The sequence below is a fragment of the Puma concolor genome, chromosome A1, assembly GCF_028749965.1.
Source record: "Puma concolor isolate L17-30 chromosome A1, mPumCon1.1.hap2, whole genome shotgun sequence".
NCBI lineage: Eukaryota > Metazoa > Chordata > Mammalia > Carnivora > Felidae > Puma > Puma concolor.
Window position 1 is genome coordinate 226,499,387 of NC_141667.1, and position 223,093 is coordinate 226,722,479.

Sequence of the window (223,093 nt, forward strand, 5' to 3'; positions counted from 1 at the left end):
AAGTGTGTTCCTGCTGGTCTTTGCCTGAAAGATGCTGACACATCTGTGTTCTTGTTTAGTTGTATAATGTCTGTCTCTCCCACTAGGATGTATCTCTATGAAAACATGAATTTTTGTCTTTTTGGTTACCACTAACATTCCCAGCAGTTAGAATCATTCCTGGTATATTACAGGCTCTCAATAAATATTGCTAAGTGAATGAATGAACACTAAGCACTAAGATTTCATCAGGCATTAGAGACACAAATGTGAATCAGAGTAAGTCCCTGAGATTTTCAGATTGGTGGCCCAGTTCCACCAATAATGGTTCAATAAGTTTGCCTGGGGAAAGGATGAAAGGGCACAGACAGTTAAGTTAAATTCTGCACTGGGGACTGGTATGTTACTCTGCTTTTAATTCCTGCTTTTTTGTGTGTTTCTTTGCTTTCTTTCATTATCAAGGCCATCCTTGGGAGAAAGTCAGACACATTTTTTTTTAAAACAGTGATGGCTAAAGGAAACTTGAGTTTAGACTCTGCCAGTGAAAACTGGACATGCTGTAGAATCTCATGCCAAGTCTATAAAATGGCATCATTGTCATCACAATCCCAGACTTTAGCCTCTACTACAAAGCTAATGGCCAATTAATCTTTGACAAAGCAGGAAAGAATATCCAATGGAAAAAAGACAGTCTCTTTAACAAATGGTGCTGGGAGAACTGGACAGCAACATGCAGAAGAATGAAACTAGACCACTTGCTCACACCATTCACAAAAATAAACTCAAAATGGATAAAGGACCTGAATGTGAGACAGGAAACCATCAAAACCCTAGAGGAGAAAGCAGGAAAAGACCTCTCTGACCTCAGCCATAGCAATTTCTTACTTGACACATCCCCAAAAGCAAGGGAATTAAAAGCAAAAATGAACTACTGGGACCTTATGAAGATAAAAAGCTTCTGCACAGCAAAGGAAACAACCAACAAACCTAAAAGGCAACCAACAGAATGGGAAAAGATATTTACAAATGACATATCAGAAAAAGGGCTAGTATCCAAAATCTATAAAGAGCTCACCAAACTCCACACCCGAAAAACAAATAACCCAGTGAAGAAATGGGCAGAAAGCATGAATAGACACTTCTCTAAAGAAGACATCCGGATGGTCAACAGGCACATGAAAAGATGCTCAACGTCGCTCCTCATCAGGGAAATACAAATCAAAACCACACTCAGATATCACCTCACGCCAGTCAGAGTGGCCAAAATGAACAAATCAGGAGACTATAGATGCTGGAGAGGATGTGGAGAAACGGGAACCCTCTTGCACTGTTGGTGGGAATGCAAATTGGTGCGGCCACTCTGGAAAACAGTGTGGAGGTTCCTCAAAAAATTAAAAATAGACCTACCCTATGACCCAGCAATAGCACTGCTAGGAATTTACCCAAGGGATACAGGAGTACTGATGCATAGGGGCACTTGTACCCCAATGTTTATAGCAGCACTCTCAACAATAGCCAAATTATGGAAAGAGCCTAAATGTCCATCAACTGATGAATGGATAAAAAAATTGTGGTTTATATACACAATGGAGTACTACGTGGCAATGAGAAAGAATGAAATATGGCCCTTTGTAGCAACATGGATAGAACTGGAGAGTGTGATGCTAAGTGAAATGAGCCATACAGACAAAGACAGATACCATATGGTTTCACTCTTATGTGGATCCTGAGAAACTTAACAGAAACCCATGGGGGAGGGGAAGGAAAAAAAAAAAAGAGGTTAGAGTGGAAGAGAGCTAAAGCATAAGAGACTCTTAAAAACTGAGAACAAACTGAGGGTTGATGGGGGGTGGGAGGGAGGGGAAGGTGGGTAATGGGTACTGAGGAGGGCACCTTTTGGGATGAGCACTGGGTGTTGTATGGAAACCAATTTGACAATAAGCTTCATAAGAAAGTGAAAAAAAAAGAATCCCCTAAGGAATTTGGGGTGCCTGGGTGGCTCAGTCAGTTAAGTGTGTGACTTTGGCTCAGGTCACAATCTCGTGGTTTGTGAGTTCGGGCCCCATGACAGGCTCTGTGCTGACAGCTCAGAGCCTGGATCCTGCTTCGAATTCTGTGTCTCCCTCTCTCTTTGCCCTTCCCCCATTTGCTCTCTCTCTCTCTCTCTCTCTCGAAAATAAATTTGAAAATTTTTTTTTTTTTTTTTTTTTTTTTTTGCTGGGGGGGCATTTTATTTTATTTTATTTTTTTTTTTATTTTATTATTTTTTTTTATTTATATATGAAATTTATTGTCAAATTGGTTTCCATACAACACCCAGTGCTCATCCCAAAAGGTGCCCTCCTCAGTACCCATCACCCACCCTCTCCTCCCTCCCACCCCCCATCAACCCTTAGTTTGTTCTCAGTTCTCAACAGTCTCTTATGCTTTGGCTCTCTCCCACTCTAACCTCTTTTTTTTTTTTTTTTTTGTTCCCCTCCCCCATGGGTTTCTCTTAAGTTTCTCAGGATCCACATAAGAGTGAAACCATATGGTATCTGTCTTTCTCTGTATGGCTTATTTCACTTAGCATCACACTCTCCAGTTCCATCCACGTTGCTACAAAAGGCCATATTTCATTTTTTCTCATTGCCACGTAGTACTCCATTGTGTATATAAACCACAATTTCTTTATCCATTCATCAGTTGATGGACATTTAGGCTCTTTCCATAATTTGGCTATTGTTGAGAGTGCTGCTATGAACATTGGGGTACAAGTGCCCCTATGCATCAGTACTCCTGTGTCCCTTGGATAAATTCCTAGCAGTGCTATTGCTGGGTCATAGGGTAGGTCTATTTTTAATTTTCTGAGGAACCTCCACACTGCTTTCCAGAGCGGCTGCACCAATTTGCATTCCCACCAACAGTGCAAGAGGGTTCCCGTTTCTCCACATCCTCTCCAGCATCTATAGTCTCCTGATTTGTTCATTTTGGCCACTCTGACTGGCGTGAGGTGATATCTGAGTGTGGTTTTGATTTGTATTTCCCTGATAAGGAGCGACGCTGAACATCTTTTCATGTGCCTGTTGGCCATCCGGATGTCTTCTTTAGAGAAGTGTCTATTCATGTTTTCTGCCCATTTCTTCACTGGGTTATTTGCTTTTCGGGTGTGGAGTTTGGTGAGCTCTTTATAGATTTTGGATACTAGCCCTTTGTCCGATATGTCATTTGCAAATATCTTTTCCCATTCCGTTGGTTGCCTTTTAGTTTTGTTGGTTGTTTCCTTTGCTGTGCAGAAGCTTTTTATCTTCATAAGGTCCCAGGAATTCACTTTTGCTTTTAATTCCCTTGCCTTTGGGGATGTGTCGAGTAAGAGATTGCTACGGCTGAGGTCAGAGAGGTCTTTTCCTGCTTTCTCCTCTAAGGTTTTGATGGTTTCCTGTCTCACATTCAGGTCCTTTATCCATTTTGAGTTTATTTTTGTGAATGGTGTGAGAAAGTGGTCTAGTTTCAACCTTCTGCATGTTGCTGTCCAGTTCTCCCAGCACCATTTGTTAAAGAGACTGTCTTTTTTCCATTGGATGTTCTTTCCTGCTTTGTCAAAGATGAGTTGGCCGTACGTTTGTGGGTCTAGTTCCGGGGTTTCTATTCTATTCCATTGGTCTATGTGTCTGTTTTGGTGCCAATACCATGCTGTCTTGATGATGACAGCTTTGTAGTAGAGGCTAAAGTCTGGGATTGTGATGCCTCCTGCTTTGGTCTTCTTCTTCAAAATTACTTTGGCTATTCGGGGCCTTTTGTTGTTCCATATGAATTTTAGGATTGCTTGTTCTAGTTTTGAGAAGAATGCTGGTGCAATTTTGATTGGGATTGCATTGAATGTGTAGATAGCTTTGGGTAGTATTGACATTTTGATAATATTTATTCTTCCAATCCATGAGCAGGGAATGTCTTTCCATTTCTTTAAATCTTCTTCAATGACCTTCATAAGCTTTCTATAGTTTTCAGCATACAGATCCTTTACATCTTTGGTTAGATTTATTCCTAGGTATTTTATGCTTCTTGGTGCAATTGTGAATGGGATCAGTTTCTTTATTTGTCTTTCTGTTGCTTCATTGTTAGTGTATAAGAATGCAACTGATTTCTGTACATTGATTTTGTATCCTGCAACTTTGCTGAATTCATGGATCAGTTCTAGCAGACTTTTGGTGGAGTCTATCGGATTTTCCACGTATAATATCATGTCATCTGCAAAGAGCGAAAGCTTGACTTCATCTTTGCCAATTTTGACGCCTTTGATTTCCTTTTGTTGTCTGATTGCTGATGCTAGCACTTCCAGCACTATGTTAAACAACAGCGGTGAGAGTGGGCATCCCTGTCGTGTTCCTGATCTCAGGGAAAAAGCTCTCAGTTTTTCCCCGTTGAGGATGATGTTAGCTGTGGGCTTTTCATAAATGGCTTTTAGGATCTTTAAGTATGTTCCTTCTATCCCGACTTTCTCAAGAGTTTTTATTAAGAAAGGGTGCTGGATTTTGTCAAAGGCCTTTTCTGCATCGATTGACAGGATCATATGGTTTTTCTCTTTTTTTTTGTTAATGTGATGTATCACGTTGATTGATTTGCGAATGTTGAACCAGCCCTGCATCCCAGGAATGAATCCCACTTGATCATGGTGAATAATTCTTTTTATATGCCGTTGAATTCGATTTGCTAGTATCTTATTGAGAATTTTTGCATCCATATTCATCAGGGATATTGGCCGGTAGTTCTCTTTTTTTACTGGGTCTCTGTCTGGTTTAGGAATCAAAGTAATACTGGCTTCATAGAATGAGTCTGGAAGTTTTCCTTCCCTTTCTATTTCTTGGAATAGCTTGAGAAGGATAGGTATTATCTCTGCTTTAAACGTCTGGTAGAACTCCCCTGGGAAGCCATCTGGTCCTGGACTCTTATTTGTTGGGAGATTTTTGATAACCGATTCAATTTCTTCGCTGGTGATGGGTCTGTTCAAGCTTTCTATTTCCTCCTGATTGAGTTTTGGAAGAGTGTGGGTGTTCAGGAATTTGTCCATTTCTTCTAGGTTGTCCAATTTGTTGGCATATAATTTTTCATAGTATTCCCTGATAATTGTTTGTATCTCTGAGGGATTGGTTGTAATCATTCCATTTTCATTCATGATTTTATCTATTTGGGTCATCTCCCTTTTCTTTTTGAGAAGCCTGGCTAGAGGTTTGTCAATTTTGTTTATTTTTTCAAAAAACCAACTCTTGGTTTCGTTGATCTGCTCTACAGTTTTTTTAGATTCTATATTGTTTATTTCTGCTCTGATCTTTATTATTTCTCTTCTTCTGCTGGGTTTAGGCTGCCTTTGCTGTTCTGCTTCTATTTCCTTTAGGTGTGCTGTTAGATTTTGTATTTGGGATTTTTCTTGTTTCTTGAGATAGGCCTGGATTGCAATGTATTTTCCTCTCAGGACTGCCTTCGCTGCGTCCCAAAGCGTTTGGATTGTTGTATTTTCATTTTCGTTTGTTTCCATATATTTTTTAATTTCTTCTCTAATTGCCTGGTTGACCCACTCATTCGTTAGTAGGGTGTTCTTTAACCTCCATGCTTTTGGAGGTTTTCCAGACTTTTTTCTGTGGTTGATTTCAAGCTTCATAGCGTTGTGGTCTGAAAGTATGCATGGTATGATTTCAATTCTTGTAAACTTATGAAGGGCTGTTTTGTGACCCAGTATATGATCTATCTTGGAGAATGTTCCATGTGCACTCGAGAAGAAAGTATATTCTGTTGCTTTGGGATGCAGAGTTCTAAATATATCTGTCAAGTCCATCTGATCCAATGTCTCATTCAGGGCCCTTGTTTCTTTATTGATCGTGTGTCTAGATGATCTATCCATTTCTGTAAGTGGGGTGTTAAAGTCCCCTGCAATTACCACATTCTTATCAATAAGGTTGCTTGTGTTTATGAGTAATTGTTTTATATATTTGGGCGCTCCGGTATTCGGCGCATAGACATTTATAATTGTTAGCTCTTCCTGATGGATAGACCCTGTCACTATTATATAATGTCCTTCTTCATCTCTTGTTACAGCCTTTAATTTAAAGTCTAGTTTGTCTGATATAAGTATGGCTACTCCAGCTTTCTTTTGGCTTCCAGTAGCATGATAAATAGTTCTCCATCCCCTCACTCTCAATCTAAAGGTGTCTTCAGGTCTAAAATGAGTCTCTTGTAGACAGCAAATAGATGGGTCTTGTTTTTTTATCCATTCTGATACCCTATGTCTTTTGGTTGGCGCATTTAATCCATTTACATTCAGTGTTATTATAGAAAGATATGGGTTTAGAGTCATTGTGATGTCTGTATGTTTTATGCTTGTAGTGATGTCTCTGGTACTTTGTCTCACAGGGTCCCCCTTAGGATCTCTTGGAGGGCTGGTTTAGTGGTGACAAATTCCTTGAGTTTTTGTTTGTTTGGGAAGACCTTTATCTCTCCTTCTATTCTAAATGACAGACTTGCTGGATAAAGGATTCTCGGCTGCATATTTTTTCTGTCTAGCACACTGAAAATCTCGTGCCAATTCTTTCTGGCCTGCCAAGTTTCAAAAGAGAGATCAGTCACGAGTCTTATAGGTCTCCCTTTATATGTGAGGGCACGTTTACCCCTTGCTGCTTTCAGAATTTTCTCTTTATCCTTGTATTTTGCCAGTTTCACTATGATATGTCGTGCAGAAGATCGATTCAAGTTACGTCTGAAGGGAGTTCTCTGTGCCTCTTGGATTTCAATGCCTTTTTCCTTCCCCACTTCAGGGAAGTTCTCAGCTATTATTTCTTCAAGTACCCCTTCAGCACCTTTCCCTCTCTCTTCCTCCTCTGGGATACCAATGATGCGTATATTATTTCTTTTTAGTGTATCACTTAGTTCTCTGAAAATTTTTTTAAAAGAATCCCGAAAGAATTAGAAAAGAGACTTTTTAATTGAAATAAAATTTACTAACATTGTAATAAAATTAGTACATTGAACTTAAAGGCTTAAAATATCTAAATTTACAAGTTTACACTTACAATAAATTGAAAATTCATTAAAAGACTGGCAACTGTAAATATCTTTTTCAAGTCCAAAATCTTCCCTCAAGAAAATTAATAATACAACAGACATTTCTCAGGGTTCTTTGCAAATACTCTTGGCTTACAATAGCCAACATACATGCTTCTCCTTTTCTTTAGTTTCAACTGTCAAAACCTTTAGGCCTATTATTTAAAAATTAGTAATTTTAATTTAGGGAATCTCTTAAAAGTGTGGTGGGTTTCAGAGATGGTAAAGGCTGTGGTGATCTAGCCAGGAATTGTCCCAAGCATCCTTTAGCAATGCTGTTAGCCTATTATCCTCTGATTGCAATCATGCTTATTTTAGGTAAACTTTAAAGAAGACATATGGAATCTGGACTTTTTAAAAGAGAAAAATTTGTTCAAAGAAAATACTGATATAGTACTGACTATTCCACTTTGTGCCACAAGATGTCACTTATACATCAGACAATTCTCCATGTATAATAGAAACCGTTTGAATTCTTTTCAGTAAACATTTTTTGAGCCCTAACATGCTTCTCAACCTCCAAGGGCTTTAAACATCGCAGAGGAAAAGATGTGTGCTCAAGTAGCTATGTATAATGCATGGTGCATACGATGCAATGCCGGAAATATGAACTGTCAAAGCAAAAACTGCCCCAAGGTTAAAAAGGTAAGGAAGACTATATACAAAGCTACTGAAATAAATACGAGAGATCAGGACACAGTCGGAACTCACCTTCTCTGAAACAAAAAATGGGAGAGTTGTTTTAGAGGTGTTTTCAGTATTTTGTTATCATGGGTAAATACACATAAGATAAAATTTACTATTTTAACCTGTTTTAAATAAACAATTCAGTGGCATTAATTACATTCACAAATGTTGTGTAACCACCAGCACTCTCTATTTCCAGAAACTTTTCATCTTACAAAATGGAAAGTCTATATCCATTAAGCAACAATTTCCCATTCCTCCCTCCTCACAACCCCTGGTAAACTGGTCTATTTTCTGCCTCTATGAATTTGATATTTTAGATACCTCATTAAGTGGAATCATAGAATAGTTGCCCTTTTGTGTTGAGATTATTTCACTTTGCATAAGATGCTAGGTCCATCTATGTTAGCATATATCAGAATTTCATTCCTTTTTCACACTGTATGTTAGACAATTTGGCAAATTATATACATATAAAAAAGAATTTCATTCCCTTTTAAGGCTAAAAAAATACTCCACTGTATGCAAACAACATATTTTATTTATTTATCTGTTGATGGATACCCTAGTTGTTTCCATCTTTTGGCTATTGTGAATAATGCTACTATGAACAAATATGAACAATGCCGTGCAAATATCTGTTAAAGTCTCTGTTTTCAATTCTTTTGGGAATATACTTAGAAGTGAAATTGCTGGATCACATAGTAATTCTGTTGAACTTTTTAGGGAACCACTATACCATTTTCCATAGTAGCTGTCCCATTTTACATGCCCACCAGCAATGTGTAAGGAGTCTCATTTCTCCACATTCTTGCCAATATCTTCTATTTTCTTATTTGTACCTGTGAGGTTTTTTTTCCAATCAGGATAAGCGTACTCTTTAATCTCTATCACCTATTTCACCCAATCCCCCACCCACCCCCTCTCTGGTGACCACCAGTTTGTTCTCTACAGTTAAGGATCTGTTCATTGGTTTTTCTCTTTTTTTTTTTTTTTTGCCTTTGTTCGTTTTCTTTCTTAAATTCCACATATGAGTAAAATCATATGGTATTTGTCTTTCTCTGACTTATTTCACTTAGCATTATACTTTCTAGCTCCATGTAAATGGCAAGATTTCATTCTTTTTTATGGCTGAGTAATATTTCATTATATATATATATATATATATATATATATATATATATACCACTTCTTCTTTAACCCTTCATCTATTGATGGACACTTGGACTACTTCCATAATTTGGCTATTATAAATAATGCTGCTATAAACATAGGGGTGCACGTCTCCCTTTGAATTAGAATTTTTGTATTTGGGGGGTAAATACCCAGTAGTGCAATTCTTGGATCACAGTTCTATTTTTAACTTTTTGAGGAACCTCCATAGTGTTTTCCACAATGGCTGCACAAGTTTGCATTCCCACCAACAGTACACAAGGGTTCCTTTTTCTCAACTTCTTTGCCAACACTTGTTGCTTCATGTGTTTTTGATTTTTGCCATTCTGAGAGATGTGAGGTGATATCTCATTGTAGTTTTGATTTGTATTTCCCTGGTGATCATTGATGTTGAACATACTTTCATATGTCTTTTGGCCACCTGTATGTCTTCTTTAGAGAAATGTCTACTCACTTCTGTCCACTTTTTAATTGGATTGTTTTGGGGGTGTTAAATTGTAAAAGTTCTTTATATACTTTGGATATTATACCTTTATCACATATGCCATTTACAAATATCTTCTCCCATTCCATAGGTTGCCTTTTAGTTTTGTTGAGTCTATCCTGTGCAGAAGTTTTTTTAAAAATGTTTTTAAATATTTATTTATATGAGTGTGTGTGTGTGTGTGTGTGTGTGTGTGTGTGTGTGTGTGTGAGAGAGAGAGAGAGAGAGAGAGAGAGAGAGAGAGAGAGCAGACAAGGGGCAGAGAGAGATAGATGGAGACAGAATCTGAAGCAGGCTCCAGGCTCTAAGGTGTCAGCATAGCCCCAGTGTGGGGCTTGAACTCATGAGCCATGAGATCATGACCTGAGCTGAAGTCAGACGCTTAACCAACTAAGCCACCCAGGTACCCTGTGCAGAAGTTTTTATCTTGATGAAGTCCCAGTAGTCCATTTTTGTTTCTCTTGCCTCAGGAGACATATCTAGAAAAAATGTTGCTATGGCCATTGTCAAAGATGTTACTGCCTGTGTTCTCTTCTAGGATTTTTATAGTTTCAGGTGTCAGATCTAAGTCTTTAATCCATTTTGAGTTTATATCTGAGTATGGTATAAGAAAGTGGTCCAGTTTCATTCTTTTGCATGTTTCTGTCCAGTTTTCCCAACACCATTTGTTGAAGAGACGGTCTGCTTCCCATTGGATATCCTTTCCCCCTTTGTCAACGATTAATTGAACACATAATTGTGGGTTTATTTCTGGGTTTTCTAGTATATTCCATTGATCTATGTGTCTTTTTTTTAAATGCCAGTACTATACGGTTTTGAATACTACAGCTTTGTGATATAACTTGATGTCAAGAATTGTTATATCTCCAGTTTTGTTCTTTTACAAGATTGCTTTGGCTATTTATAGGATTGTTTGTTCAAGTTCTGTGAAAAATGCTGGTGGCATTTTGATAGGTATTGCATTAAATATGTAGATTTTTTGGCACTATAGGCATTTAAAAAATATTGTTCTTCCAACACATGAGCATGGAATGTCTTTCCATTTCTTTGTGTCGTCTTCAATTTCTTTCATCAGTGTGCTATAATTTTCACAGTATATAGGTCTTTCACCTCTTTGGTTAGATGCATTCCTAGGTACCTTATTCTTTTTGGTGCAATTGTAAATGGAACTGTTCTTTTATTTCTCTTTATGTTGCTTCATTATTGTTATATAGACATGCAACAGATTTATGTATGTTAATTTTGTATCTTGCAATTTTACTGAATTTGTTTATCATCTCTAACAGTTCTTTGGTGGAGTCTTTTAGGTTTTCTATATATAGTATTAAGTCATCTGCAAACAGTGAAAGTTTTACTTCTTCCTTGCTGATGTGGATGCCTTTCATTTCTTTTTGTTTTCTGCTGTGGCTAGGACTTCCAGTGCTATACTGAATAAATGTGGTAAGAGTGGACATCCTTGTTTTATTCCTGATCTTAGCGGAAAAGCTCTCAGTTTTTCCCCATTGAGTATGATGTTCACTGTGGGGTTTTCATACATGGCCTTTATTATTTTGAGGTATGTTCCCTCTAGACCTACTTGTTGACGGTTTTTATCATCTATAGATGTTATATTTTGACAAATGCTTTTTCTGCAGCTATTGAAATGATCATACTTTTTTTTTATCCTTTCTCTTATTGATGTGATATATCACATTGGTTAATTTGTGAATATTGAGTCACCCTTGCATTCCAGGAATAAATCCCACTTGATCATGGTGAATGATTTTTTTAATGGATTGTTGGATTCGGCTTGCTAGGATTTTGTTGAGGGTTTTTGTATCTATGTTCATGAGAGATATTGGCCTGTAGTGGCCTCTTTTTTGTAGTGTCTTTATCTGGCTTTGGTATCAGGGTAATACTGGCCTCACAGAATGAATTTGGAGGTTTTCCTTATTCATCTATTTTTTTGGGGGGGAGGAATAGTTTGAGAAGAACAGGTATTAACTCTTCTTTAAATGTCAGGTAGAATCTGCCTATGAAGTTGTCTGGTCATGGACTTTTGTTTGTTGGGAGTTCCTTGATTACTGATTCAATTTCATTGCTGGTAATCAGACTACACAACTTTTGTATTTCTTCTTGCTTCAGTTTTGGTAGGTTATATGTTTATTAGGAATTTATCCATTTCTTCTAGGTTGTCCAATTTGTTGGCATATATTTTTTCATAATATTCTCTTACAATTGTTTGTATTTCTGTGGTATTGGTTACTTTTTTCTCCTCTCTCATTTGTGATCTTGTTTATTTGGATCCTCTCTCTCTCGATTTTTTTTTTTTTTTTTTTTTTTACTATGGCCATACCACCTTGATCTTATCTGTGATTTTATTTGGGTTCTCTTTCTCTCTCTGTTTTTGTTTTTGTTTTTTTTTAATGAGTCTGGCTAGAGGTTTATCAATTGTGTTGATCTTTTAAAAAAAAATCAGTTCCGGGGCGCCTGGGTGGCGCAGTCGGTTAGGCGTCCGACTTCAGCCAGGTCACGATCTCGCGGTCGGTGAGTTCGAGCCCCGCGTCAGGCTCTGGGCTGATGGCTCAGAGCCTGGAGCCTGTTTCCGATTCTGTGTCTCCCTCTCTCTCTGCCCCTCCCCCGTTCATGCTCTGTCTCTCTCTGTCCCAAAAATAAATAAATGTTGAAAAAAAAAATTTAAAAAAAAATCAGTTCCTGGTTTATCTGTTCTACTGATTTTTTGTTTTGTTTGTTTTGTTGTTATTGTTTTACTTTCTGTATCATTTATTTCTGCTCTAATCTTTATCATTTCCTTCCTTTTGCTGGTTTGTGGTTTTGTTTGTTGTTCGTTTCCTAGTTCATTTAGGTGTAAGGTTAGGTTGTTTATTTGAGATTTTTCCTGCTTCTTGAGGTAGACCCGTATTGCTATAAATTTCTCTCTTTGAACCATTTTGCTATACCCTAAAGATTTTAGATCAATGTGTTTTTATTTTCACTTGTTTCCATATAATTTTTTACTTCTTTGATTTCTTGGTTGACCCATTCATTGTTGAATAGCAGTAATGTAACCTCCATGTATTGGTGTTTTCTCCAGACTTTTTTCTTGAGGTTGATTTCTAGTTTCAAGTGTTGTGGTTGGAAAAGATACATAATAAAACTACAATCTTTTTGAATTTGTTGTGGCTTGTTTTGTGGCCTAACATGGGATCTATTCTGGAGAATGTTCCATGTGTGCTTGAAAAGAATACGTGTTCTGCTGTTTCAGGATGGAATATTCTAAATATATCTGTTAAACTCATCAGGTCCAATGTGTCATTTATAGCCACTGATCCCTTGTTGACTTTGTTTGCATGACCTATCCATTGATGTAAGTGGAATGTTAAAGTCCTCTACTATTATTGCATTACTATCAATTACTTCCTTTATTCCAACTTCCAACTATTAAGTTGCTTTATGTATTTGGGTGCTTCCATGTTGGGTGCACAAATATTCACAATTGTTATTATTTTCTTACTGGATTTTTCCCTTTATGATTATGTAGTGTCCTTATTTGTCTCTTGTTAAAGTCTATGTTTTAAAGGCTGTTTACAAATATTGCTATCCTGGATTTATTTTCACTTACATTTGCATGAAAAATGTTTTCCATCCCTTCACTTTTTTTTTTTTTCTAACGTTTATTTATTTTTGGGACAGAGAGAGACAGAGCATGAACGGGGGAGGGGCAGAGAGAGAGGGAGACACAGAATCCGAAACAGGCTCCAGGCTCTGAGCCATCAGCCCAGAGCCTGACGCGGGGCTCGAACTCACGGACCGCGAGATCGTGACCTGGCTGAAGTCGGATGCTTAATCGACTGCGCCACCCAGGCGCCCCTTTTTTTTTTTTTTTAATTTTTTTTTTCAACGTTTATTTATTTTTGGGACAGAGAGAGACAGAGCATGAACGGGGGAGGGGCAGAGAGAGAGGGAGCTATCCCTTCACTTTTAAAATTTTTTTTTTCAACGTTTATTTATTTTTAGGACAGAGAGAGACAGAGCATGAACGGGCGAGGGGCAGAGAGAGAGGGAGACACAGAATCGGAAACAGGCTCCAGGCTCTGAGCCATCAGCCCAGAGCCCGACGCGGGGCTCGAACTCACGGACCGCGAGATCGTGACCTGGCTGAAGTCGGACGCTTAACCGACTGCGCCACCCAGGCGCCCCTCCCTTCACTTTTAATCTGCATATGTCTTTAGGTCTGAAATAGGTCTCTTGTAAGGCAGCATATAAATGGGTGTCACTTTTTTATCCTTCCCATCACTCTAGGTCTTTTGATTGCAGTGTTTAGTCCATTTATATTCAAAGTAGTTATTTTAATGTTTATTTTTGAGGGAGAGAGAGAGAGAGAATGAATGAGTGGGAGAGGGGCAGAGAGAGAGGGAGACACAAAGTCTGAAGCAGGCTCCTGGCTCTGAGCTGTCAGCACAGAGCCTGATACAGGGCTCGAGCCCATAAACTGCAAGATCATGACTGAAGCCAAAGTCAGATGCTTAACTGACTGAGCTACCCAGGCACCCCTACATTCAAAGATTATTGATAGATATACACTTATTGCCATTTTGCTGTTTTAGAGTTGTTTTTGTAGTTCTTTTCTGTTCCTTTCTTCTCTTGCTCCCTTCTGTCGTGATTTGCCGGCTTTCTTTAGCGATATACTTGGATTACTTCTCTCTCTTTCTCTTTCTTTTTGATATCTATTACCAGTTTTTGATTTGTGATTACCATTAGGTTTACATATAACATTGTATGCATATAGCAGTCTCTATTAATTTGATGGCTACATAAGTTTGAGCCCATTCTAAAAGCACTAAATATTTACTCTTCTCCCCATCACTCAGGCATGGTGCCATGGCTTACTTTCTTCTCTTTTGTGAATCCTTTGTCTGATTTTTATAGATATGCTTAATTTTGCTGTTTTTGTGCCTCCTACTTTCTTACTCTTACTTAGGGTCTTTTCTTTCCATTCAAAGAATCCCCTTTAATATTTCTTATAGGGTAGGCTTGGTGATGAATTCCTTTAATTTTTGTCTGGGAAAGTCTTTGTGCCTTCTTCTATTCTAAGTGATAGCCTTGCTGGATAGAATATTCTTGGCTGCAGATTCTTTCCTCTCAGCACTTTGAATATATCATGTCAATCCCTTCTGGCCTGCAAAGTTTCTTCTGATAGTTTTATGAGGTTTCCTCTGTATGTAATTGTTTTACTTTCTCTTGCTGCTTTTAGAGTTCTCTTTTTATCATTATTTTCTGCCATTTTAATTACTATATGTCTTGGTGTGGACCTCCTTGGATTGAATTTGTTGGGGGCTCTCTGCCTCCTGGATCTGGATTTCTGTTTCCATCTCCAAGTTAGGAAAGTTTTCAGCTCCTATTTCTTCAAATCAATTTTCTTCCCCCTTTTCTCTATCTTCTTCTAATGGGATCCCTAGAATGCAAATGTTAACACTTGTGGTCACTGTGTTCCCTTAATTGCTTCTCAGTTTTTATTATTCTTTTTTCTTTCTTTTTCAGCATTATTTTTTCATTACTCTGTCCTCCAGGTCACTGATACATTCTTACACTTCCTCTAGTCTCTTACTTATTCCCTCTGGTATGTTTTTAATTTCAATTATTAAGTTTTTCATCTCTGGTTCTTTTTTATGTTTTCTACCTCTTTGTTGAGGGTCTCACTGATGTCTTCTACTCTTTTCTCAAGTCCAGTGAATATCTTTATGACCATTACTTTAAATTCTCAATCATTCATGTTACTCATTTCTGTTTCATTTAGCTCTCTTGTGATTTTGTCCTTTTCTCTCATTTGGGACATAGTCCTCTGCCTCTGTCTCCTCATTTTGTCTACCTATCTGGATATGCTTCTATGTGCTAAGAAAGTCAAGTATGTCTCCTGCATGTGAAAGCAGTGGCTTTATGAAGAAAAGCTCCTACACTGCCCTGCAGTAACAATGCCCCTAGCACTTCAGGGATGTCTCTCTCCTATGTATGTTGTGTGCACCCTACCATTGTAGCTAAGGCACATTTGCCTTCAGTCCAGTCATCTGCAATGGTTCTTTCACCTGATATAGGTAGGGTTTGGTCTCTGTGTTATTAATGGGCCAATATGGGGTTGCCTTGGGCTTTGTGTCAGACTAAGCATCTACCAGAGCTCCAGTCACACCTAACTGAAGAACACTCACCCTGTTTGTCCTCAGAACCTTTATTCATGGGAGGGGTCTGCAGTCAGACCAGATGTCTGTCCCCTAGCCAACTGCTGGGGCCACAGTCAAACTGGTTCTCTTACCCCCTCTCCAGGGCAGGAGTGGCCTTCCACAGACTCTTGCCAAGGGTGTGCTAGATGGGGTGGGCCCAGAGGAGAATATGAGGGTGTGGCACAGGTATTAGCACAACTCTGCTGTGGGAGGAGACCTGGAGCAACTTTGGAAAACTCCTGCAGAGGCCAGGTTGGAGGGGGCAGGTCTGAAAGAGAGGGCAGGGGCAGGGCATGTGGTTAGCAAGCTAGGTAGAAAAGTGTTAGCACTGGTTCCCACAGATATATGAAAGCTGGGGGCAGGGGAGGGAAATGGTGTCTGTCAGATCTTTTATCCTTGAAGAAGTCTCCTAATGATCCCTGCCCCTCCAGCACATTTCCTAAGATTTGTAAATGAACCTTCCCCTATACCCCACGACTTTTTCAAACTGCAGCTTCCATGCTATATCTCAGTGGGGCTATTTGTTATACTGCTTTTTTTTTTTTTTTAATTTACATCCAAGTTAGTTAGCATAGTGCAATAATGATTTCAGGAGTAGAATCCAGTGATTCATCACCTATATATAACACCCAGTGCTCATCCCAATGATGTTCTCCTTAACACCACTTGCCCATTTAGCCCATTCCCCCAATGAAAACCCCTCCAGCAACCCTCAGTTTGTTCTCTGTATTTAAGAGTCTCTTATGTTTGTCCCCCTCCCTGTTTTTATATTGTTTTTGCTTCCTTTCCTTATGTTCATCTGTTTTTTAATCTTAAATTCCATATACGAGTGAAGTCATGTGATATTTGTCTTTCTCTGACTACTTTGGCTTACCATAATACACTATAGTTCCATCCACATTGTTGTAAATGGCAAGATTTCATTCTTTTTGATTGCCAAGTAATATTATATTGTATATATACACCACACCTTCTTTATCCATTCATCAGTCGATGAACATTTGGGCTCTTTGCATACTTTGGCTATCGTCAATAGTGCTGCTATAAACATCAGGGTACATGTGTCTCTTCAAAACAGAACACCTGTATCCTTTGTATAAATACATAGTAGTGCAATTGCTGGATTCTAGGGTAGTTCTATTTTTAATTTTTTGAGGAACCTCCATACTGTTTTCCAGAGTGGCTGCACCAGTTTGCATTCCCAACAGCAGTACAAGAGGGTTCCTCTTCCTTCACATCCTCGCCAACATCTATTGTTGCCTGAGTTGTTAATATTAGCCATTCTGACAGGTGTGAAGTGGTATCTCATTGTGGTTTTGATGTGTATTTCCCTGATGATGAATGAGGTTGACCATTTTTTCATGTGTCTGTTAGCCATCTGGATGTCTTCTTTGGAAAAGTGTCTATTCATGTCTTTTGCCCATTTCTTTAATGGATTTTTTATTTATTTCGTGTTGAGTTTGGTAAGTTCTTTATAGATTTTGGACACTAACCCTTTATCTGATATGTCATTTGCAAATATCTTCCCCATTCCACTGGTTGCCTTTAGTTTTGCTGATTGCTTCCTTTGCCATGCAGAAGTTTTTATCTTGATCAGATCCCAATAGATCATTTTTGCTTTTGTTTCCCTTGCCTCCAGAGACATGTTGAGGAAGATGTTGCTGTGGCCGAGGTCAAAGAAGTCTTTGCCTGCTTTCTCCTCTAGGATTTTGATGGCTTCCTGTCTCAATTTTAGGTCTTTTAACCACTTTGAGTCTACTTTTGTGTATGGTGTAAGACAGTGTCCAGGTCCATTCTTTTGCATGTTGCTGTCCATTTTTCCCAACACCATTTGTCTTGATTCTATTAGATTTTTTTTTTGTGCTTTGTCAAAGATGAGTTGGCCATATGTTTGTGGGTCCATTTCTGTGTTCTCTATTCTGTTCCATTGATCTGTGTCTGTTTTTGTGACATACTGTCTTGATGATTACAGCTTTGTAATACATCTTGAAGTCCAGAATTGTGATGCCTCCAGCCTTGGTTTTCTTTTTCAGGATTCCTTTGGCTATTCAGGGTCTTTTCTGGTTCCATACAAATTTTAGGGTTGTTTGTTCTAGCTCTGTGAAGAATGCTGGTGTTATTTTGATAGGGATTGCATTGAATGTTTAGATTGCTTTGGGTAGTTATCAATGTTTTAACAATATTTGTTCTTCCAACCCATGACCATGGAATGGTTTTCCATTTCTTTGTGTCTTTAATTTCTTTCATAAGCTTTCTATAGTTTTCAGTGTATAGTTTTCAGTTCTCTTTGGTTAGGTTTATTCCTCGGTATTTTATGGTTTTTTGGTGCAACTGTATATGAGATTGATTCCTTGATTTCTCTTTCTGATGCTTCATTATTAGTGTATAGAAATGCAACTGATTTCTGGGCATCGATTTTATATCCTAAGACTTTACTGAATTCATGAATCCGTTCTAGCAGTTTTTTGGTGGAATATTTTGGGTTTTCTACATAGAGTATTATGTCATCTGCAAATAGTGAAAATTTGACTTCCTCCTTGCCAATTTGGCTGCCTTTTACTTCTTTGTGTTGCCTGACTGTTGAGGCTAGGACTTCCAACACTATGTTAAATAACAGTGGTGAGAATGGACATCCTTGTCATATTCCTGACCTTAGGGGGAAAGCTGTCAGTTTTTCCCCATTGAGGATGATTATCAGTGGTGGGTCTTTTGTATATAGCTTTTATGATCTTGAGGTATGATCTTTCTATCCCTACTTTATTGAGGGTTTTTATCAAGAAAGGATGTTGTATTTTGTCAAATGCTTTCTCTGCATCTATTGAGAGGATCACATGGTTATTATTCTTTCTTTTATTAATATGATGCATCACATTGATTGATTTGTGCATATTGAACCAGCCCTACATCCCAGGTATAAATCCCACTTGATCATGATGAATAATTCTTTTAATGTATTGTTGGATCCAGTTGACTAGTATCTTGTTGAGGATTTTTGCATCCATGTTAATCAGGGAAATTGGTCTGTAATTCTTTTTAGTGAGGTCTGTCTGGTTTTGGAATCAAGGTAATGCTGGCCTTGTAGAATGTGTATGGAACCTTTCCTTTCATTTCTATTTTTTGGAATTGCTTCAAAAGAGTAAGTGTTATCTCTTCTTTAAATATTTGGTAGCATTCCCCTGGAAAACCATCCAGGCCTGGATTCTTGTTTTGGGGGAGATTTTTTATTATTAATTCAATTTCTTTACTGGTTATGGGTCTGTTCAAGTTTTCTATTTCTTCCTGTTTCAGGTTTCGTACCTTATACATTTCTAGGAATTTGTCCATTTCTTCCAGATTGCCCAATTTATTGGCATATAATTTCTCATATACTCTATTATTGTTTGTATTTCTACAGTGTTCGTTGTGACCTCTTTCATTCATGATTTTATTTATTTGGGTCCTTTCCCTTTTTCTTTTTGATCAGTTTGGCTAGAGGGTTATCAATTTTGTTAATTCTGTCAAAGAACCAGCTCCTGGTTTCATTGATCTGCTCTACTGTGTTGTTGTTGTTGTTTTAATTGCAATATCATTGATTTCTGCTCTAACCTTTATTATTTCCCATCTTATGCTTGTTTGGGGCTTTATTTGCTCTTCTTTTTCCAGTTCTTTAAGGTGTAAGGTTAGGTTGTGTATCTGGGGCCTTCCTTCCTTCTTCAGGAAGGCCTGGACTGAATATACTTCCCTCTTATGAGTGCCTTTGCTGCATTCCAGAGATTTTAGGCTATTATCATTTTTGTGGCTTTTTAATTTCCTCTTTAATTTCTTGGTTAACCCATTCATTCTATAGTAGGATGTCCTTTAATCTCCAAGTATTCATGGTCTTTCCAAATTTTTTCTTGTGGTTGATTTCAAGTTTCATAGCATTGTGGTCTGAAAATATGCATGGTATGGTCTCGATCTTTTTGTACTTGTTGAGGGCTGATTTGTGTCCCAGTATGTGATCTATTCTGGAGAATTTTCCATCTGTACTCGAGAATAATGTGTATTCTGCTGTTTTAGGATAAAATGTTCTGAATATACCTGTGAAGTCCATCCAGTCCAGTGTGTCATTCAAAGCCATTGTTTCCGTGTTGATTTTCTGCTAAGATGATCTGTCCATTGCTGTATAGGAAGTGTTGAAGTTCCCTACTATTATGGTATTATTGTCAATGAGTTTCTTTATGTTTGTGATTAACTGATTTATATATTTGGGTGCTTTCAAACTGGGGGCATAAGTGTTTACAATTGTTAGCTCCTGTTGGTGGAGAGACCCCTTAATTATGATATAATGCCCTTATTCATCCTTTGTTACAGTCTTTATTTTAAAATCTAGGTTGTCTGATATAAGTATGGCTACTCCAGCTTTCTTTTGGCAACCAATAGAATAATAGATGGTTGTCCATCCCTTGCTTTCAATCTGAAGGTGTCTTTAGGTCTAAAATGTCTCTTGTAAACAGCACACAGATGGATCTTGTTTCTTATTCATTCTGTTACCCTGTGTATTTTGATTGGAGCAGTTTGACCATTGACATTTATAGTGAGTACTGAAATATATGAATCTATTGCCATCGTGTTGCCTGTAGAGTTGGAGTTTCTGGTGGTGTTCTCTGGTTCTGTCTTTGTTGCTTTTGGTCTTTTTTGTTTTGTTTCATCTTTTCTCTCCTCAGAGAGGCCCCCTTAAAATTTCTTGCAGGGCTAGTTTAGTGGTCACATACTCCTTTAGTTTTCATTTGTCTGGGAAACTCATTATCTCTCCTTCTATTTTGAATGACAGCCTTGCTGGATAAAGACTTCTTGGCCGCATATTTTTTTGATTCAGCACATTGAATATATCCTGCCACTCCTTTCTGGCCTGTCAAGTTTCTGGGGATAGGTCTGCTGCAAACCTGATCTCTCTTCCTTATAGGTTAAGGAAGACTTAACCTATAGGAAGACTTTTTTTCCCTTGCTGCTTTCATAATTCTTTCCTTGTCTGTATATTTTGTGAAGTTGACTATGATATGCTTTGTTGGTGGTCTTTTTTTGTTTGTTTTTAATCTAATGGGAATTCTCCGTGCTTCTTGGATTTTGATGTCTGTGTCTTTCCCCAATTAGCAATGTTTTCCAGTATAATTTGCTCACATAAAATTTCTACCCCCTTTCCACTTTCTTCATCTTCTACGATTCCTATGATTCAGATGTAGTAAGGCACTGAGTTCTCTAATTCTTGTAGCATGCTCTTTTACTTTAGTTTCCCCTCTTTTTTTCTGCTTCATTGTTCTCCATAATTTTTGTCTTCTATATCGCTGATTCACTGCTCTGCTTCATCCATCCTTGCTGCCATGGCAGCCATTCGAGATTGCATCTCGGTTATAGCATTTTTAATTTTGTCCTAGCTAGATTTTACTTCTTTCATCTCCAGAGAAAAGGATTCTATGGTTTTCTCAACCCCAGTTAGTATTCTTATTATCGTGGTTCTAAATTCTAGTTCAGACATCTTGCTTATATCTGTGTTGAGTAAGCCCCTGGCTGTCATTTCTTCCTGTTCTTTCTTTTGGGGTGAATTCCTTTGTTTTGTCATTTCAGAGGGAAAAAAGAATTAATAAAATAAAGAATGAAAAATAAAAAATAAAAAAAATTAAGAACAACACAAAAAATCAAATAAAGGAATCTCGATCTTAGTGTGTTTGGTCTGGTCGTTGAAAGAAGCTTGATAGAATAGAGAAAAAAGGGAAGGAAGAGAAAAAAAGAAAGAGAAAAAATTTAAAAATTAAAGTATACAATAAAATAGAATAAAGTGAAATAGAATAAAAGACTTTACAAAAAAAATAAAAACATAGTAAAAAGAATTTTAAAAAGGAAAATAAAAATTAAAATATTCTCTTTTTGTATCCAAGAAAAAGAAAAAAAAAACAAAAAGAAAAAAACATTTAAAGCAAAAAAAAAAAAAAAAAAAAAAAAAAAAAAAAAAAAAGAATAGATGAACAGCAAACAGAATGAAACCCAAATGAAGTTACATCCAATTTCCCCTAGAGCTCAAACTATGAAGTACTCTATAGTCCATACACTAAGCTGGTAGAGGGACTTGTGCTGGTCTATAAGGGATTGTGCTTGGAGGGTGCAGTTGGGTGGGGTGAGGTGTAACGACTCCTTTCTCCACTAGGTGATGCTGCTTAGCTTACTGGGGTGGATAGGTGTGGTACACATGCCCATGCAGGTGTATGTGCATGCATGAGAGAGGTGAAAATGGCATCACCCAGCTTCCTAGTTTCTGGCACAGGAACTCTGCACTTTCATTGACCCACAATCAAGTACCCCTCCTTTGTCTCAGGCTTCTGTCCACTCCCTGCTTCTACACTGTCCAGGTCCCAGCTGTCAGCCTGCCAGGCAGCACCTCCCTCCCAAATTTTATCAAAATTGGGGCTATGTTTCCAAACCCCTCACTTCTGAGAACCCAGTGGTGTGGACCCACTCTGACCCTCTGGGGGAGGGTCTTGCTGAGCAATGGCCTGGTACCAGCTTGCCCGAGGGAACATTTATGCAATTTCCCTGCAGCAGAGGTTCAGAGATTATGGCAAATCCCAATATACAGCTGGCACTAGATTTCACCACACTCTGGAAACTTTGTTCCAATACCAACAAATGTGGCTGTTCTCCGGGGTCCCCTGGGGCCTTTGCCTGTGGGGAGGCCATATGGCCTTTACCAAATGCCCTCCAAGAAGCGGAACCACTTCTCCTCATGTGGCCCACAAAACCCTTGGACCTGCTGCACTCCTGTCCCCCCCCTTCCTCTTTCCCTCTCCACAAAAACAGATCCCTACCCTCTGTGACTTCTCTCTCCCAGTTCACCTCTCTGCACCACATACCTGCCAAGTTCCGTGGCTCAAGTTATGCAGATTGTTGTGTTCTGCCATGCTGCCTCTTTAAAGGTAGAGACTCAGTTTCCTATCACCCTCCCCTCTCCCAGAGCTGAGTCACTGCTTTTCAAGCACTGTTAAGCCCCACTGATTACAAAAACTGGTGATATTAATCCCCTCTGGTTTTCAAAGCCAAATGTTATAGGGATTCATCTTCCCAGTGCAAGTCCCCCAAGCCTGGAGTGCCTGGTGTGGAGTCTGGTCTTCTCCCTCCCCCACTGTGGGTCGTTTGGCAAGTCAGTTTTGTTCCTAACTGCATCTCTGCCCTTCCTAGCATTTTTTATTTGGCTCTTCTCTGTGTTTAGCTGTGTAGAGTCTGTTCTGCCAGTCTGGGTTTCTGAGTTATTTTGTCAGAATTTTCCTAGCATTTTTTAGGTGGCCTTTCTCTGTGTTTAGCTCTGTGGAGTCTGTTCTGCCAGTCTTTGGGTTTCTGAGCTTTTTTCACTGATGTGGGTGTTATCTGGGTGTACTTGTGGGAGGAGGTGAGCTTAGAGTCCTCCTACTCTGCCATCCTCCCTGGAAGTTCTATTAGCTTTTATTCTTTAAAAAGAAACTTTTCATAAATTAATTGAATCCCTTAAGGCACAGAAAATTACAAAAACAGAATAAAATGCTTTAATCCTCTCTTTATTTACCAGTTTCCATTAGTATTAGTAACAAAAGACACATATATATACATACATATATATACATATATAATATACAATACATGCATATTTAATATACATGTATATAGTAACTATATTAAATAGAATAAACCAAAAAAAAAAAAAACTAATATAGTTTTGTTACCAATATAGGGAAAGAGGAACAGGATGAGGGAACTGGAATAGAAGCTAGAATTTCTGAGTTTAACCTAATTTGTAGATTTGATATGTAACTACATATTTATTTCACATTTTTATGAAAGTAAATTATTAAAAAAATCAATTCCTAAAAACAAAAGCAAAACCATACTGAAAGACATTTCAAATGTCTCTTTAAAAAAAAACACAATTTGTAGGTGTATTTCTAATAGTATATACTCTACAAAAACATCTTTAAAAAATTTTTAAATGTTACAGTAATCGTATTGTTGATGGTAGTCTTGGTGTTATTATTCTGAAACAGTTGCAAATGTTACATAGGACAAAGCAATGGTCATTATTTTGGTGCACTTGGGGATGAGCATTTTCACTGTGGGAGAAAGCCTATATACACTTAGGATAAAGAGGTTAAATAAAAACCCAAAATACTGAATTTAAATTAAAATGTCCACACAAGTTCATGATGTATGTCAATATATTTACTTTTTATTTTTATTTACACTTATATTTATTTCCTACCACTGTCCATGGAATACCTCGAAACAATGACTAATCTGAAAGCCACGAACACTATTAGTGCCAAGTTGTGCTCTCCTTCCCCACTAAAAGGAATCAGGTGTGAAGGGCACCTGGGTGGCTGTTGGTTAAGCATCTAACTCTTGATTTTGGCTTAGGTCATGATCTCACTGTTCATGGGACGAGCCCCACGTCAGGCTCTGCACTGACAGTGCAGAGCCTGCTTGGGATTCTGTCTCTCCCTCTCTCTCTGCCCCTCCCACGCTTGCAAACATGCATTCTCCCTCTCTTTCTCTCAAAATAAATAAATAAACATTATTTATTTATTTTTTATTTAAAAAATAAAAATAAAAGGAATCAGGTGTCATTGTAGGTGTGGGGCTTTCTTCACATAACAATACATGCTATAAAGAGATATATTTTTCATTCCTTTTTAGGGCCAGATTAGTGTACTATGGGGCCCTATCCTGGTTTACTCAGGTTACCTTTTGATGAAAATTTGGTTCCTTCTGGATCTGTGCTATCATAAACTGTGCCACAATAATAGACTCACTTTTTTATTGTTATATATTTTTGTACTGCTTTATGTTCATGTATTATCTGTCCAACTTTCTTTAAAAAGTTATGACAAAAAAGATGACTTTAGCAACAATCTGAACATAACTGAGTGGGAGACCCAGGATAAGAAAGGAAGCAGGGACTGCAGGTAAGAGGGACCTACAGCTATCCAGGTGTGAATACAGTAAACCAGAGTGAGAACCATGGAATTGACATCAGAGAGGAGAGGCCAGACCTGACAGGCATTCAGAAATACGACACCAGAAACTTGAGGACTGGTGAGATGTGGGGCCTAAGAGAGGAGATCTCTAAGCCAGACTCTTATCTGTGGAAAGCTGATGATCACCAGCAGACAAACATGGAAAATCTGAAGGAAAAGATGTGAATTAATTTTGGACATTTTACATGTGAAAGGCCTCTGGCACAGCAAGTAAAAATGTTGAGTTACCAGAAATGGATAAAACTGAGGACTTGAGAGTCTTCAGCACATGGGCAATAGCCAAATCCATGAGACTAGATGAGTTTGAACCAGAATTCTGAGTAAAACTATATTTCATCTAGCATATATTGGCATATGGTATGTATGTGTCTGTGGTTGCATGTGCATACGTTTATTTATTTTGGACATTTTCAAACATATACAAAAGTGGAGATAAAATGCATTACTAATACCTCTTACTCAGTTTCAGTAATTACCAATAACTTACCATTCTTATTTCATCTACCATGTATTTTTTAAGTATTTTAAACCATATTACAAAATTCATAATTTCACCTGTAAACACTATATTTTGTATCTCTAATAGAGAAGGTTCATTTCTGTTATTCTTATAACCAAAAATTCACTGTTCCACCTAATGTTATTGTACTCATTTGCTGGTCTGCCATTATAAAATACCACAGATTTATGTGTTCACATCCCTGGTGTCTCTTTATGTGTCCCCACCTCTTTTTACAAGGGTATGAGTCATATTGGATTAGGACCCACCTTAACAGCCTCATTTAACTTAATCACCTCTTTAAAGGCTCTATTCCCAACTGTAGTCACATTCTGAGGTACTAGGGATTAGAGCTTCAGCATATGAATGGGGAGAGGGGAGGCACAAAATTCAGCCTATATCAGTTAACAGTAATTCCTTAATATCAACATGGCAAGTTCACAGTCCGTTTTCCTACAGTGGTTACCACATCATGTACTGGGTGGATTGTAGTATCATGGTGTTACTTAACATGTTACTCTGTGCCTCTTTTTTCAAGTAAACTGGTAGACCTGTAGGCTTCATTAGATTCAGATTCAATTTCTGATTTTGTGAAAATATATCATAAATAGTAACAATATGAAACATGTCATATGACAAAGCACAAAATATTTGATCATCTCACTATGGTACTGTTAAGATTGATCAAGTGTTGGCAGCCTGATCCACTTTTTATAAAGTTCTCTTTCAACATTCTACCTAATGGTTATTTGGCAATCATGAGTTATTATTTCCTCTGCCAGCCCAGTCTACTAATAGGCCCATCAAAGGCATTCTTCCTTTCTTTTACACATTTTTTGGTCTCTAGCATTTATTTTTGGTTCTGTTAAGACTTTCGTCTCCATGCTCACACTGCCCATCTTTTCTTGCATTCTGTCTACTTTATCCATTAAAGCCTTCAGCAAATTACCCTCGGTTTTAAATTCCCAGTCTGATCATTCCAATATCCATGCCATGTCTGGTTCTAATGCTTGCTCTGTCTCTTCAAACTATATTTTTTGCCTTTTAAAATGTCTTGTAATTTTTTCTTGATAGCTGGACATGATGCACTATGTAAAAGGAACTGCTGTAAATAGGCCTTTAGTAATATAATGGTGAGGCTTAGGGGAGGAAAGCATTCTACAGTCCCATGAGTAGGCCTCAGTCTTTCAGTGAGCCTATGCCTCTGAACTATGAACCTCACAAGTGCTTCTCTGCCTCCTCCCCATTCCTCCCACATATGGGACAGGATGGCTAGAGTGGGCTAGAGTTGAGTATTTCCTTTCCACCAGGTGATCTAGGCTCTGATAAAACCCCTAATCTGACTAACTGGTTTCCTCTGAGGACAAACCTTACTAAGAATACAGTTCTTTTTTTTTTTTTTTTTTTTAATGGTTCTTCTTCCTCTTCTCCTGCATGAATCATAAGATTTTTCTCTGATATTTACTGTGAGATCCTGGTAGAATTCTTGGAGGTATAAACTTATAAGTGTGGGGGCTGCCTCATGACTGGGTCCCCCTGGAGATTTTAACTCTCAACGTTGTCGACACTAAACCTCCAGCAATTCAATTGCAGTTCAGTTTCCCTACCCAGCACTGGTTCTCACAGAGGCTGCTGCTCCAATAAGTTGTGAATCTGTAGTCATCTGTCAGTTTCTAATTTGGGGGCAGTGTGTGCCCTGTGACTTCACTTCTCTTGCAGATCTAAGAAGAGTTGTTGATTTTTCAGTTTGTTCATCTTTTTGCTTATTATTAAGATGGAGTATCAACTTCTGAGCTCCTTATATGTGGAACTGGACCTATTATTTCCTAGAAGCATTATTTTCTTATGGGTTGCAAAACAGCGATAACTCTATCATTCCTCCTTCACTTATTCATTGGATGTTTTCTATTAGTTTTTCTTCATCAGCAATTTGGTTACTCTGAATTTCAGTTTGTGTAGGAAAGCAGGGTAATTATTTTTTTAACCTTTATTTACTAATTTCAGAATAATGAATTGGTGTCCTAGCATTTCTCAACGTGACTAGTGAGGTCACGTTTTTTTTTCTTAAGAAATATTAAGAATTCATGTAGCAATATCAAGAACTTTTGGGGTGGCTCAGTCAGTTAATCGCCAAACCTTGGTTTTGGCTCAGTTCCTAACCTCATCGTTCATGAGTTCAAGCCTCACATTGGGCTCTGCGCTGTCAGCAAGGAGCTTGCTTGGGATTCTCGATCTCTCTCTCTCTCTCTCTGCCCCTCCCCTGCTCATTCATACACACACACTCTCTCTCTCTCTCAAAATAAATAAATAAACATTAAAAAAAGAAAAAAGAATTCATGTACTCTTAACATATTTAATATGCTTCAATCCATTGCAGTAAAAACCTTTTAATTATCCTTGGTGCTGCAAGTATTATTTCTTTTGCCAGTAGGAGCCATTTCAAGCTGGACACTATATAATTGCCTACAGAAACACACACATACAAACACACACGTGCACATGAAAAGCCAAAGGATTCAGAATATACATGCCTTCTCCTTCTCTCCAAGACCCCAGCTAATTTCCCAATTAGTGGACACGTGTTACATCCACTCACAATTCCATTGGCCAAAGTAAGTCATATGGCAAAATGCAAAGTCACTAGGGTGGGGAAGTATACTCTACCCAAACTTAAGCCATGAGAAAAGTGAATTTTTTTATTTAAAAAAATTATAAACTAATAAAACTATCTATCACACTGGGCGTGATGGTTGGTTTTACGTGTCAACTTTCCTAGGCCACAGTACCCACCTATCTAATCAAACAGTAACCCAGGTGTACTATGAAGGTATTTTGTAGATGTGTTTTTCATCTACAATTGATTGATTCTAAGTAAAGGAGATTATTCTTGATGATATGGGTAGGACTTTTTTAATCAAGTTTGATAATACACGAAGGCCTTTACAGCAAAAACTGAGGTTTCTTGGAAAAGAACAAATTCTGTCTCAAGATTGCAGCATCAACTTCTGCCTGAGTTTTCAGCTTACCAGTCTGCCCTATAAATTTCAGACTTGCCAGCTTCCACAATTGCATGAGCCAATTCCTTAAAATGAAAGAATGACTCTAGCCAAAGCAATTAGGCAAGAGAAAGAATTAAAAGGCATCCAAGTTGTGAAGAAGAAATAAAACTATCTCAATTAACAGATGCTATAATACTATATATATAGAAACCCTAAAGAACACACACACACACACACACACACACACACACACACACACAACTATTAGACAAATCTGGCAAATTTCCAGAGTACAAGATCAGCACTCAAAAAACTTTTTGTGTTTTTTTTTTTTTTAATTTTTTTTTTTTTCAACGTTTATTTATTTTTGGGACAGAGAGAGACAGAGCATGAATGGGGGAGGGGCAGAGAGAGAGGGAGACACAGAATTGGAAACAGGCTCCAGGCTCTGAGCCATCAGCCCAGAGCCCGACGCGGGGCTCGAACCCACAGACCGCGAGATCGTGACCTGGCTGAAGTCGGATGCTTAACCGACTGCGCCACCCAGGCGCCCCTGTTGTGTTTTTTTTTAATACACCAACAATGAATAATCCAAAAAGTAAATTAAGTAATAATTGCATTTATAATATCATCTGCTATGGAGTGAATCATCTCCCTCCCCACCCCCTGTCAAATCCATATGTTGAAGCCCTAATCCCCAATGTGATTGTTTTTTGGAGATAAGGCCTATAAAGAGGTAATTTAAGGTTAAATGACATCATAAGGGTGAGGCCCTGATCTGATAGATTAGTAGCTTTATAAGAACAGACACAAGAGTATACTCTGTCTCCCTTTCCTTCTCTCCCTCCCCACTATGGAAGGGCAAAGTGAGAAGGGAGCTGTCTACAAGCCCAAAAGAAAACTCTCACCAGAAACCACATTGGCCAGAACCTTGATCTTGGATTCCCAGTGTCTAGAACTGTAAGAAAGAAATTTCTATTGTTTAAGGCACTTGGTGTGTGGTATTTTGTTACAGCAACCTAAGCAGACTAAGACAGCATTCAAAAAGATGAAATATCTAGGGATAAATTTAATTAGAAAGGTGAAAAGTTTGTGTACTAAAACTCACAAAACATTGATGAAAAACAATTAAAGAAGACCTAAATAAATGGAAAGACATCATGCTCATGGATTGGATTAACAGACCAATACTTATTAAAGTGATCTACCAATTCAATACAATCCCTTTGGCATTTTTGCAAAAATGGAAAGGCTAACCCTCAAATTCATATTAAGTTGCAGGATAGCCAAAATAATATTAGAGAGGGGCACCTGAGTGGCTCAGTCAGTTAAGCAGCTGACATCAGCTCAGGTCATGATCTTGCAGTCTGTGAGTTCAAGCCTCATGTTGGGCTCTGTGCTGACAGCACAGAGCCTGGAACCTGCTTGGGATTCTGTGTCTCCCTCTCTCTCTGTCCCTCCCCTGCTTGCACTCTGTCTCTCTCTGTCTCTCAAAAATAATAAACATTACAAACGTTTTTTAAATAAAAAAACTATTTTTTTAAATAAAAAATAATATTAGAGAAGAACAAAACTGGAGGACTTACACGTCCCAATTTCAAAACTTACTACAAAGCTACTGTAATCAAAAGTGTGGTACAGGTTTCTTCCTACTATCCAAAAATGAGTTCCTATGAAACCTTTCATAAACAGAAATGGCAAGGAGTGAAGAAGCAATTACCATAAATTTAGATGGAAAATATTTTTGAACATTCCCAGGCCCCAAAAATAATTTGTAGTAGGCTTTTCTGATACTCTGATCTTGCTAATGGATGCACAACATACATCAAGATTAAGCACAGATGCTCACAGGTACAGTTCAAAGCTATGATGGCTTGGTGCTGAGATGTAGTTCCCAGGGAAAGAGCTTGGCTGTGCCTCTCTTATGGCTAAGGGTGCACACTGCCTCTATAAAGACTCACTGCAAAACAAATGCTGAACGCTAGTGTCTCTTTTTACCTTTTGTCATAAAAGGGAAAATCCTTTTCAGATTTCTTTCAGTTAGCAAAAGTAGGTAGTAATGTAGGTCTTTTGTAAAAGCAAAGTGGTATAACACAAACTTTTGAAAAGCAGGGAATACCTATACTGACATAGGATAGACATATAGACCAATGGAATAGAATTAACAGTCTAGAAACAAACCCATACATGCATGGCAGATTGATTTTTTATAAGGAGGTCAAAACCAGTCATTGGGAGTAAGAATAGTCTCTTCAACAAATGGTTCTGGGACAACATACAAAAGAATGGAACAAAAACCTGATTACACAACATGTACAAAAACTAGCTGAATGTGAACCAATGACTTAAACACATGAGCTAAAAATCATAAAATTCTTATAGGAAATCCTAGGGTTAAATACTATAAAATTAAAACTAAAATGGAGTCACTTATCATGGCAACAAAATGGTGTTGGCCAATGCAGGCACATTAAAAAATAAATAAAACTTAGCCTTACCTGACAAATTGCAGTAATTTATGGCTCTTCTCAGAAATCAGCACAGGATGCTAGACAATCCCCAGTGCCAAGTCTGTTCGTAACATCTTTCAACTTTCTTGTTTCTCCTATCTCTCGTTTCAGTTACACTGATACAAATAAGAAAGAAGACCAAGCAACCAATCAACAGAAAAGCCAAGTAACTTCCACATTTATTTATTTTTTTTAATTTTTTTTTCAACATTTATTTATTATTTTTGGGACAGAGAGAGACAGAGCATGAACGGGGGAGGGGCAGAGAGAGAGGGAGACACAGAATCGGAAACAGGCTCCAGGCTCTGAGCCATCAGCCCAGAGCCCGACGCGGGGCTCGAACTCCCGGACCGCGAGATCGTGACCTGGCTGAAGTCGGACGCTTAACCGACTGCGCCACCCAGGCGCCCCGTAACTTCCACATTTAACTCCATAAACACCTTTTAGTCTATGAGCAACTTGAAACTCATTATTCTTTTAGCCTTGAGTTTCCCAGCTTACAGGTCAAAACAACTGCAATAAACTCATCCTTCTGCTTTATCCTGCAATAAACTCATCCTTCTACTTCACTCAGTGTGCAGAGTTCAGTTTTTGACAACCCTTATGAACTTGGATTTGGTAATGGGTTTTTTAAATTTTTTTTTAATGTTTATTTTTATTTTTGAGAGAGACAGAGACAGAATGTGAGTGGGTTAGGGGCAGAGAGAGAGGGAGACACAGAATCCGAAGCAGGCTCCAGGCTCCGAGCTGTCAGCACAGAGCCGGACGCGGGGCTCAAACTCACGAGCTGTGAGATCATGACCTGAGCCAAAGTCAGACACTCAACCAACTGAGCCACTCAGGCACCACGGTAATGGGTTTTTAAGTATGACGTCAAAAGCACAAGCCATAGTAGAAAAAATAAACTAGGCTTTGTTCAAAAATTTAAGTTTGTGCATCAATGGGCATCAGCAAGACAGTGAAAAGACAACCTACAGAATGGGAGAAAATATTTGCAAATCATACATCTGATAAGGGTCTAGTATCCAGAATATAGATCAACTCATAACTTAAACAAAGACAACCCAATTAAAAGATAGGCAAAGGAGATGACACAATACTCTACGTGTTAAACCTGAAAGACTCCACCAAAAAGCTGCTAGAACTGATAACGGGAATTCAGCAGAGTTGCAGGATACAAAATGAATGTACAGATATCAGTTGCATTTCTACACACCAATAATGAAGCAACAGAGAGAGAAATCAAGAAATCGATCCTATTTACAATTGCATCAAGAACCATAAAATACCTGGGAATAAACCTAACCAAAGATGTAAAAGATCTGTATGCTGAAAACTATAGGAAACTTATGAAGGAAATTGAAGACACAAAGAAATGGAAAAACATTCCATGCTCATGGATTGGAAGAATAAATATTGTTAAAATGTCAATACTACCCAAAACAATCTACACATTCAATGCAATCCCAATCAAAATTGCACCAGCATTCTTCTCAAAGCTGGAACAAACAATCCTAAAATTTGTATGGAACCACAAAAGACCCCGAATAACCAAAGTAAGTTTGAAAAATAAAAACCAAAGCGGAAGGCATCACAATCCCAGACTGTAGCCACTACTACAAAGCTGTAAACATCAAGACAGTATGGTATTGGCACAAAAACAGACACATAGACCAATAGAATAGACTAGAGAATTCAGAATTGGACCCACAAATGTATGGTCAGCTAATCTTTGACAAAGTAGGAAAGAGTATCCAATGGAAAAAAGACAGTCTCCTTAGCAAACGGTGCTGAGAGAACTGGGCAGCAACATGCAAAAAAATGAAACTAGACCACTTTCTTACACCATACACAAAAATAAACTCAAAATGGATGAGAAACCTAATTGTGAAAGAGGAAACCATCAAAACCCTAGAGGAGCAAGCAGGCAACAACCTCTTTGACCTCAGCCATAGCAATTTCTGACTTGACACATCTCCAAAGCAAGGGAATTAAAAGCAAAAATGAACTATTGGGACCTCATTAAGATAAAAAGCTTCTGCACTGCAAAGGAAACAATCAACCAAACTAAAAGGCAACCAACAGAATAGGAAAAGATATTTTCAAGTGACATATTGGATAAAGGGTTAGTATCCAAAAATCTATAAAGAACTTACCAAACTCAACACCTGAAAAACAAATAATCCAGTGAACAAATGGGCAGAAGACATGAATAGACACTTTTCCAAAGAAGACATCCAGATGGCCAACAGACACATGAAAAGATGCTCAACATCACTCATCATCAGGGAAATACAAATCAAAACCACGTTGAGATACCACCTCACACCTGTCAGAGTTGCTGAAATTAACAACTCAGGAAACAATAGACGTTGGCAGTGGAGAAACAGGAACCCTCTTGCACTGCTGGTGGGAATGCAAACTGGTGTAGCTGCTCTGGAAAACAGTATGGAGGTTCCTCAAAAAATTAAAATAGAACTACCCTATGACCCAGCAATAGCACTACTAGGAATTTATCCAAAGGACACAGAAGTGCTGATGCATAGGGGCACATATACCCCAATGTTTATAGCAGCACTTTCAACAATATGGAAAGGGCCTAAATGTCCATCAACTGATGAATAAAGATGTGGTCTATATATACAATGGAATACTACTTGGCAATGATAAAGAATGAAATCCTGCCATCTGCAGCAATGTGGATGGAACTGGAAGGTATTATGCTAAATGCAATAGGTCAGTCAGAGAAAGATATCATATGTTTTCACTCATATGTGGAACTTGAGAAAGTTAACAGAGACCATGGGGGAAGGGAAGGGGAAAAATATAGTTAGAGAGGGAGAACCATAAATTCAGAGAACAAACTGAGGATTGATGGGTGGGGAGCAGGGGAGAGGGGAAAACGGGTGATGGGTATTGAGGAGGACACGTTTTGGGATGAGCACTGGGTGTTGTATTTAAGTGATGAATCACGGGAATCTACCCCCCAAACCAAGAGCACACTGTGTACAGTGTATGTTAGCCAACTTGATAATAAATTATATTGAAAAAAAAAAAAAAGAGAGGCAAAGGACTTGAATAAAGTAACGAATAAAAAAAAAACTTGAATAAAAAAAATAACTTGAAAAATGTCTTCTCCAAAGATATATAAATGGACAAAAGGGCATGAAAAGATGTGTAACATCACTAGCCTTAAGAAAATGCAAATCAAAACCACAATGAGATACTATTTCATACCTAGTAGGATGGCTATAATTAAAAAAAAAGAAGAAGAAAAAGAAGAAGGGGCGCCTGGGTGGCTTGGTCGGTTGGGCGGTTGGGCGGCCGACTTCGGCTCAGGTCATGATCTCGCGGTCCGTGAGTTCAAGCCCCGCGTCGGGCTCTGGGCTGACAGCTCACAGCCTGGAGCCTGTTTCGGATTCTGTGTCTCCCTCTCCCTCTGCCCCTCCCCTGTTCATGCTCTGTCTCTCTCTGTCTCAAAAATAAATAAACGTTAAAAAAAAAATTTTTTTTAATTAAAAAAAAAAGAAAAAGAAGGAGGAAGAGGAGGAGGAGGGGAAGGAGAAATGTTGGTGAGGATGTGGAGAAACTGGAACCACCACACGTTGTTAGTACATAAAATGTCTCTGCCACTGTGGAAAATGGTTTATCAACTCCTCAAATATTTAAGGATAAAATCACCATATGACCCAGAAATTCCACTCCTAGTATTTGGCAAAGACTCTCTCCATGATTTTAGTCTGCCTTGTGGGACATGTATCAACCAGTTGTAGCAAGAATCCTAAATCAGATTACAAAGAACACCCACCTAGATATCTGATCACCTTCAATATCTGATCAAACTCTCAATCTCCACCCTTGGTGTCTGATCACTCTGATGTGCCTTCAGCCAGAACCCTGTCAAGTCAACTTAGCCAGAATTCCCCCAATCCTTGTATTTCTTACTAAGAAATTTCCATCCAAAAAAAAAAAAATAGAGGGAGAGAAAGAGGCAAAAAAAAAAAAAAAAAAAAAAAAATCCACCCACTGCCCTCCAACTCTGCTCCTTGGCTATAAATCCCTACTTGTTCATGCTCTATTTGGAAGTGAGCTCAGTTCTATACTGAGGTCTCTTTCCCTCTTTTGCAATAGTTCCTGATTAAAATCTCTTTTTAATACTTGAACTATGTCAGGCCCTGGTTTTCTGTAATAGTATATACCATCCTACACCCCCCGCCAATTGAAAACCAGGACTCAAATTCTTCCACACAAATATCCATAGCAGCACTACACACAATAGCCCAAAGGTGTAAATGACCCAAATGGTAACCAATGGAGGAATGCATACAATTGTGGTATTTACATACAATGGAACAGAATATAAACCATAAAAAGGAATGAAATACTGATACTGATACTTGCTACAAGGTGTGTGGACCTGGAAAACATTATGCTAAGTGAAAGACACAAAAAAGGTCACACACTCCATTTATGTGAAATATCCATATTAAGTAAATACACCAAGTAATTATTGTCTGCTAAAGTCTAAGAGAGGGAAAAATGGAAAGTCCTTAATGGAGGTGATAAAAATGTTTTGGAATTAAGAGTTGTTGGTTGCACATCGTGAACGTAACAAATGCTACTGAATTATACTCTTAAAATGTTTCATTTTATATTCTGTGAATTTCACCTCAATATTAACAATAAAGTTTATAACCAAAAAATCAAAGTTGTTTAAAGGTACAGAACTGCAATCAGACATTGCAATATATCCTGGTTATTCCATTTCTGAATTGTTAGAACTCCCCAGTGAGGTTACTTTTGTCTGTTTTTTTGGAATTTTTTAAACATTAAATTCATTGGCATTTTACGATACACTATCGAGGGCTGAATGGCTTGGACTAGTAACTGTAGGAATGGTGACATTTCCTTCCATTTGCATGGGTTGGGCAATAAAAGCTCAGGGCAAGTTTCTTCGTTCTAGAAATTCAAAAAGGCAGCCTACCCACCAAATAGCCACATCCTATCCCGCATTTTACAGTACTGGAAGATGGGCCAGCGAAGGAGAATATGGACCCCGCCCCCTGCCGGACCTCAGTCCCCACGAACCTTGTAGGTACCAACCCCTGCAACACCACCCCCTGGCTCCGCGAGCCTCCCGGGGCCACCGAGCCGTCCCAGCTCCACCTCTTCCGCCCGCGGTTTACAGGCTCGCTCCGCCCTGCGCGCCAGTCGGAAGTGCGGACGCCGGAACCACCCTTCAGCTGAGCTGCGGCGCGCCCGTGAGGTACGTGCGGAGCGAGCCTGCAGCCTCCAGCGCGGGGCCCGTTCCCGCACGTCGCATTCCGGCAAAGTCAGCGGCGCGGTCATGACGCCCAGCGCGCCGGCATCCCGCACAGGTGGGCGGTGGCGGGTGGGAGAGGCGTGACCGCTGCGGACGGTTAGGCACGCGAGATCTTGGCCGGGGTCAGAGGTGAGTGAGCGGTTTCCCGAGTGGCTTTTCGCGGCTTTCCAGACCCCGGATTCCGCAGGAGGAGGACGGTGTTCCCGTAGGCGGGGCGGGCTGAGCTGAGCACCACCCGCCCCCCCCCCCCCCCCCCCGGCCCTGCACCCTCCAGGTAGTCGCCTCAGTTGCCTCTCGAAGTGCTAACAAGCAACGCTTTTCGTTGTAGTTTTCACTTTTGGATTCCAGGTATAGGTATTTCCAGAAATTCCCGAGAATTTCGCGTGGCGCTTCTGGGGATTGGGGGGAGGGTTTCTTGGTGTCCATATTGAATAAAGGCTGGTCGCCTGGATGTTGAGTTGCGGCGTTATACTGCTAAACCCTAAGTTGTTGGAAAGAAAACAGTTCGAACAGTTGAAGAGTGAGATCGATCAGGAAAAGCGATGGAACGATTGCGAGTTTTACAGTTGGATTAATTGCTGGTTGTCGCATTGGTTACCGGGAGTTCAGAATTTAACTTAATAAGCTAACTGCTCCTGGAAACCATCTCTTGTAACCTTCGCTTGAAGGAGCGGCTGCGTTTTCCTGAGTACAATACATTAAAGTCCCGGATAGGAAAATAGAAAGTGATTAACAGAATTTTCGGGGTTAGATTGGGTGCAGTGTACTCCGTGTACATGTTGAGAACCATGAAGTAAAGTTAGATCAAAATTAAGGAAAAGTATGTATATTAGTCTGAGCAGAATTGGGTCTTTTTTTTTTTTTTTTTTTTTTAGTGTTTTGTTTTTAAAAACCTAAAAATGGGTGCTGGATTGAATAGCTTGAAGGTCGTAAGCTTTACTAGAAAGAATCTAAGAGTAAAAATTGAGAGAGGTGTGAACTGAATTTGTCTGTGTGTGATCTTGGGAAAGTCGTTAGTTTTGAGTGCCTTATCCTGTAAAATGGAGATGATAATTTCAGTGGTTTTCTCACAGTGTCTGGCAAATCCTGTATACAATCATAATGTTTGGTTTGTAAGTTGTACACGTAGTTAATGGTTTTTATCTATAAAACTTAAAGTTTGCTAAGCCTCGTCTTCCCATCCTCCCCCAATTTTCGTGGAAGAAGATATGATTTGAAAATCACTGTATTTTGCCTCTACCTGGTATGCCTTCGTCTTTAGATTCATTGGTCAGAAAGTTTTCACCTTAACTTAAATTCATATTAAATCTAAGAGCTATTGCAAGGTAGGATTAATGTCTTATTTACTTTTTAAGATACTATTCCTGGAACTTGTATGATGCCTGTCACTTGTTTTTGTTTGTTTCTTGAACCCAGACTGGCAAAACCTAAGCTTTGGGTTCACCAGAAACCAAAATCATTTTACAGTGGAAAAACACTGTTTTTTGTCACTTGAAGATGTGCTTTTTAGCTTAGTGTTATGTAGACAGACAAGTTAGAGGGTGTTAGATATAGAATTAGACTTTGAATTGCCTGGAGAGTTTCAAAAATGCTGGTCCCAGTAAATATTGGGGTGCCTGGGTGTTTTAGTTGGTTGAGTGTCTGACTCTTGATTTCTGCTCAGGTCAGGATCCCCGGGTCTTGGGATCAAGCCCTGCCTCAGGCTCTGCACTGAGTGATGAGCCCGCTTACGATATCCCCCCCCCCCCCCCCCCAATCTCAATACATAAATAAATGCTGATCCCTGGTTCCTACTCCAGACCAATTAATCAGAATCTCTGGAAGATACGACATGGGTATACCACTTTTTAAAACTCCCCAAGTTATTATGTTGTGCAGCTAGGATGAGAATCCATGTGTTAGAGGAATGAGATTCTTCAGCAGTGTATCCAGTTTGCTTGAGGAAGGAATGGCTGGAGGAACTGGAGCTGCATCTGACATCTGGAATATGTAGCTTGGGACGTTTAGGGGAATATTTTTAGAGGACTTTTATCAGCAGGTATGGTGAAACGTATGATTTGTAAAGTGAACTGTACAGTGACCCATGGGAACAATGACAGCAACAGTGGTGATGGAGAGATTAATAAACATTCTTTTCTCTCCTGGATGTTAAGTATTTTGAAGAAAGCAAGTAATGATTTTAATTTGCAAACTTTTTTTGCCGTATCTAATAAAAACTGTACCTTTCAACAATTGAAAAGATTGTGGTATGTGATTTCTTTGTTGCTGATTATTTAAAAATGTACTCAAAAATTTATATTTTTCAAATGGTTTTCCTTGTTAATAATGAAATAATCTCATTGCTCATAATAGCTTTATGTTAATATGGGTTTCTTTTGTTTTTGATTTTTTAGTACTATAAGATTGATATTAAAGACATGGTTTTCACTCCTCATCAACACACATAAGTTTTCTCTTCATTTTGGACCCCTATTTTATACCACAATGGTAAGTTGTAGCTCATTATGTTTGTGGTTGTATTTTAGAATGTTCTCTTCCTTCATTTCCATAAAAATACTGTATTACGGGTACAGAAATACTTAATGTATGCCCAAGTTAACCTAACTGGTGAATTACTTAGCAATCACCTGCAAAATCTGTTTCAGAAAATAGGGGGCTTATCTCTCGATTCAGTGTTGGAATTATGCCCAATTTAAACTGATAAATTATCTGTCCTTATCTTTGCGAAGCATTAAAAAATACTTACCTTCTGGGCGCCTGGGTGGTTCAGTTGGTTGAGCGTCCAACTTCAGCTCAGGTCATGGTCTCACGTCTCGTGAGTTCAAGCCCCGTGTCAAGCTCTGTGCTGACAGCTCAGAGCCCGGAGCCTGGTTCGGATTCTGTGTCTCCCTCTCTCTCTGCCCTTCCTCTGCTCACTCTGTCTCTCTCTCCTTCAAAAATAAACATTTAAAAAAAAAATGTTTTTTAAATAGTTACTTCTTTCTGCCATAGTCAAATCACTGCCAAGGAGGATGGGTATAAATACAAATGGCTTTGGAGGACACAGGTTTCTCATATTTTAAAACTTCTTTTAATTTAGATTTTTTTCTTTAATTCAAAAACAAATGTAACCTGCTTACTGCAAATAACATTTTAAGCAGCATCCGTGTTGGATTTTAATGGCACATTTCTGTTCACTGACTTACAGTCATTAAACATACTAGGGACTGGGTGTTTACCTTTTGCCATTAAAAAAAATAAAGACATGGAAAAAATTATTATGTTTTAAAGAATCAGCAGCATTTGACAATGAAAAAATAAACACTGACCACCGTGTTGAATAAACCTTTGAGAACAGTTCTCTTCTTTTCCAATCTTGCGTATCCACCACTGCCCTGTTACAGAAAAGTAGAGCTGCTGAGGCGCCTGAGTGGCTCAGTCAGTTGAGCATCTGAGACTTCGGCTCAGGTCGTGACCTCGTGGTTTGTGACCCTAGTTGGGCTCTGGGCTGACAGCTTGGAGCCTCCTAAGATTCTGTGCCTCCCTCTCTCTCTGAAAAATAAACAAACATTAAAAAATTTCAAAAAAAATAGTGGAGCTGTTACAATGAGATGCTGACCTTGACTTATATTTTGCACCATATTAGCTATCAATTCCTTCTTAAATGTTGGAAGGAAGTAGTGAATAAATGATGTTTATGTTTACATTTGCAGTTCTATCTCTCTAGAGCTTTTGAAGTTTTGATTTCAGAAGATGAGGTACTTACTTGAGAAGACTAACAATAGCCAGTTGTCCTCAAGTGTACATTTGATTGTGTTTATTATAGTTTTTTATATAAATTTACGTTAAGGTTTTATGAGCAAAATAATTTAAAAACCTTATATATTTGTTCAGAGTACTCATCCAGGCAATGGTTTATACTCAAGAATCTCATCTTGAATCCTGGGAACCAATTTCGTTATGAATCTGCTGCTCATAAGATTTTTTTCATAAATTGGTATAAATTTATTTTAACCTTTTGAAATGATGGCATATTTCAGATTTTTTTTACTTTTAAATTTTACGTGTTTAATGCGGGTTTTTTTTTTTATTACAGTAAAAACGCAGACAAACTATTTTTGTAATCCTACGAATTCTCCATCCTTACGACTAGAGTGGCAGGGGCACTTAAACCTTTTCACAATTTCCAAAGGCTGGCACTATTTCTTTTTTCCATTGCATTCTTGGGATTTTGGTGGGTGCTAGTAGTTTTTACTACATGGAATTTGGTAGGTTGAATTATTGGAGTCTACAAAATAAAACAAAAATTTAGGTCCTTGTATGTTAACAATGAAAGCTGTCTCTTGATGGAATTAAAAATTAAAGAGGACTATCATTGTGAATGAAAAATACTGTAATCCTGTGTGGTAACCAAACCACAAAACTAGAAAGAGATATCATTGGTGTTAAATTTTCTTATTTAAAACTTAATACTTTTTATTCTTAGATGTCCTTACAAAAGAAAGCTTTACAAATGAGGAAGTCAGAGACTCCTCTTCTCTTGGCTTGAAATCATGGTCTCTAAGAAATGGATGAAGGGTGGGAATCTACTATAAGATCTCAAACCCTATGTGCAGTAATAAAACTATTACTTCATTCTAGATACATTTTCTTTTACATTTTAGTATTGAGTTAATGATGAGTCTATAATTAATGACATCTTACAATTATAATTGGCTTTTCTTAATATTACCTGAAAGCCTGGCTGACTGACTCAGTTAAGCGTGTGACTCTTGATTTCAGCTCAGGTCATGATCTCAACAGTTGTGAGATCAAGCTCTGTGGCGAGCTTGGCACTGTGTGTGGAGCATGCTTAAGATTCTGTCTCCCTCACCCTCTGTTTCTCTATCAACTCACTTGCTGTCTCAAAAAAAAATTTTTTTTTTAACCTAGGTTACTGATAACATGCTTATAACTGATGGTATCTTAAAGTCATTGAAACATGGTAATGATAGCCATCATTTAATGCGTTTCTAGTAGGCACTGACCTAGAAACTTTATATTATAGATTCTCTGCATTAAGATACTAGAAATTTCTATATTGGTGTTATGTACCAATATAATAGCTCCCCCAGTTTTCAGGATTCCTAGCAGATTCACTTTAATTGCATGCTTGATATTCATATATTTTCCTGAATGGTGCTCTTAGAGTGTTGTAGAAGTTAAAGTTCATAAAGTGGTAGTAGTTTCTCTGACTCTTGGCTCTGTAGCCAGAGAAAACCATTTTAGCATTTCTGATATAATTTGTGGTCCTAATCAGGTGCCCAAGACTGCCATGTTTTCTCTTTGTAACATATCTCTAACATAGAGTGGGGTGGGTAGAGGGTACAAAAATAAAGGAAAATATGTTAGATGTATTTTAGGAGATAAAACATATTTAAACACTTAACTAGAAATGTTATATGTATATAAAATTTTTTGTGAGAATAATATCAAATACACTATTTACTCTTTACAGCAACAAGCTTTAGAACTAGCTTTGGATCGTGCTGAGGTGAGGCATGACTAAGTTACATATGAAATAGTGTCGTCTTAATTTGTCTTAATTAACCAAACTGAGTTTTAAGAGATTTTTATATGTGGTTGTCAAAGGAGTACGTTAACATTTTAGGACAAGTATGCATATAATTTTTCTATAAATTATAAAAATACTCTGTGATGATGTTTAGGTCATCTGTTAGAATTCTCAGATAATGTTGTGGAATAAAAATTATCGAATAAAGACATAGGATTTCCAAAATTGTGTTTTCCTGTTTTGATAAGTTTTCTAATTATTCAATTAATGAGGAAGATAATTCAAAATGTGTAGATTTCTTGCACTTGGATACGCTGTGCATATTCTAAATAACCATAAAACATATTGAGAATAATTTTGACCTGTGAAACCTCAGTTCTGAAACTATATAATTTTTTTTATATCATAGCAGTGAAATATTATGCTAAGTTTTAGTACAGTTTAAATTTCACTTGTTTGTAACATATATTTAGAAGTTAAGTAGTTTTTCTCCAAGGTATAATTTTAATATGAATCAGAGATTGAAGCGACTAAATAGTCTGTTTAGTCTTAACCCGTGTTTTAAGTATACTTAATATAGGTGTTCATGTGCTAATAAGCAAAAGGCAAACTGTTTTCATGAACTTTTCTTTTCTAGTATGTTATTGAAAGTGCCCGACAGAGACCTCCTAAAAGGAAATACCTGTCTAGTGGAAGGTATGAATATTTTATTGATTGGTATTTTAGATTATTTAAAATATGATATCTACCATTTATTGCATTCCTGCTAGGCACTGTGCTAGAAATGTTATAGGTACTTTACGTGTATTTGAAATTTCTGAGTTGATATTAGCTACTATATCCAGCTTACTTCATCCTCAGTTTGGGGGAAATTGGGGGGAAGAATTATGGGAAAATTCAAAATAACATCCATTTTATGATTAGAATATTCACATTTTGTTTCATTAAATTTTAGAAAATCTGTATTTCAAAAACTTTATGACTTATATATTGAAGAATGTGAAAAAGAGCCTGAGGTTAAGGTAAGTATAAATTTTTTATGTTTTTACGGCTTTTGAAATGTAGAGGAACAGGGACATTTGAAAGATTTACATTTGAAGCAGGTAATGATTTATATTTTTGTGAGAGAACTAACATCTTTCCTAGCCAGACTGTAGCCAGTTTTGCAGCTCACCCACAGCCTTGGCTAATCTGGCACCAAGTAGAGATCACCTGCTTAGGTAGGAGAGACGACCAGTGTTTATCGAGTAACAGAAAATCATTGAGAAGTCCAAAGAAGCAAAGCTCCTATATATATTATCTTTTGCTTCTTTTTCCCCTGATAAGTGATTTGTAGACTGGAAGAAAAAGTAACCTGTTTCCTCATGGTGATTTGTACTGGAAATTTAAAGGTTTTACAGGATGTAGGACATTCAGGTGTGATAATAAAAGATGAATTTGGTCACAAATACTAGTTCCAGATTCGATTAACAGAACTCATTTTTAATTAGCATAAAAGTATGGGCAGTAGAAATGTAACAAATTGATTCCTTAAGATCTTTTGGACTCTTGGGGTATAAAAGCCTTAAAAAGTTTCTATGTGCGGGGTGCCTGGGTGGCTCAGTCGGTTGAGCGTTCAACTTCAGCTGAGGTCATGATCTTGCGGTTTGTGAGTTCAAGCCCCGCATCAGGCTCTGTGCTGACGGCTCAGAGCCTGGAGCCTGTTTCAGATTCTGTGTCTCCCTCTCCCTGACCCTTCCCCATTCATACTGTCTCTCTGTCTCAAAAATAAATAAATGTTAAAAAAAAACGTTTCTATGTGCTTCTTTAAAAATGAATACCGTTTTTTCGTGAGTTTGAGCCCCGTGTCGGGGCTCTGTTCTGACAGCTCAGAGCCTGGAGCCTGCTTCAGATACTGTGACTCCCTGTCTCTCTGCCCCTCCCCTGCTCTGTCTCTCAAAAAATAAATAAACTTAAAAAAAAAAAAAAAAAGAATACATTTTACTTTTTAGACAAAAAATTAGTAGAATTCCAGTAATATCCTGCCTTTAAAATCTTCAATAGGAGAAAACATTAAATATTGAGTAAATTTTACACTGTGTTTCTCATAAGTTTTTTTGAGGTATAATTGATATACAATAAATTACATGTGTTTAAAATATATATTTTGTAAGTTTTTACATATATGTGCACCCATGAAGCCATCATCACAATATAACAAATATGTCCATCACTTCAGAGACAGAATTAAGGTAGGAGAGATAAAGGTTCTAAATTGGGTTTGGCAGCCATTACCTGCCAACTGAATCTTGCCCACTGCACGTTTTCGTAAATGAGGTTTTATTGGAATCCAGCCACACCCATTCATTGTCTTGTCTGTGGCTGATTTTGAGGTACAACAGCAGAGTTAAGTATTTGCAACAAAGACCATATAGCCCACAAGCCTAATACGCTATCTGGCCCTTTAAGAAAGAAATTTTCTGACCTCTGATTTGTATATTGACCCAAAAACTAAGTGGAAACCAACTTTTATTGTCTTGAGGAGATGCTGTCACAGTTTTTCTGACTATTCTGTCATGTGTCAAATTACAACTTTTTTTAACTTTAATTTTTTTTTTTTTTTTTTGAAATTTACATCCAAATTAGTTAGCATATAGTGCAACAGTGATTTCAGGGGTAGATTCCTTAGTGCCCCTTACCCATTTTGCCCATCCCCCTTCCCACACCCCCTCCAGTAACCCTCAATTTGTTCTCCATATTTATGAGTCTCTTCTGTTTTGTCCCCATCCCTGTTTTTATATTATTTTTGTTTCCTTTCCCTTATGTTCATCTGTTTTGTCTCTTAAAGTTCTCATATGAGTGAGTATGACATTTTCTTTACACTTGAAAATACTTTAAAATTTTAGTCTCTCTTTACTAGTTTTTTGAAGTAAATGTTGATTTGCTTTTTTTTTTTTTAATTTTCGAAATGCTGGATTTTTTGTTTCCTGGTCACAATAAATCAGTTTTTCATTTCTCTGTGCATAAAACTGTATGTATACATGTTTAATATAAAATATACAAATAGTTAGGTTTGTTTTTTGAGATTCTGCAGAAATACTCTATTGATTCAATTTTTTATAAATAAGATGTGATGAAGTGAATTCTTATATCTATGTGGGTTTCATTTTAAATCATAGGCATTTGTAAAATAATGAATTTTTAGGTATGTGTATTATATTTTCTGATGGTTTTTGGTTTTGTTTTATTAACAAAATAGTTTCTAAGGAGCTGTTAAATTGAATTTGTCGGAAATTGCTTAAATTCCTAATTTCCTCTTCTTTTTAAAAATTTTTTAACGTTTATTTTTGAGAGAGAGAAAGTGGGAGAGGGGCAAAGGGAGAGGGAGGCAAAGGATTCAAAGCAGAGGGATGTCCCTTGCAGAGGATATCTCTGCGCTGACAGCAGAGAGCCTGATGTGGGACTCAAATTCAAGAACTGTGAGATCATGACCTGAACTGGTGTTGGATGCTTAACCGACTGAGCCACCCAGCACCCCAGTTTTCTTATTTCCTCTTACAAGCTAAGTGTCTTTGAGCCTAACATTACAACTGACTAGAGCTGTTGATTTGTTTAGATCTAATTATGCCAGAAAACGTGTTAAGAAGTAGATACCTATAATAGTACAACTGAAGATAAAACCCCAAATTCTTTATTTATTTTTGTGTAGACTTAAATTTAATAGAAACTAATTATATGGCATCTATGTTTTATATGTTTGCATTTAATGGTTTTACTCTTCACTTAAATATTTTTGTTATATTCTATTTATGTACTCAAAGATACATATTTCATATATAGACTTTTTTCTTTGTCGTATGAACTAATTTCTATAAAATGTAATCAAAATTAAGTTTATGTAAATGTTCTGTATTTGGTAGCTGTAGTGTTTGTGCATTTTCCTCATATGTGGAAGGAGCACCAAAAGATAATCTAATTTTGTTAAAGTAGCATTTTTGTTAGGGTTATGCCTGATTATTTTCATGAGCTCTGCCTCTTTTTAAAGCAGAAATTAAGAAGAAATGTGAATCTGTTAGAGAAGCTTGTTATGCAAGAGACATTATCCTGTTTAGTGGTCAACCTATACCCAGGAAATGAAGGATATTCTCTGATGCTCAGGGGAAAAAATGGATCAGGTAAGAACCTCCAAAGAGCTACAGCCACAGATATCCCTCTGCAAGGCAGGGTGTGCTGTCTTCTAGAAGTAGAAGTGGTCTGTCCTTCAGGTCATTGATGACTTGATAAAAGAACCCTTTGAGTCCAAATTTTCCTCTTTACTATGTTTTGTTAGAAATTATCTCTAAGATGATTAGCCTTCATGAATATGCATTTGTAAAGAATTCTAATTGAGGTAGGTCTTTGAAGTTAAATTGTATAAGACCCAACCTTTAAATACTTGTCACGGGGCGCCTGGGTGGCGCAGTCGGTTAAGCGTCCGACTTCAGCCAGGTCACGATCTCGCGGTCCGTGAGTTCGAGCCCCGCGTCGGGCTCTGGGCTGATGGCTCGGAGCCTGGAGCCTGTTTCCGATTCTGTGTCTCCCTCTCTCTCTCTGCCCCTCCCCCGTTCATGCTCTGTCTCTCTCTGTCCCAAAAATAAATAAAAAACGTTGAAAAAAAAAATAATTGTCACAATTCTCTATTTCTATTTATACTTTAAGATAGCATAAGGTGTTTTATGTTTTTCTTCTGTATTTTGACTGTACTGAGTCTAAAACCTTCAAAATTAAGCAGATTCACTGCCTTTTGAATAATTTTTCATATTTACATTTCTATTAATGTAAACTTGAAAATAGAGTTTTGGAATATAAGCACTCTTAGATTTCACTAAAGACATCTTAGAAATGTGTTATGGTGATGATGATGTGGGTTCTACAAGGAAATCACCTATTTAAGATTTTCTTCTTCTGTTGATAATGTATTGTAAAATGTAACAGCCAGAGAATTTTGTTCTGTAGGTGACCATTTTTCATATGAGGTACCAAATTATCACTCTTATTTTCAGATTAGATTAAGTTGTTTTAAAGGGAATTTTCAGTTACCAGCATTGGAATTTTATCATATTCTCATTTTTGCACTACTGGCTGTGGTTTGCATTATGTTGTTATGCCAGATTCTTTTTCACATGTGTTGGAGGTTTTCTCCTTTCTGGCCTAAAATTGTATACAGTTTACCAAGTCTTATAGCAGTATGTGAAGTGACTTATTTGTAAGACAAATAAAGAAGGACTTTAGAAGAGCCTTTTGGATTTATTTGCTTTATTTTTTTATGAAAACTCATTTAAATTATGCACCTAAGCTTTATGGTGAGCCTGATATTTTCAGAAACTTTATGTTTTAAAATTAAGATTCTGAGACCATTCGACTGCCTTATGAAGAAGGGGAATTGCTTGAATACTTGGATGCAGAAGAATTACCTCCAATTTTGGTTGATCTCCTAGAAAAATCTCAGGTACAAATTTGTCTCTTTAAAATTTCATTAGGGTCGCCTGGGTAGCTCAGTCAATTAACTGTCCGGCTTTGCCTCATGTCATGATCTCGTGGCTTGTGAGTTTGAGCCCTGCATTGGGCTCTGTGCTGACAGCTCAGAGCCTGGAGCCTGCTTCAGATCCTGTGTCTCCCTCTCTCTCTGCCTCTCCCTCTGCTCACACTCTCTCTCTCAAAAATAAACAATAAAAAAAAATCTTTTTTAAATGTCGTTAGATTTGTCATCTCTGTGGTGTTTGTTATAAATGATATTTATATTTAAATGATATTACATTCTCAATGGTATTTGGAATAGGAAGTGAGACATTGTATGTAATTAGGTGGTAACCATTTTATTGTGGGATACTTACCCTTAGGCTGTACTGAAATGTATAGATTTAGTTGATTCTTCTAAAATTCCTTTAATAATTCGCTCATTTTAGAAATTTCTCTATACCTACAACAAGGATTATGGGAGAAACTCCTGACTTTGGCTTCACTCCAGCGATACTGTATACTTAGGAAAAAAAGGCCATCTGATGGGAACTTGCATTTTCTTCTAGCCCTAGTCGTCTAGAGGTCTGTCCACACTTTCTGCCTGCCTTTCTGTTAAAGTGGATGAAAAGTATTCTGTTCTTAAGAAATCCCCTCTACTTGTATTCTGGATCCTCCTTCTCAAGGACTTGTGACTATAATCTCTCCTTCTATCATCTCTTTACTTCTTTCTACTAGATGAAAAATACAAGTATGTTTTACTGTATCTCAACTTAAAAAAATAATCCTCCCTTGACCCCATGTCCTTCTTCAGCTAGTGTTGTACAATTCTGCTTTTCTTGATGGCAAAGCCACTCACAAAGTTGTCTATAATCATACTGTCTTTTTTTCTCACATCCCGTTATTTTCTCTACCCACCGCTTTCAGCATTATAACATCACCATTCTACAGAGGCAGTTTTGTCAAGGTTACCAATGATCTCCATGGCACAGAATCAGTTGGTCACTTTTCTGTTCTCATCTTTAATTGGTCTCAACAAAATACAGTGCAAATGAACTTTCCTCCTTGAAATACCCTTCTTTTGGCTTCTGAGACATCTCATTCTGGTTTTCCTCTTCTCTCTGTTCCTTCAGTCTTCTTTACTGTCTTCCCTCTTCCACTCCTAAATGTGTGCAGGTTTCAGAGTTCATTCCTAGGCCCTCTATTCTTTAGTAACACCGTCTCTGGATGATCTCAGCCAGTGTCAGGAGTTGAAAAATGACATCTAGGGGTGCCTGAGTGGCTCAGTGGGTTGGGCATCTGACTTTGGCTTGGGTCATGGTTTCATGGTTCGTGAGTTCGATCCCCGGGTTGAGCTCTGTTCTGACAGCTCAACCTGGAACCTGCTTCGGATTCTGTGTCTCCCTCTTTCTCTGCCTCTCCCCCGCTGACACTATGTCTCTGTTTCTCAAAAATAAATAAACATTAAAAAAAATTTTTTTATTAAATAAAATAAAAGTGACATTTTATCCCTTGCTTATATCTTCAGGACTATTCCTTCAAGCTCCAAACTTCTGTTTACTAGGATATGTATTAGGTTCCTCAAACTTAAAATGACAAAAACAGAACTTTTGATTTTGCCTTCCAAAACAGTTCTTGTCCTTCTAATCTCAGACTCTGCTCTGACCTTTTACGTTCAGTCCAACAGTAAATGTCAGCTATACCTTCAAAATATGTATGGTCATGACCTGCTATAGTTACCTTGCTGAGCTTTTTGCTTTCATTCTGGAACCCCAGAAATCAGTTCTCCACAGACAACTAGATTCAGCTTATAAAACAAACAATAGGAAAAAAAAGTTCCCAGGCTTCAAATTCTTCAGTGTCTTCTCACTGTATAAAACCTCTATCTTCTTGTCTTCATCTCCTGATTCTCATCCCAGTCTTTATACTCCAGCCATGCATTGTTCTTTACGTACTAAAACACACCAGGTATATTCCTACCTTAAGGCCTGTCATCTGCTATTCCTTCTGTCTGGAATGATCTGTGCCAGATGTCCAGTCCTTTGTTGTGATTCAGGCCTAAGCTAAAAAGTCACTCCTGAGAGGTTTCTTTCTGAGCACACGATCTATGTTAGCTCCTCCCTATTTTATTTCCTTTTTAGCATTCATCACTAAGATTATCTTGTTTATTTCTGTACATGCTTATTGCCTGTCTTCCCACACTAAGAGCAAATGTTGTCCCACCACCCGTATATCTGTGAAGCTTCTTTAGTGCCTGGCCTATAGTTCACGTTGTCATGGACATAATAATGACTCATAGCATAGAAAGTCACAGGCTCCAGTAAAAGTTCTGAAAGCGTGAAAAAACATCACTTTCTATAAATGACTAATGTAGATTGTAATTAGCAAGACTTGAATTATAAAAGTCCTTACTTTTGGACTTACAAAAGGATTGGAAAACAGACAATATTTGAATTTATAGTTTACTTTCTTCCTTTTATTAATAAAGACTGTCCTATTTCTGGATATCTTAGAGCGAATAGAAGTTTCATCTAGAAGCTGAAACTGGCAGGGTTGATTGACACTTGATAACAAAAGACAAACTTGGTAACAATGACAGAGTTAGCAAAGTATAACAGCCAGTGAGCGTCAAGAATAGCATTTCCAGTGATTTGTAATATTAATAGTATATAAATGTCAAAACCCAATCTATAAGAAACCATTAAACAATTTGAAACTGCTTGTTGAGTCATAATGATGAACATAAAATAATTCCTTGGAAAAGTTTATATAATGGTAAATCCATCAAGGAAGTCCACTTTAGAGTATGTGAGTGGCTAGAAGTATTGCATAAGCATGTAAAGAACTCGAAACATTCAATATAAGCAGACTTCTGTAGGCTTTTGAAAAATGAGATTTACTTAAATATTTTCACTCAAAACAGGTTAATATTTTTCATTGTGGATGTGTCATAGCAGAAATACGTGACTACAGGCAGTCCAGTAATATGAAATCTCCTGGTTACCAAAGTAGGCATATTCTCTTACGTCCAACAATGCAGGTAAGGAATGTTTAACTATTTTAGGAGTGCCTGGCTGACTCAGTCAGTGGAATGTGTGAGACTTGATCTTGGGGTTCCAAATGTGAGCCCCCATGTTGGATATAGAAATTAGTTAAAAATAAAATCTTTGGGGGCGCCTGGGTGGCTCAGTCGGTTAAGCGGCCGACTTCAGCTTGGGTCATGATTTCGCGGTCCGTGAGTTCGAGCCCCGCGTCAGGCTCTGTGCTGACAGCTCAGAGCCTGGAGCCTGTTTCGGATTCTGTGTCTCCCTCTCTCTGACCCTCCCCTGTTCATGCTCTGTCTCTCTCTCTCTCAAAAATAAATAAATGTTAAATAAATAAATAAATAAATAAATAAATAAATAAAAATAAAATCTTTGAAGTGCACCTGGGTGGCTTAGTCAGTTGAGCGTCCAACTTTGGCTCAGGTCCCCAGTCTCTGCAGTTGTGAGTTCGAGCCCCACATTGGGCTCACTGGTATCAGCACAGGACCTGCTTTGGATCCTCTGTTCCCCACTTCGTCTGCCCCTCCTTCACTCTCACTCTCTCAAAAATAAACATTTAAAAAAATGTTTTTAATAAAATCTTTAAAAAGAAAAATGTATTTTCGATTTTATTTGGAGTTTTATTAAGTATCTTCATATGTTTGTACATTAATGTGTTTTTTAAAACTCTTATTTCTTTTAGACTTTAATCTGTGATGTGCATTCAATAACAAGTGATAACCATAAATGGACCCAGGTTAGTTGTTTTTTAATTCCAAACAGGGAAAATACAGGATGGAATAATACTTAACAAGAAGTAAAGCGAAAGATATTTTATTTGTAATTTTATTCATGAGTAAATTTTGGGATTCTTTAATGAGGTTTAGAAATCAGGGGTCTGTTGGGGTGCCTGGGTGGCTCAGCTGGTTAAGCATCCAACTCTTGACTTTGGCTCAAGTCATGATCCCACACTATGTGGGTTTAAGCCCTATATCTGGCTCTGTGCTGACAGCATGAAGCCTGCTTGGGATTCTGTCTCCCTCTCTCTCTCTCTGCCCTCCCCTGCTTGCTCTCTTATCTTTCAAAAAAATAAACTAAAAAAAAAAAAAAAAAGAAATCAAGGGTCTCATCATCCATGCAGTAATCCTTCAAAGAACTAAGCAGTTCAATCCCATTTGCTTTAGGACCATGATGAAATAGGGTCAGGCTGACCTGAGCTGCCCAATATGTGAAATTCAGTTTTTTATGCTCTCTCAAACAGAAGAAAAAAAATTCTTTTATACCATGGATACAAGTGGATTCTGATTTTCCATAATCTAGGATTCTAAAGCGAGCTTACCCTGTCTTTGCCATTCGTACCAGTTGCAGCATTGGGGGAACTCTATTACCCTTGAGAATAGCCAGTAACTCTCCAGTGCTGACTCAGTATATATGAGGTGCTAACTCACAATAGTGTTCCTTTATTTCTTTGCTGCTATAGAGAGGAATAGTTACTAAACCAAAGAAAATACCAATAATGAAAATTATCTGCAAAATACGGTTATGAGTTGTCAGTAACTGTCAAGTGTGTGTTAATTTGGGCTATAATCTTTACAGGGTTAAAAGCTATTGAAAGAATATTCAAAACAATTAAAATCATTGGCCACCATCAGATGTTGCTAGGGTATCAGTTTCTTTTTTTTTTTTTTTTTTTTTTTTACGTTTTATTTATTTTTGAGACAGGGAGAGACAGAGCATGAACAGGGGAGGGTCAGAGAGAGGGAGACACAGAATCTGAAACAGGCTCCAGGCTCTGAGCTGTCAGCACAGAGCCCGATGCGGGGCTCGAACTCACAGACCGCGAGATCATGACCTGAGCCGAAGTCGGCCACTTAACCGACTGAGCCACCCAGGCGCCCCAAGGGTATCAGTTTCTTATTCTGAAGATGAATAAAGGGAAAGTCTGTAGCATTTTACTCTGCTTTTCTTGTATGAACTGTGTGTTAGGTGGCCAAAGAATAACTAAGATTAGAAAGTTCTTTAGGAAAATTAGATCTTAAAAGTTTTCACAAGAAAAAAAAAATTGTAGCTGTGGGTAATGAAACCTGTTAACTAGACTTAGGGTGGTGATCATTTTTCAGTGTACAGGAGTATCAAATTACTTGTGCTCCTGGAAATATGTTCTATGTCCATTACACCTCAACAGAAAAGAGAGAGAACAGACAGAATTATCCTGGTAAAGAGTAAATGTTAGTAGGGGAGATCGCCTATAGGTAGATGCATAGTTCCTGTCTTGGAAAAATAACCACCTGCCTCTCTGCGCAAAAGTTTATTTTCTTAATTTGCTTTCTTATAAACATGAGTTTAGAGTTAACTTTTGAGAACATAATACATTCAAATATGCTTCAATAATGATCTATTTAAGTGGGTTCCAGTAAGAATCAGGAAGTATAGAAAATAATTTAGCATTAACATTTCTGAATTAACATTTCTGATATTGGTAAAAAATTTTAATTTTTTTGCATGAGGTGCGTATAAATGGTGCTTTTGTAATTAAGGATTCCAAATAGAAATTTCTACTTGTGATTTCACATATTATAGATATTATTGATATCTCAACTGTTAGATGTTGGTGTAGGCTCCATAGCATTCCTGCTTGATGGGTAATCTTACCACGATTGAAAGGTTGACACTCCCAACTACGTAGCACATATACAGCCTCAATAGAGAAAGGAAAAAAAAGAATTCCTGCTAATAGATACAGAAGAAATAAATGATGGACTTTTTAAAATATCAATTTGGAAGTCTTAATCTAGACAGGTGTAACTCTTAGGTATAAAAGCCATTAGATTATAGGTTCATGGGAAATTTTATAATGCAGAGATCTGACTGACCCCATGGGTGTAAAAATGGGACAGTCATTGTGTTTCTCCTGGTGTGATGCAAGAGAAAGTATATAACAATACCAATAAAGAATTCTTGTCTAAAAAAATAGAACCAGAATTAAATTCAGCTTCTAGATCTAACAGTGTATGGAATTGGGGAAATAAGAGAAACTTAAGTGACACAGTGTGGAGATAGTCAGCCAGGAAGTAATTGGGTCAAATCCAACAAATCAATTACATGAGAAAAGGGAAAAACGTGGGAGAAGAAGTGATCATTACAGAACAAAGTAAGATGTTTAAAAGATAAAAACCCAATACAAAGTGTAGAGTTTGAGTTCAAATTCAAACAAACCAACTAAAAATACACTCTTGAGGTAATGGGACATTTAAATCCAGACTGGATGTTAGAGGTCCATATCAGTTAGCAATGCATGCTGAAGTATTTTGAGATGAAACAATACAACATCAAAGATGTATTTTAAATTACTCCAGCAAAAGAAAAGCATAAGAAGTTAAGGGGCGGTTGTTAAATGAAATTGAGTGTTGGTACATGGATGTCATTACACTTCTCCTTTTGTGTACATTTGAAAATGTCCATAATAAGTTGAACTGTTGAAAGAAGCAGTGTTTCTTTCTTTGCAAAAATCCTTATTCAGCAGTAATATTAATTGACTCATTTGACTGTAAAATACTTAGTTGTTGCTGTTAAAACATTTCACTGATGAAGTCAAAAAAAAGAAAAAAAAAACAGTAAATAAAACCTGTAGAGCACCTGTATACTTTTCGGAATTGGGAATATAGAGTTTACACAGTATTAGTGTAATCATTTTTATTCTTGTAATGAAGTTAAGCTGAGTATTGAATAGGATGGTTATTAAAAATTCTATGATTCATCGTGATCTTGTAAGCTTTGTGGGAGCAGATGATTTTATCTGTTCACTACTTGATCCTCAACTCTTAGAACAGAGGCTAACACATAGTAGGTGCTCAGTAAATATTTATTGAATCAGTGAATAGGCATTCTTACAACTTGACCATTTTGTAAACTACAAATTACTGAATTTCCATTAATAATTTCATTATGCTGTCAAGTTTCTGAAGTCTGCAAAGTTGTGACGTGAAATACTGTGTTTTATGGTAGTACATAGAGTTCCAAGGAATATTTCTAGATTAAGAAATATGTATGATTTGAAAAACTTAAATCTGGTACTGACATATGTTATACATTTTAGGAAGATAAACTCTTGCTTGAGAGCCAACTGATCCTAGCTACAGCTGAACCACTGTGTCTTGATCCTTCTATAGCAGTAACCTGTACTGCAAATAGACTGCTTTATAACAAGCAAAAGATGAACACGCGCCCGATGAAACGGTAATTGCCTTTGTAGATGGGTAAACCAAAAGATGCTCCTAGACAATTAGCTTTAAATTTTGCTATTTATGGGGGCACCTGGGTGGCTCAGTCAATTAAGTGTCCAACTTCGATTCAGGTCATAATCTCGTGGCTCGTGGGTTTGAGCCCTGTGTTGGGCTCTGTGCTGACAGCTCACAGCCTGAGCCTGCTTCGGATTCTGTGTGTGTCTCTCTCTGCTCCTCCCCCATTCACACCCTGTCTCTCTCTCTCTCTCTCTGTCTGTCTCTCCTTCAAAAATAAACAAACATTAAAATAAATACATTAATTTAAAAAAAAAAATTTGCTGTTTATGGTATCTTTTCTCTCTAAAGTATATATATAAGTACTGTGACTTTTTTTTAAATAGGATTTTTATGGCCTTAAGTTACATTTTTTGTGCATTACTGTTTTTAACTATTGTCTGCTTTATATGGGAGTGATGCATTCTCTGCATTTTGTGAAAGGACACGCTTCCTGTAAGTTTAGAGTCTTTACCAAAAACAGGCTGAGAAGACACAAGTATAAACAGAATAATTTCTTTATTCCTAATTGCCAGTAACCTGTTTTGTTAATATTGCTTTTAAAGAAACAATTCATAATTTATTTTTGATATCTGATAAAATACCAGTTTGTGATTAAATACCTTTTTATAACGTGGTAATTTGTTCTTTACATGTTTTAGCTATCTTTTCTACTTAATAAAAGAATGCATATTAACTTGGATCACAGTTATAATTGGTTCATCATTAGGTACTCTTAACAATTGTTTGAGTTGCCCATTTTGGGTCATCTTAAGAGTTCAAAAACATACCCATTTTCTAAACTCCTTAGTTTACTACGTAAACAATATATGCTAAGGAAAAGGTACAGTTTCAGAAATAGTAAAATAAGTCTATATAAGATCTGTCAGCAGTTCTCTAAAGTCTCCTTGTATCTTCAAATCTCCATGCCCCACTACCAAATTTTAAAGTCGGCATTATCTTGACTTCTGTAGTAAATTTCTATTTGATCTTCCTGTTACCACCTTTGCTCCCTTTTGGTCCGTTTGCCACATAAGCAAATTGGAATAATCTTTTAAAAACTTCAAAGCAGATTATGCCACCACTTACTTAAATTTCCATAAAAGCGTCCCATTGTACTTCACATTAAATCTAAACACATTACCATTGATCTGCAAGACCCCTGCTTCACTCTCTGACCTCATCTATTATGTGTACCCTCATGCTCTAATCATACCTATTTCTGTTTTTAAAACAAAGTTTTTAATTTTTTTTTTTTTTAATTTTTCTCTCTGTTTCAAATACTTATTCCCTGATCTTACGGTATCTGGTTCTTTCTTGCCATTTATGTCTCAGCTCACACATCATTTCTTCAAAGAGTCTAGTCCTTCCTTTCTCTTAACCTGCTGCTGCGCTCTGCTCTCTATCACTGACTCACTGCAGTATCCCGTCTTCTTTTTTTCTTTTTTTTCCCCCCTCCTGACCAATGCTCTCTGAAATTATCTGTTTAATTGTGAATGTCTTTTTCCTCTGGACTATCAGCTCCATGGTAGCAGGAATTTTGTCTTGTTCATTTTTATTTTGCCAGTGCCTGGGACTCTGTTTGATAAGTGATAGTGGTGATTTAATTATATTTTAATGCTTACTGATTTAAACCCAGATTTATTCTGAGTTTCTTTTATTTTCAACTCTTTATATTTCAGGTGTTTCAAGAGGTATTCCAGGTCGTCTCTGAATCGGCAGCAGGATCTCTCTCATTGTCCACCTCCGCCTCAGCTAAAATTACTTGATTTCTTACAAAAAAGGAAGGAAAGAAAAGCAGGTCAACATTATGACCTCAAGATTTCTAAAGCAGGAAATGTAAGTGTGTTTTTTAAATGAAGCTTATTATTTCAAAAACCTTGCTCATTTTGAATTTTTCAGCATTTTAATACTGTTTTTAATTTTTCAGTGTGTAGATATGTGGAAACGGAGTCCCTGTAATTTGGCCATACCTTCCGAAGTGGATGTAAGTCAGTTCATGAATTGCATTTATTTTCATACAAGATTCTTAAGTTTAATAGCAACTGATACTTTGGAAAAACAAAGACTCTTACTTGTTTTAAAAACAAAATAATGATTTTTTAACCAATTGCTCATTTTTAGAATATTTTAGAATATTTCACATTAACGTGTAAGAATGTAGCCCCTTAATACGTTCTGTGTATTGCTGTAGAAGGCCTGTGTTTAAAAACCAAAGAATTGTTGGGGCGCCTGGGTGGCGCAGTCGGTTAAGCGTCCGACTTCAGCCAGGTCACGATCTTGCGGTCCGTGAGTTCGAGCCCCGCGTCAGGCTCTGGGCTGATGGCTCAGAGCCTGGAGCCTGTTTCTGATTCTGTCTCCTTCTCTCTCTGCCCCTCCCCCGTTCATGCTCTGTCTCTGTCCCAAAAATAAATAAAAACGTTGAAAAAAAAATTTTTTAAAAATAAATAAATAAATAAAAACCAAAGAATTTTGAACCATGGGAAAAGTGCAATAATATGCATTTAATATGTCTTTTTTCATAATACTTCATTATAATTTCCTGATAATGCTCCTTTTCTCAAATTGGTTAAATTTAAAAATTAATATTGGAGAAGTGGTCAAATTAGGAACTTTGGATGGTGTTCTCTACTGATCCATAATAACCATGAACTATTAATGGTAAAAAACATGGAAAAGATCTTTTGATGACTGGTCTCATATTTTTCACTTTCCTATTTCTCCTGTGTTACTTTTTGTTATTCACTCAATTTTACAATTGGTTAGTTATTTTTTTTTATTTTTTATTTTTATTTTTTTAATTGAATTTTATTTTTTAAACTTACATCCAAGTTAGCATATAGTGTAACAGTGATTTCAGGGGTAGATTCCTTAATGCCCCTTACCCATTTAGCCCATCCCCCCTCCCACAATCCCTCCAGTAATCCTGTGTTTGTTCTCTATATTTAAGAGTGTCTTATGTGTCATTCCTCTCCCTGTTTTTATATTTTGCTTCCTTTCCCTTGTGTTCATCTGTTCTGTGTCTTTAAAGTCCTCGTATGAGTGAAGTCATATGATATTTGTCTTTCTCTAATACTGCTTAGCATAATACCCTCTAGTTCCGTCCACATAGTTGCAAATGGCAAGATTTCATTTTTTTTTTTGTTTGCTGAGTAATACTCCATTGTGTATATATACCACATTTTCTTTATTCAGTCATCCATCGATGGACATTTGGGCTCTTTCCATAGTTTGACTATTGTTGATAGTGCTGCTATACACATTGGGGTGCATGTGTCCCTTCAAAACAGCATACCTGTATCCCTTGGATAAATACCTAGTAGTGCAATTGCTGGATTGTAGGGTAGTTCTATTTTTAATTTTTTGAGGAACCTCTATACTGTTTTCCATGGTGGCTGCACCAGCTAGCATTCCCACCAACAATGCAAAAGAGATTCTCTTCACATCCTCGCCAACGTCTGTTGTTGTCTGAGTTAATGTTAGCCATTCTGACAGGTGTGAGGTGGTATTTCATTGTGGTTTTGATTTATATTTCCCTGATGGTGAGTGATGTTGAGCATTTTTTCATGTGTCAATTGGCCATCTGGATGTCTTCTTAGGAGAAGTGTCTGTTCATGTCTTTTGCCCATTTCTTCACTGGATTATTTGTTTTTTGGGGGTTGAGTTTCATAAGTTCTTTATAGATTTTGGGTACTAACCCTTTATCTGATAATGTCGTTTGCAAATATCTTCTCTCATGCTATCGGTTGCCTTTTAATTTTGCTGATTGTTTCCTTGGCTGTGCAGAAGCTTTTTATTTTGATGAGGTCCCAGTAGTTCACTTTTGTTTTTGTTTCCCTTGCCTCCGGAGACGTGTTGAGTAAGAAGTTGCTGTGGCCACGATGAAAGAGGTTTTTGCCTGCTTTCTCCTCAAGAATTCTGATGGCTTCTTGTCTTACAATTAGGTTTTTCATCCATTTTGAGTTTATTTTTGTGTACGGTGTAAGAAAGTGGTCCAGGTTCATTCTTCTGCATGTTGCTGTCCAGTTTTCCCAGCACCACTTGCTCAAGAGACTGTCTTTATTCCATTGGATATTCTTTCCTGCTTTGTCAAAGATTAGTTGGCCATGTGTTTGTGGGTCCATATCTGGGTTCTCTATTCTGTTCCATTGATCTGAATGTCTGTTCTTGGGTCAGTACCATACTGTCTTGATGATTACAGCTTCTTAATACAGTTTGAAGCCCAAGATTGTGATGCCTCCTGCTTTGGTTTGCTTTTTCAAGGTTGCTTTGGCTATTCAGGGTCTTTTCTGGTTCCACAATTGGTTAGTTATTTTAATAGGTGTTTATTTTTTTTCTGTATCCTTCATAGGCTGGCACATGTACTATTGTTATATTTTTTAGATTAGAAGAAAAATTTGTGGAAAACACAAAGCCAAAACCATCAGAATTGCACTATACAACTCAAGGGAATAAGCCACGTTATTTTTTGATAACTTCTGTGTTTTCTGACGGAATGCTGCTTGAGAAGAGATGTTAGTGTAAATCCCAAAAGGTGGAATTTAGCTTTGAAGGGTAGATTGGATATCTAAAGCAGTGCTTCTCAAACTTTAATATACATCCTAGTCACCTGGCTTGCTTGTTAAAATGCAGATTTTAATTCAGCAGGTATGGGCTAGCGCCTGAGATGCTGCAGTTTTGCCAGGCTCCCAAGTTGCATGATAACTGGGGTCCACAGCCTACTTTGAGTAACAAAACCCTAATACAAAGCTTTTCAGTCGGAATCCATCAGAAGACTCATCTAGAATACCAGTGAAATATAGATTTCAGGCTCCACTTCAGACTTTCCAGGGGAGTCAGGTCTTCAGGGGAAGGACATGGAAATCTGAAATTTTACCAAGTTCCCAGGGGAGTCTGATTTACTCTTAAGATCATGGTTGCCAGTAAAATGAGTATATTTGATTCACACAGAGTAGTAGGAGATAATACAGAGTATACGGTCATTATCTTACTAGAAAATGGAAAAGGTTCACAAAAATCTTACCAACTTTAATACATAACTTCCCTAGTCTTCCTCCAGTGTTGTCCCCACTGTTACATGACAACTCCTGTTTCCTTCAAGTCCAGCAAAGGAAAAGATCCTGGTCCTGATCTCTCTGACATTCCAACTTTGCTAAAGGATGACTGTGATACCAATTTATGGAATAAAAAGAAGAGGCACTGTCCAAAAAAGCAGCTGTGTTTGTTACACCTATTTAATGACAAAAGAGATTCTGATTTTGTTTTGTTTTTAAAACCAGTTGGTCAAGCTTAACGAATCAGGAGAGTTTTGAACCAAGCATAAATAGTTGGTGACATTAGCGAGTCAGGAATTTTTGTGCTTGAAATTATATTGTTGAGTTACTTAGGTTTTTCTCTTTTCATCACAATACTGATTCCATTACATCTGCTGTCTATTGATTTGATTGTTTAGGTGGAGAAATACGCTAAAGTGGAAAAGTCCATCAAATCCGATGACTCACAACCAACAGTCTGGCCAGCCCATGTAAGTAATCACTACAGCAGTCTCCTTTCTAATAAAGCAGTTTCTAATCTGGGATCTGAATTTATTAAACATGAAGTGCCCAGGATTTTTTTTTTTTAATTTAAAGGACGTATTGGGGGTTTAGTGAATTAAAGGAAAAAACAGGTGTTTTGTTTTTCATAAAGTATGGTTTCCATTATAAAGGGCAATTTTAATGTAATACTGCATTTTTACTTCTCTTTTGGTTGCATAATGAAGTTTTATCTTTTTAGTATTTAGTATTTGCATTCATATGTCCATATGAAATTCTCTCATATTTCACTTGGGCTTGGTTAACTATTTGGAACTCTTCATTCTTAAAGTGCTATGTAAAAAAGAGTCCTAGTCTTTATTCTCTCAGAAGTGTTAAATAGGTCTATAACCAAAATGCTGTGTCTTCTTATTGCCCAATACAAGTTAATATGTCGTTTATTTTGTTAATTTTGATTATGTATTTACTGAAGAAGGTGCTTATCTGGGGTGTTCTGTCTTTTTCAGGATGTAAAAGATGATTATGTATTTGAATGTGAAGCTGGTAATCAGTATCAGAAAACAAAGCTGACCATTTTGCAGTCACTTGGTGATCCACTTTACTATGGCAAAATACAGCCATGTAAAGAAGATGAAGAAAATGACAGCCAGATGTCTCCATCCCAGTGAGTTCTGTTAAATACATGTAATTGACAAAATTAGGCATCAGAATTTATTCAGCAACTACTGATGAACCATTAATGAATAAAAGTTTCCCTTTGAGGATTCATTTGTTAGTTAAGTACTCCAGTTAGATTTGTGAGTGGACATAAGTAAACCTAAATTACAGTTACCATGTTGTCCAAGAGTTATTTAAAATAATAATGATATATTTTTAAAAATCTGTGGTATAAATATTTTCATACTTGCTTTGAACGGTATGCCATTGATACCCCTCTTACTCATTATGACTTCTTCCTGGGAGCATGAAGTTTTTCCAAGAAGTAGTTTGTTTAAGTAGGAAGCAAGTTCACTATAAATGATGAAGCTATTAAAGATACTTGGTATTGTGGTACTGCATGTAAGGACAAAGACTCTGCGCTTAGTGTAGTTATTGGCTCTAGAAATCTCTATATATTTATATTAATTTGATGTATATATCTAGTGTTTATGTGTCTATACATACATGTACATATATATATTTGATTTTCCAAAACTTACGGGCTACATATATTTAGTACAAGCTAATAGTAGTTACTTTTGTTTTTATTGTTAGTTTGTTAGTTTTTCAATGAAGTTGATACTGTTTCAAATAGAAGAAACTACAAAGAAGAGGAGCTCAACAGGAAAAAAAGCAGGGGCCAGGCCTATGTTAAATTGTTTATAAAGTCTTTGCTTTTAACACAAGATACTAATTGAAACTATAACAGAAAGATGAATTATAAAGAACAACCTCACCAGTATCTAAATAAAAGTCAATGGGAAGAAATAGTTTGCTACGGAATCGTTAGGTAATTTTTCACATTAGCAGTTTCTTTCGTTGAATACTATGTAGAAAGGTCACATGTTTTGATTACCTGTATTTTAAAAAATCTTCCCCTTAAAGACACATTGGTCATTTTAAATTATTAACTTTTCTCAAACACAAGAAAATAATAGATACTCTTTTTTTCAATTAAAAAAAAATCAGTTCAAAACCCAACTGATTAAATCTAACAAGAATTGAATTTTTTGCCTTTATGTCAGGGAGTTGCTGCAAAAATGCTGCATGATTTATTACTTCCAGTCATTCCTCCATATTCATAAATTACTTGAGTTAATAACTATGAAATTAAAGTTTGAGCTGCATTAACCAAGTTTTTTCTTTTTTTTACATTTTATATTTCAGCTCCTCCACAGATGACCATTCAAATTGGTAATTAAAAAATAAACAAACTCACTACTTTAATCTGTTAAGAAATCATATAAATGTCAAATTTTTTAAAAGGATTTGGTAAAGACATTTTATTGAATTGGCAATAAACTACCTTCCTTGTCTAAAATCTCTTCTAAGATCTGCTCTGTAGACATTAATAATGACGAAAATCAAAGGTTAAAGTGAGAGGAAGGCCAAAGGCCTTGCACACAGCAGTCCAGTGAATTGTACTGTAGGGCAGACACTTGCAAGGATGTATAGTATTTGGTAACTTTCAGCCCAGATTTTGTTTTGACACATAAGTTTTGTGCAAAACTACATCTCCCTTAAATTAAATCAACCAAATTATTCACAGGATTATTTTATAATGCATGCAAAACTTGGTCATTGCTTCATAAGTTTAAATGTATTTAAAAATATTTTTTTTTTTTGGAGTATCTCAGTAGATTTGACTCCTTTTATAAAACTACAATCACTAAAATATGGAAGCCTTCAAAAGTAATCCCAGGGCTCTTTAACACTACTCTTAACCTAATACTTTTCTCTTTCTTAAACATTTCAGGTTTATTATTGGATCAAAGACTGATGCTGAGAGGTAAAAATACTTGATTTGTGTCTTTATCTTTAATCTGGATGGATATGAAAAACTTCATTTTTATAGGATAAGGGAGTACTCCGCTAGGAGTCACAACTTTTTTGTTATACCTTAGCTATTACTAGGATTTTTTTTATAGAATTAGGAAAAAAAGGATTTTGTTTAATTAATGTTTAAAAGAATAATGTTTAAAATATAGTTTATTTTAAATAAGTAAATACATATCTGTGGTAGCTAAGGAAGACAATTCCTAAAATAGTACTTTAATCAGAATGTGGGTAAAAGGTAATGGGTAATTTCTTTGTCTGCTTATTGGTTAAGTAATCTGTGCAATATCTGTATTAAAAGGAAGATGTGTATGTTTATGTTTCAATTGTTAATTAGCAAAATGTTTTGAGCATTAGCTTGTCATTGAAAAGATTAAAAGAATATACTTCTGGCACACAGTTAAATTGTCTAATTTGAGGTTTTTGTGTTAATTTTGATGGAAATTCTTTTATTAGTAGTTATTATTTATTGCCTGTAAATTTATGTTTAAAACAGTTAACTAATCCTTACTTGTTTACTCCTGATATTCCAGGGTAGTCAATCAGTACCAGGAGTTGGTCCAGAATGAAGCCAAATGTCCAGTCAAAATGTCACACAGTTCCAGTGGCTCAGCCAGCTTAAGTCAGCTTTCTCCAGGGAAAGAAACAGAAGTGTGTTTGATTACTTTTATGCACCTAATTTTTTGCACTGCTACTTTTTTGTGCCTAATCGTTAATCAAGGAATATAAGAAATGTTAAGGACTATTTTTTGAGGGATGGGGGTGTTATTTACTATGTAACTTTATATAATGGAAATTTTCAAATATACACAAAAGTAGAGAGAAAAGTATAATGAACACCTGTATATACTAATCACCCGGCCTCAACAATTATTATTTTCCTGAAAAAGATTTAAGAATGGAAGCTTTGCCTTCAGTATACCTTTCTGCCCTTCTCCCTCAAAGTCTTTGTCTCCACCTACTTAGAAATCTTTCCTTCATCCTGTATGTATACTGTAATTTATCTCATGGATAGCCTTATGCAAAATTATATTTTTTTGTAATGCTTATAATACCCAACCTATAACACTAAGCGTACTTTGCAGAGTTTTAAATTGTGTGTTCTCATCTAGAAGCTGTGGTGGGATTAGTTTATGAATTTCTGATTTGAACTTAATTTTAACAAGTATATTTAATGTCCCTGTTTCTCAGCAGCCCGAGACTGTGTCAGTTCAGTCTTCAGTTTTGGGGAAGGGAGTAAAACACCGACCTCCACCCATCAAACTCCCCTCGAGCTCAGGAAGTAGTTCTTCAGGTATCACATTCTTTACTTTTCTCTCATCTTGAGTAAGAAACGTCATAGAGTCATTATCTATTTTTTAAACTTTACTCATATTTTGACATAACGCACAGAATTTTGAATTATAAGTGTGGAAAATAACTTTTGTATTCTTCTAGGTAACTATTTTACACCGCAACAGGCCAGCAGCTTTCTTAAATCTCCAACTCCTCCTCCTGCTTCCAAGCCACCAAGTCTTTCTCGGAAGTCATCTGTGGATCTCAATCAAGTCAGCATGCTTTCTCCAGCTGCCTTGTCACCTGCCAGTTCATCACAAAGTGAGTTATAACTTAAATACTTCATTAGCTTTTTGCATTAGCGTTTCTTAAAAGTTATTTTTTTTTGACCAGTAAAATACTGAAATCTGAATGTACTATGTACCCAAAATGTATAAGTTTTTAGAAGCTTCAGGCAGATCTCGTTGATTGTATGTATTATGTGTTTATTGTAATTGTATTTGTTTTTCTGTATCTATGTATGCACTGTGTGTATACCTTACAGAGTTGCAACCTACACATCTCCTTAAAAAAAATCTGTTAAATGTGGCAATAAGATTCCAAAATATTTTTTATTCCAGTGTACCCTAGGATCATGTTACATTTTATGTAAACTATGTAGCTGATATGGAAAAAAATGTCATAAGAGTTGTTGCTGCAGTCCTATCTTTGTATATGTAAAAAACCAACTAGTTCCAAGGTGGTGATAAAATAAACTGAAAACCGATTTTTCAAAAACACTCCTACACTCTTAAAAATTGTAATCAGTTACTAAAATGTGGTAATGATCATAAAGCATTCTGAAAATATTAAAATGTAATTTTTACTACTGAATACTTTTTTTTTTAACATCAAGAATTATGCAAGAATTCTAGCATTCAGTTGGGAGAATTTCTTCATATTAGAGATTTCTGAGATATTTAGGTACCAATTTGCAAAAAAGCATTCCAGTTTTTTAGATTTTTTTGTAGATAACTAAAGTGTGCTGAAAGTTTTAATACACTGCACAGTGATAGGGTAGTCTTCGCCTTAGATATAAACATCTTCATCTTGATAGCTCAAAAGGTGTAATTTTTCTGCCTTCTTGTTTTGCACAAAGAAAAATTTATAAATTTCCTGGAAGTCTTATTCACACTTCTTATGTTGTGGGTATGGATTATGTTAATCTACTGCACACAGTTGTTACTTTAAGTAAGGGTTGAGTGACAGCTTCTGGACATTCACATTTCTTTCCTTTCTTTCTGCAGGACATGAAAGCTAAAAAAGAAAACACCTCAAGAGCTTTTGGTTTTATTTTTTTGGTTTTTGTTTTTTGTTTTTGTTTTTTTTTAAAAAGTTGATAAACTGTGCATACTTCATTCACAACAGATTTTCTATACATTCTTACATTTAAACAGAAGTACACAGTTACTGTTAAAGATGCAGTATTATCTATCAAATATTTGCTTTTATAACTGTGTTTTGTAAATTTGTTTGTCAGGATAAACTTGATGTGTTAGGAATTAAACATGTATATTTAGGTGCCAAATATGATTGTTAACCATATGTAATTTATTAAATATGTTCAGAGTTTATCTCAGACTGTTACAGAAAATAAGCAATATTTTTAAAATGAAGTTCTAAATTAGTGAAATCGTAAATAACAAAAAATAATTTGAATTCCTCTTAAACTTTTTAGGCCAAAGGTAGCATGTAGGAAATTAACTTTCAAATGGGTATTGTGGTAGAATACAAATGTATATTTTTACTGTTACTGTAATAGCATCTTTGATGGAATTGCTAGGTGATATACTGCATCCTTAATTGTAATTGAGTGTAGCAACACTCATGTATCATGTGTAGAAATTAACACTTGCAGTTAACTGCTTAAAAAAAAACTGGAACAAATTGTCAGTGCTAAGTAAGATTCCATTAACCTTATTTTAAAAAAGGACTGGCCATTTATAACAAACTAGCAATTTTTATTTTTCTCAATGAGCAGGATCTGGAACTCCTAAGCCATCTACTCCTACACCAACCCCTTCATCGACCCCACACCCTCCTGATGCTCAGAGCTCAACTCCTATTACCCCTTCAGCCACCCCTACTCCCCAAGATTCAGGCTTCACCCCTCAGCCCACTTTGTTAACTCAGTTTGCTCAGCAGCAAAGGTCTCTGAGCCAGGCAATGCCTGTAACGACCATTCCTCTTTCCACCATGGTAACATCCATAACTACAGGAACCACGGCCACCCAGGTCATGGCAAACTCTGCTGGACTTAACTTCATCAATGTAGTGGGCTCTGTTTGGTAAGTTTGCACTGATGCTCTGAATTTTTTTTTAAAGATACTGTCACTGATCTAAATAAATTCTTGTGAAATTAATAACAAATTGCATATATCTGTAACTGAAAAACAGTTTAGATTTGAGTAGAAGCTATCTCAACAAGAATGTTTTTATTTTAGGTAATGCATGTATTAGTGCACTAACATGATACTACTTCGTATTGACCGCAGCATAGATTGTCCTGTTTATTCTCAGTGTTACCACCTTTTAATCCTTTAATTAATGTTTTACTCTTCCAAATTATATCTTAAACCTTGGTAAATATACGGTGCTTAGTTTTTAGATAATCTTACTGTCACTGTCTACCATAAAAATGAAACTGAGCCCCAAAGCTGATGTTTAAGACCAGAAGTAGCTACTTGTGTTTGTTTAGTAGTTTGTTTTTTAATCCAAAGAATTACTGTGTAGTTGAGTTTTTCTTTTGTAGTGCAAGTTTAATGCTTTGTCTTATTCTCCCACAGTGGAGCCCAGGCTTTGATGAGTGGTTCAAACCCTATGCTGGGCTGTAACACTGGTGCCATAACTCCTGCAGGAATAAACCTGAGTGGCCTTCTACCCTCAGGAGGTCTGCTACCAAATGCATTGCCCGGTGCAATGCAGGCAGCTTCTCAAGCAGGTCAGAATATTGGAAATAATAATCTCTAAAAAAATTAAAGTATATGCTAATATAAAAATGTCATTATAAGCATATTGTATACACTTAATGTGCTTATTTCTTGAAGCATTATGTCGCAGATATTTCATTTTAAAAGCCCTTGAAGTTCTGATATTTGAATTAAAAACCATTTAACAATTCTGTGAAAAACATGGTAAGTTTCTACAAACTCGATCTGCCTTCCAAACATAATAAATTAACTGGTTGCCTTATTGTCAGTGTAGTCCTATTCCAGGTAAAAGAAGTACATTTTGCAAACTAGGTTGCGTGAGAAAGGCAACAGGGAATGGCAATAAAAAGCCCAGCTTCTGGAGCCAGACTGCCTGAGTTTGAATTGCAGTTGTGCAGTTTACTAACAGTGTAATCATGGGAAAGTCACCTCACTTTCCTTCTTAATAAAATGGGGAATAATTATTAATGCCTTGCCTCAGACTTGTGAAGATTAAATGAGTCGATACAGATGATGGACTTAAACTGCCTGAAACACATAAGCATTCAAAAATATTTTTTGTCCTCATCATACTTAGTAATAGTTTTATTTCAGCAGTAGTTATTGCTATTAAATGTCCTGGGAAACAGTTGTAACGACTTACAGTATTTTTTTTTAATTTTGAAATTATTTAATTTTGAGAGGGAGAGAACATGCAGGGGTGCAAGTTGGGGAGGGGGGAGGGGAGAAGGGGTGGGCAGTATCCAAAGGTGGCTCTGCGCTGACAGCAGTGAGCCCGAGGCGGGGCTCAAACTCATGAACCATGAGATCATGACCTGAGCCAAAGTAGGACGCTCAACTGAGCCACCCAGGTGTCCCAAGTACTAATTTTTAGTGCTGTTTAAAAGAACATGTTGTAGTATCTTGGAACAATCCAGTTTCTTACTGCTGACAAAAAATTTAGCAGGAAAAACAAACTTAAGAAAATTTTATTCTGAGTTGAGAAGTCAAACCCAAAGAATATAAACAAGGTGACATATACTGCTCTGATTTCCTAATTCTAGCTCGTGATTTCATTTTAATGTTCATAAATGTTTCTTTAGTGGCAGAAGCCCTGGAAATGGAATCAAATGTTGAAATTAGGACGTTTATATTTACATATACTTCTACCAGTTAGTTACACGTGGCTCCAGATGTTAACCATGGGGCCTGAAGTCACTTGTCTCCCTCAGTTTCATTGCTCTAAAATGGGAGTAAAAATATCTAACTTCAGATGGTACTTAAGAGAAATTAATGAAGTGATCTGAAAGTGCCTTTGGTAAGCTATTAAGCATTATACAGAGGTGATCCATTTTTAAAAGAAGTTATGTCTTTTCATGAGAATCTATAGTATATCAATACTGTAATATTTTAGAGTGATTATGCACCTTCATTTTCTTATACAAGGCTTTGATACTATTGCCTGTGAATGTCCTGCCTCATGTCTTTTTTTAATGCAATTGTCTGCTTTAGAGGACTAGATACATTTTAATGAGTGTTCAATTTGGTATATTTTGTTAGCAGAATGTACACATACTTTGAGAGCATATGTGGCCCACAAAGCCTACTGAAAAAGTTTGCCAATCCCTGCTTTATAATCTGCTCTGTGTTGCCTCACAGATTTTTGAGAATAAATTCAGAATAGCAGAACATTGTTTCCTGACTTTCAGTTTTGAGCCTTATACACAAAATTCAGTGTTCTTTAACCTTATTAATATTACCATTTATACTTGAAAAAAAATAGCATTTGGGTTCTCAAAGATAGGATTATTACTGTATATACGATACTTAGCATGAAAGGATTTAAATATATGTCAATACCTGAAATGTTTTTCTGTAACAGTGATAGTTTTATTACGCAATAGTTACTACTTTCTCCAGCCAAAAGTCAAAACAGTAATAAGGAAGTTATCATTTGTGAAACGATAGACTACAGAAATGCCTCGCTTTATTGCATTTTGCAGATACTGCATTTTCTTTTACAAATTGAAGGTTTGTGGCAACCCTGCATTAAGCAAAGCTGTTGATGCCATTTTTCCAACAGCATTTGTTCATTTCATACCTCTTGGTCACATTTTGGTAATTCTTGAAATATTTCAAGTCTTTTCATTATTAATTGCATTTGTTACAGTCATCTGCCATCAATATGACTCATTGAAAGCTTGGCTGATATATTTTTCGCAAAATATTTTAATTAAGGTTTGCACCTTGTGTTTTTAGACACAATGCTGTTGCCCACTTAATAGACTATAATATCAACATAACTTATATTCACTGGGAAATCAGAAAATTCATTTAACTTGATCTAATGCAATATTTGCTATTGCAGTTTTGCTTCCAGACTACTGCAGTGGTCTGGAATTGAACCCCCAATATCTCAGAGTTATGCCTATAAAATGTACATGTGGTGCTCCATAGTGGTGAATTTTTTTGTTGTTTTCTAACATATTTTGAAACTATAGAAACAATAACCACATCTATGCAGAAAGTACTTAAAATGTTATATTCCTATACACTAACATATAAAATATTTTGAAGTGTAATAAAATTTTAATCCCCTGTTCTAACCATGAGTTTCATTTAACAGGTGTTCCATTTGGTTTAAAAAATACTTCAAATCTCAGGCCCTTAAATCTACTCCAGGTAAATGTGAAACACTTTTTGATTGAAGCTTGTATACTTTATATCTTTTTTAATGATGTATGTCTGATCATATGAGCATTTGAAATTTTGAAGTCCGTTTGAAATCTTCTAAGGGTGTGGTTAATTGTTGCTCTTTTTGTATGATCACATGGAAAGTGTGTAAGGAGAAAGAATCTGTATCCTGTATACCCTGCTCACTGGTTCCAGCACCCTGCCTAGTCAACTACCAAGGACTACACTTGCCTACAATAGCAGTAATCAATATACTTAGAAAATAATTCCTCTCTCAACAGACATTTTATGTGTACATTGTATGTACGACTGTTTGTTTGAAGAGAGATTTTAAAATAGCTATTTGTTCTTTCCTAAGTAGAATATGATTGTTTAGCACAGTGCCAGGCACTTAATAGTCATTCAATAAATGTGTGTCAGATTAGTTTGTGTCTAATGATGAGGCGTTATACTTACATGTTGTCAATGTCAACATATAGATATTGAAAGTGGAGAATTTAGTACACGTTGTGAACTTAGAATATTCTGGGTGTTACGCTAAGTACTTGAAGGATGAAGTCCAATATAAAGCTACCAGGTTGGAAAATCAATAGGATTATCTACAGAGAATTTTAGATTTAGATTCTAAATGTCTAGACACAAAATGGCGGAGTTTTGGATTTTTGGGAAATAAGAGAACCAGACAAATCAACCCAACCTGGTATTCAGGAATAAGAAACAAATCAGGAAATGTATTTTAAGCCAAAACTTAAAAAAATATTTCTTACACAAGATGCAGACAGTGTATTTACAGAATGTAATCACATTGGTTTATTTAGCCAGCTTTCCTGCCTGCATATTCCTTAATAGCACTAATAATAAGGAACAAGGCCACTTTATACGTTAATTATGTTTTGCTACATTTATTACCTGACATAGGAAGGAACAGTTGGCTTAGGCTATGTTCAAATTTCCAAATTTGTCTAACGATGAGCTGTACTGGGTTTAGAGATTTTGACTTACACATTTTGTTTTGTTTTGTTTTGTTTTTTGACTATGCAGATCTAACAGTTCTATAGTTGGGTATTTATTTGCTCAGACTTTCTCATAAGGACTTCAGTGTGCTTACACAGTAGTCCCCCATTATCCACAGGAGATAATGTTTCAAGACCCCCAGTAGATCCCTAAAACATGGATAGTACCAAAACCCTGTATATATTATTTTTTCTAATACATCGTACTGTTAACCTTAAAGATAAAACTGTCAGGTATTTTACCAACAAAATGGGTTTATTTGGGAATAACAGAAAATTGCTATTTGGGTCAAGCAAGCTATGACAAAACCATAGGCAAGTTCAACAGATGAAGGAGAGGAATGTTATTTTATGATGGAGGAGGAAGTTGGAAAGGGTTGTTTTGAATGAAGTCCAAATGAGAAAAGTTCAGGGTAATGACAGCTTCTCATTGGATGAGTTTCAGGGTGGTTAATTTCTTGTAGGAGATGTAGTATGCATCCCAGTAACTGTCACTGATAATTCTTTCCTGTTGAGGATTCTTTTGTTGGGGTCTTATAATTGACAATCTTCCTATAAATGACATTGAGCCTCCTAACTCTAGTTAGGCTTCCCTTTATTTTAACAGTTCCTACAGTGAAGTTTAATTTATGAATTAGACACAGTAAGAGATTAACAGTAACTAATAGAACAGTTACAATAGTACAGCGTACTATTAGTTATGTAAATATGGTTCCTCTCTCAAAATATTTTATTGTACTGTACTCACCCTTCTTGTGATGTGAGATGATAAAATGACTATGTGATGAGATGAAGGGAGGCGAATGACGTAGGCATTGTGACATAGCATTAGGCCACTTTTGACCTGACCATATCAGGAGGCTCATCGGCTTGTGGACTACAGTTGACTGTAGTAACTAAAACCGGGGAAAGCAAAACCATGCATAAACGGGGACTACTATAACTTAAACCCCTATAGAATAAATGGAAAAACTATTTGTTTCCTGATGCATTTGGAAACCATAGTTTTAATTTTTAACATGGAGTTTTCTGGGTGCTTTAACAAGTGCTTTGGGGTGTTTGGTTTGGTTTGTTTTTTGGAGTATTTTAGATAATGTAATGACAGCAGCGAGTAGTACCTCCAAGCTAAAAATATGGGTATCTAATGCACTTCCTTTGCAGCTTTGAAATTCCTTGCTGTGTTACATAAGAATCCATGCATGCTGGGTTTTCATAAAGCTAGAACAAATTAAAGAAGTTTTCTTAATGTGTGTCTCTGATCATCACTAGTTTCCTTTATACTTTGTAGTCATTTGATGCTGTTTTATATTGATGTGTAAGAAGAGTTCAATGTATATTTGGATAGCTAACTATTAACCTGAAGCAGATAAATACATGTTTGAGATTACTTACATATTTGAGAGCCCAAAGCCGTAGCACTTAGAAATTGTTTTTAGATTTTCTTTAAAGGCAGGGATATTGGTTTGGTTTGGTTTGGTTTGGTTTGGTTTGGTTTGGTTTGGTTTGGTTTGGTTTTTGTTCACCTGTTTTCTTCAATCCAGAGAAAAATGCCTGATACACAGTGAATGTTCCAAAAGTATGTATGGAATAAAGAAATTTAAATAATATGAAATCAGCTAATTAGTTCTTCTTTAATAGCTTCCAGGTGGTTCACTCATTTTTAACACTCTGCAGCAGCAGCAACAGCAGCTTTCTCAGTTTACGCCACAGCAGCCTCAGCAGCCCACCACTTCCAGTCCTCAGCAGCCAGGAGAGCAGGTATGTACTTCCTAGCCCTCCATTGGCTTTGTCTTACAGAACTGCCAACTTTTTTTTTTTTGGTATATTTCAGGCATATTTGATGTGCTTTTAGTTTGTTCAAACAAACAGTTCTTATTCTGCTTTTCTTTATTAGCAGTACTAGTGATGAGTTACTGGGTGCCTATTTCAAATCCTCTTTCTGCTCCTATTGCCCATGCACTTTTGCCAGTCATCAATCTTCTGTGTACAGTATTTTTTGTCTCTGTTGGAATAGAGATGTCCCTATTGTTATGAAGCTTAGGGCAGAGGGAAGAGACACACAAATAAATATTTATATGTTGTTAAACAGAATGAGATTGAATAATAGCTGCAGTAAGTTAAATTAGGAGAAACTACATGTTTTTCTGAACCTTTGCTATACTTTGGAATGATCTGGGAACTAAAAATACTGATTTTGGGGTCCTGCCGCCCCAGAGTTTTCTCTTAGTGCACAAAGATTCCCCAGTCAAGTCTTGGTTGGGTAAAAAGCTCATCCTCTAATAGACTCTCAGGAAGGGCACATTCAAAACAATTTTTCTTTATTGTTTAACTCATGAAGGATTACTTGGCTGGATAGAAAAATTGATTTGCATTTGTTTTTTAATTGTGATAAAATACACGTAATACATAATTTGCTGTTTTCAGTCATTTTAAATGCACATCTTAAGTAGTGTGAAGTATACTTACATTGTCACGCACCAGTCTCCAGAGCATTTTCATCTTGCAAAACTGAACCTCTGTGTCCATTAGACAGTAATTCCCTAATTCCCTTCCCGAGTCCTGACAACTACTTTCTGTTTCTCCGTGTTTGACTGCTGTAGACAGTATTTGTCTTTCGGTGACTGGCTTATTTCACTACTGTCATGTCCTCCAGGTTCATCCGTGTTTTAGTGTGTCAGAATTTCTGTACTTTTTAAGGCTGAATAATATTCCATTGTGGAATTCCATTGTGGATATTCCATAGATCTCGAGATATCTGTACACACCCACACACACATTTTGTTTCTTCCATCTGTCAGTGGACACATGAATTGCTTCCATCATTTGGCGGTGATAAATACTGCTGTGAACATGGGTGTACAAATAGCTCTTCAAGTCCTTGCTTTCAGTTCTTGTGGATAATCCCCAGGAGTAGGATTTTTAATTTTTGAGGGACCTGCACACTGTTTTCCATAAGGCTATACGATTTTATATTCTCCACAGCAGTGCACAAAGTTTGTTTCTCCACATTCTAACAGGTTTCAACACTTGTTATTTTCTGGGCTTTTTTAAAATAGTAGCCATCCTAATAGATGTGAGGTAATCTCTCCTTGTGGTTTGTGTTTCCCTAATGATTAGTGTTGTTGAACATCTTTTCATGTATTGTTCTCATCATTTATATATCTTCTTTGGAGAAATGTTTACTCAGCTCCTTTCGCCCATTTTTTAAATCGGGTTTTTTGGGGGTTTTGTTGTTCGTGAGTTACAGAAGTTCTTATTAATCCTTTATCAAGTATATAATTTGCACATACTTTCTTCTACTCCATGGGTCGCTTTTTCACTCTTTTGATTGTCTTTTGATGCCCAGAAGTGTTTAATTTTGATGTAGTCCCCACTTACCTATTTTTACTTTTGCTGCTTGTGCTTTTGGTATGTCATTTTGAAATCTTTGCCAGATCAAGTGTTGTGAAGCTTTTAAGTTTGCTTCTGAGAGTTCTATAGTTTTAATTTGTTGAAAATGCTGCCCAGTGTTCACTTACTTTGTAGGTTTTTGGAAAGTCTGGCACTAGTTACAATTACCTTGCTGTTTGTTGTAAGTTAACTGCAGAATATTGCCTAGAAACCCTGAAAATTTGTTTTTATGTTTAAAGTCTGAAACTGTCAGAATTTATCTTTCCATCCTTTCCTATGGGCCCTTTTAATGTGTATCTTCAGGTCTTTATTTATGGAATAATTTCCTGCATTGTAGTTTTAATTTGCTCCTTTTTTTCCTAGTTTCTTAAGATAGGAGCTTAGATTATTGAGTTGCAGCCTTTCTTTTCTAAAATAAACAGTGTTATAAATTTCTTTCTCCAGTAGTGTTTGAGCTGCTTTCCAGAAATTTTGATGTATGTGCTTTCATTTTCATTCATCAGAGAGTATTCTCTAATGTCCCTCATGAATTCTTTGTTAAGTCCATGGGTTGTTTAGATGTGTGCAATTTGATTTCCACATATTTGATAATTTTCCAGATAACTTTCTGTAATTGCTTCCTATTTTAATTCCATTGTGTTGCAAAAACATGTATTTTTCAGTTCTCTCAAGTTTTTTGAGTTTTTCTTGATGAACTTGTGGTTTTTGTCTTACAGTTCTGTTTAACACTGTAGGGTGTTTTTAGGAGAAGTTGTGCTAGTTGGGTGGAAGTTTTGGGGAGTTATATTTGGGGAGTTTTCCTTTGTTTTAGGATAGATTTGTTATAGAAGTAATGTAATCTGTTTTTCTTATTCCTTTTCATTTCATGAGCAGAGTTCCAAGTTCAAGAGGGTCCTCTTCTGTCAGTTCTGTGCTCTTCTGTGCAGTATCTAGGGAAGTCCCTTGAAGATAAATGTCTTACAACGTTTTTGAAATGTTTGAATTAATGTTGTTTACTAAAATGTTATTTCAGACACTATTTTTGGTGGTACCAAAGTCTTTCAGAACAAAAGTTTTTAGTTTTGGTGATGTTTGAGTTATCAGTTTATTTCTTTTATAGGCTATGCTTTATGTATTATGTCTAGGAATGCCTCACCCCACCCTAGACCCCAAAGATTTTCTCCTGAGTTGTCTTCTAACACCTTTATAACTTTTCATTTAAATCTGTGATCCATTTCCAGTCAATTTTTGTGTCAGGTATAAGACTTAGGTCCACATTGGTAGGGGGCAAAGAGGGAACATTGTCCAATTTCTACAGCACTGTTTGTTGAAAATGCCATCTTCATAGGTTTAATTAGTTTTGCACCTTTGTAAAGATGTATTTGCATGGCTCTTTGTGTTCTCTATTCTTTTCCACTTATCTATGTTTCTATCCCTGTGCTGGTACCACACTGTCTTGATCTGTGTAAGCTATATGGGAAATCTTAAAATCAGGCAAAGATTTTCCTCCTGTTTTGTTTTTCAAAATTGCTTAGCTATTCCAGATCTTTTGCCTTTACGTACAAATTTTATTTAAAAAAAAAAAATTTTTTTTTTTTAACGTTTATTTATTTTTGAGACAGAGAGAGACAGAGCATGAACGGGGGAGGGTCAGAGAGAGAGGGAGACACAGAATCTGAAACAGGCTCCAGGCTCTGAGTGCAGGGCTCGAACTCATGGACTGCGAGATCATGACCTGAGCCGAAGTCAGACGCTTAACTGACTGAGCCACCCAGACGCCCCTACGTACAAATTTTAGAATCATCGTGTCTATAGATAAGGGGCGGGGGGGCAGGGGAGGAAAAATGGGATTTTTAAAGAAATTGAATTTAAACCCATACGTCAGTTTGAGAGTGACTTTACCATCTTTACTGTGTGAATTTTCTAGTCCATGAACACGGAATGTCTCTACCTAAGCCAGAATCAGCTACCTTTCAGCATATAAGTCCTATATATGTTTTGCAGATTTATACCAAAGTGGGTTTTTGTTTTTCTTTTTTTGAGTTGTAAATGGTAGGTACTTCTTTAAATTTCAGGTTTCCACATGTTCACTAATAGTATATAAAATTTATTTTTGTATGTTGATCTTATATTCTGAAATCTTACTGAACTAACTCATTTATTAGTTTTAGGAGTTTTTTTGTAGATTCTTTATGATTTTCTTTTTAGATAGTCATTCCATTTGCAAATAAAGACAGTTTTCTTTTTTTGTCTCTTTATTTCCTTTTTTCATTGTGATCTTTAGAAATTCTGGTACTTAAAAAAAAAGGAAAGAAAGAAATTCTAGAACTACATTGCAAAGAGTTTTAAGCTTTAAAAAATAGTTTTGATGAAGCTTTATAGAAAGCTTAGGAATTATTAATACAGCATCAAACAAACCAATAAAGAATGAATTCTGGGAAATTAGGTTGTTTTTTTTTTTTTTTGCTTTCAAAATATGACGACATACTGGAGTGCCAGTAATAAGACAGCATGTGACTCTTGATCTTTGGGTCATGATGTCATGCCCCATATTGGGCATAGAGCTTATTTGAAAATTAAAAAGAAATAGCACATCTTTATTCTTGCTAATTCTAAATATGTTTGAAATATTTTTTTATGTTACTCTTTTTACAAGATGTAGTCTTAATGTTGGTATTTTTCCTCATACAAGAAAAAAAAGTTTTCACCGATTCAAATTGTTTTTCTTTCTGTACAAGTCATGTATCATTTTTTAATTCAGGGTTCTGAACAAGGTTCTACCAGTCAAGAACAGGCCTTATCTGCTCAGCACGCTGCTGTTATTAACCTTGCTGGAGTAGGAAGTTTCATGCAGTCACAGGCAGCTGGTTGGTATCTTCATACCTTCATATGTTGAATTTACTAAAAATAACTGATCACTTAGGGATCTCACTCAGTATTTTAATTTTCCTTCTGTTACAAGCAGTGACTGGGGAAAAAATATATTCTATTTAATGCATGAACTATTAAGTCAATTGATAGCCGTCTGAGTTTTTTTTAATTTGACAGTTGATTAAAAGTATTTTTACCAACATACATTAACAGCAGTTGTGTTTTACTCACATTACAGTTTGTTAGCAGAATTTTATACAGTTACCCAACTTACTAGGAAGCTACCAAAGCTATTAAGTCTTCAGTTCTTCTGAGTTATTATTGAGACTGCATTTTTCTCGATTGCATAATCTTTTGAGTCATTTTGGTAGTTTGCAATTGAGTAATTAAGACTTAATGGTCAGAAATAACTTTATAAGCCACTTTTACCATCAGTTAAAAAAAAAAAAGTTGAGTTGAGATTATCCTAAATAACTGTTCACCACTTCTGGCAATAAATGGTGAACCAAAGATTTACCTCTAATGAAAATATCTTGTCACTTAAAGACAGTAAGTGTAACTTTGCATTTAATTAAAATCATGAAGCCACATGTGTAAGTAACCTATGATAGAGTTTGGGTATTGAGTAAATGAACATACCATCAACATTTCGAAATGTCACTGGGCTCACTGTCCTATCTATATATAACTTCCAGTGTCTGAATTTAGAGTAAGCAAGGTCTTACATAATGTCCTATTTACAGCTGGTGAATTTCCAGATGGAAATTTGTGACCATAAACCTTTTATTACCCAAGTTATAAATTTCCTAAAATGGCTGTCGTATACATTATTGGAAAGAATCTAGGCTGAAAAATCATGGGAATGTTTGTAGCGTTAGCCCTGCCAATGATTACTTTTGATTACATTTTGGCCTGGAATTTCATCTGTACGTTGAGAGGGTTGAACTGATTACTCTGGCCCCACTCAGCTTGGAAAGAAATGGAATAATGAATGCCGTCTCAGTTAATCACCATTGTTAGTGTAGTCTAAACTCATTGCAGCATCTTTTGTTTAAAGCACTGGTCCACCAGTTTCATCAGACTAGTAGATTGGACTTCTCCCACCCCTTTTCCTACTTCACTGACTATATTTTAAAGTACATACTGTATTTTACATTTTGCAAGAAAGCCTTCTCAACAAAATAGCACTAATACCAAATTTCATTGAAATTTAAGAGGGATACAGTGCTTTGTCACGTGGGCACTCCCTTCCCTTTCATATCCAGGAGATTTTATAATCAGTGGTACCCTCAACTAACAGGAGACTATACTAAATTTATTCTGAAATGTCTGTGATTTGATACTTAAGATTAATCATACTGATAACTTTTCTATTATTTCATTTTCTGTGTTGTCCTTTTCTAACCCTGGTAGCCTTCAAACTTTTTGACTGGCCTGCTTTCCCCTTCTCCTCTCTGTAGTGTTGTCTCAGCTTGGCTCTGCCGAGAACAGACCTGAGCAAAGCCTTCCTCAGCAGAGATTCCAGCTCTCCTCTGCCTTTCAACAGCAGCAGCAACAGATACAAGTAATCCAGCAACTTCACTCTGATTACATTTTTAAAGATACTCTGCTCCAAAAGTACCTTAACATACCTTTAGTTTCATTTTACTGTCTTTTAAGACTATAAGGTAGTAGATAAATAATTTAGCAAATTTTACTTGAAAGTCTGACATTTTAGCTAGTCAACTTGGAGCACGGAACATAATTTGTACATTTAAGCCATACTCTTCCTCATTTAAAATCTCTCATGAAGTGCTGGTGGCACAATAACCTACATTTTGTAGTTTCCAGTAGATTTTGAAACAGACAGCTGTTAAGTGCCAAAGGTTAACTTTTTGATACTGTACTGCAGAAAAAGGCAAGTATACCAGTGTTCCTGTTAGTAAATGTCATACCTGTTTTAGGAAAATGTTATTCCAGGATTGTAGGAAGTCAGCGTATTATAGTTGATTCTCTGATATGCAGGGTGGTTTTATATTGCTATAAACTATCCTACAACAAAATAGTGTAACTGAAGTTGCTGAGTTACTACAATATAGACTGGCGGGGCAAAGTAACAGAAATATTTTTAAAGTTTACCAAGAACCATTTTTAAAGCCCTCAGCAGGCTTCTGTGCCACTGGTGCTGTTTGACTGTGCATTGTCTCAGTGTGGTATAGTCCCTTTTCGTTATCTTGGTGCTTTCTCCCTTTCAGTTTTGTTGTTTTCATCTCTCAGGAAAAGCACCTTTCCATACCTGCCTACATTTAACGTAACTTGACTTTTTTCTCCCTCCCTTCTGCAGCAGTTGCGATTCTTGCAGCATCAAATGGCTATGGCAGCAGCAGCAGCACAAACAGCTCAGCTACATCGTCATCGGCATACAGGCAGCCAGTCAAAAAGTAAAATGAAGAGAGGCACGCCAACCACTCCAAAATTCTGAGTCTTGCTTTTTTTTCTTTTTTAAAACCATTAAGAGCATTGAATCAAAAGGATTCTGAGTTTCTACTTCATTTTTTGGTTTTGTTTTTTTTTAATGTCAGTATTTTACATTGCTAGATGTACAAACTTTATACAGAAGCACAACCCTAGCATTTTTAAGTAAAAACAGGGAGATGGTTTAATGAACCATTAGGGTTGGTTTGCCTAAGTTACTGCTTTTTCAAAATGGTTTCACTGTACATAATACACGTGGAAGTGACCTAAGAAATACTAGAAACATCTTTCAGAAGAATGTAGTTTGATATTTATTTAGTATAAAAGGTTTGTGCACAGTGTAACAAATACAGTTTTTACAAATCCGTTTTGAAAATGTGGTGGTGGTTTATTTGGGTTTCATACTCTTAATTACTTCATCCATTAGCTTTTTTACTTCTTTGTGTCTGGTAACTGCTCGGCTCATACAGTCCTGAAGTTTAGCACCAGTCAGCCCACTTCCACCTGAAAAATTGTTGTGCCAACACTTTTAAGATGTTTTACTTATAAAAAATCAATATCATGTTATAAAACAAAAAATTCAATAATGCAAGCCAGTGAGACTGTCTCAAGATTTGAGGTTTTGTTTTAACAAGACCTGCAAACGATTCTGATGCATACCTTAAGAACCATGGTAGACATATATATAGAAATGTAAGGAATTTGAGATAACCAAGAAACCACAGTAACTTGTATTAGCAAACAACAAAACATTCCATTTGGCCCTCTCTACTACAAAGAAGCTCACATTGAGTTTTTACTTTACATGTTAAAGGACTGAATGGGGGGGGCGTGGAGCACCTGGGTGACTCAGTTGGTTAAGCATCCTTAACCAACTTCAGTTCAGGTCATGATCTCAAGGTTCATGAGTTTGAGCCCCGCCCCACATTGGGGCTCTGTGCTGACGACAGCTCAGAGCCTGGAGCCTGCTTCGGATTCTGTGTTTCCCTCTCTCTCTACCCCTCCTCCACTTGCACTCTGTCTCTCAAAAATAAACATAAAAAAAAAAAAATTAAAGGACTGAATGGAAGGAACATACCTGGTTTGTGAAGACAACATAGTTTGCCTTCCTCATCCATTACTACTGTTAAGGTTCCTGTTGCCAGATGTTCCTCCTCTCCAGTAGGGTCAACTATGAGCAGAGTGCTATTTAAAAAAAAAAGTATAAATTATCAATCCACGGAACAAATTTCATTTGCAAAGAATAAAATCACTACTTGCCTTTTAGCTTAGGTATTAATGTCAAATACAAACACCAGAAAGAACTGTTAGGAAACCAGAAAAGTTAATAGCAACCTAATATTCTACTACTTGTTAGAATCTTTAATACCCGTAGTAAATACAGAAGGTAGCCTAAGGTAAATCTGTGAAATAATTGAAGGTTAATTACACAGGAATAAGGAAATCAAGGAACAGGTAGAGCTGAAAGTGTAAGTGTTAGCTGATAATTCTGCAGGGACAACAGCTATAAATCTAGGTGTCCAAGGCAAACTAGGATGTATGGTCAGCTTAGGCACTTCCTGAAAAGTTAGAAAGCTGAGTAACAGTCCATAATTACCTTGAATACACAATATTTTTAGACATTTGATTAACTTACTCATCAAATACAGCAAAAGAAGTTGCAACTGGATGAGTTCTAATATTCAAATAACTTTTCTTCTTTAAATTAACTTCTGCTAAGGCAGTTTCTTCATTTATAGTAACTTCTGGTAGCTGTACTAGAAAAGGCAAATATGTGAAGTAAATCACTGTAGTTTAATAAATACAGCTTTCTATGCTTTGTTAATTCACTTTTCCCTCATTAAATTGTCTAGAAATATTCTTTTTAAAAAAATTATCTTAGGATAATTAAGGTAAATTTAGTGGATATAAACATGGTTTTTAATTTAGAAACATCACTAAATTTTAACAAAAAACCTTTAAAAAGTTTATTGATAATGTTTAACAGAATATCCTGATATATAAAAAGGAATATTCCCTTTTATTAAAGTTGCTTACCATTTTTTAAAGCTGCTAACAAAGCAAATGTACAGGCATCCAAGATGTTCCCATCATAGTCCAGGCAAATGATATCACAGTACAGAACCCAAGAAAGCTAAAACAGAGTTTACAGAGTGTAAATTACAGCCTTCCGATGGTTAGAACATGGTATTTCAACTTAAAACCACACAGGACCCTTGGGTACACCAGCATGATAACCTTCAAGGCTCAAAAACTTAAAAACTTTACGAAGTACACAACCAGTAACCAAACATAGTAGACAGGTCTGGTAAAAGCTGGCATTTAACTATCAAGCTGTCAGGTAACAACATCTACATTTCCATCAAGGGCTACAGAAACAAATTAGCAGATGAAGGAAATGCTTTTGAAAGTTCCAAATGAAACCCAAAATGTACTTTCCCACAAATACAAAAAGCCTCTACATCCTACTCAACTTAGTTCTAACTTTTAAACAGACTTAAAATTTATAGTGTAGATTTACCCTAAACACGTTGGCTGATCAGATATTAATACTCTATATGGAATAAACAGTGGACTAATTATGTGTTAAAAGTTACCTCAGCTCAAAAAGTAGCTCTCAATCAGGTAATAAATTAAGTCGATTTTTTTTTTTTTATAAACCACATAGTTTATTTAGATGTTACAGAGTAAGCCTGATTTTTTTTTAAGCTGAATTCCAGCTTAAGACATTCATATCTGAGGCCCCTGTGGTCTACTATTTTAATTCCCCTGTTCTCTTCCCACAAAAAACAATTCAGAATTAATAAAACCTCATAGCTTCTTTATTCATCTTACCTTTCCTGGAGAAATGCATAAGTCCTCTTTCTGAATTATCTGTGAACTTGATTTAATAATAAAGTACAATAAATTAAAGGTCAACAATTATCTGAAAATGAATGACAGTCAAATGTTATAATGATCTTACTTTTCAATGACATCTGCAATGAACTGGCTAGCCACTTGGGCCTCTTCTCCAGGAGGTCCAGACCGAAATCTCGACGAACACAGAGGTGGTAGATCCACATTAGGAACTGAAAGAAACACTGCAGCTATGAACTAAACTTCACCTCTGGTTTATGGAAGTCTTAAAGACATTATTAATCAATCCACTGCAAAGGTGACAGTGGTCAAAGCTAGGATTGGCCAAGTGGAAAACACTGTAACACATCATTTCGTTTTTGGTCTAAGATTCTTAGGCTTAGATAAAATAAAATTTACATTTTCCAACTTTTTTTCTCACACAAATAATACCAAAAAAATACAAAGCATCTATTAAGGCCTCAATCATCCTAAATCCTTCAGAAAAATATATTTAACAAAATACTTCAATCTGTAGCACTCTACTCATTACCCAGCTGCCTGCATTTTTAAAATGTTGGTTCCTACCATAAAAAACAGATGGTCGAAGGAAGAAGAAAATCGCATAGTGGTATAAATGAATCTTTATGGAAACATAAACGTTCGTAATTGCAACTCTCCTTAGATTTGTATTTTCTTGGTTGACATCTGAATATATAAACAACAGATCATAGTTTAAAATTTTACAGAATTTTCTATCTTGCTACTAGGCTATCTTCTAAACAATGCAGAAAACTCTTCAGCAATGTCTGCTTCATTTCTATGTATTTTTGAATCATAAATTTTCTTCAGCTCAACTACTAGGACTTAACATTAGCATTAAGATCAGAATTAAATGTGTTAGAGTATTTGTATTAAAATTACAAAACCATTTAACTTACCAACATATCCTTTATCAGGGGCATCTGTTGGTGGTGCTGCAAATTCCTATAGAAGCAAACACACTTCCTATGAAAGATGCTACTCAAATTGTGAAGACAGTTTAGCAATCACTTGGACAACCCTTCAGCAAAGACCACCTTAGCTAGTTAACTACAAGAGCATCTACTATGCTTTGGGAGTCATCAGGCTACATGGACACTGGAGCCAATCCTCACATAGGTCTACAAGATAAAAAAGCAGGATGACATAGCTGCCTACACTCTAGTGCTACCAAAATTACCTGGGCTCAATAATAATGATAATAATAATAACAATAATAATAATAATAAAATTACCTGGGCTCTTTATAAATACATATTGAGTTTCTGCACCACCCTCTTCCAATCATTTAGTAACCAAAAACTCAACAGTGCAGTATACTGGAAAAAGTACATGCTTTGGAGTCGAAGTTATATCTAAGCTCTAGTTATGATATGTTCCTGGACAAGTCACTGAACCTCATATAAATGATTGTTTATCATTTATGATTGTTCATGATTGTTCTCAAATGATTGTTCTCATGATTAAACTGGTAATTTTGTAATAAAGCACCTAATTTAAGGTGCCTGGAACACAACAGTTACTCAGTAAATAGTAGCTCTTACTCCCTCAAACTTTTCTTTTGAGCAATTTCAATTTGCACAGATTAAATGGCTAACAGGAGGTCACCAAAAATCCCTTTCTCAACCAAATTCTTAAAAACTTAAAAGCAGTGAGGATTTAAAAAGTTGTTTCATTTTAGAGGTGCCTGCATGGCTCAGTGGCTTAAGCATCTGGCTCTTGATCTCAGCTCAGGTCGTGATCTCATGGTTCATGGGTTCAAGCCCCACATCAGGCTCTGTGCTCACAGCGGAGAGCCTGCTTGGGATTCTGTCTGTCCCTCTCTCTCTCTGCCCCTCCCCCACTCATTCTCTCTCTCCCTCTCTCTCAAAATAAATTTTAAAAAATAGTTTCATTTCAGTCCATCTGACAAATGTTCATAAAAGTCATTAGACTTAGAGTATTATCAAAGGTGAAAGCTCTTGGAAAATGAAAAATACTAAAAAACTGACAGCTGACTGCCTAATCAACAGAATTATCAGTGTAAATTACAATCTAACAAGTATATGAAGCTAATTTGGTAATTCAAATCTCAGTAAGATATATTAAACCTACCGCCTTAATTCCACAAATTACTGTAGTATTTCCCAGCTTCACTAAAGCAGAACCATCTGCAGTACTAATTGAACCTGGAAAGATAAGCAAAATGAAAGAGTTCACAGAAAGTGTTCATTTTCTACATATAATTTTTCTTGCTATGTATCTCAGTTTCTTATTAAAATGTATTCATACCTCAAGCCCTTTTTAAGTAATGTAACTATTTAAAATTACTGTTTTAGGAATTATTCACCTGTCCTTGAATTTGAGTTAACCATTTCGTTCAGTCACAGAACTGTTGTACAGATAAAAACCTCTTAACACAAAATAATAGGATTCCCTTAGATATAGAATTTGGCTGAAATACTGTTTAAATGGCTCTGACTAAAATTTAGGAATGTCAGACAGGTTAAACTGGAAAATTCTGTGTTTGCAACAGAAAGTTTAGTAAGTATAAGACATACGAGAAAACCATGTCTTGTGGGGCATCTGGGTTGCTCAGTAGGTTAAGCATCAGATTCCTGGTCTCCGCTCTGGTCAATCTCATGAGATGTTGAGCCCCACATCTGGCTCTGTGCTGACAGCGCCTGACAAGGCAGAGTCTGCTTGGGGTTCTCTCTCTCCCTCTCTCTCTGCCCCTCCTGACTCTCTCTCTCCGACATTAAAAAGAAGAGAAAAAAAAAAGAAAACAGGGCACCTGAGTGGCTCAGTCAGTTGAGCACTGGACTTCAGCTCAGGTCATGATCTCGTGGTTGGTGAGTTCAAGCCCCACACTGGGCTCTGTGCTGACAGCCTGGAGCCTGCTTGAGATTCTGAGTCTCCCTCTCCCTCTACCCCTCCCCTGCTCACACTCTGTCTCTCTCTCTGTCTCAAAAATAAACATTTTAAGAAAGAAAGAAAACCATGTCTTGGAGATTTTGAAGGAAGGAAAACTTCAAATTTTAAAAAGATCAATTGAGACGATAGTTTTAAAAAAAAACTTTACAAATAAAAATACTAGCATAAAAAAAAAAACAAAAAAATACTGAAGCAACTTCATTCTATCTGAGAACTGAAAATACCTCACCTATGTTCACAGTAGTGGTTCTGAATTCACCAAGTTCTCTTCCATCTGGACGGCAGTTCTCTTTCTAAATAAACACATTTACATGAAAGGAGATTACATCTACATTTGTATTTTACACACACCAGGGAAAACACATTAAGCCTCATTAATTCATAAGTCAGTTTCCAAAGAGGCACCTGATACTGTTATCAAAAGATACAATACAACCTGTACAAAACCACCTTTACTCACCAGAAATCTCCTGTAATACTCCAGGGGTTCCACAGTTCTGAAACATGGAATCATATATCGAGGTAAGTTAATGAATTTTAACATAAATCCCGAAACTGGCAAAGATCTTAATGTGATCATGCAGCATAAATCTCCCCAGTTTGTAACTAAGTTTCTTTCATGAATTCTGATGTTTACTTTGCCAGCTAGGACTCTTCCCGTAGCAATCACACTCAACTGCTGTCCTTAACTCTACCTTAAACAATCACAGGTTGGAGCCCAAAACCTTTGAACATCTTTAATACATCCAGTTGTTAAAATATTAGTAATGTCAGTTTCGCTCCGAAGCATAAGAAAAAAAAAAGTATTCGCACTATCCTGTAACTGAAATTTAGCATGTTCTTCAATTATGACTAGGCAATAATGAAATGAATAATGAATTATGCCTTCATTAAAATATTAGTGCCTGCAACTTTAACAACCACAGAGATTAAATGTTTTCGTTTTACTTTGGAGTTGTCGAAGGTTGTGTGCGAACTCGTTACTTTGAAATTCCAGTTGTTACTATACTCCCCACTAGATCTTGTTTAAGAAAGTTAATTTCGAAAAGCATATATTTATCACTCTATCAAGAACTCAGAGTTTATACAAATAGAAAGAAAACTGTGTCAACATAATTGTTTTCCTTTGGAATCGTCTATATCTTATCCATTTAAAAACTTGACTCTGAGGACCATCTACAGGCTTCACCAGACTGGCACAAAAGAGGCTTAAGTAAAACCTTCCGAACAAGGCACAGTCTTTTAGAAATCAATCAGGGAGAGGGAGAATAGGGTAGTATGTGGTTCTGATACAACACTTTTTAAAAGACTTATGACGGTGTCTGGTGGGGCCGCGCGTCCACTACACAAGCGCTTGCAGCCGATACTGAACTCTGTACACAGTCCCTTCCATCTCCCCTCTCACTGCGGGAAAGCCCGCTTTCCCTTCACTACGACCACCTCCAGGTCCTTCCGCCCGTCGCCTGCTTCCGTTAGAAAAAGGAGTGGGAAAATGGCAGGGTGGCCTCCAGGTGAAAAAATCCCAGCGAAGGGTTAAAGGAAGCCTCCATCCGCCAGGGTACAAACACGCGCCCGCGGGCCGCCGACACTCACTTGAACCCGGCCGCCATCTTCCCGCCCGCGCGCGTGCGCCTGCGCAGAGCAACGCCGCGCCTCGCGACCGCTCGCCTACACCGCCTCCAAACTTTCGACAAGGACGCCTGCGCTCTGGTCCCGCTGCCTGAGACGCAGCCGGCTTGGCGCGGCGCGGGCGGTTCTCGGCCCACCTTGCTCCGACCTTCTCTGTCCCGGCAACGCCCCTAGGCTTCTTCTTTCCCTTGGACGCGTTTGACGAATCTGCCATCAGAGAAGACGAGAGTGTATCTTTCTAGAAACAGTCTGGTAGTTCAAGAGTTTAAGAGAAAACCGACCGTACTGCCAGGAATTGAGTATTAAGAGTGGAGCATTATTCCAGAGTGTCTGTGTCCTTTTCCCGCCTCCGTCTTAGGCTGGGCCCTGGGTTTGCCCCCTCCCAAGCAAAGGGCTCCCGGCTCTAGTTACTGGAGAATTACATAAACTTTCTGTGCACTCACTATCCGCACCAGGTTATACTTTGCAGGTCCCGGGAGCAGGCTCCAAAGGAGTGGCTTGTGTTGCGGCTCAAAACCTCCCCCTCCCTCCTAGGTAGGGTTGCCGGACAGGGTACAAGACATTCGATTAAATTGGAATGTCAGATAAAGAGAAAATGTTTTTCTTAAATATAATTTACTGTCAAATTGGCTAACGTACAGTGTGTATACCCCAAACAATACATGCTATTAGTTGTTACCAGGGGCTGTGGGGGAGCAAAGAATGTTTTAGAAATAGATGGCGGTGACGGATGCAGAAAATTGCGAATGTAATTAGTAACACTAGTGTACACTTAAATTCGTTAAAGTGACAAATTTTATGTTGTATAAGTTTTTTTTAATTATTTTTAATGTTTTATTTTTGAGACAGAGAGAGACAGAGCGTGAGCAGGGGAGGGGCAGAGAAAGAGTGAGACACAGAATCCGAAGCAGGCTCCAGGCCCTGAGCTGTCAGCACAGGGCCCGATGTGGGGCTCGACCTCACAAACCGGGAGATCATGACCTGAGCCGAAGTCGGACGCTCAACCGACTGAGCCACCCAGGTGCCCCTATGTTGTATCAGTTTTTAAAAACTCGTGTAATATACCGAAAATTTTTTTAATGGGTGGGTTGTATGGTGTGCGAATTATATTTTAACAAGTCTGTAAAAAAAAAAAACAAAAAACTGTTCATTGCTTATCTGAAACTCAAGTTAGTGGACATCCTGCATTTTTACTTGCTGATTTTGTCCACCATACTGTGGAACAGAGGGCCCGCCTCCACAGCTGACCCTGGCTCCCAAGAACTACATGTTCTTCTCCTCGCCTTGCCGCGAGAGGGCGCTGTGGGCGGCGGGCGCCAGGCCTGCGCGGCCTCTCTGCCGGCTGGAGGCGGGGCTGCTCCGAGGCTCTTCCGCGTGTGTGTAGGTACTTGGTAGGGCGGGCGGCGACCTGGGCATGGAGGATGCTTTCGCTGGTGCTGCAGCTGGCGGTGCTCGGCGTGGCGCTGGCGGCCGCAGCCTTGATACTGGTGAGGAGAGGGATGGGGGATCGCCGCGGGCCCAGGCTCACTGCTGTCTTAGAGACTCGGCCGGCACGCATCTCCTCTGCATTGCCCACTCTTCGCCGGGTCCCTTTCCACCAGGCTTCCCGCAAATCTTGACCCGAGGATTCCTTCTCCTAGAATTCTACACACCCTTTCTTCCGTATTTATTTTTGTTTTGCAGCTTTACCTCCCTCTATGCCCGGAGTCTTGTACGCTTATTCACTGGGGGTCGTGCTTACCAGTCTCCATTTGCCCCCTGGTCCCTGGACCTCTGTCCACCTGTCCTATCTGTCCCGACCTCTCCAAGACCCCCCACCCCCACCCCCGGGCCTGCAGCCTATGCAGTTCTGGCTCCACCCAGGAAGGTCTTGAGCCCCCAAGAGGTGTGTGCTCTCTAGACTCACCCTTTTCCTGATGTTAAACAGAAAGTGGTGACAGCGCACCGCCGAGAGCCATCTGTTACAGATTGGAATAAATTCGTGGATCAAGAAGACTCAGGAGGGACACAGTAAGACGAAGACACACAGGCGTGGTGTTACCATGTGTCTGGGAGTCGTTACGTCCCATTATTGAACACCCTAAATTCGCTGCCTCGGAATGAGGCTATACAATAGAATTCAAACTCGTGTTTTCTTTGCTCTTATTGTGGAAACAGAAACGTTGTATAAACACTTGCCGATCCATAACTAATAGTCAATTTGCCAAGTGACCTTTCCCTCATATAATTTGGAATGAACCTGCCATCCAGTTAGTAAATGGAGTTTACTCCAGTACACTTCCAGGAGTAAAAGGAAGTTTCAGCTTCCTTGACACTCATATTAGCCCTCTAGGTAGCACTGCTAGGAAGGCCATTCTTCCACCTTGCTAGGTTTGCAAACTCACGGTTTAGAAACAATAGAGAAAAAGCCATGTGTCCTGACTACTTCGGTGATTTGTGTCTGAGTGAGAAAGGGGTCTTCTTTCTTCCATAGTGGAGATTCTGGGTTTTTTCGGGGTTTGGAGCAAGTCAGGGTTTCAGTGGGGCAAATTTTGACAGAATCCGGGATTGAATCGTCTTGTTAAATCTGTCTGTTGCACAGAGTTAAATGAGTCCATTATGAGGGTATACTGGAAGTATTTGATCCCACTGGCTTGAAGTGATTATAAGAACTACCATTTATTGAGGACTTATAATATGTTGGGTATTGTATTCAGTGTTTAACAGGGGCATCCCTTGTGATCTTTAAAACAATGCTGACATAAATGTTATTATCATTAGCTTTATTTGATGAGGAAACAGATTGAGATTGAGAGATTTCACATATGAAAATGTCACACAGCTAGTGGAACTTCATTTTTTTTTTTAAATGCCAGAGTAGGAAATTATAAAAGAAAAAAAAAAAAACTAGTTTCATATATATCCACCTTCCAGACATTTCCTCACCCCACTTCTTTTCTGAATTATTTTGAAGCAAATCTAAGACATAACACTCTATCTGTAAATCCCCAGCATTTATCTCTAAAGACAAGATTCCCTTTTTTAAAATATAACCATAATAAAGTTATCATGTTTTTTTTTTTTTTTTTAGTTTATTTATTTTGAGAAAGAGAGTACAAGCAGGGGAGAGCCAGAGAGAAAGACTGGGAGAGAGAACCCCAGACTCCCCGCTGACAGTGCAGAGTTCGATGCGGGGCTTGAACTCAGGAACCATGAGATCATGACCTGAGCTGAAAACAAGAGTCAGATGCTTAACTGACTGAGCCACCCAGGTGCCCCGTGTTATCATGGATGTTTAAAATTTTTAACCATTATTAAGTGATTTCAAATATCCCATCTGTTCAAATGCCTCATGTATGTTTTAGTATAGTCTTTTCCATTGAGCATTCACATACACTTAGCACTCAACCGATACCTCTCAAGTATGTTAATCTGTAACAATTTGTCTTGCGTTTTTGTTTTTGTTTTTCCTTGTCTTTAATAAGTAGTGGTTTGTCCTGTAGAGTTTCCAACAATCTGAATTATACTGATTGCATCCCCTTGGTGATTGTTAACATCTTACTCTGTCTCCTGGATTTCCTATAAACTGGTAGTAATATTTAGATATGTAATCAAATGCATGTTTGAGGTTTTTAATCAAAAAAGGCATGTGATTGATGCTGAATACTTCCTCTTGTATCATACCAGAAGGCTTGTTATATCTAATTTTTTCTGATGTTGAGAGGATCCAGGAGTTCAATTTTGTTAGCCTGACCGACCAATCATAAAGTTTGTCAACCTAAATCCATTATTTCTCTGGGGGTTGCAAGGTGGAATATTCTAATTGTTATCATTCCTTTTTCGTGTATTACCTGGAATTCTATAATGAAAAAAAAATTCATTCTCAGCCATTCAGTTACTCTGACATCTTTCACTTATAAAAGGTAAGACAAAAGGCAGAATTTTCAAAATAATGAGGTGATTCTGTGGCATCTTACAGAGAGCATTGATTACTTTTGTTAGGAAATTGAATTTAGAAATCACATTCTGGACACTGGGGTGCAGAATAGGAACTTTCTTTTATCAGGGAGAGGGAGAAAGTGCGTATGCATGTGAATAGGGGAACGGGGGAAGGGCGGGGGGGGGGGGGGGGACAGAAGATCCAAAGTGGGGTCTGTAATGACAGCAGACAGCCAGATGCAAGGCTGGAACTCAAGAACCATTAGATCATGACGTGAGCTGAAGTCGGACACTTAACCCACTGAGTCACCCAGACACCCCCAGAACAGGAACTCTTAACCACTAGTCGGGATACTGCCTCCATGCCTCTACTAATCAGAGCAAGTTCAGTTTCAGTATGTACCCAATGGAATATTATAAATGGTCACCATATTAAAAATGAGTAGCATTCCAAATATTTGTGGATTGACTGCTTTAAAAGCAGGAAGTGTACCAGTAGAAACAGTGTTACAAAGAATGGTTATTTACAGGGCTCACTCCCAAATAAAAATGGAAGGGAGCTATAAAATGTTAGTAGTGCATGGTGACAGAGCTTACAAGTTTGATACTTTATTTAAAAAATAATATATTCTTTTTTTTTAATTTTTTAATGTTCATTTTTGAGAGAGCAAGCGAGTGGAGGAGGGGCAGAGAGAGAGAGAGGGAGACACAGAATTCAAAGCAGGCTTCAGGCTCTGAGCTGTCAGCAGAGAGTCCGATGTGGGGCTTGAACTCACAAACAGTGAGATCATGACCTGAGCCGAAGGTGGATGCTCAACCGACTGAGCCACCCAGGCACCCCAAAAAATAATGTATTCTGAATTCAAATCTAGGATAAGTGTCAAGAATATATTCTTAAGCATTACTGGCCCCTACCATGGGGGTGGAGGGGTCGTTTCTTCAAAACCTTGCTTGATTTGGTCCTAGATGGGAGGTCTGGCCTCATTCCACACATTCTGCCTGTACTGTGAACTTACCTTCTGTCACATACAGGCTCCAAGTAGGAATCAGACCTAACTATGTGCTTGCCAGGGGATTGGAGGTTCAGGGCATCATAGATTGCACTTCTAGTGACTGTTCCCTATTAGATCTAGGACAATGGAGTCCTGGGGATGACAGGTCAGAAGAGACAAAGAGCCCCTTAAGGCATTATTAGTACCTTACCAGTTGAAGAAAGGAAAATAACCAGTGCATAAGTAAGGGATTTGAATTTTCATCTCTAGACAATTGTTAATGGACTAAAAACTGAGAGTAAATATTCCACCAAACAAAAAAAAATTATGTAAAAGATGTGTTCTCATATAACAAATCGAAAAAAAATGTCAACATAACATAATTTCTTGTTAACATACCTGCTTTTAGATTTCCTTTGTTGCATTTATAACTGCCACAAAAATGCCACATCTCCATCAATATGAAGAAGAGAAGTTCTTCTTAAATGCCAGAGGACAGAAGGAAACTTTGCCCAGCATATGGGACTCACCTACCAAGCAACTGTCTGTTGTTGTGCCTTCATACAATGAAGAAAAACGGTGTAAGCCCGATTTCATTTTTTTGGTCATTTGGGAAGAAAAGGAAATTTAAAGTATGACCTTTATTGTCTTTGCCAGAACATTAACAGATGTGGGCTGTGGTGAGTGCATAGTTGGTAGATGTAGTTCAGAAGAGGGGAAACGAGTATAGCTGCAGAGGATGGGTCAGCATCAGAAGTGGCAGGACCGAAGTATTCTAGAGACTAGAGTAGCTAGATGTGAACAGCAGACCTTCCAGGTGGGAACGGCCACTGGAGGAAAGTCCCAGAGGAGCCTATTAGACTATTCAGACTTTTTCCATATGTAAACTGAGTGTTCTGAGGCTTGGTAAATCATTTTCAAAAACAATTTTTCATATATATATATATTTTTTTTTTTTTCTTTAAGTGCCTGTAATGATGGATGAAGCGCTGGGCTATCTAGAGGAGAGACAGGTATCATGTTTTCTCTTTCAATATGATGTCTCCAATTAAAACCAGACTAGATCACCAACTTGTAGATCCTGGCTAGACCGACGGTAAGAGGCAGTGCTGGCCATGGCCGGGGCCGTCAAGGTCACAGGGCCTCCCGTGCTCAGCTTGTTGCCTGCCATGGGCTATCAGCGAGCAAGCCCGGCACGTGGCTCACTGCCTCCAGCAGCAGGTGGGTGAACCCAGAACAAACTGGAAAGCTGACATTATTTATGTACCCTCCCACCCACTTTTATCTTCTTGCCTGATGGTACATTTAAAGTTGAATGTGGATCTTGAGAAACTTAACAGATGGCCATGGGGGAAGGGAGGGGAAAAAAATAGTTACAAACAGAGAGGGAGGGAGGCAAACCCTAAGAGACTCTTAAATACTGAGAACAAACTGAGGGTGGATGGGGGTGGGGGAGAGGGGAAGTGGGTGATGGGCACTGAGGAGGGCACCTGTTGCGATGAGCACTGGGTGTTGTATGGAAACCAATTTTACAATATATTTTAAAAAATAATAAAAATAAAAAATAAAACAGCCAAAAAATAAAAATAAAAAAATTGAGTACATCTGCAGACTCTGTGGCAGCACAGTGCTGTTTTTACTTTTGTGACTTTTTAAAAAGACATTTATTTGAAAAAGGCTTATAATTAGAGTGAAATTATTTTTGTTTTTCTTTATTATGCAGAGGAGTTCCCCTCATTTATTTTCTCTTCTTTCCCTGAATAAAGAGAAGAAAAGTAATACGTGCCCTTGTTTAATAGCATCAGCTGCTGTTGGAATCTCCTTAGAGACTTTAAGGAAACAAATGGGTTTTGTGGCTGGTTCTTTTTTTTTTTTTTTTTTAAGAAAATTCCTTGTTTTGATTTACATTGGTTTTATGTTTTCTTTGTAAAAGGAACATAGAAGATTCATTGAAAGAGAGGAGGACAGGTTGAAAAATTAAATTTAAAGAAAAGAAGGAGAGAGGGGCGCTTGGCTGGCTCAGTCAGTGAAGTGTGCAAATCTTGATCTTGGAGTTGTGAGTTTGAACCCCATGTTGGGTGTAGAGATTACTTAAAAAAAAAAAAAAAGAAGGAAAAAGGGAGAGAATGGAGCCCTTATTAAATGTGTGGCTTCTGCCTCTTCTATTACATGTGTTCTTTACACCAACCACATAGACTGGGTGTGGGGGTTTTTTGTTTGTTTGTTTTTTGTTTTTTTGTTTTTTTAAATGGGAAAACAGGCCAAAATGTAACTTGCCCAAGGTCATAGGTTGTAGCCTGTCTCCAAAGTGCTCAGCACAGCAAGCACGTGGCTGCTCCCACCAGTTTGGTGCAGGGGGACCAGGGCAAGAGCAGGACTCACGGACACTCAGTCAGTGTTTGCTCTCTGCTCTTGCCCAGCATCTCTCTTCCTTTTGGTTCTTGGACTTTTTATTTTATGTGACTTGTGCCCTTACATATCACTCTATAACAACTATTATTTATAACCTTCAAGGACAGCTAAACTATTTTATTGTGGTAGGATTTGGTTAAACTAAATAAATGTCCAGGATTTATATTCCTAGCCTACAGGAAATTGGGAGAAATAGCTACTCAAGTAAACTTAGAGAAAGAAATGAAAGAGCTTGCATCTTGGGTTAGAGGACACGAGAAGTGAGGAAGAAACCCATGAGTTAGTAAGGATTCTTAGCTATTCTTGCCTCCCTCCCCAGCCAAACAAAAGCCAAGCAAATTCATTGCAAATAGCAACATGTTACATAGGATGCCCCTGCCAGTACTTGGGAACAGCAAATAGCAGAAGTGCAGCATGAGGCAGGAGTGACGGGCATCTCTGGGAGTCTCTGCTGTGACAGTTGTCTGTTTTTGCTTATTTTTGACTTATGTAACCCCACTGGGTTTAGAGTAAGGATGTATTCTCCAGAGGGAACAAAGACTGAAAAAAAACCAAACAGTTGTTATTTAAACTCTTTGCAGTCTTATCAGAATTCTTGATGGCATTTATGCCAAATTGAGGTATTTTATCTTTGCTTCTTGCAGAAGCAAGATCCCACGTTCACGTACGAGGTGATAGTAGTTGATGATGGCAGCAAAGACCAAACTTCAAAGGTAAGTAAACTTGCTTTTAGGATTGCCAGTGGATAGAAATGTAGAATAATTTAACAAATGTAAAGTCTTATTTCTGGTCATCAGAGAGTGCTAAAGCTGTGCCAGCACTCTCTGTTGTTACAGTGTGGGTAGTCAAAAAAGCAGAGAGGTTTCACCTATGGAAAGCTGGAAGATAAACCTGCTGTTCTACCACTCCATAAGACCAGGGAAGCTTTGAAGATCATCACATTGGGAGAAAACATGTACAACAACAATTCACCTTGGCCACTGGGACCCTTCTTTGCCTACCAATATATGGTTCCTTTTTTCTTAAGCATCATTTTTTTTTCTTTATACTCCACCTTGCCTTACAGTTTCTAGGCAGTCATGCAAATAGGAAGATGCCTTCATATCTGGCAGTGGGTATCAGATATGTCCTTTGGCATACCTCTATCTGGATTTACCCACAGGAGGTAACAAGTATCTTAGAGTATTATCCTCTCTCATTCCTGCATTCTTAGACCTATAGCTCCTAAGCTGCTAAAAAAAACCTAAAAGCTGGTCTGCCAGGAGGGCAAACAGCAGATGAGAATAACTTCACACTCTCTATGGAGATGAGGGTCAAAAGGAGAAGGTGTTGGGGCACCTGGCTGGCTCAGTTGGTAGAACATGTGACTCTTGATCTCAGGGTCATGAGTTCAAGCCCCATATTGGGCATGGAGCTTACTTTAAAAAATGAGGGGGAGGGCTGTTGATGAAGATAGGTTATATAGAAAGGCGATGTGGAAAAGCAAAGGGCATGGACCATACTACAATGGGTTGATGACTAAATGAGTGATGAAGAGATGTGTGTAGCAAATACAGATCACTGTTTCACGGCTTTGATTGTAAATCAAAAAATAATGGCAGTTGAGTGAAAAGATTTGGGGGAAATATTCCAGGATATGAGCAACTTCTGTGGGGAGTAAGATCAGTTGCTGACACGTAAGTAAGTCATTAAGCAGTAAGCGGCAGGGTCAGGGGGAGGATCACAAGTGTGTACCAGTCGATCAACGCATGGGTTTTATTTTCTCAAGCAGCTCATTAGCATAAATAAAGGAGTCAAAATAAGAGACAGCCACTGCGTCTTCTGTTGTTGCCTCTGCAGAAAGGTGAATTGTGACTTCAACCTAGTGGGTTGAAGGAATTCAACAACTCTGGGCCACTAAAATGTACAGTGTGTATAATCTAGTCAGAAGAACAGTGTAACGGAAATAGCAGTATTTAAGCCAAACTCAGAAACCTGGTTTACTGTCTTAGAATCCAAGTTGATATTATTCTGACTTTTGTATAATTTGACAGGTAGCTTTTAAATATTGCCAGAAATACGGAAGCGACAAAGTACGAGTGATCACGCTGGTGAAGAATCGTGGGAAAGGCGGAGCTATTAGGATGGTAATACATAGTTTCAGCATTTTAATCTAAAACGTAAACATTTTTTAATAAATTCTTTTGCAGACTAATATGTTTGTTTTCTACAGCTGTCTAATTGAATACCACCATTTCAGGTTAGTGGTGAATTAGTTTTAACAAGAACTTCATATACTTATCTATATATAATGTGATCAAATCTTAAAAATCATGCCATATCTATGATATACTGGGTAATTCAGGAGAATAGGTGTATCTTAATCAAAATTTATAATGTTATCATCTGCCTCTGTGTGTCTTTAATACAGTCACCAGATAATAAGAGTATATGATTTTTTTGCAGTTTATAAAATGCTTTTACATATTAAGGTTTACCTATATGAAGACACTGTGCTTAACATGGTACCTGAACTAAGATAAATCTGATGTGGGTCTATCTTGATGAAATTGGCAGTCTGCTAGAAAAGATGATTATACTGATGAGAGGTACACATGATGTGTTATAGAAATTCCAAAAGGAATAGGTTACTTTCAGCTGAGGCATGTCAGGTAGAAGTCAAGATACTCTGAAGAAAGACCACAAGTCAAGATATTCGGAAGAAAATCCAAATAGTGTCTTAAATGATTTAGAGGTTTATTTTATTTTGCTCCCCCCCCCCCCCCCCAAAAGAACTCTAAGTACAAGCAGTCCAGGGCTTATTCAGCAACCCCACTGTGTCATCAGAAACTCTGCCTCCTAACTTTTCACTCCCTTTTTCCTCATTCACACAAGGTGACTCCTGGAGTACCTGGGAGCCATTACATCCACATTCCAGATAAGAAGGAGAGGGGCAGAGGGCAAAAGACATATGCTGGCTGGTTTGCCCCCTTTTGGGGAACTTTCCTAGAAGCTCCATCTAAAAATTTACTTAATTGTCATTGGCCAGAACAGTGTCCCAAGGCCACCCCTATTTCCAAGGAAGGCTGAGAAATGGTTTTTCCTCACATTTTCATTCCTGACCTGATGAGACATCCATTAGTAAAACAGAAGGAAAAAATAGATTTTGAGTAGGTAACTATCAGTCTCAAGCACATGTCAAGCAAACTTGACAAAGGAGATACCACTGAAGCCAAGCCTCCAGCAATGGTGAAAACTGGCTTCCACCTGGTTATTCCACTCGACTGGTCATTTTCAGCTGGACAGTAAATTAGCCACTTCAACATAATTATCACATTTAACCCTCCTCATATTGTCTCATGAGTTAGGTCCTACTTTTCAATTACTTAGTTGAGGGAAGTGACACATAGTAAAGCAACTTACCAAGGTCACAGGGTTATTAATAGTCAGAATGAAGATTTAGATTAGGTTAGTACCCTGAAATCCATACTCTTAACCTAACATCTCTGTTAGTGTGTGGGAAATGTTGAGAGAAGAGCAGCAAGACAGAATTCAGAACTCTTGGAATACATACTAGGAACAGTGAGCTTGCTCTGACTAGGTCATAAGCCATGCAAAGAGGAGAAAAAGAAAATAGGGTTGGTGTAATATCATGGTGGCCTTTAAATCCATCCATTCACTTATTAGAGATACTTAGATGAAAGACAACCATCCTATCCTTAAAGATACCATACTTTAATAGTGTTGTAACGCTGTAATAGAATGGCGCCACTTTCCAGCTGGGAGGAACAGCTGGAGACTTCCCGTAGGAGGTAAATTCTGCACAGAATCTTCAAGGAAGACTAGAAATTCTATCCAGGCAAAAGTTGGGGCAGGGAGCTTGCAGAGGAGGGACATGACCAAAGGTATGAGAGAAAGCACTACAATCATGAACTGCTAGTGGTACATGTGGGTTGACTTTATAGGAGTAAGTTCAAGGGGGTAGGTGGGTTCATATCCTGAACTTTTAGGGTAGGGACTTATAGGCTTTCACCTTTGACAGAGTGACAGTAGCCAGCACAGTAGTGTAAGCAAGGTACAAGTGGATTGTTAATTTGGATTATGATGGTGATGCAGCATCAGAAGAGGAGAGACCAATATGGTAGGGGTGGAGGGCAAAAATGAGATAGAATTGTATCAGGTGATCAGGGAGAGGAATAAGTTACCTAAGACCTTGGAGGAGGCCAAGGAGAAGGAGAATGTCATAGAAGGAATGAAACACTGGAGAAGGAGCTGATTTAAAAGACAACTTTAATTGAGTTTGAGCCATATTAAGGTTGAGATACCATGTAGTGGTATCCAGAATAGCCTGGTAGAGAAGATGTGAGTGAGTAGTCCACATGCATCAGATGGTAGTTGAACCCATTAAGTTGGCAAGGAAGAAGGTATAGAGAAAAAGGACAGCTGGAAACCAAGCCTTGGGGAAATGCGGCTCATGAGGAAGAACAGTGCAAGCAGTGAGAAGGGATAGGGTGTGATTGAATGGACAGGAATGGGAAGTGCTAGGATAGACTACCTTTTCAAGAAGTTTGGTGGTGAAGTGAAGGCCATTGTCGGTAGAGTGGAGAATAGCCAGCATTGAAGAACCTCCTTTAAAAAATAAAATAATATGGGTGTCTTGGTGGCTGAGTTGGTTGAGTGTCTGACTCTTAACTTCTGCTCAGGTCATGATGCCAGGATCATGAGATCAAGTCCCGTGTTAAGCTCTGTGCTGAGCGTAGAGCCTGCTTGAGATTCTCTCTCTCTGTCTCTCTCTCTCTCTCTCTGTCTCTCTCCCTCTCCCTCTCCCCCTCCTTCCCTCCTCCCCCCTCCCTCTCTCTTTCCCTCCTCCCTCCCTCTCTCCCTCACTCTCTCTCTCCTCTCCCCACCTCCCTTTCCCCCCATGCTCCCCCACCTCTCTCCCCTGGTCATGCTCTCTCTCTTTCTCTAAAATAAAAAATTTTTTAAAAGATAAAATAATAAAGTGGACTAAACAATATTTAAAGCCAAAGACATTTTCCATAATGTTAAATAATTACCTCCAGTTCACCCTTAACATGTATTGCTGAAATAGTCCTTTGTTGTTTTTTTTTCAGTTTTTTTTGTCCAGATGTTAAACAAAACATTTTTATTCTGCCTTTTCACCTGTATTCTTTTTTTTTTTTTTTTTTGAAAGAGAGCGAGAGAGAAAAAAGAGAGTGCGAGCAGGGAAGAGGGGCAGAAGGAGAGGGAGAGAGAGGGAGAGAATCTTAAGCAGGCTCCACACTTAGCACAGAGCCTGACTCAGAGCTCAGTCCCACAACCCAGGAATCATGACCTAAGCAGAAATCAAGAGTGGGATGCTCAAAAGACTCAACTACCCAAGCCCCCTCACCTGTATTCTAACTGATATGACTAAAAAAAAAATTACAGAAACTAATTAGTGGGCTTATCCCATAGAATAAATGATCAAAGTTTTGTCTACATTTGTATATATCTTATCTATATTCACATACTGTTAAGTAATATCAGAAGCTATATTTCTCCTGTATCAAGCCATACATATATTTATACTTAAGAAACAATGAATTCACTCAAATGGACCATGAATTAAGAGTTGATGTATAGTTTGTTTCCATGTAAAATGTACACTGATAGAGCCATATTTTGCACAAAAGGCCAATTGATTCAGTATTGAGAGGCATAATTTTGCTAAGTGTCAGATGATTCAAATAACATAAAATAGTATTTGGATATATCCATGCTTCCCAAATTTTAGTGACATTCCATATTTCTTTGTTCAACAATTAATTTAAACTGCTTTAGATTCCATAATAAAGAATACTGGGGTGCCTGGGTGGCTCAGTCTGTTAAGCCTCCGACTTTGGCTCAAGTCATGATCTCATGGTTGGTGGGTTCAAGCCCCATGTCAGGCTCTGTGCTGACAGCCCAGAGCCTGGAGCCTGCTTTAGATTCTGTGTCTTCCTTTCTCTCTGCCCCTGGCCTGCTCATTATCTGTCTCTCAAAAATAAACGTTCAAAAAAACAAAGAATACTAAAGATCTATCTGATGGTGGGTTTCACAGCAAGTCTGTATATATTGTATTTGTTCAATCCACTCATAAATATGTTCTTCATATGCTGTCCTAAAGTAGCTCCTGATATGCACACAACACATATATAACATATATGATAGATATTTTACTTTTGTTCTTACTGATGTGGGATATCTTTTATTCATCCAAATCTATATTCCTATCATGGTATATTCCAAAGTAATAGTGGTAGGACCTCACAAAGTTTTTAAAATCATGAACTAGGCATTAGATACATTTGGAAGAATCTTACCAATGTAATTTGTTTTCAGGGAACTTTGGCATCCTGCCATTTCACACCTAGTATTAGATATGAGATTATCTAATATTAGTTATCTTAAGTCAAGCAGAACAAACTGATATGTCATTGGATTTAGCCTTAATTTTAAGCAACTTTCTTTTAATTGAAATGTTTAAATACAGGGTATATTCAGTTCTCGAGGAGAAAAGATCCTTATGGCAGATGCTGATGGAGCCACAAAGTTTCCAGATGTTGAGAAATTAGAAAAGGGACTGAATGATCTACAGCCTTGGCCTGTGAGTATGAGAATATAGATTAAATAATCTTCAGTCAAGAACACGGGGAGTCTAAAGTAACATTAAAATGGAATTTACAGGAGTGCCTGGGTGGCTCAGTTGGTTAAGGATCCCGACTCTTGATCTCAGGTCTTGATCTCAGGGTTGTGAGTTCAAGCCCCATGCTGGGTGTGAAGCGTACTTAAAAAACAAAACAAAACAAAAAACTAACAAAAAAATGGAATTTACATATAAGTTTAAAAACTGGTGTTTTTTTTTGTGTGTGACATTCCTGTATACGGTCCCACAGAAAAGCTAACCATTTTATTTTTTTATTTTTATTTTTTTTTAATTTTTTTTTTCAACGTTTATTTATTTTTTTGGGACAGAGAGAGACAGAGCATGAACGGGGGAGGGGCAGAGAGAGAGGGAGACACAGAATCGGAAGCAGGCTCCAGGCTCTGAGCCATCAGCCCAGAGCCCGACGCGGGGCTCGAACCCATGGACCGCGAGATCGTGACCTGGCTGAAGTCGGACGCTTAACCGACTGCACCACCCAGGCACCCCGTAATCATTTTATTATAAACATTCACTGATGGTCTGAGATTTACTTAACAATTACTTATTTAATATTCTGGCCATATCACTCCATTTTCAATCCCTTCTATCAGAGTTTTAATATTTATTATCTATATATTCAGCTAAGGCTTTTATTTAAAAGCATAGATGGAGCCTCCCAGGTAAAGATGTGAAATGAAACTGGATCACAGAGACTTGGTTTTGATGAAACAGACCTAAGCAGGAACCACTCAGTAAAGATCATGTGCACCTTCATGACATAGTTTCAAAAAGTAGAGATAGACTTTTATTCAGCATTTGAGATTCATCCATATTGCTATGTTTATCAATAATTTGTTCCTTTTAATTGCTCAACAGTATTCCATTGCTTGGGTGTATGACAGTTTGTTTATCCATTCAACTGTTGAAGGACATTTGGGTTGTTTCCAGCATTTGGCAATTACGAATAAAGCAGGTATCAATGTTTCATTAAAAAAAAAAAAAAGTGGAAGTTAAAGAAAGAAAACTCCTGGTGCCACTTCCACTCTTTATTTATTTTTTTTTTAATTTTTTTTTTTAATGTTTATTTATTTTTGAGACAGAGAGAGACAGAGCATGAACGGGGGAGGGTCAGAGAGAGGGAGACACAGAATCTGAACAGGCTCCAGGCTCTGAGCTGTCAGCACAGTGCCCAACGCAGGGCTTGAACTCATGGACTGCGAGATCATGACCCGAGCCGAAGTCGGCCGCTTAACCGACTGAGCCACCCAGTCGCCCCCCATTTCCACTCTTTAAAGGCCATTTAGATATATTGAAAATAAAAAAAATAAAAAAATAAATATATATATATGTATATATATATATATATATATATATAGAAAAAAATAAATAAAAATAAAGGCCATTTAGAGAAAGACGAATTTACCACATTCTGAGCTTTTTACCAAATAGTCCCAACCTGGAAAGAATCAGACTGAGACATTGAAAAAGCACCCTGGGACAACATTAATCAGTACACCTACCTGCTATCACACAGTATCCCAGGATTTCAATAGCAGCAAGAAAAACTGCTAGGGCTTGCCAGTTTCAGGGCTTCAAGCTCAGTTAGGGCACAGATCCATGTGATTAGACCCCTTCCTCAGTGGAGTGTATCCTTGTACAGGACATGGGAAAATCTCACAATAACAAAGAACCCATATAACCCACCAAAGCTACACTGAGCTCTAAGGGAGCTCCCTCCTTCCCCCAGGTGTAATATTCAGGCCTTGAAACTCTAGTTCAGAGGGGGAAAACCAGGGGCTACCAAAGGTAGAAGTACAGGTTTCCCCTGCTATCCAGAAGCAGAGTGTTCTCATTTGTAAGCCCAGATGGCATAAAGCAAAGAAGCAATTACCATTAATTCATGTGGAAAATGTTTTTGAATGTTCCCTGACCCAAAAAATAACCTCCCTTAGGCTTTTCTGACACCTTAAGACACAGCTACTGTCAGTCTTTTATAAAAGCAACATGGCCTAACAAGAACTTTTGAAAAGCGGGGGATACCTGTGTATCAAGGAAAATTCCCTTGTACTGTACAAGTGCTACCCATGTTAGTCACGACAAAATGAAATAAATGTCAGCTATACCAACATATTACTATAGAAAAAGAAAGTTTCATACCAAAGTATTTTTGCTGAACAAATAATGAAAATAATTCAGCAACACAGGCATTTGAAAGAGTGAGGACAAAACAGAATGATATTAAAAGAGACGCCACAGAAAATTTTCATAAATTTAATACCCTCATGATTGTCAAGAGGATTGTCCTAGTTCTCCCCAGTTCTCCCCTAGTCCTTCCCAGAGAACTGACAAAGATTTGGTAAATGTTTCTAATGCATTATGCCTCTAGCTTGGGGGAGCCATGAGTGGGAGGGAGGATGGAAGATGTCAGGTTGTTTGCAGCTGACTTTGTGTCATTCTACGTAGGGCAAAGAAAAATTAAGTAATTTAGCCAAAGTCAGAGGGTGAACCAAACAATAAACAGGAGAAAAATCTGAACCTTCTGTGAATCCCAATTCCCTTTATACAACTCTGAAAAGGAAAGGAGTTCTGATGCCATCCTTTTCATTATCATAAGCTAATTTACTGCATTGTTACTGTAAATATCGAGTTTTAAAGAATGAAAGCATTTGATGATGATTAAACTTTTAATTCACAGCCTTGGTCTACAGCACCTCACAATATGTCTAATTATTTAAGAGTATATCACAATTCACTTGAATGAATTTGAACTCAGTTTATTAAGAATTTTAATCAATATGCATCATATATCTCTTTTTGAAGGAGGCAGAGAAGTGACAGAGTTCTAAAATCCACTGTCTGGATCAACTCAGTAATAATTATTTTTGAATTGGGATGCTGTCTACTCATAATTATGACAAAACTCATAAACAGTCGGGCATTACTCAGAAAACTTGTACTCTGAAGCTAACATTCATAGAGGAATTAGAAGAAATCTTCATTATCTAATTCAGAGGTTGGCAGACCTCTTCGGTAAAGGCCCACAGAGTGAATATTTTCAGCTTCAAAGCCATACAGTGTCTGTTGCTACTCAACCCTGACTGTAGCACAAAAGCAGACCTAGATAATACATAATTGAATGACCATGCCTGTGTTCCAATAAAACTTTATTTACAAAACCAAGCAGCAGGCCAGATTTGGGCCACAGCCTATAGATTACAGACCCTTGGGCTAATTCAGTCATTTATCTAGTAATGGAAACTTTTTATAATTACCAAGTGATCTTTTAGTCTTTGCTTGCATAGCTGTAGTGATGCCCAAGCAGCCCATGTATCTCAACTCAGTTACAGAGTTCCTTTTTGCATTAAATGCAAATATGCCTCCTTTTGATATCCCCTTTGGTTGGTTCTGTTTTTCATAGCTACACAAAATAGTCTACTTCTCCTTTGTGACAGCCTTTTGGAGAGTTAAAGCGATTTCCATGTGTCTTCTCTATTCTAAGCTGTCAATAGTTCTTCCAGTTTTCAAACAGCATATTTCTTTTTGTTATCATCCTGGTCATTTTCCACTGAAGATGTTTCAGTTAGCATGGATCTGGTTATACTGCATTTACATTGTTACCTCATGTAGCCAACTCTTTCATATGCAGTGCCATTGCCATTGAACCTTGTCTCCCTATCCTCAAACTGGCACAGTTAGTTTTGTTTCTGTGTTTCTTTTGCCTTGTTTTATTTAGGAACAGAAGTGTGGCTCTTTATTAAACATCAGCATATTTGATTTCTGTTTCTTAGGGTGTAGGGCTTTTTTTCCATCTTTAATGAAATTGCCATTCCCTTCTCAATGAAGTCACAAATCTGATAAGCGTGGCTTGCATATATTCCCTTGAGCCCAAATAAAAATTGACTAGAATTTTCAGAACTAGTTCTGAAAATAATGAAACAAGAACATGGGTTTCAAAGTAGTGAAGTCCTGTTATGACCACATGACTAACCCACTAGATACTAACCCACTAGTACTAATCTACTACACAATAGTTAAATGTCTTTTACAGCATTGTGTTGACTCTCCAGAACATTTGTAATGGCTTCTAATGTTTTTTCAGTTGATTTTATTTTTAATTGCAACAAAAAGAAATTAACTACTACTTTGTACTTTTAATTCCTCTTAGAGTTCTGGTCAGATTATTCTTAATGAATTTAGAAAAGTTGCTTGCAATTTCTTCTCTGAAGAAGGTCTTTTAAGGTTTTAAATTAAATATATGTAATTTAGGTAGAGTTTTGTGTAACACACAAATAAAATAGGATTTACATTTAGTTCCAAATACTTTATCTGTATATCTTTTTTCTTTAAGTGCAAAGCTTTTATCCTAGCTTTTCAATTTCTTTTTTTTTCCTTTTTTTTTAATTTTTTTTTTTTTTAATTTACATCCAAATTAGTTAGCATATAGTGCAACAATGATTTCAGGAATAGATTTCTTAATGCCCCTTACCCATTTAGCTCATCCCTCCTCCCACAACCCCTCCAATAACCCTCTGTTTGTTCTCCATATTTAAGAGTCTCTTATGTTTTGTCCCCCTCCCTGCTTTTATATTATTTTTGTTTCCCTTCCCATATGTTCATCTGTTTGGTCTCTTAAAGTCCTCATATGAGTGAAGTCATATGATATTTGTCTTTCTCTGACTGACTAATTTCACTTAGCATAATACCCTCCAGTTCCATCCACATAGTTGCAAACGGCAAGATTTCATTCTTTTTGATTGCTGAGTAATACTCCATCGTGTGTGTGTGTGTGTGTGTGTGTGTGTGTGTGTGCGCGCGCGCGCGCGCGCGTGTGTATATATACACATCACATCTTCTTTAGCCATTCATCCATTGATGGACATTGGGCTCTTTCCATACTTTCCAAACTTTCCATACTTTCCATACTGTTGATAGTGCTGTCAACATTGGGGTGCATGTGTCCCTTCGAAACAGCACACCTGTATCCCTTGGATAAATACCTAGTAGCGCAATTGCTAGATTGTAGGGTAGTTCTATTTTTAATTTTTTGAGGAAGCCCCATACTGTTTTCCAGCTCGCTGCACCAGCTAGCATTCCCACCAGCAGTGCAAAAGAGGTCCTCTTTCTCCACATCCTCACCAACATCTGTTGTGGCCTGAGTTGTTAATGTTAGCCATTCTGACAGGTGTAAGGTGGTATGTCATTGTGATTTTGATCTGTATTTCCCTGATGATGAGTGATATTGAACATTTTTTTCATGTGTCAGTTGGCCATCTGGATGTCTTCTTTGGAGAAGTATCTATTCATGTCTTTTGCCCATGTCTTCACTGGATTATTTGTTTTTTGGGTGTTGACTTTGAGAAGTTCTTTATAGATTTTGGATACTAACCCTTTATCTGATATGTCGTTTGCAAATTTCTTCTCCCATTCCGTTGCTTGCCTTTTAGTTTTGCTGATTGTCTCCTCTGCTGTGCAGAAGCTTTTTATTTTGATGAGGTCCCAGTAGTTCATTTTTGGTCTTGTTACCCTTTCCTCCAGAGACGTGTTGAGTTAGAAATTGCTGCGGCCAAGATGAAAGAGGTTTTTGCCTGCTTTGTCCTCGAGGATTCTGCTGGCTTCTTGTCTTACATTTAGGTCTTTCATCCATTTTGAGTTTATTTTTGGGTATGGTGTAAGAAAGTGGTCCAGGTTCATTCTTCTGCATGTCGCTGTCCAGTTTTCCCAGCACCACTTGCTGAAGAGACTGTCTTTACTCCATTGGATAATCTTTCCTGTCTTGTCAAAGATTAGTTGGCCATACGTTTGTGGGTCCATATCTGGGTTCTCTATTCTGTTCCATTGATCTGAGTGTCTGTTCTTGTGCCAGTACCATACTGTCTTCATGATTACAGCTTTGTCATATAGCTTGAAGTCTGGGATTGTGATGCCTCCTGCTTTGGTTTTCTTTTTCAAGATTGCTTTGGCTATTTGGCTCCAGCTTTTCAATTTCTTAACCAGTAATTATGTTACCTCTTTTAATAAAATATACTTGGGTTTGCAATAATTTTTCTAAGCCAAAATATATGATGGTCACTTGTTTAGTTGCTTAACTATTCACAATAGAATCAAAACTTCCTGAACAGGTAAAATAGATGACAAAAAGTCTGCATTCTATTAACCATAGAGTCATTCCTCAGGCCACGACTTGGATCTTAAATTCTCATTTAGACACAGTTTCAACAAACTTAGTTTTTAGGTTTTGAAGGGCACAAATGATTAAAGGTAACATATGAAAGAGATATGGAGTAAAACTGCATTGACAAAAACTATAGGGGCAGATATTAATCACCACCACCGCCACCACCCCACGCCCAAACACACCCTTCAGTCTGGAGCAATTGCTACCTAGTGGCCCTGAATGTTCCTTTGTCTTCAATTCGGTAGTCCTGGGCCAAAATGTGGGTTTGGTACACCAAAACTTCATATATGTATACATGGTTTGGCTTTTTCATTAAACAGGAACGTGACAATTATTATTTCCTTTTTTTTTTTTTTTTTTTTTTGTGTGACCATGGGCAGGTTCAAGAGCCTGTTATGTTTGTGTCACCCTCTCAGATGACCAAGCATGCAAAAGAGATCCCTGAACTTCCCAAATCATTTGTTTTATAGACCCAGCATTCTTGTGAGATCTTTTTGAAAATCAAACAAGGGAGAAAAGAAAAATTAAGAAGATAGTTTTGAAAATGTAAAAAGAGGAAGAGTATATGTAATTGACCTTTTAGGACAGTCTGTCTCAGCAGATCACAAAGTATGTTTCCCACACCTGTGAAGGACAAGAGCTGCCTATCAAAGCAGGTATATAATGCCAACCAACCTGGCTTGAAAGTGGATATCTCTTAAGTACAGAGAAAGCAAAACTTTTTCTCTAAAGGACCAGAGGGTAAATATTTTAGGCTCCGTAGACCACATGTGGTCCCTGTTGCAATACTCTTTTTTTAACAACACTTGAAAAATCATTCTTGCTCATAGGTCATGAAAAGACAGGCAGCAGGCTGTTTTTGGCCCACAAATCATGGTTTGCCAACCTTGTTCTAGAAGATTGAAATCTTGATGTTAACCATAATTTTTGCTGACCACATAAAATTTTCATAAGTTTAATATCCTCATGATTGTCAAGAGAAGATATCCTAATTTAAAAGGAGGAAAATAATTAGGCATCTTTTGTTGCCAAATTTATTTGTTGAGTGTGCAGTTTGATACAGTATTTTTATAGAACAAGTTAAAAGTAAGAATCAAAGGTTTGGGTGCCTAGGTGGCTCAGTTCGTTGTCCAACTCTTGATTTTGGCTTGGGTCACGGTCTCCTGGTTCATCGGTTTGAGCCCTGAATCAAGTTCCAAAGTGGCAGTGTGGAGCCTGCATGGGATTTTCTGTCTCCCTCTCTTTCTGCCCTTCCCCCATTCATGCTCTCTCTTTCAAAATAAATAAATAAAATTTAAAAAAAAATCAAGGAGTGCCTGGGTGGCTCAGTCGGTTCAGCATCTGACTTCAGCTCACGTCATGATCTCATGGCCCATGAGTTTGAGCCCGTGTCAGGCTCTGTGCTGACAGCCTGGAGCCTGAAGCCTGCTTCGGATTCTGTGTCTCCCTCTCTCTCTGCCCCTTTCCCACTCACACTGTGTCTCTTTCTCTCAAAAATAAATAAACATTGAAAAAAAATTTTTTTAATAATAATCAAAAGGTTTAAATAATTCACATCCATTGATCCAGTAATACATATCTCTTAACCCAGCTTTGAGAAACTTATCTTAAGGAAATAATTAAGAATGTGTATAAAAACAAATTTTCAAGGATTTTTGCTTATTTTTTATTATAGCAGTGTTTTTTAAAGAGAAGGAAAACTTAGAAACAATTTTAAGTGTTCAATATTACTTTACACAGGTTAAATTCATTATAATAAAGGATGCTATTCATTGTATACAACTAGGTGAAAAAAATTTTTTTGAGACGGAGAGCATGAGCATGTGCCCAAGTGCGGGAGGGGCAAAAGGAGAGGGAAAAAGAGAGAATCTTCAGTAGGCTCCACGCTCAGTGCAGAGCCTGATGCGGACTCCATCTCAGGACCATGAGGTCATGACCTGAGATGAAATCAAGAGTCAGATACTTAACCCACTGAGCCACCCAGCCACCCCCAAAAAATAAATTTTAAACATCTGGATATATATAGGTAGCTAGAGTTATATCTAGTTACCTACCTATGGAATTGTCTGTGGATAGTGGAATTATGGATATCTTTTCAAATTTTTATATTTCTTTAATTTTATTGTTTATTTTTAACAATGAAACTTTATTGCTTTTGAGGAAAATGGGTATAGGATTTTTTTAATTTTTTAATAAATACAAATTTTGCTAAACTCAGTACTTTGCTTTATATGCTAAGTTTTCCATTTCTGTCCATATTGGATGAATATGACTGATTTCATCATAAATTGTTTCAACTTCATTTCTATATATCTATCTCATTTGGAGTCACGTTTGCCTCATGGAGTACCTGTGCCAATTTCCATTTCCACTTCAGTAGGTTTCTTAATTTTGGGTTCAGAATTCAAATGCACCTAGGTTCAAATTCCATGTGACCTTGGACAAGTTAATCCATCCACCTCATTTTCCTCACCACTGACATATGGACAGTGAGCCTATGGACAGTGATGGTCAGTGGGCTTTGCACTGACATCTCAGAGCCTGCTTGGAATTCTCTCTCCCATTATCTCTGCCCCTTCTCCACTCCCTCCCTTTCTCTCTCTCTCTCTCTCTCTCTCTTAAAGAAATGAACATTTAATTTAAAAAAAGGAAGAAATCCTGAGGTGATGATTAAAATGCATGTCAGGTGTTTATCATTATGTCCAGCACTCAATAACCATCATCTCTAATTATAAACGTTAGCCCTTATGCTTAATTCTCAGAGCTAATTCTAATGTTACTGTTTATAATTGTTAGTATAAATTAGATCTACCTAGTTCTTCAATTCTATTCTTCTAGTCTATTCCTTTTCCCCAGTGAATTGTGAGAAAATACTTAAATGGAAAAGTATCAGAGTTCTGATTAAACATTTCTTTCTAGAAGACAATATGGTACCAATTTACCACTTTTAAAAGCTAGCTGTAATATTTCAGTGACTGAAATACTCATTTTTTTCAATACTACAAGAAAATTAGTGATACTCTGAAAGAGGCATAAAAGAAAGAGACTCCATGTTTACATACATTGTCTAATATGAGCAGTTTTTAAAACAAGACTATCTTTTCCTGAAGAATAACTAACTGTTCTAAAAGCCGTTTAGATGAATTCCTTGCGATAGTGACATTAGTACCAGGGATTCAGTTCTTACACCAGAACTGAAGATAAACAAAATTCTCTTAAAAGCTTTTAGGAGATTTTAAATGAAAGCTTTTGGTTTTTATTTGTTTTTGTTTAATTAAATGGCATTTTAATGCTATTTAGTCTCTGAAAGGTGGGAGGAGGTCCGTTTGTTTTGTTTTGTTTTTTCCTATTGCTTGGTAACATTACTGTTCTTTTTGGATTTAAAGTTGAAGTTTATTTGCCATATAGTATTTGAACTTTTTATATAGGTCTTCTTTAAGAAAAGCATTCTCAGGTTACCTGGGTGGCTCAGTCAGTTGGGCATCCGACTCTTGATTTTGGCTCAGGACATGATCCCAGGGTTGTGAGATTGAGCCCTGTGTCAGGCTCTGCACTAAGCACGGAGCCTGCTTAAGATTCTCTCTCGCTCGTTCTCTTTCTCTCTCTTCCTACCCCCTCTCCTGCTCATGCTCTCTCTAAAACATACACACGTACATACATACGTAAGTAAAAATAAAATAAAGAAAAGCATTTCTCTCCCTTCCTCTGCCAGAAAAAGAAGGGAAGAAATTATTCCTACTACTAAATAGTAGGCAAAATATATAACAGATAATTTTCAAAAGAAAATATAGCCAGTAAAATTTCCCAAAGTTTACCTTTTCATTAAAAAGGAAATTAGGGGGGCGCCTGGGTGGCTCAGTTGGTTGGGCGGCCGACTTCGGCTCAGGTCATGATCTCGCGGTCCGTGAGTTCGAGCCCCGTGTCGGGCTCTGTGCTGACAGCTCAGAGCCTGGAGCCTGTTTTGGATTCTGTGTCTCCCTCTCTCTGACCCTCCCCCGTTCATGCTCTGTCTCTCTCTGTCTCAAAAATAAATAAACGTTAAAAAAAAAAAAAAAGAAATTAGGGGTGCCTGGGTGGCTCATTCAGTTAAGCATCTGATTATTGATACTGGCTCAGGGTGTGACTTTGCAGTTGTAAGATCAAGCTCTGCATTGAGCTTTGCACTGACATCTCACAGCCTGCTTGGAATTCTCTCTTTCCCATTCTCTCTGCCCCTCCTCCACTCCCTCCCTTTCTCTCTCTCTCTCTCTCTCTCTCCCTCTCTCTCTCTCTCTCTCAAATAAATAAACATTTAATTTAAAAAAAGAAAAGGAAATTATATCACAAAGGGTTATATTTTTCCTTTTTAAAATTAGCAAATTTAAAATGAGAATAATTAGAAATGGCAAGGATTGGATGAGGTAATCAATATTATACCCATTTAGTGGGAATATAAAGAGCTTTTTGAAGAATAATTTGGCTCATATATATTTAAAACATTCATACTTTCAACTTAGTATTCTATTTGTATGACTTTTTCCAAAGAAGGAAATCCAAAATACAATTAGAGTTTTATATCCAAAGATGTTCTTTTGAGCCCCTTTCTGAAAACATGAAATTAGAAATAGTCAACACATACACAAACAGTGAAAGTATGGTAAATCTCTATGGTGAAATATAATATTGCACTTGCCCTTGACACAAAAAGAAAGATGGACATGCAACACTGCTATGATAAGTTCTTGAAAAGTAAACTTGAATCTTATCAAGCTTCTAACCCAAACAACCAGTTTACAGGGAACACTGGGAACAGAGGAACATGATAAATGTCACCAGTGTGGATACAATCAACAAAATCCAAAACCTGGGTAAGTCTACAAGACAAGTTACATAGTTTCTTCAACAAATAAGTATAAGAAAAAAAGAGTAGGGGGAACCCACAGGTAAAAGAAATATCAGCCGATTTGTTGAGTGGGGTAGTGATGAGGGGCTGTAGAAGAAGCAAGGTTGGCCATGTATTGGTTTTTTTTTTTTTTTTAATTTTTTGTAATGTATTGATAATTGTTGAACCACGTTGTGGGTACATGAGGGCTTCATTTTCCAATTCTCTCTACTTTTATGCAAAACAGTGAACTTGAACATAAGAAATTTTTGGATTATTTTAAATGGAAAAGAACATGACATATAGGTGAATTTCAGCTATGGTTTTAAATGCAGAGAAAAAAAAGAATACAAAAAAAATATATGAAATACTATCAGTGGCTGCTTTTAGGTAGTGAGATTATACATGACTTTTCTCTTTATAATAAAGTTTTACTATGTGTAAATTTACGTGCTTGACAAATTTTTTTTTTCAATATGCACTTTTTTATTCTGTTTATTTTGGTGAATGGTTTAAAGGTCAAATGGTATAAGAAGAAAACAGTGAAAGGAGGCCCATGCTTCATTGCTCAGCTTAGTCACTTAGTTACTCTCAGAAGTAACCAGTTATTTATTTCTTGCATATCCATCTGGAAGATGCTATAAGTATTCTTTATTTAAAAATGCAGATTGTAACACTATTACTATTCTGTTGTTTCCACTTAATGATGTACCTTGGAGACTGAGCCACATTTATATAGCAGAGTGCTTCCTTATGCTTGCACAATATCGTAACTAATGCCTTTGGATAGATCTACAGGATTGCTTTGCTGCTAGAAGCAATACTGAAATGATTAACGCTGAATGAAAGTCCTTTCCCACATATACAAGTTTATTTACAGGAAAATTCCTGGTGGTGGAATTGGTGGGTCAGATTATATGTATATTTGTAGTTTTGATCATTTGTCACATTGCTGCCTGTAGAGTGTGTAGGCACCATATAGTAAACACTGTTCGCCTTGCTCTTAAGTGTGATTGAGGATGTTTTCAGTTGTTTAAGAGCAGTTTTCACTTCCTCTTTTATGAACAGTCTGTTCATAGACTTTGCCGCTTTTCCAACTGAGTTGGATACTTTTATAATAGTTTGTAGGAGTACTTTAGCATTTTGGAACTAATCCTTTTGTCTGTAATATAAATTACCAATATATCCCCCCAATATATTTGTCTTTTAATTTTGAAAATGCTTGGGTTTTTGTTAAAATTTAAAAAAAGAATTAAGTTCATTTTAAGACGAGGGGAGGGGCAGAGAGAGAGAGAATCCCCAGCAGGCTCTGTGCTGACAGCACAGAGCCCAACACAGAGCTTGATCTCATAAACCATGAGATCATGGCCTGAGCTGAAATCAAGAGTCAGATGCTTAACCAACTGAGCCACCCAGGCGCCCCTCTCTCTACACAGTTTTTTAAAAAAATTGTTGTCAAATTGATCTATCTTTTCTTCTAGATTTTGTGTACTTATGTTTTCCTTGAGGTCATTTTAAAAATTATTCCTGGGCCGCCTGGGTGGCTCAGTCGGTTGAGTGTCCGACTTCAGCTCAGGTCATGATCTCACAGTTTGTGGGTTCAAGCCCCACATTGGGCTCTGTGCTGACAGTACAGAGCCTGGAGCCTGCTTCAGATTCTGTGTCTTCCTCTCTTTCTGTCCCTCCCCCAGTCATTCTCTCTCTCTATCTCAAAAATAAATAAACATTAAAAAAGTTTTTTTAATTATTCCTGATATTTTACACTTAAATCTTTGATGTATCTGAAATATATCCTACTTTTCAGTATGAGGCCCAGGTTCAACTTAATTTGGTTTCCAAGTGGCTACCCAGATGTCCCACAGCATTTATCAATTCAGTTTTTACCCACTACTTAAAAACATCATCTTTGTCATATTCTAAATATCCATATTTGTGTGGTGTGTGTGTTTCTGGCTTTTCCTTTCTGGTTCATGGACTTATCTATTCATTTTCTAGTACTGTAGTTTTAATTATTATAGCTTTATAATGTATATTAAATCCTCTAAGGCTAGTCATTCCTCATTCTTAGAATTTTCCTGGTTCTTTTGGTTCTTTATTTTTCTTTTTTTTTATTTATTTATTTTTTTTTTTTTTAATTTTTTTTTTCAACATTTATTTATTTTTGGGACAGAGAGAGACAGAGCATGAACGGGGGAGGGGCAGAGAGAGAGGGAGACACAGAATCGGAAACAGGCTCCAGGCTCTGAGCCATCAGCCCAGAGCCCGACGCGGGGCTCGAACTCACGGACCGCGAGATCGTGACCTGGCTGAAGTCGGACGCTTAACCGACTGCGCCACCCAGGCGCCCCGGTTCTTTATTTTTCAATATTAACTCTAAAAATTAGCTTGTCTGGTTCAATGGAAAATTATTTTGATATTTCTATCAGTATGGTACTAAATTTAAAGATTAATTTTAGGGAGAATTGATTTTTGATACTGTCAACACATGTTCTCATCCATGATCATGGTACGCCCTTCTATGTGTTGGATTCTTTTGTTTTCCTTGGTACCATATACATGTTTTCTTTATTTAGATATTGCTACGTTTTTGTAAAGTTTATTTCTAGATTTTCCTTTCTTGACTTTACAAATACTGTCTTCCATTATATTTTCTGATTATTGTTTGTACATATGAAGACTAGTATGATATATATTCATTTTGTTCCACTTTTTTAATTCCCTTAATGTTTGTAGTAGTTTTTACTATAGTAGTTGATAATCTTGGATTTTCCAGAAAGTAATGATTATATAGATATAATCATACCATCTGCAGATACCCTTTTCTTTCTAATACCACTATTTTTCCCTCTATGTTGATACAGTGTTTTTAATCAGAAAAATCATTTAAAAATATGAATTTTCAAGTTGTACCTGCCCCTGATATTTAGCCCTGAATATTGGCCTCTTAGTAAGTATAATCAGGCTTCTTGAAGCTGTACATATTCTGAATACCTTAGTAAGCCTTTGAAGATATTTAATGTGACTTAAAAAAAAAAAAAATCAGTGTCTAAAAAATGAGATACTTGGATTGAAAATAAATGTTTTTATTAATATTTATTTTTAAAAATTTTTGTTTACATTTTAATTAGTTAACATACAGTGCAATATTGGCTTAAGGAGTAGAATTCAATGATTCATCACTTACATACAATACCCAGGGCTCATCACAAGTGTCGTCCTTAGTACCCATCTAGCACATCTCCCACCACCTCCCTCCATCAACCCTCAGTTTGTTCTCTGTCGTTAAGAGTCTCTTGTGGTTTGTTTCCCTGTCTCTTTTTTCCCCCTTCCCATTTGTTCATCTGTTTTGTTTCTTAAATTCCACATGAGTGAAATCATATGGTATATGTCTTTCTCTTATTTCGCTTAGCGTAATACACATTTGATTATTGATATTCAAATATAATATTCAAATACTGACAAATCATTTTACTGCTTTTTCCTCAGGACCAAATGGCTATTGCATGTGGATCTCGAGCTCACTTGGAAAAAGAATCAATTGCTCAGGTGAGGCTTTACTAACTGGCCTGGATCAGATTTTGTTTTTCTTTTTTTCATACTCATTAGCAAAAAGCAAGCTTTCATGTTTAATTTCATAAAAATGTATTTCTTTTCAAAGGGAAAGAAAATAATTTTTTACTGTGTGAAAGATTAACACATTTAGGAATTTATTATTTTTTTCAGTGAGTTTACAAAAAAGGATGTAAACTTCACTTTGACTTAGGATGCAAGCAGCTTATTTATTTTTTTTTCTTTTTAAGACACAGGAGTCCCCATTCAGTTCTGATATAAGGCAAACTTTTCTAAATGATACAGTTCTGAACCATTCAGCTTACCTTTAGTTTTTCTTTTAATGGCACATTGAAGTACATTTAAAGTTTGTTTTTTTCCTTTTTTTTTTTTTTTAACTTTATTCCTCTTAGAAAAGCACTATATCTTAAAGTTTAACAAGTTGTGACTGCCCTCACTAAAGACCTTAAATTCTTCATTTTGTAATTTGTATTATTGGGCTACAAAAGTTGGAGTAACTTGAGAGGAAAAAATAATAAGGAATTTATTCTGTGCAATTTTAAATTCTTTTTTAATTTTTAAAATTATTTTTATTATTCACTTAAAAATGTGGGCCCAGTGTATCAAGCCCAGTAATTGTCCATTATATTCTTTATGGTTCATCTACTGGAGTCGCCAAATAGATCAAGAATAAAGCAGTATTTTTCAATCCAAGGTCAAAATTATCTGGGGAGGTTTTTTTCTTTGGTTTTAAACATGTGTATTTCTAGGCCAATCCCAGGCACACTGAATAAGACTATAGAAATGAACCAGGAATCTGCATTTTTAACAATTTCCCAGGCCACGCTTACACCCAGAGTTTGAGAACCAGTGGAATAAAAGGTTAAACCTTTCCCTCCCTCAGCGATTCTGAAATAAGACACAAAGAAATTTTTTTTTTCAAGATATACTGATGGCAGGGTCATAGAACCTCTTAAGAATTATGTTCAGGTATGGAAACCTAGACTCTTCCTAAGAAAGAAATTATTTTAATACCTTCAGCATCTAATCCAGTGTTCCATGTCTCTGTGGACACTCACTGGTTTTAAAAAAGGTAATCTGTTAACCATCAAGGTTATCATACTCCTAGAAATTTAAAATTGAAAGATTGCTTAGAGATTAGCTAGTCCAGCTTCATCAATTTACTGATGCACAGGGGATAAGAAGAGGAAGAGTATATGTCTAAGATGTTTACATTATTTATAATTTTATACTTATATAAATTTTATAATTTTATAATTATAAAATAATAGAAACTATAGGGGTGCCTGGGTGGTTCAGTTGGTTGAGCATTTGATTCTTGATCTTCACTCAGGACATGATTCCAAGGTTGTGGGATCGAGTCCCATCTCGGGTTCCATGCTGAGTGTAGAACCTGCTTAGGATTCTCTCTCTCTCTCTCTCTCTCTCTCTCTCTCTGTCTCTCTCTTTCTCCCTCTGCCCTTCTCCACCTCTTTCTCTCTTTCCCTAAAATAGAAAAAATAAAAAATAAAACCTAATACTTGATATCTAAAAACAAAAAAGAAATGATAAAATGCTAAATTCCAACAATAGAAAATACAGATATTTTCCTGGATGAAATATGCAGCCAATAAAACAGATGATCATGCAGTCTATATAATAATATGAGAAAATATCCAAAATATTAGGTTATATGAAGAAAAAAGAGTACAGTGTTATAAATACTGCATAATTGTTTATGTAAAAATTATCTGTATAAACAAAAACAATGAGACCAGGCTGATATTAATGATTTTATGTTTACTTTTTTCCTTTTTAAAAAATGTAGAAAAGTAGAAAGGATAATGTATTTGGTGAAGGAAAAAAGATTTGGAAAAATAGGAAGCAAGAGAGTAATTAAGAAGCTAGTGAAGGCAAGAGAGAGTGTGTTCATATGCCCATATGTTCTGTGTAACAGTTATAACAGGGGTGTTTATATTGTCTGGGTATTCTTGCATTTATTATTTTTAAAAGATTCAAAATAGAATCCATTGGTGTTTATTTGATGTCCTTAGAATTTCTTCGAAGAGTCTTGGGTTACATCTTGGGACTTCTTTGAACTTATTTTAAGATAATAAAAGTACCAGTCAGCTTAAATTCCACCTGAATTCCTTGTTTACATTTCATCAGCATTAGAGAGAATATTGTTAATAATGAAGTAGTGAATGTCTTTTTCCTTCATATTTTTAAATGTCTGTTTCAGAAGTTCGTATAATGTTACTCTATGACTGTTAGTTTTATGTAACTAAGTCCGTTGCATAATATATTTTTAGATGTCTTAAAATTATAAGATATTTTGCAAAGTTAAAATAAAAATTAAAGGGAGATCCTCTTGTTTGTATGTTAGGAATCAAATAAGTTAAGTTCTTCATATGAAGTCCATGTGTTTCTGTTTTTTTAAAAATAACCATTATCCTTAAACAAACAAAAATCTTCTATTAACATCCAAGCAAGAGTGGCCATGAATATTTCCATTTGGTAACCAGTAAGTTCACCTAAATCACATTGAAGATCATTCAAGGAAAATAGTTTATAGGCATTATTATTATTATTTTTTTTTACCTTGTGATTTTAATTTTTCTATCTTTCAGTTTCTATTTGTTCCTTTTGTAAGCATAAGTGCTCTTTTGGAGGTTTAATCAGTCAACCAGTATTTATTGGAAATATTTTATGTGAAAGGCTCTGAGCAAGCTGGTATGAGATTACCCAAGTATTTTAAGATGAGGTTTCTGCCCTATCTGCTTAGAGAGGTAAGACCTGTTTACATCAGAACATGACTAATGATTCTAGGTGATAAGTGAGAAGTGATAGATCCTTCCAAAAAGTTTGTTTTACAGTTGACAAACATTTTGCAAAACTGCTCCAAGTGGTAACTGATTCATATTTCCATTAGTGGAATAATCCCATTGCTCCACATCCTAACAAAAGATTTAATGCTATGATTCCTTTTAACGCTTGCCAGTTGGATGGGTATAACATGGTATCATGCTATGGTTAAAATTTGGTTTTATTGGTTGCTAATGAGAATGACCATTGTTTTATATGTTCAAAGGGCTCTCTTGTGTCCTTTTCTGTGAGCTGCTCTTATGCTCTTTCCAATTTGCTTTAGTACTCTTTTCACCTTTTATTTCTAGAGAGTTCTAAAATTTTATCTAATGTAGAAAGAATGGAGACTAATCATTTTCAGTTATTTGCACAGCAGCTATTTTGTTCCACTGTATTATTTCACTTTTTTTCCCTTTGTGATGTGAAATATAATAAAAACAGAGAAGTACGTACACACAGACACACACACACACTTAAAAAAATGTTTCACATACCTTACAGATAAGTGTTTTATTCTTTTTCCCTTCCTGCCCTGTTTAATACACAAATGAAACTGCAGTTAGGATGTAAAGTGAGGTCCCAAGCTTTCTTCCTTTATTAAAAACATTTATTGAGTTCCTGTTACTGTCTGTGCCAAACACTTGGCTAAAGGCTTTAATCTTATCTCATTTAATCTTTACAGTAACTTTGTGAGGTGGGCATTTTCGTTCCCATTTGATAAAAGAGGAAAGTGGGATAGAGAGTTGAAGTAATGTGCTCAAGGCCACCCTAATCATTAATGTAGCCAGGATTCAAATAATCAGTCTGCTCAGGTCACTGGCTTTCTGTACTTTGTTGTGTTATCACTGGTGCGTCATAGTTCTGTTTGATAATAATAGAAAAAGCCACGTAAATGAAGAATGACACTACAGATTACAGTTATAAAAAGCAAAAGCCAAAAGGAGGAAGGGAAACACTAAATAGTATGAAATATTAAATGTTCTACATAGATTCTTAGTAGGTTGCTAGTGTAGCATTATGATACACATATGATATCGTGTATCATTCCATGGATCTGTTACATTTGAGAAAACTTTTAAACATGAAAGTCTTGAATATGATAATTAATGACCTATTTATCTTATGTTTTAACGTTTGCAATGTTTAATGTATAATGGAATATTATGTTGTGTTACTATTATTAATAAAAGTAATTACTAATAATAGTGAATATTCAGATAGGATTACAGACCACTTAGGTTTGATATCCAAAGCATTAAAAAACTTAATTGTTAAAAGTATATTTATCAGATGTCTGCCATACCTAATTGAAGAGACAGTTGATTCAGACTCCTTAGTCTGTGACTTTTTGACAGATACTCTGCTGTACTTTTTCTATCAGTATTCTCATTAACTAAGCACAGAACTTTAGGTTGAAACCATAGTGTTTTGTTTTTCCAAGAATCTCCAGTAACTGTCACCTTTTTTGAAACGGAAATCTATTTGGGGCAAGCAGGCACAAAATCTATAGATGAACCAGATGCTGGTTCATCAGCCCAAAACTGCTGTGGTGTACTTCTGGTAGAGTAAAGCCCTGACCCCTCACAGGCACTGTGATTCTTCTTGTCTGATTCTTCTCGAACCTGTGGGAAATGAGTAACTGCTCCCCTGGTACCACTCCCCTGCTCTAATATAATATACTTTGCCAGTGAAGCCAACAGAACAATGGTGTTCATATGTAAGATCTACCCAGTCAATTAAATATTAAAATGCAGTTGTCTACAGCCAGGTGTTTTCAATTGTCCTCTACAGATTAATGGAAAAGTCATTTATATTTTGTCTTTGTTTTAGCGTTCTTACTTCCGTACTCTGCTCATGTATGGGTTCCACTTTCTGGTGTGGTTCCTTTGTGTCAAAGGGATCAGAGACACACAGTGTGGCTTCAAATTATTAACTCGAGAAGCAGCTTCACGGACGTTTTCATCTCTGCACATCGAACGATGGTAAGTTCCCAGCAGATGTCCTGGGCGTATCTTACACAGCAGTTGTTCCAGGCAACGAGAAACAGCCCTATATTCTCAGAGTGAACACTGAAGTTTAAACAAAATTGACACTTAATGTATGTAAAGTTAATCTGTACCTTTATTCTTTTACTGAGTTGGATCTAATTTTCAAAATCTCAAACCAAACATATGGTATAAAGTTAATTTTTTCACCTTATTTGTGGATGGTACAAATTGAAAAGCCTTAAAAACATCCTGTTTCTTTAGGCTTCCTTCTTTTCCTTTGAAGAAAAAAACAAAAAAGCTCAGAAATAGCAAAGTGAAAGAGGGTACCCGTTTTCTTTTTGTTCGTTCCTTTTCAGCAGTAAGTTCCCTCTCCGGCATATGACAAACCAGTCTTTGGACCTCTGCATCCCCTCTACCTTCTGTGGTTTGTTTGTTTGTTTTGTTTTTAAATTTTAACGTTTGTTCATTTTTGAGAGCAGAGAGAGACAGAGTGCAAGCAGGGGTGGGGCAGAGAGAGAGGGAGACACAGAATCTGAAGCAGGCTCCAGGCTCTGAGCTATCCACACAGAGCCCGATGAGGGACTCAAACTCACGAACTGTGAGATCATGACCTGAGCTGAAGTCAGACGCTTGCCTGACTGAGCCACCCAGGCACCCCCCGACCCCGCCTCCACCTTCTACCTTCTTAAAAACTTCATCCTGTTCGTTTATTTTGTCTTGTCTTTTCTCCTTAACCACATCTTTTACACAGGTTTTTAAAACAAGTTTAAATTTCCCTTGCCATTTAAAAATCAAAAAACAAAAAACAGCCTCTCTCTATTGATAGCCCCCCTCAGTACCTCTCCAGCTCCAGCCCTTTTTCCCTTCACAGCCAGCTTTTCTTGAAAGAGCACTCTATGTTCACTGTCCCTGTTTTCTCACTTCCCACTCATGCCTTACGCCACCTCAGTGTGGATTTTTCCCCCGCCCCTCCATCTAAGCATCTCGTTACCTCCTGTCATGAAACCCAGTGGTCATGTTTGATATGACCACTTACTGTCTTAATTAACCCATCAGCAGTGCTCCATACTTCTGAGCTCACTCTCCGGACATATCCCAGTCCCCTGGCCTGTCTTCATCCCAGACCTCTCCTCAGCTCTCTGCCGGTTTAGTGAGTAACACTGACACATGGAAGCTTAAAACCTTGCAGTCAGCTCTGACATTCCCACAGGTCCTCCACATGTCCAGTTCATGGCCCAGACCTGTTACTTTTGGCTTTTATGTCCCTTTGTTTCTCTTTGTCTTTCCCCCCACCATCCAAGACACCATCATGTCCTACGCTGTAGCCCAAGGAGTCAGTCTTTTCAAAATTAGAAGTAATCAATCAAATGCACCTTTTTTGTTTAAAATCCTTCAGTAGCTTCCCAGTGCCTTCCCATGGCCTTGAGAGGTGCTGCATAATCTACCCACCCATGTCTCTACATAGGGACCCTTCCCTTTTCAACTTCTCCTTCAGCTCTTCCATAGGGCAACGAACTCTTACTCTCCAAATCAGATCACATGCCCCTAATCGTACGATGTTGCTGTACCATAAGCCCTTCTTCACAGCACCCATCACATCATTAGGTTTTTGTTTTTATTTGCATAATGTTTCTTTGTCTCTATTAAAACATAAGCTCCAAAAGGGCAAGAATCCCATCTGATTTTGTTTGCTAATAAATCCATCCCCCTATCTAATAGAGTGTCTGGCACATTATAGCTGCTCCTAAATATTGTTGAAAGAATTAATACTTAGTGTTACTCATGGGTTCTATATGAATTGTGTTCATGGTGGGAATCTACATAATTATTCCAGTATATTCCATTTTTGTAGTTTCTGTAACTTTTGTGCATCTATTTGCAAAGATATGTTATCTCCCTATAAATAGATATCATATAAACCCCCCATAACTTTAAAAAACTATAATTTCAGGATTAAAATTATCAAACATGGTTTTTAATATCTATCCTAAATTAAAAAAAAAATTTTTTTTTTAATGTTTATTTTTGAGAGAGTGAGCAAGCATGAGTGAGGGAGGGGCAGAGAAAGACAAAGACAGAATCTAAAGCAGGCTATCAGCACAGACAGAGCCCAACATGGGGCTTGAACGTAGGAGCCTTGAGATCATAACCTGAGCCAAAGTCAGACACTTAACAGACTGAGCCACCCAGGCACCCCTAAATTGTTTAAGTAATGTATATTTGATCTTCAGATTCAGATACATGTTTCTGTTATGTTGAAAAATAAAATATATTGATAGTTAATGGGCTCCAAAATCAGTGAATCTAATTTAAGAAGCCATTCTAGAAGTAAAGCCCTCCCTCTGGATATAGTTTTCAGTCAACTGTTGGGTTCAGAACTAGGGTCAAAAAGCTAGGTTCTTTGTAGTTTGAAAGGAAGTTGGGAACTAAGGGTTGAGGACGTTAGGGTTAGGGTTGATAATTAAGTTAGGGTTGATAACTTAAAAATCATGAAGTTTCTCTTGTCATAATTGTTCTGGCAATATAATGTCTGTTCTGTAATATATAATGTCCAATATATAATATAATGTGAGACATATTTGTAATTTTAAATATTCTAGTAGCCACACTAAAAAAGTAACAAGAAACAGATGAAATTTATTTTGTTAATGTTTATTTAGTTTTAAGAGAGAGCATAATCAGGGGAGGGGCAGAGTGGGGGCGGACAGAGGATCCAAAGCCGGACCCTTGCTGACAGCAGAGAGCCCAACGTGCGGCTGGAACTCATGAACCGTGACATCATGACCTATGACCTGAGCCTAAGTTGGATGCTTAACCAACTGAGCCACCCAGGAGCCCCAAAATGTATTTTAATAGTGTACTTTAACACTGTATACAAATGTCATCGTCTCGGCATGCACTCAGTATGAAAAAATATTCAGGTATTTTACACATTTTTCTGTGTACCATGTCTTCCAACTATAGTACATCTCACTTCAGACTAGCCACATTTCAAGTGCTCTTGTGGCTACTATATTGGACAGCATAATTCTAGAGTTTTATTTAAGTTAACATTTTAAACTTTTTTTCTCTTTTAAATTTTATGTTCATGTGCATGCCTTTTTAATTATTTATTTGGGCTTGATTAACATAGGATTGACCTCATTTAAAATTTTAGCCTCTCACATCTCTCTTTAGGGTCCACATATGTTTATTTTATGCCTGTAAAGGAGAACCACTAAATATACATGTATCAACTTGATTAACAATATGCCCGTCACCATATTAATGTTTCATCAGTGGCTTTTATTCAAGCATCTCTGTTCCTGCACTTAAAATCAAGAAAGACTAAAGTATTTCTTTCTTTTTTTCTTTTTTTTTTTTTTAATTTTTTTTTTCAACGTTTTTTATTTATTTTTGGGACAGAATGAGACAGAGCATGAACGGGGGAGGGGCAGAGAGAGAGGGAGACACAGAATCGGAAACAGGCTCCAGGCTCTGAGCCATCAGCCCAGAGCCCGACGCGGGGCTCGAACTCACGGACCGCGAGATCGTGACCTGGCTGAAGTCGGACGCTTAACCGACTGCGCCACCCAGGCGCCCCTAAAGTATTTCTTTCTTATGCAGCACAAGTTATAGAAACCAGGTTGTGCATCTACTCTTTATGTCCAATGTAAGTGTCCCCTCAGACTGATATTTTAAGGACTTATTCTAAAATTTCATTGCAGTTTTCCTCATAACTTTCAGGAAATTGAAGTCAAATAGAGTTTCTAGGTATTAGAATACATCAAGCTATAGTTAAAAACCAATAGGCAGGCATCTCTGATTCAGAATTACAGACCTAGTATGGGTTATGCTAAATAGTAAAGATATACATAATGTTAAAATAAATGTATGTTTATGTATGTTAATATTTATATAATTTTAACATTATTTTTAAACATAAAATTTTAAGCATAATATTTAACATCACATAAATATATTTAATTTTATATATCTATACACATATATATATATGTGTGTATAGATATATAAAATCTCCATCCTCAGAACTGTTATCTCACCTAAATTATTTCCATTTAATATTAAGGTATAATTTGACTCTTTTTATGAGTAATTAAAAAAAAATTTTTTTAATGTTTGTTTTTGAGACAGAGACAGAGTATGAGCAGGGGAGGGGCAGAGAGAGAGGGAGACACAGAATTCAAAGCAGGCTCCAGGCTCTGAGCTGTCAGCACAGAGTCCAACGCAGGGCTCGAACTCACAAACTGTGAGATCATGACCTGAGCTGAAGTCGGATGTTTAACCAACTAAGCCACCCAGCCCCAGTTTATGAGTAATTTAAAAAATGGAGTCCTTGAAATGTACTTTCTTCCCATGAATATTTTTTTAAATCAATGTTATATACGTGGTTATAATTTAAAGTCACTTCCATAAGGCTTCTAAAAAATCATTGTCCTTTGCTCCCTGTGCCTCAACCCAATTCCTACTCCCTGGCTATGGCCACTTTCAGCTATGTGCTGTTCCTTTGTGGTAATTACTTTCATATTCAAAATAATGGGTTTGCATAGCCATGTCTCCGTTTTTTCAGTTTTAGATATTACTCCAAAATAAATCAATGGAGAAGTATAGTTTTCTTAAACCCCTGCATACCTTTCACACGTATCCTCCTAATACAGTTTCTAAATACAGATCACTACTGATGGGTACAGGTATGTAAAGATAATTCACATTCAAGCCATAGTGTACAATCTGATTATTTTACCTTTCTTGTAGTACTTTTTGTTTTCCTGAAGATAATAAATTTCTGGAGTTTTCTGTCGCACTACTTGACGATGGACCTGTCACTTACTTACGTTCACACTCCGTGAGTAGAAAGTACCTCTCCGTGTGTTCCAGTGCATCCGTGTGTTCCAGACTGTGCATCAGTTTCACTTTTTTCTTGGAGACGTCTCATCGGCTCTCACCTTTCTAGCTGTTCTCGGGCTTGCTGCACAGCTCCTGTTTTTTTCCTGGGTTTATATCCCTATTGTAGTAGAGCACATCCTCTGTGAATCTTCCTAAAGAAATGACAACAAAATCTTGAGACTTCGTTGGCAATGCACTGCATTATTCTCCTTTCACATTTGCCTCATAGCGAGCCGGAGACAGAGATCTAGGTTGGAAATCATTTTTCCTCGGGATTTTGAGAACATTGCTCTGTTGCCTTTGGCACTCGGTGTTTCTGGAGAGAAGTCCAATTCTGTCAGTAATCTGAATCTTGATTCTTTGTCTATGGCACGTTGTTTCCATCCCCTTTTGGAAGCTTTTACCCCACAGTGTTTTGAAATACCATGATTCAGGGACTTAATGTGGCTTTTTCATGCATCTTGTTGTGTATGCAGTAGGCACTCTAAATCTGGAAGCCTGGGTCCTTCACTGCTGACAAATGTCCTTTAGTCATTAAATAATTTCTCTAGTTTTGCCTTCTCTCCTGTAAACAAATGTGAGCCTTCTATGCTGATCCTGTAATTTTCTCTTCTCTTTTCTGTTTCATGTCTTTTGAGATTTTCCTCAATTTTATCATCTAGTGCTCCTTTTAAATTTGTGTTTCTGCTATCAAAAATGTTAACTTCCTACAACTCTTGTTTTCTAGTATTCATTTTTTTTACCCTATTCGTTTCATGAGTACAGTACCTTCCACTACTTAATGTCTCATTTAAAACTGTGACATTTTCTTCTTTCTCTCCATTGTTTCTGTTGTCCCAATTTTGTTTTTATCATTAAAGTCTGGCCTCACACGTATTTACTGTGGTACTACAAAGCTCATCGGAAGCTGTGTACATGGTCAGAGAACTCTGATCAACTCACCACGGATTAAATAGTGGGCCGCTTTATGTGGGAAACTTTCAACTGTCCTTATCTTTTGGGCTGGTTGTTTTCACTAAAGTGGGATTTCCTGATTTCCTGTCTGGTGGAAATGAGCCTGGCTGCCAGCATTCACACAACGAACTTGAGGAAAGGAGAATCCCCTTGAGCTTTTCCGTGAGTCCTCCCTTTTGAAGCCCCACCTGCACCACCTGCAGACCTCATCTGCAGTGAGGCCAGGGATGCCTGAGCCTTTGGAGAGCTCTGCGGGACCCATAGCCTGCTTCTAGGCTTCTCCCTTCTCACAGTCTACTTCTCCTAGTTCCCAGTTGTCCAGCTACTTTCCAAGTTTCAGATTTTTTTTATTACTTTCATCCTTTCTTTGTTCTTACGTGTTTATTCCATCATTGTTGTTTTAATTTTAGTGGGACTTCAGGAGGGAGCAGTAGAGGACATGTGTGCCTGGTGTGTTTAAAAGAGTATCAACACGCCCTTTGCTCTTCAGGAATAGATCTGTGAGGTCACAGCTATACGAGGAACTGAGTAACAAAAGAAAACAGTGGCTCTGCCCTCCCCGCATTTGTGAAAACACGTGAAGGCATCAGAGATAGAGAGTGACCCTTACACTGCTTATGTGCCATAGCATGAGGTTCTATCCAGAAGTACTTGGTATTTCAGTTATGTTTGCTCTGGTGACAGATTGGTCTCTTATGGTGATGTGAACTGGAAATTTCTTTTTAAGCAAACATCTTCATGTCTTTTAAAATGTTAAAAGAGGATACTAGTAAAAGTAATAGAAGATGAATAGTGCTTACAGGGTTTTTTTGTAAATATAAAGTAATTTCAGTTAATCCGTGCTTCTTTTTCCCCACTCCTTTCCACTCATCATTCTTATGTTGTTTTGCGTCTTTGATAAGTCATCATATGCTGATATCCTTAGAACAGTATTTAATAATCGTGTTCAAATTATTGCATATCATTAGAACCAACTCAACCTTTTGGGTATTTTTTGGTTTTGTGTTAAAGGGGAGGGTTAAGGGTTAACCAGGTTTAATATTCATAAAATTTCCTCCTTTCGTGAGTGTCCCATGCTAGTTAACAGAAGTTTTACACAGTCCTTTTAACAACACAAAGAACGCCTTTGTAGATGGTTTTATCATCTTAAGTAAATATTTTATTAGGATAAGAAAAAGCATTACATGTTTTTTTGTTTTTTTTTTTTTTAAACGTTTTCATATTCACTTATCCAAACACTTGGGATTTAAACAAGTCACACAGTGGACAGTCACAGTTTTGTGGCCAAGAAGACAGAACTCCCAAATTCAAGTTGTCTGAAATCAGGGAAATCAAGCAGAAGTGGGTTTTAGGTATTTTCGTGTTTGTGCTAATATTTTAAAACCAACCCCCTGGAAGTCCGAAGTGTGTTCCATGCAGTCCAGAAAGCGGGGGCTTAATGGCTCAAGAGGAAAGCAAAGCTGTGAAGGACTCGAGCGCTTTCAGTTACCAGAGCGTGAAGAAGGTTTAGCAGGTGATGGTGCTGCTCTCCCCGAGCTCACTGCCAGTGAGAGGAGGAAACTGGCTTCAAGAATTTTGTAAGCAGAATCCAGGAAAATTTCGAAGTCAAGATGCAGAACTAGGGAAAGCAGATTTGACCTAAACCACTGAAGAGGAGCTTCTGGAGCCTTTCATAGGGAGAAGGAAGGATGAACTGGGAATTCAGACTGGAGATGATTTTAACAGGGTTAAGTGAAAATGAGACAATATATCGAATTCCCGTGTATATATTTAGTTATACCCAAAGAGCATTTCAGACTAAAGTGGCTTTTTACTTTCAACAGCTGGCAGTACTATATTGCCCAGGACGTATGAGGAAGGGCAAAGGAGAAAACAAGGACCTAGTGAACCATGTATTTAAAAAAGAAACCTTAGGGCGCCTGGGTGGCTCAGTCAGTGAAGTGTCCAACTTGGGCTCAGGTCATGATCTCATGGTTCGTGGGTTTGAGCCTCACACTGGGCTCTGTGCTGACAGCCCAGAGCCTGGAGCCTGCTTTGGATCCGGTCTTCCTCTCTGTCTGCCCCTCCCCACTTATGCTCTGTCTCTCTCTCTCTCTCAAAAATAAACAAACTTGAAAAAAAAAAAAAAAAGAAAGAAAAGAAAAGAAACCGTGATCCTCAGGTGGTAGATAAATGAAATCAAACAACTCTCAAGTGATGGACATTTTCTCTAAGAGCTGCTCAGAGTTCTGTTTTATCAACTCTCTGAATCAGTTGAAAATGCTATGAGTTCTGTACCTTGAGGTAGTGAAGCCTGGGATTGAAAGCAATCGATTTTGAAAAATTTCCATGATTAAATTTTCTCAGAGCCCAAGCGGCCTTTTTTACCTCTGGGGGTTTCTGACTTGTGATGGAGACACCATATTTCTCATTTAAATGTTATGCAATGACACACTAAATTATTGACCTGAAGCTCCTGAACTACTTAACCTTTTGTTTGACCTTCTGTGAACTTTCAGTTTTACTATATAAGCTCTATATCTGCCTTTTAAGCTTCTTTAAAACATGCCAGAGTAGAGATTTAATTACACTCTATCTCTCTTTTTAAAAATAAAAATCAATATATTTTCTGTTTCAGGGCATTTGATGTAGAACTGCTTTACATAGCACAGTTCTTTAAAATTCCAATAGCAGAAATTGCTGTCAACTGGACTGAAATTGAAGGTGAGTACATTGTTGATGTTACGGCTGATCCTAGGTGGGGGTGGGGAGATAGGAGACAATACAGTAGTCCAGTAAACTTAACTGGCTGCCCCCTTCAAGACCTCCTCAGCTGGCTTGACTCAGACATGGTTGTGTAGAGTTCTGGCTACTAATCCCCTCCACCCTCCAGACGGCACACAACCTTCTCTATCCTTGCAGTCTCCTCCTGGGGGCTTCAATAGGCCTACTACCCTACCCCACTGTAGAATTCAGTAAAACTTCTACAGCAGACAAGATCATGGTAATCTGAGGTTAGAAGAAAGTTGGTAAGTCTTTTAAGATAAATTTTGTTTGTGTCATCTTTTTTTTAATATTGTCTTACTTCATTACTCAGTAGGTATTGATTACCTACAAGCCACCATGCAGAGCTTAATAAGGAACTATAGTTGTTTTTACCGCAAATGTCCACATCCATTCAGAGCCAGTCTTTAACTGGTATCTGTACATATATCCAAAAATGTGAAAATCTCTAAGATCTCAAATAATGTGAAATCTATCAGAAATCTTAATAATTCCTGTTTGAAAAAGCTTTGAAAGCTTATATTGTAGAACGTAAAAAATATTCTAGTTTTCTCCTTTGCTTACCTTACAATGCCCCTAAGTTAATTCACAGTGTGGGCGCACTTACCTTTCAAGTGGAGATTTTTCAACTGAGTCCTTCCTCCTCTGCTGAGCATGGCCTCCTCTCAGAAAGTCACTGTTGCAGTATACCATGACTGTTACGTAACCGTGGATGTTTAGGGACAGGAAAAGGTTAAGAAGCAGTCTGGGGATCATACAAACTATACAGTACAGAACAAATGCAAACGTCTTGGAGTCTTGCTGAATCAAACTTAGCTTACAAAAATTTTAGTACTCTCTGCAGTAGCTACCTAGATCAAAGGGGATTGAGAAGCTGGTAAAAGATTGCTCAGATTTGTAAGATCTGTTGTGTGGATCTGTGTTGATTTATGCCCAGCATAGACTCTGTAGGAAGTTGAAGTGGGGAAAAGTAAAAATGGGTTTCATATTTATATCATTTGTTCATTTGCATTTCAGAGATAGTTGTGTATTATTTTTCCTTAACCGGCCGTTAATGAGCCGCGGTTTTGTATCAGTCATTCCCAGAATCGTCGGCCATATATACTCAGTGCCTCCTCCCTATAATAGGGCCATCCAAAATTTCCACAATTTAGATCCTTCCCAGTTTCATTTCACTTCCAAGATGTTTTGTTTTTGTTGTTATTAGAGAAACCACTCACTTCAGCTTTGAAGATGTTTCTTTTGTAAATGATACAAATAAAATTAAGGTGGATATGTTAATTAACTGTGTTAATTAACTTAATTGTGGTAATCATTTCACAGTATGTGTATGTAAGTGTATGTGTGTTTATATATGTATATATATCAAACCCTTACATTCAACACTTTAAATATATTTCAATTTTGCCAACTCTACCTCAAAATTTGGGGGAAAAAAGAAAGAAAAACAGGAAGAAGCCAGAGTATTTGGGCTTAAATGTGGAAAATTGTCACCAATCAGTCTGTGACAGTTTACCACCTCGCACTCGTTACCTGACCTGCAATCTATTTTTGACTTACTGAAAAAACAGTTCTATGGGATAAAATCAAGGAATACAAGCTTTTAAAACATGCTCCAGGAGGCAGATTTCCTGTAGTCAACTAGGGTTGGCATACTGCCTCTTGGCAACCACTGGACAAGAAGATGTCGTAGCTAAGATAGTATTTATCTTAGCTAACTGAAGAGTCTTTGGTAGAATTAGAATAAAAAGTGAGTTTTTGTCTTATATTTCTTCTCCCAGATTATTAATCTATATTACATGTGGAGATGTACCTGTTTCTCTATAGTACATGAGACTGAAAAGTAGCATGTAAAACAAAACAAAAAAAAAATGCACCCCAAAAAACATTTTTAAATGTATAGATGGAATTAAATATATACACATATACATAATTACATGCATACATACCTAATATAAAAAATAAGGTGACTAGAAGCTCACAAAGGTCATGTAGACTGACTTCTAAAATATAATTTCACACTGATATATTTTCTCCAGAGTTTATTTAAGTTAATTCATTTTTAATTATTTTTAAATCACAGGTTCTAAATTAGTTCCATTTTGGAGCTGGCTACAAATGGGCAAGGACCTACTTTTTATACGACTTCGATATTTGACTGGTGCCTGGAGGCTTGAGCAAACCAGGAAGATGAATTAGGTTACTGGCCGTCTTTGTATTCTTATGTATCAGTGTCACGTTATTTCACCGGAAATTAAAATTTTAAATAAACCTGGAATAAACCCATGCCCTTGCCTGCCTTTTGATAATTTTTAAAGAAGTAACCGCCATAACTAAAAATGTTTATACCTCTTTTGAACCCCAAAAAAAAAAAATTAAGGTGTTCGTAACAAAGTCAGATTTTCCTTTGCTTCAGCAGCTTTGTTTATTGATTCTTATTATCATTATGATTCTGAGAAATATAACTTTTAAACAGAAGAGAGAAGCAGTTATTCTACCTGCATAATTCTCATGAATTTAAATATAAACCATAATCATATGCCTGTGCTCAGAGATTTAAAAATAAAATTGGCATATGTTTAAATATATGCAAACTTGTTAGTATTAAGCCCATATTCCAACTTATAAAACACTATGAAATTGTATGTTAAAGAAAGGATATAGGGCACCTGGGTGGTTCAGGCTGTTAAGCATCCTGAATCTTCACTTTGGCTCAGGTCATGATCTTACAGTTCATGAGTTCGAGCTCCACATTAGGCTCCACGCTGACAGTGTGGAGCCTGCTTGGCATTCTCTCTCTCTCTCTCTCTCTCTCTCTCTCTCTCTCTCTCACTCTCAAAATAAATAAACTTCAAAAAAAATTTAAAGGAAGGATATAGGCTCTCTCACCAAGGCATCTACTTCCTTATATGGTCTTTACATCTCTCTTCCCCAATTTTACTTACACATATTGCACTTATTTTCTTACTTCCTGGCAACACCTTGCTCTTGAGTTCATGTTACTAGAAATTGAAAATTCTTTATAAAAAAGAGAAACTTTTGGGGGCACCTGGCTGGCTCAGTTGGTAAAGCATGCAACTCTTGATCTCAGGGTCATGAGTTCAAGCCCCATGTTGGGTGTAGAGATTATTTAAAAAAAAAAAAAAAGTTTTCTAACATTGATAAATGCATATACTTAACATCAGAAGCCTATGTTTTTGAGATACTATCAAGACTAATGAATAGCAATTATAAAATAATTTACCCCTAAAACTCAGAATTAGATTATTTCTGATGTTTTAGAGAAACAATATCTAACATTTATTGAGTGGTTACTGTATGCCTGCCACTGTTCTAAGCATCTGGTGTATATCATGATTCACTTAACTTTTACAATGGAAGAGGAAACAGGTATAAAGTAGTTACTCACTCAAGGTCGCACAGCTAGGAACTAGTGGAGCTGTGATTCTAGCCCATGTAGTCTGGGTCCAAAGCCTACACTCTAATGGCTATCCTACTTCAGTTTCTGAAGGTATGAAAATTGGAGATACCTAAATAGAAACTTTCAGAAGTACACTATAACATTTTAAAGACAAAACTTAAGTGGAAAAGTTTAAAATAAGCTAAAAAATGACTCCTCTCCAGTAGTTTCAGCAACAGTGATATTATCACATCTGCAGTAGACAATAAGCCCCTTGAAAACAGAAACCATTTCTTACTCAAATTAGTATGCCAGCACAGTACTTAGTATATAGTAGACACTTAATGCTGATTACGTGAATAAACAAACTTCATTTACCACCAGATTTTAAGAGCATTTAAGTCACTTAAGAGAACAAAGCAAGGCTTATGCAAGTAGAAATGATAGAAAGCCAATTGTAGAAGAATGACTGGGCATTTACGAAGAGTGTAAAAGTACAAACCTGAACCAAAAATAAGATCCTTAGTGAAACTAAATAAAAATAAAATAATTTACAGGCATAGCTCATTTTATTGCACTTCACAGATACTTCATTGTTTTTACAAATGAAAGGTTTGGTCACCCTGTGCCAAGCAAGTCCTGGTGCCATTTTCTTCAGCATTTGCTCAGTCCATGTCTCTGTGTCACATTTTGGTAATTCTCACAATATTTCAAAATGTTTCATTATTGTCTTTGTTATCGTAATCAGTGATTATGACTCACTGAAAACTCAGATGATGGTTAGCACTTCTTAGCAATGAGGTAATTTTGGATTAAAGTATGTACCCTTTTTAAATAGAATGCTATTACCCTCTTTAACAGACTACAGAATAGTGTAAACATAACTATTATATGCAGTGGGAAACTAAACTCATTTGACTGATTTTACTGCATTTGCTTTATTGTAGTGGTCTGCAACCAAACCTGCAATATGCTCTTTGCAAGCTAGTGATAAAAATGCATATTTAAAGAATAATAGGATTTTGAGGGGAAGTATCAATACTTTTATGTAGTTCATCCAGGAACACTATTTAGAAAGGTTTCTGATCTTGATGCCAATTTACCCATCTAAGCCCAGATTCACCTAGGTTAACAGCATAGTATAGAATCTGAAGCACTCTGTAAGAGAAAACAGTTTGACTTGTTGACATTTCAGAACCTGCTCAAAAAAAAAATAACAAGCAGCCATAGCAAAAGTGAAACTATCGGCTATTATTTTCCCTATATATAAGAAAGTGTGAGGGGCGCCTGGGTGGCGCAGTCGGTTAAGCGTCCGACTTCAGCCAGGTCACGATCTCGCGGTCCGTGAGTTCGAGCCCCGCGTCGGGCTCTGGGCTGATGGCTCAGAGCCTGGAGCCTGTTTCCGATTCTGTGTCTCCCTCTCTCTCTGCCCCTCCCCCGTTCATGCTCTGTCTCTCTCTGTCCCAAAAATAAATAAAAAACGTTGAAAAAAAATTAAAAAAAAAAAAAGTGTGATAAAAATGTTACATGCAGTAGTTTCTCTGATCAAGTAACTCTATCAATAGGAATAATTACATTTCAGAAATAAGTAGGATTAGGCAAGGGATAGGGTGCTTGGGTGGCTCGGTCAGTTGAGCGTCCAACTTTGGCTCAGGTCACGATCTCACAGTTCCTGAGTTCAAGCCCTGCGTCGGGCTCCGTGCTGACAGCTCAGAGCCTGGAGCCTGCTTCAGATTCTGTGTCTCCCTTTCTCTGTACCATCCCCCCTATCCTGCTCATGCTTTGTCTCTCTGTCACTCTCAAAAATAAACATTAAAAAAAACTAAAAGAAAAAAATAAGTAGGATTAGGCAAGGGATTTGTCCATGGTCCCACAGGTAGCCAGGAGTTGTGCTTCTACTGAATAAAAAATAGGAAACATAAAGGATGGTGAGGTAGGATTAAAACTGAGAGGATAAGTTTATTACATGCAGATAACCTGACCATTCACTTTGTACCTTCTGACTTGTTATTACATAATATTTACATATGTAGTTTCACTTGAGATTGTATCAGGACAACAGTGTGTTTCTTGACACCCGTAATTCAATGTCTACAATCTTGTGTCTTTCCACCATTCGTGGTTGATTCTCAGTTCTATTTTCCATTTTCTTTATTCAATTACGATTTCCTTACGAGCAGAACCTTGCCTTTTATTTTATTTGTGTGTCTCCACAGCATCCTAAATTGTGGTTTTTCCATAAAGGTTTGTGAAATGGTTAGATAATGCCACCATTTCAATTCATTTGTCAAAAAAAAAAAAAAATTACAGGAATGAGTTTCTCCATTTTATTAATAGCTAAATCCCCTGAAGTAATAGTCTAGTAGGCTGTTTTGTTTTTGCAGAATCTCAAAATCCATCAAATCTACAAATTAATGATTTCATTATATTAATCCAATAAAGGGCTCTATGAAGTAATACATTTGTAATTCACTGTTTTTGAATAAAACTCCAGGTAGTATTTTGATGGTCACAAAAAAAGAAGTATCTTTACAGATTTCATCCAATCCAGGTGGTCTTTTTGTACGCTATATATATACATGTGTGTGTATATATACATATACATATATATATATTACATATGTTATATATGTATGTGTATATAAAACACACATATATATATATATGTATATATAACATACACATATTTTTTGAAACTCATCCCAGGATCCCTTGATACAGTGATAGAGTGCTCTAGATATACAAGCAAAACAGATCCTATCCTGACATTTTGAAGACTTTGCATTTTAAGGGCACGATGCCTGCAAATCTTACCTGCAGCACCACATACCTGGAAGCATTCAGCCTGTCTTCAACTTATAAACCAAAGCCAGCTTACAAATCAGTTGTTTGGAACCTATAAGGTGTTTCCCATGAAAAATAATACTAAAAAATATGGTTAAGTCCTTATAGCAGTCTGAAAGATGTATAGCAAGCCTATAACACACCTGAACTACTCTGTACCGGTCTGCAGTAATACCTAACCATGCTTTGCAATGTGGAGAAATCGTTTTCCATTTTCCAAGTGGGAATGCCATGGAACTATCTCTACCCACAGCCTCTAGGAATCCCAATGAAAAGGTAGGCACAAAGGCGCGTCGGTGGTTCAGTCAGTTAAGCGTCCGACTTCAGCTCAGGTCATGATGTCGCGGTCTGTGAGTTCAAGCCCCGAGTCGGGCTCCGTGCTGACAGCTCGGAGCCTGGAGCCTGCTTCAGATTCTGTGTCTCCCCTCTCTGCCCCTCCCCCATTCACGCTCTGTCTCTCTCTGCCTTTCAAAAATGAATAAATGCTAAAAAAAAAAAAAAGGTAGGCACATGAGCAGTGGGTCTAAACCTCACTGCAGCCGCAGTGGAGGCTATGGGCAACTTCCCCCACCTAGGAGGGTCTGATGGGGTAGGGCAAGGGCTCCAATGGTAATCAGCGGAAACCTGCTTCTAGTACTACATCAAAAGGTAGTCCTACAGGAAGGACTGAAGGCAGAGAAGGGACCAAGAGTGACAGCAGTGATCCTTAGCTGAGATGTATCACAATGCACCTCAGAAATAGTCCCGGGAAATGAAGATATGTATACTACCTCTCTGACCTATGAATGTCTACATTAATAATACGTGTGTGTGTGTGTGTGTGTGTGTGTGTGTGTGTGTGTGTGATGAAGGTAAAGGGTAAGTGACTGTCAGTGCAACTCATTCCACTACGAGAGTAGGGACAGTAAAACCTGGGCCCCAAGAGCCATAGTGCTGACAAACATGCCGGAACCAACCAGAGTATGAATTTAAATTTGAATCCTCCAAAATAAAATTGAAGAGCAAGTACAAGTCCTTAAAATAATGATATATACACCCTCAAGGCTTTAGAAAAAATTCTTTTATAAATCACTCATTTATTCCCTCTTTCACTCAGTGAGTGCATACATATTGAATGCCTAGCTTCCAAGCATTGTTGGATGGCTTTATTATACAATTAGGAGGAAATCGATAGCAGTACCACATTTAAAAGGCATCTACCCCCAAATAATCTGCTTGCAAAGAAAATGTGAAGCATTTATATACCAATTCCAAAAATGTAAAATCAAGGGGCCAGTTATATTTTGAGCAAAAATAAATCTTTGCAGTTCAAAATTAGGACAATTTTCCCTAAATTATTGTATTTCTATAGGACTCTCCATGCACAACATACAATTTCAATGAAAGTAGATTCACCTCCATCTGGGAAGATAGTTTATATCCTCTCAGTTCCTTTTGCTTTTTGTCATTCTGAAAAAAAAAAACAAAAAACAAAAAACAGCAATCCTACTCATTTATAGTTTTCACTATATTCCTTGAGACCTAAAGAAATATTTCCTCAGGGCGCCTGGGTGGCCCAGTCGGTTAAGCGGCCGACTTTGGCTCGGGTCATGATCTCGCGGTCCGTGAGTTCGAGCCCCGCGTAGGGCTCTGTGCTGACAGCTCAGAGCGTGGAGCCCGTTTCAGATTCTGTGTCTCCCTCTCTCTGACCCTCCCCCATTCATGCTCTGTCTCTCTCTGTCTCAAAAATAAATAAACATTAAAAAAAAAAATTAAAAAAAAAAAATTCCCCAAACATTTTAATGGAAGGGCCAGCTAAATCAAGATAATGACACTACGACTATAAAAATTATAGTAAGTACTCCCACTTCTGGGAAGATAGAGTAAATGTACTTTCCCTTTCTCTCTCTTTTTTATTTGTAAGAACAAATAAAACCCCTGGACATTATATATACAACAAACATGAATAGACTCTGAAAGGTGCAAGAAGAAGGCAGACTGTGTAGAGGCCTTGAGACATAAGGATGGACATGGTGGTGACTCCCTTGGGTTTTCTTTTTGTCTCATATATCACAGACTTGGAGGTCAAGGAGCCACCTAAAAATGCTGATGGGCACAGACAAAAAAAAAAAAAAAAGTCCCTCAAATGCCTCTCTCTCTTTCCAAAGGACCAAGAAAGGAGCAAGGTCAGCAAAACAGTCACTGCTCCATTCCAATCAAACACTACAGAAAAATAAAATGGTGACCCCACCCTTGCTGACAATAGCAAAGGCTGAATGGGGAACCTAGACTCACATCCTCACGAGGCTGTAATAAGGCACCTGAACACCCTTATCCAGGTGAAGTCAGAGAAGGCCAAGTAGGGAGCAGGATTTTCATTCCCATCAGCTAGCAGTGATTCCTCTACCTCATGACGTCAGTGGCGACCAGCCAGGGAGCCTCTCTTCCACCCCACCCCGCAGTAACAAACCACTTCACCCTCTCCTCACTGAGATGGTGTCAGAGGAGGCCTCATTTCCTCTGGTGGCCCAGCAATCATGAAACCACTCTTACCACAGTCACAATGAAGACCAGGTAGCTATAGCTCCCTTCCCTCCAAAAGTAATAAGCAGACCCCCTTCCCTTTGGTATCAATAGGGGCCAAGTGGGGAATCTGTACTCACACCTCCACCTGGCAATGTAACAAAACACGTTCCCCTCCCCCTGTGGTGAAAAAAGCTAGCTAGTACAAAAAGTTTAAATGAGACCCAGAGTCCAAGAATATAATTTAAAAGTCCAGGTTTCCAAAAAAAATAATTTGTCAAAACAAGAACCAGGAAAACCTCAACTTGAATAAAAACAATCAACTGATGCCAACACCGAGATTACCAAAATGTTAGGATTATCTGACAATGATTTTAAAGCAACCATCATAAAAATGCTACAATGCATCTGCAAGCATGCTTAAAATGAATGAAAAAACAGAAAGCCTCGGGAGGGGGGAAATCTCAGTGAAGAAAAAGAAGATACTAAAAACTAAATGGAAATTTTAGAAGTGAAAAATATAATACCTGAAATTAAAAGCTCAGTGGATGGACTCAACAGTAGAACGAAGGCAATGAAGGAAAGAGTCAGTAAACTCAAAGACAGATAAACAGAAATGACTCAATCTGATCAAGAGAGAGCAAAATGAAAAAAAAAAATGTCTTGGGAACCGATGAAACTATAAAAATAAAAAGATCTAGCATTTGTATCATCAGAGTCCCTGGAAGGACTGAGAAAGTACTTGAGGAAATAATGGTCAAAAATTCAAACTAAATTATGAAAACAGTTCTTTGGACACGCATATATTGATCTAACAGTTCCCTGTATTCATTTTTTAATTTTTTTGAATGTTTATTTATTTTTGAAGGAGCGACAGAGTATGCGTGGGGGAGGGGCAGAGAGAGAGGGAGACATAGAATCCAAAGTAGACTCCAGGCTCTGAGCTGTCACCACGGAACCCCTTGCAGGGCTCGAACTCACGAACCGTGTGATCATGACCTGAGCCGAAGCCAGACGCTCAACCAACTGAGCCACCCAAGTGCCCCAAAAAAATGTAAAAAAAAAAAAAAAAAAACTACACATAAAATCAGCAAGAAATAGAAAACACCACCACCAACAGGATCTAACAGACATTTATAGAAAATTTCACACAACAGCAGCAGAATATATATTCTCTTCAAATGCCACCTGTATCAAGATGGATCATATCTTAGACCATAACAAATGAATAAACTGAAATAATACAGAGTGCTTTCAAACAACAGATGAAACTAGAAGTCAACAGCAGAAACATGACAAGAAAATCTCCATCCGAACACTTGGAAACTAAACAGCACACTTCTAAATAATACAAGGACTGAAGAAGGAAGAAGTCTCAAGGAAAATTTTAAGTATATATATATATATATATATATATATATATATATATACATTGAACTGAATGAAAATGAAAATAGAACATAACAAAATTTTTGAAACACAGTCAAAGAAATCCTGAGAGGTAAATTTATAGTGCATACATTAGAAAAGAGGGAAAGTCTCAAACCAGCAATCAAAGCTTCCACCTCAACCACCTAACGTAAGAGCAAAATAAACCCATAGTAAGCAGAAGGAAGGAAATAATAAAGATAAGATCAGAAAACAATGAAATTAAAAACAGCAAACCATAGAAAATAGCAATGAAACAGCAATGAAAACTCTACACACACAAATTTGGCAACTTAGATGAAATTGAATACTTCCTTGGAAAAACACATAGTACAATGCACCCATGAAACAGATCATTTGAATAGCTATAGCCCTACACTATTAAAGAAACTGAATATAAAATTTTAAAAAGAAATCTTCAGGCTTCGATAATTTCACTAGAAAATTCTACCAAACATTTAAAGAATTAACACCAATTCTATACACTGTTCCAGAAAAAGAGAGAGAGAGAGAAACACTTCCCAATTCATTTTATGAAATATTAGCTTGATATCAAAACCAAAGAAAGGGGTGCGTGGGTAGCTTCTGACTTCAGCTCAGGTCATGATCTCGCGGTCCATGAGTTTGAGCCCTGCATCGGGCTCTGTGCTAACAGCTCAGAGCCTGGAGCCTGCTTCAGATTCTGTGTCTCCCTCTCTCTTTTGCCTCTCCCCCACTCATGCTCTGTCTCTCTCTGTCTCTCAAAAATAAAGAAACATTAAAAAAATAGAAAGTACAAAAAAAGGAAAACTGCAGACCAATACCCTTTATGAATACAGACAAAAAAATCCTGAATAAGATATTAACAAATAACATTTCTCAGTATCTAAAAAAAAATTATACACATCATGATCAAGTGTGGCTTATACTGGGATGCTGGGGTGGCTCAATATTTGAAAATCAATCAATATCATACATCATGTTAACAGACTAAAAAAAAGAAATACTATATATGAATTATTTCAGAAAAATCATTGGAAAGTTCAATATCCATTCATGATAAAAATCTTCAGAAAAATAAGACTAGAGGGGAACCTCCCCAACTTGATAAAGTGAATCTACTACATCTACAGATACCATTATATATAATAGTTAAAAAAATGAATGCTTTTCTCTAAGGTCAGGAAGCTTTGCTCTAAGGTCAGGACCAAGGCAAGGATGCCCATTCTCACCACTCTTATAATTTTTTATTTTATTTTATTTATTTGTTTTTAATATAATTTATTGTCAAATTCTCACCAGTCTTACTGAATATAGGGCTGAAAGTTCTAGTCAATGCAATGAGGCAAGGAAAAGGAATAAAATGAATATAAATGAAAAAGTAATAAATAAAACCGTCTATATTTGTAGATTACATGATTGTTTACATAAAAAATCCCAAGGAATCTTTTAAAAAAAAGCATCCTAGAACTAATAAGTGAGTTCAGCAAGGTCACAGGATACAAGATAAACATATAATTATCAATTTATTTATACTAGCAGTGACCATATGGATACTGAAAGTAGAGACAACAAAAGAAAATAGGCAAATGGAACTATAACAAACTTAAAAATTTCTGTTCATCAAAAGAAATAATCAAGAGTGCAAAGGTGACCTACAGAAGGGGAGGAAATATTTGCAAATCACGTATCTGATAAAGGATTAATATCTAGAATATATAAGGAACGGCAAAAACCCAACAAAAAACCCAAATAGCCCTGTTAAAAAATGGGCAAGACTCGGGGCGCCTGGGTGGCGCAGTCGGTTAAGCGTCCGACTTCAGCCAGGTCACGATCTCGCGGTCCGTGAGTTCGAGCCCCGCGTCGGGCTCTGGGCTGATGGCTCAGAGCCTGGAGCCTGTTTCCGATTCTGTGTCTCCCTCTCTCTCTGCCCCTCCCCCGATCATGCTCTGTCTCTCTCTGTCCCAAAAATAAATAAAAAACGTTGAAAAAAAAAATTTAAAAAAAAAAAATGGGCAAGACTTGAATAAACAATTCTCCAAAGAAGATATACCAATGGCTAATAAACATATGAAAAGATACTCAACATGACTGATATTAGGAGCAAGACAAATCAAAACCACACAAGATATCACCTCGATAGCCACTATTAAAAGAAAAGAAAGTAATAAGTGTTGGCAAGGATACTGAGAAATTGGAAGCCCTTGTGTACTATTGGTGGGAATGCTAAATGGTACAACCATATGGAAAACAATATGGAGATTCCTCAAAAATTTTTAAGTAGAATTACCATATGATCCAGCTGTCTACTTCTGGGTATAAGCTCAAAAGAATTCAAAGAATTCAAAGCAGGATCTCAAAGAGGTAATTTCACACCCATCTTCACTGTGGCATTATTCACATTGACCAAGGGGTGGAAGCAATCCAAATGTCCATTGACAGATGCACTGGGTAAAGAAGATGTGGTATATACATACACTGGAATATTATGATTCCTTTAAAAAGAAGGAAATCCTGTCCTACAACATGGATGAACCTCAAGGACATTATGCTAAGTGAAATAAGCCAGTCACAGAAAGACACATACAGTATCATTCATATGAAGTATGTGAAATAGTCAAAATCATAGAAACAGAAGATGCAAAAGTGGTTGCCATGGACTGGGGGAGAGTCTGAACAGGGGCATTAGTGTTTAATGGCTACGGATCATCAATTCTGCAAAACGAAAAAGTTCTAAAGATCTGTTGTACAACAATTTGAATATACTAAACACTATTGAACTGTCCACTTAAAAATAGTTAAGATGATAAAAAAAAGTTTCACCTAGTCCCTAAGTAACATGTGACTAAGCAACAATTTGAATGAATGGATTAACTTGATTAATCCTAATGTTAACCTCTGCCTGTTACCACATCTGCTCACTTTTCGATTCAACTTCAAGTTCCAGGAAGACAGTGAGGTGTAGTGGTTAAATGTCTGGGCTTTGGAGTCAGGCAGACAGACACTTGGAGACAGTCTCAGGTTCCTCAGCTGCAAAGTTGGATAATAATTCTCATCCTGAGATGTCATGAGGATGAAACAAGATGATGTGCATAAAGCCTAACCTGGTCCTGGCAGAGATTCGCACAACAGGAGAAAGCTGTCACTTCACCACCAAATCAAGATACTCTATGACTCCCTTGTTGCAATCCCAGAATGTTTATTTGGTGATATAATATCTTGTAACATTATTTTTCTCGTTTATCCAACTAGTTTGACAGTTCTCTTAGGAACATTAAGGTTTTCACACATAAAAGCTCAAGTATTCTGCACATAGTAGGCATTCTGGGCTGCCTTTATGATGTGTACCTGCATCAGAGCGCCTGGCCAAGGGGGCTAAAATACAGCTACACTCTGTGCAAAGTGAGCACCCACAGAGCTGCATTTACCCAGACTGTGGGTGTGGCAGCGGGGGTTCTTTGGCTATGAGTTAGTGGGCATTTCATACTCACTTCTCCGGGTGCTTCTGTGGAGACTCCATGACACCTCCCTTGTGCCTTCACCCTCTAAGTGACACAAAAAGTTGTATGATCATCATTGATCTATGTGTCTTTTCTAGTGGAACCTAGTTTCCTCAGGACCAGTGCTCTGTGTCCACATGATTAGTCCAGGCACCTGTGCTCAGGAAAGTGTTTAATACTCATTATGGACTGAATGATAGCTCTGGAAGAAAAGTTCAAGAAGGAGTCAGAAAAAGCGCAGAGTGAGGACAGAATTACAGATGAAATGTATGAAACTAGAAGTGGGAGGGGTATGTAGGCAACAATTCCTAGTTATGGCTCTGAGTAGAAACATTATAATGCTAGATCAAACATCAGGTATAGCAGATGCACAAAGTAGAATCTTAGTATCTATGGATTACTACAGCCTTTGTCCCCAGCATGTCCTATGCTGAGTACTTTACAAAAGAAAAGGAGGCTTCTCCTCCTGTCACTGTTCTATAGGCTGCAGGAACTCATCTTGCATCAAGTCCTTGCAATTCAGAAAAGGAGGAGATTGGTTTCACTGTGGTTTTCAGGTCTTGAACCAAAACTTTTTTGGAGATTCCACCAAATCGCAACCTGTGACTGAGTCTCCCCCTTCGTAAGATTCCCATTGCATAGTGTTTTTTTTGCTGGAAGTTCCAACACACCTAAAATTGCAGTTAATCAAGAAAGCAAGAGGAAAAAAATTCAGCAAAGGATTTCCTATTACAAGGATAGTCAGCTTCTGAAAAATGGAGTGCCAACATTAAGCCTTCTTTCCTGGAGTGGGCATTTTCTCCTTGGAACTCATCAGATCTTAGTGTTCCTGTATAGAATGGATTAACTTTCTACACTAGGTTTCAGGAATAAATGGCAGGAATTATCTACGTGACAGTCTAACTTTTAGGTGTCAAAATTTCCTGGTATGTAAATGATAATGTACAGAAAAAGGAGACGACACACACTCAAAGAACCTGTAAATCCAAGTCCTGCCAACAGCCAGGAGAGTTCCGTGAACTTAAAAAGACTCCATGCCAGAAGCATGAGCCAGCACTGCAGAGGTTATAATTTCTTTCTCTGCATCGTGTCCTCTGCATTGTCTAATGCACATACGGAAACTGAAGCAGTGCCAGAGTCATTTTTCTCAATAACATTAAAAACAAAACAAAACAAAAACAACACGAGCCACAAGGTATTAATTCTGAGGACTTGGTTTACTCGCAGGCAAGTGCACATCAAGGGCACTCTGTAGCTTTTAGCAGTCCAAATGTTTCCTCGTGTCTCACACCCACAATATTTCCAAATTGAACCCTCAGCCTGGAGCAGAGGTAGAGGTAAATGGGCCAGGTGTAGAAAGAGGACTTAAATTCGAGTTTCAGGTTCAAGTACAAATGCTGTTTTAAACAAGGTCATTGCTCAACCACAACACGATAATGCAAAAATGGCATCTGCCAGGGGAAGAAAATGCAGTGCTTTGAGAACTAGAAAAAGCCATTAAATACAGAGCCTTGAGCTTCATTGGTATCAGGGCCTTCAGAACACTGATTTTTCTATATAAAGGAGCAAAATGAATACTGCCTCTGCGGCTGAATGCCTCTTCCATGAAGAGGTACTGGCTGATGGGAAATCAAGGATCATGAGTATGTTGGTGGCATTTCCTAAATGTATTCCAGTGTGTATGTATTCTAGGAGTCCACAGTGACTCCAAGGAACAGACTACCCAGGGGATAGCCAGGCCTTAAGGCAAGAAGGCTGTACATTAACATTGCTCAGTGCCCATAAGGTTATCCCCTTATTAGATTAGATAATATTATATGTTATATGCTAGGATGTTAAGCATACAAATACATATAAATAAACGACAAGCCACATAATTACCTGACTAGTTTTTACCACCACTCACCACTCACAGTGATTAGATTTTCTTCTGCCCATGCCAATGCAAACCAGTTGATCTGGTGCTGTCGACGGTGTAATGATTCCTTTGGTCTGAAAAGCTAGCAAGCAACGAAAGGCAAGTAACAGTAATCATCAGGGCCCAGAAACGTTGTCAGAAAGAGTGGCTGGTGGGGAGAGGGGGTCCAAACCGATTTGTTGGTCCTGTATCTCTCGTTCTGGTAACAACCCTCCTCGGCCTTAGGCGGACCCAAGAAATCTCAGGAGTGGCGGGTGAGACAGAGAGATGCGAGGTGACCCGGGCTGGCCAGGGCCTCCCCACCGCGGCCGGCCAGGGGGATTCGGTAGCGCACAGAGGCGAGGCGAGCCTGGGGACCCACGGGAGGACCAGGGAGCAGCGCGGGGCCGCCGCGAGGCGCCCCCGCCGCAAGTTTCCGCGCACGTGGCCGCGGGGCGGGCCGCGCTCCCCCCGCCTCGCGGGCTCCCGGCGCGGCCAGGGCGCGCGGCGGCGGGCGGGGGCGGACCCGTGCGCAGGGCTCCTGGCCGCTTTCCAGGTCGGCGCACTAATACGGGCGATGAGGCTTCGCGGCTCCAGTCTGACTGACGCCGGCTGGGGCCGCCGCCGCCGCCGCCGCTGCAGCCGCTGTCTCGGTCCCCGCCGCCGCCGCCGCCGCCGCCGGGCCCTGCAGCCGCTGGGCGCGCGCAGCCAGGCAGTGAGTGCGCGGCGCTTGGAGCAGGCGGCCGGGGACCCACGGCGGGGGGCGAGGGGGGGTCAGCCAGACTCGGGAGGGGGGGGGATGAGTGACATCGTGGGGGACAGGTAAGAGATGCCCTCCCCGGCGTGCGCTGGGCGAGTGCGTGTGTGTGTGCGTGTGTGGCTAAGTTGTTCTTCCCCGAGGGAAGTCTTCGAGGCCCTTTGGTGGGTGGCTTGGTTCTTTGTACTCTCCATCCCTGTATTTCTTGGTGGAGCCTGTTTGGGGTGGGGTGGGGCGGAGGGGACAGCTCCAGGGAGTTGGCCTCGCGCCCTCCGCGTCGCCCCAGTCGCCGGCAGGCGACACCTGGGACCTGTGGGAGGATGCTCGTCCCACTGTGGGGGCGCTGGCCGTGCGGGGCTGTGGCCCAGGGCGTGGGTAGGGATGTGCGCTGGGTCTCCGGCCCCCCCTCGGCTGGGCACCGCGCGGGGGTCGAGCACTGAGGACTGGCGCAGTGGAGACCCAGACTTAGAGCTGGGTAACCGTTGGTTGTGACCGAAAGTTGGGGGGGGGCGGAGCAGTGGAGAAATCGGGGTGGGGGTAGTAATTGCGACTCAGCTGGTCTCCCTGGCCTTCTGTCTCTTAGGCTTTTTACTCTGCTTACCTTTGAGGCACGCGAAGAGGGAAGGAAAAAAAAAAAGTTGGGAATGTTGTTCAAGTGTCTCCGGGCAAGCGCTTGGATTGTGTTGGGAGCTGGGATGTTTGTCTTTTCCTTCGCCTGCCATTCGGTGCCAGCTCTCCGCAGAGGGGAGGGGGGCGAGGTGGGGAACAGATACAGGAGACTAACTGACGCCAGCATTGTGATCGGAAGGAGGAGCGCGGGGAAAACATTTTTATGGATGGCTAATCGCTGACAAGCCTTCCCGTTACTATTCCTTCCTCCTCCCACCCTTGACAGTGGAAATTTCAAATGATAATTTAGAAATACTCCGTTGACTTGTTTCTGGGTTGGAAGCGGTACTCTGAGAAATCGCCTGCAAATGATGTAAATCTAGCTTTGGAATAAAATTGCATGTAAATTATTTACCCAGTAATTAACAGTCGGATGCACACCCACAGGACACTGTGGATTGCTTTTAATGGATCCAATTTACAAGTGCCATTTCAGTGGTTTGCCAGATTTCTTGGATGCTCTTTTGGAAGTGTGGTTTAGCAGGAATAAGAGGATAACTGTAAAGTCGTAAGGCATTTAATAATTCTATCTCCTTGGCCATCACTGAGCAGAGCTTTGTGGCATCCTTCAGAGTGAGAGAAATGTTCATACCACCAACATATCTTCTGGCTTAGGAGTCCTGTCGGTGTGAGGGAATGCCATGGGATGTTTATATTTTAAAAATAGTGATCTATATTTAAAAAGGAAGTAAAAGTGAAACCCAGACACATTCTCCTAACTCCATATTCAATACGTCTTTCTATACTTGTAGGAAGCCACGAACAAGATTTTGGACTGCTTTCAAGTTCGTGGTTATCCAAGAAGGACACTGCAGATAAGAAAATGATGTAATAGTTTGTAAGTAAGGAGCGTTTTAAATATGACAAAAGTTTAAAATAATATATCAGAAAAATAACTTTTAGCTATAATAATTGCCTTCATTGATGGCAAGACAACGGTCTTTAGCAGACAGCCTTCAGCCTTTTAATCTATTCTGACCCAACCAACTCCCATTTTTATGCTTGACTGGCTATCTTTGTCAGAGTTGTTTTATGCTTCAGCTCTGTGGTTTTAAGCTAGGTTTAAGAGAATGCCAACATATTCTTGATCTGAGCAAACTCATTTTTCTCAGTACAGTGTTTCCTAAAGATCAAAGGTATAAACAAATTTTAGGTGAAACCCCTAAGTGCTTTATAATCCTGGCATCTCTGTCATGAGCATCTTAAAGTCAGCATGAGCTATTTGACTTTTCTCCTTGTAAAATATTTTTCTTTTACTTCTGTGTCTTCAGTTAATGGCTAATCAGGGAATGTTCACAGATGTCAGTTACTGCATCCCTGATTGCCCAAGACATGGAATGAGAAAGAAGAGTTTTGTTGGCTTTTTTTCTTTTTTAAATGAAACCTTGCCAAGGATATCTATAAGTAATAAACAACTGGCAAATTTGTTTATGTTTTCTGTCCTTGTGGTCAGTCAGAGGAGAAAAAAAATCTGTCAAGAAATAGTTTCATAAAGATTAAGTATTCAGTTTCAGTGTTACAAATAGTTTAATTGTGATTAATGAGAGTGCAATTTCCTTTGTCAAATTGGAGGGCTGATGTTTCATGAGTGGTCACTGTAGCACTTAGGCAGCTAACTAGTTTATATCTTATGTTCTCTTTGCAATAAATAAAATAACAATTTCATCGTATTCTGTTTTATTATTTTGGAAATAATACCCACAGAGTGTACTCTGATTTAAGGTAAGGTAAAGGTTATGGAAAATGAAGACTTTTTTTAATTTGCAAAACATACTAATTAAATTTTAAGCCTCCAACAAGGCTTAGTGTAGATTTTGTGTACTGCTTCTAACATTCGGAGAGGAATTCAGAAACAAGGAAGTGTCCAGAGTAAAAGAAAAAATATAGCAGTACAGTTGAAAGCATGAATCTTTTCAAATAGTTGTAATTCTAGGCTGTTGGATTTATATTTCCTTGGTTACTGTTGCTAGTGAGTTGAAAAGTTATTCTAAAGCAAAAAAAAAAAAAAAAAAGCAAACAGTAAATTCATAAGTAGTTGCAACAGTTTGAGCATGCTTTATAGATTTTTTTTTTTTCTGTTAACCTAGTGAATCTCCAGGTCATGAGTTGTCACATAACAAAAAAATAAACAATTATCCCTTGGCAATAAACTAACCTTTTAAAATAAATATTCCTATAAATAGTGTCTCTTAAGAAACGTGTGCTAAATAAAGTTGTTAAGATTTCAGAGGAGCTGTTAGCATTAGAAGCCATCATACCCTTGAAAGCTGGGTATTAATCTTGCCAGTGCACTGCATGCTGAGACTTCCACCCCAAACCATCCTGAAGACCGTGTATGTCTCTCCTTTGGTGGCAGCCTCAGGCTGACCCCAGACCGCTTTTTGAGGTTTATCTTCCTACTCCTTCCAGATTTTATGCTGTCATTGAAGTAATGGATTATAATTTCCCATGCATGTCGTGGCTTTCCTCTTTCCTGCATCTTTCTTTACTCATGAAAAGGCCTAGAATGCCATCCCCTGCTTCCCAGCCTGTCATCTGATCCTCAGAGCTACCTGCATCTTCTCATCTCTTGTGGCCCTGTACAGGTGCTGCCTCCACAGAACTTCCTAATGACCCTGGTCTCAGGTGTGTCCTCCTTTGAGCTCCTATGGCTCTTTGCATTTTCCACCGTTGCCACAGCGTGTCTTGTATTAAGTTACTCGTGTGCTAATTTATTTCTTTTCTTCAGTCAGTGCTTTCAAGTTCTGTGAAGGAAGGGACCATGTTTTCATCTATCTTTGTCATTCCCTTAATACGGACCACAGTGCCCAGCATAGCGGTCAGTCAATAAATATTAATTAAATGACACATCTTTCACTGAACCCGTGTTTTTTTCTGAAATAAAAATCTGTAAAGGAGTTTTCCCCCATACAATCGATCTTAGCGTTGGTTCCATCTTTCAAGAAGCCAGTGTTGAACTTGAGCTGAGGACTTTGTTAAGAGGCTGTGGAGAATTAGCCCTGAAACCCCTCCAGTCCTATTGAGCTTCTTCTGAATATTGTGGCTGAGCATTACAGTCAGGAAAGCTTATATGATACTCCTATTGCATTAGCAATTTTCCATATCAGATTCACTAAATACACAATGGAAACCATTTAGCAAAAAAACCCCCAGATTTTAATGTGATATGGCTACTGCAGTGAAACTCTAATGTGATTCCACAGAAAATTGCTAACACGATAGGCTGACCCCTCTCCCCACCCCCACCATAGCCACAGAAAAATTGATACTGTTTTTAGTGTATATGTTTCAAACTATGCTCAAAAAAGAAAAAAAAAGACTGCTACTGAGATGAGCTTCTGTTTTAGTCTGGTTGGATCTATAAAGGGTCTTGTTATCAGCCTTGTCAGAGAGCTGAATCTCCCTTTTGTGCCTTGCTCCTTGTGTTACCAAACAATGCTAAATCATTTTGCAAAATGCGTCATATTCTGTTAAGTACCTCAGAATTAATAGAGATAATATAATGTAAAAATATAATTTGTGTATAAATATCATGCTTCTGTAATACATTGGATTTTACAGTTTTAATTGGGAAGTCTAATCAAGTCAAAACCAATTTTCTAAGAATCAAAGAGATTCTGACAAAACTTGAAATTCAAAACTTAAAATGAAATGCAAAAACATTAAGAAGCAAATTATAAATATGTGTATGCAGCTCTGTATCATTTTAGAAGTCATAAACGCTGAAAAGATTTTGGTTTTTCCCCTTCATTCTCTAACCCACGTTTAATTCAAAGACAGAAATTTAACCCATGAAAGGAGTCCTACAAAGTTCTGATTTTTTCCTATAAAGGCAATTTTGATTTTCTTTCTTGGGGGGGAATACTAAATATCAATTTTTTTTCTCTCTTTTTGTGTTGTGATTCGTATACAAACATGAATTTCCCCTTGGGGAAATTTAATATTTGATCACGTCCTTTTCCCCTTTTGCAAATTTAATTTTTAAGGACGGTAAGTGGAAAACATGTATTCCTCAGTCATGAAATGGTTTAGTGCAAAAGTAGTGAAAAGCGGTCTTTGCTTTATAAAACATTGCAATTACCAGGGATGACCATTCATTCCAGAATTGCAGTTGCCAGTTTTTACCGCTGGGCTAATAATCTGTAAAGTGCACAAGTGCTCTGGGGGCCACCCCGACATGTTGACACTGGAGATTGGTTCTGAAACCACCTAGGGAAGAGGCTTTGGGAGTAGTAGAAGTGTGAACACTCTGTAAGTGGTAACAGCTTAGGCTGAGAGCCGATGCTGAGAGCGCTTCCCAGCTGGAGCAGGCCCAGAGCCTTCACCAAACCCTGCTTTATCCCAAGGAATGTATTCTTCCACGTAGCCTAGTGTTTTTCACTTTTGATCTGTTAAATTGCTTGAAAGCTGATCAAATGTCGATTTGCTTTGGTTAGTGTGTTTGTGACTGTATGTTTTGATTTGAATTTACGAAATGCAAAAATTGTGCCGTGAGTAGTGTGGGTGGGAGATAGACCTGGAACTGTAGATTGGGACAGTTTATCCGAAGCCCTTAGGAGTTTGTCCTGAGTACTTGTGGGCTGTGGGAGGTTTAGAGCAGACTTTTTTTTTTTTTTAATGGAGAGTTTGATGCATGGTGAAGTTCAACCGATGTGCTGGGAGTTGGTTTCTGAATTCTTGTACCTAAATTTAACTGACTTAGGAGCCACACATTTCAGAAAATAACTCCGAAAAGGATTTACAGATTCCATCAGAGTTTTCCATCTTGTGGTAGAATATTTGACTTCTACTATTCATGCTTCATTATGAATCCATTAATCCATCTTGTTTTATTCTTTGCTAGGAATCACACATGAGAGAACTGGAGTTTGGCTGGAGTAGGAAGGAGGAAGAGTTAACTGAAAAGTTTGTGCATGGGCTCAGTGGTGAGGATTCGAGGCACCTTAAGCTTGGACAGGCTTATGCATGTCAAAGGCAGACATCGCTTATTTGGACTGGTGTTAGTTTAGAAGGTCTCCGTGGGCTGGCCGAGGAACATATCAGCACTCAGAACATTGTTTCTCTGGGCAAATGCATTCCAGTTTCCAAATGACTACCCCCAAACTGGCACAACTTGTTCACAAAGTGGTACTGCCGGTGATTAACGGTTATGATTAATGATATGAGTGATTATGGTTATGCTTATGATTAATGGTTATGATTGATGATGTGAGTGACTGTCAGAAGCCAGTGAATGTGGAAGGTGAGAAAATTTGTTAAAGCTAAAAAGATTTTAGTTCTCGTGTGTTTTTCTTTCACTTCTTGGTGCATTTATATCATTCTTTCCCTGTTTTCTAAGGGCAGTAGAATTTCACTTTTAGGAGCAAAAGTTAGATCAGATGTTTGTCAAAGACAAACCTGTGTGTCCCCCATGCTTCCCTTAGGGCTTATTGGTTAATTGTGTTTACATAAAACAGTCATTAGGTGTTGGCTGTGTTTGCAAACAATTGCAAGTTGGCGCCCAGGTATTATTTCAAGGGAGTGGCACTTCCTTTCTGTGGTCATTCATCTAAATTGATTGCAAACACACATTTTAATTTCGTAAAAAAAAAATTGTATGGATTATGTTTGGTGTTTTAAAATGTGATTTTTGTGGGGCTCCTGGGTGGCTCAGTCGGTTAAGCGTCTGACTTCGGCTCAGGTCATGATCTCATGGTTTGTGGGTTCGAGCCCCGTGTTGGGCTCTGTGCTGACAGCTCGGAACCCGCTTTGGATTCTGTGTCTCTCCTTCCCCCACTCACACCTCTCTCTCAAAAATGAATAAACATTAAACATTTTTTTTTTAGTAAGATATGATTTTGTGGATATATTAATTGGTCTAGAAAGTGGGACTTATAAATTTGGGGGCTTATAAAGGTTATTCATTCAATCGTTGTTTGTTCTGTGCCTATTGTACTTACACTGCTTGTGAGGCCCCAAGCCCTAAGGACCATATAACAAAATAAAGTAACAGAAGCAAATAAAATCTTGATTTCCAGGATATCATAGCCTAATTAGAGAGTGGTGAGGAAGGCAAATATCAGAATATTTATCAAATGGTAAATTTCTTTTTTTTTTTAATTTTTTAATGTTTATTTATTTTTGAGACAGAGAGAGACAGAGCATGAACAGGGAAGGGTCAGAGAGAGAGGGAGACACAGAATCCGAAGCAGGCTCCAGGCTCTGAGCTGTTAGCACAGAGCCCGACGCAAGGCTCGAACTCACAGACCATGAGATCATGCCCTGAGCCAAAGTCGGAGGCTCAACCGACTGAGCCACCCAGGCACCCTGGTAAATTTCTTTATGCAAAAAAGAAGTAATCTATTTGGATTTCTCTATATTTTTTCCTGGTTAGAATTCCATTTTTACTTTGTGAATTTTGCATCACCCTTGAGAAGGATAATTAGAATGATCCCATTTAGTTTAGGATTCTAAATAAAAGTGAAATACAAGGTATAATGGGAATAGAGATTCTTGCTGTAAGTCCTTGCAAGAAGTTAAGGAAGCTGACGATGTCCCTAGGCCTGGAATTGTACTACTGTGTCTATCAAGAGAAGAGACCTTGCTTCTCTGGTTTTCTTCCTTAGGAGGAAACCACCCATGACCCTTTTAATAGCAGTAATAATAATCTTCTATAGCCTGCCTGGCAATAATGTGTTTAGATTCCTGTCTCCCCCCATAGACTATAATATCACAAAGCAAAGAGACCGTGTTTTATCTTAAAATACCAGTACCTAGAATAGGTGTCTGGCTCATCCTTGATGCTTGATACATTTAGTTTCTTCCTTCAACCACGGTCCTTTCTCTTCCCTAAGATATGTTGGTGTTTTGTAGAATAAGGTGGAAGGAAGGATAAGGCATTTGGATTTTAATCTGTAGACAAAAGAAAACTATTACATTTTAACCTGTGGTCAAAAGAGAAATACTGAAGGGTTTGAGCAGGAGAATCACATCATCAAAGGAGCGTTTGAAAAGAGATTGAAGACAAATTGATATGGTACTTCTAAGCAGCCACATTCATACTAAGCAAAGCTGCCGAGATGGTATTTGACACACCATCTCCACTGCTTCATGCATGTCATTGGCAATTAAAAATCTGAGTTTCTCCAAACAGCAATCTATAACACGGTTATTAGTGATTCTTCTCCACCAGTTTCTAATCTCCACAGCTCAAGCAGCCCTTGGCCTGGAAACTCAACCTCCCACAACATACACACATCAACGAAACTTTAAAAATTACCCATACACCATTTTAAAAAACACTTAAAGTATTATTTATAGCCATTTAACACTTTGCAGGTATTCACGTACAGGTCAGTGTTCTTATAACAGCACTTTAAGTAGAAAGACTATTAAGTGCACAGGAAGGAGGGAAGGCATTATATATGCTTTTGCTTGTCAAAGGAATTTGTTATATTACATCAGCAAAGCAATGGCTCAGAATCAGAAGTTAGACTAATTATATAGGGCTTCATAATGTAGTAGTTGATGTTATCGATGAGACTGGATTTTACCTTCATTCGTGCAACGTTTACTGTGTGCCAGACCTAGTGTTAGGCAGTTCAGAGCACTCTGTAGCATGGCCTGTGGCCTTCAGAAAGAGCTGAGCTTCTCTGGGGAAAACAAATAACCACGGTAAGGAAGCAAGTGTCCTCTGTGCTTTTGTGAAGGTGTATGCCAGGTGCTGTGGAAGCCCAGAAGAGCTGTGGAGAGCTCATTAACGCTGATGCCTGGGGCCATGGGGGAGGTTTCCAGGATGTAGCTGCTCACAGGCCTCAGGGCAGAGGAGAAGCAGTGCAGGGCAAAAGGAGTGAGCATTGATGAGTCTGGGAATGCCATTTGAGGAGAAAGATTGTGAAGAGCCTGGTTGGAAAGTGATGCTCAAATCATCAAATCTTACCCACCATACTGCTTCCCACCCTCCCCCCTCCCCCGTGTAAAATACATAAATACACACTCATAATAGAAATTTGGAGACGGGACGCCTGGCTGGTTCAGTGGGTAGCACATTTGACTCTTGATCTCGGGACTGTGAGTTCAGTCTCCAACGTTGGGTATAGAGATGACTTGAGAAAAATAGGATGGCTCAGTGAGTGAAGCGTCCAACTCTCGATTTTGGTTTAGGTTATGATCTCAAGGTTTGTGAGATGGAGCCCTGGGTGGGGCTCTGTGTTGATAACTCAGAGCCTGCTTGGGATTCTCTCTCCCTCTCTCTCTGCCATTCCCCACTTGCACAGGCATGTTTGCACAAGCACTCTCTCTCAAATAAACATTAAAATAAAATATTTTTAAAAAGGAAGAAATTTGGAGACCAACTGTTTAAAGCAGAAATAAAAGACTTTTAACTCCAACCTCTGGAAATAGTTACTGTCCTAGTCTGTTTTAGTCTCAGTGCAAGATTTGTCACTAAAAAGTGTGCAGGGATCTGCTCTGGACTTGGAAGGACAGGCCGCTAGGGGTCCAACAGGGAGGGTGCTCTTGGGAGGGGTGGTGTGCAGATGAGGGGAGGCCCAGTAGGACACAGCTGCCTGGGTAGAGTAGACTCATTGAGGACATCTGGGATGGGGCATAGCTGAGAAATATGTGGAGGATCCATCCATGGGATTTGATGACCTAGGGAAAGTGGGATTGAGGAAGAGGATGAATAACATTTCCATGGGGTTGTTCTGAGTCTGTTTCTAGCTTAAGCAAGTGGTTGGGGAGTGGTGCTCCCAGAAAATATGGAGGAAAAAATGTTTTAAGAAAGCTAGTAGGTTCCATTTCTTTCTCTTTTAAACAAAATAATAAACATTTTTTGAGCAGTTTTAGGTTCACAGGAAAAATTGAGCGAAAGGTACAGAGAGTTCCTATATACCTCCTACCGCCCCACCCCCCGCCCCCCGCCCACATGCACAGTCTCCCGTACTATGGATGTCCTCCACCAGAGTGGTGCATTTGTTACAGTTGAGGATCCTACACTGGTACATCATTATCATCCAAAGTCCATGGGGTGTTGTACATTCTATACATTCTATGCGTTTGTGCAAATGTATAATGTGCAAATAGCCATTGCGATATCATACAGAAGAGTTTTACTGCCCTAAAAGTCATCTCTGCTCCACCTGTTCATCCGTCCGTCTCCCCAACTCCTGGCCTAGATTCCATTACTACATTAGAACATACTGCATTTAAGGATCTTGGAGTATGGAAGTCAGTGGTGGTCAAATTTTAATGAAAAAAAAAAAATTTTTTTTAAACCAACAGGGCCCTTAGATCAAAGAAGCCTCATTAAGTAAAGCTGAATGAAAACGGGCTGCTTTGGTGGAAGGTGGCAATCTGCAGAGGGACGAAGCCTAGTGCTTTGCCATTCTCCTGGTGTCCAAGTCCGTCCTGCCACTCTCTTGCTGCTGTGTTTGAGACTCTCTGTGGTCTCCAGAATTTTGAAGAACTGCATGGTAAGCAATTCTGGAGCTGGAAAGAAGGGCCGGTAGTTCCCAGATGCAGCGACCTCAAACTCTTGTGCTTTTCAGAACTGGTGTCTGCTTTTCAGGAGCTTTTTCATTGTTTTGTTTTGTTTGGCTGGTTTTGGTCCCTTTCCTTGGGGCCAGTCCACCAGCTTTGATTTCACTTTGGTGTCACGCACCTGCTGGTGGCATTCCTCATCTGTCTCCCCGTTTGCTGTTCTGATTTGCTGTAAACTTCGAAATCCTGTAAACCCGCTTGTTTAACCTAAGTCGCAAATAGTCGCAAATAGGTCCTATGTGATCTTTTCTGTACAGACTTGATAACATCCATTTTGGCAGGTACAGCTCTTTTTTGCTTGTTGGTAGTTCTCAGGTTTTATACAGTTGGAACTGCTGGATAGTCAAATTTTATACAGTGATCATCTCATTTCTCTTGGGGTCCATTTATCTTCTTGCCTTTTCCCTCTTTCTGACTGGTCCTGGAGTTATGTAGGAAGTATGTATTGCGGCCTCAGGAATATCTGTCCATTGGCTCTGTTGGGTGAATTATAGCATTTTATGCTGATTAGGAAGAAAATGATGTCATAATTTGATTCCTAATGAGACGCTAATATGTTGAGATGGTTGAGATACTGTTTTTTTTTTTTCTTTTTATGTGAACATTTGTCCTCTTTTTTCCTTCTTCGTCTCTGATGATTTTCTGATGTTGTTTTCCTTTTTTTTTTCTTCTTTTTTTGGCACCTTTTACTTCTACAGTGAGGCATGTAGGAGGAATAAGTAGAAGTATAACCACTTGTTAGTAATAAAAAATAGTATCTTTGCATTAAGTTTACAGTGTTCAAACTGCTTTTGCACACATCCTCTCAGTATGAAAAGCAGTGATTTTTCTCTCAGTTTTGCAGAGGAGGAAATAGGATCAAAGTGGTTGATTACTTAAAGGTCACATTAGTGAGGAAGCTAGCATTCAGTTTCAAGTCTTCTTCCTCCACGTCCTTCCTCCAAATATTCATTATATCGTGTTGCATCTTTTCCTGGAGGCACTAGTTACATTGTGGGCCCTTCCAAACTTAAATAATAAAATACCACACTTGTGGGGTGGTCTATAGCATCTCTCCAAGAAAATGCTGACGATGTAAAGAAGAGAGTGTGGTGGGGTGCCTGGGTGGCTCAGTTGGTTAAGCGTCTGACTTTGGCTCAGGTCATGATCTCTCACGGTTTGTGAGTTTGAACGCCACGTCGGGCTCTGTGCTGACAGCTCGGAGCCTGGAACCCACTTTGGATTCTGTGTCTCCCTCTCTCTCTGCCCCTCCCCTGATCATGCTCTGTCTCTCTCTTTCCTTCAAAAATAAATATTCAAAAAAAATTAAAAAAAAAAAAAAGAATAGAGTGTGGAATGCTAGAAACTTACGCTGTAATCTTCCCAAGATTGTTTTGACATTCTCTGATAACAGTCTTTTTTTTTTTTTTTTTTCAACGTTTATTTATTTTTTGGGACAGAGAGAGACAGAGCATGAATGGGGGAGGGGCAGAGAGAGAGGGAGACACAGAATCAGAAACAGGCTCCAGGCTCTGAGCCATCACCCAGAGCCTGACGCGGGGCTCGAACTCATGGACCGCGAGATCGTGACCTGGCTGAAGTCGGACGCTTAACCGACTGCGCCACCCAGGTGCCCCTGATAACAGTCTTATGAGTTGCTTACCGTTAAAATCTTCAGTCATGCTCTTACTATTCAGAATAGCACGTGGAAAAAAAATGTGTAACATTTTAAGTCTACCTTAAAAGTGGCCCAAACACTTAGGTGTATTTGTTAGATCCTCTCTTTGCTGCTTTATTGCCTGTTCTTCCCTTTCATTATAAAATATCAAATAGGCAATAGAATAATAATTCTGTCTCCAAAGGTGGTAGGGAGAAACAGTAAAAAATGTATCCTGTCTTTTTATTAAAAAAACAAACAAACAAAAAACAATTCCATGGGCGCCTGGGTAGCTCAGTCAGTCGGGCTTCTGATTTTGGCTCAGGTCATGATCTCACGGTTCATGAGTTCCAGCCCCATGTTGGACTCTGTGCAGATGGTGCAGAGCCTGCTTGGGATTCTCTTTTCCTCCTTCTCTCTCTGCCCCTCCCCTGTTCTCTCTCTCTCTCTCTCTCTCTCTCTCTCTCTGTCTCTCTCTCTCTCCCTCTCAAAATAAATAAACTTAAGAGAAAGAAAAAAATAAAAAATAATTCTAAATCTCCACTGAAACTTAAGAAATGATAGCCAATCAACATTGACATTTTAGCTGAAAAATCAAACTGGATGAGTGTTCAAGAGGACCATATCCCAGGGATTTAAGTGAACGTAAATCAAGCCTATCCCAGTGACCTATTAGGTATAAATCCCAATGACACCAGTTTACTTCAGCACCTCCTGTCATGAGCACAGGGCTGCCAATTATAGCCCTGTCTTGGTGTAGGCAAAACATATCACTTTTAATCAGGACCTTTTGTGAAATTCAGTACTAATGTAAAAAGTAATGAAGCTGGTTTTGGAGTTCTGTTTTAAAATAAGATTGTGTGTATACTTTATGCACGTGGGGGTTTTGATATATTTGTGGGATTTTATTGGATGAGACTCAGGCAGTCATTATGTAGTTTGGGCCACAGTTTACCCAAATCCACAACTGTTGACAAAGATTAACTTCAAATATTCTGGTACTTAGTTGTGTATTATAGGGTAAATTTATTAATCCAGTAACATTTTCAGGTAGTAGGTTCTATTACATTCCTATTAAGGAGGGGTCATAAAATCAGTTTTATGAAAGAGTGAATTTCAAATTCTGTGGACCTTCTAATGGATTTGAACACACAGAGATTCTGGAGTATTAGTAGATTTTAATACAACTTCAAATATCAGATGTGGGGGTGCCTGAGTGGCTCAGTCGAGTGTCTAACTCTTGATCTTGGCTCAGGTCATGATCTCATGGCTCGTGTTGGGCTTGTGCTGACGGCGTGAAGCCTGCTTGGGATTCTCTCTCTCTGTCTCTCTCTCTCAAAAATAAATAAACTTAGGGGCGCCTGGGTGGTGCAGTCGGTTGAGCGTCCGACTTCAGCCAGGTCACGATCTCACGGTCCGGGAGTTCGAGCCCTGCGTCAGGCTCTGGGCTGATGGCTCAGAGCCTGGAGCCTGTTTCCGATTCTGTGTCTCCCTCTCTCTCTGCCCCTCCCCCGTTCATGCTCTGTCTCTCTCTGTCCCAAAAATAAAATAAAAACGTTGAAAAAAAAATTTTTTTAAAAATAAACTTATATAAACATATAGAATGAATATCAGATGTGTTCGTGCATGAAAAGACTTCTATTTCTGCTTTCTTTCAGAATGCTCACAGTTGTTGAATCTATGGATGTTTTTTGAATGTAATTATTTGCTTTGACTGAAGGAATTTTATAGTTTGTATTGTAAAAATAGCTGATTCCAAAAAAATAAAGCTCAAAAATATTGATCGATAATAAGTAAAATTGCCATTGGTTGGTTCTGGGATAGACAATAGATCTCATTAAAAAAAATAATCTTTCTGGACATTGTTCTGTATTTTCACCTTTTCTTAGCATAGAAACAAATGATATTTTTAAAACAGTACTTTCTTTCTCCCCCATGCTACAACCATCAGAGAAAATTGATATGTTTACATGAATCAGCATTAAGTGGAAGAAAGGATCTGAAAGGCAGGCAAAATGCCGGGGATGGCACAAAACTATGCCTGTCCTTCACTGAGTATGGGCTGTTGAAAGGAGATTATCCTATATAATTGGGCCTGGGGTTTGTGTGTGATGCCCTAGCATTTTATATTATCAGGGATTCTAATTTCTTTCAAGACATGCATGTACCAATGGCACATTATTTTCTATCTCAAATTTAGATAAAAACCTAAAATTCTGTTAGTGGGAGACATTATTTGTAAAATCCCTTGAAGACAGTGATGAAGCAAATTATTATAACATTTGGAGTGAGACTTTTTCCACTGTATTTTATTGTCATAAAACACACAAAATTTACCATTTTAGCCATTTTTAAGTGTACAATTCAGTTGTATTAAATTCATCACATTGTTGTGCAACTATCACTACCACGCTTCTCCAGAACTTTTTCACCCTCCCCAATTGTGACTGTGTCCCCATTCAACAGAACTTCCCATGCCCCTTTCTTCTAGTACCTGGTAGCCTCTGTTCTATTTCCTGTCTTTATGAATTTGCCTATGCTAGTTACCTCATATAAGTGGAATCAAAATTTGCTTTTATTTTTTAAGTTTAAATAAACTTGTTTTGAGAGAGAAAGAGCACACTTGTGCGCACAAGTGGGGGAGGAGCAGAGACAGAGGGAGATGGGGAACCTCTAGCAGGCTCTGTCCTGCCAGCACAGAGCCTGACTCGGGGCTGGAACCCGTGAACCTCGAGATCATGACCCAAGCCAAAATCAGGAGTCAGACGCTTAACCGACTGAGCCACCCAGGTGCCCCAAAATTTGCTTTTTTGTGTCTAGCTCATTTCATTAGTGTAACATCTTCAAATTTTATCCATGTTGTACCATGTATGAGAATTTCTTTCCTTTTTAAGGCTGACTAATATTCCATTGTGCATATCTACCACATTTTGTTTACCCAGTCATCTGTTGATGGACACTTAGGTTGTTTTTCTCCTTTTGGCTGGTGTGAATAATACTTCTGTGAATATTGGTGTACAAGTACCTGAGTACCTGTTTTCAGTTCTTTTGTGTGTACATCTAGGGATGCAATTACTGGGTCATTTAGTAATTCTGCATTTAATTTTTGAAGAGCTTCCAAGCTGTTTGCCACAGTGGCTGAACCACTTTATAGTCTCACCAACAATGCACAAAGATTCTCCTTTTTCCACACCCTTGCCAACACTTGTAATAGCTATCCTAATGAGGGTGAAGTGGTATCTCATTGTGGTTTTGATTTGCATTTCCCTAATGACTATTGATGTTATGATGTTATCATACAATCATATGCTTGTTGACCATTTATATATCTTCTTTGGAGAAACGTCTTATTCAAGTGCTTTGTCCCCTTTTGAATAGTATTGTTTCTTCTTTTGGTTGTTGAGTTATAGGAGTTCTTTATCTATTTGGGATATGAATCATTTATCAGATATGTATATATATGTATATATATGTATTTATATATATGTATATATATGTATATATATGTATATATATGTATTTATATATGTGTATATATGTATTTATATATTATATATTTAATATTTTATATATTTATAATTATAATTTATAATTATATTTTTTATTTTATTATATATATTATTTATTTATAAAAATTTATTATATATATTTTTATATATGTATATATATGTATTTATATATATGCATTATATATACTTATGTATATATATATATTTTTTCCACCTACTTCTGTATGTGATTTTTCACATACTTCTGTATGTGATTTTTCACATTTAAGAGTTACTTCTGTGGAATTTCATAACATTTTGTCATAACATTTCCACCTACTTCTGTATGTGATTTTCCACCTACTTCTGTATGTGATTTTTCACATTTAAGAGTTACTTCTGTGGAATTTCATAACATTTGGTCATCTAAATAAAAGGAATCACATATGTTTTTCAAAAGCCTTTTGTTTTTAAAATTAGTCTTAGATCACATTAATTTTGAACAAATCATGGTTAGATTAGAGGATATCTAGCCGGCATATATCAGTGTGTGATATAACTGTCAGTGAAACAGCATTTCAACTGCAAACAAAGTTAGAAGGGACATTTGGCTTTTTGTAGGTTTAGAAATTTGGATCACTGAAGAAAATTAGCTGCCATCACTTCAGAGTCTGTTTTCTCAGTGTCCTCCTAATTTAAAAGCTTTCGTTTGGGTTAAGAGAGTTGTAAAGCACCTAAATTAGAAATAGGAATTTTTAAGACTTGGTTCCAGTTCTGCTTTTGACATATTGATATGTTGATAGTGTTGAAAATCCAGCAGCAACTAAACCAAAAAACAAAGACATTTAAAAAAGTGTAAGACCCAGTGCCTGGATGGCTCAGTTAGGTCAGCATCCAACTTCTGCTCAGGTCATAATCTCACGGTTTAGAAGTTCAAGCCCCGCCCCAGGCTTTGTGCTGACAGCTCTGAGCCTGGAGCCTGCTTCGGATTCTGTCTCCCTCATTCTCTCTGTCCCTCCATGCTCAAGCTCTGTCTCTCTCAAAAATAAACATTAAAAAACAAAACAAAACAAAAAGTATAAGGCCTTTGGAACAGAAAAACAATGAGAAATATTTTTAGTCTCGCTTATATGTGGAATCTAAAAAAAAAAAAAACCAGTGGGGCACCTGGGTGGCTCAGTCCGTTAAGCATCCAACTCTTGATTTTGGCTCAGGTATTATCTCAGGGTTACTGAGATTGAGCCCACTTCAGGCTCTCTGCTGACAGCATGGAGTCTGCTTGGGATTCTCTTTCTCCCTCTCTGTCTGTCCGTTTCCCACTTGTGCCCAAGATCTCTCTCAAAATAAATTAAAAAATTAAAAACAAACAAACAAACAGAAACAAAACCAAGCTCATAGGTACACAGAATAGGTAGGTGGTTGCCAGAGGTTTAGGATGGGCAAAATAGGTGAAGAGTGTCAAAAGGTGTACAAACTTCGAGTTACAAAATAAACAAGTCATGGGATGTAACATACAGCATGGTGATATAGTTAATGATACCATATAGTATATTTGAATGTTGCTAAGAGAGTAGATCTTAAAAGTTTACATCATAAGATAAAAATGGTGACAGATGTTAACTAGACTTGCTGTGGTGATCATTTTGTAGTGTATACAAATATTGAATTGTGCTGTACATCTGAAACTAATATAATGTTTTATGTCAATTATATCTCAAACAAGGAGATTTTTAGGAAGAATAGATTAGAAAGAAAGAATAGGATTAGAAGGGAATGACCAGGAGTCAATTTCAAGAAATGAAAGTCTAGGGGCGCCTGGGTGGCTCAGTCGGTTGAGTGTCCGACTTCGGCTCAGGTCATGATCTCGCGGTCTGTGAGTTCGAGCCCTGCATCAGGCTCTGTGCTGACAGCTCAGAGCCTGGAGCCTGCTTCGGATTCTGTGTCTCCCTCTCTCTCTGCCCCTCCCCTGCTCATGCTCTGTCTCTCTCTGTCTCAGAAATAAATAAAACATTAAAAAAAATTTTTTTAAAATGGAAGTCTAGGCAGAGTTTCTCACCTACTGGCACTTGGGGCCAGATAATTCTTTTTTTTTTTTTTAGGTCTTTATGTATTTGTTTTGAGAGAGAGAGAGAGTGAGCACATGAGCAGAGTAGGGACAGAGAGAGAGGGAAAGAGAGAATCCCAAGCCGGCTCCGTGCTATTAGCACAGAGCCCTACCTACATGGGCCTTGAACCCACAAACTGTGAAATCATGACCTGAGCTGAAACCCAGAGTCACACACTTATAACCGACTGAGTCACCCAGGGGCCCAAATAATTCTTTGTTGTGCACACTGTTCTCTGAGTTGTGGGATGTTTAGCAGCATCCTTGGCCTCTATGCACTAGATGCCACTGGGGCCCACTCCCTCTGGCTCGCTTCTGGCAACCCAGAATGTCTCCAGACATTGCCAGATGACCGATGGGGGGCAAGGTCACCCCCTCTTCCCTCACTGAGAACCATTGGTCTAGGATGATGAGAGCCTGACCTGTGTTCTAACAGAAGAATGGTGATGAAAAGGGGAGAAAAAGTGAAATTTTGAGTAGAGGAGAGGAAGACAGTTTCTGATACTTAAAATTTATTAAGCATCTACTATTTCTTGGGCACCAGCACTAGGAGACATAGTCATTTAACATAATTAGTAATAAATATTTATTAAATGCCATTTTTTTGCGAAGGATTGGAGCTACAGAGGTGAACAAGGTAGTCACATCCTTAAAGACTTTGTTATTTAATAGAGGAGGGACATATATACAAACAAGTTATGATCCAAACTGAAAATAGTAAGTGTATAAGGTACTGCCTGAGAAGAGAATTCTATCTACGATACCTGAGCTGCACTTGAAGGATAAATAGCAGTTTCCCCTCCTGTGGTGGGCTTTGCAGGGGAGGTGGTGAACTGCCCGTGGTCTTTTTTATAGATCCTAAGATGAAGACCAAGTTCATGCAAAGCTCTCTCCAGGCTGTCACCTCTGTCCAGGGAATAAAACTCTCAGACCATAATTATACCTAGGACGACTACACGGGGCAATTGTGCATTTTCCTCCAGGCTTCAGTAGAGCAATTAGCACCTGGCAAATCCCAGAGCTATGCAATTTTAGCGCTAGTTTATTTATTTCACATACCGTGTTAAATCATCCTCAGTGCAAGAGGATTAGGAGATGCATATCTAACTCCCATAATAAGTCAAACTCTGCCAAATTATATCATTAACACTTTGTTGATTTTGAAAAATTAAATAAGAGGCATATTTGCATCCTGTGGTTAACAGTTTCTTTATTAACCCGTAGGCGTACTGTAATGGAACCTGGAAACAGATGGAACCATATGGCTTTATTTGTGGGGTGGCAATATGTTGCTTAATCTCATGGGAGCAGTATTTGCTATTATGTAAGAAAAATACAATTAATCCGTGGCAGTTTATGTAATATATATTCAATAGGAGTGATACCCTTCATCCTTCCTTAAGTATTTACATTTTAAACATTTTACAAATTGGAGAAGAAAGTAATGAACACCAAAGAAAATTTGCCAATGCATCTATCTTAAACTGCCCTACATGTACTTTAGCTCTGCTATTTCTTCACTGGCTTCTGTCCCACTAGAAACAATAGTGTTCAGACTTGCTGATGTCACTACCCAGTTATTTAATTTGACTAAATGCGATAGGTGTATTTATTTAAGATTTTGTTCAGAATTTTTTTTAAAAGGTCAGTATGGTACTTTTACATTGCAGGGGATGTTGTGTGATATGATTGTAAAATTAATTAACTTATCAAGAATAATTATTTACATATGCTAAAAGCCATGGAGACTCTTAAGATAAGATGCAAAAGCTATTTGCCCTTTCAGTTCACAGAAAATAATTCACTGTTATTCATTCTGTTTCATCTTATCTGATGTTTTGTTTTTGAAAAATATAAAATGCTCAACGTGCTAGTAACTAAATGGTTTTTAGTCTTAGCACATTTCAATTACTAAAGACTGACTCACACACCAGAATGGCTCCTGCTGCGCATGCCCTCCTGGCAATATGGTTTTGAAAGGGTCCCTTGGCACTGGAGCCTGAGACCTTAAATTGCCCCTCCTTCTTGCCATTTCAACTGTTCTTTGACAGGAGTTGCTCAACCATAGTTTTCTCTCCCTTTCCTCTTCTCCTCCCACCCCCATTACTTTCTGGGAGCTGTGAGTGACTCTGTGAGCCCATTCATTCATTTAGTAAATATTAAACAAGCTAGGCTCTATTTTGTGTGCTGGGGTACAGCAGTGAACAAAATGGTCAAAAAATTCACATCCTAATACAGTCAATGTTGTGGGGAGGAAAAAGAGACAATAAATAATAAAAATAAGTAAAATACAAAGCAATCTTGAAAAGGGAGAACAAAGTTGGAAGGCTCACACTTCCCAGTCTGAAATATCCTAGAAAGATATAGTAATCAAAACTGTGGAATTGGCGGGGCGCCTGGGTGGCTCAGTCGGTTAAGCGTCCGACTTCAGCTCAGGTCACAATCTCGCTGTCTGTGAGTTCGAGCCCCGCGTCGGGCTCTGGGCTAATGGCTCAGAGCCTGGAGCCTGCTTCTGATTCTGTGTCTCCCTCTCTCTCTGCCCCTCCCCCGTTCATGCTCTGTCTCTCTCTGTCTCAAAAATAAATAAACGTTAAAAAAAAAAATTAAAAAAAAAAATAAAATAAAATGAAGGAGAGTAACATAGCCCTGTATGTTAACTAACTGGAATTAAAATAAAAACTTAAAAAGAGTACACTTAACTTGATAAGCAATGAGTCATGAATAGAATTGTTGAATCATTATATTGTACACCTGAAACTAATATAAAATTGTATGTTAATTATCCTGGAATTAAAAATTAAGCAAATAAAAAATTATAAATAAATAGATGCAGTAAATAAATAGATAGATAGATAGATAGATAGATAGATAGATAGATAGATAGATAAATAAGGCAGGTAAGGCTTTGCTGAGATGACAGGAGTAAATTTCTGAAGGGGATGGGTGAGGTAGACAGCCACGCACATACCTGATGGAAGAACACTACAGAAACAGAAATGCTCTGGGGTAGTTACATGCCTGGCATGTTCAAGGCAAAGTAAGGAGGCAGTTGTGGCAGAAGTAGAGAAAGCAAAGGGGACAGTAGAAGGAAGAGAGATCAGGGAAGTGGATGCTCAAGGAAGGCTCATTCTAACGTGCCACCAAGGTTGAGAATATAGTACTGCAGAGCCTTGTAGACCACTGCAAAGACTTTTATTTGGAGTGAATAAAACCTTTGGAGAGTTTTGAGCAGAGAAGGATCATGAAATTGATTCGTCTTAATAGGGTCGACCAGACCTGTGTTAAGAACAGACGAGGAGCAAGTGCAAAAACAGGAAGACCAGTTCGAAGGCCATTATAATAATATAAGGAAGTGTTGTTCTGGCTCTGCTTTTTCCATACGACACAGTTTCACCCACACTGTCATTTCCTTTCCCACCTAAAGATGCTGATAAACTTGGGACTAAATCCCTTTGCTTCAGCCCTGTCGTCTGAGCTCCAGATCCTGTACCTAACTGCCTACTGAATTCCTCTTTGATAACAGTGCTTCTCCTGAACGTCTATCCACCATACCATTTGAAAGCCGGTATATCCAAAATAGACTTCATTGCCATCTATCCGACCCCTGACTTCAATTCCTCCTGAATTTGCCATTTGAATGAATGATATACCATCACCTATGTGCCCAAGAAATCTGGACTCTTCCTACTCCCTTAGTCCCAAGAGTCAAGATTTTTTTATATTTTAAAATCTTTACTTTTTCATATAGATTTCAAAATCACCAAGTCAAGTTATACAAAAAAATACTACTGCGAATCCTGTCAAAATGGCACAGTGTCTACAGATTTATTTGGGGGAGAACTGAAATCCTAACAGTTTTGAGTCTATAAATTCATAAACCTGATATAACTCTTCGCTTAATTTCTTTCTGCAGTGTTTTGCAGTTTTCATTATAGAGTTCTTGCCCATTTTTTAAATTAAATTTATTCCTAAGTCTATTTCGGGGGGTTTGATAGTATTGTAAATGCTTTTACTTACTTCATTTTCCACTTGTTCGCTGCTACTTAGTAGGAATAGAATTGGTTTTGCACATTTACCTTTTATCCTGCCACTTGCTAAATTCACTAGTTTCAATTTTACAAAAATAGATTCACTAGGATTTTCTTTGTTGTTATTTCTGTTGTTTTGAATATAAACAGTTTTACATCTTCTTTTCTAAGCATTATGGCTGTTTTTTCCCCCTTGCTATATTGCACTAACCAGGACAATGATGAATAGAAGTTGTGTGGGTGGATTTTCTTGCTTTGTTTCCAATCTTAGTGAAAAGTACTTGATGTTTCACCACTAATTATGATGTTAGGTATAGGCTATTGTGGCTGTCCTTTAAAGACTATGGAAATTTCCTTCTATTTCTAGTTTGCTGGGAGTTAATAATTTTTTAAAACTCATGGATGGGTAGTGACTTGTCAAATGCTTTTTCAGCATTTATTAAGATAATAATGTGGTATTTTTCCTTTATTCTGTTTATATGGTGAAGTATGTTGATTTGTTTTCAAATGTAATGCCAAGTTTGGATTTCTGTGTTAAATCCTACTTGGACATGGGTATTAATCTTTTTAATACTGCTGGAGGTTATTTGCTTATATTTTGTTAAGGATATTTATATCTATGTTTCTAAGTGGTCTCTTCCAGGGAAAGTTTTTAGTTGTGAGTTCAGTTTAAGAGAGATAAGGCAATTCAAATATTCAATTTCTTTCTCTGTAGATCAAAAATTAACTATGTTGTATACATCTGTGTAACCCACACTTTTATTAAGACCTAGGACATTTCTATCACCCCCAGATGTTCCCGCTAATGAACTTTGGATAAATAGCTCTTTGTAATTTAGGCTCTATATGAACTGAGCAATTATAACTGAAACTGCATTGTGGTATACCTTTTTTTACCAATCACATATTAGCTTTATTTTGTTATCATTTATTAAAAATTTAAAAAAAAGAAATTAAAAAAATAGATATTCTGTTAGGTTATCAAAACAGGTTATCAAATTCTGCATTTTTTTAGTATTTAGGAAAAAAATTATTTTAGAACTTCTTCTCAAGATATCCCACATTCCTTAAGTTGATGCCAGATTTAAAACAGACAGACAGGAATATATTTTAGATTTCTTGCATTGTGGTAGACTCATTTGAATGGCAGGCTGAACTTAAGCAGAAAAGGGCTTTGTCATAACATAGAATACTGTGCAGCAGTTAAAAAGAATAAAGGAGATTTATACTATACTAACATAGAAAATAACCTTAAGCAAGTTGCAAAATGATAAAATATTTTTATTTTTTATTTTATATTAGAGCGAGAGAGCATGTGATTTGAGGAGAGAGGTAGAGGGGGAGAAAGTGAGAGAGAGAGAGAGAGAGAGAGAGAGAGAGACAGAGACAAAGTCCTAAGCAGGCTCCGTGCCCAGTGCAGAGCCTGACTTGGGGCTCCAACCATGACCCAGGGATAATGACCTGAACCAAAATCAAGAGTCTGATGCTCAAATGACTGAGCCATCCAGACACCTCTGATTAAATAATTTAAAAAAATACAGACTAATACTACAATTTTTTGTAAGGATCTATCTATGGATGAACATGCAGAGTAAAATACCTAAAAATAAGCTCAAACTTGTAACAGTAATCATAGCAAGAAGTACATGAGGATTTGGGGATTGTGGTTGATGATCAGATAAAATTTAACCTTATCTATAATGTTTTAATTTTTGGAGGAGTAATAACTTGATGTGGACCGGATGTAATTAGAACTGTAAAGTGACTTGACTGATTTACGTATGACTAGAGGCAAAATGCAACTAGGTCTTGTTTTTGGTTTTGTTTTAGCAATTACTCTGGAACTGTAGAAAACCAGCTTGTAAAATCTGTACAGAGAGTGCTCTAAATCTGGTTGGTTTTGTTTTGTTTTGTTTTGTTTTGTTTCAAACTATGGCACAAGAGAGTACCGCAAGTGAAGTAAAAATGCAACTTAGACCGCAAGTGAAGTAAAAATGCAACTTAGAATTAAAATTAAAAATTGAATATTACTCTACCACAGAACTTTAAAAACAAAATATTTAATAACATGAAAATATCATTCATTGAAATAGGAAGAATATAAGACATATCTATGAACTAATGCTATTTTAAAATATGTTTATTTATAAAAAAAGGTTTAAAAATCCACAACAATGTTAACAGGGATTATTATCTCTGTGTGGGTAGACAGTGATTATTTGAGCTGTCTTTTTTCATATTCAAGTGTTTTTTTTTCATGAACACAAATTATTTTATTTTTATTTTTTTTAATGTTTTTATTTATTTTTGAGACAGAGAGAGAGAGACAGAGCATGAGCAGGGGAGGGGCAGAGAGAGAGGGAGACACAGAATCGGAAGCAGGCTCCAGGCTCTGAGCCATCAGCACGGAGCCTGATGCGGGGCTCGAACCCACACACCACGAGATCATGACCTGAGCTGAAGTCAGACGCTCAACTGACTGAGCCACCCAGGCACCCCCCCATATTATTTTTTAAATCAAGGTGAGAAAACCCCCTTTCTATCCCAATTAAAGAAAGAAGGAAGGAAAGAAGAAAGAAAAAGAAAGAAAGAAAGAAAGAAAGAAAGAAAGAAAGAAAGAAAGAAAGAAAGAAAGAAAGGAAGGAAGGAAGGAAGGAAGGAAGGAAGGAAGGAAGGAAGGAAGGAAGGAAGGAAAGGCTGGACAGGGCAGAGAAGATCAGAGAAGATGGGAAATTCTTAGCGTTTGCAAACACGCTATAGGGAGTTCTGTACATCTTTTAAGTGAGAATGTTAGTTGAGATGTGTGTTAGAAACCTGGCGAGTTGGGGAAGAGGTTTGGGAGGGATGGAGGGAAGTGAGCAGGATGGAGAGGAAGAGATGGTTTTGAAATATGTTTAGAAAGTAAACAGTCCACAGGATTGGTAACAGGGTGGGTAGGACTGGAATGAGAGAATGAGGGAGAGGTTAATTTTCTCTTTTTTATATTTTTCAACTTAAAAACAAATCATTTCAGATCTATTTTGTAACTGCATTACTCTTTGATATAAACAGAACTGTGATTCTTCTCTTTCCGTGACAAAAACTCCTATCTGAGCCCTTTGGCTTTTGTTAAGGTGGTTTAAAGTAACACTAAATCACAAAGTTTCAAGCTGCCCAGGAAAATGCTATTTCTTTCCAGTGGAGTACAGAAACCAATATCCAAATCCTTCTATTATCTTCAGCAAAAACAACCGCACAGGGTAACATTTCCTAGGATAACTTAACAAAAATAAAGCACTAAATTTTCTTTCTTTATTGTTTTTTTTATAAATTAAAAAAAAATTTAATGTCTATTTTTGAAAGAGGGAGAGAGACAGAGTATGAGTCGGGGAGGGGCAGAGAGAGAGGAAGATGCAGAATGTGAAGCAGGCTCCAGGCTCTGAACTGTCAGCACAGAGCCCGATGAGGGGCTCAAACTCACAAGCTGTGAGATCGTGACCTGAGCCAAAGTTGGTCACTCAACTGACTGAGCCACATAGGTACCTGCTTCCTCTGATTATTTAAATTCATGGTAAACACATCTTTCTCTGGAATTCTATTTCATTTTTATTCAACAATAATCGAAATCTAAATTTTTCAAGATCTCGTGACTATTGAACAGAATTATGATTGATGTTAAACCAGTGGTGATGTTGAGACAGAGTGTGATTTTTACCCCCCAGGGGACACTTGACAATATCTGGTGACATTTTTAGGTTGTCACAACTTGCATGGGGTGTGCTACTGACATATAGTGGATAGAGGCCGGGGATGCTGCTAACCATCCTATAATAGACAGGCCAGCCGCCACACAAATTGTTGTTAAAATCAAAGGGGAAAAAATGCCATAGTGCTGAGATTGAGAAATCTGTGTTAGACCCTTTAAGAGATGCGGAGATTCATGGGACTTCCCGTTTTAGTAAGGGATATATATCCAGAAAATTATGATACTGTTTACAGTAGAGGAATAGTTGATACATATATGGATGTAGAGCATTGGGACTCATTGGACAAAGGATAACCTGGGACACTGAGGAGGGCATGGATTTGAGGACTTCAGGTTGATGGAGCAGTAGAGGGACCTAGCTGGTTAATCTGGCCTAATGCCAACAAGTGCTGGCTGAAACTGACTGCAGGAGATGGGGTGGGTGGCAGCTAGGCAGTTTGGAGTCCCTCACTACCAGATCATGGAGAGAAAACAGGCAGCCATCATTGCCACAAATGTGAAAGAGAGATTGACATAAACAAAGCAATCATAAATCACAGCCAAGGAGATTCATGGGGTAGTAAATGTATCAAGGGCTTAGAGCAGTGCCATCTTTTTAATGGGTTGGCTCAAGATTTCCAGGGAGACTTCACGCAGAGGTGAAAAGGGACCACAGCCTCAGAGGAGGTGAAGTTCTCTGCTAGGACCTGAATCAGTGTGAGGCCACACGGGATAAGTGACATATGGGAGGTATAGTGCATCATGAACAGTTGTAGAGATCACATTCAGGCAGGGGATCAGGAGGGCTCTGTGGAGGGCACTGAACTTCAAAGAGGGGAGATTGAGGTCAGGAAGTCGAAAAGGCGTGAATGAAGACACAGGGCCAGGGAGGGCTATAACAAATAATTAACTCTTAGATGCTCACTCAGTGTTCCATGTGTTGCTTGTAAGTTTATAACTTGTGTTTAGTGGATGCTTAAGAAATGCTTGTTCTTAATCTTTTTATTCATTGTTTTGAGGCCCTTCTGATTATAGATTAGAACCTTTTTTAATCTCTTTCTTTCTTTCTTTCTTTCTTTCTTTCTTTCTTTCTTTCTTTCTTTCTTTCTTTCTTTCTTTTTTCTTCTTGAGTCAGAAAGAATGAGTGCCCACTCAACAAGTTGGGCAGAAGGAGACAGAAAGAGAGAATCTTAAGCAGGCTCTACACCCAGTACAGAGCCCCACACAGAGCACTGTGAGATCATGACCTGAAGTGGAATCAAGACTCAGATGTTTAACCAACTGAGCCACCCAGGCACCCCTCCCTGTTTTTGCTTTTTTTTTTTAAACCTTTTTTTAAAATGTTTATTTTTGAGAGAAAGAGTGTGTGTGTGAGTGCGGGAGAGGTAGAGAGAGAGGGGGGCAGAGGATCCTAAGTGGGCTCTGTGCCGACAGCAGAGAACCTGATGCAGGGCTCAAAGTCACGAACCTCGAGATCATGACCTGACCTGAAATCAGATGCCCAACCAACTGAGCCACCCAGGCGCCCCACCCCTCTTTTTCTTAAGCTTTGATTAGACTTTGGTTCTTAAATTTTGTTCTGCTGAGAGATATCATTGTTAATTAATAAGAGGGAACATTTTATACATGTCCTCTGAGATTTTGTTTTAAATTGATTAAAACATTTCATGATATAATAGTTAATACTTTCAAAAGAATATGTGATATATGTGTATAAAAAAGAATATGTGGGGGCATCTGGGTGGCTCAGTCAAATGTCTGACTCTTGATTTCGGCTCAGGGTGACATCAGTCCCGAGTTGGGCTCTGTGCTAACAGCGTGGAGCCTGCCTGGGTTCCTCTCTCTCCCTCTCTCTCTCTCTCTCTCTCTCTCCCTCTTTCCCTGTATCCCTCCCCAACTTGTGCATGTGCTCTCTCTCTCTCCTCTCTCAAAGTAAATAAACATTTAAAAAAATTACTAATAAGGACCCAATAAACTCAGTAAATAAATAAGTAAATTGCATTAATTATTTCTCCCTAAGGATTGAAAACTAGTCTAGGATATATACTGGGCTGTGAAATTGGCTAGATCTTGTGAAATGCAAATTTCAACTTTAAAAAATGATGGCTAAGTGTTTCTGAAGTGTATAATCCGTCTATTCCTACCAAATCACATTCTCATCAACACTTGTTATGTCAGACAAAATAAACCAAATGAAGATATATTAATTATTTTTAAATACGTTCTAATTTTACAATTAAAAATTTCTTACTGAATAAAATGCCAGACTTCTGGAAGGCTGGAGAACACTGAGTTATCCTGTATTCAGTTGAGAGCTTGCTTAGGGAGGTCTTCACATTTTCTTTGCTTAAATGTACATCTTCCTTGTTATTCTGTATGCTTTATTACTCAAGTAGCAACTATTGATCTATCTCAGTTGTGGCTTGGCATTTGATTATTTTATAGTTAAGCATTACTGAGAAATTACTTGCTAAGTAAACCTGAAACTTACTGAGAAAATAGCTATGTTGTCCTCGATGTAGTATGACACATTTCATTCCAGAAACATTGAAATTTTTATGGACATTTGGTGATATCAATTTTAAAGTTCAAAGGTTTGGTTAAATGTATATAATCAGGCTGTTTGATGAAAAGTTTTGGTTGAATTTTTTTTTAAATGTGGCCTTATAGACCCAGCCCTAAATCTTAGACTGATTTGTAAGAATTTTACTTAGCTTATTTTTGTAGGTCTTGCCACCATTTTTTTTTAAACGTTTATTTATTTTTGAGACAGAGAGAGACAGAGCATGAACAGGGGAGGGGCACAGAGAGAGGGAGACACAGAATCTGAAACAGGCTCCAGGCTCTGAGCGGTCAGCACAGAGCCCGACGCGGGGCTCGAACTCACGGACCGTGAGATCATGACCTGAGCCGAAGTCGGACCCTTAACCGACCGAGCCACCCAGGCGCCCCATTGCCACCATTTTTAAGGTGGAGACTGTCTTTCCTGATATTTTCTTTACACTTACTAAGGTAGTGCTTCTGTATGCTGGTGTATCCCCTCCTGGCTTCTGCTGTGTTTCATGAATCCATAGCATGTAAAAATCCACTTGTTAGTCTGGATATAGTGACTAAACTACATAGGAAGAATTTTTGTTCTGCACAATGATTAACTTCATTGTTCATGGCTATCCTCTTGGTTAATGGGTGATCGAACATAACCTTGCAAGGCACTTTTCTTATGCCTGTCTGACGTAGGTGGCTCCAGCTTCCCTCCAGCTTCATCTTTCAAGTCAGTGGTACAATCAAGCCTGGTCACCCAATAATGCTATTCTGTATATATTTCAACAAAATTGTCATCATCACGGACAAAAATTTTTCCAGCATGGTCTTGCACTTTGTCATTCTTTCGGGTGTTTTTCTGGCTTGAGCATATACGGAGCTCATTACAATGGACAAGCTCACGTTTACTCCGGCACAGGTTCAGTTTTTTGTTTTTTTAGATTCTGGAATGCTTTCTCAGCAGTAGGAGTCCACGCTGTACATCTAAAGAGCACTTGCTTGCACAATGGGAGAGTAGCAGTGAGCAGATGTGACGCAGTGTAGAAGGAGTTGATGAATTTACCCTCAGAAATACTAGGACTCTAGTAGGTATCATGTCCTCAGTTAACCTGTCTGCATTTGCAGACTGGAGAAAATGTAACAAGTTGGAGCAGCTCAAGTTCATGCACAGAAGTCCATCCAGTTCAGGTCTAGGGAACAGGGGAACAGTCCTTTGGGTGTCAGTGACAGATTGTGGGTCTCCCCAGACCTGTACAATGAAGAAAACACATTGCTTCTGGGCTGGGCCAGGCCAGGGTTTCAGACTCTGTGTGATGAAATTACTGTTGTCACCTATGTTTAAAATAAACATAAAATAAAACAAAACAAAACAATACGCTCCCATAAACCATTTAGTAAAGTCAAAGCTAGCCCAGCAGGTATCCTTTATTACATTTTGAAGACTAAATATTTTGAAGCAGTTTAATGGCATTGTGTCCTGACTTAAAATTCTTTTAATTCCTTGAGTAATGAAGATGTTTGACCTGGGAAGCTACTGTAGCACACAGCACAGCACCCAGTAGCATGGTGGAGACTGAATCTAAAAATTTTGAGAATCACCTCAGGATGACTTCCCAAAGGATACTTTTAAGGGCTTTTTAGAAATAATTCCTACTTTTTGTAGTGTACCTGAACACAAGGAAGGGTAGTAAAATGTTTTTGGTAGTAGCAGGTATGTGACCGTTCATTCTTCTGTAGATTTGTATTTCTCAGAGGACCAAAGCGAGAAAGAAGAAAAGTAAAAGGCCATTTCTTGTGTTTACCATAATTATAAGCTGGAGTTATGGAAGTTAATTAAAAAAATTTTTTTGAGGGGTGCCTGGGTGGCTCAGTCGGTTGAGCGTCCAACTTCGGCTCAGGTCATGATCTCATAGTCTGTGGGTTCGAGCCCCGCATCAGGCTCCGTGCTGATGGCTCAGAGCCTGGAGCCTGCTTCCGATTCTGTGTCTCCCTCTCTCTCTGCCCCTTCCCTGCTCATGCTCTGTCTCTCTCTGTCTCAAAAATAAAAACATTAAGAAAAAAAAATTTTTTTTTGAGGGGGCGCCTGGGTGGCTCAGTCGGTTAAGCATCTGACTTCGGCTCAGGTCATGATCTCATGGTTCATGGGTTCGAGCCCTGCATCAAGTTCTGTGCTGACAGCTCAGAACTTGCTTAGGATCCTCTCTCTCTCCCTCTCTCTCTCTCCCTTTCTTTCTCTCCCCCCCACCCACTCATGCTCTCTCTGCCTCTCTCAAAAATAAACATTAAAATTTTTTTTTCATGTGCCTCATTATACATTACTTGTGCATTGACATATGAGATGTTCTGAATGAAAAAGTAGGGAAAGTTGTGAAAAGCCATGTTTCTGTCCTCTGTGTGATATGGTTGTGATGTAGTGTCCCTACTGTGCCACCAGATCACATTTCCCATATTTGGGCTGAACTACATTTATGGAGAGAAAGAGGGAGGGAAGGAGGGAGGCAGTGATGGATGGAGGAGGGGGTATGAAGAAAGAGAGAGGGAGGGTGGGGAGAGAGAATATGAGAATGAAAGTTTGTATTTGTTGAAGGGAAGCTTGTTTCTGTTGTTCCCAAACACTATTCAGGGTTAAAAAAAGTGACATCCAAGCTGTCCTGAGGTGACTTTAGAACAATGGGAAGGTGGGAATATACCTCATTACCTACAAAACCAATTTTAAAACACGTGAGTTTTTTTTGTTTTGTTTTGTTTTGTTTTTAAGGGAAAATATCCCTTTCCCAAAATTCAGCTAAGCTGTTCTACATGGTTATCATCTGATATTTAGAATTGTTACTGGTTTTCTGAAAGACATGCTGGGAACATTTTTAAAAAGTGGCTTATTGACTACATCAGTAAAATAATGTATTGCTTACAAAAAGGCTGGACCAGTTATAAAATTCTTAAAAGTTTTAAGGTTTGGTGTTTTGAAGGGCAAAGAGTTTTGAAGGGCAAACTGATTTGTTCTGCAGTTTGTTAACAAGGGTATTCATTATTGCCCAACAAAAACATTTAGATAAGATGGGCAGAATATATTTTTTTAAATGTTTATTTATTTTGAGAGAGAGCATGGGGAGAGGGGCAGAGAGAGGGAGAGAGAGAATCCAAGCAGGCTCCGCACTGTTAGTGGAGAGCCCAACGTGGTGCTCGATCTCACAAACCATGAGATCATGACCTGAGCCAAACTCAAGAGCTGGATGCTTAACTGACTGAGCCACTCAGGCGCCCCTTACATTGTTTTAAATTAGAATTGAATTTTAGAAGTAGGTAAAATGAATTCTCTTAATTAAACTAAAGAGTCTAGATTGTTTCTGACCAAAGAATCAGATACCTTTAAGAGTAAACTTTGTGAAGTTTAGCAGTTAACTGGGAACTGCAACATAAAGAACTTGGTAAATACTTATGAAATGGAAGGATATTTATTCCTGAAAAAGCTGCATACGATCAGACTTTTGTAAATTGAATAATACTTTTACATTTATCATAGCTCATTTTGTAGGACGAATAGTCTCTCTCAAATTTATATTTGTGGTAATCCCAGATTTTCATGGGTCAGGATTGCTTGGAGTAAGGACACCTTTAAGATGCCTTGTGTTGCTTAAGATCTGGTTTATTCTTTCTGAGGTTGCTAAGGTACAGAAAAGTTTAATTTTTTTTTTAAAGGGCAGCAGTTATTTGCCAGTTTATAAACAATTCAGTAAAAATAGATTTAAGGATCTTCAATTTGTAATTGATAAGTCATGCATGCTGAAATAGTTGGCTGTGATCCTTATTCTCTTTGAGAATGTGGAGTGTTTTATAAACACATTAAGAGTTACAAATATATCCAGGCGCCTGGGTGGCTCCGTCAATTAAGCTTCCGACTTTGGCTCAGCTTATGATCTCATGGCTCATGGGTTCGAGCCCCACATCCGGCTCTGTGCTGATAGCTCAGAGCCTGAAGCCTGCTTCAGATGCTGTCTCCCTCTCTCTATGCCCCTCCCCTGCTCATTCCCTCTCTCTCTGTCTCTCAAAAATAATTAAACATTAAAAAAAATTTTTTTTAAGTTACAAATATAGAGAGAAGAAAGAATTGCACTGTCAGTAATATGACAGTATACATTTGTGCCTAGTGAAATTTCAATCAAAGCACTCTAATGCAAATAATAAACCATGCTAGAATTAGGTATAAATTGAGAATAGGCTCTAAGTAACAGTCTACCTTTTTGCAACCTGTTTGGGTCCCACTGTGAGTAAAGGCCTACTTTGTTTTTATAATCCTGGCTCTCTGCTGAATTCTGGGTATGCAGTTAAAGTTTTAGGACAAGTGAGAGCTCTTGATGAGTGAAACAGCTCATTCCTGTGTGTAAGATTGTTGCTACCTACTGGCTAACTAGGAATGCAAGACTTATCTTGGGAGCGAAGGGAACTTGGAACCACATTTTAGAGTGATGGCAGACCACTTTCAGAACAGATGTGGGAAATCCAGTCTTCCCATAGTTTTAACAAGAGATGAACCAAGATATGTGAGTACTATTAGTACTCAGAGAGACTAATTATATGTACTTCTTCAAAATGTGTTGAGAGGGGGCCCTGAGTGGCTCAGTCAGTTAAGTGTCCAACTTTTGATTTGGGCTCAGGCCGTGATCTCACAGTTTGTGAGTTTGAGCCCCGCATTGGGTACTGCGCTGACAGCATGGAGCCTATTTGGGATTCTGTCTCTCCCTCTCTCTCTGTCCCTACCCTGCACTCTCTAAATAAATAAATAAATAAATAACATTTAAAAAAAACAAAAACAAAAAAAAATGAGTTGAGGAAGGGTGGGGAAAATAATCTTAATTAACATTCAAGCATGAAAAATCAGTGCTTGCAATAAGTGGGCAAAATCCTTTCCACTTTTCTAGAGTGCACTTACCAGTTTTCTGTTGGGGTCTTTCTGACTCTGGAGGTAATTTTCAGTTTATACAAAAAAAGTACAGAAGTAACATGTCTTTCCCTGTTCTCTCCAGGCACCATTAGTTCTTTCCCGAAAACAATGAATGTTGTCAGTTTCATGTGCAGCCTTTCAGAGTAATGAAAGTATTTATCTCTGGCCCCTTCCTCTAAGCTATCATATTAAAGTGTTTAAAAGACAATCAAGTTAATCACATTTTTTTGTATGGAACACAAATACTGTGTATCACCATCAGAATTTCTTCCGTCTTTCCTAACTTCTGAGGGCTGAGTGCATGTGCGTCACAAAAAAACATTTAGAGGTGTTATTTTTTTTTCCCCGCCTAAGGGCACTGCCTACTTTAATAGGAACGTGCCCAACTTATATTTTGAGAGTTTACTGTAGTGATATTTTTGTGCCTCTTAGGGATAAGTGCCCAAGCACCAGCTTGGCTGTCCTGCTTCTTTTTCCAGCTCTGGTCATTTCCTCTTGTCATTAAGGGGAAAGAGCCCAGTGGTGGAGGAGCCAGGTTTTTGGACTTAGAAGGGAGCAATGTTCATTTTCCAAGAGTATGTCTAGTTTTTCCTGAAGTTCCTCAGAGTGGGACCCTCCAAGGGTTTTGTTGTCAATCATGCTCTATGGGATTTGCCTTTTGTTTTTTATCCCATAATTCAGAACACGCTCCTGCCTTCCCACCCTCTCCCTACTTCCTATCTTTTCCTTGCTTCTCAAATCTCTCACCCCTGCCCCTCCAGTCGTACTCAGACTTCATCAAGACATCAGATCTTTTGGAGGGAATACTCTCATTCTTGCTGTGACCAGATGGACAGGCCTGCACTACCCTCTTTCTCTCCTCTTTCCGTTCGTAGGCTGTTCCACTTCCTATCCTTTGCAACATGAATGTTCTCTTTGTACTGATTAATTCTTCTTAATCTGTAATATGCTCTTTAGAAGCCCATTCTTAAAACAAAACAAAGCAACAAAACAGTAGTCCACTGACCCACCTTCCTCCACAGCTACCGCCCCTGTGAGGGCTCCCACAGTCTCTCACATGAACTTTACAGCATCTTCTAGTTGGTTTCCCCGCTTTCTCTCCTCTCTGATTTATTCTCCATACGAACTGTTGTGATCATTGAAAAATACATGAGTTCACTAAACTTAATTGTTTTTTAAATCCATTCAAAGTCTTCCCTTTGCACTTAAAATAAAACCAGTTTTCCATATGTTGCTTTCAAGGTCCAGCACAGCTGTCTCCAGTCCTCACCTCCAGCCTCACCTCTAGCTGTGTACCTCCTTGCCCACTCCTCCTTGGCCACACAGGCTTCCCTTCAGTTTCCCAAGGGCACCAAGTTCTCCCCGAGGCTATGCCACCCTCTTAGAGCTTTTGCCTGGAGTTCTCACCCCACAGCTTGTGGACAGGCTGGCACTTCCTCTTCCTCTCAGTTTAATTGTTACATCCTCAGTGAAGTCTTCCCCAGTAGGTCCAAGGAGATCTCTTGCCCCTGCTTTTCTCTGTCTCAACACTAGAAACTATGCACATTTCCTGCATAGTACTTTATGGTTTGTTAACATTTGCTTTAATATTCAGAGAAGATTCTAAGCTCTGTGAAGGCAAGGACCATGTGTGCTTTGTTCACCACTAGGCAGTGCCTGGCACAAAGTAAGCACTGATGGTAGGTATTTTTGTTGAAATACACAGATGATTGACTGCTGAGTAACAAATGAAGCTTGGTTCTGATTTATCCTTCAGGTACAGAAATTGTTCCTTTGCAACAGAAAGCCAGTCCTTCACTTGAACTGGGTGTCCCTTTAGAATCACAATATTTTGGAGATTGAAGAGACCTCGGATGACTTTAATCCTGCCTTCCTATCATGCATGTCCCTTCTCTCATCATCCTCCATTTCAGTACAGAGTTCAGACTCAGCTTTGGGTTCGTGTCCTCTCTTGTTCCCAGTCTCGGCATGGCCGGGGAGACACCTATTGTTGCTTTCCTCCTATCTCCTTTGGGTACCACTGCTTCCTACTTGTGTGATCTTGGAGAAGTTACTTAATTTTGATGTGCTTCAGTTTTCTCAAATATAAAGTGCAGTTATAATAACCACGCACGCCTGTGCAGTGATTCAGGGAAGAAATGCATGTGAAAACTTACTACCATAATACTCAGTACATGTTAGCCATAAGCCTTTCTTACTTCCGCTTTGTTTTTATTATTTCCATGAACGCTAGTCTTTTAAAAAATTATTGCAGTAATCATAAAATTTATGCAGTATCATAAAATTTACCCTATTAACCATTTTTAAGTGAATAATTCGGAGGTATCAAATACATTCATAATGTACATCGTTGTAATGTTCATATTGCTGTGCAACCATCACCATTATTCACCTCTGTAACTCTTTTCATTTTGTAAAATTAAAATTTCTATACACATTAGAATAACTTGCCACCTCTCCCCACTGTCCCCCCCCTACCCCAGCCTCTGGCAACCACTATTCAAATAAATGGATTCATATAATATTTGCCCTTTTGTGTGTGACTTACTTCATTCTGCATATTGTCTTTGAGATTCATTTATCTTATAGCATGTCTTAGAATTATTTCTATTTATTTATTTATTTAGAGGAAATGAGCAGGGGAAGGGCAGAGGGAGGGGGGGGAGAGAGAGAGAATCGTAAACAGGCTCCATGCCCAGTGGGGAGCCCGATGCAGGGCTCAATCTCATGACTGTGAGATCATGACCTGATCGAAAATCAAGAGTTGGGTGCTTAACCGACTGAGCTATTCAGGTTCCCCAATTTCTTTCCTTTTAAAGGTTGGGTAATATTTCATTATGTGCAATGGAATAGTATTTATGTATCCATTTTTCTGTTAATGGACATTTGGGTTGTTTCCATCTTTTGGTTTTTGTGAATAATGCTGCTGTGAACGTTGGTTTACAATTATCTGTTCAAATATCTGATTTCCATTTAAAAAAATTTTTTTTAACATTTATTTATTTTTGAGACAGAGAGAGACAGAGCATGAATGGGGGAGGGTCAGAGAGAAGGAGACACAGAATCTGAAACAGGCTTCAGGCTCTGAGCTATCAGCACAGAGCCCAACGCGAGGCTCGAACTCACGGACCGCGAGATCGTGACCTGAGCCGAAGTCGGACACAACCGACGGAGCCACCCAGGCGCCCCATGATTTCCGTTTTTTTGAAGTATATATCCAGAAATGGACTTGCTGGATCATATGATAATTCTACTTAAAAGTTTTTGAGGGGTACCTGGGTGGCTCCGTCGGTTAATCATCTGACTTTGGCTCAGGTCATGATCTCAACGGTTCATGAGTTCAAGCCCACATTGAGCTCTCTTGCTGTCAGAATGGAGCCTGCTTCGGATCCTCCATCTCCCTCTCTCTCTGCCCCTACCCCGCTCATTCTCTCTCTCTCTCAAAAATAAATAAACATTAAAAAACATTTAAAAAATAAATAAAATTTTTGAGAAATTGCTATACTGTTTTCCACAGTGGCTGTACCATTTTACATTCTCACCAGCAGTGCACAAGTGTTCTGAGTTCTCTGAATTATCTGCATTCGCAACACTATCTCTTCTTTCCTTTCTTTCTTTTTTTTTTAATAGTAGCTGTCCTAATGGATGTGAGGTGGTATCTTATTGTAGTTATGGCTTGCATTTCCCTAATGATTAGTGATGTTCAACATCTTTTAAGGTGCTTATTGGGCATGTATCTCTTCTTTAGAGAAATGTATGTTCAAGTCTTTTGTCCATTTTTTAATCAGGTTGTTTGGATTTCTGTTGAGTTTTATATATTCTGGATATTAATCCCTTATCAGGCATATTTCCAAATACTTTCTCTCATTCTGTGGGTTGCCTTTTTATTCTGTTGATAGTGTCTTTTGATGTACAGCATTTTTAAATTTTCGTGAAGTGTAGTTTGTGTATTTTTTTTTTCTTCGTTTGCCTGTGCCTTGGTGTCACGTCCAAGAAGTCATTGCCAAATCCAGTGTCCTGCATTTTTTTGCCCTATGTTTTCTTCTAAAAGTTGCTAATGGTTTTAGGTCTTGCATTTAAGTCTTGATCCATTTCATGTTGATTTCTGAATGTAGTCTTAGATAAAGGTCCAACTTCCTTCTTTTGCGTGTGGATATTCAATTTTCCCAGCACAATTTGTTTGTAAGGTTGTCCTTTCCCGTTGAATGGTCTTGGCATCTTTGTCAAAAATTATTTGACCATATATGCAAGGATTTATTCCTGGACTCTCCATTCTATTCCATTGGCCAGTATGTCTGTCTTTGTGCCTGTACCACAATGCCTTGGCTTGAGTAGCTCTGTAGTAAATTTTGAAATCCGGAAGGGTGAGGCCTCCAGCTTTGTTCTTCTTTTTCAAGATTATTCTGGCTATCCAAGAGATAGCCTTGAGATTCTCATCCTTGAAATTCAGTATGAATTCTAGGATGAGTTTTCTATTTCTGCAAACAACTTCTTTGGGATTTCGGTCAGGATTGCATTGAGTCTGTGGTCGTTCTGTCCATTATTGAAACTGGGTGGGGGCGGGTATTAATGTCTCCAAGTGTTACTGTGGCACTCTCTCATTCTCCCTTCAATTCTATCAGGTTTTGCTTCATACATTTTGCTGGTCTGCCTTTATAGGTATAAATGGTTATACTTATTATATGTTCTTGCCATATCGATCATTTTTTAAAAAAAAATTTAGGTTATTTATTTATTTTGAAAGAGAGAGGAGTGAGCAGGGGAAGGGCAGAGGGAGAGAGAGAGAATCCCAAGCAGGCTTTGTGCCGTCAGCCTGACATGGAACTTGAATTTACAAACCATGAGATCATGACCTGAGCCAAAACCAAGAGTCACACACTTAATTGACTAAACCACCCAGGCACCCCTGTATTGAGCTTTTTATTAATTATATAAAGTTCTTGTTTATCTTTTATAAACTTTTTTGGTTAAAGTCTACTTAGTCTGATATTAGTACAGTTATTCCCATTCTCTTTTGGTTGCTGTTTCCATGAAATAGCCTTTATCATCTTTTCATTTTCAGTCTATTTGTGTCTTCGGATCCAAAGTGATTTGAGTCTTTTTTTAGACAAAATATAGTTGGATCGTGTTTATTCTCTGTTCTTCTGCCAATCTCTATCTTTTGGTTGGAGAGTTTAATCCATTTACAGTTTACAGTTAAAGTAATGATAATGAGAGACTTCTGCCATTTTGCTATTTGTTTTCTATATGCCTGATAGCTTTGTTTGGTCCCTCATTTCCTGCACTACTTCTTTTGTGTTAAGTTTTTTATGTCAAGTGAAACATTCAAATTCCTGTCTCATTTCCTTTTGTGTATATTCCTTAGCTGTTTTATTTTTGGTTATCATTGGAATTATTTTAAACATCTTGAAGTTATAACACTCCAATTTGAATTTATGCCAGGCTAACTTCAATAACGTATAAAACTGCTTTTTCACTGCTCCAGCCCCATCCCTTTCAGTTGTTGATGTCACAGAATTGCATCTTTATACATTGTATGCCTCAAAACATAAACTATAATAATTATTTTAAATTCATCAGTCTCTCTTTTTTTAAAGATTTTATTTTGTTTTTTAAGTAATCTCCACACCCAACATAGGGCTCAAACTCATAACCCCGAGATCAAGACGCACATGCTCTACTGACTGAGCCACTCAGGCTCTCCTAAATGCATCAGCCTCTTAAGTTATATAGAAAACAACATAAAGAGTTGCAAACCAGGGTTACAATAGTACTAGCTTTTAGACTAATAATTTTTTAAAAAATACGTTAATCTCTTAAATCCTGTAGAAAACAAAAAGTGGATTGCAAGCCTTTATTATAGAAATTCTAGCTTTTATAATTGCCCATGTATTTACCTTTATTTAGATCTTTATTTCTTCATACAGCTTCAAGTTAGTGTCTAGTGTCCTTTGTTTCACACTGCAAGAATCCTTTGATCATTTCATTTCGTTTACTTCCAGGACACATCTAGTGGTAATGAACTCCCTTAGCTTTTTGTATATTGGAAATGTCTTAATTCCTCTCTCGCCCTTGAAGGACAGGTTTTCCTGATATAGGATTCTTGGTTAATAGTTTTTACCTTTGAGCGCTTTGAATATCAGTGGCCCACTTTGCAACCCTCTAATGAATTTTTCATTTCTGTTTTAAAGTGAATGGGTCATACTTGTCCATTTCTCTGTATGCCTCTGATTTATTGTTGAAACCCAAACATCTCAATCTGATAATGTGGCAAATCTGGAAATCAGATTCTCTCCCTTTGCCAGGAGAATGCTGGATTTTGTTATTGCTTTTGGGCTGTTTTTGTTTTGTTGTGTTTTGTTTTAATGTTGTAGGCTGTTTCTGTGCCAAGGATCAGCCTGAGGTGTAAACTCAAGGTCTTCTCAAGTCTTCTCTGAGCCTGCTCCTTTCCCTAGATATGCATAGTCACTTTCTAATTTTCCCCACGTATGCAGTTGCTTTTGAGTGTCCTAGTCTTTAATGTCTAGCTCCCACAAGAATAAAAAGAGAAAAATAAAAGGGATGGGGGAAGGGTGCTGGCCCTATTGAAACACCCTTGAAGTCACTTTAGCCAGAGAAGGAAAGACCTGAAACACTGGGGAGAGTGCAACTACAGTGGCTACCCTCCCATTGACACCTCAGTGATCAGAAACAACAATTGGTGCTCAGAGCACAGATCCCTGATGTTTGGAGGACAGGGTCCTTTTCGTCTTCCCTGGATCCTGGCGAAGTGATTGCAAGGTGCTGCAGGGACACATGCACAGCTGCCTGCCAAGGGGTAGGGGATAAGTGGCTGCTAATGGGCTAAGAACTGAAATTGGCCAAAACTAGCCACATTTACCATCTAAGCATTCAACTGACTCTAGATTTCCAGCCTAGTTACATTATACAGATCCTGCCAGTGCAATCATTGTCTAGATGGAGAGACAGATTTCTGGTGCTTCATACGCCACCATCTTTCCAGAATCTTCTGACCCTAGTCTTTCTTAAGACTCTCCTTTGTTTTAGTCAGTTAGAATAATTAGTAATTCTCTTTATCTCTTCAGCTTCTACCCCTTCTCTTACTTCTTTCCCCTTCTTTCCAGTTTCTTCTAATTCATTGCTTTTTTTTTTTTGTAAGTGTTCATAGGTCAGAGATTCTTTTAATAATTTTAAGAAAAATACCTATGGACTGTCTTCCTAGAAAAATCCATATATGCAGTCACCCAAAATGAGCAGACAGTTCAGATGTCTAATAGATGACCTGAAATCCCACCATGGCCCTCTTGAGTAGAGCCTCTGTTATAAAGATGCATCTCTGTCATCTTCCTGTTTCACTGTGGTCAGAAGACACTCTACCCTGCAAGAAGATGCTCACTGGCAAACTATGAACAGGAACTGCCCTTTCACAGATTTGTAGGGAAGCTCTGAATACAGCTAGAAAAGCGTCTTTCCCAGAGTATGAAATTATGATACCATTTCCATGTTTACACAACTGACATGTTTATCCAGTGACACTAAACTGGTACATGTATGGGGTATTTATCCCTTACAATGCAAACTTGTAATTACCACTCATTTGAAACACATAGGGATGACAGACTAGTTCAAGTGAAATACACATTGCGCGCGTGTGTGTGTGTGTTTTAAGCTTGGTTTCTCTCCAAGTGTATGCAGTAATAAGACATGATATATATGTGCCAATAGGGGTAATAATAGCCAACTATTTTCTAGGTAGACATTTTTTTGGATCTGTTTTTAACTTTAAGACACTTGTTATTGCCATATTAATTACTGGTATACAAAAGTGCTATAAAAATAGGGATACTGGGGGCGCCTGGGTGGCGCAGTCGGTTAAGCGTCCGACTTCAGCCAGGTCACGATCTCGCAGTCCGTGAGTTCGAGCCCCGCGTCGGGCTCTGGGCTGATGGCTCAGAGCCTGGAGCCTGTTTCCGATTCTGTGTCTCCCTCTCTCTCTGCCCCTCCCCCGTTCATGCTCTGTCTCTCTCTGTCCCAAAAATAAATAAACCTTGAAAAAAAAAAAAAAATAGGGATACTGTAGGGATACTATGGATTAGAGGGTCAAAATTGATAAGATTGAAAAATTAAAAAACAAAAATAATGAAACAATTATGTCTCAACGTGGTGAGTGTTTCTGGAGTGGGCCCTTGCAGAATGGGCAAATGCTATCTGATCCCCTAGGCTGGCTGGCATACAGCGTGGTTGGTGATGTTGACTTTTCTTGGACACACTGACAAGGAAGCAGTGCCCCTGGAGTGTTGCTCAGAAGTTCTGTGTGTGCAATGCTTTGGCATGCTCCAGGGCAGATAGCCAACATATTCATCATAAATGGTATTTTTTAAATTTTGTTCTCATCAGGATTAAAATCACCAATTGAATCTTCCAAGGAGGACAGTAAGGAAAAATAATCTTGAGTAACTGCTAACAGGAGTTTGATTTAAACCAACAACTTAAAAATGAAACGTTCCTATCTCCCAAACTTTTGTACAGCCTGACAAATTGGAATTTAGGGTGGAATTAGGTAGTTAAATCATAGTGTATATGCTTGTGGTCAGCTCTGCTCTTCTTTTAAGTGGTCCTGTTTATTTTAAAAACTTGAAAATGAGGGGTTTTTTTGCTTACTCAGTTGAAGTTTATTGTAAAATTCAGATGCCCAAAAAAGAAAGTACTGTTTTGTGGGGCACCTGGGTGGCTCAGTTGGTTGAGTGTCTGACTTCGGCTCCGGTCATGATCTTGCGGTCCGTGAGTTCAAGCCGCACGTCGGGCTCTGTGCTGACAGCTCGGAGCCTGGAACCTGCTTTGGATTCTGTGTCTCCCTCTCTCTCTGCCCCTCCCCACTCATACTCTGTCTGTCTCTCAAAAATAAATAAACATTAAAAAAATTCTTTTTTTAATTAAAAAAAAAAGGAAATACTGTTTTGTGCTGTATGTGAAGTGGACCACGAGTGAGCCAGAGGAGGGATGAGCTGTGCTTTTGTCCTTCTGCCTACAGAAGGCAAGCTGTAATGGCCAGCAGATAACATTTGTGGAGGTCTGGGGTGATGAGGGCTTTGACTGAAGGCACTGCATGTAATGTCAAACACAGTAATACCAAGCATATGTTTTCTTTTTTTTTTAATTTTTTTTTAACGTTTTATTTATTTTTGAGAGAGGGAGAGACAGAGCATGAACAGGGGAGGGTCAGAGAGAGGGAGACACAGAATCTGAAACGGGCTCCAGGCTCTGAGCTGTCAGCACAGAGCCCGACGCGGGGCTCGAACTCACAGACCGCGAGATCATGGCCTCAGGCGAAGTCGGCCGCTTAACCAACTGAGCCACCCAGGCGCCCCCCAAGCATATGTTTTCACTCTGGTTCCTTCATGGTAATAAAGACAATGCTAGAAAGAAACAAAAGTATGGAGAGAAGAGTGGAAATCATGCTGTGTTGGTACATGACATTTGCTATAAAGAGGGTCAATTTGACAACAGTGGAAAAAATTGTTTTGCTCTGCTCTGTGCAATATAGCTTCATGAGTGAAGGCTTCATTCTCAGGCTGTGCTACCCCAGGAGTAGACTAGGGTAGTAATGTCGTGTTGGCAGCAGTTGAAGGAGTCACACAGTCCCATGTGGCAGGTTACAGCCGACAGCCATGGAGTCATGGAACTATTGCCCAGGCAGAGCCTACTTTGAGGGTGAGCCCCCCTTGATCTGCAGATGAGGAAATGAGGGGGGCCAGAGAGACCACATGACTTGCCAAAGCTCACATGGTTGGTTTGTGACAAGGGATAGACAGTTGTCTTAGGAAAGTGAGAATTTAACCACAAAAAGAATTACTAGAAAATCATCCTAATCTGCCAAGTTAGTTTGTTTTTTTAACTGTGACCTACATCCTTCTAAGGGCAGCTCAGCAATCATCTCCAAAATCCTTCCAGAACCCCCAAAGTTGGGCCAGAGACTCCTCCCCCTGTACCGCCTGGCATCTCTCTTCCATAGCTCTTGTTAGATTTTGTGGAAATTGTCTGGTCAGGTTTTTGTTTATAAATACTTCACATACATTCATCTTTACAGACTATAAAGATGGCTTTATCCTTCTTTGTATTTTATAGGAATAGAGTAACTAACTATAGCGGTATTAACAACCCCCCTCCTATTTGTGAAACTGTTTTAATAACCTCCCTGGGAGTGCTCTGTTTTAATGATGATGATGGGCCTGGGCAGTGCTACTTGAGGAGGTTGTGCTCAGTTTGAGCAGATAGTCTAAGGGCATTTAAATTATCTGACAGTGGAAAGCTGTTCTGAGCCAGGTTGACACTACTAAACAAGCTTGCATGGGGGGAAGGGGGGGTGCACTATTGATGTCAGAGTGATGACCAGCTGGAGATAAACAAGGGGCCCTTTGTTCCTTTGGTGGCAAAGACTTTATATGAGTGAGAATGGAATGGCCTTAATGAACCTTCAATGGTTCCCCTGGACAAATAGGAACTGAGGCCTTAATGTTAGTGAGATTCCAAGTCTGATTCACTTTTTAAACTTACTTGTTCTATTAAAAAACGTATCAAAACAAAGAACAAGTGTAGAGAATATTATTTTGAACATCTGTGTACCCACCAGCCAGCTTTATTAAACCTTAACTTTTTGATATTTTCTATCCTCTTTCCTTCCCTGCCTGGAGGCTCCTATTACAAATTTAGTGCTAAATACTCTGAAATTCTAAATTTGACTTTTTGGGGCCTCCCTCAATGCAAGAGCCTCTGTGTAATGCGATGGGAGCTGGGTCTTAGAGCTATAAAGAGCCACTGTGAGACCATTATATAGATTCAGAATGTGGCAGTGAGATCAGACTGTAGAGGCAGGGTTCCTTGGACCTTAGGTTTCTGACCAGTCGGTGTTTTCCCAAGGGATGAGGAGGGATAGTGGCCCTGGCAAGTCACTTATCAAGGTGAACCTCAAACAGACATGGCTTGAGGAACTCTATGGCTTAAAGGTAGTGCTTTTCAATCTTTTTTGATTGTAACCCACAATACCAAATGACATTACATTGTGCATTGCAAATTCCATTGTGACCTCATGTCCATCTGTCACACAGAACATACACCTCTGAATGAAAGTTTTAGCGAAAAAATACTCTTCCTTCATTAGCTGCACAGCACTATAGTCTATTTTGTTGTTTTTACAAAAGCTGTTTTGTTCTAATAAGTTGATTTCAAGTGCCATTCGTAGATAGGAACACATAGTTTAAAACAACAATGAGCCCTGGTTTAGAGAACTGTTACTTGTCTGCTGGAACAAACGTTTTTTAAAGGGTATATTTAGTTTAACTCTGTGGAACATTTTATAGAAAACTTTTATCAGTCACTGACCTAAACTTAAATATTTATTTCACAATTTACTAATAGAAATCCCATGTAAAACTAAGCATAATTCAAAGCCTGTTGGGGGTTCAGATTATTCTGCATCATGTTACTTCTCTTTAAAGCTCCTAATCTTCTTCAACCATTGCTTTAAGGCAGCCTGTCTTGATTAAGTAAACAGAACTAGAACATAGTGACTTAACTATATTTCATGACCGTTAAGCCACAAAATCAACCTTTCTAAATAAAACCGGGTGTAAGTCAAACTTCCAAGTGAAAAAACCCAGCTATCAAAGCCCTCAAGTCTCCTTTCCATCATCATTTACCTCTATACACTGCTAAAGTAAGTCTATATACGGAATAAAATGATGCAGGTGTTGCTTTAATTTACTAAATTCATCAATTTTTGAGTAACCAGGCTGACATCCTCCTCACATGGGGCCCCTGATAATTACAATAGCAGGGGTTTATGTAGCACCTTCGTTGGGAGAAGTTTATATCATTGTGTTCAGAAAGGTGCAGCTTTCCCTCCAGGGAAGTGGAGGAGAAAATGATATTTAATTCATACTAAACAAGCGATTGTTGGAGATGCTGAGCTAGATTGATTCTTGAAAACTGAGAGTTTGCTTGCTCCAAAATGTTACCAACAGACACTTTAAACGTTAATAAGGTAGCTGGTTTCTAAAATCTGGAGGAGGGAGAGGGTTTTGTTTAAGCCAACTATTTCATGGAGGAGGAAGTATAGTTCAGCCTCAGGAAATTTAAATGGGAATGTTGAATAACTGGGAAAGAATGTCTCCTCTGGGTGCCAGGGCGAAGAAGAATTCAGCTGATTTTCAGGCAGAATAACAAATGTGACAGCAGTACCTTTTTCTGTCCACATTTATGTACCGTTACTATATGTAACTTCTAAAAAAGCAGTTCCCAAACTTTTTTGGTCTTATGACTTCTTTCTACTCTTAAGAATTATTGAGAACTCCAAAGGTTCTTTGTGTATGTGTCTTATATCTATCAAATATTTACCATTTTGAAATTAAGAGTGAGAAACTTAAAAATACTTAATTATTCATTAAAAGAGAATGATAAACCCATTATATATTAGCATAAACATTTTTATTTAAAAAACTGTATTTAAAAAGAATTATTGGAAAGAGTGTTATTGTTTTATATCTCTGCAAATCCCTTTAATGCCTGGTTAATAGGTGACGCTTGGAATTCTCTTACGTTTCTGCATATAATCTGTTGTGATATATTTTTAAAGTTGAATTACATGAAGAAAAGTCTTGCACACACAGATACGTAGTTGGAAAAGAGAGAGCCTTGCAGCTCTCTGAAAGGAACTCTGGGACTCGCAGGAGTCCTTGGGTCACACTTTGGGAACCACTGTCCCTGTAAAGTCGTTTGGAAGAACATATACAAATGGTGAGGTTATTAGTGTCCTAATTTTTTTATTCCATGTACATATTCTTTCATCAGTGAAGATGGGTTACTTGCATAAACTGTAATTGAGAAAGGGAGAAGTGTGAGCACGTTGAGGAAAGATTACAGAGGCTCTCAAATTTAGGCAGAGGAGTTTATGCTTGGGAAACTAAGGAGCCACTGTAATTTCTGAAATAGGAAAATGACTCAGTAAAACTTATATTTGGGATTTAATGGATTATTCGAATTGGAAGAGAGGAGCCACTTCAGAATCTGTTGCAGTAGTCTAGGCATGGTGAGGTGGGCTAGGCCTCAGATACTGGTGGAAATGGAGAGGAAGTTTCAAATTCTAGAAGACATTTTGAAGGCAGAATCACCAAGAGTTGGGTCAGGGGATAATGGAGAAGGAAGAGCCAAAGATGACTAAGAGTTTTCAAGTCCAAAACATTTGAAGTGTATTTTCTTCCTTATATCCAACCTTTAATTTTTTTCTGAAAAGTATCCTGATTAAGCTGATTGGAGTGTTTTTTTCTTGTTTTTCAGACTTGGCCAGCCTATTCTAGGACCTAGCAGAAAGTCAACACAGTTCCCAGCCTGAATCGGTCAGTTACTTCCAGAAGAAAAGGAAGACCTATGACATCCCTGGAGAGTTTGTACCTGTGACAACCCTGGAGAGTTTGTACCTGTGACATCCCTGCAGAGTTTGTACCTATGACATCCCTGGAGAGTTACTTGCTGCATACTTCCCTCAGGCCCTGCATGCAATAAAGGGCTATCTGTCCAGGTCCTCTTTGCACTGGACACCTGCAGTTCACCTCTTATGCACTCCAGCACCCCCATCAGCTCCCTCTTCTCCTTCACCAGCCCGGCAGTGAAGAGACTGCTAGGCTGGAAGCAAGGAGATGAAGAGGAAAAGTGGGCAGAGAAGGCAGTAGACTCTTTAGTAAAGAAATTAAAGAAGAAGAAAGGAGCCATGGATGAGCTGGAGAGGGCCCTCAGCTGCCCGGGGCAGCCCAGCAAATGCGTTACAATTCCCAGGTCCCTGGATGGGCGGCTGCAGGTGTCCCACCGCAAGGGGTTGCCCCACGTCATTTACTGCCGAGTGTGGCGCTGGCCTGATCTCCAGTCTCACCACGAGTTGAAGCCGCTGGAATGCTGTGAGTTCCCATTTGGATCCAAGCAGAAAGAGGTGTGCATTAACCCCTACCACTATCGCCGGGTGGAGACTCCAGGTGAGATTTTCTTCCTGATGTCATGGTTTATCTTTAAAGTTAAGGAGTCTTGTCCCACTTGAAGAGGAGTGATGGGGCATCAGCAAGACAAGCCCCGCCCCCCACCCCACCTCACCAAAGGAAAAGGAAGAGGGGAGGTTCAAATCCGAGGAAGTAATCCAAACTTTTGCAGTCAGAAAAATCTAGAAAGAAGGTGCTTCTAGTATACGTAGACGTTTTGTGAGATTTTGAAAAATGAATTTTTGTTTTGATGTATTTTGCAGTTGTCATCATGTTTTTCCAGTTCTTGGAGGTCTTTGAAGGTATTAATATGGCCTTGCTATGAACATGAACATCCTGGGGCACCCTGGTGTCTCAGTCAGTTAAGTGTCTGACTCTTGATTTTGGCTCAGGTCACAATTTCACGGTTCGTAAGATCGAGCCCCAAGTCAGGCTGTGCATTGGCAGTGTGGAGCCTGCTAGGGAATCTTTCTCTCTCTTTCTCTGCTTCACCTCTGTTCACTCACTCTCTCTCTCTCTCAAAATAAATAAACTTAAAAAAAAAAAAAGGGAACATCCTCCTTTCTATTCTCTCTCCCTCAATGAAACCGAACTAAACTAAAGGAGGTTTTTGCTGCCACTTTCCCCAAGCTCAGGTGCATGGAATTATCTCATATCTGGGTCTGAAAACAGCCAGTGGAAGAATTGCTAGAAATCCTTTTAGGACTGAAAGCAACAGGGGCTGGGAAAGATTCGCAGTTGTTCTTAAATATGGCTTCAATACTGTTCTAAAACTCTTCATGTACCCATATGTGTGTGGGGGGGGATACATATATTTCACCCCCTTTATGAAGTCTGATGTTTGCCCTTGTCCTTCACACTGGCTGTAGCAGTTTGACTACACTTCTCTTTGGATAGAGTGTTCCTTTGGCTATAGGGCTGCAGTTTTCATAGGAGCTTCCTCTCCCTGACTGGCCACCTGTCTCATTCTGGGAGACCAGAGGGCTGGCACATGAGCTCTGCCAAGTGGCCCATGTCCATTAAAAGATGGGTGTGTCTAGGGGGCACCTGGGTGGCTAGTCGGTTGAGTGTCCAACTTAAGCTCAGGTTGTGATCTCACGGTTCGTGAGTTCAAGCCCCAAGTTGGGCTCTCTGCTGTCAACATGGAGCCTGGAGCCTGCTTCACATCCTCTGTCCCTTTTTCTCTGCCTCTCGTCCCCTGTTGGTACTCTCTCTGTCTGTCTCTCTCTTTCAAAAATACATAAACAAAAAAAAAAAAAAAAAAAAAAGAAAAAAGAGAGAGAGAGGTGGTTGTGTCTAAGTAGGCCTGGTGTTAACCTTATAGCGGTATTAGGAAGTGCCCAGCCTACAGTGGTTTGAGTTAGGCCACCTTTCAGGCTCCAAAATCTTGCCATCGTGTTGTATAACTATAGTCAGGGAAGTCACTGCCTGCGTGTGGATGCTTCTCACAGTTTCCTCATCCTGGGATTGAGTGAGTCTCTGTAGAAGACTGTTGAGAAAGCCCTGGAGAATCTGACATGTTTTCACTAGATCATATAGGTCTTAGCTTTCTTCCCTTCTTTCCTTCCTCTCTCTCTGGGCTCTTTCTGTATACCAAAAAAAAAAAAAAAAAAAAAAAAGTCATTCAGGTCCAAGTTTATGACAATGACTTGATTCTTTTTTGCTTGTTTGTTTCAAAGATATGAGTTACAGTAAGCACTCAAAGTATACCTGATGAAAAAAATGTTCATTAAGAAATCATTTCTCTCTTCCTGAGTAATGGAGTTGTAAAATATACATTGCAAGAAGTTATCTGGCTCATTGTCTCTGGTTTTCCTTTTGAATACTAGAAAACCTAAGTTTAAAGCCTTATTTGGTGTTTTAGTTTATGTAAGGTTCTTTTAGAAATATTAATGCAAGGGGCGCTTGGGTGGCTTCGTAGGCTTGGTCAGTTAAGCGTCGGACTTCAGCTCAGGTCATAATCTCATGGTGCTTGAGTTCAAGCCCCGTATAGGGCTTTCTGCTGACAGCTTGGAGCCTGGAGCCTGCTTTGGATTCTGTGTCTCCCGCTCTCTGTGCCTCTCCCCTGATCATGCTCTGTTTCTCTCAGTCTTTCAAAACTAAACATTAAAAAAAAAAATGTTAAATGTAAATATTTTTACATATGGCAGGTAGATTTCATATTATTATATTTTAGGTTTGACTTCCCAAAATGAAAGATGGGTAGATATAATATTAATTTTAAGGTAATATTTAAGCTACACAGGATTTTTTATTCCTAACTTTGATGTTTTTTATTAGAAAAAGCAGATTTTACATCTAGCTTTCTGGTCGTGTTTAAAGTAAATATTTTGAGAACAGTGAGGATGCTAATGTTAAGCAAGTTTATTGGGTTCCTAATTATCATAAAGCTTAACTTTTTCATTTGAAATCTCATTTTCTTGACTCCCTCATTTTAGGAACATTGAGGGCTACACTCAGATTTTCTTTTTACTCACACAACCACTTAAATCATCTATTTAAATGCTTTTCAAACTACCTGTAGTGAAGGACCAGTTTTTAATTTTTAAATTTCCAACCCTTCAAATATCAATACTTCTGTAATACAAATGAATTGCCAGGCAAATGAACATTTAAGAAGACTTACCAAATGTGAGCTCAGTTTTGTTTTTGTTTTTGTTTTACTCTTCATTTCAACAGATATAAAATTGCTCTGTCAAATTGCTGTTCAAATTTTAAACCTTAACTCTCAGTTTCAATACTGCACCTTCATCGACTGGTACCCAGCAGTTAGTACGAGTGTCATTAGTACTCAAACCTCACTTTGCATGGCTGAAGTTTAGTAGAAGCCATGCGAAAAGTGTTTTTGCAGCATGTGGTGATTTTACTCCTTGCGACTGGAACTTATTTCAGGAGTACAATTTCTTCTTGACTGAAAGTACCCATATATCAAAACCACATGACTCTTGAAAAAGATACAAAAGCTTTTCTCAGCTCTGCTTTGTACATAACCCATATACACGGTAACTCCTGCCACTTTTGCCCCCTTGTAATGCTTAGTTGTTAAGACTTAGTTGTTAAGACAGTGTGGTATTTGGGGTGCATCAGTGGCTCGGTTAAGCGTCAGACTTTGGTTCAGGTCATGATCTCACGGTTCTTCAGTTCAAGCCCTTTGTGGGGCTCTGTGCTGACAGCTCAGAACCTGGAGCCTGCTTCAAATCCTGTGTCTCCCTCTCTCTCTGCCTATCCTCTGCTCACATTCTGTCGCTGTCTGTCTCTTAAAAAAAATAAAAATAAAAAAATAAGACAGTGTGGTATTTAAAAGATGGCATAAAATTGAACCACTGTCTGTAATCTCACTATGTCATATTTGTAAGCAGCAGTTGTGATCTAGAAATAGAATTTAGTAATTAGGAATAACTATTACTATGGGTTGAATGTTTATGTACCCCTCCCCGCCAATTCACATGTTGAAAATCTAATGCCTAAGGTGATGATATCAGGAGATGGGAGCTTTAGGAGATGATTTGGTCATGAAGAAAGACCCTTATGAATGGGATTAGTGCTCTTCTAAAGGAGGCCTCAGAGAAATCCCTTATACCTTTCCACCTTATGAGGACCCAGATGATCAGAATATGTAGCTTGGGAGATAACTTTCCCCAGAGTCTGACAATGCTACACCCTGATCTTGGACTTCCCAGCCTCTAGGACTGTGAGGAATAAATTTTTATTGTTTATAAGCTACCCAGTTTATGGTATTTCTGTTATAACAGTCCAGATGGACTAAGACAGCTATGTTTTGAGTGAAAGTGTTTAAAAATATGATCAGTGTAAATCTAAGGTAAACTAGCCAGTCAAGCTGAATAACACCAGAATGATACCATCGGCTTTCTTTACAAAAGTTTTCATTCAGGTGGTGAAAACACATTATCAAGGCATTTGTCTCAATAAAGGAGGACGGACCCCCCCCCCTTTTTTTTTCTTTTGGTGCTTCTGATCTGTGGCCTACGAAGAAATTGAATTCTGTGTATTCAGGGGGTATGAGTCCACTCAAAAAAGAAAAGTGAGTGTTTATTTGAACCTTGTTATCATTGTGATGAAGAAATGTCATCGCAAAAGAAGCCATATATACCATTTACTCTGTCAGGCCCTCACTTTCAGACAACTCATGGAGAAAGTCATCTTTCTCCTGCGTATTCATGGAACACATAAAAGGAAGTTTAATGGCTTATCATCCAGTTCATTTTTTGAATGATGATGCCATTGGGTGCCCTATAATGTCATAAAACAGTATATGCACATATTGGCTTTTAAAGGGGGAAGAAATAATGTGTTTCTCTGCACCCTCGACTGTTGTGGTTTAGTTTAAGACTTTTCATTTACCTGTTAGGGTTTATTTTCTACATGTAGAACGAAAAAGTGTTGCTTGTTAAGAAAGACATAGATGTTTTATGGTGGATAAGTGGTAGGCTTTGTGATTGATGTTATTTTATTGCTATTATTGTTGTTTGTTTATTCTGAAACATTTACCCTTTAAAAAATTGTTTTAGGGGCGCCTGGGTGGCTTGGTTGGTTAAGCGTCCGACTTCGGCTCAGGTCATGATCTCACGGTCCATGAGTTCGAGCCCCGCGTCGGGCTCTGTGCTGACAGCTCAGAGCCTGGAGCCTACTTCAGATTCTGTGTCTCCCTCTCTCTCTGCCCCTCCCCTGTTCATGCTCTGTCTCTCTCTGTCTCAAAAATGAATAAACGTTAAAAAAAAATTTTTTTTAATTGTTTTAATGTTTATTTTTTATTAAAAAATTTTTTTTAATGTTATTATTTATTTTTGAGACAGAGAGAGACAGAGCATGAACAGCAGAGGGGCAGAGAGAGGGAGAGACACAGAATCTGAAGCAGGCTCCAGGCTCTGAGCTGTCAGCACAGAGCCCGACGCAGGGCTTGAACTCACGGAATGTGAGATCATGACCTAAGCTGATGCTTAACCAATTGAGCCACCCAGCACCCCTGTTTATTTAGTTTTTAGAGAGAGCACAAGTGAGGGGAGGGCAGAGGGAGAGGGAGACACAGAACCTGAAGCAGGCTCCAGGGTTTGAGCCGTGAGCACAGAGTCCGACACAGGGCTCAAACCCACAAACTGTGAGATCATGACCTGAGCCAAAGTTGGAAGGAAGCTTAACCAACTGAGCTACCCACGCGCCCCCAGAATATTTACTTGTTTATGAAAGTTTTTATCAATATTTGCGTATGGTAACAAATCAATAGTGTGATTAAAAACAAGAGCTGCCACATCCATCTCCAGAAACAACTTCTTTTAATCATTATTGGTTAGTTCTTTTGCTAGTTCCTTCCATTATTACCAAAAATTATGGAGATAACTCTAGATAATATACACCTAGACAATGTTTACACATTGATTCCTAAAAATTGTGGAGGTAACTCTATATGATATGCTTATAAATCTATTTCTGAATTTATCACCTTTAGATAATTTCATTGACTAATACAAAAGATGAGGATTTAGCTAATTTATATTAACTTCTCTCTTTTTTTCTTCTTTTTGAATCTTTGATATCTACATTTTAGTTTATGATTTATGTTATTTTTTGGCTACTGTATTGGTTTCCATCGTGGGATCTTGTGTTAAGAATTATTTTCCCTTAGAAGAGCCTTGGTCTATTGCTTTCTAGTGTCCAGCATTGGTGATGGGAAACCAATAGTCAGTTCAGTTCTCATGTCTTCATAGGTGGCTTTGAGGTGATCCTCTAGGAACCCTTAGAATATTTCATTTGCCCTTCGATGTTTGAAATTCAAGGTGGTATGACCAAGTCTGGATCTCTTTTCGTTAACTGGGTTGTGTATTCCACGGCTCTTTTCAATGTGATGACATAGATTCTTCTTTAGCTCTGGGAGATTTTCTTCTGTTATTTCTTTGATCACTTCCTCCCTCTGTTTTTTCTGCTTCTCTTTCTGGAACTTATGTTGGTCAGAGGCTGTACTCAACACCATTTACTGACAACTGCCAGGTGTTGTGACACTGCAGAAATCAATAGGAACTAGGAAAGCCTGGATAATGTTTGCCTTTGAGGACTGCATCCATTCCTAACTGTTTGTATAGAATCAGGATCAAAAATACTTTTGTTTTTCAAGTATGGAATTCAGAAGAAACACACATGGGGCTTTATTTATAAGTTCTCTTATTTCTGCTTATCTCTTACTTCTATAACTCTCTGTTTATCTTTTACTTAATGATTTTTGGATACCTTTAAATCTTTCTGGTAAAGACAAGTAGAATTTTTTTTTTCTTTTCTTTTTTTTTTTTTTTTTTTTACTTTAGCAGTACCACTGAGCCTAAAATTTAGGCTGGCCATCTGAATAATTCAACATGGTATCTGAGGGAAAAAAAATTCTGAGGATCACTTAGAAACCAATTTTGCCTTAAAAAAATAACCACTTTATGGGCAAAATTAAAGGAAGACATAAGCAATTAGATCTGCAGATGGCCACATAATAGGGCAGCTCTGGTAATTTCTGTGGTAGGACTGAATAGACAGTCTCTTTAGAGTGCTGACATCAGAACGATTCTCCTCTAAACTGTTTTTTTGTTTGTTGTTGTTTTTTACTGTGATACTCTGTTTAATACTCAGTTTGCAATAAGAGTGTTTAAGCGTTAAACTTTGGTGTTCAGCTTGTTTCACAAGCTCACTTTCTGGGAAAAGATGGGACCTTAACTGACAGGTCTACAGCAAGCACAAAGAATGGTGGATGGATAGTTCCCAGAAAACAGAGTTGTCTCAGCAAAAATGGACAGACACAAACAGCAAGCGTCCACCGGGTTTTGTGCCGCGGAGCCAACGTTCGAGTCTAACCCGCTGGTTCCTTTCTCATCCTAGTGCTGCCTCCGGTGCTCGTGCCAAGACATAGTGAATACAACCCCCAGCTCAGCCTCCTGGCCAAGTTCCGCAGTGCCTCCCTCCACAGCGAGCCTCTCATGCCACACAATGCCACCTATCCCGACTCCTTCCAGCAGCCTCCGTGCCCTGCGTTCCCTCCCTCGCCTGGGCACGTGTTCTCACAGTCCCCGTGCACCGCCGGCTACCCTCACTCCCCAGGAAGCCCCTCCGAGCCAGAGAGCCCCTATCAACACTCAGGTCAGTAAAAGCTGCAGTCGGTCGGGGCGCCTGGGTAGCTCAGTCGGTTTAGCGTCCGACTTCAGCTCAGGGTTACAATCTCGCGGTCCGTGGGTTCGGGCCCTGCGTCGGGCTCCGGGCTGATGGCTCAGAGCCTGGAGCCTGCTTCGGATTCTGTGTCTTCCTCTCTCTCTGCCCCTCCCCCGTTGATGCTCTGTCTCTCTCTGTCTCAAAGATGAATAAATGTTAAAAAAAATTTTTTTTAAAAATTTAAAAAAAAGCTGCAGTCGGTCTCCATAGAGCCTGACCCAACACAGTTATTCACGGTGGGGCCGTCATCATCATAATCACTGGCTACTGATGTTCATATGGAGCTTTACAGTTTGTGTGGCAATCTCCTGTGGGCCACTAGACCCTGCCCCTTCTAAGATCAGGGCCATTTGGGAGCATTTGTTCTGGAGCTACAACATCTCTTTGCTCTGATTTCTGGTTCTAATCCTCTGGGAACGCTCAGAAACGAAATGGCCTTTTTTTTAAAGGTCGCAGAATTGCGATAATAAAATACTTCGCTGACTGAAGCAGGAAGACTTGGCCTGAGGGCAAGAAACGTGAGGGGTCCATGCTTGGCCTTTTCTTTGCATAACTTCACCGGGGCAGTGTCAGGCCTCACCTCACCAGCGTGTCCTCCCTTTGTGTTGTGTGAAGCCAGCACAGCATCTTGAAGACAGACTTACTCAGTAAACATTTGCTGAACTGAAGAAGCCTACGTAAGGGAGAGGGAGTGTGCATGCCCTGGGCAAAAGAGAGAATCAAGCACGTTGTCATAATTGCACATGCTACCATGGCTATAAAGTGGGTCTAAGTTAGATAATGATGAAGAGGTTTACATGCACCTCATGAGTGTGAGGTAGATCATATCCCGAGGAACAAGTTCTTAAAGGCATGAATAGATTCATTTGGTGCTAGATGTTATGATCTGCCTCATTCATTTGTTCATATATTCATTTATTTAAGAGAGATTTATTGAACTTTTATTACATAAAGCATTGCTTAGGGAGCCGAAAGGAGAATTAAAAGATCGGTAAAAATTGTCCCTATCCTCACAGAACTTATAAAATGTGGGAAGACAGGAAAAGAGTTGCCCTTCCTTTCTGAGTTATTCAGTTCTTCCTTTTGCCCCCTCAACAATACAGCTACTATTTCCATATATGTTTACTATTTCATTTAACACACTACATTGTATAATTCCTTCTGGGTCTATTTCCCCCATTCAACTGCCAGTCATCTTCTCTTTTATATGTGTAGCACAGGCGCTAAAACACAGTAGTCGCTCATTCGTTGGTTACAGAGTAAATGGACCACCACACAGGCATTTGGAACACAGGGCTAGTGCTCAGGGTTATAGATATAGATGTTATTGAGTCAGTAAGTAATTACTGAGTGCCTAAAAAGTGCCAGGCCCTGTGCTACTGCTACAGGTATGATGATGATTGATTATGACTGTAGTCTCTGATTTTTAAGAGGTAATGGCTGTTGAGAACAATCATGGTCTCAGTAATGCCTGGGCAAGTAACTATAAGGACTTGAACTAAGGGAGGTATATGGGGATGGAAAGAAGACAATGAATTTGAGGAGGTGGACTCAGTAGGGCTTGATGTGGGGTGAGACCCTGGGAGGAAGCTCAGGGGTCATCCACACAGACTGGAAGGAGATGGCTGCTGTCTTACAAGAGGCTGGATTCACAGAGAAAGAGACACAACAGGAAGAGAAGTCATTTGAGGACAGAGCCATGGTTAAGAGAAAGGAGGATAATTATGTCACCAACACGTATTTACATAAAATGTATCTGCACTGTAAAGCTTGCCTGCACTGACGTTGTCTTCCTGAATTGGTGGGACTAGCAGGTTGATATTTTCCCTCTTCTACCCATGAAAGATGGACCTCAGCACCTTTGCAGAAGCTGCTTAGTTTTTAGGGAGGGAATGGCTCTTTTCATTTCGGAGAAAACAATTCTTTTCTGAATGATTAACAGCAAAATGCAACCTGAATACAGATCCACAGGTAAGTGAGACTAAAAGGAAATCTTGAAATTCACTGGTTCAGCCCCTTAATTTTTTTTATACCAGCTTTATGGAGATATAGTTCATACATCGTAGAGTTCACACACTTAAAATGTGGCACTTAATGGTTTTTCATATCTTAATTTTTTAAAGCTGTGGTAAAATACATATCACATAAAATTTGCCATTTTAACCATTTTTAAGTGTGCGATATCGTGGCATTAAGTACATTCATAGTTGTGTGCTACCATTACCAGTGTCTATTTCCGTAATTTTTTCATCGACCTGACAGGAAATTTGTATCCATTAAGCAGTAGCTCCCAATTCTCTCCCTCTTCCTTCCTCCAGCCCCTGGTAACTTTCAACCCGCTTCTTATCTTGATGAATTGGCTTATTCTAGGTACCTCACGGAAGTGGAATCATATGCTATCTGCCTTTTTTGTGTCTGCCTTATTTCAGTTAGCATAGTGTTTTCATAGTTTAGGTTGTATCCTGTGTCAGTTACTTCATTTTTGTGACAGCAGTATTCCATTGAATGGATATACCACATTAAAAAAAAAATCCGTTTGTTGGTTGATGGATGTTTGGGTTATTTCCACCTTTTGGCTAGTGTGAGTGCTGTTGTATACACTGGCATGCAAGCATCTGCTTGAGTCCCTGCTTTCAGCTCCTTTGGGCATATGCCTAGGAGTGGATATGGTGATAGGGTAACTATGTTCAACCTGTATTTTATAGATAGACCCAGTCAAGGACCTACAAAAGGGCCACCTTGCTTTATGACTTTTCCTATAAACAGGGTCAGCGTTTATTTTCTCACAAGGAAATGATTTATCCACGGTTGGACGATGTGGCATGCACTGGGAACTGCCATCAGTGCCTGTAAACATACATGTCTTCATCTAGCCATTGACCTGCAGACTCAGAATTTCTGAGGAATCTGCATCTTTAACTAGAGTTTCACTGGCAATTTTATGCACACTTTAAGCGTGGGAACTACTGGAATGGACAAAATTCAATTCAACAAAGGCAGACTGAGTCAACTTTTCATGCCACTGCACTCCATCCACCCCTAACAAAACAAGACTATTCTGAACTGACATTAGGAATGTATACAGGAGGAATCAGTTATTCTGATGTTCTCACTGAAAGGTTCTTCCTCTGCTGCAGGAGTTTTTATTGTGTTGTGAATTAATTTCTGATAAGATATTATCTACTGAATGCACACCCATTTGCCTAACCCTGATCACTGTCCAATTATAGAACTGATATTTGGGGAGAAGAGCTCCTCTCAGCATGCCTTGGGGCACAGGTTATAATCAGGTTTCAACTGTTCTGCATTTGGGGGAGCAGATTTGGAACTATCTCAGAGAGAGACCATCTCTGTGGCCATTGTACAATCCATGGCAACAGAGGAATTGAAAATTAAGCTCACTTCAAAGAAGGTTTAGCTTTCTGCTTTGAAAGTCAGACAGCGGACTCTTCTGCCATTGCAAAAGCTAGGAGAATAGCTCCTAGCTTTGAAAATCTTATCCTACATTCATCGGAACTTATAACTCATAGATAACTCCTAAGTGAGAGGGAAAACTAATCAGCCGTTTTGTGAGGATGTCTGGACAACCGATTTCTTCTATGTGACACTCACAATGTCCTGCAGAATAGCCTTATTATATTACTGCCCGTCTTTAGCAATAACGCTATCCACCAAGCCCTGGAGTTTCACAGCAAGAAAGGTTGGATCTGTCTTTGTGCAGTTTATCAGTTTGACATTCCTCTGTTTTACTGCTTTCTTTTAGCTGACACACCACCCCCGCCTTATCATGCCACAGAAGCCCCAGGGACCCAGAATGGCCGACCTGTAGATGCCACAGCTGATAGTCATTTAGTGCTGTCAGTGCCTAATGGAGGTAAATTTGTAGATGAACAGCTAAATGTAGCTGTTTTCCAAGAGCATTTCCTATTACCCCACAACAAAACAAATCCAAAAACAAAATGAAATGTGCTAGCCTGCTATTTCACATGTGTTTTAAGGGGCAGAAACCATGGCTGTGCATTTTAACTTTGGCATTCCTCAATACCGTAGAGTGAATGTTTGTTTATCAGCCCGGTTACTAGAGTAAGTTAATTTTTTATTTTAACCTAACATTTAGATGTTTGTAGTTCTGGATGTTGAGTACAGGAAGTGGTATTTAAGTTAGCAATTTTGCTCCAGTTGTGTTTATACTATAGTTTTGTCATGGGGTCTTTGATTTGGCTTAGAGAGGTGCCCTTACAAATATATGTAAATATGTAAATAGGGTTTTTGCAGGATTTTATCTGTTTCCTATAATGAGCTGGATAAACGTTGCTCAGTTTTCACGTTCACATAAACCACATGGCGATCTTCTGTAAATGCAGGTTTTGATTCTGTAAATCCAGGGTGGCATCCAAGAACCGGCATTCCTAGCAAGCTCCCAGGCAATGCACAAGCTGTAGTTCCAGGAACCACACTGGGTGGAGAGGGTGTAAGGGAGCTTAGTGTTTAAAGTCGGCCAGGGTGAAGTCTTCTATAAGTAAAGGCCCTTTTGTAAATCAGATAATAACCCCCTAATGTATGTTTCAAAAATTTATGTTTTAGTGCATATAGGAACACACTGTAGATATAAGACTAACTAGGATATTCAAAGAGAAGAGAGCTAATATAATCACTAAAAAAGGTGGAGAAAGTGGCAAAGAATTAGCACTCTGAACTGTTGTTGGTTACTGGCAACTTAATTAGCTTTGAAAAGTTTGGCATAACATTCTTGGATTTCCTAATGAAACATACAGCTGTCTTTAAAATAGTTTATGCCAGGGGCGCCTGGGTGGCGCAGTCGGTTAAGCATCCGACTTCAGCCAGGTCACGATCTCGCGGTCCGTGAGTTCGAGCCCCGCGTCAGGCTCTGGGCTGATGGCTCAGAGCCTGGAGCCTGTTTCCGTTTCTGTGTCTCCCTCTCTCTCTGCCCCTCCCCCGTTCATGCTCTGTCTCTCTCTGTCCCAAAAATAAATAAACGTTGAAAAAAAAAATTAAAAAAAATAAATAAATAAAATAGTTTATGCCATAAATAACTAAATACTCCATATGTACACATCAGAGAATGTGAGTCTATATAGAAGTTTTTTTTTTTCTTTCTTCAGTAATTTAAATTCCTATCTGGAGTTTTGATTCAGCTTTTATTATATCCAAATTATTATTTTTCATTTTTAGTTTGTTAGGAAATGATACTCTTGTCACAGGGACTCAGTTTGGTACAGTGACAGTAATATGCTATCATTCACACATAAAGAGGAGGTGACCTGCCACCATCCTTGGAGCTGTCTCCTTTAGGGGCGATGGAATTGACATTGATCTGTTCATATTGTTGTTTGTCAGGCCCCCTCAATACTTATAAATATGATTACAAATGCTCTAACCATGGGAGAGTCACAAGGACTGTGGCCTCTGTGCCACATGTGTTAACTAGATGAGCTAACTACAATAGCTTCTGTCAAGTGACAGGTTTGTAAAGATCACAAAGAGCATCCTTGTCTCACAGCCGCCTTTCTGGTTGACAGCATTAATGTAAGTTTCCAGGTGGAATCGTGAGATGGGAAGCCAGGCATGACAGTGGTGATGTGCTCTCTCGTTCTTTTTCTTGCAGACTTTCGACCAGTTTGCTACGAGGAACCACAGCACTGGTGCTCTGTTGCGTACTATGAACTGAACAACCGAGTTGGGGAGACGTTCCAGGCCTCCTCCCGAAGCGTGCTTATAGATGGATTCACAGACCCTTCAAATAACAGGAACAGATTCTGTCTTGGACTTCTTTCTAACGTAAACAGAAACTCAACAATAGAAAACACCAGGAGACACATAGGAAAGGGTAAAAGCAAATATGTAATTCCTATATTCTTCTGAGCTAAAACATGGGACAGGAACAAGCCACATACTGGCCACATAACCTAGCAGGTTGGTCCTAGGCTGTTGAGCTGGGAGAAAACAGCTAGGCTTGCAGGGTCTTAGTCTCTCTACTTCTAGGGTCAGCACAGCATCTTTTGGAGAGTGGCATAGGTTAAATATTATGAAGACAAACAAGATGGTAAATATGAAGGCAGGATGAAATTATTGAAGGGAAGTATCATGAATTATTTTCAAATTGCCTAAAGATGCAAAATAAGAGGAATTCTGGCTTGGTGAGTTTATATATCAGGTAAAGTGACCTTTGGAGACTTAGAAGCGAAGTAGTGAAAATCACGACCTGTTTATGTTTGGGAACCTTTGGCAGCGATTGGCGGTCTCCTGTGACCAGGCATTGTTATGAAGCAGATGGGCACAGGCTTCACTGGGGTCTGGCCAGTGGTGCTTTGAAGCCTGTCTCATAACCATGATCCACGGTAGCAAATCCTACCCGAGTGTGAGGCCTGGTTGCAGGTCTTTAAATCATTTTCTTTATATTAGAATAGTTGGTAGCGTTTAATACCTGGTTGTCCACTGTCATGTCGGACTACTGTGGATTCACAGGCATATAGAACCTTTAGAGTCATTTTATCTTTTCTCTCTCCCTCCAGCCCTTAGACCACTTCAGCAAGGTAGCCACAAGCCTTTTCTTTCAGATTTCCAGAGAAGATTGATTATTGTACTCGATGATCATTCTAAATATTCTTTCTAACATACCCCCTAAATTTCTTCTGTCATAGGAAACCTACACGCCGTTGATTAGAAACAGGTTGAATTTATTCATTGATGTTGACTCTCATGGTGATATTTATGTTTGTTTATATCCTGTATTTTTCCATAGTGGCTTTGAGGTGGCATAAGGGAAAACTTCGCAGTGAAATGATAAATGAAAAATAGAAAATCAGAAACTGGGGGCTGAGGGTGGCAGGAAAGGAGAATATAGCTAAAGGTGACCACTGTAATTGTGATTAAAATTTTGCTCTAGGTTTCCTAACAGGGAGGTCAAAACAAGGAAACACAACTGTACTGTAATTTTTATTGTAAAGGAGGAAGCATAGCCATTCTTTCCCTTTGACTAAATTCTTAAATAAATTTGTCAGGTACTGCGGTTTTACTTTCAAATGATTTTTATAAGAATCTCCAAGTGAAATCGAGAGGCAGAACATTAAAACATTGTGGAGCTGTGTGCTGAGGGGCTTTGCACATTGGTCTGTGTATTAGACTTCAGACTTATGCTGCTGCCACTTGATCCAAAGATAGACTTCAGATATTAAAGGAGTGTTGTATACCTTCTGGGAGCCCTTCCGAAAGTAGCTTGCTTAAGGTGCTGTTGCTGCAGACATGGAGAGTTGAGGTTCTGCATTATTGCCTGAGAGCTAATCCCCAGGTTAAGAAGCCATAGGAAAAAGAGCTAGGATGGATGGATGGCCTTTTACGGAAGCCAGAGAGTCTGTCTAAGTGCTGATTGGCTGGAAGGGCTAGGATGGATGGCCTTTTATGGAAGCCATAAAGTCTGTGTAAGTGCTGATTGGATGGAAGGGCACTCCACCCTCATGTGGTCTCCAATCAGAGTCAGAGTCTTCTCAGAAAGCTGTTTGGAAGTGCTTTAATGTGGAAAAAAAACCCACCTTTTTTTAGAGGAGTTAATAAGTCATATCATAAAGTATGGCACACACACAAAGTTGTCTTAGAATTTAGAAAAAAATTTTTTTAACATCTATTTATTTTTGAGAAAGAGAGAGAGAACCAGAGCGTGATTCAGGGAGGGGCTGAGAGGGAGACACAGAATCTGAAGCAGGCTCCAGGCTCTGAGCTGTCAGCACAGAGCCTGACACGGGACTCAAGCCCACGAGCTGTGAGATCATGACCCGAGCCAAAGTCGGACGCTTAACTGACTGAGCCACCCAGGTGCCCCAGAGTATTTTTAAAGGAAGAGCTATCAGTCTTCTATGAGGTCAAGGGACTGTTTCTCAGGTGCTCCCTTGGATTATTTGTTTCTAAGCAGCAGGCTTCCTAGAGCACCAGCCCGAATAAATTTGGAGCAAAAGCCCACCTAGATTAGTGAATAAGTTAACTTTTTCTATGGAGTTAATTAATAGAGACACTTAGATTTCAGAGATAAGCATTCATCTTACAAATATTTGTTGAGCATCTGTTCTTATCTGTTCTTAGCCGGATTATTCCATCATTAGGGATGTAACAGTTGTAAACAAAACAAAAACACAAAATCCTGCTTTCATGGGTTACCTATTATAACTAAGGAAAGACAGAGAAGAAATAATGGTATGTTTAATGATTAGAGAAAAACACAGGAGAGGAAGAAAATGGGGAGGGCATGTTTTAATGCAGAGTGGGGTAGCCAGGGAAGACTTTCCTAACAAGGTCACATTTGAACAGAAAGGGAAAGAGGGAATTAGCTACACGGAGGGGGAACTTTCGAAGCAGAGGGAACAGCAGGGGCAAAGGCCCTGAAGCCTACCTGGTATATTGTAAGGAACATCAGGGAAGCCACGGTGAGTGGGCCAAGATGAGTAGTAAGGGAATGGGGAAATCTTTGAAGAGGAGGAGGGGAAAGGACCAGGTCGCAGTGACCTTGAGGCCATTTTAAGTGCTTTAGCTTTGACTCTGCATAAAATAATAAGATAGATTTAAGTCGAGATCTGAATTTTCACCTGATCCCCTGGCTATTATAATAAAATTAAACTGTTAGTAGGGGAAGGGTGAAAGGTTTAAAGAACACACGTGAAAGAGAAGCCTGAAAGGTATATAGCAACTGTTAGCTTTGATTGTAGCTGAGTTTTAGTCTCTGCATCTCTGTATTTTCTAAATTTTCTCTAGTGGGCTTTCCTGATCGTGGAAGGATGTGGCGGGAAGGGGGTGTGGGGGGAGGTGGGATGTGGCATGTAAGGGCACACCAGGATTGCTGCAGTAGTGTGGCCCAGCCCGGCAGAGTGGCTGAGTGTGAGTACTGACGTGGGCCATTCAGTGTCGGCCAAACAGGTGTGATGAACCTGTTTGTTCATCATATCGTCCAAAGAGACTTCCAGTCTTCAAATACAGATTTGGGGGACTGACGTCGCTACCAGCCCAGAGATGGCTTTGTGTGAATTAGAAGCCCCTTTCTCAAGAGAAGCTACTGCCATCTTCTGGAGTAGCTTTATCATGATTACCTAGATCTTAAAAGGCTATGAGGCACACCCTGGATTGTGGAGTGCACAGCTGCAGGCACAGTCCAATGGAGGGCCTATCCTCTGAACCAAAGCCCTAGCGTGGATCTGGAAATCTGTGTTCTTATATTATTATTTTCCGATCATACATTAAAACATTTTGTTTTATTTTGGAAAATTCCAAACATCTACAAAAGTGGACAGATCGTGTAGTGAATATTCATAGCACCATCTCTAGCTTCAATAATGATTCGCATTCTGTGCATTTTTTCTTCTATCCCTCCATGATAGTTTTGCAAGAGTATTCAAAAAAATTTTTAGGATTTATTCATTTTTGAGAAAGCATGAGCAGGGGGCAGGGTGCAGAGAGAGAGGGACAGAGGATCCAAAGAGGGCTCTGTGCTGACGACAGCAAGCCTGATGCAGCGCTCAGACTCAGGAACTGTGAGATCATGACCTGAGCCAAAGTCAGACACTCAATCTCCTGAACCACCCAGGCACCCCTTGCAAGAGTATTTTAAAATAAATCTCAGATTTCATATCCTTTCTCCACAGATTTGAGTATATATATGCATATATATAGATACATATATATGCATATATATGTATGTACATACATATGTGTATGTATATACATATGTGTATATACATGTGTGTATGTATATACATATGTGTGTATACATGTGTGTATATACATATATATCTATATAAGGGGTTTCTAAAAGTACCATTATTACACCCAGAAATATGCACTTTCTTAAAGCTCCAGATGATTCTGATATTCAGCTAGGTTGCTAAAATGGTGTGCAGACGAGAGGGTAACAAAAGCAAGGGGATGATCAATTACAAAACCAAGGGAACCTTCTCACCAACCTACGCACCTTCCTCTCAGTCTTACCTGTTATTTCCCTGTCATTCAAGACTATGGAAGAAGACCAAAAGGGAACACTCTTGCAGTCTGACTTAGCAGACCCAAATCAAACCCAAGGTGTCTCTCTCTGGTCCTAAGTAACCACGACACAGGACTCCACACTCCCTCATCTCCTAAAATGTGGGCGGCAGTCACACAGAAGTGGGAAACTCAGATAAAGAGAGATGCAGCCCAAGAGAAAATGCTGGAAGAGCTTGCCTGGGGAGCACATTGCCTGGGTCCTCTTTGTCATCTCAGGATGCATTTTCTTTGGGCATTTATCCTTTTTGCTCGCTGTTCTCTGTGAAGATTTTGAATCTAATACATGTGGTTTAAAGCCCCTGTTTTGGCCTATCAGGTGGATGCAAATAAAATGACTTGCCTACTTGACTTTTCCTTGGATGCCCCTCTCTAACCAAAACCCAGCCTCCTTCACACTGGCATTGAAATCCACCCTTGCCTGCTGCTCAGAGCTGACTCAAGCCTCCACGTGCTAATTCCCTGGGCTCTGGCCCCTTTTTGCTCAGGATGCTAAACTACCACCTGCCTGCCCAGGCTCTTCTCTGCTTTCCTTACTCTGGCAACTGTGCTGTGGTTGCAGGTAATACTTTAACAGGATTGAAAATCATCCCCTAAATAAAGACCAGAGTCAGATAACAAAAAGTCCGATCTATTTTACTTAGTAGGTTCTGGGAAGATTATAAATTTGAAGGTCATTCAATTCAAATACATACTAAATACTTAGCAGTCTCCGCTGGCTCTTTCCCCACTGGTTCACCCTCTTCTGAGAAAACCACAACCACTCCAGAGGTAGGCCTTCCCCCCAGGGAGCTCACAGGGGCTGGTAAAGGAAGTCTGCTTGTATTTGCCCCTGCCTCACCCCCATGTCCATGCAGCCAGGTAACTGTGTCCCAGCCAGTTGGGACCTTCCTGCCTACTGTTCACGGCCTGGGCCATTGGTGCCAGATCCCCGGCTGTTCAGGGACTGTGAGAAGAGACATGAGAAAGAAAAGGGAGTGAGAGCTGAGAAAAAAGGAGAGGGGCCAGCCCGAGATGGAGAGAAGGAGAACCCTGGCCTCAACGTCAAATACTTTAGCTTTATGACTCCACATCCGTGTCTCCAGTGCTATGGCTGGAATGCGTAGTACTGAAAAACATTCTTTTCTAAAATTGTATTAAGGGAAAGGAGATGGGAAAAGGAAACAATAAATATGATGGAAGGCAGTCACAGCTAATGCACGGTCACCTCAAGTGCTGCTTAGAACCTGACAGGCACTGAGCAGCTCGCTGCCTCCATAATGTTTCCTCGGTGCACAACTGTGCAGAACCCCCCAGGGGTCTCTAGATTATATCATTTAAAAATCTGTATTTGCAGTTTGAAGAGATCCAAAGTATATCACTCTAGGTGTATTCTGGACCGTTTATATGAACACCTTGTGACTGCACAGCGATTGTGTTTACAATTACATTGACACCTAATGCTGGAGAATTGTGTTTCTGATGAAAGGCTGGAAAAACCATTCTGGTATTTAACATTCACTAGACTTGAACTTCTTCATTTCATCTAACCCCAGTCGCTTGCTATATATGCATTTATGTTAAGTCTTTAACCCAGATACTTGGAGGGAAAGAATCAGCTCAGCTTTAATTTGGAATAAAAATTAGCCTGGGAAGCACCAATCTCAGGATGCTGTCTTGCTTTGTTAAGTACAAGAACGTGAAGGAAAAAAAAAAAAAGTAGAAGAGTGTGAGATAGAGTAGCATAAGCTGCATTTTTATTGTGAGTCTTTATATCTGAAAAAGGTGGCAAGGATTTCCTTGTTCCCAAGTACAATATAGGCATTATTTCTGTGATCTATAATAGTAGGTGAAAAGTTAAAAAAAATTAATATTTTTATTTTTGAGAGAGAAAGAGCAGGGAGAAGGGCAGAGAGAGAGGGAGACACAGAATCTGAAGCAGGTTCTAGGCTCTGAGCTGTCAGCACAGAGCCCAACGCGGGGCTTGAACTCACAAACCTGAGGCAAAGTCGGATGTTCAACCGACTGAGCCACCCAGCACCCTGAGAGCTTACTTTTAGAGTGAATAATGGGGCGCCTGGGTGTAAGCGTTCAACTTGGGCTCAGGTCATGATCTCACAGTTTGTGGTTTTGAGCCCCACCTCGGCCTCTGTGCTGACAGCTTAGAGCCTGGATCCTACTTCAGTTTCTGTGTCTCCCTCTGTCTCTGCCCCTCCCCTGCTCGTGCTCTGTCTCTCTCTCTCCCAAAAATGAGTAAACATTAAAAAATAAATAAAAAATAATAGAGTGGATAAGCACGAGCACGAGATCGAGAGTGACAGACGGAGGAGTACAGGAGAGTCTCCACAATCATTGTAAACATGGGTTGCCATCCACTTTTAAATGGACTTGTGGGAAAAAAGCCACAAGCATGGAGGTCACGCTTCATACTGTGGTTGTGGTGATATTAAAATTAATTTCGCAACAGACCATCACACACCTTGACGTTGCAATGAGAAGGGGATGGTGTTAATCCTAAACTATTGGTACTGCTGCTTGAGGACGCCATTTTTACCTTGTAGGCGTGCATTTATACTATGTTGGGGGAGAGGTGTATGCCGAGTGTGTGAGTGACAGCAGCATCTTCGTGCAGAGCCGGAACTGCAACTATCAGCATGGCTTCCACCCGGCCACCGTCTGCAAGATCCCCAGTGGCTGCAGTCTCAAGATCTTCAACAACCAGCTCTTTGCTCAGCTGCTGGCTCAGTCAGTTCACCACGGATTTGAAGTCGTCTATGAGTTAACCAAGATGTGCACTATCCGGATGAGCTTTGTTAAGGTAAGGAGCGCTTGCTTTCACGTGTTAAGGTAGAAAGTGAAAAACTAAATAAAACAAGCCAAAATGCATTCTTTGGGTGATGTGGGTAGCTCTCCAGCTAGTTCAAGTAGACAACAGGGTTTTTTGGGGCGTTTTTTGGAACTCTCTTCAGTTGTTTTTAGGAAGAGCTCCTCTATGAGTGTCAACTCTCTTGTTTAGCAGCTTCAAGAAAATTCTTAAACATGTTAGTTTTGGGGGCGCCTGGGTGGCTCAGTTGGTTGAGCGTCCCACTTTGGCTCAGGTCATGATCTCATCGTTCGTGGGTTTGAGCCCCGCGTCGGGCTCTGTGCTAACAGCTCAGGGCCTGGAGCCTGCTTTGGATTCTGTGTCTCCCTCTCTATCTCTGTCCCTACCCTGCTTGTGCTCTCTGTCTCTCAAAAAGTAAAAAAAAGTAAATAAATAAACATTTAAAAAATGATAGTTTTGAAAGAAGGACAAGTTAAGGTAGTTATCTGATTTTTTTTTCATCTCTCAAATTGCTGCGCACTATTGTCTCTCAATAAATGTTGAATTTATCTGAATTAAGTAAACTAACTCTTAGGCCAACAGAGGAGATAATATTTATAACTAAGCTACAAAATAGGCAGTACTGGTTCTAATACAAGCTAGTGTACAATAAGTTGCTATTATAAAAGCATAAACAAATTGGGATAGAAATATTATGGCAGGAATGATTAACTCAGAGATAAGTAGATGTTCTGTGTATGAGTATTCGTTGAATGTTTCTTGAATTAGGTCTTACTCATGTTGTTGTGAAGGTTGGAGAACTGAGGAAGTTACTTCGTGGGAAGGAAACACAGCTGGGTTTGCACCCTGATGCCAAACACTCCAGTGTCACCAGAGTGTCACCACCTGCTGTTTCATCTTGTGCAGAGTACTGGTGAATAATTCTAATATTTCAAAATATGAGTGTGTTTATCACACTAACTGGGTATATGTGACATAGTTTTCACATTGTTGCATACCCATCCAAGAAATCAGTATGGTTTTTTCCAGGTTTTTTGGTGTGTTTTTTAAATGTTTATTTATTTTGAGAGAGAGGGAGGGGCAGGAAGAGAGGGAGAGAGAGAATCCCAAGCAGGATCCTCACTGTCAGAGGAGAGCCCGACTCGGTGCTTGAACCCACAAACTGTGAGATCATGACCTGAGCCGAAATCAAGAGTGGGACACTTGACCTACTGGGCCACCCAGGTGTCCCATTTCAGGTGTTTTCAAAGTAAGATTTATTAATCCTTTAAAATTACCAGGAAAAATAGTTGTCCTATTTTTCTATAAATCTATTTTTATTGTATTTGTAATTTTAGTAATTATTTTAAAAAACAACAATCAAGAATATAGTTTGCAATGGAAAAAATGGATTTTTGAAATTATTTCTTTCATGATGACAAAGCAGTTTTATTCAAATTTACTGTTAAGTTTTAAAAGCATTTTTATACTGTAAAACAATTAGCAAATACCTGGAAATCTTTTCAGACGTTCTGATGCTTTAGAGCCAGCAGAGGGCATTAAATCGCCATGAACGTACAGTCCATTTTACTCTTAGTTGTTTTTTCCGGGTCCATGTTTTTAAAATTAGGATGAAATGCCAGTACATCAGAGGTAATTATTTCACTGTAGTATAAGTTTGCACAGAAATCTGATTGTCCTAAGATCAGCTAGATGTATCTCATAAAGCTATACAATTCACAGAAAACAGTTAAGTAATATTGCAAATATAACAACAGATGACTAGGTTAAAAGAAATTTAAATGTGTAAGGAAAAAATGTGTAAGAATGTGAGGTGATGGATGTTAACTAAGTTTGTTGTGGTGATCATCTCTCAATATATGCATATATCCAATCATCATGTTGTACAACTAAAACTAACACAGTGTATATCAATTGTATGTCAACAAAACTGTGGGGGGCAGATAATACAAATAAAAATAATGTAAAATACTTTGTTAGTAATTACATATTGATTATGTATTAATATGATAATATCAGATATATTGTGTTGAATAAAACACATTATTAAAATTTAAAAAATATAAGAAATTAAAGAGGACTAAACACTGGTAGCTACCAATGAGGGGTGACGGGCTAGATCATCTTTAGCTCTGATTTTTACTGATTCTAGGACTCATCCAGTCAGTCAGTGAGATATTATTGAGCTCCTACCTTGTGCTGCAGCAGGCACTATTCTAGGCATTGGGATACATCAGTGATTACTCAAAATCTCTGTCCTCATGGAATCAACATTCCAGTAGGGAGAGACAGGCAATAAACAACAGCTATAATAAAGAACTTGAATGGAAAGAGAAACATAGAGCAGGGTATGGAGAATTGGGAGTACTGGAGTACGGGGAGTTTGCAAATTTTGAAAAGGTGGGCAGAGTGGGCCTCATTGGGGACTTAAAGGATGTAAAGGAGTTAAATCATGAGGGTCTCTGGAGGGGAAGCAGTAGACGCAGAGGGAAGGGCAAACCCTACAGCAAGAGCATGGCCTGACATTTGTAGGAACCAGGAGGCCAGGGTGCCTAGAGTGTGAGTGGGGAGCTGGGGGGTGAGATCAGAGCAGTGATAGGGAACCGGATCAGCGCTTTGGAAGCCACTGTAAGGATTTCACCTTTTACTCTAACAAGATCGGGAGCCCCTGAAGGGATTCGAGCAGAGGATTTCGTGATCTGACTTACATATTTAAAGGATCACTATAGTTGCCATGTGAATTGCAAATATCGTGTAAGCAAGAATGGAAGCAGAGAGACCAGCTAAGAGGCCATTGCACTGTTCAGTTGAGAGATGACCATCGCTCCCACTAGGAGTGTCATGGAAGAAGTTGTAAGAAGGGGAAGGATTCTGAGTTATGCAGGTGACTCTGTGTGAGTTTTGAGAAAGGAGGAGTTAGAAAGATGATCCCTCCACCCGGGACGGAGAAGATTTAGATACAAGATTAAGAGTTCAGTTTTAGTGAGAGAAACTTTGCACTGACACACATCCCGGTGGAAGTGCTGAACAGACAGTTAGAGGTATGAGTCAGGATTTAGGGAGAGAGGGCTGGGCTGCAGTGTCAATGTAGGAATTGTCAGCATATGCATGGTATCTGTCCATGAGCCCGAGTGGAATTGCCAGTTGTTTGAGTTTAGCCGAGAAGATCAGGGGTCCTAAGACAGGGCCCTGGGACACTTCCACCTTCAAAGAGGAAGAACCAGCAAAGAAAACTGAGAAAGATTAACCAATATAGAAGTAAAACCAAGAAAGTAAGGTGCTCTTTAAACCAAAAGAAGAAAGTATATTGAGGAGGAGAGAGGACAAACCAAATCACATGCTGCCCAAGTGACATGAAGACTGAGAGCTGGTCATTAATTTTAGCATGTAAAGGGTTTTTTTAATCTTTTTTTTTTCATGTTTATTAATTTATTTTGAGAGAGAGAAAAAGAGTGAGCTGGGGAGGGGCAGAGAGGCTCCAAGCTGTCAGCACAGAGCCTGATGCAGGGCTTGATCCCACGACTGTGAGATCATGACCTGAGCCACAATCAAGAGTCAGACGCTTAACTGACTGAGCCAACCAGGTGCCCCATCTTTTTTTTTAATCTTAACAGGAACAGTTTTGTTGAAGGCTGGGGTTGAAATGCTGATCAGAATGGAAGGAGAGGAATTGATACAGCCAGTTTGGACAGCTAGAAAGGGGGTCAAAGGTATAGGGCAGTAAGTGGTGGGAGTGGTTAGGGCCAAGAGAAGTATGTTGAAGACGGGCGATATTTCATCATATTCCTATGTTGATAGGAATGATCCAGCAGAAAAGAAAATATAATACGAGAGAATGGGGAGATTTCCTGGAATGATGTCTTTGGGAAGGCATTTGAGTCTTCTGCACAACTGGATGGACTGGCTTATTTGGAAACACAGATAATCTGTGGTGAGAGGTAGAAAGGCTGAGTATGTTCGTGCAAGTGCTGTGGAAACCCTTCTGATTGCTTCATTCTGGTTACAATAAGAAAGAAGAGAGTCATTCTCAAGTAGACGGGGGAGTAGGTATTAGAGGTTGTAGGAAAAAGGACAAGAGTGAGCAGTCATTTGGGGTGTGGGAGGTAGTGGGAGAGCACAGGGACTGGGGGAGTGTCATTTGATTGCCAGGTGGCATCACAGGGGCACTTGAGGCTTGTGGTCTCGAATGTAAAGTGTGATCAGGCAGCATGGTTGTGTTGAAATCCAAGTTTTTTTAACCTACAGATAATCACTGTTCCCAATAAGAGTAATTTGTGATCTCTCTTCATTTTTAAAAAATAACTTTTTACTAGTATATAACATCTAGAGAAAAAATACACAAATTTATTTTTTCTTTATTTTTACTATCTTTCCTATGAATGGTAATAAGTGGGAAATTGCCAAAAAGTGAGCCAAAAAAGAGAGAGAGGAGAAACAGGCTTTTTAACCAACCCTTGAATCATCAAGAACACCCTCAGTTCTCTCTTCACAGTTTTCAGATCCAGTCAGTGGTCTGCAGTGAGCATCTGCTTTGTGCAAAACACTGTGTTCAGCAGTAAGGGGTGGAACATAAGGTCAGGCTCCTTCCCTTGTGGAAGAGAAAATGATTTGCCGGTGTTTCTGACGTGACTAGAGACCAGACCATCTCTAGGTCTGTGTATTTAGTTGTGAGCCTAGAGGCGATCTTTGATTTGGACTCGTCTTAGGGTGTCTGGTTGATGCAGAAGTTGTTCTGTACTTACAGGAAGGTCGAGTGCACATTCTCTCAGGTGTCAGGAGCGGCTCTGGTGTGTGGGCTCTGCGTGCACTGAGGCCTGTCTGTCTCACACCTCTGCAGGCTGACCATAAAGTCTGGCACCGTTACTCTTGGCTCTTTTTTTTTTTAATATAATTTATTGTCCAGTTGGCTAACATACAGTGTATAAAATGTGCTCTTGGCTTGGGGAATAGATTCCTGTGATTCATCGCTTCCATGCAGCATCCAGTGCTCATCCCAGCAGGTGCCCTCCTCAGTGCCCATCACCCATTTTCCCCTCTCCACAGTAAGCACCCCACATGAACCCTCAGTTTGTTCTCTGTATTTAACTGTCTCTTATGGTTTGTGTCCCTCACTCTCTGTAACTATTTTTTCCCCTTCCCTTCCCCCATGGTCTTCTGTTAAGTTTCTCAAGTTTCATATATGAGTGAAAACATATGATATGAAAACATATGTCTTTCTCTGACTGACTTATTTCACTTAGCATAATACCCTCCAGTTCCATCCACATTGCTGCAAATGGCAGGATTTCATTCTTTCTCATTGTCAAATAGTATTCCATTGTATATATAAACCACATCTTCTTTACCCATTCTTCAGTCGATGGATATTTGGGCTCTTTCCATAATTTGGCTATTGTTGAAAGTGCTGCTAAAACATTGGGGGTACAAGTGCCCCTATGCATCAGTACTCCTGTGTCCCTTGGATAAATTCCTAGCAGTGCTATTGCTGGGTCATAGGGTAGGTCTATTTTTAATTTTTTGAGGAACCTCCACACTGTTTTCCAGAGCGGCTGCACCAGTTTGCATTCCCACCAACAGTACATGAGGGTTCCCATTTCTCCACATCCTCACTCTTGGCTCTTTTCTTGCTTTACAGGGCTGGGGAGCTGAGTATCATCGCCAAGATGTCACGAGCACCCCCTGCTGGATTGAGATTCATCTTCATGGACCACTGCAGTGGTTGGACAAAGTTCTGACTCAGATGGGCTCTCCACATAACCCCATCTCTTCGGTGTCTTAACAGTCAGTCATGACTTCGTCGACATTTCTAGAGCATAGATGCTATTGCAGGCAGTGGCTTACATCATTTCAGATTTGCAACTAACTCAAGTTTCCAAGTACATATGTAAATACATATAATATATACTATTCATATTTTTTATCACCAATTGTTTTGTGCTTTCTAGTTAAACCTGATGCCAGTACAACGTGATTAGAAAAGCAGGTTTTTCGTGCCTGTGCTATAATAATAGGAAGCAGCTTCTTTTGTGGGCTGGGCGGTAACAAATGAAGGCAATTGTGTCAATAGTATTTGAAAAGTGCTGGCAGAATAAAAGGCAGCTTTAGTCAGCCGTGTCATTATAAGGCATGTTGGGTGGCCTACCAGGAAAATATCAAAACTGTTTATATATTAAGAGTCAGGGTACTAGCAGCACTAAAGAAATAACACTTTCAGACAAAAGAAAGCAGTCAAACCCGTATAATTTAAACAATCTCACTTTTAGTGTTATCGGCAAGGAAAAAAAAAAAAACAGACCAAGCTGTAAATCAGTTATGTAAGATAAATCACATAAATTATTTTATCTCTCAAGTTGAAATACCTATAGCTGGATGATTGTGCTGATATTAATGGTACATTTGAAACAAATTTAAACTGTGATTGGAAAAGAAACTGTGAAGCTGGGAGCCATGTTGCCTCATAATCTACCACTGAAAAAAATCCAGAATGAGTCTAATGCATGGAAAGGTTAATATGAAAATAGCAAGAATTGAGCATTATTCCCAAACTGCAAAACAAGACCAGAACTTAGTCCAAGAATCAGCCAGGGAGGCACTTGCTCTCCATGTAGGGAATCGGGTCCCTGAATTTTCCTGGTTTCTCAAGTCAGGCAGCCTGGCCGCCTTTGGAGTCCACACAGTGAGCTAGAGGACCATGTGTGCAAATCCTGAGTGGAGAAGAAGCAGTAAAATAAGAGGGTCGGACAAAATCATCCTCTGTTTACTTACACCTTCTCATATTCCCATTAAAAGGCTCATGGCGAGGGCAGTCCTTTTGCCGCATTTTCCCTACACATTGGCAGATACTATTTACAGATGACTAAAACAGTGGTGAAGCCTTTGAGAAAATCTGGACACATTGCTGGGATGAAGTTTATGAGTTATTTAACTTAGTGTCTCAATCTGCTGGTCACATCTGGTAGCCTCTTATAAAGCTGAAACCTCATACCTGGAAATAACTTCACAAATAGAATGATAACTTCATAATCCTTATAATCTCTGGGGAACAGCGGTACCGAAGAGTGGGACACTTAAAATATATATATGGTATTAAAAGCCCATTCTTAGTTACTCTTGGATGGTAAAGAGAGGAAAATTCCCCACATTTCTAGGTACTTTCATATATATATATATATATATATATATATATATATATATATATACACACAATTCCCACCCACTAAACACTGCACTGCTTCGAAAAATATTTCACACCCTCTTAAAAATGTATAATTTAAGAAGGTAATTATGCTTGTAACAGACGGTACTTCAGTAATCCAAGAGGCTTCTTCATTTATACATTCTATCTCAAGTCTTTTTAGCATTAGCACACAGTAGTTGCTTATCATTAAATTGTATTCAAGGTAGAAATGATCCTGTGAAAAAGATACGAGTGAGTTCCTACTGTCACCTCTTGTAAGCACTAGTGTTATCTAATAGAAACTTTCATATATGCAACAGAAAATAGTACATTCTACGTTAAAATTAGGTGGTCCATTTAGTGTTTAGAAAACCCTGTAGTTAATTGGTTCATCACCTATGTATTGTGCACCTGTATGTGCTGGGTACAGTGTTAGGTACTGTGGAATCCAGTGTAAACCAGAGACAGCCCCAGACTCTGGAGCTGAGAGTCTATTAGGAAACCTGTGTAGACATCTTCATGTATTTTCACTTTTAAAACAAAACAAAACCTGCGATCGTTTTTTTTTCCTTTTTGCTTAAAAAAAATACGACTGATGATTTCTTAATTATCTCTATTTTGAAACTTACTTTCCTTCTCTTCTGGGCAATCAGGTAAGGGGTGAAGTCTTCCTGGGATGTATGCTACTTTTCTTCAGTGCTTCGAAGTTGTTTGTTTTCTCTTACTTCCCTATTTTCCAGTTTTCCCCCATTTCTTTCCTCAGAAGAGGCATTAATATGGTGAGTCTTCCTCATATGAGTACTGTGAGATTTTGGTACACATGGATTTTGCTCCAGACATTTAACATAACTTTGGTACATATGAGATTTTGGTACACATGGATTTTGCTCCAGACATTTAACATAACTTTCTTGATCTCTTCACAAGTGCTCAAACTCATCCTCTGGTAACCTTATACCTTTGCAGAATTAATCATAACCAGTTGCTTATAAGTTACATTTAAAAAAAAATAAACAAACCTGGATTTTCATGCAGCTTTGGGAAACCAGGATGAAATACTCCACAGAGCCTGTGTTATTCCTTTGAAGAAAACACTTGATTAAAGTGGTACATTTGCATCATCACCAGTCATGTCTCACCAAAAGCCCGTATTAGGATGCGAGTGAAATGCAGAAGAGTTAACCCTTCAGTCGCTCTGACAGTCACATTCTCATTGGCCTTCTAATGTTTCTGTTGGCAACAGTTAGCCAAAGTTGTAATGCATCGTTTGCTTTCAGACTTCCACGTTTGCTATTTAGCATTTGTCCCTTGAGATGGACAATCCAGAAAAAACTTAAGAGCATTCTTTCAGAGGATAACTTGTAAAGTGGACATGCTAAGCCATTTTAAGACGTAGCAATGCCAAACATATTTAAGGTTGCCATGGACAAGGGTCGTGCAATAGAGAACAACAACGATGTGGCCTGCTCTTAAGACCCAGAACATTTGTTGTGTTGTTCAAGCCCATTGTTTCTGGGTTTTTTTTTTTTTCCTGTTAAAAAATTGAGATGTGAGAAGTTTGTTTTAGTTAGATGATATTTTACTATATGCCAGTGCTTTGGAAGTATAAAGATAACCACTTTTCAACATATTTACCTTTTTTTTTTTTTTTAACACTCTGTGTAAATCAGGAAAAGTTGAACAACAACCTAGCACTGGCACTCAGAATCCCCTTTTCATTGTCTTCTAAGGGATTAGGAGCAACAACAAAAGTTTCTTATAAATATCACCTGCTAGACTTTAAGCACCTGCTTAACTTTGAATGTGTCCCTGATACTTGGCATATATATTTAACAACTAAAGAAAAAAATAATATGCATTCCAAATTTGTCTTCCCCGTTATGATTTAGCAGTTGAACTGTATGACAAGACTAGGGGATCCTGGCATAATCTATATTAAGTTCAAATTAATGTAACACAAACCAACAAAGAAAGGAACTATTTCTATTTAAGTAATGCTTTTGATCATAATATCTAGGCTCCAGTTATCCTTCAAATGCACACTTATACTGTTACCTGATTGTTTATAATAAACACTACTGTACCTATATGTTTTTGGCTCGTTTTTCCCTACAAACATCACAAAAGGGTCACTGTGTGTGGATCCGTAAGATGATCTTAAGCCATCTTATTTTGAAAATGAGATGTTTTTAAAATACAACATGCTATAAGAGAAATTAGGTAATGGTTTTGAATTAAATATCTTTGGATAACTGGCATGAAATATAGAATCTTGAAGATACTTTGTAGTAATTTCAGAGAAGATATACATAATTGCTTTTTTTCTGGATCGTGGCAAATATTAAGTGATATTACGGTATATAGGAAATAACTTTATTATTGTAAACATCTGTTCATTGATCAAGAAGATGCTAAAGATGGCTAGTGAGGAAAAACTAAGATAAAATACAGGAGGAAATTCTCAACTCCCTCCATTTCCTTCTAGTCTTAAAATGGAAGGGCGGGGTGGTGGTGGGGGGGGCAGGGAAATATATAAATCTCTCAAGAAATTTCGCTTGGCCTTCTTATATCCTTGATCAAGGTTTTTTCCTTCTTTATTTTTTTAAGAAATGCCCTACTTATTCAAAAAGAGGTATTTGTGGACTTCCAAACTATAAACAGATGAAAGACAGACTATTCTGGGGATTATGAGACCTCCAGTTTAAGCTGTGAGTTTATGGAGGACAGTGATTGTATCATGTCTGCTTTTGCATCCTCATGGTTCTCGACCCTGTTCCTGTATCAAATATTTGGTATTGACATTTCAAACACTAACTAGTACAGATTTTTTTAAATATACCATGGCATAGACCTATCATACTGTCTGTAAACCTTAGCCTGTCTTAGAGGGGTGATATTTTCATCATCTGAGAAACCTCTGCATATTTATTTACCAGATCATTCTTATGTGTCAGCCACTGTAGATGCAACGACAAACAGCACAGTTTCTGCCTTTAAAGGAATTTACCAGTTTGTGGAGGAAGATGAACAAGTACACCAAATGAGGTCAGTGCACTATCAGTTGTGACAGGCTTCTGGGGAACCAAGCAATGACATCTCCATCAGGCCCTAGGTGGGTACCTGGGAAGGCTTCTGGGCCAATCCAACTTGACTTCCTTCCCATCAGTTCCCTTAGTAAGTCATCCAAGACCTTCCCAAGCCAGGTTGGATGTCTCTTCTCTGTGCCACCATCATAGTTGTGTTCACCAGTGGTCAGTTATTAATTCCTGCACCACACTGTTTACTTGTCCAACTTTCTGCTGGACTGGGAGCTCTTTAAGGGCAAGGATTGTTATCTCTTCACGTTCATCATTATCTAGCTGTTGTTTAGAAAGGCCTTTCAAGTTTACATTGTAAAGGCAAAAATGTTTCCAGTTCTTTTTATTTGATTTTATTTTTTAATATTTATTTTTGAGAGCGAGAGAGCAAGTGAGCACAAGATGGGGAGGGGCAGAGAGAAAGAGAGACACAGAGGATCTGAAACGGGCTCTGTGCTGACATCTGCGAGCCCGACACAGGGCTTGAACTCACAAACTGCAAGATCATGACCTGAATTGAAGTCGGATGCTTCACCCACTGAGCCACCCAGGCACCCCTCCAGTTCTTCCTTTTAAAAATCAGCAAGTATTTCATTTCTCCTCTTTGAAATAATTGCAAGCCTCCAATTGCATGTCCAGTGACCACGTTGCCAGCTGGTGGGCATGCGAGGAGGCTCACGATTTGGTTTGGAAATAGATATTCAGCTGCACTGCAGTAGCAAAGAAAGGTAGTTTTGACAGTTAAACAGTTATAATTGTTTTTATCCCAAGCATTTATTTTTAAAATGTGAATTTCAGTAAAATTTCAGTAAAGATTAGAAAGAAGCACAAGGAATTCTGATGTTACAGCCAAGAGTTGCAACTGCTCAACTCTGCCATTGGAGGGCAAAGGCAGCTATAATATTATGTCAGTGATGAGCATGGCTGGGCTCCAATAAAATTTTATGGACACTGAAATTTGAATTTCAGTACTTCCACATGTCATGAAACTTTTTCCTTTTGATCTTTCAACTATTTAAAAATGTGAAAACTACTCTTTGCCTGCTGCGGTACAAAAACAGGCTGTGGGTTGGTTTTGGCTCAGGGCAGGATGTCAGTTTGCTCAGTGCTCCTTGGATTGTGAGACCACGCTGAGTGTTGCAGTCACAGCCTTGCTGCCATCTGAATGCAGTCCCATGAGATACCCCAGACCCGACCAGCAGAACCCCTCAGCTGAGCTCAGCCAACCCACCACATGCGAGCAATGACAACAAAAAGGTGGTTAATTTAAGCCATTATGCGTTGGGGGTGGTGTGTTGGATAACTGAAGCAGTGGTCATGACCATCATTCTTAGGTTCGCAATGTTGATGAAACTTTGTCTTGGATTCATCAGGAGGCTTCAGGTGAAAGCGGCTTCTTCTCACAAAGTGCAGGCATGCCTGTTTGAAAGCACCTGTAATTTATTACTGAGTAGTTGCT

At 38.5% G+C, this 223,093-nt stretch overlaps 4 protein-coding genes across 11 annotated transcripts; 3 read left to right on the plus strand and 1 right to left on the minus strand.

Annotated features, from left to right (window-relative positions):
• Positions 1 to 35,882: 35,882 nt before the first annotated feature.
• On the plus strand, positions 35,883 to 79,310 carry SUPT20H (SPT20 homolog, SAGA complex component). The gene is made up of 26 exons (XM_086713309.1): positions 35,883 to 35,988; positions 38,327 to 38,420; positions 41,410 to 41,445; positions 42,104 to 42,162; positions 42,422 to 42,488; positions 45,491 to 45,620; positions 46,830 to 46,933; positions 49,865 to 49,981; positions 50,668 to 50,721; positions 54,061 to 54,200; positions 55,924 to 56,080; positions 56,172 to 56,228; positions 59,694 to 59,765; positions 60,282 to 60,439; positions 61,642 to 61,668; positions 62,231 to 62,263; positions 62,844 to 62,961; positions 63,502 to 63,604; positions 63,748 to 63,906; positions 65,606 to 65,912; positions 66,411 to 66,565; positions 69,160 to 69,215; positions 71,879 to 71,998; positions 76,371 to 76,476; positions 77,941 to 78,044; positions 78,804 to 79,310. Exons 2-26 carry the CDS (start codon positions 38,418 to 38,420, stop codon positions 78,939 to 78,941), a joined length of 2,580 nt encoding a protein of 859 aa, XP_086569435.1. The 5' UTR covers positions 35,883 to 35,988; positions 38,327 to 38,417; the 3' UTR covers positions 78,942 to 79,310.
• EXOSC8 (exosome component 8) lies at positions 79,222 to 86,399 on the minus strand. The gene is made up of 11 exons (XM_025924504.2): positions 86,321 to 86,399; positions 85,188 to 85,224; positions 84,957 to 85,020; positions 83,909 to 83,982; positions 82,714 to 82,759; positions 81,900 to 82,005; positions 81,770 to 81,815; positions 80,972 to 81,068; positions 80,571 to 80,691; positions 80,013 to 80,119; positions 79,222 to 79,438 (listed from the first exon to the last, which is right to left on the minus strand). Exons 1-11 carry the CDS (start codon positions 86,335 to 86,337, stop codon positions 79,323 to 79,325), a joined length of 831 nt encoding a protein of 276 aa, XP_025780289.1. The 5' UTR covers positions 86,338 to 86,399; the 3' UTR covers positions 79,222 to 79,322.
• A 954-nt stretch (positions 86,400 to 87,353) lies between these two features.
• ALG5 (ALG5 dolichyl-phosphate beta-glucosyltransferase) lies at positions 87,354 to 130,650 on the plus strand. Of its 3 annotated transcripts, none has more exons than XM_086713321.1 (10): positions 87,354 to 87,377; positions 91,676 to 91,847; positions 92,233 to 92,279; positions 94,323 to 94,391; positions 95,712 to 95,804; positions 100,172 to 100,285; positions 114,847 to 114,906; positions 119,605 to 119,756; positions 128,221 to 128,306; positions 130,450 to 130,650. In XM_086713321.1, exons 2-10 carry the CDS (start codon positions 91,709 to 91,711, stop codon positions 130,563 to 130,565), a joined length of 876 nt encoding a protein of 291 aa, XP_086569447.1. In that variant the 5' UTR covers positions 87,354 to 87,377; positions 91,676 to 91,708; the 3' UTR covers positions 130,566 to 130,650. The 3 variants fall into 3 exon arrangements, with proteins under 3 accessions (XP_086569447.1, XP_025779991.1, XP_086569453.1); XM_025924206.2 differs by lacking the exon at positions 87,354 to 87,377 and adding an exon at positions 87,699 to 87,843; XM_086713327.1 differs by lacking the exon at positions 87,354 to 87,377 and having other exon boundaries at positions 91,710 to 91,845.
• Positions 130,651 to 144,478: 13,828 nt separating this feature from the next.
• Positions 144,479 to 219,164, plus strand: SMAD9 (SMAD family member 9). Of its 6 annotated transcripts, none has more exons than XR_015253630.1 (9): positions 144,482 to 144,631; positions 146,095 to 146,180; positions 154,604 to 154,794; positions 190,654 to 191,342; positions 198,213 to 198,470; positions 202,303 to 202,413; positions 204,166 to 204,387; positions 211,189 to 211,374; positions 217,016 to 217,153. XR_015253630.1 is itself a non-coding variant. In XM_086713351.1 (9 exons), exons 4-9 carry the CDS (start codon positions 190,931 to 190,933, stop codon positions 217,157 to 217,159), a joined length of 1,404 nt encoding a protein of 467 aa, XP_086569477.1. In that variant the 5' UTR covers positions 144,482 to 144,631; positions 146,095 to 146,180; positions 154,604 to 154,794; positions 190,654 to 190,930; the 3' UTR covers positions 217,160 to 219,164. The 6 variants fall into 6 exon arrangements, 5 of the variants coding, with proteins under 5 accessions (XP_086569499.1, XP_086569488.1, XP_086569477.1 ...); XM_086713351.1 differs by having other exon boundaries at positions 211,118 to 211,374; positions 217,016 to 219,164; XM_086713362.1 differs by lacking the exon at positions 146,095 to 146,180 and having other exon boundaries at positions 144,480 to 144,631; positions 211,118 to 211,374; positions 217,016 to 219,164.
• Positions 219,165 to 223,093: the final 3,929 nt, after the last annotated feature.

What these genes read in the sequence shown, in the direction of transcription:
- SUPT20H (XM_086713309.1), top strand. An exon ending in CAACAGTCTGGCCAGCCCAT is followed by an intron (nt 59,766 to 60,281) that starts GTAAGTAATCAC and finishes TGTCTTTTTCAG; the next exon opens with GATGTAAAAGATGATTATGT. An exon ending in AATGTAGTGGGCTCTGTTTG is followed by an intron (nt 65,913 to 66,410) that starts GTAAGTTTGCAC and finishes ATTCTCCCACAG; the next exon opens with TGGAGCCCAGGCTTTGATGA.
- EXOSC8 (XM_025924504.2), bottom strand. An exon ending in AACCACTACTGTGAACATAG is followed by an intron (nt 83,983 to 84,956) that starts GTGAGGTATTTT and finishes TTATCTTTCCAG; the next exon opens with GTTCAATTAGTACTGCAGAT. An exon ending in ATGTTGTCTTCACAAACCAG is followed by an intron (nt 79,439 to 80,012) that starts GTATGTTCCTTC and finishes ACAATTTTTCAG; the next exon opens with GTGGAAGTGGGCTGACTGGT.
- ALG5 (XM_025924206.2), top strand. Translation starts at nt 87,778, where the DNA reads ATGCTTTCGCTGGTGCTGCAGCTGGCGGTGCTCGGCGTGGCGCTGGCG. An exon ending in CGGCCGCAGCCTTGATACTG is followed by an intron (nt 87,844 to 91,675) that starts GTGAGGAGAGGG and finishes ACCTGCTTTTAG; the next exon opens with ATTTCCTTTGTTGCATTTAT. An exon ending in ATACAATGAAGAAAAACGGT is followed by an intron (nt 91,848 to 92,232) that starts GTAAGCCCGATT and finishes TTTTTCTTTAAG; the next exon opens with TGCCTGTAATGATGGATGAA.
- SMAD9 (XM_086713373.1), top strand. Translation starts at nt 190,931, where the DNA reads ATGCACTCCAGCACCCCCATCAGCTCCCTCTTCTCCTTCACCAGCCCG. An exon ending in TCGCCGGGTGGAGACTCCAG is followed by an intron (nt 191,343 to 198,212) that starts GTGAGATTTTCT and finishes TTCTCATCCTAG; the next exon opens with TGCTGCCTCCGGTGCTCGTG. An exon ending in GCTGTCAGTGCCTAATGGAG is followed by an intron (nt 202,414 to 204,165) that starts GTAAATTTGTAG and finishes TTTTTCTTGCAG; the next exon opens with ACTTTCGACCAGTTTGCTAC.